This window comes from Lutra lutra, chromosome 6 (genome assembly GCF_902655055.1).
Source record: "Lutra lutra chromosome 6, mLutLut1.2, whole genome shotgun sequence".
NCBI lineage: Eukaryota > Metazoa > Chordata > Mammalia > Carnivora > Mustelidae > Lutra > Lutra lutra.
In genome coordinates, this window is record NC_062283.1 from 89,342,289 (window position 1) to 89,586,081 (window position 243,793).

The 243,793-nt window shown below is 41.5% G+C and overlaps 2 protein-coding genes, 1 long non-coding RNA gene and 1 pseudogene across 5 annotated transcripts in view; 1 reads left to right on the plus strand and 3 right to left on the minus strand.

Annotated features, from left to right (window-relative positions):
* PERP (p53 apoptosis effector related to PMP22) overlaps window positions 1–866 on the minus strand; it is a 13,398-nt gene extending 12,532 nt beyond the window's left edge. The window contains exon 1 of the mRNA XM_047734484.1: window positions 506–866. Coding sequence (XP_047590440.1) covers window positions 506–719 — 214 coding nt within the window. The 5' untranslated portion in view covers window positions 720–866. The remainder of the gene's footprint in view (window positions 1–505) is intronic.
* Window positions 867–51,448: 50,582 nt separating this feature from the next.
* On the plus strand, window positions 51,449–232,321 carry ARFGEF3 (ARFGEF family member 3). 3 transcript variants are annotated; one of them, XM_047733626.1, is made up of 35 exons: window positions 51,449–51,703; window positions 59,749–59,800; window positions 96,447–96,528; window positions 99,748–99,879; window positions 117,470–117,538; window positions 126,531–126,662; window positions 129,655–129,777; window positions 133,179–133,221; window positions 135,482–135,560; window positions 143,779–143,883; window positions 144,763–145,096; window positions 154,686–154,798; window positions 155,550–156,460; window positions 169,240–169,406; window positions 170,403–170,568; window positions 174,239–174,346; window positions 174,706–174,921; window positions 175,086–175,196; window positions 176,617–176,767; window positions 178,027–178,347; window positions 180,482–180,615; window positions 182,512–182,657; window positions 184,679–184,858; window positions 190,752–190,896; window positions 192,399–192,521; window positions 203,804–203,907; window positions 205,609–205,753; window positions 210,357–210,485; window positions 212,956–213,132; window positions 214,491–214,605; window positions 215,368–215,470; window positions 215,701–215,832; window positions 218,141–218,262; window positions 222,773–223,994; window positions 228,396–232,321. In XM_047733626.1, the coding sequence occupies exons 1-35, from the start codon at window positions 51,619–51,621 to the stop codon at window positions 228,585–228,587; spliced, it is 6,669 nt and encodes a 2,222-aa protein (XP_047589582.1). In that variant the 5' UTR covers window positions 51,449–51,618; the 3' UTR covers window positions 228,588–232,321. The 3 variants fall into 3 exon arrangements, with proteins under 3 accessions (XP_047589582.1, XP_047589583.1, XP_047589584.1); XM_047733627.1 differs by lacking the exon at window positions 126,531–126,662; XM_047733628.1 differs by lacking the exons at window positions 126,531–126,662; window positions 129,655–129,777.
* Window positions 152,178–152,645, minus strand: LOC125102415 (ubiquitin-40S ribosomal protein S27a-like; annotated as a pseudogene).
* LOC125102416 (uncharacterized) lies at window positions 215,475–218,183 on the minus strand. Its single transcript, XR_007128121.1, has 3 exons — window positions 218,060–218,183; window positions 216,256–216,374; window positions 215,475–215,590 (listed from the first exon to the last, which is right to left on the minus strand). It is a non-coding gene; the product is annotated as an uncharacterized LOC125102416 (long non-coding RNA).
* Window positions 232,322–243,793: the final 11,472 nt, after the last annotated feature.

The following is a 243,793-nucleotide window of genomic DNA, read 5'->3' on the forward strand; positions in this document are numbered from 1 at the left end:
TCATGACTGCTAACACTTGGACGGAAAGGGCCTTTTTGTTGCTTTCACTTAGTTCCGGTTAAACGATACACCGACCTTGGGGAAGGCACATATTTTAATATTTTATTTTAATCTTATGAGGAATCAGAGGAGGAGGTGTAATGGTAAGAGATTTCAGTAGGTCTTCAAGAAAATACAGTTTGTTCATTGTATTTCCTCACCTAAACCTTTTCGACGGTTGAAAATCTCCTCTTGCACATAACCAACAAAGCCTACACGAAACCTAGTTTAAACTAGGGCCGTTTTCGCTTCACTGTTGGGTCTGGTTTTGGCCACTCAAAGCTGCTACTGCTTTCTTCTGTTCAGGTCGGATGCCTGAACCTAAGCTCTAAACACACTCCTCCCCACCCCACTGCAATCACTCACTACCGCTGCCCCAGTTCAGTCCTTTAACTTGGGGCGGTTTCCGAAGGCGGCGAAGGTCCAGCCGCAGCCCGGAGGGCTTCCCGGAGGCGGCGGCACTCACCGTACTCCATGAGGCTCTGGCAGCCATCATCGTAGGACCCGCTGCCGCCGCCCTCATGAAAGCATTGCCACCACAGCGAGGACGTCTGGATGTGGTCGCTCGACTGCAGCCAGCCGCGGCCGGCCAGCGCGATGATGTCGAAGGCGATGGCGCTGAGCAGCAGCAGGGGCAGGATCCACCTGCAGCGCTCGCAGGCCAGGCCGCAGCGCAGCATCTCGACGGTGGCGGCGCGGAGGAGAGGAGCGCGCGGGGCTCGGACGCCGCGGAGACTGGCCCGCGAGTGCGGGCAGCGCGACAAAAGGGAAGAGGCCGCAGGGAGGCGGCTCCCGGGAGGACGCGGCTCGGGGCGCCTGGGCCCCACCTAGATTCCGGTGACTCACGGCGCGCCGCCCCGACCTGCCCGGCTGGCCCGGGTGTGCGCGGGGAGAGGCGGGGACGGGCTCGTGTTACACGGGGCGTGGGGGAGCCTAACCCGCCCGCGCCCGGCCAGGAGCCGCGGGGCGCCCCGCCCGGCCAGGGATGGGGGCCGGGGGACCGGGCTGCAGCCGCGCGCGCCTCCTCACCTCCCCACTGCCTCATTTCCCGTTTCCTGGAGCCTCTCACGCCAAATGTGGTTTTCACAGTGCCTCACCGGGTGCCCGTTTTAATCCGTGCAAACCAGCTAAATATTTAATCTCTGCTGTCGGATAATGGTCTGACTTTAAACAATCCCATATTTAAGTTTCAAGGAGCTTGAGATGGGTATTCACGTTGTACCTGTGTGTCAATGCTGCACTGCATTTGAACGTGCGTGCGCAACCCAGGAGCCCGTCCCTGACCTTCGTAGGCGGAGGTGGCCACTTCCTCCCGGGCTCAACTTTTGTACCTTGTACCGACCGTAGCTCACTTCGTACTCTTATCTGCTTATGTACCCGCCTAACCTGCTGGGTCTGGAGCTCTTTGCCAGCAGAGGCCAAGTTTTATTTATCTGTGTATCCCTGGTGTCTAGCACTGTGTCTGGATGTTGGCGGGGGCGGGTGGGGGGCTCAATTAACATTTAATGCATGAATGTACTGAGTTTAAGAGATGCTCACTTCGGTCTTGGGAAAGTTTCATCGGGCTTCCCAGAAACCTTCAGGTCCCGTCTGCAGCAGTCCACACTTCCTATCACAGGTCTGTCGCTATTTAAGCCCACTTAATCTGCTCTTTTCGTTTGATATTTTGAGGCTTCTCCAAATAAAAACCGTATGCCAACATGCAACCAGCACCTAAAATCCCACCTCCAGTGTCCTGGCCCTGTCACCACCATTGACTCAAGTGTGGGGCTGGGGGAGGAGCTAGAACGGCAGCTGGGAGTAGCACTGAGGAGAAACAAATTCTCAGTGCCAGGCTCCACAGTCGCCTTGGGCAAATCATGAAAAGCATCCAATGAGGGTCACAATTTTTTAATGGAGGTCACATCTTACCTCGTACCTTCAGAGCTCTCCTCTGAATCCCTTGCTTTTCCCACCAATTTAATATAAGAGAAAGGGGGAATATTTAGCAATGTTTAAAATTTAGTTCTCTGTATTTCAGTTTGGTATTCTCAATAGAAAAAGAATACTATTTTGTCTTATGGTTCTCTGGCAATTTTTGAGAACTGTTACAAGAAACGTAATGAGAAAGTTCGTGTTTGAAGCCACATGAAAAAAATCTCTTCAGCCTTAGTCTGACATAAGCCAAGTTCACATATTTTCCTTAAAGGCAAATATTTTCACTTTGGAATAATAGCATAAATGGGGCTGGGAGGCTTCCGCCAAGAGTTAACTGCATACGGTGTAGATTGTATAAAGAAAATGTGCTCTCAGGGTTTTCAAAAGTAATGTAAATATTGGTTTAATTAGCTGTGTCTGTAAGATATTTGTGAGGGGGGAATATCACATTCTACAAATAAATAGAGAACTGATCAGGAGCAAAGTGAGTTTCGTGGGTCTTAAGATCTCTAAAGGATTTTGGACGAAATATAACTTATTTTTCTTGTTCCAGTAGATATGAGGAAAAGAGCTCATTCATGTTGAGGTGAAAGCAAAGAATGTAGCTCTTCAGAATTTCCAGAAGAGAGTACACCCAGCCTGGTTGGGTTCTAACTGGAAAGTACCTAATATAGGTCTCACAGACTGTGAAACCAGATGACTCCGGTTCAGATCCTTTCTCATACAAGCTGTGTGACATTGGGACACTTAGCTTCTTCGTGCTTCAGTTCCCTTATCTCTAAAATGAATAGTACTCACCCGTAGTGTCGTAATGAGTATTAAAATGCTAATATATGACCAACAACAAGACAGAAGAAAGAGAAATTAAGGAGTCCATCCCATTTACAATTGCACCCAAAACTATAAGATACCTAGGAATAAACCTAACCAAAGAGACTAAGAATCTATACTCAGAAAACTATAAAGTACTCATGAAAGAAATTGAGGAAGACACAAAGAAATGGAAAAATGTTCCATGCTCCTGGATTGGAAGAATAAATATTGTGAAAATGTCTATGCTACCTAAAGCAATCTACACATTTAATGCAATTCCTATCAAAGTACTATCCATTTTTTTCAAAGAAATGGAACAAATAATCCTAAAATTTATATGGAACCAGAAAAGACCTCGAATAGCCAAAGGAATATTGAAAAAGAAAGCCAAAGTTGGTGGCATCACAATTCCGGACTTCAAGCTCTATTACAAAGCTGTCATCATCAAGACAGCATGGTACTGGCACAAAAACAGACACATAGATCAATGGAACAGAATAGAGAGCCCAGAAATGGACCCTCAACTCTATGGTCAACTCATCTTCGACAAAGTAGGAAAGAATGTCCAATGGAAAAAAGACAGCCTCTTCAATAAATGGTGTTGGGAAAATTGGACAGCCACATGCAGAAAAATGAAATTGGATCATTTCCTTACACCACACACGAAAATAGACTCAAAATGGATGAAGGATCTCAATGTGAGAAAGGAATCCATCAAAATCCTCGAGGAGAACACAGGCAGCAACCTCTTCGACCTCAGCCGCAGCAACATCTTCCTAGAAACATCACCAAAGGCAAGGGAAGCAAGGGCAAAAATGAACTATTGGGATTTTATCAAGATCAAAAGCTTTTGCACAGCAAAGGAAGCAGTGAACAAAACCAAAAGACAACTGACAGAATGGGAGAAGATATTTGCAAATGACATATCAGATAAAGGGCTAGTGTCCAAAATCTATAAAGAACTTAGCAAACTCAACACCCAAAGAACAAATAATCCAATCACGAAATGGGCAGAGGACATGAACAGACATTTCTGCAAAGAAGACATCCAGATGGCCAACAGACACATGAAAAAGTGCTCCATATCACTCGGCATCAGGGAAATACAAATCAAAACCACCATGAGATATCACCTCACACCAGTCAGAATGGCTAAAATTAACAAGTCAGGAAATGACAGATGCTGGCGAGGATGCGGAGAAAGGGGAACCCTCCTACACTGTTGGTGGGAATGCAAGCTGGTGCAACCACTCTGGAAAACAGCATGGAGGTTCCTCAAAATGTTGAAAATAGAACTACCCTATGACCCTGCAATTGCACTGCTGGGTATTTACCCTAAAGATACAAACGTAGTGATCCGAAGGGGCACGTGCACCCGAATGTTTATAGCAGCAATGTCTACAATAGCCAAACTATGGAAAGAACCTAGATGTCCATCAACAGACGAATGGATCAAGAAGATGTGGTATATATACACAATGGAATACTATGCAGCCATCAAAAGAAATGAAATCTTGCCATTTGCGACGACGTGGATGGAACTAGAGGGTATCACGCTTAGCGAAATAAGTCAGTCGGAGAAAGACAACTATCATATGATCTCCCTGATATGAGGGAGAGGAGATGCAACATGGGGGGTTAAGGGGGTAGGAGAAGAATAAATGTAACAAGATGGGATTGGGAGGGAGACAAACCATAAATTACTCTTAATCTCACAAAACAAACTGAGGGTTGATGGGGGGAGGGGGGTTGGGAGAGGGGGGGTGGGGTTATGGATATTGGGGAGGGTATGTGCTATGGTGAGTGCTGTGAAGTGTGTAAACCTGGCGATTCACAGACCTGTACCCCTGGGGATAAAAATATATGTTTATAAAAAATAAAATTTATTTAAAAAAATGCTAATATATGTAAAGCACAAAGAATTGTGCCAGCACACAGCTACAATAAAAGGGGTGATAGTGATGATTTTCACGTAAGTTTCCCACTTTACTAAGATTGGAAAGGGGCCTTTACATGTTTATAAGGAACAGATTCTTTGCAAAAATATCAACTGTATAGATCGTTAAGTTTTCTCAGACAATGCAATCATTCCTCTTAGCCATACTAGCGAAATGACGGTGTATAGTGGAGCATAGGCAGCTCAGTAGTTCCCCCTGCTGGATAATCTAGGAATCGCAGAGCGCCTGATGATGTAAAGTGTATCTAAAAAAGGTTTTTATTTTTATAATTTTGGATTTTTATGGTTATAGAAGCAATAAACATCGCATATGAGGTATATACTATTATCATCCTCATATAGATGAGAAAACTGGGGCACAAAGTTCAGTAACTTGCTCAAAGTCACAGTCCCTGAGTGGCAAACCCATACACTACCCTGGGCCGTTTGTCACCAAAGCCGGTGCTATTTACCACAATAACCATTTGTAAGAATCTGGAAAATATTACTCCATAATTTTCCTTCTTTCTTCCCTTTCTCTGCCTTTGTAAACATCCAACCCACTACCAAGTCTCTCCTGAGCTTAATGAAATGGTCCCATTTAAGCTGCCATGTTTTTTTTTTTTTTTTTTAAGCGGCCATCTTCTCACTTGTAAACCAAAGTAATAACGTGCAGGTAGAATGAGCATAGTGGGACAGGAAATCAGGTAGTCGGAAGTCTTCTTCTCACTGCTGACCCTGTGCTTCACCTCTAATTCTTGTCCCATCTCTCTTTTCCTCTGTTCCTGCAAACTTCTGTCTCCACTCTCTCCTCTCCTATTCCTTCCTGTCTAGTCTACCCAGTGGTGTGATGGTACATGTTTACCAACTTTCTGACCCCCCAAATCCTTGATTTGTAGCATTTGCCAATTTCTATCATGTTAAACTCTCCCAAGGCTGATTTCCAGTTACCACCTGATGTCACTGAACCCAGAATTGGAAAGAAATATACATAATTATCTCTCTCAAGCTAATAAAAGCACACCCTTGCGTCTACCCCTAGTATCCTACCAAAGATATTCTTATAGTGGTCACCAGAAAGCTCCTATTTGCCAAATTCAGTAGATATCATTGACCTTTTCGTTCCACTAGATACTGTGATGTCTTCTTCCAATAAAACTTTCTACTCTCTTGGCTTCTATAAAGATGTTAAAGCCCGGTGCTCAAAGATCATCAGAAACACACTATACTGGGACACTTGGGTGGCTCAGTCAGTTAAGCATCTGCCTTCAGCTCAGGTCATGGTCCCAGGGTCCTGGGATCAAGCCACCCATCAGGCTCCCTGCTCTGGGGCAGGGCAGGGCGGGGCGGGGAGGGGGGCTGCTTCTCCCTCTGCGTGTTGCTCTCCCTGCTTGTGCTCTGTCTCTGTCAAATAAATTAATTAAATATTTTTTTTAAAAAAAGAAACACACCTATAGTCAAATAAAGTTAGATTTGTTCACTCTGCAGCAAAGCACACAGCACACCATGGGGTACTCCAGGGATGTCCCAGTGGGAGGATGTTAGGAGAACTTAGCCACAAAGATTAGGCTTATGTCAGGTGATTTAGGAGGGGGTTCAGAGATGTGGGTGTTTTGTTCTGAATTACGTCAGGAAGAGCGGTATCTTATTTTGTAGTCGCATGGTGGTTTTTTTTCTTCCTGCGTTCAGATATGATTATGGATGGTCTTGTTTTTATTTTGTTCTATCACAATGACACAGTGACCCCATCTGATGTTTATATCCTGTGAAGTTACTCATGCTCAGCATTGAGTTATCCTGGCCTAGCTATTGGCTGCCAGAACAATTACCACCTGCCAGGGACTGGTTTTTTCTTTCTCTTTCACTGGGTCTCCATGAACCTCTCCACCCAACCCTTCCCGCCTTCCATAATGTGCTCGTCCTCCTCTGACCTCCGTCCTCACCCAGTGGTGGATTCTCTGGGATTCTTTCCCATATCACTCTTCTGTTCATTTTCTTTGTGTTGCATCATCCACTTTGATGATTTCAACCCCTACCTATATATTCATGATGTGCAAATACACAGTCTCCCAAATACTTCTGCAGTGCACTCTCTGCTCTGCCCCTCCTCTGCCTGCCCTGGGGTCATTGACCTTCACCGCCACAGCTGCCCCTCACTGCTCTCCCCCCTCTAGTTCTGGACACTCCCCTCTCCCTAAAATCCATCTTCCATAAGACCACTAAAGTGATCCAGCTAAATGCGGATCTGAACTTCACACTCTCTTTGACGCCCCCCCTCACTGGTTCTTCATTGCCTCTGCCATCAAAAATGAGATTCCTAAAAGTGACACACAAATTCTCCTGTGGTCTAGCCCGTTTGCCTCTCCAGCCTCATCTGTCCCCTCGGCTTGCCTTCTTATCTTTTAGGTTCTCCCCAGCCTATCACAATCTGATTCTGCTCCTGCCACTACGTTAGAACAGCTCTTAATAAGATTATCAGAGTATTCAACAGTGCTGATGACTTCCTCCTGGAAACCCACACCTCCCTCTGCCATGGCGCTCGCACTTTTGACCTTTCTGACTGTCCTTCTCATTCTCTTCTACTGTTCACATTCTCCCTGGATGACTTAATCCAGTCTTTTTCTTCCTCACATTTGTGATATCATATTTGCTTTTATTCTTGATGTTATTTCTCAAATAACTTTCTTCCTAGCCCCCTCCCCAACCACCTATTAATTTCTACTGATCTTTAAAGATCTGCTTCAGACACCATGGCCTCCAGAAAACTTCCCTGAATCTTGGCATATTCCTTCTATCCCTGCCTCCAGTCTAAGGTAACTATGTGCTCTCTGTGCTCCCAGAACACGTGAACCATATGTAGTATTCACTTCATTTTATAGTAATCTTTATGTGTATTTCCATTAGACTGTGAGATCCTTGAAGAAAGTGACCATGTCTTATTTGTCTTTGTATTCCCAGCATCTTTTCTAATGCAGGTGTTAAGTAATTGACAAATAAATGAATGGATGGATGGATGAATGGATGGTTTTGTCAGTAGCTATGAGACTTAGCTTCTCTGAACTTTAGTATGTTCATTTATTTGTTGAAGTGGCTAAAAAATAAACTTCAAGGAAACCTGTAGCTCTAAAATGCTATGAAAGTACACATAAATAAAAAAGTTCTTAAGACTAGAAATTGAAATATATATATATTTGGAACAGTAGGTGGCAGTAGAATACAGTTTTTCAGCATAGCGTTTGCAAGACTTAAAATTGATCTAATCCATAGAAAAACTAATAGTTATATAGCATGATATTTTAAATGTGTCTATACTTTAGTTAATAACAGTGTGTCCAGATTGGTTTCCTAACTACAGAAATGTATTATACTAGTGTAAAATGTCAATAATAGGGAACAGTAAGTACAGGGGTCTAGGGGAATTTTGTACTATCACAAGTTCTCTATAAATCTGAAACTATTCTAAAATATAATTTTTAAATGCCTCTACACTGCTTAGTATATAGTTTTTCTCATACAAAAAATATGAAACCCCAATATCAGTCATTTCCTCATATAAAATTAAATACAAAACCCCATAATCCATCATTCACCTTCAAGTTTTAAAAATAAGTTTTTGATATTCAGAAATAAAAGCTATTTACTTATTTTAAATGTTATTCTTATGTTGTGATTATAAATGTATTATTTTAGAAAATCTGAAGACAGACAATATAAAGGATACATCATCCATAGACAATTGCTTCTTTCTTTTCAACCAGAGTCAATTGCTGCTAATATTTTGACCTTTTGTTTTAGACTTTTTCCCTGTGTGCTCTAAGAGCTGAGATCCTCCCTTGGCTCCTACTAACACACATTCTTCTTGTTTCTTCCCAGCCTGTCACAGGTTTCTTTTCTAGAGCCTGTGGCCGGACCAGGGGGGTTCATCAGGATTTGGTCCCAGCAGCTTCTTCTCCCCTTGCATTCTCTCTTTAGATGACCCTAACTACTTCAGGCTTAGACAGTATGCTGGAAACTTCCAAGTTTATTTCTGGGCCAGACTTCCCTTCTGAGCTTTAAGTTGAATGTCTCACAGATAATATCAAACATAAAACAGCCCAGACTGAGCTCTTTCATCTTCATACCTCCTTCTTTGTCTTACTCATATTAATAAATACCATTTATTAATATAAGTATCATTTACTAATATCAGCATCTTCTAGCTTCTTAGAAACCATCCTCTACGCATTTGCTCCACATCCAACCCATCAGAAAATCTTCAGCTGCCACCTGCAAAAATGTATCTCAAATCCATGTAGTTTTTGCAAGTTCATTATCACTGCCCTACTCCAAGCCACCATCGTTTCTCACCTGGGCTACTGTAATAGTTTCCTCATTGATTTTCTAATGTCCATTCTTATCCTCTTAGAGCAGCCAGAGAGATGTTGAAAGATACAGATCACTTTCCTACATAACGTTTTAAGGTTTTAACAAAACAGCAATGCCCATGGCACTTGGAATTAAACTTGCCCCACTTGCTGAGGTCTTCAGCAGCTGGCTGGTCCCTGCCTGCACCTGTTAAAAGAATTGGAGTGCCTTCATCTTCTGATAGAACTCTGATACAATTTTTAATTATTGAGAACATAAGAAAGAAAATGTTAAATCCTCATAATGCTCTCCACCTACACAGAAACACAGTTAATATTCTCATACGTTTCTTTCTACTTCTACTCTTTTTTTTCTACATGGACATACTCCTACATATACATGTGTATACAGTATATTATAAATACATTTGTCTTTAGATTAGGATTCCACTCTATAATTTTCTATCCTGGTCTTTCGTTTTCACTTGATAGGTAAAATATGATTATTTTGCTAACACACATTGGCATTTACAATGGCCATTTAACAAGCACTTAAGACCTGTCCTCCCCTTGCTATGTTTGATTATTTGCCCTGTTTGGACCTTTATATTCCTGTATCATGCCGCTTATACATTCATTTCTTTGGGAAGCATTTATTGAGTTCCTCTCATGCATGCAGCACTGTGCCAGGAAATAGTGTAGGAATACAGAGGACAGGCCCCGTAGCCACCCACGCAGTGTTCAGGGGCGGGGGAAGATGTCGCCAGCAAGTCATGCCGGTGCCCCTGCAGGCTGCCTTGCTAATGGAGGGCTGTGCCCAGAGCTGTGGGAGCAGAGGAGGGGATGCTGCACTCTCAGCCTTGGAGCAGTTGGCTCATTTATTAACAGTGGGAGACAGGGCTGTTTTCAGGCCCAGGTGCTCTCCATGACCTAATTCTACCTAAATTCAATACCATACTCCTCCCTAGGACCATTGGGACAACTTTCCAAAAGGGACTCATTGATAGCCTTCCAGGGGTTAGGAGCAACTAACATTTGTTTAGAATTGCTGTGGTCAAAGGACTCCCCAAAGTGACACGTGATATCTCTTAGAATTCTCCTGACTGTCTTCAAGTTATATACTGTTATGCCCATTGCAGAGAAGAAAAACACTGAAACTGAGCTACTAAGTAACTCATTTTAGCCACTATTCTCATGTCTTTGGATATTATGCTGGAAACTTCCAAATTTGTTTCTGGTCCAGACTTTTTTCATAAATCAGGGGGCTCGAGGCCCAATCTACTTGCACCACATCTGTGCTATGTCCCTTCCAACAGCAGCGGTTTCTTACGTAAGCACAGCACTTGGAAATGAAGGGTTAGCCTAGATATACATTCTGTGTAGAACGTAGTTACATCTCAACATCATTTCCAAGCTTGGAACTCATTGAAAACAATGAGATACTGAGCTCAAACCATGTCATCTGGAACCCAAGCTTTAATTAGAGATAACAAATGCTAATATTTATTGAGTGCTTCAAAGTGTGTGGCACTAGTCTTTGTACATGAGAGGTATGAATTACTTTATTCTCAGCATAATCCTATGAGGTAGATACAATGATGACCTCTACCTTGCAAATACAGATATTAAAATAGAGTTTGAATTACTTGTTTAAGATCACCCAACAAGTTCAGGTTAACTGGGGTTAAAGCCCAGGCCAACTCTCCTAAGGTCTTGGCACCTAACCACAATGCAAATAATAATAATAGCAACTAATCATGTAAATAATAATAATAATAGTAACCAACCCTTAGCATGTACCAGCGCCTGCTCAAGCACACATGCATTTCTCTTCTCCTCGCAGTCCCGTGAGCAATGGATGACTATTGCTACAATATCACGGATGAAGAAACTGAGGCACAAAGAAGTTAACGACTTTTCCTGGATAACTCAGCTAGTAAGTGGCAGAGCTGGGCCTCAAACCCAGACATTAGTTTGCAGAGTCTGCCCAATTAACACCTAAAACTCACTTTTAGTGTGCACAGTCTTTAATCTATTGGGGTACGTTTTAAATTTATAGCACATATCCCATCGCTGGTCTATATCTGAAGACTAGTCATGTTTCCAAACCAAGGCCGACTGTGCTCTGTCTCTCCCTCTCCCCACCTGCCCTCTAGTAGGAAGAAGATTATTGTGCCCCTGGGACGATCACTAAAATGCATGTTGTATATTCTAGGGTTATTTCAGCCTGGAAAACTTCCAATAAATATTCAGGGAAGACCTCAATGTGTCAGCTGTGCTTTTAAAATACACTTTTTAAAAATATACTCTCAAGATAGGGAAAGGGATGAAAAGCCTGGGTCCAGGCTGTACACGGTGGTATCGAAAATCACAAACTTGTTTCTTTAACAATTTGAGGGAACCATCAGTGTTTGGAGATTTGTTGTTGTTGTAGTAGTAGTTAAAATTTACACATTGCATTCTGTGGCTGATGCAGACATTTTATTTTATTTGGCGCTTTCTGCGAGTTCTTTCCTTTTTACGACTGAGCCACTGTGTGAGCCCACCTCAGCCCAGCCCCTACTGGCCTTGTCTCCTGCCTCCACACAGGTCTCCGCATTATCTCTCCAGCTAACCTGCAAACCTCCAGGGGGTGGTTTGTACCTCTCTGTATTCCTACGGCATCCCCCTAACCAGCCAGGCTCCATAGCTCTTGATTTCTGAAAATATAACTGCCAGATAATAAATTGGATTGCCCTAAGGGTAGAGATTAGAAAGAAAAATATATTCTTAAGAATATAAATGTTAGGTAATATTTAGTACCTCTATTGAGGACAAAACAGCCGTTCCTCAGCTCAGGGAATCAGCCTGCTCTGACTCAGCTGTCCCGTGAAGCAGATGGAGAGATGGTGTGGAGCAGCAGTCCAAGGTCATTCATTTATTCATTGACTATTTAATTATTAATTAATTATTATTTATCAATCATTTATTAGTGTTCAATTAGTGTTGAAAGAAGCGTGTTGGCTCTTGAGAACTCACATGGAATATTAAATAGAATATAAGAGTAACTTCGGGCGCCTGGGTGGCTCAGTGGGTTAAAGCCTCTGCCTTTGGCTCAGGTCATGATCCCAGAGTCCTAGGATCAAGTCCCACATCGGGCTCTCTGCTCCGCAGGGAGCCTGCTTCCTCCTCTCTCTCTGCCTGCCTCTCTGCCTAGTTGTGATCTCTGTCTGTCAAATGAATAAACAAAATCTTTAAAAAAAAAAAAAAAGAGTAACTTCAAGTTGTTCTGTCAAATTTGCAGATTGATTTTTCTGGGAATGAACTCAGCAGAGTGACTTTTCTTGTCCATTATTGCATTGTTGCCACTGTTTTGGTTCACTGAACTCAGATGAGGAGGTCTCTTCTTTCCATTCTTTCTCTCATCCTGATGCCCTGTACACATGCTTATGCATCACACACAAAGTATGACACAGGAATGCTTTGTTTTAATAAGCCAGTGATGGATTTCTGGTTTGAGAAATTTAATAAATTTGAGATTATGTCATTTGCAAAACTTAGAGAAATATTTACTTATCCCATATAATCTTGGCATATAGCTGGGGAATCCTAGAGGGCATTAAAAAAGATCATTGAGATTTCTGGGATGCCTGGGTCACTCAGTTGGTTAAGCATCTTCCTTTGGTTCAGGTCATGATCCCAGGGTCTGGGATGGAGTCCACATCAGGCTCCTTGTTCAGCAGGGAGTCTGGTTCTCCCTCTGTCACTCCCCCTGCTGGTGCGCTGGCTCTCTCGTACTCTCTCTCTACCTCTGAGAAATAAATAAATAAAATCTTTTAAAAAAATCATTGATATCCCAAATGGTAAAAATTAATTATGGGGTCTTCTGGATTTGTTTGGTGTTTCCAAACCACTTGATGAGTTATGAAATAGTTTATGATCGATGTGCAATTTGCAGTTTCATTATGGTTATTTTCTTTTAAGAGGGTCACTTTTTTACTTTTCCAAAGATGCAAAGCAGTGTTTCTTTTAAAATAGTTATGAGTTAGTCAGGCACTTTGTCAGTTGGTTATGTGGCAGCTAGAAAGAAATATAGACCTCCACCCCTGTTTCCTTTGAGTTTGCAATTTAATTTGGAGGACAGCGCCTACTGGAATATACATGAGAACAAGTAGCATTAAAAAGTATTTATGACTAAGTAGTTAGTGGAGATCTATTGAGGAAGAATTCAGAGGAGAGCTGGAAAGAGAATTATGGGTAGGCAGGTATGTGAGTTTTCTGTTGCTGTATAACAGATTACCACAAACTTGGTGACTTTAAATAACACTGAGTTGTTAGTTCCCAGAGCCTAAACTCTGAAGTCCCAGAGGGCTCACACTACTATTCAGAGTTTTCTCTACTTAGGGTCTCCCGAGGTGAAATCAGGGGGTCAGTTAGGTCTGACTAGGCTCAGGGGAAGAGCGGGCTGCCAACCTCATTCACCTTGCCAGGAGAATTCGGTTCTTTGTGACTGTTCCTCCAAGGTTCCCGTTTTCTTGCTGGCTGTCAGTCAGGTCCTCACTCTTCCTGGGGCTCCTCCATCTTCAAAGCCACCTTCAGAGACACAGTGCATGGAGACCTTCTCACACCTGAAATCTCTCTGACTTCCTCTTCTGCCGCCAGCTAGAGAAAACTCGGCTTTTAACCGGCTTGTCTAATTAGATTGCACCCACCCAGATCATCTCTCCTTGGCCATATGAGGTGACACGATCACAGATCCCAGGTTCAACCCGACTCAAAGTTGGGGATTAACCAAAGGGGAGGGTTTCTGGGAGCCACTCTTAGAATTTACGGAACAGTTCACACAGAAGGCGAAACCAGAATGCACCTTAAAAGAAAGCTAGGTTCTTCTCCTGAAACTGTTCCAAAAAATAGAAATAGAAGGAAAACTTCCAAACTCATTTTATGAGGCCAGCATCACCTTGATCCCAAAACCAGACAAGGATCCCAACAAAAAAGAGAACTACAGACCAATATCCTTGATGAACACAGATGCAAAAATTCTCGCCAAAATACTAGCCAATAGGATTTATCAGTACATTAAAAGGATTATTCACCACGACCAAGTGGGATTTATTCCAGGGCTGCAGGGCCGGTTCAACATCCGCAAATCAATCAATGTGATACAACACATTAATAAAAGAAAGAACAAGAACCATATGATACTCTCCATAGATGCTGAAAAAGCATTTGACAAAGTACAGCATCCCTTCCTGATCAAAACTCTTCAAAGTGTAGGGATAGACGGCACATACCTCAATATTATCAAAGCCATCTATGAAAAACCCACCGCAAATATCATTCTCAATGGAGAAAAACTGAAAGCTTTTCCGCTAAGGTCAGGAACACGGCAGGGATGTCCGTTATCACCACTGCTATTCAACATAGTACTAGAAGTCCTAGCCTCAGCAATCAGACAACAAAAGGAAATTAAAGGCATCCAAATCAGCCAAGAAGAAGTCAAACTATCACTCTTTGCAGATGATATGATACTATATGTGGAAAACCCAAAAGACTCCACTCCAAAACTGCTAGAACTTGTACAGGAATTCAGTAAAGTGTCAGGATATAAAATCAATGCACAGAAATCAGTTGCATTTCTCTACACCAACAACAAGACAGAAGAAAGAGAAATTAAGGAATCCATCCCATTTACAATTGCACCCAAAACTATAAGATACCTAGGAATAAACCTAACCAAAGAGACTAAGAATCTATACTCAGAAAACTATAAAGTACTCATGAAAGAAATTGAGGAAGACACAAAGAAATGGAAAAATGTTCCATGCTCCTGGATTGGAAGAATAAATATTGTGAAAATGTCTATGCTACCTAAAGCAATCTACACATTTAATGCAATTCCTATCAAAGTACCATCCATTTTTTTCAAAGAAATGGAACAAATAATCCTAAAATTTATATGGAACCAGAAAAGACCTCGAATAGCCAAAGGAATATTGAAAAAGAAAGCCAAAGTTGGTGGCATCACAATTCCGGACTTCAAGCTCTATTACAAAGCTGTCATCATCAAGACAGCATGGTACTGGCACAAAAACAGACACATAGATCAATGGAACAGAATAGAGAGCCCAGAAATGGACCCTCAACTCTATGGTCAACTCATCTTCGACAAAGCAGGAAAGAATGTCCAATGGAAAAAAGACAGCCTCTTCAATAAATGGTGTTGGGAAAATTGGACAGCCACATGCAGAAAAATGAAATTGGATCATTTCCTTACACCACACACGAAAATAGACTCAAAATGGATGAAGGATCTCAATGTGAGAAAGGAATCCATCAAAATCCTTGAGGAGAACACAGGCAGCAACCTCTTCGACCTCAGCCGCAGCAACATCTTCCTAGGAACATCACCAAAGGCAAGGGAAGCAAGGGCAAAAATGAACTATTGGGATTTTATCAAGATCAAAAGCTTTTGCACAGCAAAGGAAGCAGTGAACAAAACCAAAAGACAACTGACAGAATGGGAGAAGATATTTGCAAATGACATATCAGATAAAGGGCTAGTGTCCAAAATCTATAAAGAACTTAGCAAACTCAACACCCAAAGAACAAAGAATCCAATCAAGAAATGGGCAGAGGACATGAACAGACATTTCTGCAAAGAAGACATCCAGATGGCCAACAGACACGTGAAAAAGTGCTCCATATCACTCGGCATCAGGGAAATACAAATCAAAACCACCATGAGATATCACCTCACACCAGTCAGAATGGCTAAAATTAACAAGTCAGGAAATGACAGATGCTGGCGAGGATGCGGAGAAAGGGGAACCCTCCTACACTGTTGGTGGGAATGCAAGCTGGTGCAACCACTCTGGAAAACAGCATGGAGGTTCCTCAAAATGTTGAAAATAGAACTACCCTATGACCCAGCAATTGCACTGCTGGGTATTTACCCTAAAGATACAAACGTAGTGATCCGAAGGGGCACGTGCACCCGAATGTTTATAGCAGCAATGTCTACAATAGCCAAACTATGGAAAGAACCTAGATGTCTATCAACAGACGAATGGATCAAGAAGATGTGGTATATATACACAATGGAATACTATGCAGCCATCAAAAGAAATGAAATCTTGCCATTTGCGACGACGTGGATGGAACTAGAGGGTATCACGCTTAGCGAAATAAGTCAATCGGAGAAAGACAACTATCATATGATCTCCCTGATATGAGGGAGAGGAGATGCAACATGGGGGGTTGAGGGGTAGGAGAAGAGTAAATGTAACAAGATGGGATTGGAAGGGAGACAAACCATAAGTGACTCTTAATTCACAAAACAAACTGAGGGTTGATGGGGGGAGGGGGTTGGGAGAGGGGGGTGGGGTTATGGATACTGGGGAGGGTATCTGCTATGGTGAGTGCTGTGAAGTATGTAAACCTGGCGATTCGCAGACCTGTACCCCTGGGGATAAAAATATATGTTTATAAAGCTGTAAAAAAAAAAAAAAGAAAAAGAAAAAAGAAAGGATGAATACCCAAGTTTTGTAGCAACATGGACGGGACTGGAAGAGATGATGCTGAGTGAAATAAGTCAAGCAGAGAATCAATTATCATACGGTTTCACTTATTTGTGGAGCATAACAAATAGCATGGAGGACAAGGGGAGATGGAGAGGAGAAGGGAGTTGAGGGAAATTGGAAGGGGAGGTGAACCATGAGAGACTATGGACTCTGAAAAACGATCTGAGAATTTTGAAGGGGTGGGGGGTGGGAGGTTGGGGGCACCAGGTGGTGGGTATTGTAGAGGGCACGGATTGCATGGAGCACTGGGTGTGGTGCAAAAATAATGAATACTGTTATGCTGAAAAAATAAAAAATTAATTAAAAAAAAGAAAGCTAGGTTCTAGATAAGTAAGCGTGCTAAAAGGTTTATTCAAGAGGGAGGAACTGTTTAGTCATTTAATAGATATTTATGTAATACACTGATATCTGATGATTGGGATATAAATGATGAGCAAAGGAGACAAGCTTCCCGGCCTGACAAAGTGGACAAAGGAGAGTGACCACAGATAGATTTGCATGAGTCATGTTCAGGGACAGTGAACAGCCCACAGTTTGGGGGACAGGAACAATTCCTCTTAAGAGATAGAGTATGGAGTCATGTGGGTATATTTGTACTAGGTGTAGATGTTGACACTTGAAGGCTTTTAGGACAAGGCAGGGGATTTTGTATAAGCAGCTCAGTGGCTTTTGAGAGGAAGAAGTAGAGACATCTAACCTTTCTTCTGGACACCTAAGCTGTTAAAGGCTACCTGGGTGAGCCAGATGCCACTAGCCCAGTCCACTGGCAAGGATGACCAACAAAACCCTGAATTTGAAAACACCATGAAGACAAAACAGGAGGGCCCAACAGACTGGTCCTCACACTGAGTTGCATGGTCATAGGGAGGACAGTGGCTCTGGGCACATGTCATGATGGCATCCCGCTCACATCCCACCGCAGCCTCTTGGTTGGCAAAGAGGCACCCAGGGACGAGGTGATGCGAACTGGGAGGGTGGGAGCCTGGCTCAGTATGGTGAGGAGCATATATGACTGAGCTAGGTACTGAGCGGGAAAGTGATCCTTGATGGACCTCCGTGGTGAGGGATGGAGGTCGGAAGAGGATGGTGGAGAGGGTCTCAACGGGCGCTTCAACCCAGCTGTGGCTGCTGGCTGCAGAGAATGTCCATAGGCTGTCAAGGTCCAGCAATTTGTTCTAGCAGATAATGACACTTCTCTAGCCTCAGAGGAATATAGGTTTAGGCAACTACACTTAGCATTTGTTTCAAAATTTCTCTGGGGCACCACAAAGTACAAGGAAGGAGGTGATGACCTTGTAAGAAGCATCACTTAATGAGTGTCCACGTTGAGTCAGGACTTGCAACAAGCAATTCCCATGCGTGCTCTTCACTCCTTCCTTCTCCAAACCCTAACACAGAGATACCGGAACCCTCACACTGCAGGTAAGGACACTGAGGCTCAGAGAGGTTAAGCAACATGCCCAAGGTCTTACAGAGAAGAATTGGTACCTAGGACTCTGCTCAGTCTGTTTAGTAAAGCCTGTGGTCTCTTAACTTATACATCACTGCCTCTTGAGATCATGTTCTAAAAAGGATAAACTGTGCTTTTAATGATTCCTAATTTTTCAGCTATCTAAAAACTCATGAAACAGCATATGACTATGTTATTAGTTGCCATAAAGGCAATGTCAGAGATGAATTTACTGATCAGAGCATGATATAAGTAATCTGGGGTGAAAAGAACAATTCCAACTGTCAAGAATGTCATGGAGCCCTCACTAAAGAAATTCTGGGGCTTTGCCCGTATTGTGTCTTGCAAACAACAGGACAAAAGCATTGGACTACTTAGGAAATCTAGGATATAGCCCAGTTGGGGTTCTAGAATGCTGGCTGTTGGCTCTCCTGACCAGAATATTTGGGAAGTTCTGGGACCTGAAGGACAGCTACCCCATAGTGGGATGAGGATAAGAATGTGTCCAGGCTAGTGGAGTTCTGAGAAACTTGCCCTGTACTTCCAAAGGAAAGAGAGATGAGAGAGTGAAGATAAGCTAAGAATAGAAGGTGGGGAGATGCTTTCTCAGTGTGCCTAGTAAGTAATGGTGGAATGGATTTAAAGTCCCCTTCTCAGGCATGTGAGTGGTGTAGTCGCCTAAGCACCTGACTCTTGGTTTTGGCTCAGGATCGTGAGATTGAGCCCTGCATTGGGCTCTGCACTCAGCACAGGGTCTGCATGGGCTTCTCTCTCCCTCTCCTTCTGCCCTCCCCTTGACCCCCTCTCTCCCACCACCCCCTTTCTCCCCGCCACTTGCAAGCTTGTGTGTAGTCGCTCTCTCTCAAATAAATAAATCTTAAAAAAAAAATCTCCTTCCAAGAGACCAGATGGTGCCATCCCCTAAAATGCAGATTCTGCAACATATTTAGCTCTGTCCCCAAATCTCAGAGCACTAGCCCAGATTTCACTCTTCTCGATTGATCTCTGAGGCAACATTATGGAGAGAGAATTGGACCAGGAAGTAACTGGAGTTTCAGTTGATTTTGCAACTAATTCTATGTCTTTGGAAAACACACTAAGTCTCTCTGCAATTCATTTTCATCATCCATAAAACACTCTGCTAACACAGTTATAACAATGGAATGTAAGGTGAAATCAATTATCCAGATAATCTTACGCTGAAATAGTTTTCTCCTGAGATAGCAAGATAATTAGGGCAAAGATATTGGAGATTATTTCTGAGACTCTTCTAGACAATTCCATAAATTTACCTCCTTATCTTACATCTTTACATACAGTCAACATACAGTAAAATTGTTGTTGATGGAAAAAATAAACCCAATAGACCTATACCTGAATATTTGGGGAGCCTGGGATGAGACTAGGAATGGAGGCCAAAGAACACATTTTAAATATGTAAAAGTTATAAATCAAGGCAACAAACTGAAATAAAATCTTTTCTATTCTCCTATCGCAACAAATATAACTTCCTAACAATCTGGAAGGACAGGTTTGAATTTAGAAACCATGGAATGTTGATTCCCAACCCACCCCCATTCTTTCCCATCTCTGGCTCCTTCCCGTATTGCCAACACCTTGTGCAACCCCGTGTGCGCACCCCATCCCACATGACAAGCTCTGGCCAGAGCCCCTGCAAACAGCTGCCCCTCGCTACCACATAGGCCTAAGGGTACCCATTGGGACATTGGCAAGTAAGTACCCAAGCTCAGGCAATCAGGACAGGGAATTTATGGGACACGGGTACCCAGAACCTGGTCCAGAGAGGACCAATGAAGGCAATGGGTGGCTGTGTCCCCTTGGCCTTGTGGATTCTTTATTCCAGGTGGAAGGCACAGTCAGGGGATGGCCAGTGTATGGCCCTTGAAAGCCAAGCCAGGGCAGGGACCTCAGGTGCCCTTTGTTGGCAAGGATTTGCAACAGATCTGACACATCTGCCTTAAAGACTGACATCTAAGCATCTCTTTCTCCTGTGGACCTGGAGGGAGCTTCCGGCCACACTCTATAAAGCCCCATTGCAATCAAGAGGAGCATCATCTGAGAGGCCAATGACCCCTGAAGCTTGCGTGCATCTCTCCATCTTCTCTGCTCAAGCATGGGGGGGGGGCAGTGTTACCCACCTGTCCCTTCCTTGTTTCAAGAAGTCTGTTCTGCCACCATTACCTAATTGTAGCTTTTTTTTTAATGATTTATTTATTTATTTGAGAGAGAGAGAGAGCAAGCAATGGGGAGGGGCAGAAGAAGAGGGAGAGAGTATCTCAAGCAGACTCCTGCTGACCACAGAGCCCAACATGGGGCTCGATCTCATGACCCTGAGATCATGACCTGAGCCAAAATCAAGAGTCAAATGCTCAACCAACTAAGCCACCCAGGCGCAACATGCTTTAAAATCTAAAACAGTATCTTCATATGCCTGAGGAAGGACTGGGGGGATACGGGATATATGTTAACCACTGCTAACATTTGGGTGGTAAGTTATAGGTATCAAGAAATTTCTTAATTTTTTAAGTGGTTTTTATTTTTCACTTGTAAATTTATCTACATTTTCTGTAGTGAATGTATTAATTTTAAGAGAAAGAAGCACAAGTTATGTGATTCCTTCTGCGGGTCATTTAGGCACATAGAAGTACGTGACACACAGATGGTATGATATGGTTCATAAGGCTCTGCTTTTGTGACTTAAGTTTTTTTTTATACTTGTAGACACAGTTCTTCTCATTCTCTTTTCATTGTGCACCAGAATCCCATTATATAAAATACCCATAATTAAGGCAACCCTTCTTCTATTGATGGATATTGAGGTTGTTAGCAGCTTCTTATTACAGGCAATACCACAACAAACATCCTCTTGTGTATTCATCCCTAAGGATAAATCTGTAGCAGTGGAAATAATGGATTAAAGATGATATGTCAACTGATTGATATTAACAAATTGCCCTTCAAAAAGGTGGCACCTGTTTCCATTTCCACTAAGAGCGTATGAAAGTTCTGACAAGTGCTTGCCAACATTGCATTTTATAAGTGTTAATCATTTTTGCAAGTCTGATAAGTAAAAAAAAAAAAAAGGTGGCATCCCCTTGATTTGATTTTCAGCTCATTTTGAGTAGGGTGGGATGTAGGTATTGGGCATTTGTATTTCTTAATAACGTAAAATTGAAATTCTGCCCAGAACTGAGCTTAAGGTGACTGCTACTCAGAGCAAAAACATATGGGGAAAGAATAATGTCTTCCTTCTCTGAACTGCATATTCGGTGCCCAAGGACTCACTTTATTTGGTGATTATTTCTTCTAAGTTTTACATGCTTCTGCAATAGGACTGTGAGCCCCTTGGTAAAAAATGACTTCAGGTGCCTGGGGTTTATGTGTAGCAAAATGTAACAGAAACAAAACTGGGTGTAACCTCACTAGGCAAGACTCATTTGCTTGTAATGAAACCTAAACTCTTTCCTGAGACCTAAGGGCCTCTCCTGACCTGGCCCTTACTAACCCTGCCAACCCCACCTGGCCCCACATTGCTTCCATTCATCAGGCTCAGTCCCGGCCTCCTAATTTCCCTCCAACCCACCGACTACTTTGCCCTTTTACCAAGGGGCTCACAGTCCTATTGCAGAAGCATGTAAAACTTAGAAGAAATAATCACCAAATAAAGTAACAAGCTTTCGCAGTTACTATTGCCTCTGCCTAGAACATACCTCCCTCTGCTCTTCACATGCCCAACACACTCTCATCCTTCAGCCTCCAATCCATTTCCCATCCTAACAAGGCAACTTGCCCCAGTGAGTCTAACACATCACCCTGTTTATTTCATTGAATGTGGTCATGGTCAGACTCAACAACTTGCTGGAAGGAATCATGAAGCTCAAAGAGTTGTTTTATTCATGGTTATGGTTTACTACAGTGAAAAGATACTATTTTGTTGATCAAAATCAACAAAGGGAGAAGGTGGATGGGCAAGTCAAGGGGAAGTCAGGGCATGATTGCAGGTGCGTCTCCCAGTGGAGACACGTGGAAATACCCTTAATTGTCCCAACAACAGTGTATGCCAGTTCCTGTGAGTATGGCCAACCAGAGAAGTGCACTGAGCCTCGGTGTCCAGGGTATTTACTACAGATCAGTGATGCAGGCTTGTACTACCCATGTGACTGACCTTATTACTCAGTCTTCCAGCCCAACAAAGATCAAGCTGACATAAGATGGCCCAACTAAAAACACTGTTACCCAGGCAGGATATTCCAAGGGCTCAGTGGTTATCTCCCAGGAGCCAGTCAAGGGGTCAGTCTTCCTGAAGACAGGGCTTTTTTTTGGAAATGTGGAGGGTTTGAACAACTTGGGGCTGCCAAGCTGGGCCTTTACTGCCCACCCTGAAATGTCTTGTTTGTTCATTCATTGCTTGTGGGTTGTGTATTTCCCTTCCTAAAAGATGGTTCCCTGAAGGCAGAAAGACCCTGTCTGTATATTCCAATGCTGCACACCTGGAAATTAGCCCAGTGCCAGACACTCATAGCTATTTGGTGAATGAATCAATGAATGAGTAAATGAAATACTTGAGTAAGTATTTACAATAAGTTCCTCTCCCCTCCGCTTCTTAGAAGAATTTTGTTGTGCTTGTACACCTTGAGAGCTTAGAAGAAATTTGTAAAACATAACATTTTCACAGAAAAACAATCCTCTAAAGCAAAGCCTTTATTAGCATAAGATTCCAAGCATTCCTTCAAGCAATTTTTAATTTCATAATTATTTGACTTGGCATGAGATTCTATCTAAATATGTCAGAGGCTTGAAAAATAATTTTGGCTTTGTAATGAATCTCACTTTATTACAGTCCCTGCCTTCTCTCAAATGATAGTAATAATTCTACTATAATGTTTTCTGAAACATTTATGAATTCTTTTAACTTATACTTCAGTGCCATTTTAATCTTTTGAACTTCCTGATGTGGAAATGTCTCTTTATTTAATGTCATAACTTCTTGCGATGCATTCCAATGGAATAAAAAAAACTTCAATAAATGAAATAAGTTTTCAATATAGAACATTTCTGCTTTTTTTGAGGGGTGGGGAGAGTGTTTTATGATGACATTACCTGATGCTTAGCTCTTGCCATCTGCTCTGCCCACAAATTATAAATGACGGGAGAATAACTCACAAGCATATAAGAGATAAAAATGATTTAAAACCTCTGTATCTGTTTCGTTCATTAAAAAATGCTGCTAAGAAGACGTTATTATTCATGATTATTCATGATTCAGGCACAAATTACAAAGCGAACTGGTCATACACGACAGACCAATTTATTTTCTGGACTCAAGATTTCTCCATGCTCACAGAATGCTGGAGAATGACTTCACTGAAACTTCATGGCATCTTCTGTATTAAGGCACAACAGAAAGTGAATTATTTAAGGGCTGTTGCTTATGGCAGGGTTGATGACACAGAGATAAATAGTTTTGACTGCATTCACTTCGTGGGAATCTGTGTTTTGAGATGAAAAATCATTTAGGGGAAAAAAAAAGGAGAATGGGAAGTGAGGATATATATAAGCAGATTTGCATAATCAGAATAATAATAAATCCTGCTGTAGTAAAATAAATCCTACGCTGGCAATGAATTTAAACCCTAACTAATAAAGCCAAGTCTTATAATATCCACACTGCTCTTCTTCAGGCAAGTGTAGGTCCGTTGCTTTTGGAAAAATCATTGATCTGCCCTGGTAAGTCAAATATGGATAGAATAGGCTCTATGCTGAAGCTATACTTTGGTAATTATAAGAATCACCAGGGTGCTTATTAAAATCATGACTTCCTAGACTCCATGCTTATAGAATATATTTCTGTAGTAAGGGAGGGGTACATAAAATTTATCTTCCAAATGTTACTCTGGGCCAACAGGAAATGTCCTGGGCAAACAGAACTGTATGGTTGTTAACAGTACGTCTGGGTGTATATTCACCAAGATTCATGTGAAGACGTAATGGGACTCCTCCTGAGGGAGTCAATCTCCCTCGATCCCTCAGGACCTATAGCACTTCTAGGAAGCGTTTCTGCCTGGAGGGAACCATCTGCTATGTAACAAGGAAGGGCCTTTCAGACAGAGTCACCAAATGTCCCAGTCTGTCTGGGACTGAAAGGATCTCTGGGACACGGGACTTTTAGTGCTAAAACCACATCCTGGGCAAATGGAAATGCCTATCATAGGCTAACAGGCAAAGTAGCTTTTCCAGAGCCTAGGAAGAAACATCAATAGGAGAAAAAGTCAGAAAGAGAACTGAGAACTCTCACAGGAGTGGCATATCATTTCTATCCAAAGAGAGGGAGGTATGCAAGAATCCCTTCCCTTCTGAGTGTTTAGATGAATTTCCTGGGGGCTATCATAACAAAATATCACAAAACTGAGTGGCTTAAAATAACAGAAATCCTCTCACAGTTCTGAAAGCTGAAAATCTGAAATCAAGGTGCTGGCAGGGTCATCTAAAGGTTCCAGAAAAAAATTTTTTTTTTCCTTTGCCTCTTCCCAGCTTTTGATGGCCAAGGAAAGTCTAGGATTGCAGATAGCCATGAGAAGCTAGGAACCCTGCACCCACTGTCACATGACCATCTCCCTTGTGGAGTGTCTGCATATGTGTCTCCAAATCTCCCTCTCTTTTCTCTTATAACGCCACCAATCCTTAGATTTAGGACCCTCTGGAATCCAGCATGACTTCACCTTAAGTGCAAAGACCCTATTTTCAAATAAGGGCTCGTTCTGGTTTCTAGTGAATGTGAATGGTGGGGTAGGGGGTGTGGGGAAACAATTTAACTCAGTCTAGCATATACGCTACACTAATGGAAAAAGAACTGAAATGATTTTCAAAGATGGTTCCTGTAGTACCTTTTGTCTGGAGACCTCACTACATAGTGTTCTTCCCTGAAAAGATTTCCATACCCATCCAGAGGTCCACGCTTAGCATCCCCATTGCACAAGCTCAAAACCCTGAAATGACAATCCTCACTCCCAACACACAAAGAATGGAGGCAACTTGGTAGCAGTGTCACCATCTGAAATGTTGAATTCTGTTTCTCAGCAACACTGTGCCCTTACAGAGGTTTGCCACTAGGTCCTCAAACATGATCAGAGAAGTGTATACTGGGAGCACCTGGGTGGCTCAGTGGGTTAAGCCTCTGCGTTCGGCTCAGGTCATGATCTCAGGGTCCTGGGATTGAGCCCCACATCCGGCTCTCTGCTCAGCAGGGAACCTGCTTCCCCCTCTCTCTGCCTGCCTCTCTGCCTACTTGTGATTTCTCTTTCTCTGTCCAGTAAATAAATAAAATCTTCAAAAAAAAAAGTGTATACTGGACAAGAAGGCAACTGGATTTTTTCACACATACTCTTGGAATTTGAGAGAGAAAAATAGAATGGAACTAGCATTTATTAAGCATTCAACTCTACTAAGTACTTTTCATCTCTTATTTCATTTCCATTCATAATAACTCTGTGATTGGCATTATTAACTCTCTCTTCTTTCCTCGAAGTTGTTTAACGGTTCTTATGAACTCATTTATTCCCAAGACCTCTCGCAGGTCACTCTCTGCTTGGAAGCTTAGAGGAGCCAAGCTGAGCCAAACACAGAAGTTCACGTATTTGTTAGACTTGTTTTCCCAAGTAGTAACAAAGCTGTCTTCCCTTCATTATTCAAAACACTATACTCTTGCTGCAAGCCTCAGTGAGTCTGTTAGCTCTCCTCTCGCGTCCGGCCATCAATAGTCTGTGAGCAAGTCTGTCCCCAGTGAGGTACGAAAATGGGGAGTAGAGGCTAAGGAAGGCAAAGGTCAGTGGAGAAAGAATTGGGAGGGAAGGCAGAAGTACACCTGTGCAAACTTGAAGAGTCCTGCTGGGCGGGCAGCAGGCCTGTGCGCATGCGTGTGAGAAAAGTGCTGTGGACTGTAGGACTCCGGAGGTAGGAACCGCCCCACTCTGGTTAGAGCCCCTTTGCCCCGGGCCCCAAGTGCGGTGGCCTCCCTCAGCGGCTGCAGAAGCGGGGATTCCCACTCCCGCCTGGCTCCTGAGTGGCAAGGGTAGTACCTGTCAGCATCTGCAAGAGATAGTGAGTAATCGCAGCCGTGCTGGGTCTTTACAGAATGAGGCGCTTTGCAAAGCCAAGTAGTGCATCTTTCTTTTAAACGTTCAGTTTTTCTGTTTTTTATCCAAGATTTCAAAAGATATTTTCTTTAATGTATGGAATGAGAAGGTTCCCTAAATCACAGCCAATTTAACATTTTACAAGGACATCATAATAGCTCATTCTGATGTATCTTTATGTGTCTGACAGGAAACATAGATCAAGTGTGAGGAAATTGTAATCTTTTTTTTTTTAGATATATGAACCAAGTCCTGGTTTTTTCAGGATAGAATTTAAGATAATTCAAGTTGAAGTTGAGAGAGTTTCAGCTATACCTAAGAAATAAGTGTATAATGTTATAAAGATTTTTCTGTTTTCTTATATGTGGCAATAATTTTGCTCCTAAAATATTTTTTTGAAGGAAGGACAAGTGCACACTGGTGAATTTTATAAACATTGGGTCCTAATGTACAGTGTATTAACTATTTGAAAAATGACCAGGTAAAAGCACTGGTTCCAAAAGTCAAGATTTCTGTGTTCTCACTCAGTCTCGTGTAACTAACCATGTAAACTCAAACTTCTCTAGTATCTTTGTGCCTTGAAAATCTTTTCTGTAAAATAAATATATTCAGCGAAGCTAGTTATTGTCCAAGTGTGCCTCCCTTGCCCCCCACACCTCAGCTAAGCTTTCATTCTGACTTCTTACTCATTCTCACTGGGAATTCCAAGAGGTTAATAAACAACCCTACCTTCATCCCTTTCTGTGTTTGTAAATGATTGAATGATCAATGCAGGGACTAGACCGATGGAGAGCAAAATCGGGTTTTGATTACTGATAGGAGCTGGACCAGTAGGAGGGAGTAGAGGGCCACCTTGTGCACTTATCAACACTGGCCTCTGGGCCACCTCAGGCCTTATCAGATGGAGGGACAGAGAATGTATGTGTTCTGCAGAAGGGCTGGTTCCAAAAGGAACAGAAGCCCAGAAGAGGCTCAGCCAAAATGCTCAGTCCCTTTTTCTAAATGTACCAAACAGTTAGGTCATCATCTTGCCATGGGATGGGCAAATAAGTAAACAGAAGCTAGGCGGTTTCCACCCATATTTCTCCCTCCTGGGAGTTTGTAGTAATGATGACAGAACTCAGAAAAGCTGAAAAATCAGTAAATGTTATAGGTTAAATGGGTAAATTGTGTGGTATATGAGAGTTGAATCTCATAAAGATATTAATTTTTAAAGACTTATTTATTTATTTTGCAGAGTGAGAGCACAAGCAGGAGGGTCAGATGGAGAGGAAAAGAGAATCAAGCTGACTCTGCACTGAGTGCAGGGCCTGACACGGGGCTCAGTCTCAGGACCCTGAGATCTCGACCTGAGCTGAAAGCAAGAGTCTGATGCTTAATCCAGTGAGCCACCCAGGTGCCCCAGTTCTTACCATTTTATGCTTTCAGTTTTGAACATGCAGCTTAAACACCTTTTCAAAGATTTGTTCGTCATTTGTATTTCTTCTTTTTTTTTTTTAAAGATTTTATTTATTTATTTGACAGACAGAGATCACAAGTAGGCAGAGAGGCAGGCAGAGAGAGCAGGGGGGTGGGGGGGAAGCAGGCTTCCTGCTGAGCAGAGAGCCTGATGCGGTCCATCCCAGGACCCTGAGATCATGACCTGAGCCAAAGGCAGAGGCTGTAACCCACTGAGCCACCCAGATGCCCCATTTGTATTTCTTCTTATGTGACCCCTTTTCTCCTTTCCCATTCAATTTTCTTTGGTATTACTCTTTTTCTTATCTACATAACAATATATTATTAGAGATATTAAATCTTTGTTGTGTATACTATAAATGTTTTTTTCTCATTTTGTCATACATTTTTTGGTCGTTTTGTATTTATCTTTATTATTTTCTATAGGAGGAAACATTTTTATGAAGTCTATATGTTATAAATTCTTGCCTAAAACTCAAAATTTAGAAATGAATCCATCAAAATCACAGGATTTCATTGTAGTTACCAGTCAGTCAGAATCTTTATCCCAGGAATTCATATTTTTAAAATATTCTCTGCATAGGTAGAAAAAAGAAGAACTCACCTGTATGAAGGTGTGGATAACCTTGTATACAAGATGGTGAAGAAGTTGAATTTTCATGGGAAATGTCAACTTTGTCATTTTTTCACATGGTATTTAATATATTAATATATTATATATATTAAATAACATATAAATGTATATTATATATATATTTCTAATAAACAAGTTAATACTTTCCCATTCTTCCAGATCTTACCAAAGTCCTCAGAGTCCAATTACCTGCTCTCCAACACCTGTCAAGTGCTGATATTCGAGAGAAGTGGTATATTTCCCTCAGTAGAGGGGGTGGGGTGAAGGGTGAAAAATTAAAGAAGATTAAGAGGTACAATGTCTAGGTATGAAGTCAGTAAGTCACAGAAATGAAAAGTACAGCTTGTGGACTACAGTGAATAATATTGTAGTAACGCTATGGTGACAGACATTTTTAAAAAGAATGAAATGTTTAAAAACTACTATATATAGAAACATCTTCTGACTTGCGATAATACTTACAAAAATACTTACAAATGAATAACTACTACCACATGCCCACAAGTCCTCTCCTGTCTCTGATATCCTCCTCCAGGAATCTTCCCCCATCACTGACACCTTCATCCAGGATTCCTTCCCCACCATTGCTGGGGAGACCACCAGGAACGCCTATCTGGGTGGGGCCCCTCCAGCCCATGGCACCTCCATGCATTCTTCCTTATGAACAAAATCATCAGGGCCCAGGACTCTCAGGACTCTCAGGACTTAGGGCTTAGGATTCAGAGTATGAGGTGATAGGTGTCTCTTCCTGGGAATACTAAGAGCTATACTTAGAAATGTTTCATGATGGATTAAATAAGATTTTATGAGTTTGAGAATGAGCCATATTTATAACAGTTCCAAGCATAGACCCAACAAAGTATTTTGGGGTTTATAAGTCATTCATAAGTTGGGAGTTACCTGTAAAGTGAAGATTAATAGTTAAAATAATATTTTCATTTTTATCTGATGAAGTATTAAATCAAATGTACATTTTATCTTTAATATTAAAGCCCAGTCCAATTGTAAAGATAAAAAGGAAAGTGTTCCTTTCTGGGCATGCCTGCAGCTAACTCAAGAGACCTTCCAGCCATAAAGGCAAACAGAATTTCCTTCCCCTTCAAACACATTGCTTCTTCATTCCCTTCTACATTTGTTTTTGTACTAAAACCATAAGCTTCTGAGGGACATGACCTGTGCTTATAAAACAATATACATAATGTTTCCCCTAAATTAAAAAAAAAAAAAAACTAAGTCACAGAGGAGAAATATTCATCCTTGCTCACATCTGGATTTCTTAAAAAATCTCCTCAAGTTTTGTGAAAACCGAACATTTCTGCAGCAATAAATATCTAAGTGTCACAATGGCAGATCAGAGGATTGCTCTAGAGGACATTGCTGCATAGTTTCTGTGCCTAACACACAACTTTCATTTCCTCCTAATCCTGGGACCAAAAGTGTCTTCTTTAAAAAAGCAGGCTGGTGGGGTGCCTCGGTGCCTAAGTTGGCTCACCTTCCGACTCTTGATGTCCTTCAGGTGGTAATCTCAGGTCACGATCTCAGGGTCATGGGATGGAGCCCTGAATCAGGCTCTGCACTCAGTGTGGAGTCTGCTTGAGATTCTCTCTCCTCTCCCCCAGCTCCTCCCCTGCTGGTACTCAATAGCTCTCTCTAAAACACATAAATAAATAAATTTAAATTAAAAAAAAGGCAGGCCCATGCTTAGGACTCTTCATTTTCCGACCCTGTCCTCTCCCCCAGCCAGTCAGCTCAGCCAGCTGTTTTTCACCATCAGTCGGGGAGTCCCAGAGCCTCCACTGCACCCTGTAGAGCTGTCATCAGGAGTAGCACATTGCTGCCCTAGTTCCTACAGGTCAGGTGTGCTTGGTTGGTTATAGTTCTCTTTCTTAGCACCTCTGAGTCCCTCCCACAATAAGGTTAGAATCATTGGAGTTGAGAGAAGTGAAGTCCATTTTGCTTGGTTCTTTCTTTCTTATTCTTCTTAATTTTAATTCCAGAGTAGTTAACATATAGTAGTAAATTAGTTTCAAGGGTCCAATATAGTGATTCAGCAATTCTCTTCATTGCTCAGTGCTCATCACGATAAGGGTACTCTCAGTCCCATCACCTATTTCACCACATCCCTCCCACCAACCTCCCCTCTGGAAACCGTCAGTTTGTTCTATATAATAAAGAGTCCATGTCTAGTTCTTGGTTTGTTGCTCTCTCTTTTTTTCTTTGCTCATTTGCTTTGTGTCTTAAATTCCACATAGGAGTCAAATTTTTTGGTGTTTGTCTTTCTCTGAATGATTAATTTCACCAACTTTATATTCTTACTTTATCCATGTTGTTGCAAATGGCAAGATTGCGTTCTTTTTTATGGCTGAATAATATTTCATTGTATTTATGTACCACGCCTTCTTTATTCATTCATCTGTCCATGGACACTTGGACTGCATCCATAATTTGGCTATTGTAAATAATGTTGAAATAAACTTAGAGGTTCTTGTATCCCATTAAATTAGTGTTTTCATTTTCTTTGGGTAATTACCCAGTAGCTGTGAAATTACTGGGTGCTATGGTAGTTCTGTTTTTAACTTTGTGAGGAATCCCCATCCTATTTTCCATAGTGGCTGCACCTGTTTGCATTCCCACCAAGAGTGCACACTTTTTCTCCACATCCTCGCCAAAACTTGTTGTTTCTTCTGTTTTTGATTTTAGTCATCCTGACTGGTATGAGATGACATCTCATTGTAGTTATGATTTGCATTTCCCCGACATCAAATGATGTTGAACATCTTTTCATATGTCTGTTGGCCATCTGTATGTCTTCTTTCAAGAAATGTTTGTTCATGTCTTCTGACCATTTTTTAAATGGATTATTTGTTTTTTAGGTGTTGAGTTGTATCAGTTCTTTATATATCTTGTATACTAACCCTTTATCAGATATGCCTTTGCAAATAATCTTCTCCCATTCAATAGGTTGCCTTTTAGTTTTATTGATTGATTCCTTTGCTATGCAGAAGTTTTTATTTTGTTGTATCCCAGTAGTTTATTTTGGCTTTTATTTCCCTTGCCTCAGGAGACTTAATTTAGAAATATGTTGCTACAGCTGATGTCAGATGAACTACTACCTGTGCTCTCTTCTAAGATTTTTATGACCTCAGGTGTCACATTTATGTCTTTAATTCATTTAGAGTTTATTTTTGTGTATGGTGTAAGAGAGTGGTCCAGTTTCATTCTTTTGCATATTGCTATCCAGTTAAATCCATTTGATCCAGTGTGTCATTGGGAGCCACTCTTGCCTTAATCATTTTCTGTTTCGATGATCTGTCCATTGATGTAGGTGGGGTGTTAAAGCCCCCTACTACCATTGTTCTACTATGAATTATTTCCTTCACGTTTGTTATTAACTGTTACATGTATTTGGGTGTGCCCATGTTGGGTACATAAATATTTACAATTGTTGGATTGTCTCCTGTCTTATTATAGAGTGTCCTTCTTTGTCTCTTATTACAACCTTTGCTTTAAAGTTTATTTTGTCTGAAATAAGTATTGCTACCCCATCTTTCTTTTGAGAACCACTTGCTTGATGTTTCTCTGTTCCCTCACTTCCAAGTTGTTGGTGCCTTTAGGTCTAAAATGAGTCTCCTTTAGGCAGCATATAGGTGGGTCTTATTTTTTATCCACTCTGTCACCCTACGTCTTTTGATGGAGCATTATTCTATTTACATTCGAAGTAATTACTGATATGTATTTGTTGCCAATTTGTTACTTACTTTGTGGTTGTTTCTGTAGTTTTTCTCTGATGCTTTCTTTTCTTCTTCTCTTTCATAGTTCACTTTCTTTAGTTCACTTTAATTCCAAGTGAATACTTGGATTCCTTTTTCTTTATTCTTTGCATATCTATTACTGGTTTTTAATTTGTGGCTACCTTAGGTTGGTATACAACCTCTTCTGCATATAGCAGTCTATATGAAGTGATGGTTGCTCAAGTTTGAATTCATGTTTTAGGTATATGGTGTCATATTTTACAACCTTTTATTCTGTGAATCCCTTGGATGGTTTTTCAGATAAGTTTTTTTTTTCTTTTTACCACTTTTATGTTTCCTACTTTTCATACTCTCATTTATGACCATTCCTTTTCTTTCTACTGAAAGAGACCCCTTTAATATTTCTTGTAGGGGTGGTTTAGTGGTCAGGAACTTCTTTAGTTTTTGTTTGTCTGAGAAACTCTTTATCTCTCCTTCTATTCTGAATGATAGCCTTGCTGGATTGAGTATTCTTGACTGCAGATTTTTCCCTTTCAGCACTTTGAATATATGGCTGAAAGCACTTTGGATATATGGCTCCTTTCTGGCCTGCAAAGTTTTTGTTGAAAAATCTGATAGCTTTTAGTATTTCCCTTGTATGTAACTGTCTTCTTTTTTCTGCTGCTTCTAATTTTTTTTCCTTGATTAAATGACTTTTTGCCATTTTAATTAATAGGTATCTTGGTGTGGACATCCTTTTGTTGATTTCGTTGAGGAATCTCTATGCCTCTTGAATCTGGATATCTGTTCCCTTCCCCAGATTAGGGAAATTCTCAGCTATTATTTCTTCAAATAAATTTTCTGTCTCCTTTTCTCTCTCTTCTTCTTCTGGGATCCCTATAACATAAATGTTATTATACTTGATGAAGTCACTGAGTTCCCTGCTTCTATTCTCACTTTGCATAATTTTATTCTCTCATTTGTTCAGCCTCATTACTTTCCATTACTCTGATTCATGGTTGCTAATTCATTCCTGTGTCTTTTCTAGCCTATTTATTCCACCAAGTTTATTTTTAATTTTAATTATTGTGCACTTCATCTCTGATTGGTTCTTTTTTATCTCTGAGTTAATGATCTCACTGAGGTCCTCCACTCTTGTCCCAAGTCCAGTGAATATCTTTATAATCATTACTTTAAATTTTCTATCAGGCGTATTATTTAAATCCACTTTGCATGGGTCTCTTGCTGTAATTTTGTCCTGTTCCTTCATTTGGGACATACTCCTCTGTCTCTTCATTTTGCCAAACTCTCTCTGTCTATTTCTGTGTTCTGGTAAGTCAGCTATGTCTCTTGCTCTTGAAAGTAGTGGGCAGGGCACTCACTATTAACAAGATATCACTGGTCCCCTTCTACAGGGGACTCACAGCCACTGTAGAGGCTGGGGCAGCTGGATCCACTCTGTTAAGTGCACACATATGGGTGGAGGTTGTGTGTGTGTGTGTGTGTGTGTGTGTGCGCGCGCGCGCGCGTGTGTGTGTGTGTTTAAGATAGATTTATTTATTTATTTATTTATTTATTTATTTATTTTAGAGAGAGTGAGCAGGATGAGGGGCAGAGGGAGTAGGAGAGAATCCTCAAGCAGACTCCCCACTGAGCATGGAGCCTAACACGGGGCTGATTCCAGTACCCTGAGATCACGACCTGAGCTGACATCAAGAGTCACCATTTAGCTAGCAGCCACCCATGTGCCTCATCAGAGGGTGTAGTTTTAACAAGGTGCTCATGTCCTCTGTGGGAAGTTGGGAGATGCAGTGTTGGCAAGGTTTGCACCAGTCTTCCTGGGGAGGAGACCAGAGGCATGAGGACTGAAGCAGGCCCAGCTGGAGAGGGCAGGGCATAGTCAGTATAAGCAAGGTAGGTAGTGAATACCTGTGCAGGGCTTGTTCCTGCAGGAGGCTGTAAGATTATGCTGGGGAAAGTGGGAGGGTAATGGTGCCTGCCAGTTCCTTTTTTCCCCGAGAGGTCCCTCAGTGAACTCCGAGATTAGTAACTAACTCTGCCTCCCATATGCCCCAGGAGTTTTGAAACTGTTGTTTCTAAGCTTTATCTTTGAGGGCTGTTTGTTGCACTGAATCTTTAAGGGCAGGGACTCAGCTTTCTATCACCTTCTGGGCTCTCCCAGAGCCAAGCCTACGATTTTTAAAGTTCTAGGCTTTAAGTCCCATTGGTTATAAGACCTCATGAAATTTGGCCCCTCTGATATTCAAAGTCAAGTGTTATGGGGATTTGTATTCCCTGAGCAGCCTCCTGATGTAATAGTCTGATTCTCATCACTCTCCATACCCACTGCTCCCTCCCTCTAGTGGCCAGAGCCATGGGGTTTAGCTCCCTACCGCATCTCTGCCCTTCCTGCCCTCTTGAGTGTGGCCTCTTCTCTACATTCATTTGCAGAGTTTGTTCTGACAGTCTCTTCCATTCTTCATTTTTCTGGGTTATTTGAACTGATGTGAGTGTTATGGAGTTGTATCTGTGGGACGAGGTGAGCTTAGGGTCCTCCTACTGTGCCATCTTCCTGGAAACTCATTTTGTTTGCTTCTTGTATTCACTCCTTAGTGCCAAGAGAAAATCACTTTTCTTCCAACCACTAAATTATTGATTCAGTGAGTCTCTCAGAGTTTGCTAACCAAATGCAATCCTTTATCTAAATGATGTCCTTTGACAGATGAATGGATGAAGAAGATATGGTATGTATATACAATGGACTATTACTCAGCCCTCAGAAAGGATGAAATCTTACCATTTATATAGATGTGGATGGAACTGGAGGGAATTATGCTAAGTGAAATAAGTCAATCAGAGAAAGACAATTATCATATGGTTTCACTTATATGTGGAATATAAGAAATAGTGCAGAGGATCACATGGGAAGGGAGAGAAAACTAAATGGGAAGTCATCATAGAGGGAGACAAAACATGAGAGACTCTTCACCTCTTCAGGGTTGCTGAAGTGAAGGTGGGTGGGGGGATGGGGTAATTGGGTGATGGGTATTAAGGATGGTACATGATGTGATGAGCACTGGGTATTATATGAAACTATGAATTATTGAACACTACATCAAAAACTAATGATGTAATATATGTCGGCTAATTGAATTTAAAGTTTAAAAAAAAGAAAGAAGAAAGAAAATACTGTTCAGCCATTAAAAAAAAAAAAGTATCCTTACCTCCAAAAAGATTTGATATTGTTTATTTTTTCCCATAGTAAATGGAGAGTTAAAGTTTCAATATAAGACAAAACATCTAATAGAAACATAAAGATAGATGTTTCCAGACACCTGGAGTAATGTAAGTATAATGATTCACTCAAACATTCAAATATATTTGAATTGAATAACCGTCATGGGCCAGGCACCATATTAGGCATTGGACATTTAACAGTGAGCAAAACAAACATGGTTACCTCCTCCTTGACTCTTAAACTTCTTGCATCCAGAAGAGATACCTGAGCTGGAAAGTGATCAGCACAGTGATAGGTTTAAAAGCTCTGAGAAGAAGCGCACCTGGGTAGCTCAGTTGGTTAAGCGAGCAACTGTTGATTTCAGATTGGGACATGATCTCAGGGTCCTGGGATTGAACCCTGAGTTGGGCTCTGAGCCATCACGGGGACTGCTTGTCCCTCTCCCTCTGCAGCTCCTCTCTATCTCTCAAATAAATACATTTTTTTTTTAAAGAGAAGAGATGTGATAGTCTATGGGAAAGGTGGGAAGGGGAGGTAAAAAAGAGAAGGGGCAGGAAAAAAGAGAGAGAGAAGCAGAGAAAACCATGAGAAAAAGAAAGCTAGGATTGAGGTGTAAGGTTGTTCTCATGAGAGTCAGTAAGGAAGGTAATTAGAAGTACAGTTAGAAAATAGTTAGAAAACGTAAAAGAAAACAAGGGAAATGTTGTTTCACAGAATCCAACAGAGGAGTGTGTTTTAAGAAAAGAAGGGTCATGATATCAAATGCTACTGGGAGAGACCATAAAATGGAAGGCTTTTCTAAGGTATGTAAAGAAAAGAGACCTACCAGGAGGGGAGAGGGAGGGCAGGGCAGTCAAACAAATCATATGGCAAGAGAGGCATCTGAAGACGCTTAATGTGAGGAGCCTGGAACACTTGTCTTCCCCTTCGGTCACCTGGTTCTCTTCCACCAGTCCTTCAGGTCAGAGTTTAGATGGCCCACATGTGGGAAGGCTCCCAATGCCATTTTGGTGAAGTGCCCCTCTTAGATCCTCAGAAAAGCACTGTTCATTTCCTTTCCTTTTATTTCTTTACTGATTTTAAACAATAGCAACCAACTCTGATAAAGGAGTTTTTCTGGTTAAGGAGAAAGAGAATTTGTTTTGGAAGGATATCTGGTAGTTCACAGAATTTAAATGGAAAAGCAGAAGAACTTGGGCTTAGAAAACAGGCCAAATCCAAAGGAGACCAAGTGAAGAGGTTTCCAGATCAAGTCTCCAGGCAGGGGGTGGATTAACCAGCCACCCCACACCTGGCTCCACCTGGCTGTTGCCACCAGATGCTGTAGGAATCATTGCGTATCAGTGCGGGAATGATTCCAAACTGTCCCTTGTCTCTTCATTTTGTTTAGTTGTAGGGGGAAATCATACCCAAAATAAGGGGGGGAGGGATATAACATTTATGTACAGTTTAAAGAATAATAAAGTGAGCAATTTTATAGCTACTGCTAAATCATGATTTTGAAGTTTCTTGAGTACGTTTCTAATAACTTTCCTTATCTTGGAGGAAACAGAAATCCTGGATTTTTTATACAGTTTTATTACATATTTGTGTCCCCAAACTCTATACAGCTACCACTTTTTTTTTTTACCTTATATAAGTGAAATCACACTTATATGTTCCTCTGTGACATGTGAGATTGTAATTTATATATATACTTGGTCCTCCTCCCATATCTGGCATAGAGCTCTTAAAACTCTTAGAATTTCCTAAATGGTGAGAGCCCTAAGGGTGTTTTTGGTTACATCAATGCATTAGTGCATGACTTCTGGTTCCCATGTAAGGATGAGGGCTGGCAGCCAGAAGACACAACCATGTGACTGGAGGGTGGGAATTTGCAGTCCTCCCACCCTTACCTAAGCAGAGGGGTCAGGAAATCTTCCCTCTCCCCTCTGGTCCTCTGGGGAGAGGTGTGGTGAGGGGCTAGGGGCTAGAATTAGAATCAATTGCCAATGATCAATGATTTAGTCAACTGTGCCTATATAATGAAACCTTCATAAAAACCCAAAAGGACGGGGTTCAGAGGACATCCAGGCTGGTGAACATGTGGAGATTTGGGAAAACAGGCTTGCCTAGAGAGGGCCTGGGAGCTCAGCACTCCTTCCCACCTACCTTGTCCTATGCAGATCTGTATCTGGATGCTCCACAGCTGTATCTTTTTATAATAAGCTGGTGATTTGTAGTAAGATGTTTCTCTGAGTTCTGTGAGCCACTTAATTGTGGCAAGTTAATTGAACCTAAGGAGGGACTCAAGGGAACCTCTAATTTATAGTCAGTCAGTCAGAAGTACAAGTAACAACCTAGACTGTGATTGGCATCCTGAGTTGGAAGAGTCATTGGAACTTCAGGTCGGTAGCTGGTCGGAAACACAGATAACGATGACCTGAGCTTGGGACTGGTGTCCGAAGTGGGATGGGTCAGGGAGGGCAGTCTTGCAGGACTGAACCTTTGATCTGTGGAATCTGATGTTGTCTCCAGGTAGTTAGTGTCAGAATTGAGTTGCATTCTCAGACACCGTCCAGGTGGTGTCTGAGAATTGCTTGTTGTATGTGCAAGAATCATCAAAAATGTTGTGGGTTTTAAGACCTTTGATTTTTACAGCAGCATGCATAGCTAATTAAATTTGAGAAAATATTTTCCTCTAATTTAATTACACGATCTCACAAATTGTCTTTGCTTCTAAATTTTTAAAAATTTTTTAAGATTTTTACCCATTTCTCCCACCTCCAGCCACCTGTATCTGGCAATCACCAATCTGTTCTCCATATCTATGAGCTTGAGTTTGTTTGAGATTCACTTGTAAGAGAGATCATATGGTATTCGTCTTTCTCTGATTTATGTCACTTAACATAATGCATTCATGATCATACATGTTGCTTCAAGAAGCAAGATTTCATTCTTTTTTTGACTGAATAATATTCCACTGCATGTATATACCACAATTCTTTATTTATTCAGCCACCGATGGACACTTGGGTTATTTTCATATCTTGGCTATTGTCGATAAAGCTTCAATGAACATGGGGTGTATATTATCTCTTTTTGAGTTAGTGTTTTCGTTTTCTTTGGATAAATGCCCAAAAGCAGAATTGCTGAATCATATGGTGGCTGCGGTTTTAATTTCTTATAGAAACTCCAAACTATTTTCTGTGGTGGCTGCACCAATTTACATTCCCACCAACAGTGCAACAAGGATTCCCTTTTCTCCACATCCTCGTCAACATTTGTTATTTGTCTTTTTTATAGTAACCCTTAAAGCAGGTATGAGGTGATTTCTCATTGTGGTTTTGACTTCCATTTCCCAGATGATGAATGATGCCCAGCATCTTTTTATGAGTCTGCCAGCCATCTCTTTATCTTCTTTGGAAAAATGTCTATTCAGGTCTTCTGTCCACTTTTTTTTTTTTTTTAAGTAAGCTCTATGCCCAGTATGGAGCCTTGAACTCATGACTTGAACTTGAAATTGAGCTTGAACTCAAGCCCCAGCATGGGGCTTGAACTCATGACCCTGAGATCAAGACCTGAGCTGAGATCAAGAGTCACATGCTCAACTGACTGAGCCACCCAGATGCCCCATCTTCTGCCCATTTTTAAATCAGATTCCTTGTTTTTGCTATTAAGTTTTAGGAGTTATTTATACATTTTGGATATTAACCCTTTATCAAATATATTATTTGCAAATATTTTCTTCCATTTAGTAGGCTGCCTTTCCACTTTGTTGGTGGCTTTCTTTGTTGTGCAGAAGTTTTTTAGTTTGATGTGGTTCCATGTTTTTATTTTTGCTTTTGTTGCTGCACTCTCAGTGTTAGACTAAAAAAATTATTCTTTAAGACCTATGTCAAGGAGCTTACCACCTATGTTTTCTTTTAGGAGTTTATGATTTCTGGCCTTACATTCAAGTCTTGAATGCATTTTGAGTTAATTTCTGTGTGTGGTGTAATATAGTGGTCAAGTTGCATTCTTTTGCATGTGGCTTTCTGGTTTTCCCAGCATCATTTATTGAAAGAAACTGTCTTTCCCCCATTGTATAGTCTTGGCTATCTTACATGGCTGCATAACAAAACTAAGGTAGTTAAAACAGTGTGATATCAGCATAAAAACAGACATATGGATCAATGGAACAAAATAGCCCAGAAATAAACCCATGTATATTTGGTCAATTAATTTACACAAAGGAGCCAAATGAATTTTAAATTAAGCCTTTTGTGTTCCATGAAAAAACCCACTGGGAATTTCACTAGAATTGCTTGTTGTCAAATATTTTGTCTTTATAGAAGCAAGATATGTCTCTCTATTTACTTGAATCTTCTTAAAATGCTTCAGTAGAGACATAATATTCTGTACAAAGGATCTATACATATTTTCTTATACTTATTCCTAGATGCTTCATATTACTTTATGCTACTACATTTCTGTTTGTTTTTGCTAATAAGTAAAAATGCAATTGTCTTTTTATATTGATACTACATCTAGAAATCTTGCTAAACTCATTAATTCTGACCATTTTTCTCTACATTCTTTTGAATATTCCATGTAGATAATTATAACATCCACAAATAATGACTGTTTTATTTGTTCTTTTCTTACCTCATGTACTTACTTTCTTGTTTCGTTGTATTGCCTGTAATCTTTAGTCAGTCCACTGTTGAAGAGAAGCAGTGACAGGAACATTCTTGTCATGGACCTATGTCGTTTCCTTCTTTTTGGTGCTTGCTTCAGAGTCAGAATCTCCAATGGATGCTCCAACGAGGAAGAAATAGATGCCATACATTGGCATCCACGGGATGACAGGGTTTTTCTCTGAACTTCTGAGGAATTGCTCCCAAAATGGAAGAATATTCAGATGCCAAACAGTGCAAAGTAACCTGTAAGTGTCTGGATGTTTGCCTTTATCACAGTGTTTTCACCTGTCAGTTTAGTCAGCCCTCATAATAATGTGTCTGTAGGCGAATGTATTCTTTACTTCAAATTGAGACTCTGAGAGCACACCTCCCTTTGTTGCACACATAATATCAGAATTGGGGATTCTCCCCTTTCTAAATCATTAATAGAAGCTGCTATGGCCTATTGCAGGGTCTATTTAAGAAACTAAGACTTGGAATGGATGACGGTGAAGTACGGAGCATTCTAAAGAACTGGAATGTTCTATTAATATAAAACCTTATAGGAGACTTTATGAAGTTGCATCTACAGTAATTCCCTTTCTCTTCTCCCAAGGGTTTATCTATTTCTGTCATCACCATATTGCCTATAGTAGCACTCGTGTTTTCTTCTGCCTAAGTTACTGATGAATACAACACAATCTCCTTTGCTTTCACACCTGTGAAGAAGTTCATATTCCTTCATGGTTTTCTAGAAGATTGCTGCTGGCAACAATGAGAAAGAGAATTAATAAAGAGGAATCTGCTACCGAAGTCTCTCTCTCTCTCTCTCTCTCTCACACACACACACACACACACACACTTTAAAATGTCTATATAATGAATCATAAACAAAATGTAAAAACAAATTACAAATTTAAGAAATACATTTGCAATAAAAATTAATATCCCTGATATAAAATCAACTCTTACAAATTAATAAAAAGAGGTAATATCCTAACTTTTTAAATGGGTGAAAGACATGAATGGGCGGAGATGAGGTGATAAAAATAAGATGTTCAACCTCATCTTTTACGTTTAGTTATAAACTAAAACAAGAATTAGAGAACAACTTTTTCACCACTTCAGTTGGTGAAGGGGGAAAAGATTTTCAATATGTTGTAATGCTGAAGAGTAGAAATACAGGTTCTTCTGTGCACTGTTGGTGGAAGCAAACATCCGTGTTCCTTGAATCTCGTTTGCCAATGTGTCATCAAACACTTTAACTGTGTGTGCCTTTTGACTCCGCATTTTTACTTCTAGAGATTTACTCTAGGAAGATATTCTAATAGGGAATTCATGTAATAACCACAGAAATGTTCACTGAAGACTTCTCTAAACGGTAAAAGTTGGAACCAACAATATGGATTGATTAAGTTTTGCTAGGGTCATACAATAGAAAAATAAACAACAATTTAAAAGGAAACTTCCTGTCACATACCACTGAGTGAAAAGAGGCAGAATGTATAATAAGAGCATATATAATATTACCTCACTTACATGTGCATATACATATACACGTCCACACACATAGACATACCACAACTATGAGAAAGGCTATTTATTAAAATTTTATTAATGAGCAGGTGTCAAGTCTTTGAGTCATGCATTTTATTGTTTATAATGTTATCTATAACTTTATGTAGCCTTCACACTGTACGCTTCCCTTTTCCCTGGCACTTTGGTTCATCAAGTTCTAATTGTCTTAATAATTCAGAACTCCTAGTTTTGTTTGTTTTATTTCAAACAAATATCCCTAGACTTTGGGAACTCTGACATCTCTAGGCCACCATTTTTGACTTGCCTTCTATGTACTGTGACATACTGGCAGTGCTCCAAGGGAAAAAAGAGAACATCTGACCCACTTCTATGCATTCCCCTTCTCTCCAGGATCTTGGCCCTTAAATCCTGGATGCCCTGGTTGTTTCTGATGCCTGCAAACAAGCAATCTTAATTTTTTAAATTCAGTTTTATAATGTCTTTCAACAGTAAGTTTGTTCTGATAAAAGGTCCTGAATCGTAGCCGGAAGCAAAAGTTCAATTGTATCATATTTAAGTACACAGATAACATTAATTTTTCCTAAAGTAGAAACTTCTTTGCAAATGAAGGAATCATTTTAAATGTTAATAAATGTTAATGTTACCTATTTGGGGGGATATTTAAAATGTTTCCCTAAATAAAGATACACTATATTTTATACAAATTACTTAGAATGTATTGGAAGTAATTATTTGCTTCTTTAAATGTTCAAGATCACTAATGATTTTGTAAGCCATCTTCAAATTAAATACTATTTTCCTAGACTGAATTTAATACAACATTGAATTTAATCTAAAATCATGCTTATTTTACTTCCAGATTATACTGGTGCTTGTTTGGGTTAAACAGTATTGTGAACAAGTTTCTTCAGTATACTGTGAATTAGGTACCAGAATAAGTGAAAAGATCAATGATTTGCATATTAGCCAAAATAAACTTGAAAGGGAAATTCAAGCTGGAAATTTGGATTTAGCATCATCAACCTGGATGGTCAGCATCTGAAGCAAATAATAGCACAGTCATGAGATATCACCAGACTTGGAAATTTTGCTGAATTGGGACTGTTCCATAAACATTCATATACAGGGAATTTCCAGGGCCCTTGTCACTTGAAGGAAGCTTCCTATGCATCCTCGGACACCTCTCTTTCCCATTTCCTCTATTTACATCTCCTAGATTCACCAAATATCTTCCTGTTCCACAAGGGAAACAAGGTATCACAAATCCCTAAATACACCAAAACCCAGTCTTCCATCCTCCCCTCCTTACTCAGAGGTTGGTCTTCAGACCCTCCCTGGACTGATAACTTTCTGTACACCAAATGTGATCTTTCCCTCCTCTTACAATGCCTATTTCACCTGTTGGGTTGGCTGCCTCCTACCTATTCAACTTCTACCTTTAAGTCTCTTTTCTTTCACTGTATAAATATACTTCTCACCGATAGACTCTTTAAATCTCCCATTGGTCTAGTGTTTTCCAAATTTCAAGTCTACCCATTAGTGGGTTGTGAAATCAGTTAGTCTCTTTCACCAGAATGTGTTCTTTTTAGAAAAGAATTGTTATGGAATCCTCGATATTGGAATGTGACACTTACATTCTAAGTCATGCTGTTCACGCTGTAGCAAATACTGGGGTCAACTGAGTTGAGTGACAGCTGATGGAGGGGATGTAATGACTGTGTGCATTGGCTGGGAGCCAGCTGGCCATGACCCTTCTGTGCACTGGTGTTTCATTTGGTTTTCTGGATTTGATAATAATTGTATCAGGAGAGTTAATGGTTTATAGTTTAATTCGTGTCAGTGTAATTTGCAGTTAATTATGAAGTGAGGTTTAGAAGAATTTATCCACTGTTGGCAAGGGCAGCAAGAGTTCCTATTAACTTTTGGTTGTGAGTTAATAATTTTCAGTGTGAATTTTTGGATTAGGCATAAGCATTAGGCATTTTTTGACTTTGCAAATAATCATACATCTTAATCAAACTTGCATAAATTCTTCTTAAGATAGTTTATTTTTATTTCATTATTAGAAGAAATAAGAATGATGATGTTAAAAAACACAGAAGCATGTTTTGGTTGAACTGCCAAATTTGGACTTATGAATAGTGACAACATTAGGACAAGTGTCTCTTCTACTCAATACATTTTTTAAAAATTTGAGCTTAGTAGAAAAAAGGTTTAAGTATAGCTTTTCAAATGCTCAAAACCACTAAAACACTAAAAATGTATTATTTACAGTGACATTCTTTTTTAAGAGATCATTAGTTTATCTAACATTTGCCAGATAGTTGAAGGTATTAAAAGTATTAATAACCAGATATTAGCTGATAAAAATATATATTAATATATTAAGTAGTATTTTTAGAATTTATTTTTTATTGAAAGATAATTGACAAGACTGTATTAGTTTCAGATGCAACATAGTGATTTGATGTTTGTGCACATTGCAACATGATCACCACAATAAGTCTAGTTAGCATCCATCACCATATAAAGTGGCAATGTATATTTTTCTTGTGATGGGAACATTCAAGATATATACTTTCTTAGCATCTTAACATCTTTCACATTTGTAATACAATATTATTTTTTATTTTATTTATTTATTTGACACAGAGAGAGAGATCACAAGTAGGAAGAGAGGCAGGCAGAGAGAGAGAGAGGAGGAAGCAGGCTCCCTGTTGAGCAGAGAGCCCGAATGGGGGCTCAATTCCAGGATCCTGAGATCATGACCTGAGCCTGAAGACAGAGGCTTAACCCACTGAGCCACCCAGGTGCCCCTATAATACAACATTATTGGCTCTAGTCACCATGTTGTACATTATATCTCATGACATTTATTTTAGGTTTTTTGGTGGGGGGGGTTAAAGATTTTATTTATTGTGGGGCGCCTGGGTGGCTCAGTGGGTTAAAGCCTCTGCCTTCGGCTTAGGTCATGGTCTCAGGGTTCTGGGATGGAGCCCCGCACTGGGCTCTTTGCTCAGCCGGGAGCCTGCTTCCTCCTCTGTGTCTCTATCTGCCTCTCTGCCTACTTGTGATCTCTGTCAAATAAATAAAATCTTAAAAAAAAAAAAAGATTTTATTTATTTATTTATTTGACAGAGATCACAAGTAGGCAGAGAGGCAGGCAGAGAGAGAGAGAGAGAGGAGGAAGCAGACTCCTTGCTGAGCAGAGAGTCCAATGCGGTACTCGATCCCAGGCTCCTGAGATCATGACCTGAGCTGAAGGCAGAGACTTAACCCACTGAACCACCTAGGCGCCCTTCATGACATTTATTTTGTAATTGGAAGTTCGTACTTCTTCTTTTTTTTTTTTTAAGTAAAGGCTTTTTTTAAAAGGTTTTTTTAAATAATTTTTTAAATTTTTTTATAAACATATAATGTATTATTAGCCCCAGGGGTACAGGTCTGTGAATCACCAGGTTTACACACTTCACAGCACTCACCATATCACATACCTTCCCCAATGTCCATAACCCCAGGAAGTTTGTACTTCTTGATCCCCCTCACCCATTTCGTCCACCTCTTAACTCCCCTCTCCTCTGTCACTCACTAAGCTGTTTTCTGTATCCATGAGTACTGTTTTGTCTGTTTGTTTATTAGCTTTGTTTTTTTAGATTCCACTTTATAAGTGAAATCATATGGTACTTGTCTTTTTCTGTCAGACTTATTTCCCTTAGGATAATACTCTCAATGTCCTTCCATGTTGTCATAAATGGCAAGATTTCATTCCGTTGTATGGCTGAGTAGTATTCCATTGTGTAAATGTAAATACCACATCTTCTTTATTCATTCATCAGCTGATGGACACCTAGGTTGTTTCCATACCTTGGCTATTGTAAACAATGCTGCAGTGAACGTGGGATGCCTATATCTTTTCCAATTAGTGTTTTCATTTTCTTCAGCTAAATACCCAGAAGTGGAATTGTTGGATCATATGGTAGTTCTATTTTTTTTTTGGTAGTTCTATTTTTAATTTTTTGAGGAAACTCCATACAATTGTCCATAGTGACTGCACCAATTTATATTTTCACCAATAATGCATTTCCTTTTCTACATATCTTCACCAATACTTATTATTTCTTGTTCTTTTGATAATAGTTATCCTAACAGGTATAAGGTGACATTTCATTATGGTTTTGATTTTCACTTCCTTGATGATTAATGTTAATCATGTTTTTATGTGTCTGTTGGCCATCTCTATGTGTTTAGAAAAATGTTTATTCAGATCTTCTGTCCATTTTTAATTGGATTGTTTAGGATTTTATTTGTTTGTTATTGGGTTGTATGAATTCTTTATTTTGAATATTAACCCATAAGTGGATATATGATTTGCAAATATGTGTGTCTTCTCCCATTTAATAGTGGCCTTTTAAAAAAATTTTATTAACATATAATGTATTATTTGCCCCAGGGGTACAGGTCTGTGAGTCATCAGGTTTACCCACTTCACAGCACTCACCATAGCACATACCCTCCCCAGTGTCCATAACCCAACCACCCTCTCCCTGCCCCCCACCACCCAGCAACCCTCAGTTTGTTTTGTGAGATAAAGAGTCTCTTATGGTGTGTCTCCCTCAAAATCCCCTCTTGTTCAATAGTGGCCTTTTTATTTTATTGATGGGTTCTTTTGCTGTGCCAAAGACTTTTAGTATTTTGCAGTCTCATTTGTTTTATTTTTGCTTTTGTTGCCATTGGCTTCGGAGTCAAGTCCAGAAAAAATATTCCCAAGACCAGTGTCAAGGAGCTTATTACTGCCTATGTTTTCTTCTAGGAGTTTTATAATTTCAGGTCTTACATTCAAATCTTTAATCTATTTTGAGTTTATTTTTGTGTATGGTGAAGTTAGTGATCCAGTTTCATTCTTCTGCTTGTGCCTGTCCAGTTTTTCCAGCACCATCTTTTCCTTATTACACATTCTTGCCTCCTTTGCTGTAATGAATTGACTGTATATACAGGGATTTCTTTCTGGACTCTCTATTCTGTTCCATTGATCTATGCGTCTGTTTTCATGCCAATACCATCCTGTTTTAATTGCTATAGCTTTGTGATATAATTTGAAATCAGGGAGTGTGATGCATTCAGCTTTGTTTTTCTTTCCCAAGGTGCAATGATATTGCAAATGAAAATTTAAAGTCTTACAAAAAGGAAACTACAAACTTGGAAATACAGCAAGTCAAACTTGTTGATAAAGCCCTCACATATTTTCAAAGAAAGAAAAAAAGACAAATTTGTCAACACTATTTCACCCTTTACATTAGTTAATCAAGAAGTGTTACGATCATATTTAGCTGTATAGGTATGGCCAAAGAGAAAGTTACTCACATAGTTGCTGAAACACAAATTATTCTTGGCGTACGTGGTCATGGTGAGTATGATTCTTGATGATAAATTGGCTGAGAAATTTAAAACCATATTGCTAAGTGATAATACAGCCCATAGAATATACAGAATACCATTAATACTTATTAGCCAGGCAGAAGCAGGTATAGGTTGCATGATTCTACCTAATGAGAACACTGTTTGAAAAATATAAATTAAACCGGTAAATTGTAATAGAATTGAAACTGATTTGGAAGTAAATATAACCAGGAAACATAGCAGAATAATTTAAAATATTATTAGGAATTTCGTTCTACTTTGCTACTTGAAATCACCGTTCACACATGTTCATACATTTGGCATCCTAAGAATTCTGCTGAATCTCTGCTGACTCTCTGGAAAGCGATTGTAGCAATAGTTGTTAAATTTCATTAAGAGAACTGTTACTTTTTGATATGTTTTGTTCCAAATGGAGCTGTGACTCATATTGGTGGCTGTCCACCAAATCCTCCTCCCTCTGCCACAGGAAGAGATCTGCGGTGGGGGCCCTGAGGTCCCAGATAAACTGTATGGTATCCAAGTGCGTCTCTGTAACTGTCCTCACTGGTGGAGTATAGGGAAAGGAATGTGCATGGCTTCTCCATCTGAAGCCTGGGCTCATATACTCTCTGTTCTTCTCCCTATCAGTTAGAATGCAACCTGCCCAGGACCCATCTTGGGAAAAAAACGCCTTCCAGAATGGTGGAGCAGTAAGATGTGAGGTATGTGGTCCTCAAATGATCTTCTGGAGCTGCTATGCTAACCCCCATCACTGACTCACCACTTAGTTTAAACTATAAATAAAAGTCTATGCTCTGCCAACCACTGTATCATTGGGTCATTGTTAAGCAGCTTAGCCTTTCCATTAGCTAATATTTGCATGTGTCATGTTATACTGGAGTTATTGGCTGGTATGAGAAAAATATTAAGTGATATGAACACAAGAATGGGATTCACTTTTTTTCTGTTTAAAAGCAATCTCATTTGGCTATCATTTTTGGAGATGGGATTTTAGCAACAAAATTGGCACATATAACTCGTATTTTTAACATTTTTTAATAGCTGGATTTGGAACCATAGCGAAAAAGTTACACTCCATTTCAAGATGCTTAATATATACAACAGTTACAAAATACATTTTAAGTAGTCACCATGGTTACTATATGTCCTCAACCTTTTGCAACACAGAAAGAGAATATTATTAGTGAAGACACTCTGAATGGAATAAAATTAAAGACATTAGAGATATTGCAAGTATCTGTTTCACACTTTAAACATTTCCAATAAAGAAATTTGAAATACCAAGAAAAAAAAAATTGGGTAAAAGATTCATTTGTTTTTCAAAATCCTGAATCCGTATTTACATTACAGTTGATGCCCAAAAAGGAAAACTACTTATTAATGCTTTGTTATTCAAATACATTGAAGAATGATTATAAATTTATCACCATTTTGGATTAAGATTAAAGAAGAATCTGCTGACATTTGTAACTTCAGTTGCTAAGTAATGTGTATTGTTATAAGTAACATACACAGCAACGTGTTTCTGTGAACCAGAATTTTTAACCAAAATAACTGAAAAGAGTGGGAAGGAATAGACATCAAAACACAAAACACCTGGGTTGCGCATGCGGCATTATCCTCCTGTCTCCAGCCTGGAACAAATTTAAGAACAAGCAAGCATGCCTGCAACAATGAATCAAATCCTATTTAATAGTAACTCTATTCTATTTAGCAGCAAGGATTGTTTTATCAATAAAAACTTTGTTTGAGGGACCCCTGCTGGCTCAGTGAAGCATGGGACTCTTGATACCCAGGTTGTGAGTTCCAGGCCCGTGCTGGACGTGGAGATTACTCAAAAAAATCTTTTGTTTCAGTGTTTAAATCTACCTATATATGTATTTCTGGGTATACTGGGGGTGGTGATGCAAAGGGTATTTTCTACTGAGTTGATGTTTTTAAAAAAAGTGTTTTGACTATTTTACTCTTAATTTCCTTCATAGTCAACAGTTTGAGTGAGTTGTTTATACATGTATTTCTACCTGCTCTTAATTAATCTACTGCAACCAGTCTCTGCCTTCATTACTCTTCTTGGGCAGACTTCCTATCTAAACTCTTATGCCCATTTGATCCATTTGTATTTATCTTTGTCCTCCCATTGCCTGTATACTACTTTTATTTATTTTTTTCTATCACACACACAAAAAAACAAAAACAAAAACACCTTGCAATTATAAAAAGAAAAATGTTTATTTTCCTATGTGTGCATGTGTATTTTTCTTTAAAACTCCTATGTACTTCCACTTCAAATATTTAAATAATAAAATTGGGATCAGTCAGTGCATGGATGTATGTAATAGCATATTACCACTTCCTTACTTCATTTAACTATGTAGTACCAACCACTTTTCATGTCACTGAACATTCCTCTCCTACATTATTCTTAAAGGCTATACAATATGCTGCTTTATGGATGCATACATCATGGATTTTTTTCTTTTGCCCATTTCTTTACTGTTGGACATGTAGATAGTTTTCAATTTTTAAAAAATGACTGAACAGCATATTGAAATTCTTGTAGAAAAATCTTTTTCCACTTCTATAATCACTTGCTTAGGATGAATTCCTAAAAGTAGGATTGTTGAATCGTAGCCACATCGGTGCTCTATACACATCTAGAATCTCTCCAGGATTACCCTCCCACTAGCATCCATGACACAATAGGGTCCAGTTGGCCAGCTCTTAGCCAATTTGATTGATTTTTTTAAAAAATCACACTTTACTTGAATGTTTGTGCTCTTTTGATAAGTAGGTGTTTGAATATTTCTCAAAGGTTATATAAGTTATTTGTATTTGTGGACTGACTTCACAATCATTGCCCATTTTTTTTAGAGTGTGCAAATGCTCTGTTTTTTAATACTCTGCGCGAGCTTTATTACAAAGCTATTAGAACTTTATATCTCTGAAATTACTACTTTTTCTAGTAAATTTCTAGTAAATTTGTTTTTAATCATAAAGTGATAATAAATACTCTTAAAAAGAATAAGGGGACTCCAGTTTTTTTTTCTGGCATCCTGCTCTATCCATTCCATCCACTGCCTCCTGCAACTTTTGCCAAACCCCAGGAATCAATAACTCAATACCTGAAGGCTTTCAAATCCTCATCTCTATCATGCAGCACTGTACTACGTTCCTGCCCATAAGTGAAACACCCTGTGGGTTTCTCATTATCATTTTCCACCTGAATATGTTCAAAACTGAACTCTTATACTCCCCAGATTGCAAACCCTTTCCTTCTCTTCTTTAAGTTGGAAGATGGGGCCACAATCCTCCTCTTTTTCCAGAAAAGAAACCTGGAAGTCATCCCAGACGCTAACCACCCCAATCAGTCAGTAAATCCTACTGCTTCCACTCCTTAAATATCTCTGGCTATATTTTCCTCTATTCCTTTCCACCTACTATTGGCCTAACTTATTTCTAGATTACTGTAGAATCTTCTTACTGTTCTCCCAGGTTCCAGTTACTCCTTTGCAAAAATTTTTTTCCCTACCACTACAGTGACATTTTTAAAGAAAAACGAATATGCTTAAAATCCGTTCTTAGCTCCTAGTCACGGTTTTCTCAAAAGGGAAACAATGAGATGCCAAGTTAGATTCCTGTTTTCCTCTCCCTCTTTCCTTCAAAGCCATCCCGGAAGCACGGCGCGCGCGCTCTCTCAGGACCTGCGGCCCTGGTATCGCTCCCTTCCTCCAGTATCTGGACACCCACAGTCTGTTTCCCAAGTTTAGCCAAAGTGTTCTTCACTGGGGAAGCTCCTCCTGCCCATCCTTTCCCACCCCCACCAAAGTTAGACAGCTGCGTGGGCCCCTGTGCGCCCCCCCCCCCTTATTTTTCCCTCCAGAGGATAACAATTTAGCGCAAGAGAATAAGGAAAAAGGGGATTTTGGATTTAGGAATGTGTTTTGAGGCTAACTCTGGTAGGTATGGGAAGTAACTTAGCCTCTCTGGCCTGGTTTCCTCCTGTGTATAACAGGGCTACGAACCCTCATCCCCCCACCTCCTCCGCGAGATCGTGTTGGTACCCGGTAGGGGAGAGGCAGTCTATTCACAGGTAGCGCCCGAGCCCGGCGCAGAGAGTGGCCCAGAAGGGCTGTGCACTGAACAGTGAGCACCGGACACCGGGATGCTAGCGCGCGCCGCCACACTCCGCCCGGGGCTCGGCAAACCCGGCGGGGCCGACCCCACCCCGCCTGGCGCCGCGCAGGGGGGTCGCGGATAGGGATCCGGGTGGGCGGGCGGTGGGGGAGACAGAGGCTAGGCCCCTCCCCGCCGGCTGACCGGGCCGACCAGACGCTCCCTGGGGCCGCGCCGGGCCAACGCCCGGCAGGCGAGCCAGCTCCGGACATCCGCTTCCACCTTCCCGCGAAGCTTTGTGGCTCCGGGGCCTGCCTCGGCGCCGGGTCGGGGACCACGGCCTCCGGCCTCCAGGCTCCAGCTCGTCGCCGCGCGCGCCGAGCGCACCTGACCCTGGCGGGCGGGGCGGCGGGCGGGGCGGGGCGGCGGGGCTGACGTGGCCCGCGGCATGGAGCGGGCGTGATTCATCAGCGGCCGCGCGGGACTGGCTGGGGGCGAGCGCCACGGCAGCCTAGGCACCCGGAGCCAAGCAGTGGCGGCGGCGGCGGAGGCGGCGGAGGCGGCGGCGTTCCCGGCCGGGCCTCCCAAGAGCGCTCCTCTCCCTGTCGGTGGCCGAGACCCTGCGAAGGTCAAGATGGAAGAGATCCTGAGGAAGCTGCAGAAGGAAGCGTCCGGGAGCAAGTACAAAGCCATCAAGGAGAGCTGCACCTGGGCCCTGGGTAAGCGCGGGACGCGGGGCGCCGGGCACCTGCCGGCCGGTCGGGCTCCCGCGCCCCTGCTCGCCGCCGCCGGAGGGCCGCGCGGGCTGGGGCTGAGCCGGCCCTTATGCGTGGGGTTTCCGCTGAGCTGCTGTTATGCATGCGTTTCGCGCGATTGAGAGAGTTGCCTCGGTGAATTGATGCGGGATATGAGAATTTTGGATCGGGCGTTGACATCCATCTGCCTCTTCTCTGGTCTCTGTCTTCTACCAGACCTTAGCGGGGAACCGTGGTCCTCCCCGCCAGGAGGCCCCCTTTTCCCTATTCCCAGCAAGGTGGACGATGGTCACCCATCTCCGAGTTAGACAGGACCACCAGCCCGTGCGAATCCATTGGCCTGATTCCAAGCGCCTGTGGGAAAAAGGGAAGTTGAACCATCAACCCTGATCTCGAAACACTGGCGAATGTGACCAGGAAGAAATGGCTTCTTTGATTTTCCAGATAGAGGCCAGCTTGTTAAGTATTAGCTTCCATGGTTATTGTACATGAAACATTACCTGCGTATGGGATTGCGTTACCTCTGCAATTCTGCTGTGGTGTGCCCTTCAGACAGGTGGGATTTTAAATTTGTGAGCCGTGCAAGTATTGAAATAAGTTCCAGGTAGCACATCTGTGATTCCCATCAGACTCGGGTTTGCCCAACTCCACCTCAAAGAAGACTGCAAGACATTCATTCCAATTCGGCACGAATTTGGGCAATCAGAATTGTCTGGAAGGGAATGCAGAGGGATCAGGAGCATACTTTGGGTGACACTGATCGAACCACGGTAAGGCGGAGGAGAAACCAAGGCAGCCTTGGGGGCCCCTGGCCTGGCCCAACCCTGTGTGCCATTCCTCAGTTGCTATTCAATTACAAAATAAGATTGAATCTCTTTCTGTCTTAATAAGAAAGCAATCAGTGCGTGATATGACACCACTGTGGTACAACCTGAAAAGAGAGAAGTGCCATTAGCAGGTTTTCCACTAAATGTAGAATCTGGTGGTGTTTTAGGTGACTCTGTTAATATTCAGAAGATTGAAATTCACATATATTGGGTGTATGTGTACAGACAATCCTAGCAACGTCATTTTTCTTTGACATCTGCATATGTCATGGAAGTTTATCTTGTAGGCTGAACTTGACCATTGTTTACATTATAGGAATAGGGACCAGATATACTTGAGCAGCTAGGCTCTTAAAGCCACAGTACTAATTTTCCATTGCCATTGTCATTCAGCAGAGCCATTGAGCGCTAGATTCCCAAATGCCTCTAATGAAGGGTCACAGATGGCTGAGTAACATAATAAAGCCGGGCCTGACTGCACTTTAAACATGCCATTCCTATGTTCATTATTATTTTGCTGTAGATTAAGCAGATTGAGATAACAGGGAGGAGAAGAATAATTGAGTATTTTTAATAGTTTAAATTTTGATATTCAACATATTGTTAAGTTAAACTGCAGTGTTGCTGAGTCTAGATCCTTGAAGCCATCTGAGAAGCCCACACGTAAGGCAGGTATCCGAGCCAAGCCTGGAGTCCGACCTGACCACAGGAGTGGCTCTGATTCCTTTCCCAGTGACTGTTCTTCTGTAGTTACCGAGGGAAGACAGAGTACATGAAATAGTTAAGTAACAGTGCCTGACATTCACTGTGAGGGTTGGGATGAGTAAATCAGGAAAACAGATCAAAGAAGAGGGCATAGAATATGGGGTCAGGGGTGGGGTGGGGAGGAAATTGCTGTGAGCTGGTAGGGCTTTTAAAGTAGATTTGCCTTGAAATCATGGGTAAGCTGTGGATTCCTTCTTCTCTTCAGTTATTTATTTAGCAAACATTTATGAAGGCCTCCCCTGTACTGAGCACGGGGCTAGAAGGATGAGTACAATGCTTCTTCCCTGTAAGGAGGGTATTAGGAGGGCGAGTGAAGGGAGAAGGGAGCATGAACAAAGACTACATGGCTTCCTGCTCTCTTTTCTGCTCCAGTCCATTTTCTACCATTCCATCAGTTGTTGGTTTTGTTTTTGTATTTTACTATAAAACACATCCCCTTCAACCCCATAATTTCTTTCTAGATTAAAGTGTAAATTCCTTAGAACACTCTTTAGAATCTAACCCCAGCTCTTGTTTCTTCTTGCCCTGTGACCCCCAAGGGTTTCATAAACTACAGTGAGCTGCAGCTCTTCTGTGAACACACCGGGCACTGTCTGCTTCTCTGCCTTTACTCATGCTGGGAATTCCCTTTGCAGACTCCTAAGGCCTAACTCACATAGGAAGCATTCCCTGGGCTCTTCAGGCAAATCCGTACCTCCCCTGGGCTCAGAGCCCTGCCTTCATGACTGCCTTAGAGCACCTAATACTTTGGATTATTTGGCCATGACAGTTCTTCTAGGGGAAGGATAATTGAGAAATATTGTATTCAGGAGACCAAACCCTCCTGCCCCAAAACAACAGCAACAACAACAACAATAACAACAACAAACCCCTAATTCAAGCTGACTTGAGCAAAATAGAATTTATTCACTCTCGTCACTAAATATCCCCTGTAAAGCCAGATGTGGGTTGAATATGGCTCAGGAATTACAGTTCAAGGACCTTGCTCTGCTCTTTTGGGGAGATTAAAACACTCCTCATGAGTCTCCTGGGCTTGTGAATCATCACATTGAGACCATCTCATGAGAAGGAAGCATCAGCCCACATAGACCATCTGAGGGGAGAGGGATCAACCCTCATTAAAACCACCATGGGAGGGAAGAGTCATTTCCACACTTAGTCCATCTGAAGAGAAAGGGGTTATCTCCCACTTGGACCATTATAGGGGAAAGGGGTTACCTTGATATCACAGGAGAGAGGCGTCATCTCCCACTAAAACCATCACAGGAGAGAGGAGTTGTCTCCCACCGAAAGCATCATAGGAGATGGAGACGTCATTGCCATATGTAGGCCATCACAGGAGAAAGGGGTCCTCTCCCACTTGCCTGTCATCAGATCATCTCAAGAGAGTGGAGCTCTTCCAGTCACTCCTGCCCAGTCTTCGGTTTCACTTTTTTTCTCTTGGTCCTAATGGGTCATGTGTATACCCAAACCAGTCCTCCAGCTAAGGAATAGAATGGGCTATCTGGCTTCGATCTAGGCTACAAGGCTTACTCAAATCCCTGACTCAGAAAGGGATAGTTTCTTCAAAACAAATTTAGGATTCTGTTTCTGATGGCTGGTCAGCCCGAACAACAAATGTCAACAGTGTAGACATGTGCTTCTTGAATGGAGGGACTGTCCCTTATGCTTCTGTGTGGCTTTCACACCTACAATAAGAGAAGTAGATGTTTATAAACAGATCAGCCCATTAATGACTTGTTTGGGTCTTAAGTGAAATTCATCTTTTTTTTCTGTTTGCAAAAGTTGCATACGCTCTTTTTAGAATATTGAAAAATATTTGGACAGTATAAAGAAAAAACTAACATCACCTGTAATCTCAAAACCTAGAAAGAACGCTAATCACATTTTGGAGTAGTTCCCTTCTGCAAAGGGTCATACTATCTATGGCAGACTGTCATTTGTTTTTTTCTTAGCTTTAGTATCTTCTATGTTTTCATGGATACTTCTCTGAAAATCGGTTTTCTTAATGGCTGCATAATAACCAACAAGCAATATATATATATGTATCTTCCCTTTACTTTGAGCAAGTTAGGTTGTTAGATATTTTTCTTGCCAGTGAGGAAATGGTCTGACAAGGTCATAGAATAAGGGACGGCGACAGCTTGTGGAAAGCAGAGACAATGGCATTTTTCTTCAAGACTGGTGATCTTGGAAGCATGTGAGCTCTTGGGCTGGATGACACAGAATGTTGAAACGTTGGAACGGTTGGCACCATGTCTTCATTTTAGAAACCTGTGATGTTTACACATATCAGGAGACTTGTTTCAAAATGGATTTGGAAATGGAGGAGAGGAGAAAGAAAACTAGGGGCTGGAACACCAGGTAGGGAAAGAAGAATAGTCTATCCCCCCTGCTTTCCCTCTACCTTTCCACCTACTTTTCCTTCCAGCCAGTTTCTGTTACGTTTACAGCTTGACTTCTCAAAAAGTCTGTAGTGCATGTGGCCACAGCCTGGCTTTCCACTCCCTCTTCCACTTACCTCTATCTCCATCTCCCATCATGCCACCACCTGGTGGTGAAGAATCCCCATCCAGCTAAGGGATTCTCAGCTGCATGGAACACACTGGCACCCGACTTCCTCTGACCCCCAGGACCACACCTTGCCCACTGTTACCATGCCTCCCAAGCGGCCCTGCTCCCTTTGCCAGCTCCCGCACTTCTCCCTCGCCTAAATGTTTGAGTTTCTCAGAAGTCAGCCCTTGAGGCCTCTTCCCTTCCTCCCAGCCCCACTGGAGTTGACCACACCCATCTCCACAGCTTCAGGTCAGCAGCTGAGAATGTGATGCACCCATTTCCCTCACTAGCCCGCCCCTGGGTTCCCCAGGTGACCCGGTGCAGGTACCTACTCAGCGTCTCCGCTTGACGAGGATATGCTCAGTATGGCTGCTCTGCGATTTTCCTTTGTCTTTTTTCTTTCTTCAGGTTCTTGGTTAGCCTTTGTAGGGTTGGGCGCTATTGAACATCTTGAATTCAATATAAACCCCCCTGTCTAATGAGGAAAACTGCCAGGATTTGGTTGCTGAGTGTCAGCACCTCCCCTTGGAGAGCGGCAGCGTATTGTCCGGGGCCCTGGCCTGCTAACCACTAGGCCACACTGACCCAACAGGCCTTTGATCTGCTCCCCGCACCTGCATCTCAGGGCTTTGCTTTAGGGTTACCCTGTCTCATTTTAATGACTAACCTCAGTTCTTCCACTTCCTCCTTTGGCCTTGTCGGCCACAGCATCCCTGACCCTACTGATACCATCTTTCTCTTTTGCAGATTGTCTTGCCTACACCCATTCTTTGCTCCATTGGCCGCAACAGGCTGAGATCCTCTCATCATGTTTTAGACTGCTCTCACTGCTGAGTCTTGGAGATACATCTGGTATCCATTTTTCCTTCTGATCTTTTAGCAGACCAGCAGAAATAGTTCTCCTTCTCCAATGAAACTGGTTCATACCAACAGGGCTTGAGGACTCTAAGCCAAGAAGAAAGGAATCAACACAGTTTGAGCTGAAAAAACTGGGAACAAATCAGAACTTGTGATATTGAGATTTCTAATAATAAATAAATATTTGGTCTTTGTCCTTATTTCTGGCACAGAGCCCCTAAAATCCTTGAATTTCTAGGTGAAGAGGACCATAAAGTGTTTTTGTCATGTTAATGAAGCAATCTAAGGGTGGGGGCTGTTGCTAAGAGGACCACCGTGTGTTTAGAGAGTTGGAATTTTCAGTCCCTCCCCAGACCTCCAGGGAAGGTAGAGGGGCTGGAGATTGCCTTCAGACTCCCATGGCTGATGATTTAATCAGTCATTCCTATGTAATGAAGCCTCTGTAAAAAACCCAAAAGGATGGGGTTTGGAGAGCTTCTGGGTTGGTAACCCCATGGAAACATGGGGAGAACAGCACCCTGAGAGACATGAAGCTCGCCTTTTCTCCATACCTTGGCACATGCTTCTCTTCCATTGGGCCCTTCCTTCCTGAGTTTTGTCCTTTTATAATAAACCAGTATTGTAGTAAGTGAAATGTTTCTCTGAGTTCTGTGAGCTGTTCTAACAAATTAACTGAACCCAAAGAGGGGGGTCATTCATACCTTCAGCCTATAGCTGGCTGGTCAGAAGGCAAGACGACAACCTGGATTTGGGATTGGGGTCTGAAGAGGGGGTGCAGTCCTGTAGGACTGAGCCCTTAACTGTGGGATCTGATGCTGTCTCCAAGTCAACGGTGTCAGAATTGAATTAAATGGTAGGACCACCCGCTGGTGTAAGAGAATTACTTGTTGGTGTGGGGAAGCCTCCCCCAACCACACGTGTTGGAACTGGATACAGAATCGTTAGTGCTATTGAAATAGAACAGCTTTGGCTGGGGGGCCGTGGGGGCGGGGGAAGAGAATAGTGTTTCATTATCTCTGGAGTTGGAGGCAGGAGTAGTGTGAATAATCCACAGCAATGGTAAAGTAGTGAACATCCAGGCTGGGTTAATGAGATTTGAGGGTGAGCCTCCTTTCAATATCCCTAACTATAGGATGATTAAAAAAAAAAAAAGTTTTATCTACCATGTCATAATGTATGTGAGCATCATGACATGTTGTGTAAAATGCTTTGTAAACATCGAGGCTCTCACGATTATAAATGATTATTTGAGGGTGTTGAAGCAGTATTTCAAGGAAAGAGCTTTCCCTTCTATATTTATTATTTTTTAAATTGAAGTTTAATTGACATGCAAAACTATCTTTCAGGTGTACGATTTAGTGTTTTGACCATTCTGTACATTACAAAATGTTCACAATAAGTGTAGTTACCATCTGTCACGAGGCAAATTTCTTAAAATGTTGTTGACGATATCCCCTATGCTGTACTCTTCATCCCTGTGACTTATTTATTTTGTTACTAGAAGTTTATACCTCTTAATCCCCTTCTCCAATTTAACCCATCCCCCACACCTCTCCCCTCTGGTAATCTTCAGTTGTTCTCTGTACATATTCATGAGTCCATTTTTGGTTTTTGTTTATCTGTTTGTTTTGTTTTTTAGATTCCATATATAAGTGAAAGCATATGGTATTTGTCTTTCTCTGACTTATTTCACTTAGAATAATGTACTCGAGGTCCATCTACCCTCTCACAAATGATGAGATTTCGTTCTTTTTCTTATGACTGAGTAATATTCCACTATATATATTGTACCCCATTTTCTTTATCCACTCATTTATTGAGGGATGCTTAGGTTGCTTTCATTTCTTGGCTATTGTAAATAATGCTGCAATAAACATAAGAGTTCTATATCTTTTTGAATTACTGTTTTTTTTTCTTCAGGTAAATACCCAGTAGTAGTGGAATTATTGGATGCTATAGTAGTTCTATTTTTAATTTTTTGAGGAACACCCATACTGTTTTCCACAGTGGCTGTACCAATTTATATTTCCACCAGTAGAGCATGAGGGTTCTCTTTTCTCACATCCTCGCCAACACTTATTTCTTATCTTATTGATTTTAGTCACTCTGACAGGTGTCAGGTAATATCTACTAGTGGTTTGGATTTGCATTTTCCTGATGATGAGTGATGTCGAGCATCTTTTCATGTGTCTGTTGGCCATCTGCATGTCTTCTCTGGAAAAATACCTATTCAGGTCCTCTGTCCCTTTTTTAATTGGATTATTTGGAGTGGATTTTTATTTATTTTTTATTTTTTTGGTGTTGACTTGTATAAGTTCTTCATATATTTTAGATATTAACCCCTTATTAGATATATGATTTGCAAATATTTTCTCCCATTCAGTAGGTTACCTTTTGTTTTTGCTGATTGTTTCCTTTGCTCTACAAGAGCTTTTTAGTTTGATGTAGTCCCAAGAGTTTATTTTTGCTCTTGTTTCCCTTGTCCTTTGTCTATTTTTATTGCAAGAATATAACATTTTAGCCAGTTGTAGATTAAATTGGAATTCTGGTTCAGGTTGAAATTTAGTTATTCGTTCTGTGTTTCTGTAGGGAAATGTATCCTAATTTTTTAACTGCTCTGAGGAAGTCTTTTGAGCTATCAAGAGAGGGTTTTGGGGGCACCTGGGTGGCTCAGTGGGTTAAAGCCTCTGCCTTAGGCTCGGGTCATGATCGCAGGACCCTGGGATCGAGCCCCGCATTGGGCTCTCTGCTTGGCAGGGAGCCTGCTTCCCTCTCTCTCTCTCTGCCTGCTTGTGATCTCTCTGTCAAATAAATAAAATATTAAAAAAGAAGAAAAAAAAAAGAGAGGGTTTTTAGGTATGAATGACTTGCATGCAGATAATTGAGAACTGACTAATGTATAATTATAGGAATTTCCAGGGAAAAAAGAAACTAACAGAAATTTATCTGCAGATTCTCGGTCTATACGTATTTATTTTTAACTTTGTAATTTTCCTTCTGCAGAAACCCTGGGTGGTGTGGATACTATTGTCAAGATCCCTCCACACTTGCTGAGGTAAGGAGACTGGAGTGGTAAAATATGGTGGAAGTAAAAATCGCCCACTGTGTCTTCCTGAAGCCCCAGATAACCTGACTGGCATATAGCATTTTACTTGTTGACTGAACGCTCTTTTTTAAATCCATGATCTGGGATAGTTCATGAGGTTAACATGATGGGAACCTGACTGCAGTGATTTCTAGGCATCTGTGGAGTGAGTGAAATCAGTAATCCAGAGAAAGCAGCTGAGGAATGAGGTGGAAGTGTAAAATTGGTCAGGGAGAAAAATGTCCAGAATCTAAGAGAGAGTGTAGACATTGGGCAAGATCTTCCACTGCAGACTAGGAAATGCCCTCACCCCTTGCTGGGGAGAAGCAGTCCTACACCCTGTGGGATGGATTTAAACTCCCACTGGTCCCTTGACTGGACACCATCTCTCACAAACTCTGTAGCCATATTCAACAAGCCAGAGGTAGTGAGCCTGTTTCCCCGCCTTCCTTACGGTTCCCCATTCTCCTTTATCATGAAAGAAATGCCCCGTGTGGGACATTTGAAAAGAATAAGTAAGAAAGTTGCCTATAATTACATCACCTAAGGATAACCACTGGAAACTGTTTAACAGATTTTCTTAACAGACTTTTCCTTACATATACACATTTTTACAAATTAGTATGAATTTTATTTATGTTTGTTTCTTCCTTATTTTTTCAGGCCACATAATATGAAGAACATTTTCTAATGTCAATATATGTTCTTCAAATTAAAATATTGTATATTCTTCCATTATATGGCTGCTGTAACATTTATTCAGTAATTTTCTTATTATTAAACATTTGAATGATTTCTAGATTTTTTTTGACATTATTAAAAATATTGACTTCAACAGTCTTTTGTCGAGCAAAGTTCTATACTGTAGGACATTATGATTTATTAGGTGTTTTCCACCTCTACAAGTACAAAGAACAAGAATTCTGATTCTGTGTTTTTAAAAAATTTATTGCTTCTCCTATAGTATCTGGTACAAGCTGATATATTGTAGGGGATTCACGTATTAATCAAACCAAATGTGCTTTTATGTGTACAAAGCTAAATGGATAGAATGTCTGGCAATAAGGCTCTTGCCTGGGGTTGGGGGGGCGTATTCCAGGCGGGGTATCCATGCACACAGGAGAACATGAAGACTTTCTAAGACATTTGAAGGTGTTGATGGTTTAGGAAGATGGTTTCCTGGTTCCCATCATCTATAGATACTCTTTCTGAAAACTGCTTTTGCTACATCTCCTTTTCTATCTTACCTATTAGAGTCCCTCTTCTCCTTGACCAAGGAAGGCTCAGCTATTACCCAACCTTACTGTGGTGTGTTGTCCTGGGGTGCAAAAGTCTCATCCCACCAACAAAGCACTATGAAAATACTAGTGTTTGTGTTAGTAAAGAGGCCAAATATAATGGCCAGACCACACATCTTTTTGTAAGCTAGTTTTTACATCTTGGCTTTCAATAAAATTGAAGGAAGACCCAATCTAATTATAAGATAATAGACAAAAAGACGTTTTGATGGTAAGTCTCCTTCATTCTCTTCTTTATGTAAATAAGGATTCTTACTGCTTACATCCATAAAAGTGAAAAGGTGTGGAAATGATGTTAAATCCCCACCTTATTATAGCAATAAGGAATACTCCATCCATAGGTATATGAAGTAACTGGAGAAAAATAAACTTGGCTTATCTGTTTCTTTAGAAATGCATTCTAAGGTAACAGAAAAAAATAAAATAAAAAAGACAAAGTAAAAGTATACTTTCCATATTAACTACATTAACATTCTTATAAATATTCACTAATGTTGTTTGGATCAGTTGGGTCCGTTAGTAAGCACACCTCGAACCAGAAGAAAAGTGAACACTTTTAAATAGTATGGACATAGGAAATTTTAAAAAAATCACTTTATACACATTTTGTTATACAGAAAAGTAATAGGGAGATTAATAAAAGCCTCTCAAGAGTTAAAACATATTATATTGAGAGAAAATTAAGTTGGGGAAATAGAATAGATATATAAGTTCAAGGAGAAAAGAGACCAATGTAGCATTTTTTACTGTTAAAGAAGAGTTTGCTCATAAACTTTTTTTGTTGGATGAAGGTGGTTTTCAAACTATTGTGGTATTTAGATTTCACTAGATACATTGAAAGACCTGACATGTTTTATATTAAAAATTGTAGTACTTTCAATATGCCAGAATCGTAACCTTTTCCATTAATTAAAATTATGATGAAGAAATGTAAATGTCAATTTAAAATACATGAAAAACAGAACTTTAACTTTTTCTTAGTGGCTTTTTGAGCAAAAAAAGTTTGGTTAACAGCGTCTTAAAGGTGAGTTCCTGATCCAGAGGGTTGTTGAACCTGGCGGCTGGGCTTCTTGTGGTTCTGGGTCTGTGATGAAAGTTCTGCCTCTAGTGTTAGGGGTGAGAAGGCAGCGATGACACTGGAGAAGCCTCCTGGCCTGCTGGTTAAGAACATTCATCAAAAGACAACTGGTATTTTCCAACTCTTGGTATGTGTGTTGGGGGCATGGAAAGATGAGCTAGAGAATATGCCATGTTAATGGGACCTCAACATGGTTGGTCAGCATTTAGCCATGCCATTTAGCTTTCCTGTCACCCATGGCCTTGAGATTTCCCCAGAGCCAGCTTGCCGTCTTGTACAACCCAGAGAAGGGTGGGGCCGGGGGGGTGTCACCAAACTGTTGGGAAGGATGCCGGATCAGGAGCTGTGGACAAATATATATCGGTGTCTTTTCATATCTTCACCACTGTTAGCAGATAAATCAGAGTGTTTATCCTAACGAGAAAGAGCTGCCAAGGTCATCCTGTGTGTGTGTATTGTGTTCTCGGTGTGCAGCGAGGTCTACCAAACATCTTTGTGCTGAGAACTAAACCCTATGTATGAGACAAAGCAGATGTGAGCATTGCTCTTAAAGGTTTTATATTCGGAAGGAGGAGGATAAAGACGCACAGAACTGGAAAACCGTGTTTTGTGCTGGCCACTGTGTATTTATGATAGAATTGTATACATATAAGGAGGTTTCAGTTTGACCATGAGTCATAATAGTTTTCAAGCCTCTTTTAGGGTATGGGAAGAAGCCATAATTAGAACAAAAAGCGAGCTCTTGAATCAATATTTGTCTGATTTACTATTTCCCTTTATCGTAAGAGAAGTGATATAATGAGTTATATAAAGATATAAAGAGTTGTCTCTTTGTTGTCAAGTCAGTTTTGCTTTAATCCTTTGATTCCGCTGCCAGGCACTTTGAAACCCAGAGAGTACTTAACTCTGTCCAGTCACTGCGTTTAACAGAGCATCTTTCTATTGTTTGAGTACCTGTTCAAAAAAAAAATTAAAAATAAAAATAAAAATAAAAAAGATCTAGTCACTGTAAATATGTATACCCAAGAAAGAATTTGAATATATTAATTATTTTTTAATTATATTTTAATTATTTTTCTTCAGTTACACTTCTATTTAGCACATGAGAAAGAAACCAGATTAGTTAACTATGTCTTGCGTTCTCCTGATTTCGTATTCAGTTTCCATTTCCATTTCTGATAATCGCTTAGAAGTGATTATTTACAGATATTTTGTTGTTTCAGAAAGGGCAATAGGGAATAATTCAAATCTCAGATACTTTTGCTATGCTGTTTTTCTTCAGTTTTCTTTTGCCACCAACTGATTGCTTTTTACATTAACTATATTAACGTTCTGATAAATAATTACTCATACTGTTTTGCTCAGTTGTGTGCATTAGTAATGATAGCTCAGATCAGAAGAAAACTGAAACCTTGAGAGACTTGTGGTTGCATTATCTTCTGTTTTTCTTTTACTGTTGATTGCTCTGTGGACTTCTTCTCCAAACTAAAATTGTCCAGATGTCACATGAATAATTTTCATCACTCCAGTGACTGGACTCAGTCATACGTAGAGCACTGCAGGGGAGAACCCCGTGGTAAAACATTTTAGGTGAAGATAAGGAGTGGTCAGAGGCATTGCCTCTTCTGCCCCAGGCTCTTAGTGAGTAGACGTCCACTCTCATGATTGGTAAGGGAGCCTCTGTAGCAACAGGGGTAGGGATTCATGCAGAGTGCCGGTGGGAGCCTGTGTCAGTGATGGAGGAAGGCCCAGGGATCCTGTCCTCTGGAATATTTCTGAATTTGTTAGTAGGTAGTAATGTGAAAGTCATTCTGTCTTTTGTACCCTAAGTCTTGCTTTTGAGCTTGGCAGTGAGTTTAAGGGTCCTTACCTTCCTCCATGAAGAGCCTGTCCCCTCATGACCTTTGCTTCTCTTTTCCTTCTTCTTCTTAAACTTCAGTCCTTCCATGTCTTCACAGGTTGAAAACCTGTGAATGAGTGGGCTGTTGAAGTGTCCTTAGACTCAAAAAGGAGGTCATCGATCGCTCAGGCTCTTCCTTTGATTGGGGTCACCATTTCCTTATTCTACTTGTTTTACAAGCAGAAGGCAACTAAGGGGGCTCCCTTACACTTGGTGAACTATCTCTGACCTAGTCAAGTGAGCACAAAGCGTTGTTGACTTCATTTGTTGTTAGCCACTGGGTTTTCAACCAAGTGATGATAAGACTGGGAAGCTACTGGTCGAGAAATATCAGTAGTTAATGGGAAATGTTTTCTGTTCTCAGACGTTTTTTCTACTTTATCCTGTCACCCTCTCTACCTCCTTGCTTTTCCCATGTGGTCTGGGGATCAAATGATAGAGCCAAAATAACCTGGTCATTTCTGGAATCTTCAGGGCTGTGGTGGTTTTTGTTATGAATATTCAGGGCTGATGTCTGTGTTTTGTGAACTGTCGTCAGCCTTGCTTGGCAGGGAACACCTGGCTTAAGCCCACCTGGGCTTAACCACAACTTCTGGAATGTTTGGCAGCCTGCAAGTTGGTTCATCAGCCATCCTCCTCCATGCCCCATTGTTGTTGTGATGGCTTGGTTATGATGATACCTGGTTCTGTCTGATCATCTTTCCCTCAGAAATTATATTATATTATATTATATTATATTATATTATATTATATTATATCCAACCCTAATTGTGAAAAAGAAAAGGGGCCTTCTGTGGGCCTTTCAGTACTCTTGTTGTATGTAGTCACTGCCTTTTCTAGATCATTCTTGACCTGCTGGCACATTCCCCCAAAATGGTCTTCCCTGTCTAATGGAGTTTTGCAATGCTCTTCTGCTTCTGAGTCTTGGTTGGGTGTGGTCAGTCTCTCTGCTGGCATCTGGGCAAGAATGGTTTGCCTGCTGCCTTCTCCAGTGGCTTTGAAACTCCAAATTCTGGTGACTATGGATCTCGATATCCTCACATAGCTCTACATAAATCTGCAAGAAGGAAGCTTTTCACCCCATGTGAAGGTCCAGAGACCTTAAGCCACCACCAGTTTGCTGCCATTGTTGAACTGCCTGGCTCTCTGAATTTTCTACTCTGTCTTTCCTGTCAGATTTCCAGGAGGTTCATTCCCCTTCGACTGGGACCAGGTGGGGTGAGTGAGGTGGAGTCATGCAAGTACAGGGTTCGGTATTTCGTTCATTATGGAATTTGGCATTCATTTTGAGTTTTTAAAATGTGGCATTAAAACACCTCACACCTGTCAGAATGGCTGAAATCAAAAACACAAGAGGCAAGTGTTGGTGAGGATGTGGAGAAAAAGGAACCCTTGTGCACTATTGGCAGGAATGCAAACGGGGGCAGCCACTGTGGAAAATAGAATGGAGGCTCCTCAAAAAATTAAGTAGAATTAACATATGATCCAGTAATTCCACTACTGAGTATTTACACAAAGAATATGAAAACCCTAATTCAAGTTTATCACAGCAATTAAATTATTCAATTTATCACAGCATTATTTACAATAGTCAAATTATGGAAGCAACCCAAGTGTCCATCAGTAGATGAATAGATAAAGAAGATGAGATATATATGTATACAATGGGATAGTACTCAGCCATAAAAATAATGAAAACTTGGCATTTGCAACAACATGGGTGGATCTAGATGGTATAATGCTAAGCAACATAAGTCAGAGAAAGACAAATACTATATGATTGTACTCATGTGGAATTTAAGAAATTAAACAAATGAACAAAAAGAAAAGAGACAAACAAAAAAACCAGACCCTTAACTACAGAGAACAAACTGATGGTTGCCAGAGGGGAGGTGGGGGAATGGGTGAAATAGGTGAGGGGATCAAGAGCACACTTATCATGTTGAGCACTGAGTCATGTATGGAATTGTTGAATCACTGTATTGTACACTTGAAACTAATATAACCCTGTTAATTATACTGAATTCAAAAAAAAATGTGGCATTAAAATATTGTTTATCTAGCTGACTAAGTTTTTTAATGCTCCCTAAAATTTTGTGCCCAAGGCCAGTGCCTCAGTCATCTCACCAGAGTTCTAGCCCTGCACTCCCAGTGCTCTCAGAAAGTTCTCATGGCTGTGGGGCCACCACGTTCAAGTCAAGCTTTATTCTGTCCCCTTCAGATTCCACAGACTGTTTCTTATGAAGGACCTTGGTTTCTGCCCTGCTTTGAGTGGAACCTCAGTTGCATGCACCATCAGGGAAACAAGCTCTTTCCCACGATGAAGGTCATGATTAATAAGACTCCCCACTTCGGGGATAAGCTGTCCCATGTGTACTAGTGTTTTACTTAAGGCATTTCCCAGCCCCCATTCCTCCTTCCTCCTGGGCCCAACTGAGAAGTTGAAATAAAGCATGCTGTTACAAATCCTCTTCCTTCCTCATGCCAAAGCTTAGGCCCAAACGGCTGGTCTGTGGTGTTTGGTTACCAATCCCAAATTCCCTTAAACAGGAAGTATTTTTCTGAGCCGCTCTTTTCATCAAAATTGTCCACTGGGTGTCTCATATACATGCAGCCTTTCCCATTTCGTTATCCTACTTATCCTTGAAGAATGAGCTGTATTTGCTAGACGAGATCCTTCTCTCCTCTGTGCCCTCACTACACTCTGCGTAAATTTCTCATGGTGCTTATCCATCAGGTTGGCATTTAAATCTAGGGGTTCTGTTCTGAAACCTTATCCTCAAGAAGTTCATACATATAAATTAGTCATCTTTTTAAAGATTTTATTTATTCGAGAGAGGAGAGTGAGAGAGAGATCACAAGTGGGGGGAAGGGTAGAGGGAGAAGCAGACTGCCCACTGATCAGGGAGCCCAATGCAGCACTCGATACCAGAACCCTGGGATCATGACCTGAGCCAAAGGCACCCAAATTATTCATCTTTTCATCCCCTACTTTGGTGCTCTGCATGAGTTTGCAGGATGAAACTCTTCTCCAAACCACACTGCGTATCCCAGGGAGCTTGTGCCTCATCTCCTAGATTCTTAGGAAACATAGTATGTGGAAGAATCCATGCCAGAATGGAATCTCAGCTTTAGCAATAGGACTTGTCACATCTCATTGACTGAAAGGGGAGGTCCCAGAGACTAGAACCAGAAGCCCAACACCCAATCCATTGATTTCACCTAGTATAGTCTTAAATTCCTCACTCTCTCCTCAACCAAAGCCCTGTCTAGCCTAATGTGTATTGAATCAGGGGTTAGGAGTTGGTGGTACTTATTGGGACCCTGATTAATGTTCTGTGCCAAAGGACATTGACTCTGCAAGGATTTGAGCTCTCATTGGCCCACCTGGAAGAGGCAAGCTGCCTCCCCTCCCACACTCCCAACATGAATTCCACTTGGGAGTATTTCTGTTTTAAAGAACGCTCACCCCCAGATTTGCCCCTTCTCTTAGCCCAGGTTATTTACCACGAGAGTGGTATAGATGAGATAAAAATGTCAAGGGAATCCTCGAGCTGTCTTGTTAAAAGGCAGCCATTGGCAGTGAACCTCTTGTTGGCATTTCTCAGTGCCCCTCTGGGAACAATCCCAGACATGACTCCAGCCATGGCCCCGCCGCCTTTCACTCACCTTCTCTGTGCTTATTCAGAGCCAACCTCAGCCTAATTGCCTTTCTCCTGCCAGTTGCTCTTCCCAGAAAGGCTCTAACAGCACTTTTCCCCATTTGTCCTTGTCTGTGTCCCCCACACCACTCCCGTCCCCACCCTGGATGAGCCTCTGCCCAGCCTTCTGCTTCATTTTGCCTGCCTGGTCCACATCCTTTTTTCAGCTCAGATGCTGGCACATGTGTCCCTATCTTGATTCATCAGCATTTATGCTTTGAGAGAACCTTCCACAGTATCTTCCCACTCTTTGTATGGTTTTATTATTTTTTTAAGATTTTATTTATTTATTTGACAGAAAGAGACACAGCGAGAGAGGGAACACAAGCAGGGGGAGTGGGAGAGGGAGAAGCAGACTTCCTGCTGAGCAGAGAGCCTGATGAGGGGGCTTGATCCCAGGCCCCGGACCGTGACCTGAGCCGAAGGTAGATGCTTAACGACTGAGCCACCTAGGCACCCCAGTATGGTTTTATTTTAATGGCTTTCTCTGCTGCTTTTATCTGTTTTAGTGTTTCCATTCTATGCTTTGAATCCTGGAGCCACTTCAACAGGATGTGCAAAATGTTTATTTTTTTAATAAACATGGTCACATCAACTGGATTTAAGACTGATTTAAAATGGATGAGAACAGCAAATACCTCCGTCATGGTTTTTGGCAGACAGTTTCAATCAATTTATTTATTTATTTAATCTCTTTGTCTTTCTTGTATCATGGAGGAGTTTTGGGTTCTCCTTGCTAGCTCCTGTCATCCAGAGGAAGAAGCAAGGGATGCTCATGTAGAATTCCCAGGTCCTGTCTTCAGCTGTGCTAACTGAATGGCGGCTGTTAGCAGAAGTGCCAGACAGGTGCTTCTGACGAGGCTTCCACTTTCTTCCAGGTGAATTGCAAACATCTGTGCTTCTCGTGGATTTAAGCTCATCTTGAGGTCTTAACTCTTTCTGGCTTCTGCTTTTCTTCCCTAGTACAGCTGACCTCCCTTTGCAGAAGCAGGCAAATATAAGTCAGTTTTGGCTCTGTTGATCTTTTGCTGGTTCTGCAATAGGAAGATGATGATGATAATAATAATAATAATAGGTTTAAGACCCTTTGGTTAGTCTAAGACTGGCTCATTTTCAGTTATAGAGAATTCTTTATCTCAGCGAGTCATGAAAGGGAGGAGGGAGACTCTGTCAACCTTGCTGGAGGTAGATGGGGACCATTTAAGTGAACAAGGACTTGTCCTGGAGTTGAGCTGATGTTCATCTTCCTAGATCAGGCTTGCCCTAAACAAGTGAGCAGAATGATATTTCTGTGTTGGGCACAAAAACCCACTGGCAAGAAGAACGTGACATGTGGGGAAGCCTTTAGCAGTAGGGATGCTGAAATCCATGTTCAAAATCAAGGTGCCCCAAAGATCTAATTTCTCTTTTTCCTTTTCCTGCTGCTAGGGAAGACAAAGAGTATTCCTGTCACCTTGGAACCTAGCGTAAGTAACAATACTATAGGATTTCCTAACTTACAAACAGCTTCTTCTGTGTTATCTGCCAGCCTGTAGGCCAATCCTAATGGTTTTCTTGTTCTATTCCTTTTGATAAGGAAGACCTACAATTAGCTCTCAATTATAAAGTTTCTCCTTGTTAATAGCCCCTGACCTAAAAGCACTTTTAAATGATCAGTCAATTAAATAAGTGCATAACTCACCCAACTAGGTTGTAGGGGATATTGGGCTTGATTGACATTTTGGGATATGAGCAAGATATTAATGTTCAAGAGTAGCCAGCCACGCATCATTCCTTTATGACAGTTGATATCTTTATTTTATCACCCTTGGTTCTAAAGGGAAGTATTGGAAGGAAACATAAAACCCCATTTTGAAAAAAATATAACAATCCTATCATGAATCTTCTTTCTTGAGCCTCTTTATTATTTTTGAATGGAAGGAAGGTAGACTTTTTATTCTATGTTTAGTTTCTATAATTAAACTGTGCCTTATAGGCAATTTAGGTCCAAATTTCCTACTTTATTTCAGAGTATACCTCTGAGAAATTGTTTCTATTGATGGGTTGTAACAGTGGATTCCAGAAGACAGGTAGGGACTGGAGCTTACTGATTCGTGATGTGAATGGTTCAGTGAGTTGTTTGTATCTCTCTTGTTCACCCTGTAGGACATTTTTTTCCCTACTGGGGAAGGCATGGTGCAAAGACTAAAATCATTTCGTTTCTTTGGACATCTTCATTTATTAAATATTTTGTATTTTTTTCTGTTTTCATTCTACTGCATATTTCTGTGTTGTAGAACTGTTTATAAAGCAGTATGATTGTGTAATTATACAGTAATACCCTGGTGTGTCTTTTCAAGTGAAGTTCAGTAAACTTGACACAGGAGATCTCCTTTACCTCCTCTATAGTCTGGTACTCTGTTAATGTGGTGCCTTGTAGCATGCTTAATAGCCTTCTGATTCATATTTTCTCAACTAATTTTGGGACAATTAAGAACACAAGTTGACATTTTGAAAACCTTTCTTATGTGACAGGGCCTCTCCTAGGCACCGTGCACACCGGTCTCCACTGTGACAGCCCTTCCTTGAGGGAGGGGAACGACTCAGGTGTGGAGAGACCTTGTAGGCAGCCGAACTGCTCAAGCCGGCCTGGGGCAGCATCGGAACCGCTAACCTCCAGAGTTTACTGTCTTATTGTGGGGTATTCCCCCCACCAGTACTGATTCATCACAGAGGTCTATTATTTCTTCTTCGTAGCTTCTGTGAAAAGCCAAGATACAGAAAACTACATTTCATGCAGCAGATTATTTGATGAAGCACCAGCGTTGAGAAGAGCACTTGGGAAATCTGTATTTAGCCACTGCCCATTCAGAGAGCAACTGACGAACGCAGGAGTAGGGTTAAGATCACCTGTTACTGAAACAACTTTAAATGCAACTTCCAAGGAGCCAGAGCTCTTAAAAGAGGGGGTGTCATGTATTCAGGCTGACGGAAGAGCCGTGAATTATCGAAGCTGTTGAGATCTGTGCGTATACAGAACGTTGCCAGCGAAGGACCTAAACTGACTTTTCCTCTTTGTCAGGCAGAAAGAGACCTTAAGATAAAGGACTTTCATCTGAAACTGGTGTTGAGCACCCACTAGGGAGACTCGAGTCATTATGGAATTAACTAACCCTTACCTCTCTGAGCTTCTGCTCACTTGAGTAAGGACGAGGGTAAGCAGCAGCCGACGTGGGAGGGTCACGACGAGCCTGCAGGACTCCTGCGAGGAGGGTTAGCACAGGCCTGGTTTTTATGGGGTCAGTCTATGCTAAAGAAACACATCCAGTCTAGGGGCACCTGGGTGGCTTAGTGGGTTAAATCCTCTGCCTTTGGCTCAGGTCATGATTCCAGGGTCTTGGGATCGAGCCCCACATTGGGCTCTCTGCTCAGCGGGGAGCCTGCTTCCTCCTCTCTCTCTGCCTGCCTCTCTGCCTACTTGTGATCTCTGTCTGTCAAATAAATAAATAAAATCTTAAAAAAAAAAAAAAAGAAAAGAAAAGAAACACATCCAAAAGAAACACATTCTGGGGGGGAGCCGACCTGAGCTAATTTTTAATTTAATGAGGTCCAGAGAGTACTGTGGTATTTTAAAGATTTTTTTTTCTCTCTCTCTCTCTGAAATTGTAACTTCCCCCATTGCTTGTTTTATTTTGTGAGCCTTGTTTTGTTTTTCTGCATTTATCAGCTGGGAGAAAAGGCTTTCAAAGACAAAAGGGGTTTTGTATGTTTATTTCAGAGTCTGTTGGTAGAGAAGAAGTCCAGCTGTGGTTGGCAGAGACGGCTGAACACAGCGTGCGTTGTGTTCCCCTGGGTTGACCTGGGGAGGGTGATGGTATTTGCCCCATGGGATTTTAAGCCCCATTCTGAAATATAGCTGGAGATGGAAGATGGGGCCAGGAACATGACATTGCTCATGTGTCTCAGGCATAGTAAAAATATAGCTGTCATTTTATAGTCAAGAGGATATTTGATTAAGAAAGAAAGTGATTGTTAGTTTAAGGTATGTACGCCCAAGAGCCCAGAACAGCGAACACCTTCATAAATATTTGCTTGTGATGGTGCCTTGCAGCTCTGTCTTGAATGCCTGGAGTGTCTGGAGCTGTGATCAGTAGTAGGAAGACAGTGTGAGGGGGTCTGGGCTGTGGTGGGAGAGGCAGTGGCAGATGGGGACTCAGCAGATGGCTCAGAGTCAGCCAAACAGGCCATATCCTGTGTGCTGGAAGTAAAACAGACCATCTCCCCTCTGAGAGCACGCCACATGAGGGGAAAGGAAACAGGGAACTCTCTAATAAAGTAAGTCCTGCGTCCAAGTCCTTGTTCTTCTGTGTATGACCATTGTGACCCTGAGCTGGTCATTTTGTCTGTCAGCTTCTGTAACTGAAGATGGACAGTGAAAGGTGGTATGGTGCCTCTGTTACCCCCGTGCGATCATTGACCAATCAGTAGATGCAGAGAAGAACAGATCTAGAGAGACGTTGCTCCAGACCACAGAGACAGACTCTGTCTCCCCAAAGAAGGGCTCAGGGTGTTTGCATGCTCCCTTCCCTGCAGGTGAAGAGACACAGATTTACCTCCTCCTTTCTTCTCTCTTCTCAGCATTTGAGCAGGAGAGCAGCCTCTAGCCCACAGGCCTTGTCTCAGGTCCCTCCGCGTTACAGGTGTATATTGTTTCCAGCTGTACTGAGATGGAATTGACATAACATTGTGGAAGTTCAAGGTGTACAACGGGATGATTTGATATATGTTTAAGTTGTAAAGTGATTACCACATAAGGGTACTTAATGCCCATCCCCTTACATAGCTGCCATTTTGTGTGCATGTGTAATGAGAACTTTTAAGGACAATCATACAGTATTTGTCTTTCTCTGACTTATTTCACTTAGCACAGTGTTCTCAAGGCTCATCCATGTTGCTGTCATGTCAGGATGGCAGCCATGTCATCCATGGCAGGATTTCCTTCTTTTCCACAGCCGAGTAATATCCCATCATGTGCTCATGTACCACTTTTTGGGAAAGTTCATCTGTCACATCAGTGCATTCATCTGTCACATCTGCATTCATCTGTCACATCAGTGCATTCATCTGTCACATCTGCATTCATCTGTCACATCTGCATTCATCTGTCACATCTGCATTCATCTGTCACATCAGTGCATTCATCTGTCACATCTGCATTCATCTGTCACATCTGCATTCATCTGTCACATCTGCATTCATCTGTCACATCAGTGCATTCATCTGTCACATCTGCATTCATCTGTCACATCTGCATTCATCTGTCACATCAGTGCATTCATCTGTCACATCTGCATTCATCTGTCACATCAGTGCATTCATCTGTCACATCTGCATTCATCTGTCACATCAGTGCATTCATCTGTCACATCTGCATTCATCTGTCACATCAGTGCATTCATCTGTCACATCAGTGCAGCCGTTCTCAGACTTCTTGGTCTTAAAACCCATTACACTTTTGAAAGTTATTGAGGACCCCAAAGGGCTTTTTAGGAAAAATATTGGATTGTATCTATCAGTATTTACCACACTAGAAGTTAAAACAGAAAGTTAAAAAAATATTTATTCTTAAAAGTAACAAGAAACCTATGACATGTTAATATAAATGACTTTTTTTATGAGAAGTAACTACTTTAAGAAAATTTAGCAAGAAGAATTTTACATTTTTTGCAAATCCTTCCTGTGCAGCGGTGTAGAAGAAAACAGCTGGAATCTCAGCTTGGCTTCTGCATTCAGTCTGTTCCAATATGTTGCTCTGGTTGAAGGAGATAAAGAAGATCCTGCCTCATAAAGATAAGCAGTTCAAAATGGGAAAGGAATCTTAATCGCCTGTTCAGATAATGGTGGATGTTCTTTCCTCATAGAGTCCACCATATACTCCTGAGAGACTGAGACTGAAAATACTTTTGAGTTCATGGACCCTCTAAAAGTGTCTTGGGCATCTAGGTTCCCCTTTGAGAACCATGTTTTCCCCATTTTATTTATTTATATTTTTTAAAGATTTATTTATTGGAGAGAGCAAAAAAGTGGATGAGAGAGTGCATATAGGGTGGGGGGTGCAGAGGAAGCGAGAATCTTCAAGCGGACCCCTGCTGAGTGCTCAGCCTGACAGGGGTCTTGATCTCTGGACTCTGAGATCATGACCTGAGCCAAAACCAAGAGGCAGATGCTTAACAGACTGAGCCACTCGGGCATCCCTCTTCCCCATTTTAGATGTCAAAATCTTGAATCCTTGAGTCCTTCCTTCTTAAGATTCACCAACTGGTTGTACCTGGGTGGCTCAGTTGGTTGAGCATCAGAGTCTTGGTTTCGGCTCAGGTGTCGTGGGGTCAAGCCCAGCATCAGGCTCTATGCTGGGTAAGGAGTCTGCCTGAGACTCTCTGCCTCTGCCTCTCCCTTTCCTTCTGCCCCTCCCCCTGCTTGCATGCTCTCTCTCTCTCCTCTCAAATAATTAATTTTTTTTTTAAGCCACCAACGCTTCCTCTTACCTGAGAATTGGAGCTTCTCCCAACCCTGCCCTTTCCAGGCCTGCCCTTTCCAGCCCCTGTCCTTGGGCTCCAAGCTTTAGACCTGCACAGCAATCATGTTATAATGCTCTGTAGGGAGGTGGGCCTGTCTTGTGCCGCCCAGGCCTGTGGAACTGTCACCTGGGTCACGTTGTTACACTGGCGTTATCCCCTGGAGCTATGGAAATTGCCCTGGAACAGCACTGCAAATAATACTTACTGGGGTCTAATGAAGATTGCTTAAGATTTTAATTAAGATGGTGCTTTACAGGGGCGCCTGGGTGGCTCAGTGGTTAAAGCCTCTGCCTTCGGCTCAGGTCATGATCTCAGAGTCCTGGGATCGAGTCCCACATCGGGCTCTCTGCTCATCAGGAGCCTGCCTCCTCCTCCTGTCTCTCTCTGCCTGCCTCTCTGCCTACTTGTGATCTGTCAAATTAATAATAAAAAAAAAAAAGATGGTGCTTTACAGAATGTACATGAAATCATAAGTGAAACACCACCTGATAAAACAGGCTCATGGTGTTTTGGCAGTTTGCAGCAAGATTCAAGTTCTTTGGTTCAGTTTCTCCCCCTACCTTCTGTGCTGACTTTCAAAGTGTGATTTTAGATAGAAAAAGAGATTTCAGGTACAAAGGAGCAGATAAGAGTCGGAATTAAAGCAGTGTTATTTCTGATCCCTCACTCAGAACCCAGAGAGGCCTAACTGGTGCTTGGGAACTAGAGACAAATGAGCCTGAGCAGGTGCCATCAGTGAAACTTCGCTGTGGCAGTTTCAAGAGTTGTTCCGTAAATTCTAGCATCTGAAATAAGGAAGGTGAAATCTAATGGCACTCTGTGTTCCTCTTCCACTTTTGCTTCTAGACTCAAGCAGTGTCTTTGAGCTGGCCACTTGTGGCAGTCCATGATGAGGGTGGCTGTTGATGGAATTATAGGGACAGGGGGAGGACCCAAATTTCCAGTAGAACTGCACCCTGTACATACCTAAAGGCAATGGTTTGGTTTGGTTTTGAACCAGAAGACATGCAGGGGTTTTCCTAGTTCGGAGGTAATTGTTAGCATGTGTAAATTCTCTGTACCTTCCATCATTCTCCCCCAGAACAGCGACCTCTGATCGCTTACCCAACATCCAATCACCCCCTACCTTAACCTGCAGGACCTGACGGAGTGTCATGATCTGCTTTTATTGTCCATCCTGTGCTTCAAAGGAGCCTGCCCCATCACAGGTGTGACTGTCCCATCTGGCCATGACTGTGCTCTGTGTCAGGGGTATCAGAATGGAATGCAAGAGGGATGCTCTCTCCAACTCGTGAAGGGGAAGTTCTTTCTTCCCGGAGACTTCTCATCTTCAGTGATGCTTGCAATGGCCACAGCTTGCTTTGCAGCTGTGAAGGGAACCCGTGGAGGGTGGACAGGGGTAAGGGGGTGTTTGCATGGGGTGGGGATAATGGATAAAGCTGACACTTAAAGAGCGGATCACCCGAACGATGGAAAGAACCTGGGTTCTTGGCTGTGTCATCCGAGCACTGGATCACCTAGAATTGAGGCCAACCTGCCTCCGTGTTTAAGCCGCTTAGGGAGTTGATTTCCTGTCACTCACAACTGAAAGTGTTCTCCCTGATACACCGACTTTAAAGGAATCCGTGTGACCCCAGGGTCCAGGGGAGGGAGTTCAGGTGAATGCGGCAGTCTGGGAGATCTCTAGGTGGAGTCCCTTTCCTGTTGCCTGGCTGCATTTTGACCATTTTGCTGATCTTTTAATTTCTTCTATGGGATAAGGGTAAGGAAACTCTAAAATAAGTATTTGGTAACTCTGGGGCAATAGTACTGAATATTTACATCTGTGGCATTTACAAGGTCTGGGGGCCTGGAGGTGGGGCTTTGGCACTCTCTCCCACACCCTGGGCACACTGGGGCATATTGTAGCCTTCCTCTTCTGCCACAAATAACTGATTTGCTCATATACTTCCCTGCAGCTAGACTCTAAACCCTGTCATCCTTATTCCCCGCCCCGCAGTGTAACGTAGCTCCCTGCAGTATTGAAGGAGACCAAGTGTGAGGCATCAGTCTATGCCAGGAATTGCGCTAATGACTTTATACATTATCTTATTAAATTTTGCAGTAAGTATGATAGGTACGAAAATAATTTATATTTGAATAAGAAGACTGAGGCTAGAGTGATAAAATCATTGTCATGAACTCTCACAGCTAATACAGGATAGACAGAGGTTCAAGTACAGGTTTGACTTGAAAGTTGTTCTCTTAGCTAATATAATCTATGTCTTCAATGGATATTTGCTGAATATTGTCACCTAGATATGTTAAAATAGGAATTATTGTTGTCCCTGTCTATCCCTTCATTTCCCCTTTCACCTTTGGGAAACGTATTGGGGCAGAAGGCACACGTGTGATTACTTGAATATTGGCTTTTCTCTAGAAATTGGCTTTAGGGTGTGTCTGGCTGGTCAGCGGGTTAAGTCTCTGCCGTCTACTCAGGTTGTGATCCCGGTTCCTGGGATCAAGCTCTGCTTTGGGCTCCCTGCTCAATGGGGAACCTCCTTCTCTCTCTCCCCACCCTCCCTTGTTCTCTCTCTACCTCTCTCTCAAATAAATAAATAAAATCTTAAAAGAAAAAAGAAAGAAGTTGGCTTTGGTAGTATGTAAGTGACGAATGCATTCAGCTGTAAGTAATGGAAAGCCTTACTATAGTGTAAACAAGATGGGGCTTATTTTCCTCCTGTAATAGGCAGTCTGGGATGTCTAGGATACTGCTGAACTTCCATTATATTTGGCTTTTTATACCACAAAATGGTTCTTGCAGCCATAGTCAGCACGCCCTCACCCCAGACGGAAGGCAGAAGGACAAAAGACAGAAGGGCAGAGCTAACTAAACGGGTCTTGCCCTTTTCATCAAGAAACCCAAAGTACTTTAAGAGCCATGAGGAAGGCAGTGAAAGTAGGAACCAGGATTGTCAGGAGCAACTTAGACCAGTCTTGATTTACCACTTGAGGCTGGGCATGCCATCAGCCAAAAACAAAGCTGTAATCAAGTTACAGGGAGAAGGCTGACAACTGCAAACCACACAGATCAAAGAAGCAGAGGCTATGAGATTTTGAAGAGGTGACAGAGCTCCCCCATCTCACTGCTAGGATGGCTGAGATGTAAAGGCTAAGAGCCGGTTTCCTTAGCCTCTGCTGTTCTTCTTACTGCGCTTCCCAACTATTTCCCATAAAATGTGTGTTTTCAAAGCTCTCTCATATCCCTACTGTTTATCCTTCCCATCCTTTCAAAGGAGTCTAGAAAGCTTCTGCACCTGTCTTGTGAACAGAAATTGCATACCAGAAGACCAAAGTAATATGCTTAGCATTATCCCTGACATTTCTTGGTCAAAACAAAATCACCAATTTCCAAGTTAGGCCAATGTTCTTTTAACAGACTCCATTGCCTTCCCTGGCACTGTGCTCTTCTCTGATACCCTTATACTTAATCCAGAGCCGGGATTGGGGGGCGGGGTGGGCTTCCTGCCCAGATACCTTGGACTTTCTGTTGGGCAGGCCCAGCTACCCCAGTTTCCCAGCATGGATGATTTTGGCTTTTCAGGGACAACTGGGTGGAGCCCAGCCTGCAGAGAGACATCGGGTCCCTTGGAGTCCCCAGGGAGGAAGCACAGCAAGCTAGTGCCCATAAACTGGAGTATAAACATTTTTTCCAAGGTATTTGACCCTATCTTTTAGCAGCAGAGTACTTGGTCATTTTGAGCCCGATTGGCATGTTCTTGCCTCCCTCTTCTGGAACTGAGGGTGCCCCGGTGCCTCCTGACACACGGGGAAGAACACAGTGATGTGAACACCGTGTTGAATCACCCTAGTGACAAGGCATCTGAGCAGTTGGAAAAGTGTTTCAGTGATAGAGTCCATTAATCTCAGCTTTCCATAGTGGGGACCTCTCCCATCAGTATTAGGATAGAAAATGAATGGGGTCCTTTTTTTTTTTTAACCTTATAGAAGAAGAGACCCCTTTCCTTAGCCAGAGGTTTTTACCTAATGAGGCTTTGCCACTACAAATAATTATAGCAGAATTTTAGTTATAGTGTTTAAAATACTTGAATACACATTTGTCTACAAATTTCCCTTTCTTCCATACTAACATCCTTATGAGCCTGCAGGATCTCAGCTTGTTTTCCTGGATTTTGTAGGGACCCATATACATACTTTGGCAAACTCACCAAGTCCCTATTTGGATGTAGGCCATTGAGAGCCAAGCCTGTAGCAGCTGGCTGTGTGGCATTCACTCCCCATGATCTCTGGGGGCTGTGGCTGGCGACAGGAACACCAGGCCGACTCATGGTAACACCATAAGGCAGAGGAGCACCATCACGGCCCTCCTGGTCTGGCCAAGCCTTCAGTCCCTTGACATCCTGTGTTCACGCCCCGGCCTGGGATGGTTGTCAGGCAGGGTTTGTTGTCCTGATCTATAATCATTTTACTAAGAGAGCCATCCCCTGCCACTTTTTCTCTTCACTACATTAAAAAGAAAAAAAAAAATATATGGGGCATGTTTGTTTTTCTTCCAGTATGTGTTTCATTTAGGAAGGTCATGTGGGTGTGTAAGAGTCTATAACCACCTTGAGTGGAATAAAGCAGCCCCTTGGTGATGTGTTGCTGCAAACACAGCTGCTTTCAGGATGCCTGGGCTCCAAGGCAGGTTAGCAGGCTGAAGGGTAACTAGTGCCCAGACACAATCCCCACCTTTAAAATTAAATTTATCCCAAGAAGCAGTCTTGTCTTCTTATCAGATTTTTACCAGACCTGAGGCTACTGAGTGGCAGATTAACATGGATCTTATTCATTGGAGTCTACAGGAGGGACGAGGGGAGGCATAAAATCTACGTTATGTTTAAAGCAGACGGCTCTTTTCGGCTCTCACCCAAGGCCTATTTTTCGAGAGCACTTACAGAGCGGAATCTTTTGGGATAGTCAGTGGTTAAAACACCACACACACATGACTGTTGGGAGAAGTTGCTATTTAATGGGAATATAAAATTTTACATCGTGGTTCTCTGATGCTTATTGCCAAAAGGTATTGCTTTAAGGGACGTGATCTTTGTACGTGATTGGCCGGACGTGATTTTTCATGCCGATGGGGAAAGAACTGTGGGGTGTTTAATGGGACAGAGGCTGTAATTTCAAAATATAAAAAGGCATTCAGTGGCTTTCCCCAGCTTTATTGATAATAAATGTGCATATATTTAAGGCGTATAGAGTGATGATTTGAGATACATATACATTGTGAAATGATGACCACAATCACATTAGTGAACATATCCATCACCTCACTTAGTTACAATTTTTGTGTGTTAGGAAGACACTGAAGATCTACTGTCTTAACAAATTTCAAGTATATAATAAAGTAGTACTAACTATTGTCACCCTGTTGTACATTACATCCCCAGAATTTATTAATCTTATAATGGAAACTTTGTACCCTTTGACCAACATCTCCTTATTCCTCCACGTTTCAGCCCCCGGTGACCACCATTCTACTCTCTTTGAGTTAGACTTCTTTAGATTCCACATATAAGTGAGACCGTGCACTGTTTGTCTTTCTGACTCTGGCTTATTTCACTTAGCATAACGTCCTCAGTTCATCCATGTTGCACAGTTGGCAGGCTTGCTTTCTTTCTGTGGCTGAGTAATATTCCATTGTGTGTCTGTGTATTTAGGCTTGATATCTAAAGTAAAGGTACCTAGGTACATCTGGTACATATATAGATATCTATTTTTTATATATTTATGTATAGACCTATATTTCTATATCAATATTTAGGTAGATAGATACCATATTTACTTTATCCATTCATCTGTTGATGGACACTGAGGTCCTTTCCATACCTAGGCTATTGTGAATAATGCTGCAACACACATAGGCATACAGATATTTCTTTGAGATACTGGTCTCATTTCCTTTGGGTATATGCCCAGGGATTGTTGGGCCATATGGTAGTTCCATATTTAATTTTTTGTGGAAGCTCCATACTGTTTTTCATAATGGCTGCGCCAATTTACATTCTTACCAGTAGAGCACAGCGCTCCCTTTCTCCACATCCTCACCAGCACTTGTTATCTCTTTTTGAAAATAGCCATCCTAACAGGTGTGAGGTGATGTCTCATTGTGATTTTGACTTTGCATTTTCCTGATGATTAATGATTTTGAGCAACCTTTTAATGTACCTGCTGAAAATTCATACGTCTTCTTTGGACAAATGTCTTTTCCATTTCTTTGCCCATTTTAATAGGATTCTTTATTATTATTATTGCTAGTGAGTTGTATACATTTCCTACATGTTTTAGATATTAACCTCAATCACATAGATGGTTTGCAAATATTTTCTCCCATTCTGTAAGATGCATTTTCATTTTGTTGATTGTTTCCTTTGCTGTGAAAAACCTTTTTAGTTTGATCCCTCAGTTGTTTGTTTTTGCTTTTGTTGTCTGTGCTTTTGGTTGTTATCCAATAAATTGTTGATAAGGCCAATGTCAAGGAGATTTTTTTCTATATTCTGGGAGTTTAGCAGATCAGGTCTTACATTTAAGTCTTTAATCCATTTTGAGTTAATGTTTGTGAGTGGCAGAAGAGATGGGTCTAAAAGGAATCATTGTGTCCTACAGTATGAAATATACATGTTTTAAATTATCTAGAAAGTAAGAGAATACACAAATGACACGCTCATGGCGGTGGGGGGGAAGGAATGTTTTTACATTGTAAAGTATGCTCATACTGTAGAAAATTCAAAAGCCTACATTCAAAATGTAATTCTTGATGTACAGTGCCATGTTATTTGAACTATTCATAGGTTTCATTACATCTATACGTTATAGATGAGGACACTGAGGTATGAAACAGCTAGGACCCAGTAATAACTGGTTAAGCCTGAACTTCCACCTTTGACAGCTGGATGCAAAAGCTAGATCATCTAGAGATAATAAATCTTAACACTGGTTTATTTTCTTTTGAATATATGTCATAAAAATTAGGTCACAAGGTATGTAATGTTTTGCAACTTGCTAGTTTCACTTAGTATTGAAAACAATTTTCAAGTGCCACTAGGAGTTCTTTAAAAACATTTTGAAGGCTATTAAAATTCCATCCAATTGGTATACCATAGGAAAAGTCATTTTTAGTATTTCCCTCATTGTTCTAGTAATTGATCAAAAATTGGCATAAACTGCTAGGGAGCTTCTCTTCTTTGAAGGTATAGTCTCAGTTTGGGGCATCTCAGTGGCTCAGTCATTAAGCATCTGCCTTAGGCTCAGGTCATGATCCCAGGGTCCTGGGATCAAGCCCTGCATCAAGCTCCCTGCTCTGTGAGCCTGCTTCTCCCTCTCCCTCTGGCTCCAGCTCCCCCTGCTTGTACACATTCTCTCTCTCTCTCTCTCTCTCTCTGTCAAATAAATAAATAGAATCTCTAAAAAAAAAAAAAAGGTATAGTCTCAATTTTAAGGTGTAGTATGCCATTGTAATATTAGTAAGACAGTTCACTTGCTTAGCAGATTTCACAAGGACCTTCCTTACCAGTTGACTTTGAGCCAAGAAAGGTGAATATATTTCCCTCCACAGTTATTTAACAACATCCCTGACCACCTGTGTAACCAGCTACTCTATCCTGTAGGGTAGGGGAGGCCCTGACCCAGCGAGGAGGGACTCTAGAAATGCTGGTAGGGTCAGGTGGAAGCGTGGAGGAAGGTAGAATTTGTAAAGACGGATGGACATGTAAATAGAGGGGACATGAGGTTTAAAAGCACTGAGCATGCCTGTGATGAACGATTGTTAGCTTTGAATGGTACAGTCTATCTTGACACTGGAGATTAAGCTTTAATGTATTGTTCTTGGCCTTTCCCTATATTCAAGCTAGCCAGATGCTTAGGTTTTACATCGTGGACTAAATTTGACAATTTAATGCTGAAAATTTTATTGCTGTAGATAAAAAGTCAAAAATAGTAAATGATACAGATTTTTCTATTTTCTGTGGCCTATAGGCCTATACATTTTATATCTGAGTGTGCTAATCAGATGGAAACAGTTCTCAGATGTCCCTCTCCTGAGAAAAGTGGGGACTATTGCATTGGCTTTCATGTGCTGGGTTGTTCTGGGGGGGAGAACATAGGTCACCTGGAAAATAAAAAGTTTTTATTACTTGGCTAATTTGCAGGGATGCCTGTGCTTGTTTCCATATTGTAGATGCCTTTCTCTGCTTTTATCTTTTGCTTCCTCACGATGGAGAGGTAACATGCTGCTAGGAAAGAGAGAAGGCTTTTGTGTTGCATAGTCCTTACATTTGAATCTGGACTCATCCATTTACCACTTTTGTTCATGTGTATGTGACTTTGGGAGCCTCCTTGACTTGGACTGTAAAATGAACTTGATAATGGCCACCGTCCAAGTTCCCATGAGGATTAAATGAGTTCTAACATTATGGGAAAGTTCCCAGCTCATAGCTTCCTCTGATGGATGGGCTTACTACTTCTTTCTACATCTCCTCTAGAGCAATGACCAAAGTGTTCCTTGTTTTTCCTGTTTTAATAGTAAGGTTATGCTTCTAATGGGACCTACTGCTGTACAGCAGCTAAGTGACATGGGACAAAGTACTTACTATCTCTGAGCCCATTAGCTCATTGATCACAAAGAGAGGTAATCACAGTTTTGTAAGTACTCAATTAAATGAGATCATGGATGTATGGCCAGTCCTTATGCCTGGCACAGAGCGGGTACTCAGTGATTAGTAGGTACTAGTACTGAATGGCCATATCATTGAAGGACAGCTTCCCTTCTGCCATCTTTCTATGCATCACAGTTTCCTCTGACTTCTTTGCTAGCATCCTTTCTTCTCTTCACTCACTGGCTGGACAGATTTTTCTGAGCTCTGTCCTTCTGCTGTCTTCTTCCTGTACTTTGCCTTGGAAGTTTCAATCACTTCCAAGGCTTCAGCTACCTTAAGATGGAGATCTTCTCATTCCTGAGCTCAAAACCAGTACATCCAGTTTTGTACTTACCAATACTTAGATGCCCAAAGGAATCTGAAATTCTATAATATATAAAGATACAGTTATCATCCATCCCATTTCCATCCTCAAAACTGTTCTTCCAGTAGGTCCTCTCTACTCCAGTTCTGTACTATCTCTAGGTTCCATTTCTTCCTTTCCATTCCTGAATATGGCCTAACTGCATTGTACTTTCAGCACTGGGCCCTTATAACAGTGTAGTCCCTTTCTCCAGGCTTTGCTGCCTCCAGTAAATAGTGATGACAACAACAAAACTATAGTAACAAGAAAGTGGTGACAGTGAGAAAAAGTACCAAAGACAATAATAATTTGTTGAGTATGTGCAACATGCTAAGCACTATCATATCACTGTAAGTCTTGGGAGAAGTGTGACCCTTCTCTGGGCTCGTTTTGTAGAGGCCCCGTTCTTGTCCTCATCAAGGTGGAGGGAACATTTCCACCTAGAACCCACCCTATCCCCTCAGTTTTTGCTCTGGGCACTTGAGACCTCAGAATTCCCTCTTAGACTCCCTGCCTCTTAGACGATGCTGAGTCTCCTTCCAAAAACTGCATGTGGACATGGTTTTATCTTTCAGAAGGCATATGATGCCATCGATGTCTGCATGTCTACGCCCAAGGGCTGGCTAAACAGCAGCTGTTTGCATAGCTTGTAGTCTTGAGACCCCTGCTATGAGACCCTTGTGGGGCAGGACAGAGCCAGAGGTGGCAAAAGACGGGGGCTGGGCCAGGAAACTTCAGGAGTGCTGTGAATGTTAGGGTAAGGAATCAGGAATTTTTCTAATGTAGTTTTTTATCTAATCATTGTAATATTTCTCCAGTAGGTGATATTAGGTCCATATATAAAATGAGAGTTGCAGAGGTTACTAAGTGTACAGATTATAATTGGCAGAGCCTGAATTTGATGCAGATTCACTGGACTCTAGAATTTTATTCCATGATAGTGTACTTTTTATCATTCCCTACATTGTAGCCAGAGTTCCATTTTGTAGAAAATGTCTGAGGTCACAATCTTCCCTGGATTAAAAATCTTCCATTAGCTCCTCATTTTCAACTGGCTAAAGGCCAGTTTCTCTGGAATAGTATGCAAAGACCCTTCAAAAGCTGTTTAGAATCTACCCTACCAAAGGTAAGGCTCCTTTCTCATGAGTCTTCCCACTATGACTTATCCAGTCATAATGAACACACTCTGTGCCTTTGCACCTACAACCTCAGCGTGGTATGTCTTTCCCACTTCTTTCCCTGGTTTACCAAGTCCCATACAACACCCCGAATTTCAAGGCCAAATGAATATCACCTTGTCCATGAAGACACTTGAATTTTTCTAGACAGGATCTCTCCTACCCCTGTTATACATTCCTAATTGACTGTTTATACTTTAATAAAGCGTGCATTACTTTCTTACCTATGTTTTTATAATATCCCATGTCTGTTCCTTCCTTGAGGCTGTGGCTTCCATGTAGACATGAGCCAGGTATATTTTCTTTTCTTTTTTTTTTTTTTTTGATCTTTTTTTTAAATTTATTTTCAACTTAACAGTATTCATTGTTTTTGTTTGCATGCAGGTATCTTTTCATTATATGCCTAAGTTTTCATACAGAGTCTGGACATATATGGTAGGCTAGATGATTTTTTTTTTTTGGAAAGACCATTTTAATACTAAGAATCTTATATACTTTTTGCAAGGGAGTTACTGACAATTGAGGAATACAAATTTTAGTTTTGCCCGTTGGGCTGACCTGCCAATGGACTGGTTTTTTAAAGGCATTTGACATCACAACCAGCAATTTCTATTTAACAGAAAGATGTCACTTTACTTTTAGTCCTGTAATTGCACTATCATGGCATTTAAGTGACGAGAAGTCGCTGTTAAAAAATGTGTAGATCTATATTATTTGTGAACTTTAACAGGTCACTGAGTTCTGAATAAAGCATAAATCACAGTTTTGTCTCAATGTGACTGGTTTGGTTTTGCCTTTTCAAGTTACTACTTACATAGGCTTTTCTGAAAGATATTTATACCATTAATTGTTATTTTTCATGAGGTAGTACCTTTTTGCATAAAATTGTCAGCACATAAAAAAGATTATGTTGTATTGTCCAGCTACTTTTCTTCTTCCCTAAGATTTGAATATTTGAGTTAGCGATCCTTTCTGTTTTGGTGGTTTATTGCTTTTTGCCTCTTCATGGCAGAAATTCTGGGCAGAGTCCTACCTCTTGATTGCCAGTTGGAACACTTCCATCATAAAAAAAAAAATCATTAAGTATCAAAACGCATGTGGTTCTGTGTTATGGTGCAGGGCAGAAACAGTCCTAGAGGTAGGCTTCATGCTCTTGGTATATTACATGATAAGCCCAAAAGTTTGATTGTGGGAAAATCTGTCCTAAAAAGAAGCAAAATGAAATTAAGCATACTTATTTTAGATTACATGACTAAGGTAATTATATTTTAGTGTGACAAGCAAGCCTATTTTCAGTCAAAAAGACTTGAGGGAGAAGAAAGAATTCAGGAAGTGTTTGAAAAATGGCAAAAGAATGTCTTAGAGGAAAGGAGAAGGGAAACTGTTCCAGGAATTATGGCCTAGTTTTTGATAAAGAGGGAAGGGTGGTGACTTGACAGAGTATGAGAAGTTGGCACAGAAGCAGCTCAGGAAGGATTAGATGAAAGCTGTTACGGGAAACATGGCCATTCAGGGTCCCGGGCCAAAAGCTTTGAAGGAAAGTGAGACGGTGTTTTTGCTCATGTAGTACAAGGCTAGCTTCACATTTTATTTCTAAAGGTAATATATTCTTGAAAAAATTTTAAATGTAGAAACACGTAATAATAAAACCAAGATCATCCATGTTCCCAACAGGCAGAGAGAGATTTTGGATGTGTTCTGAGGAATTTCTTACCAGCCTCTCTCTCTCTTCCACCTATTCTATAATTGTAGTAATGGTTTATTTCAGAGCGGGGCCATGACATGGTATATATTCTCCATCGTATTTTCATTTTTAAATTTTTGGCATAAGATTTCAAAGCACTGGGCGCCTGGGTGGCTCAGTGGGTTAAGCCGCTGCCTTCGGCTCAGGTCATGATCTTAGGGTCCTGGGATCGAGGCCCGCATCGGGCTCTCTGCTCGGCAGGGAGCCTGCTTCCCTCTCTCTCTCTCTCTGCCTGCCTCTCCGTCTACTTGTGATCTCTCTCTGTCAAATAAATAAATAAAAAAAATCTTTAAAAAAAAAAAAAGATTTCAAAGCACTTTCCGGTGTCAATGAAAACTTTCCAGAATACTTTTAATTATTATCTATTATTCCCTTCTATGAATGTGTCATGATTTCTTTAACCTGATTTACATTATAAATAAAAGGACAATGAAAAGCCTTTGCATCTAAACCTTCGCTACATGTATAATGATTTCTTTAGAACAGATTCATGGAATGGAAAATCTTCGGCGAAACTATATTCACGTTCGTAAGCTCTGGATAGCTACTGACAAATAATTTTTTATGGAAGTGTTAAAGAATAAACCTTTCATGGGGCCACAGGGAAAGGTTCTGTGAGGAATCGCTAAGTGTGTTGATGGAGGTGAGAAAGAGTTTAGTGTTTCACAGTGGAAAAATGTACAAGTCCGTGTGTAAATGGTTGACATGGGGGATGATGTGAGGAAATACTGGATTGACAATGGACAGGAAGAAAGGAGCTGGGCTGTTCGTTCATCTTTCATGAAAGGTCCTCCACAGGCTTACTGGGTGTAAAATGCTTAACCCTGTCTTGGAACAGGGTTCGAGAGCGACAAATGGTAACCACTAAGGTCCTCTGGGGCCGAGGAGTTTGAGTTCACGGCTCCTGTTGTGCCCCACCTCATTTCCAGGAGGGAGATTTTCTCTCTTATGCTCCTGTCCCTCATCGATATTTTTTGTCCCTTCTCATTGGCTTGGCATGAAGCTTAAAGCAGATTATATTATAACCTAAGCTCTTAAATTGGTGCCCAGCATACTGAAGCCTTTATTAATAAATGGCTTTTCTACACTAGCGGGGCTCCTCCCTCATGTATCAATTAGATCGTCTGGCTGGCTGTTGACAGAACACTCGAGCCAAAGAAAAACCAATATGTTGTGTCTAATACAACGTTTGTGTCTGGTGGAAAGAGAAGGCCACTTGCTTTGATCCTTTTATTGGACTCGCTTGTCTTTATAGGCTCAGCTCACCTTAATAGCCTTGATGCTAACATTGTCAGTCATTTTCCTTCTTTTTGAAGATCAGAAGGTTGAATTGACACTTGTCCCTATCTTGGGCAGGAATGATGTATGCTTTTCCCTCTGTTCTGTACTCTGTGCCCAGTGCAATGCCCTGAACGTAATAAACACTCAATAGTTATAGAAAAAGATGAATTCTAGAGCAGGCTCACTTGTGATGAGTGTGGACTTCATGTCTCTTTTCCTCTAGAAATTAAAAAAAAAACTTAGTGTTTTTCTACTTAATTACACAGAATGTATATCTATTGGCAGAAGTATTACCAGATTGTGGGGGAAAATATCAAGCCATGATGTGTTTTTCATTTTTTTCCAAAGATAATTAAGTTCTGAGATGTCATGTACAGCATGGGGACTATAATTAACAACACTGTTGTGTATTTGAAAGTTTCTAAGAGAGGCCTCAAAGTTCTCACCTAAGAGGCTTCAAAGTTCTCATCACAAGAAAAAAATATAACTATGTGAGGTGTTAGCTGTTAACCACTTACTGTGGCTATCATTTTGCAGTATACATATATTTCAAATCATTATGCCATACACCTAAAATTAATATGTTATAGGTCAGTAAATCTCAATAAAACTGGAAAAAGGTATTTTCAAAATAAATAAAAATGCATTCTCCTTTATGAATTGTTTTCTTGACCCATCGTATTCTGTATTTTTAAAAAGGTAAATGGGTTTACCATTGTCCCATCACAAGAATGTAACAAGATAATGTTTTATGTTTGTTACTTTCTATTCTTTTGCAGCTTTTTTCTTCTGAATTGACTTCTTTTATTTTAAAAAATGTGAAGAAAATAAGTTTGGCTCTTATATGTTAGAAAAATATGATTTTCAAGGTAAATTCTAGAGTTTGAACAAATTTAACCTACCTCCATTCATACACCCATCTACTAGAGAGGAGGAGCCATCAGATCTATCAGATAGCAAAGGTAAAATCCAGGTAGTAATATAGCTTGAAGTCAGGTGTCATGATATCCCCAGCTTTGGTTTTCTTTTTCAGCATTCCCCTGGCAATTCAGGGTCTTTTCTGGTTTCATACAAATTTTAGGATTCTTTGTTCCAGCTCTGTGAAAAATGTCAGTGGCATTTGGTAGGGATGGCATTGAAAGTATAGATTGCTCTGGGCAGCTTAGACATTTTAACAATGTTTATTCTTCCAGCCCATGAGCATGGAATGTTTTCCATCTCTTTGAGTCTTCCTCAATTTCTTTCATAAGTGTTCTCTAGTTTCTAAATGATAGATCCTTTACCTCTTTGGTTAGGTTTGTTCCTAGGTATCTTCTGGGTTTTGGTGCTACTGTACGTGCAATATGATTCAGCAATTACACTACTAGGTATTTATCCCAAAGATACAGACCTAGTGAAATGAAGGGGCACATCCACCCCAATGTTCATAGCAGCAATGTCCACAATAACCAAACTGTGGGAGGAGCCAAGATGTCCTTCAACAGATGAATGGATAAAGAAGACATGGTTCATATATATAATAGAATATTACTCAGATATCAGGAAGGATGAATACCTACCATTTACATAGGCATGGTTGGAACTGGAGGGGATTATGCTCAGTGAAATAAGTCAAGCAGAGAAAGACTCTGCTTCTTCACTCATGTGGAGCACAAGGAATAGCATGGAGGACCACAGGGGAAGGAAGGAAAACTGAATGGGAAGAAATCCGAGAGGAAGGCAAACCATGAGAGACTCTGGACTCCAAAATGGAGGGTTTCTGAGGGGAGGGGTTTGGGGGATAGGGTAACTGGGTGATGGGTATCAAGGAGGGCATGCGTTATGATGAGCACTGGGTGTTATAGGCAACTAATGAATCATTGGACACTACATCAAAAACTAATGATATACTTTATGTTTGCTAACTGAACATAATAAAAAAAATTTTTTAATTAAATTTTTAAAAAATCCAGATAGTATTTACAACTTTTCAGACAACTGATGGGCAACTACAAACAATTAAGTATGCTTTTCATTACAAAAGCAAATCAATTTTCATAGTGTGGCCTATCGTATAAGTGGAGGCTTTCTTTATGGATGACAACAACAACAACAACAGCAGGCATAATTGCTATAAAGAATATATGGACTATAATGGGGCACCTGGGTGGCTTAGTCAGTTACATGTCCAGCTCTTTGATTTGGCTCAGGTCATGATCTCAGGGTCATGAGATCGAGCCCCACGTCATTGGGCTCCATGCTGGGTGTGGAGCCTGCTTAAGATTCTCTCTCTCCCTCTCCTATCATACCCCTCCTCCCCAGCCAGTCATGTGTGTGCATGCGTGCATGCTCGCTCTCTGTCTCTAAAAACAATGATAATAATAATAATAATAAAATAAGAATACATGGATTGTCAGTGTGAGTACCAATAAGAAATGGGAGAAAGTTTAGTTCCATATTTAATATTTTGCCTAAGTACAAGCAAAGGCACTCACCTTTTTGAGCTGAACAGAAGGAAATGCAATGATGGTTATTTTTGTAAGGAGCCAATGGCTTTATGGCTTTAAAAAGTATTTTGTTCAAATTATGCAAGTATATTCTAGAGTTATATAAAAATTGATACAAATAGAAAGTATAAAAAAAAAAAAGATTCCCCCATGCCACTGTCTAAAAACACCCATCGCCAACATTCAGCTCACTCTGTCTTAGAGGGTACCTTAACTGACTTTCATTGCTATCTGTCCCTCTGTACTGTTTGAATGTTTTTAGGTACATGTAAACATTTTATCACAAAATGATAGTGAAAATATTTATTTTGAGAGAAAATATGAGCATAACCATATTATATTATTTGGGATTTTTAGAATAGATTAAATCATATAAAATTGTTGATATTCAAAGCTTTCCAACCTGCAAAAATGGTAATTTCATGTGCTCAACTTAATAATTGCAGGAGGCTTGCTAAGAAATCTTGAAAGGCTGCAGGAGAGAAGGAATTTTATGTTGCTCAAAGTTGCATTCGTAGGGCCTAAAGAAGTTCCTAGAGGGTGAATCTAATCTTTGGTATAAAATATAAAAGATTGATACTGATAAAATAATTTTATTAAAATAGAAATGAAAATCACAATACAGTGGAAACCTATTTAACAGCACAGCAGAGGAAGTGAATTAAGGAACCAATTAAATTCCAATTGGTTCCATAGAATTGGCCCTGGCGAACCTTAGTCAATGAAAATTCATCGGTGTTGATACAAACTCTTTACAGCCTCAGTATTCATAAACACGAATAATAAAGTCCCAAGTGTCACACAAGGGCGGAGGGGAAGCAGTGAAAAAAACCTCCTGAACTCAAATTAGGAATGTCTGTGGCCCCTAGGAAAAGTGGATGGCTATAGCTTGAACTCAGCAGCTGGTTTTAAAGCCACACTTTTCCATTCATCTAAACTGTCTATACCTTCTTATAACTACATACCAGCTGTCAAATATAATGCATTGCTTCATCAATGGTCACTCAAAATAAGGTAATTTACATTACTTGTTTGATGCCTGCCCCAGTCTTTTTACTTGGGAATCATTTGAACTGCTGTTTTTAAAGCCATGTGTCTTAATGCCACAGTTGGTGGGGAGTTGTGTACTGGTGAAGGCACTGGGGAGGCCTAGGCTGTGGGACTTGAAGACACATAGGGTCCAAGTTTAAATCACAGCTGTCTCATTTGCAAACACGGGACCTTGGACAGGTTATCTCATATCTCTTCACCTTGTTGACAATTAAATCTCTACTTTCAAAAGTTGTAATTAAATAAAATAGGAAAGATGAACATGTGATTATGGGCATTTGCACATATAAGCCTCTGATTTTCGATCAGAGCCATGGTTATTATATGAAGCATTTCAGGCAATTATCGAATAAATGGCTCGGATCCTAGAATCCTAGAATTGGAGAGTCGGCAGACCTTACAAGTCTAAAGTGTCTCTGTGTTCATCCAAGAGGAATCAGCCAACACTGAGGAACTGATTTGGTTTTACTTCAAGTTCATATTGAAGTTGGTATTGAAAGCTGATTTTTGGTAAATCCTAACTTTCCTGCTGTTGACCTATTTCAGTTGCCCCGTGTTCATTGCTTTCTTCTAGCCCAATAACGCTGGTCTTAACACAGTAAAGGAAATAGGTTTAGTCTCCTTGACACAACCAGACACAGTGTCGTGGGATGATGAGTTCCACATGCATATGCAACACAGCTAATTCTTCTTCTTTAAGGAATAATCGTATGTCAGGACATGGAACCTGAGGCCATTGCCCTTATTTAATTAGGCTAGAGGGAACTTGCACATGCCTGTGCATAAAAATAATCACTTAGTGTAACTGAATATTAATATTTGGTATGCCCGTTTCCCAATGAGGCAGCATCTAGAAGATCAAAAGATGATTTATTCTAATACAGTACGGGCAAAGGGGACCGGGTGTGCGCCACCTTGCAACTTCATTATAAATTTCATCCTGAGACCCAATTAACAGGCCTGTTATTCTCTTTTATTAAAATCACTTAAAAAAACTAAGACAGCAGAGTTTTCACGGAACCACAGAGCAAACAATGAAATCAGCCGTGCCTGTGAGCTTCTTTCATTTCCCATGTGTTCATTTCCTGTTGAAGTCAGGAGCTGAGGCTTGTGATACTAATCTAGGGCATTGCTGGGTCTGGGGGGAGAAGAAACCTGGGATCTTGAAGAGAGTCTCACACACAGACACACCCTCCTTCTCTGCCCCAGGACTCAGCATAACCTCACTTCAAAGCCTATCCTTGTGGAATTCTTTTTTTTTTTTTTTTTAAGATTTTTTTCTTTTTCTTTTCTTTTTTTTAAATTTATTTTCAGCATAACAGTATTCATTGTTTTTGCACCACACCCAGTGCTCCATGCAGTCCGTGCCCTCTCTAATACCCACCACCTGGTTCCCCCAACCTCCCACCCCCACCACCTCTTCAAACCCTTCAGATTGTTTTTCAGAGTCCATAGTCTCTCATTGTTCACCTCCCCTTCCAATTTCCCCCAACTGCCTTCTCCTAACTCCCATGTCCTCCATGCTATTTGTTATGCTCCACAAATAAGTGAAACCATATGATAATTGACTCTCTCTGCTTGACTTATTTCACTCAGCATAATCTCCTCCAGTCCTGTCCATGTTGCTACAAAAGTTGGGTATTCATCCTTTCTGATGGAGGCATAATACTCCATAGTGTATATGGACCACATCTTCCTTATCCATTTGTCTGTTGAAGGGCATCTTGGTTCTTTCCACAGTTTGGCAACCATGGCCATTGCTGCTATAAACATTGGGGTACAGATGGCCCTTCTTTTCACTACATCTGTATCTTTGGGGTAAATACCCAGTAGTTCCTTGTGGAATTCTTAAGCCCAGTCAGGGAGCCTGTCCCTCTTCCCTGACCCATCAAAATTTCTGCCATTTTGGACAGGGTCCTTTCCCTTGAAGTTGGGGGCTTTTAACTGGGATCCATATGAAGTTGGCGCTTGGGGGGGGTGGTCATGAGTCCTCAACATGATTTCTGTACTTTTCCTAGGAAGAGGGTCATGTGCCAGATACGTTCATGATCCAGAAAAGGTTAGGAAACAGATCGATTCTAATTGTGCTTTGATCTTTTGAGATTAAAAGGTGTTGGAAGGAACTTGGTCTTGGGGGGTCAAATCCCATTTGGATTGTATCCAGTAGATTTTAGCAATATAGCCTTGGGCAGGCTACAGAACCTTTCTGAACCTCCAGTTTCTCAAATGTAAAACCAGATAAGAATGCTTATTTAAGGTTGAAGTGACAGGTACTAAACAGAGAAATAAGGGCTAATTTTGTTTTTTTCTGTCTTTCCTTGAATGAAATGAAAGCAAGTATCTGTTCAGTTGTGGTTTTGGCCAGATTTTTCTGAGCACCCTGATGGTGTCTTGCTGGCGCTTAAAAGTTGGTTGAATAGATGGTTGGATGGACGGAGTGCCTTGGCTTCGCACCTAGATGAACTCCGTCTCCTTTCTCAAAACACAGTATTTACTAAGAGAGATCTTGGTCCTAAAAGATCTCTCTGTAGGAGAGAGCTTGGTTTTGTCAAAGTCCTCCCAGGACAGTTAGCTCCATATCCTGGACAAAATCTCTTTACATACTCTGACAAGATTAGATCTTATTATCCTGTGGGAAATCATGATCTGTGCTGCCTTTATCTGTATCAGGACTGGTCAAACTAGAGTCTGTAGGCCAAATCTGGCCTGTTGCCTGTTTTTGTAAATTTTTATTAGGACATAGCCATGCTTATTGATTTCTGTATTGTCTACGACTGCTCTTGAACTATGGCAGAATTGAGTACTTAGGTCAGATACAACATGAACAGAAAACCTGAAATATTTATTACCTGCCTCTCTATGGAAAAAGTTTGCCAACCCCTGATACATTATTTGTACTCCTTAGTGCTACCCTGTAGGATTGGTCGTCAGATGCCCTTTTTCTGGATTGGGAAGTAAGAGCCAACAGAATTAAGTATCTTGAGACCATACAATTTAAAGTAATCCAGGTCTATGTGATTCTTTCCCCTAAACACTGATACCTTTCAATTCAGCCCAAACTTAGCTGAACCACTACATCTTTCAGTCCTGTCCTGTGACCATGACTAGCACATGGAAGCAGGCCACACAGTGATGGCCCCTAGAATCATGGTACAACCCTGGGAGGCAGGGGCTGACATTTGTCCACAGCTTGGCTCAGGTCTGTGGTACAAATGGTGTGAATGTGGAAGTAGATGAGAAAGTGGAATGAGGATTTCAAAGACTAGTTCTGAAGACAGCAGAGCCATAGGAGTCTGTAGCTGCTTATATGCCAACACAGGGCTCCTTACCAAAGGTCATGAGGTTCAGCATTTCCAGAGTGTCCTTGTGGCTGCCGAGTGTGGCCTCTGCTCTTGTTTGGTGCCCTTGGTGGGTGATGTGTGCGATTTGTGCATTTGCAGCACAGGGCCACTCAGCAGAGACTTTCCTTCCTCTGGGCTGTGAGACCATGGGGGTTTTAGACCTACATACTTGCTCATGGGTACTGAGCCATCATTGGCAGATCTGACTCCAAATATGAGCAGAAAGTTCTTTCCCAGTGAATGAATCCTGATGGAAATTTGTTTCAAGGGTTTGCAGATGAGACTCTGTGGTTCTTCTGTTAATACTCCATCTGCCTGTTATTTCTACTTATCAGCATTCACCTTTCCAGTTAATTTGTCCAGCTTATAAACTGGTTATGATTAAACCAAAGGGAAAAAACAAACAAACAACAACTTGGGAACAATTCAGCCACTCCTGCTTTACTTGACTGCATAGCCAAGTTTGCCTTATAATGGTAGGTAAGCTGGTGGTAATAGGTACAGTGACAAAATCCCAGCCCCCGCAGCTGGAAGGAACATAGTTGGGTAATTTACCCATTTGTCGCAGGATATGTCTAATGAAAAAAACGGCTGCAGTGTTAATTGACTGTCACATAAAAATGGCTATTGTAGCACTGGGTTGGTGAGGGGAGAGATGAGAAGGACTGGGAAGGCTCATGTTCTCTCTAATGGAATCTGTCTTTGTTCTGTCTTTGTGGCCAGCATCAGGGATGGTCTGGGACTCTTGCTTCATCTGTTGTGGAGCTGCTGTTGGAGGATCCACAGAAAAGCAGCAGGGCTGCAGGGCCTGACATCCTTCTGATAGGAAGGAATCAGAGCTATAATTAACTTTCTGTTTCATTGTGCTCTACAACAGTGACCCTTAGTTCTCCAAAGACGAAATCCCATAGCCTCACCCTGTAGCTTTCATACTCCATGAATCTTTCAGTTTATGCTGAAAATAGAAAACAGATAAAAATGAGGTTGCTGTGGTTTAAGTGGGGGCGGGGGATCCTGGTAAAATTAAGTAACATTCCATTTGTTGTGCCAGTGTAGCTCCATGGGGAAATAATAGGTTGATTAAAATTCTTGGATATTGTTTAATTATTTAGAGTGAATGTTCTAACAGAAAGATGGGTTTTTTAAACAGCTCTTTTGGCTTATTCTTAACGTATTTTAGTGCCCAGTTATTTTTTTAAGCTTTAAAACTTCTGCGTACCTCTCCACATACGTCTTTTTCATCCTTCCCATGGTACCAGGGACTTCTCATTGGTCAAAGATGCTGATATTTATATTTCTGTCCTGGAAACATGTTTATGGAGAAGCCATCACACAATGCAGCTCTACCTGATAGAGACTAAAAAGTGAATTTAAAAATGATAAATGGTTACTGAACACTTTGGAATTGGAGAGAAACTGACACGTTAATAGAGTTTCAATTTATATTGATGAAGCAGAGTAGTGGTGGTGATGCATTCACTTTGTAGACGAGAGAGAGGTATGAGCAAAACATTGTAATCTATATCAATGGTGCTTTCTAGAGTTGTTCACCCCAGGTGTACTGGGCATAGCAATTATATTTACGAGAGAGTAAGGCACGTGCACGGACTGGTGAGACTGCTGCCACGTAATAATTTGTACACCGAAACAATTGCTCGAGGGTCCTTGTGTTGGCTCTTCCTGTGGCCAAGGAAAGTGCCGATATGCTCTCATTTCTGCACTGGTGTTTTTTTTGTTTTTTCTTTTTCTTTTTTCTTTCTTTCTTTCTTTCTTTTTTTTTTTTTTTTTTTTTTTTTTTTTTTGCTGTATGTTTTTTTAAGTCCATGTGCATTTTTATTCTCGGTTATGGTTTTTATGTATGTGTGTCGCAGTATTTGGGAGTGGGTATGCATAAGGCTTGCATCACTTGACTGCCAGCTTTGCTGAGCTCATATGTTGTCCTTATTTATGTGTTTGCCAGGGAGAAATGCTTGCTTCCTCTCCAGTTGGCTTTGGAATCCAAGAATGTGAAACTGGCCCAACATGCTCTGGCAGGAATACAGGTATGGCTCTCACTGGGCACAACCAGGTAACAGAAATTAGCAGGCTACTTTGGCATTGAAAGAGCAAATACTTAACATTTTAAATACTAGCTGTTTAAAGACCTGGACCACAATTTGATTGAACTAGGTAATAACCACAGAGGATAACCAAATTTTCATATATTTACCAGCATTTCTTGGGATGTAGCATTAGACTGCTGAGCATTTGTCATCTGCCACTGATTCCCAGCTAAGCTCACACAGAAATGAAATACTTTAGGGGATGTCCACCTTTAGGAGGACAAAGGATCCCAAGAGAGACACCTTAAGTTCTGTACCAATCTAAATCTTATGTACATTCAGCTTCTTTGGTTCCGTGGAAGGAGAATTAATAGTAAACCGGAAAGATTTTGTCTTGTTTTCTATTTTACAATTAGGTTGATGAACAAATTCATGTGTTTTGTTTCCAGAGCAAGAATGGGAGGAGGAAAAATTTTAGCCTAATCAGAAAAGTCAGATTGCTTGAGCACTTTCCTTCTCTGAGCATTTGTTCATTCGTATTTTACACCGTATAGAATAGGTCTAATTCCAACAGTGTGAAGGTGATGACTATATAATATATCTGCTTTTAAGTGACTTAGTTCCTAAGTGACAAGCCTGTGGGGTTTGTTCAGGGTGGCCATGGATTGGTGGCATTTGTCAGATGTCTTTTCACATTAGCGTGTACTATTTCATCCTTTAAGTGTCTTTCTCATACATATGAAAGAGTGAGAAGACTATAGCTCTTCTTTCTCCAGTGGATTGAAATTAGATAATGTGTTTCAATATGCATTAGTATTAGACCTTTTTAAACATTGTCAGTGATATTAAAAACTCTTTGCTTTCTCCGAAATGATTGGGCCAACCATGGGTGTGAATGGGAGTTTTTTTGACCTGCCATGTATGTTCCCGTTTCTCTAAGAAAATGTACAGAATTCCCATTTATTTTTTTTAAGATTTATTTATTTATTTATTTAATTGAGAGAGAGAGAGCGAGCAGAGTGGGGGCAGAGAGAGAGAGCGAGCAGAGTGGGGACAGAGTGGGGGCAGGAGGCAGGGAGAAGGAGAAGGAGAATCTTGAGCAGACTCCCTGCTCAGCCCGGAGCCTGTTATGGGACTTGATCCCACGACCCTGCGATCATGACCTGCACCAAAATCAATAGTCAGCCGCTTTACCGACAGAGCCACCCTGGCGCGCCCCCACTCCGTTTACTTTTTTAACTCCCAAACACTCCAAGCTTACAGAACCGTGTTTGCACGGGCTTGCTCTATCACTTTAACTCCAGGGACTTGCTGGGCAGCGAGCCTTCCTCTTACCACCCTGTTACTTCCTCTGAACTTTCGCATTCTTGCAGGGCTTTCCAGTCCTTATCACCTCAAGTAAAAACACGTGTGTATATAAATTTAACTCTGGGGTGCCCGGCATGCACTGCGTGACAGTGTGGGGGGCAGGGAATCTCTTTTGAGAGGATATGAACAAGTGTCAGGGAGTCCTGAGAAGGTTTGAAGAACTTGTTTTCTAGATCTACAGTGACATTCCACTGAAAGAGGGAGTCCTTACACAGGATGAGTCAGAATTTCAAAGGTTCTTGGCTGCAACCATACGCGGAATGGGATGAGGACAGATTTAACAGGGATAAATATAAAATCCTCCACTAGGGTCTCAAATAGAATAGCTTAATTGCAGCCCTTGCGAATGAGAATTAGGGATTTCAGGGTGAGTCAGCCTAGAATGCACTGTGACTTACAACTAAGCTCATTTGATCTGAAAATATAATTAAAGTCAGGCATTGCTGTTTTTCAGATTTTGGTTTTAAGCAATAAACACATTTAATTATCTCACTTAACTAGAATTCTAGAGGCAGGCATTTCTGGTTTGGGTGTGACCGCTCAATGGTGCCACCAAAGACCCCATTTATTTTTGTCTTTCCCTTCTGCCATCTTAAACATTTTTAAGATTTTTTTTAAAGAACAGTTTTAGATTTACAATAAAATTGAGGAAAAGGTATGGAAATTTCCCATATGCCCCTTATGCCCACCCATGCCTAGCCTCCCCCATTATCACTCACCAGAATGGTGTGTATTTTTTTTAACCAGGGATCAACCAACCGTGACAGATCTTAATCACCCAAAGTTCAGAGTGTACCTTAGGGACTGGTCTTGGTTGCATAATTCTTTAATGTCAGACCACCCCTTCAAGTGTGACAGTCACTCTGAGACCCGTTTTTAAGCAGGAGAGCATCTGTGAAGCCATCTTACACCAGGACCGTTTGAAGATGCCCCAGGAGGTTTAGTATGGAGAAGAAAAGACTTAGGGGGACTTCATAGTTGACTTCTGAAATTTTAGCTTAGTCTTATGGCTCTAGGAAAAGATGAAGGAGTAGGAGTTCTAGGGAGGGTTTTTGTACAATTTAAAAATTTTATGAAAAATGAGAGTTTCCCCTCACAAAAAAGAACTGTGATGTATACTATCTCCTGAGAGACCTCATGAAAGTGAATGTCTCATTTTAGTTTTTGTGGGATTCATTTTCTGATGGAAACACATTAAGATTTATGAGTTCATGAATACTTCTTGGGTAAATGATTGTTCACGTTAGGAAATATCTGAAAAATGAACTTGTTGTCTCAAGACCTTCTCCTTTCCTATGACAAATCTATGTTCAGAAAGGGTTATGTGTGAATGTGACTTTGGTTAGGTGCTAGATGGCCCTGGGCACATTCATCCTCTGTCCCCACCAACCACACAACTTGTATGGTCGCCATGTTATTTAGAATGAATTCTCTAACAGCAGCAAAAAAGTCTTTGCCCAGGGGCACCTGAGTGGCTCAGTGGGTTAAAGCCTATGCCTTCAGCTCAGGTCATGATCTCAGGGTCCTGGGATCCAGCCCCATGTCTGGCTCCTTGCTCAGCGGGGAGCCTGCTTTCCCCTCTCTCTCTGCCCACGGCTCTGCCTACTTGTGATCTCTCTGTCAAATGGATAAATAAAATCTTAAAAAAAAAAAAAAGTCTTTGCCCAACTGTGCGAAAGGTTTAATGCATTTGTCCTTGTTTTTTGGCATGTAGCATGAGTTCTTTCCAAATGGCCTCCACCGACAGGGCTCCTGAGTACGAAAAATTATCCTCATCACATACTAAGATAAAACTGACTATGGCAGCAGGGGAAAGCCTGTCTGTGATCATTGCCTTGTGCCTCTTTACAGAAGCTCCTGTCAGAAGAGAGGTTTGTATCCATGGAAACAGACTCTGATGAGAAGCAGCTGCTCAATCAGATCCTGAACGCTGTGAAAGTGACGCCTTCCCTCAATGAAGACCTGCAGGTGGAAGTGATGAAGGTTGGTTTGACGTGGCTGCTGGTTTGCGTCACTGGGATGGGAACAGACTGTCCCCCCCACCCCCAACTCCTCACTGTTAGCCTAGAAATGCCTCCATATTGTGGTGATGCCAGCTCCCTTTTCATTTGGAATATATGGTTATTCTTGCTTATGATCCCCCAGAATTACCTGGATTGTTGAACAGAAATGATAACTAGGTAAAAAGATAGAATTTCAGTAAATCTGTATGATTTTTTGGCTTGATCCTGCACATCCAATGTTATTGGGTAACGTCTTTATCACTTTTTGAGAGAATGCACGGAAGTAGATCTGGTCATTCTGGGTATTCTGCTGCCTATTTATGTTAAAACAAAGCAGTGACCGAATGATGTTTTCACATATACTAAGGCTTTAGAAATAGGCAGTTTAGGGTCAGGAAGACCAACTTGGGGAACTACATTAGAATCCCATCTTTCTCGTCTATTCTCAAATTATGGGAACCTTATCTCCCCCATTTCAGTTACCACTTTGGGGGATGGCACCTCTCCCTTTCCTTTCCCTTTGCCCTCCCTTTGCGGATCACCATGATTGGGAGCTCCTTATGCCGACTCTGGAATGTGTGTTATCCTGTGAATGAACAATGAGTTGAGCTGCAGAGGATAGAAATCTCTGCCCCAGAACAGCACCTCAGTCAGAGCAACACAGCTGGAACCACTGGGCTGGCTTTTAATAATGCCATCTATTCATTTTCTCCTGGAGGAATAAGTATAGAGGAATATTTAAGAATAGTTGGTGTCCTAGAATGGTTGATTTCTTCCTGGAAATGCACTGAAGGATTTTTGTCTCGGGTAAGAGAATTCACTCCTCTGGGTTTCGGTTTCTCCATTCAGAGAAGATGATTTCAGTCATGATATTTTCTCAGTGCCCTGGGCCTCAGCATAGCCCATAGCTGATGGGTAATTTCAGTGCAGTGATGACGAGCTGAGACTCTGAAGCAGCTGATTCACTTTTCAGATGGATGTCCTCAGGTAGATTCCTTAACCTCTCTGTACCTTGGTCTCCTCATCTATAAAATGTGGGAAATAGTAGCACATACCCAACAGGATTGTTGCAAGGATTAAATGAGTGATATTTGTAAAGAATTTAGCACAGTATCTGGCATAAAGCCAGTGCTTTACAAGTGTTGGCATATGCCTACTACTTCCCACCTGCGGGTGCTGAGTCATAGTCTCAGTGGGTGCGTCTAGGAACATTATTTTTTTTAAACACTCTTTGAGAGAAAGGGAAAGAGAGCACAAATGAAGTGGGGGAGAGGGAGAAGCAGACTCCCCACTGAGCAGGGAGCCCGACTTAGGGCTCAGTCCCAGGACCCCAGGATCATGACCTGAGCCAAAACCACATGCTTAACCTTCTGAGCCATCCAGGTGCCCCTAGGACTATTCTTAAAGTAAACATTGAGAATCCCCGAGCTAGCTGATCCCGAAGATCTCATTCGTCTTTAACTCTCTCTGATTCTGTAATGCACAGTTTTGCCTTGTCCTCTGACATCCATTTGGCAGCTGTGCATTCATAGGAACTGAAGAGCAACCACTTCTAGAACTTATTTGACTTCTCCACTTCCTCCATGCCGCCGTTGAGAGATAGACAAGGCCGGCTGCCTTGTTAACTTTTGTGGCTTCCAAGACCAGTCTGTTGAGTTGTTCTTGTAGTATTGGGTCTCTGTGTACTGGAGGGTGAGCTGTGGTGTCACAAGGAGACACACACCCCACAGACTCACATTCTTATGGAAATAGAAGGAGAAAGTGCCCATTCTTCTACAAGTCTTAGAGAAGCAGGATGTTTAATGGTTATGTCAAAGAGTAACACCTGTTTTGAAAACTTAGGCCTGCTTCCTCGTTCCAGCCCAGCAGTGCCTTCTGCTAGCCTTGCTGAGGACAGAAGTTGACACATGTTAACTCTACTGGAAATCCTGGAAAGCATATCTTAATGGACTTTCTAATGACACCATGATAGAATTCGACATTAATGTTCAGGAAGAAATCAGGCATTGTCAGACAAGAAGAAAATAGTAATTTGGCCTGCCATTCTTTAAAATTAGATTTCCAAAATGCTTAAAAAGAGAAGGGCCTTTGCCTTATGCTATTAATCATTTTAACCATTTAAACATTGGGAGTGGGGAAAAAAATACTTCAGTTTACAACAAACCTAGCCTTTAGTTACTTTCTTTTATAGTGTACTTTTATCTTAGACAAACCTTTTTAGACAAGATAACTAACTATACCCTCAAGTGATATTATTAGCCTCAAGTGGATCTCCAGAGCCGGTGGTCCGAGTGTGAGAGTCCACGAGGGAAGGTTCCGTGATCATTACTTATTTCTGACATTTAAATTATTTGGGTATAAAGACATACCCAAATTATAGCATTTCTGGCTTAGAAATAATAATAGTGTTTATACCCTTTCTCTATGCAGGAAAAATTTCTGCAGTAACTTCAGTCACCTTTAGAAGCATGTGCCCTTTTCTCTTGGGTGCTATCCTACTTATAATGGCCCAACTTAAAACTCCCAAATACATCCTGGTTTTGCTAATATCATTACCATATTAAAATGGTTTTGTCACTTGTTCTCGCCAAAAGAAAGAATTGGATGAGCCCTCAAGGAAAGGCTCGATCCCCATTACACAAGAAGGGTATATTTATTCTTGATGCTTTATATAACTCATCCTCATGATAAATGATCTAAACTAGGCATCTCCTATAAAAATCCATTTTATATAAATATTTTGTAGGTACTAGAAAATCTTTTAAAGTGAGATATGGTAGGCATTTTCAGATACCGGGACGTTATTCAGGAGCAATAAAGCCACACCATTCAGTTTTTATTTATGTCTGTCTAACCACAGCAGAGCCCACTTTTATGACAAACCCCAGGTGCCATTTTTTTTAAGAAGCTATGCCATGCATTTTACTCACACGTTGCTCTCTGGTAGTGTTTGTAAACATGAGAAATTGAACCCTGCCACATTCTTAAGAGTGTGGAGCGCTTGTATTAAATTCCTGGAGAGAAAATAATATGGTTTCCTCTTTGAAGTTTCCCAGAGATTAAACAAACTATCTAATAATGAGACTCAAGATTCCAAAGGTAGTGTTCTCATTTGGAAAGAAGGCCCTAGACTTTCAGCTGGAGGGTTAAAGAAAAAAAAATCAATGATGCTTCCTCCTGACAAATTAAATCGGAGTGAGGTTCGATCACTTAGTCTAAGATCTGTTCTGCATGGTTTTACTGTCTAACAAAAGGGGGAGAAAAGGCAATTTTGATTTATGGAAACAGCCACATTTCCAAATAAAAATTTTATTTTTATTATGATTTATGGAAACAGCCATGGAATCCAAATAAAAATTTTATAGCTTCAGCAAATCAAGGATCAGGACTGTAGAATCAGAAAGAAGGTTTCTCTGAAGATAGATTATCTTAGTAAGGGATTAACAGACAGCAGGGAACTACTTAATATTTAGGTTAAACACTTGCCCACTTTGGTAACATTTTCCCATGGTGGGTGCTATTTGGGTAAATGCCACGCAGACTCCCCCGGAGCCGGGTACATAACTAATGACATCTCCAACTAGAGCAATTAGGACTTTTTTCCCCCTTCTTCCTGATAGATAACCTGTAGAGAGGTTATTAGCTGATACAGCTGGCTGAGTCTTTAAAACTGAAGGGAACTGTGGCTGGCCTTCTGCCTCCAGAAATGTGTCAGAAATGTGAGCATCCTATCTGAGGGAGGCAGCCGGCTTTGTGGATAAGGAAGGATGTGATAATGGATACTGAGAAAGCATCTGATGGATGTGCTGTTATTAGATGTTTTACTTTGGGTGCGTCTTTTGGTGATAGAAATGATACTGGTGGGATCCTTCACAATTTTTCAAGGAGAAATGACAGGGGTTGATAATTTGATATTTACTATGCATCAGATGCGCTGGTCAATACTGTACATTCACACTCAGGTCATACATCTAGTCAAATGGCGGGGCCAGTATTTGCCCTGTAATTCCGCTGGAGGTCAAACTTACGCTCTTAAACAGTGGGTTAAGTCGCTTGCCTTCTGAGTCTATTCTAAAAGGCACCTGGGTGTTAGCACTATCCCTATTCAAAAGAGAATTGAATAGAAAAGTTAAGTTACAGGCTGATAAGGGGCAAAGCTAATAGTGGCTCAGAACCCTGTGGGTTTTTGGCACCGTCCATGACCATACATTCTCTTAGTAGTTTTAAGACCTAGATTCAAGTTTGAAGAAGAATCAATATCTTTCCCACCAAATTAGCTAATAGCTCTGTGTGTGTGTGTGTGTGTGTGTGTGTGTGTGTGTGTGATAGAGAAGGATTGAGATTGAGACCAGGCTGGGGGGAGGGAAAGAGCATGTCATTTAATGTTGAGGTATTTTTCTATTTTACAAAAAAGCCAACCAAACACCTACAGAAAATACAGATAAGATGGAGAAAGAGCTGATGGCCATAGAGATAGATAGACCAAAGGTGTCGATTTAGAACTCCGGTCTTACAGTGAGAAGGAGAGCGTGCTTTTAAATTATGTACCAACAATGCAGTCAGTGCCTTGGTCTGGGAGAAAGAAACAGACCAAATAAAGGGACTGTTTCTAAATTCCCCTCCGTCATATCCTGATGGAGGAGTCTCATACTGGCTCTTTATCCAGTGGTTAGCTTTGATGCCCATGACTTCGGACAGTGGGTCTTCCGGAGTGCCTCCTGTGAGAAACGATCGTTAGTGCAGCTTCAGGATGAAATGGTTAAATTGTCTTCCCCTCTCGTAACAAGGAGAAATCCCTTCTTAGTCTAAAGCTACTGAGACAATCTGGAAGATCTGCAGCAATCTCTGGTATTAAGGAAAAATCCAGGATTTGATGAAAACTGTTTAATTTTAATGTACCATTGTTAGAGATTGATCTGACTTGTTTACAAACATATTACTTCTGTAATTAATGCAGAGAAGTTTGTAAAATATGTGGATCTGCTAAGTAAATGGTTCTCAAACCACCCATTTTCCTTCTGCTAAGATTGAATGATGATCCTCTTTTCCTACTTCGTACACACACTGATAAAATTCTAAGTTTTTCTCCCAGGTTTCCTTACTCTCCGCTATGACTGCCTCAGAGAGACAATAAAAATATATGAAGAAGTAAGAAGCAAACACCAAAATCTTAGAAATGCAATTTTCCTTTCAATAGTATGCATTATTTTTGAGATGAAGATACTTTCACATTATCTATTTTAAGTGCCACAATTTCCAATGCCATGCCATTTGAATACATCTGAGAACAGTTCTGCTAAATGTTTTTACAGATTTTCCTCGTAATTTTTATTAAGCAAGTACAGATGGAGAGGCCTTCACTGTTCTCTGTGGATGGTCCACAGTTTCTAGTAAAGTAGGGAGATCCTTCAATTGTTTCAGTCATTTATTCCTCAAATATTTTATTGCTTCTTGTGCGCCAAGCACTGTGCAAGCCACAGAAGATCTTTGGTGAAGAAAATGAAACCAAAACCAAATAGAAGCAGAGTCTGTTTGGAGGTTAGCGATGGAGATAGAAATCAATGAAACACATAAGTACACATATATTGTGATGAACACGAGGAAAGAAAAATCTAGGGAACTAAAAGTATATTTCTAATAGTGCCTGATGGAGGACAGATGAAGAGGACGACAGAGAAGGCTATTCTTAAGAAGTAACATTTAAAATAACATTTAAAGGGGGCGCCTGGGTGGCTCAGTGGGTTAAATCCTCTGCCTTCGACTCAGGTCATGATCCCAGGGTCCTGCGATCGAGCCCCACATCGGGCTCTCTGCTTCGCAGGGTGCCTGCTTCCTCCTCTCTCTCTCTCTGCTTCTCTGCCTACTTGTGATCTCTGTCAAATAAATAAATAAAATCTTTAAAAAAAAAAAAAAAAGATCTCTCGGGTGCCTGGGTGGCTCAGTGGATTAAGCCTCTGCCTTCGGCTCAGGTCATGATCTCAGGGTCCTGGGATCAAGGCCCACATCGGGCTCTCCGCTCAGCGGGGAGCCTGCTTTCTCCTCTCTCTCTATGCCTGCCTCTCTGCATACTTGTGATCTCTCTCTCTGTGTTTCAAATAAATAAATAAAATCTTTAAAAAAAAATAAAAAATAAAAAATAAAATAACATTTAATGTGAGGGGATGAGCCTGGGTATTATACCCAACTGATGAATTATTGAACGCTACATCTGAAACTAATGTTGATGGCTAGTTGAATTTAAATAAGCAAATAAAATGACATCTAAAGCATAAAGAATCAGACAAGAGGATAAGCCTGGAGAAAGGGAAGAAAAGATTGTTGTATTAATTAGAGTTCATTTCAGCTGACACAGGGCAGAGGTTTATTTTCATTTTTTCACAGACTTAGGTCATTATTGGCTGGACCTCATGCTCTAAAATCCTTGTTTCTGGAATTTTGTTTCTCCACCTTGTGGTCCATGATGGTGCCCCATCCTCAATCAATGGTTCACACTCCAGCCACCTGGCAAGAGGATACTTCTACTTACAACCTATTGGCCATGGATGGATGGCAACTTTCCATCATAAGGAAGGCTGGGAAGTGTAGTCTTTATTGGGGCAGCTGTGTGTCCAGAGTTCTGTTCTTGAAAACAAAGGGGACAATGTTGAACAATAACTGGCAGTCTTCCACAATCATTTGTCACATGGGGATTACAGTCTGGCATATTTTCCCAAAAGACAGCTGGCCCATCATCCCCTCTGTTACCTTTCTTCTGTCGGGGGCAGAAGAGGGTGGCCTTGTGTTAGGGGAGGTAGGAGTTTAGCCAAGGCCCAGGGGACTACCTACAGTGGGCCCTTTGGGGAAAGTGCACATTATAATCTCTCCAAATGGTTACTCCTTAACTATTGGTCCAGGCATAACTGGAAAAGTTCACTAGTTAGTGAAAACTAATTACATGTTTTGGTATTGTTTTTATCCTTTTAGTGCCAACCAGAGCATCTGGCACATGGCTTACTAATTGCTTGTTAACTTAGTTATTGATGGATGGAGAGGCGAAGGTTTGACCACGAGGGTAAGCAACAAGCAAAAGGAACTAAATTTATGATGATAGATAATTAACCTGTGTGAGTTCACAGATGAGAAGGATTAACACAGATTCACACTTTAGAATGGAAGTAAGTTTACATATCATCAGATCCTTCTTTTTATAGGTAAATGGAAGCTGTAATGGTCCAGCTACTTGTGTGGGCTTGCACAGTGGTGGGTAGCAGGGTTACTTTTTCAGCTCTTTATATTTTTCTGCAAAGACTTTGTAGCAAGGCTGGGACTTGATCTGGTCTCCCGATGTGTGCTATCGGATGGGTAGAGAAGAAAACTTCTCAGACTTGTGTTTAAGTAAACTGCAAGGTCAATGTGAGTCCTACAGCTTCTGAAAAATAATGGAACCTAATGAAAGAAGAACACTCTCTTGCAGTAGATAGAATCCCCTGAGGAACACTTAAGTGGCCAAGTGTGTCTCTGGGAGTAAGAGATGGCAGAGAGTAACTGTCCTATGAAACAATCATTAGGCTCTATTGTTTTTAAACTTCTTGTTACTTTTTCTTTGTTTCAAAATACCTGGTAGCAGAGTGGTAAGGGCACAGATCTGGAGCTAGAACGCCTGATGACCTTGCGAAAGGTGCTTCTCTGTTCCTCAATTTTCTGATCTGTAAAATGTGAACAATGATGATGCATACCTCCTAGAGTTGTGCCTTCAGTGAGTTAATATGAAAGAAGTGCTTGCAACAATGCAGAGCATGGGGTTGGTGTTAGCTTTCATTGTTGTTACAATTATTAGAAAAGAGGATGTGTAGCATAATAATAAAATGAATACCCCTAAACTCATTAGAATTATGAACCAGAACATTAGAACTATCTTTGCTTTAGGAGTTTCTTCTTCCTATCTCTTTTCTTCCTCTATAGTCCCGCCCTCTATACAGCCTATAATGGTAATCTTTTTTTTGTCATAATGGAAGAATGTGTATTTCATCATATATTTCTGATTTCTAAATAAGGGCTTCATCATATTTACTATTGTTGAATTGTAGCTTCAAAGAAGAATTCTGTAAATTCTGATTTATCAGTTGTCCACCTACATATATTTTGGGTCCTAACCATTTGCCGTGATTCCACAGTCTACAGAAAACATCCCACCATTTACACCAACAAATTTCAGTTCCATCCTACTAGGCACAATTCATATGATTTAGATATTCTAGAAGAGCTTTATACTTATTAAATTGTTAAATGTTTCACATATAGACAATCAAGTTGGCCTTAGGCCTTTAAATACTATCTTGTGGGGGCGCCTGGGTGGCTCAGTGGGTTAAGCCGCTGCCTTCGGCCCAGGTCATGATCTCAGGGTCCTGGGATCGAGTCCCGCATCGGGCTCTCTGCTCAGCAGGGAGCCTGCTTCCCTTCCTCTCTCTCTGCCTGCCTCTCTACCTACTTGTGATCTCTGTCTGTCAAATAAATAAATAAAATCTTTAAAAAAATAAATAAATAAATACTATCTTGTGGAACTTGTTTGGTCATGTCTACAAGCATTGTTTATGAAATTATCAAAAGCCTTGAGTATATATGAGCAGAGACTATCTGAGATGAGGTGCCCATTCTGGGGAGAGTCTTAGAAGAAAAGAGAAGGAAAGAGTAAAGTTGTTATCTGGGATGTGCTCATGAAATTTACTTCTTAAACCATCAGCTGTGAGATTAGGTCAAAATAAGTTTGTTACAGACTAACCTAGAAAAAGATAACTCATTGAGCCTTTTGATTTGTTTTCTTTTAGATTTATTTGCATTGGTTTGTTCAGTGAATGTATTTTCATTACCAGCAATATATAAAACTTTGTAGGATCAGAAGCCATACATTCAAAGGCAAGTGCTCATAAACTAATCGGAAAGAGATAATGATATTTACCATAATTCAAAGTATTTGTGTATGTTGTCACAGAAGTGGAGTTGGAAAAATTCAGAAGGAGAAACTACATTGAGCTGGGTAGATCAGCATTTCAAGGAGGGGATACTATTTGAGTTGAAGTTTGAAAGGTGTACAGAATTAAGATAATTTTGGGGGAAGGGCGGGCATTCTTGGTAGAGGAGAAAAGCCCCGTGGATTAGAAAGTGTGGGCTTACACTGGGATTCCTGAAGGTGGGTGAGCCATGAGGCTGGAGGTTAGGTTGGAGGAGATTCTCTAGGGCCTGGTCAGAGGAAGCGGGAAAGGGACACTTCCAGAGCTGAGTGTTAGATGTTGAGGGTGCACAGGAAGAAGGAAGGGCTTTGCAGGATGGTCTGAAGTCAACAGGACTGAGTCAGAGGCACTGGTGAACTAGCTTATTGTAAGAGTCTAAGCAAGAAGTCCTGAGGATGTGAATCAGATTGCAGCAATAGGAAGGGTCCTTAGCAACGCTGTGCAGACAGGTGCACCCACGTGCCCCGAGCCGATAGGCAGGGAGAGAAGCAGGAGCCACAGTGACTGGCACTGGAGTAGGTGGTAAGTGGGCGGGAAAGGAAAAATCCAAGGTGATGATGGGACGAGGGAACCAGAGTTTCTGACTGAATGATGGATTTTAAGGAGCCAATTTAAGAGAGACATAGTGAGTTCACATTGTCAGATATGAAAGAATCATAATATTTTTAAAGGGTCCTGTAAAGAAATACAAGGAGTTTAGCACTAGAGGCTTTCCAAAGTGGAGGAAAGTTCACTGTAAATCCCATAAGGATGACTGGCTTCTGAATATTTGTTTCTAATCATATGTATATGTTCACAGTTATATTAATTGTGTATATAGACTTTTATTTCTTTTCACTTTAGATTATAAACATTTCCTGGATGGCTAAATTTATTCTTTCAAGTGTAATTTTTTCTTCTTCAAGTGTAATTTTAATGGTTACATAATTAGGAATTTGAGAGGTGGGGGAAGTATTATCTGTTTACCATGTTGGAGATTGAATGATTTTCATGGAATTGCATATACTCATTGGTGATGTTGACAAGTTGAAATTAGGGATGGAAACTTGGAGAAAATGTTGGCTCCAATGATAGATTTTTGAGTCTCCAGTTAGAGGGAGAAATTATGGGAACTTGCCAAGGGAGAGAATTTGGAGGAAAGAATAAGAATCGTTTATTTGTTCAAGTGAATCAGCCAAGTTCATTATGATTTAATATGTACAAAGAAATTTTTTACAGATATCACTGTTATAGTATTTCCTAGAATTAGGTGCTAAGGGCATATTAATAAATATGAATGAAAATCAGACTTAACTACTAGAGGCACCCAATCAAGGCCAGAAAAGACACAACCATATGCCAATGAATAATTAGAAATATTTTCTAAACTGGGTACTCAGGAACACTAGCAAAATATTTTCTATGGACTAAAAAAATCTCAGAATAGCAATTTGCCAGAATGTGGGCAAGTTGAACCAGAAAGTGATTTCTCAAATTATCTGTCACCTCAGCCTAAGAGAAGTCAGTTCAAGTCCTAAGGGGTAGAGGGTTCATGCAATACAATAATTTCATTTATTTTCTTTGAACCAAAATAAAGACTTGGGTCATAGATCAACTACTTCTTGTTACTTTCAGTCTGGGGTCTCTGAAACCTAATGAAGGATCAGTGGGTCCTTCCCAGATGCCATCTGAAAGTTCTGGATTCTAGCTTGGAGGCTTCTGGAAGAAGAGTAATAATATTGTAGGGGTTCTCCATTATATTCACAGGGTGTGTAGGGTATAAGTGATCTAAAACAGTTGTTCTCCACTGGGGAGTATTTTGTCCCCCAGAGAATATTTGGCAATGTCTGGAGATATTTCAGTTGTCACAGTTGGGATTGCCACTGTCATTGGAGGGGAGAGACCAGGGGTACTGCTAACACCCTACAATGCACAGGACAGTCCCCCAGAAAAAGAAGTATTTGACCCAAAATGTCCATAGTATTGAGGTTGAACAACTTTGATCAAAAAATAAGGGGAGGGGCACCTGGGTGGCTCAGTGGGTTAAAGCCTCTGCCTTCGGCTCAGGTCATGATCCCAGTGTCCTGGGATCGAGCCCCACATCAGGCTCTCTGCTTAGCCAGGAGCCTGCTTCCTCCTCTCTCTCTCTCTGCCTGCCTCTCTGCCTACTTGTGATCTCTGTCTGTCAAATAAATAAATAAAATCTTTAAAAAAAAATAAGGGGAAAAATGCTTATTTGGGGCAGCCATATTTTACATTTAGATAAGAAAATATACCTGGACATTCAGTATGTACTTTGTGACTACCCGCAACCCCACTCTGATGGCACACGTTCTGCCATCTCTGGAAAAAGGAGTCTGCTTTGTTGCTTGTATTTCAAGTCTGTTTCCTCTTCATGGCCAAGGTATACTGTCAGCGATACACACCCCATAAGGCTGCAGGGGCAGAAGTGGGACATGTCCTGCACTGAATGGAAAGGCATTTGGTGGCTCAGAATTCCCATGCTCAACACCGAAGTTCCCATCCTTGTTTTTGCCATATTTGACAGAGTAAAAAAAGAACTGGAAGGTTTCTAAAGAGAAGGAATTATGCAATCATTTTTAATTTTATGAAGTTTCATGCTAAGACATAGCAAAGGCCAGAAGGAACTGTGCATTAAGGAACAAAGTTAGATTTTCAGCCAGAACCCGAGCTGGGGTTTGAAATGCACTTGGCATTAAGAATTTGAAGAGAGTCTCCTCCTCTCCATGCACCAGGAAAGACAAGGCCTTCTGTGGGCTGTACTCAAGGTTTTAGCTACTTTTTTTTAGCTCTGGTGGATTTTGTTTGGTTTGCTTTATAAATAACATCTGGTATTTGGAAAAATGAAACTACAGTCACCTCAAGATGCACTCATATGTAAAGTAAGATAATTTTAATAGTTTAAGAAAGAGGAAAAGAAGAATTCCTTAGTATACCCCTGTGTCCTCAGTGGGCCTTGACTCCTCCAAATCAGCACATTTCTTGATGGAACCCATGTCTTCTTTCCTAGGATTAATTTATTAATAGTGTGTGTTGTAGTGTATTAAATTTAAAGGTCCACAAAAAGATGAAAGTAGCATTATGGCTAGTATGCTCTGAATTAGACCTTGAGAGCTTGTCCAGAGTACAGTGATTTTCCCAGTCATAGTACCCATCACAATTTATTGCAACCCCTTATTTTATGATGGTCTTCAACAGCAGATGTTAGCTCTGCAAGATCAGGGATCAGGGTGTCTTTTTGGTTCAGTACTATATGCCCAACACCAGCATTAGATCAGACCCCTAATAACACACCCATAAATACTTGTTGGATCCATGAATGGAAGTCTGAGTAATGCAGCACATGGTTAGATGTAAAGTAGACACGCAATTGCTACCCATTAAAGTCAAGAACCACTTCTCCACTCCAGTATTTGCAGGAATGGTCCTGGAGAGGACTCATTTGGAACCTTGGCAGAAATGAGATCTTTGAATCCTAAATCTTAGGCAAGTTACCATTTACTATGTTGACCGCAAAAGGTAGGTTCTCAGCGGAGCATAGCAGAAGGTCTCAGAAAGGAAAAAATGTTCCATGAGTCTCATGGGAGATGGCCTCTGGTTAGGAGAGATGATTTTTTTCCCTGTCCAGAGTGAGGTCCTGCTAGGTGGCTGGACATTCCTAAAGGAGGCTTACAGAATTCTGATCATCCTAACCAAGTCATCAGAAACTCTAGGATTCTTACCTTATGAACACTTTTACTACTTACTTTTACTTTTATGGTGACAAAATCTGCCATTTTGGGATGGTACACAATACCAACCTGATTCTGCTATTCAGATTCCCAGGATAATTTTCTTCTGTATGACTGGGCTGTCTTAATACGTTGTCTACACATTTTACAATAATGACCAGGTACGAAGGTGCACAGTCTCACTGAAACTCTGAGGGTCATCATTCATGTGGACCATGCATCAGAAGGGGCAAGCCTGGGCCAGGACACCACACCTCCTGGGGCCTGGCAAGTTGCCAGAAACATGGTGGGCATCAAAAAGTCACACTTTACTCCTCTAAGAAGCTTATAAATCTAATGAGGCATAGAGAGGGTGCACAGGTTTAACTAATATGTCTAAGCTGCTCCAAAGAAATGTATAGAATATATGGGCCATATCTTCTTTATCCGTTTGTCTGTTGAAGGGCATCTCAGCTCTTTCCACATTTTGGCTATTGTGGACATTGGGGTACAGATGGCCCTTCTTTTCACTACATTTGTATCTTTGGAGTAGATACCTTGTAGTGCAATTGCTGGGTCATAAGATAACTCTATTTTTTTATTTTTTGAGGAATCTGCACACTGTTTTTCCAAAGTGTTTACACCAACTTACATTCCCACCAACAATATAAGAAGGTTCCCCTTTCTCCACATCCTCTCCAACATTTGTTGTTTCCTGCCTTATTGATCTTTGCAATTCTAACTGGTGTAAGGGGGTATCTCAGTGTTGTTTTTATTTGAATTTCACTGATAGCTAGTGATGAACATTTTTTCATGTGTCATTTGTATGTCTTCATTGGAGAAGTGTCTGTTCATGTTTTCTGCCCATTTTTTGACATGATTATCTGGTTTTTCGGTGTTGAGTTTGAGAAGTTCTTTATAGATCTTGGATATCAGCCCTTGGTCTATAGTGTCATTTGCGAATATCTTCTCCCATTCCTGCCTTTTTGTTTTGTTGACTGTTTCCTTTGTTGTGCAGAAGGTTTTTATTTTGATGAAGTCCCAAAAGTTCATTTTTGCTTTTGTTTCCTTTACCTTTGGAGACATGTTTAAATTTATGATCATAAACCTCTTTTTTTTTTAGAGAGATTTTATTTATTCATTTGAGAGAGAGAGAGAGAGAGAGAGCAGAGGGGGAAGCAGACTCCTGGCTGAGCAGGGAGCCTGATATGGGTCTCAATCTCAGGACCCTGAGACTGCGACCGGAGCTGAAGGCATATGCTTAACTGACTGAGCTACCCAGGTGCCCCAAAGTTTCTATACATCTTTTAAATTGAAGGGTTGCTTCTTGTACACCATAGCTATTTGATTATTGTTTTTTTTTTAATGATTGGGATTTCTCTCAGTCTTTGCAATGATTTTTCCCATTTCCTGGAAAACCTTGTGCATGTTTTCCCTATCCTCATAGCTCCTCTGTGGAGGCCATGCCAGCAAGCTGAATTATGAGACACTGCCAATCACCCAAGTTCCTGCTGTTCAGCAACGACAACGACTTAGTCAATAAGCTTTACTGACCCTGTGAGGGATGTATTTTTAATGGATTCGCCCTCAGGGTTTAGTCACTCCTGTTTTCCTTGAGGCCAGTGTGTGCAGAATGTGAATCTGAACTTTCTGCCTACTCATGGTGCAACAGAAATCAGATTCTTTGAATTCATTAGCTGTCCCCCAAATGTCCTACCCAGTCTTTGTTTTAATCCAGTGAATGAATGCTTACTAGGTATTGGGCACATCAGCCATTTCTCCACTGATTGTTTTTGATAAGTCATTTCTGTCTACTGAGTCATCCTTGTCAGACACTGTGCTCTTTATATAGACCATGTGAGTCATAGAGGCCCAGGAGAACTGTCCTCCCTGTATTTAAAACCTTCTATGCTTCTGACACCAGAAACTACCTGAGCTTAAGCAGCTTTCATTCTCTTTGGTTGTTCTTAGTTTTTGCAAATAATTCCATGAGTCTTTGGATATTGGTGGCCAGACATGAAGTGTGGAAAGCCTTTTTTCAAAGATCTTTTAAACTCTATCAGCATTAGCTTGGTCCAGGGATCCTCAGCTTCCTTCAGACTGTTGCTAGGGGGCCTCATTCTATATTGACTGGCTTCCCTGTGGGAAAGGAAGTTGACCCTTCTCTGTTTTCCAGAGAACCTTGATTACCAAATACCACCGACTCAGTGTCCTTCATGAAGACGTCCCCAGTGGTATTGCTCCCACTTCCCCCAACCCCTTCTGCCCGAAAGCATCTCTTGTCACAGAAAACTGCTTTGGTTTTTGAAAACTTCTTTCCAAATCCACTCTTGTGCACCTTGTATGGATGTACAGAATAATGGAGGGCAGAAGCTGATCACCAGTCTTCGAAGTAACAGTACCCAATTTAGACAAATATTTGCCATTATTTTCACCTTGTAAAGTATTACCAGTTGCCAGTCTTTATTGTAAATACTTAAAAAGCCAGGAGCCCAGATGGAAAAGCCGTCTCCCAACTCTGTGGACCACCATCTCCATCAGTCCCTCATAACCTCCCACTCACCTGCCAGGAATCACAGCGGGGGTAGCAGTTCAAGAAAAGGAAGCTGTGTGACATAGCAAAAAACTCAAAGTAAGACAGCACCATATAAGAAAGCCTTGAGGGTCTTTCAGGTGCCCAGTGGATGTTTTAGTCTAATGGGAAGATTATCAATAAGTAAACCAGTTGTTTATGGGACTGGCACATGCTCTTAAGTCATGAAGCAAAGGGATGTGACAAACCAGTTAGAGGGTTTTGTTGTCAGAGGAGGACACCTCTCTGAGGGGATTACATTTATGCTGAGACCTAGAAGAAGCCAACTAAATGAGTCACATGAGGAACAAATGCAAGAAGAGCCAAGGACAGGAGGGTTTCAGGCAAAGGTACCACCAAATACAGAGGCATTAGATGACATGGCCTCCCTCCAAGCCAGTTAGGTCCTGGTGACACTGCTGTCTCTCCTCAGTTTTCATCACTTCTTGTCTACAAAGCCCCAACCCCCAAAGATATTCATTAAACAGAAGAAAGCCTTTTCCCAGGAGGACTTAGGACAGCTGTTCCCACAATCTCTGTCAGCCTGCTTGACATGGGACGATTTTTATCTGGACTTGACTCTTGGGTGTCTGGCACCTTAAGGATCAAAAGACTGAGGGACAGACCTGCAATGAACTTATCTAAGCTCATGACTATAAAGTTGGCAAAAATCCCCTTTTCCTTGTTTAATCACGTACATTATTTGTTTTCCCTGGAGGAGCAGCTGTTCCTAGAGTGGCCTGGCCAGTAACTAAGACTGAGGGATTAAGAGAGATTCCTTGTCCCATCTGGCAATTGCACTTTTTGCTGTGCTGATTAGGTGTATATCCTGAATTAGGTAGATTTGTGAGGCTTCAGCATTCTTTCATGAATTGGGCAGAACCAGCTAAGAAGCCTCCTCAGGCAACCCCCACTGACCAGCCAAGCTGCTGGCAGGACCCAGGTGTTGGGTTTGAGATCAAGGAGCAGACACCGGCAGTTATATCTCAGACTAGCAGGGAGAAAATTCACAGTGCCTCAAGTCAAAGGATGGAACAGGGAGAGTCTCGCCTCTTATCCACAAAATTAGAAAAATTTTTAAAATGCCACAGGCTTTTGTCCATCTGTTCTGTGATAGCTCTACAGATACAAAGTGAGATTTTTAGTGGTCATTAAAGATCTTGCAAATGTCTCTAACTCATTGTCTATCTTATAGAATAAGGGTCACCTGAGATGAACAAGTAAACGCTGGGCAGCATCTTGGGGGATGTTATAGGAAGGAAGAGGAAAGTGCCTGCTAAAGAATTTCTAATCCCTTGGGGATTTGGGAAGGGGACAGGAACAGAAGTATGATGATGCCTGGGTCTAGGAAGAGGACGGGACAGATTGCACGGTGGTTCACAGCATGGAGTCCGATTCCTTGGGTTCAAATCTCAGCTGTAGAGCTTGTTACTTCTATGGTCTTAGGTGGCTTAATCTTTCTAAGCATCAATTTCCCTGTCAGGGAAATAAGGACAATAATCATCACATTTACTGAAAGTATCAACCTAGGTAATTCACACACCGTGCATAGCACTGAGCCTGTTATTATCAGACGGACTTCCTAAAGTTACTGAGGAATGCTTTTTCTGGCCATTCTTGCAGTGCCCATTCCCTGCGGGGAGAGGGTAGCTCCCTTTACTTACAGTATTAGTCTCTGTTTTACTGGGCAATGTGCAGCTACTCATTAGAGAGCAGTGAGTAGCATGGGAAGAAACATTAGATAAAGCAAAGAGCAGGGTTGCCTGGGTGGCTCAGTAGGTTAAGCATCTGCCTTTGACTCAGTTCATGATCCCAGAGTCCTGGGATCAAATCCTGCATCGGGCTCCCTGCTCAGTAAGGAGCCTGCTTCTTCCTCTCCTTCTGCCTGCCACTTCTGCTTGTGCTCACTCTCTGTCAAATAAATAAAATCTTTAAATAAATAACTGAGTAAATTAAAATAAAGCAAAAAGAAAAGGAGGCATGAAAACAGGGCTGCACAAATAATATGTGAAATCATATTTCTGTTTATTTTTTAATTTTTTAAAAGATTTTATTTATGTGACATAGACAATGCGAGAGACAGAACACAAGCAGAGGGAGTAGGAGAGGGAGAAGCAGGCTTCCTGCCGAGCAGGAAGCCAGGAGCCAGATGCAGGGTTCATCCTAGAACCCTGGGATCATGACCTGAGCTGAAGGCAGACACTTAACAACTGAGCCACCCACATGCCCCACATTTCTCTTTATTTCTGAATTTCTAACCCCTTCTCTCTCCCTTCCTCCCTCACCTCCCGGTTGCTAAAGGTTTTACTCTGCATCACCTACACTCCGACATTCGACCTGAACGGAAGCGCGGTGCTGAAGATTGCCGAGGTGAGTAGTGCCCCCTCCTCCCAGTGAGCATGTGCTGTGCTCCCTGGCTGCCTGCTCACAGCTGCCTCCCCCAGGTTGGGAGAAGTCCCGGGAGGAGGGGAAATGAGGCCCAGCAGTAGGGTGAGCCCTTCTCTGATCATTACCTTGGGGAGTTTCCACTAAGGAATTGATCTGTAGGAAGCAGGCTATGGGGCTCTTTCACCCTTGGTCATAATGCTCTTCTGCATGCTTTGGTTTGCTTCATTTGAGGTTTTAAAATGGAAATAACAGTACTGGTTCTCCCAAAGCTCCTGTACCTAGGCGCTGCGCCTCCTTTTGCTTTCTGAGTCTATTTTTCTTAAGAATAATTGAAAAGCATTTGATTTAAAAAAATGGTTTTCAAGAAACCAGGTACGAGAGTGAGAGGGAGGTTTTACTGATGAAATTCCAGGCCTGTCTCCTAAAGCCCAATAAACACATTTTATAACTATCATTGGAAAGCCTTCTCTTTCCCATCTGTGTTGCAGGCTAGGGAACTGTGCGCCTTCCAGCACTCCCAAAAGTATGTCCAACAGAATTCTTGGCTTCTCCAGTGCCTGGCAGATGCCTCTGGCTTTTGGAAACGTCAGCATTCCAAAGCTATACTTTAATACACTTAGAATAATTTTCCTTCCATTTCTTGAAAAGAGTATCTTCAGGATTCATGTGTTTTGACAGGAATACATGTGCAGACCTCAAAGAGGCAATGATAATCTGAATTCTGAAATTAGGAAGAAAAAGCTCAACTGTCAGCACTCATGGGTATATATGTTTTTTTATAGTAATGATCATCATTTCTTGAGTATACCAGGTAGAAATGTAGCATTTTGGACATGTTTTCTTTTTCTCTTTTTCTCATTGTTGAGATATAATAGACAAACAAAAATTCTATATATTTTAAGTCTACAACTTAGTGTTTTGATATACATACATATTGTGAAATAACTACCACAGTGAAACTAATTAAAATATCCATCAACTCACATAGTCAACCTTATCACGAGTAGTATTTCTGTTGTCCTCTACTTGTGCCTTTTATGGTATCGTGTGCCTTAAAGAGTGAAGAGTAAGAGAAAATTATTTTTGAGTACATTGAACATTTTTATGTGTCTATCAAAAAAACAAGAAATGATTAGCTGACTTCTAACTACAATGTAAATTCCCAAATGTGTATTTATATAGGTAGAAAGAACACCTTTATTTAACCTATTTATGTTTTACTCCGTATAGGTAAAGAAACAATATCTATCAGTAATTTTTTTCAGGCGATTTTTAAGGGACACCTGTGAGTATTCCTATTATTTGCAGGTTCTCTTTTTTTATTGTGAGTGTGGTAAGAACACTTAACACAAAATCTATCTTAACACATTTCTAAGTGTACAATGCGGTAATGTTAACTACAGGCACCATGTCGCTCAGCAGATGTCTAGAACTTACTCATCTTGTGTAACTAAAACTTTAGACCCATTGAAGAGTAACTCTCTACCCTCCCCTCCCCTCAGCCCCTGGCAATTACCAGCCTCCGCTCTGGGTGATTTGGACTATTTTCAGTACACCGTGTCAGTTCGCTTTTTAAATGACAAATGTAGTTTCTAATTAGAGCAAGAAAACAAATTGGCATCTAAGTGGCCTGTTAGCCCTTTGCCATGTGAAGGGTGAGAAGGGAAAGCAGCTGTTCCTGCCTAGCCAGTCCTCACCCCCCACATCCCAGCTGATGGAGCTTGGTGGGTGGGGAATGGGGCACAGGTTGTTTCAGGACCTTCAAGAGGGGAGAGAGAGCTACTAGGGTTTCCCTTCTCCTTCCAGAGGAGGAGAAGGCTGCCTTTACCATCCTCCCAGGAACCAGTGTTTGAATGTGAATCTGATCAAGACGTCATTCCTGAGCAGTGGACACACTGCCATGACGTGCCCAAGCTCAGGCTGTTTACGGCAGGTAGTTAGAACGCAGAGTAGAGACTCCACAGGCCTTTCTAGATAGAATAAAGCATCAAAACACAGTGGTCTCTACCAAAACCTACAAAGGAAAAACAAAGCTTTTTTTGGTTTTTTGGAAAAGAAATATAAACTCTCCACCCCAAAGCAATATAGAGACAGAGGCCTTCCAGCTTAGCAGTGGCGGTGGCAGGAAGGGAGAAGTGGAGCTCTGGGCTCTGGAGGAGCACTGTTTGGATGTAAACCCCAGCGCTCCCACCTCCTGCCCACCTGCTGTGTTGCCTTGGCTACCTCCCCAGCCCTGCGTTTGTTTTCTGTGAAGGTAGTGTTAGCTGTGTGCTTGTGCCATTTGGACAAGGGGGAGAGAATCCACGTGCAAAGCTGTTGGGGCAGACCCAGCCTCGCAGTAAGTTCACGCCGCTGCTGTCAGGAGCTGCACTGGATGATGACGTCCACGGTCCGCTGGGCAGTGCTGATCTGGCCAGGACCCTGAAAGGATGGGGCATCGATCAGGCGGCTTCCTGTGGGAGCGTTAACTAGCTCACTAGCTCTCCGTGTCCTGCTCTGGCCCTCTGCGATCCTTTAGTTGGGGAAGAGTCCCTAGCAGGACAACTGTATGAAGGTCGTGAAGCCAGGGTCACACCATCACAGAAAAATGTGTTGTTCATGCTCGTGTGGACTTCAGAGTTTATGATAAAGGCTTGAGACCATATTCTCTGGAATTTGGAAGGACTCAGTGAAGATCTTGAAAATGAACAGTCCATATCATGTATTGGGTGGTGGGGGTATCCCATTAGGGTGCAGGCCCCCACATGATGTTTTAAGCTCTGCCTCTCCTGCAGGCCCACAGGCAGGCCCTTCCACCTCCCTGTTCACAGCGGGACACGGTTTAGTCGGCCAGGTCTCCCAAGCCTCCCTCCATCTGCCACCTTGCTCTGGTCCCTGGACAGAACAGGGCTGTGGAGACTGCATTGTCATGGCCGTGAGAGTCACCATTTCTTTTTAAAGATTTTATTTACTTATTTGACTTTGACAGTGGGAGAGAGAGAAGTAGACTCCCCACTGAGCAAGGAGCCTGATGCGGGGCTCAATCCCATGACCCTGGGATCATGACCTGAACCGATGGCAGATGCTTAATGACTGAGCCACCGAGGCACCTCAAGAGTCATCATTTCGAAGTGCCTTAACGAATGGCAGCATGCAGAATTGCTCCTCTGTGCTAGTACAGACCTGGCATAGATCTCGTGTTCAGGAGAGTAAGAATCCCGCTCCTCTGTCAGTCCAGTCCATGGGAAGGACATTTCCAACCCAGTCTGCTGAGAGAGGAAGAGTGACCCCAAGCATAATGAGCCCCACAGATGCTAGACCCAGGGCTTCCGTCTCCAGCTGCCCTGATCTCAGAGCCAACAACAGACACACCCTGGAGTGTGTACCTCCCTCAGAGAAGAATAGTGGCCATTTATCAGGCCTGCCCACCGCCCCACCTATTTCTACAAAGCATCAGCTCTAGTTCTGAGTCCTCAGTGGCCACTCTCTCTCAGAGCTGGTAATTCTGAGGAGGCACGAGAACATATCATGTCCCTGGTTATGGCGAGAGACAAGTACATCAATTCAAAGATAATGTTCTATAGCTGTCCCTCATGTTCATTTAGCACTTACTCTGGGCCAGTCACGGTTTAAAAACTCTGCCTACAGGAAATCATACAAATCCACACAGCAATTCTGTGAAGCAGGAAATCCTCTTATCCATCTTTGACAGACAGAGAGAGGGGCACCAACATTCCAAAAGTCAGACAGCTCAGCAGTGGTGGAACTGGGAGGCGAGACCAGCAGGTCTGACTGGGCTTCTGCTCTTCACACCGTGCAGCACACAGCACCCAGCTTGGCTGTAGAAGCCCCCTCACCCCGGGGGGCCCTGATGACCTCCTCTGTAAATGGTGGAACCCTCCTAGAGGCTACCCACCCCCCTTCATCCCAAACCGTGCTCAGGGATGAATACTGTGCAGACACAGTGTTGGAGTTAAACTAGCCTTGCCTTTTATCTTGAAAATATGTCTTTTGATGAAGTGAATAGCACGCAGCATTGACTAACAACGATCAAAGATCAGAACAAGGGATAGGCTTCTAAAAGTTTGCTTATGTTCCTCTATAAGGTTGGCTGTTTACAGTAGTTCCTTGACTAAGTTTTGGCTTTTGCTCTTTGCACTCCTGAAACCCCCTGTTCTGTGTGGGACACTTACAGCCACAAACCTTTGGAGCCTTCCTCCCGCATTGATGGTTCTCATCAAATGGCTGCATGTTAGAATCACCTGGGAAGTGTTAGTAAAAATAAGATGTGTAGGGTTGCCCCAGAAAATCTGAGTTGTTCACTCCTGGGGGGACCTGTGCTTACACATTTTGCAAGAGGTCCCCGGTGATTGTGCTGGGGACGTCAGGTTGAGAACAGCTGCCCTGATGGTGACTCTTCTCTCCCACCAGCCTTCGCCATAAAACCTCCGAGTGTGGTCCACCAACCGGAGGCATCAGCAGCTGCTGGGAGCTTGTTAGAAACACAGAACCTCAGGCCCCACCCCAGACTCATGAGTAAGAATCTGCTTTCTAGTTGGAGCCCTCTTGTGATTCATGGGCCTACTCAAGTTTGGGAAAAAGTGCCATGTCTGAATATCAGTATAACCTCCTTTTAAATGATCTAAAACCCAGGTGAGCACTGTCTTCACCAACCAGGTATGGAATCCTACCAGCAGGAGCATCCCCTTGACTGTGATCCCTTGATAAGTACAAGGTTTTGATTCTCCTATCCCTCCCACCCTTTATCTCCTGCCAGATCACCTCCACACTTTCCCCTTCCCATTTGTCAGTGCTTGATATATATCAAGTGTATTTCTTATGCTTTAAAGGTCAAATCTGCTACAGGGTGTCCCGCTGTTCCTCAGTGGGACACATCTTATTTTTACTAACACTTCCCAGGTGATTCTGAAGGCATGGATTTTCACCATAAGGCCCACTGTCAGCCTTTAAAAAGTGGGGAGGTGAATGCCCCCACCTCACTCTGTAATTCTGTAATCTGGCACAGGCTGAGCAGATCTATTTATATGAAAAGCACAGCAACAATTTATAAGCATATGGATCCATAGTTATAAATACTAAATTATTAGATGACTCATATATAGATAATTTAAGACAGAAAAATAGTAGGACCATCTGAAATCGTGGTTTGCATTAGTTCTGCAAGAGAGGAAGAAACACTTTCCTTACTGGCCTGTATCGTTCCTCAGATTTGCAAAACAGCTCAGAACCTTTCAATTCCCACCGCAGTAGTCACTTAAGAAATGATTTTGCATCAACAGAAAGAATTAACTATGTAAGAAAATTATACAGCCTCAAAAAAAGAATAGCACTCTGTAGACTTCAGTGCAGTGATTTTGTAGGTTCTCAGGTGCTTCTCACCTGCTCATTTAGCCTTTGAAAATCTGCATCGTGGTTTCAAAAGCAGGACATCTCAGCCTAAAACCACCAGTTAGCTCCTGGAAGCTTTCTTAGTTGTATCTGAACTTTTCATAAAAATAAGCCTTTAACTTAATGAAAAAAGAATGTTGTATTTTCACTTTTGCTATTAATTTGGGAAACAATTTATTAAAAAAAAAAAACATTTAAACCATTTAAAACTCCTGTGGAGGGGCGCCTGGGTGGCTCAGTGGGTTAAGCCGCTGCCTTCGGCTCAGGTCATGATCCCAGGTCCTGGGTTCGAGCCCCACATCGGGCTTTCTGCTCAGCAGGGAGCCTGCTTCCTCCTCTCTCTCTGCCTGCCTCTCTGCCTACTTGTGATTTCTCTCTGTCAAATAAATAAATAAAATCTTTAAAAAATAATAATAAAAAAAAAATAAAACTCCTGTGGAAATTTTGAGAAAAAATCCAGACATCCTCTTCTTTCTTACCCTGCTGCAAGGGTGACTTTTACTCAAGAACAGTGTTTACCCTGAAACCTGTTGATCAGGAAATAGGCATGTGTACTTAACTATGAAGAATGAGGCCATTTCCCCCAAGGCACTGTTGAAACAGTAAAAGGATCATTAAGCACTCAAAATGTAAATAAACTTTCATTTGTATGTCTCACATTAACTTGCTTAATTAAACTGTAATAATGAAAGTTTTTCAGATCACAGTTTTTCATGATACAGGAAGAATAAGACATATCAAATTTAGAAATGGGTAATTATGAAATATGCAATATGGGTTTTCTGTACAATTTCATGAATAATTAGAAATTAAAAACTCCCTATGGATACATAATCCTTCTTGCCATTGGTTGAAAGCTAGACCAAGATTTCTCTTAGCATGATGCCCAAATGAGCAGATCTGCTGTTGAGTTTTCCAGAGGTAGTAACTTAATATTGGAAGAAGCCGTGGGAGTAAAAATTGCCAAAGTCTTTGAGTAAAGAAAGAAGAGAAGCCATAGCCAGAAGCTCTGTGGAACGAATTTGAAAATGGTTAATGTTGTTCCTTTGGAAAGTTTCAGGGTGTATTCTCAAGCCTGCTCAAGGTTTCTCTGAGGGATTTTTCAAAGTGAGAAAGCCTTGTTTATAAATGTGTATTTGCTGGTTCAATCTTACTGACTCGTGGGAAACTTCCAGTATTTTATCCTATCAAGCCCAAGCAAAGTGTCTCAAAGACCATTCTTTGTTTAAGGTTCTTAGTTTCAGGGTCCTCCCTCTTTCACTCCATCTGTCCATCCATCCCTCAACTGCCAAACACTGGTTAATAACAATAACCAGCTAATAACGGTAGCTACTAGCTACTGAGTCGCTAGTGTGTGTCAATAAGTTGTGTTTTCTGTACATTCTCCTCTCATCTTTACCCCAACCAAGGGAGATAAAGAATCCCACGAAAAGTGAGAATAATTTGCTATCCAAGTTTCTACAGCTAGACATTCAAATTCAGACTTTTTATATTTCAAATATGGTCTGTTAACCACTGTATTATGTTGCTTCCTCGCTACTATTAGTCTTAGAAAATGTTGGTAGAATCTTGCCATAATAATATTGGCAACCAACTGACATTCGTAGGCATCTCATCCACCTTGGATCTTCACCACAGTGCTTAGTTAGAAAGCAGCTGTGTGGTGTTCTCACATGGGAACCATAGTACTGAAGAATTTTACTTTTTTTGTGACCATAGATCCAAGTGACTGGCAGGCATGTGCCACCTTCTTGGGTATCTTTATGCATCGATACTCAGTTTATCTTCTCTGAGCTTTATGCTAGCATCACATGACCTGATGTTTATATGTTTATAGTTTCGTTTAGTGTCCCTTGTTACCCCGCGGGAGTTCAAAACCATTAAGGCTGAAGACCTGCTACCAGAGATACCGATTTAATGATTCTAGTTGTCACTAAAGTATTTTTTTTTAATTGGGCTGACTTCTAACTCCTGAATGTTCAGTGATACGTTTTGGTTCTTTTAGTTTGATGTAGTAGCATTATTCCTGAGACATACAGCAAATTAAATATTCTACAGTTAAGGAGCAGATTAGTCCACAGATAAAATCCAGAGGAAAAGTACACAGGAGACCCGGTCAGTTTTTCTTGGAAGCATCTTGTTTGTTATGTTCTACCTAAAACTGGGAGGAGTAACCCCACCTCCTCCCAAGAAAACTGGTCAAGGGAGCCCAGACTGTTGTATCAAATTGGCTGAGGCCACTGAAGTAAGGAAATCCTGTTCTAAGGAGGAGCATCTCCATTTTCCCTTCCGGAAACCCTTTCTTTTCTTCCTTCCGGGCCTGTGTCTTTACTGACTCTGATTTGACTCCTTGGAAGTGTCTATTCTCTGCTTATTTGCTGCTGGATGGGCTTTGAGCAAACGAGTCCTTTTGCAAAGATTTTCCCCACTTCCCTGTAACGTCTGACTTACACAGTTCTTGAAGAACTTGCATGGAGTTAGAAGACACACAGAGCGGTTCAGAGATCCTCTCTACTTCATTTGGGCTAGTTCATAGGGCAAGGCTAGAGTTCAGTAGACCTTCTGAGGACCCCGGTGCAGGAATTAAAGGGTTGAGGTGCCTTAAGCCATTTTAATATGCCAGCTTAAGCCAAGAGGAATATGGAGGAGAAAAAGGGAAGTCACAGTCAGAGGTGTCCATGTATGCTTGGGCGCTTGAAAAATTTCCAAAAGGAAAATGAACACATTTCCCGACCCAGCTTGGGGGTCTGGCTTACTTATACACATATTCCTTAGGAATAATAACTTCAGTTATTGTGTGTGTTGGGGTGTGTATGTGTGTGTGTGTGTGTGTGTGTGTGTGTGCACGTGCACGCGCACCTGCACACATGTGTATGTGTGCGTATCAGTAGGAACCATTTCCTGAGGTGCCTTTTGTCACATTCCTGCCTGTTACAGCTGTTCACCTGGAAGCACCTTGGCCATCAGGTTGTCATCATGATTCAGTGTAGAGTTGAGACTTGTAGTAATGGTCAAAATCGTCCATGGTTCCAATGTGATCAACAAGCTTTCGTAACTTCCCTATATAAAAAGACATTTCTTCTGCTTTCTTGTAGCTCAGCCTTTGATCTTTCTATTTTTTATCACCATACATTATTTTTTATCTCCATAAAAATTTTCCCATTGAAAACACACTATCCCATCTGTCTATGGAACTTGTTACTCAGTATCATACACAGATTTAACAAAGCTGTGCTAGGAACCCCATTCAGATAGGAAAGAGAAGGCAAATGCACAGTTCAACAAAGTGAAGGTCATATGTATTTTGCGAAGCTAAACAGATTTCTCTTGTGGCGGCTACTTTAAAATTTGTCATCACTTTGGCCAACGCTGAGTATCAATTACATTCTATTATGCTGCTTTGTATTAAGTAATAATGATTCTGCCCAGGGTTTAACCGCGTACTGTTATTTATCCATCTTCTTACTTGAGGATACTGCTTACTCTGGTTGCTTATGTATGGCTTGCAGACTTGTGTTTTCTTGCTCTTTTTCCTTCTGCTTTCGGCATTTGTTTTGCTTTATTAACTCTGTGGTTTTGCCCTCAGTTGTGTTTCGCATGCCATAAAGCTGGACATCCGCAAATGCATGAAATGGCTAAAAAGTCCGTTACGAAACTCCTCACTGCCCTGTGTCTTCGTGCATTCCCTGGCCATCAGGGGCCTGTGGCTTTTCACAAGGTATTTAACTTGGCCCTTTAAGCCTCTGGTAGAGATACAAGATTAGGGTCCTTAAGGGTCAACTCTGCACTACGAAAGCAAAGGGCACGGGGAGGTAGAAGTGCCACTGGAAATACTATAAGAGGAAATTGATGAGCCTTTTCCCAGAAACTCAGCCTGCCTTTGGACTCGCTATTCTCTTGACTTATCCGATTCAGTGCGCTCATTTTAGCTCTACCCTAAGGAAGAGGCAGAAAAACATTTACAAAGGGAAAAAGCATTGGCTTGGAGTATAGTGGTCAGGTTTGTCATAAAAACCTTCCTTCTAGGACCCTTCCTGGCTTACCCATTTATTATGATTGTAAAAAGTATGAGAACCTTTTTTTTTTTTTAGAAAATGTCAAGATAGTTGATAGAGCATTTCTTTGTGTGGAATTAAAGATAGTAATATTATCAGTTACATGGTCATTTTTATATTTAAAAGGATACCCTTTTATCATAGTAAGTACTTACACATCCATCATAAGCAGAGTGAGCTTCTTAGATTAACCCTTTTTAAAATTTATTTAAGTAGGCTACACACCCAGAACAGAGCTCAGCGTGGGGTTTGAACTCACAACCCCGAGATCAAGACCTGAGCGGAGATCAACAGCCAGATGCTTAACAGACTGAGCCACCCAGGTGCCCCAGATTAATACCTTTTTTTTTTTTTAAAGCCGAGTAAGCATGCAAGGAGTCCGTCCCCGTGTTGTACCCCTGAGATTAGCAGCTAGAAGTGGTGATGTTAAAACTCAAAGAAATGCATTTGGCATTTAGGAAGTTCTTGCCCGGATACAGTACCATGTGCGTTACATAAACTCTGATTCCTCATCCGTGCTTTCCTTTATGCCTCTAAAGCAACTAATAAAATTTTTGAAGGGAGGTTGTAGAGCTGCTATGGCTGTCCGAATTTAAAAGAAGCATGCTTAGACTGAGTATGAGTTTAGCTCTCAAAATAGCTACTTTCTCATCTTTAATGCTTCTGCAGCTTCAAAATCCCCCTTGAATTAATGTCAGAGCTCAGAGATCTTAAAGATCAATAGCTATGAAGATTTCTGGGGAGAACATGGGATTTAAAGAAAACTGTTAAATTTTGAGTCACGAGTAGTCCTGCTCTGCTGAAGGACACTCCAGGGCATTTGTTGCCTCAAAGTGATGCCCCACACTCATTTAGATGTATTTCCCACATTTACACATCATTTCATGACATGCCAAGTGTACGCATTCCAGGATGAAGACAGCTTTTTTCTACCTATGTATAGTTTGTGCCTTTGCATACATTCTAATCCATGATCATTTGAGAAAATGAATTTAAAACTGACATGCCAGGTGGTGGGTATTAGAGAGGGCACGGATTGCATGGAGCACTGGGTGTGGTACAAAAACAATGAATACTGTTATGCTGAAAAAAAAAAAAAAAAACGGATGTGCCCTTCAATGGCAATTTGAAAAATAAATTATTTTGGAATTTGCTTTTCTTTTTTAGCTAAAAACAAATTAATCTAAGCCAACTTCCAATTAAATTTATGAGTTGTAAATCCTCAATCGGACTACTAAGGATTCAATAGATAAATTTAACTGTTGGAGAATATTTACTTTTACATTATTAATTTTACTGAAAAGTTATGACTGTGAGGCCCGAAAGAATGTTCCAGTGTAAGGAATAGCAGCCATGAAGGTTAACACTTAATATCTCTTCAATCTCCCTTCTTATCCATCAAATTAAGTTTGTCACTGAGGTGAGAACACTTTATTTTGATTATAGATAATCTCAGAGTTATCCCTCAAAAAATAATTAAGGTACATTAAATCTCTTTCTTTTTGTGGGTCTAAATATACTTAGTAAACAGGAAAGGATGACCCACCTGATAGACAGAAAGCAGCAGGTAAATTTAAAGCACGCTTTTGTTGTTATGACCATCCCTATAGCTTCCAGAAGAATTAGAGGCAATAAAATCTGCAAAGTCATGACATTAAGCATCATCATCATCAAATCCCCAAACTGAGATTTCTCCATGCTTGCAGCCATCAGGGAGTCTACTCAGGTCCCAGTAGACATTCAGACTCATAAGACCCACATAGGCCACAATTGGCATGACATCTGCTTAATAGATAGGGAAGAGAAACAGGGCCCCGGCAGGCATTTCTCTCTCCCTGGAAGGAGTCCTTGCAGTCGTTCAGCAGCTACTCTGCAGCTCTCAAATGTCAGCCTTGAAACAAGAGATGAGAGCCCCCTCGGTGGGTGCAGTCACCTTGGCTTAGGAGCCCCCATGTTTCTACCACGGAGGAACCAGAATTTCCATAACAACTCCATGAGCAGAGCTGGCGGAAGTCTCTAAGAGGACATGAGAATGACAAGATTCACTCAGGAAACCCAAACCTGTGACTTCTTGCCAGGTTTCTAAAGTCCATCCATAGTTTTTCCAATTCAGATGCAACGTAGTCATCGAGAGACACTTTCACCCTAAGCCACGCTGCTCAGTTACCCAGTCGATTGTCCATTTGTATCAGGTTTCCAGAACACAGCTAGAGCATAAATCCAAGATCACTATTTACAGTGCATGAGAAAGGGATTCACAACCCTTTCCCCATGCTTCATAACATAGGAGTGAGTAGATTCTGTTCCTGTTTGACCATGGGAGGAGTTTTTCCAGATTAATTTCCAGACACCTGAGTTTGCTCTCGATAGAATTATCTGGCATATCTAAAAATCACTCCTTTGCATTCTCCTATGATGCTCAGAACAGTAAATTCTGAGAGTGATAATCTTTAGGAAAATGTTACTTGCCTATAGGCTTAAAAACAAATTTTCAGGGATTTTAAAGATTTATAGTACTCATCAATAATTAGTCCTAAATCAGGCTGACTTTCTGTTCAAGAGGGATTTACTGTCCTCTCTGGTTAATTCCAAAGCATGTTGGTAATGAACTGGTATCTACAGAGCGTGTATGTTGCTATCTTATCTCTTTACCAGGTGTGCATTGAGACATACATATGTAGCTGTCACCAACGTAGTATAAACACGGCTGTGCGGGCAACTCTCAGTCAAATGCTGAGTGACTTGACTTTACAGTTACGACAAAGGCAGGAGAACACGGTGAGCGGGCTTGCCAGCGTCTCTGTGTAACTGCATGCTGCGTGTCCCACACCCTCGATGCTCCCTCCTCTCCCACCTGCTGCTAGGGCGGCCTCCTCCTGAAGCCGTGGGGGAGGCTTGCTGGGTTTAGAAGAACATTCATTTCTATAAGTTCAGCTCTTTATATTTTTGCCTGTTTAAAGTTTTGAGAGTCGTTTTTCCTTATGGTTCCTATCATTTTTTAGTCATTATTGAAAATTTTATATAAAAATACTATGTTACTATCCTAACAAATACCAGAAGTAAGTTCAAAATTAGGCAAAATTAATAGCAATTAATTACATGCTTTGAGGCTTGGTGTCTGTTGCTCTTTGTTAACTAAAAGATTGTTCCAGATCTTTCTTCACCTTCTGGGACCATCAAGGTAAAGCTTGATTTGCCTTCTCTCTGTCACCAAAGTCCATTGGCACTTATTGATCTAAACTTGAACAGACTGTCTAAAATGAGTGTTCCCAAGAAAAATGTAAATGTCGTTGGCTTCTCGTATATTTTATCTTTGGGGAATGTTAATGAAGGAGATGATGATTCTTTAAAATAGGTATGTGGTATTTTTTTTTATCTGCTTCTGAATAATTCAGATTAAAATTCTTTAAAAATCTACAAGAAGTATTCTGAAATGAACACTTTATTATTCTCTAGAATAGGAAATCTCAGGGGTGGTCTGAAATATCTCAGAAGTTAACTTTATAGAAGTGAAGTTCTCATGTTTAACTTAAATTATTTCCAATTTTTAACTCAATTATTTTCTAATTTTTACAGTTGAGTGGAACCTTAGGGTTTTTCTAGTCAAATTCTTTTAGCCCTCATTTTACAAATGAGGAAGATGAAGCCCAGAAAGGTAAAATTGAAATCTAAAATGAATGAGCTTATCAGTAAAAGAGCCAGAACTAAATCGCTGGGCTCCTGCCTCCGCAGCAGATAGGGTTTGAAAAAGCAACACTAATCTGAAAATGCAAACACTTTTTTCTTTTAATGGTTGTTGGTTTTTGTTTGTTTGTTTGTTTTTTTATATTTTTATATTTGCTATGTCCACAGCCCAAGTTTCTATTAAAAAATTGTTTTATCTTGAGAGTATTACCTTAGGTTACCTTTTGTTAAAAACTACTTCACTTAAATTAGGATTCTGAGTATTATAGCGTGGAAATAGTAGTTAAAAAGAAATTCAGATTATAAATAGCAAACAAGCTAAGAAAAGAAACCCAAAAAACATTAAAAACACATTTTAAAAGAAGTAAACCTAAGACATTGAAAATCTTGTATTAATCATACATTCGTAGTTCATCCTTGCTAAATGCAATGTGATGAAATAATGTAATACTAATGGTGTCTCCATGTTTTGAGATGAAACATTTAAATGAAACTTTGTAGTTTCAAAGTGATTTCCATTGTACCCCTTAACTTAATCTTATTTTTGAAATGTTAAGGAGGAGAATATGAGGCTTTAAGTGAAATGACTCAGCCTTTTAGCTCACCTTGCTCTTCTGTAGGAAGGATAACAGGCACATTATAGAGGTCAGGGTAAAACCCAGAGTGTGCGACTCTTGATCATGGGGTTATGAGTTTGAGCCCCACATTGGGTGTAGAGATTGCTTAAAAATAAAATCTTTAAAAAAAAAAACTCAAAAACTCAGAGGTTTATCTTCCTTTGCTTGTGGCATTATGTGTCTAACAAGCCCTCTGGTCCTGCTCATCACGGACCATCTGGACTTACCCAACCTGAGGCAAGATCCCAAATTAGGTGGAAAATTAGTGTTTCCTGTCATTTCCTTTCCATTACTCATGCAGTCCCCGGAGATGTTTCCATGTCCCAGAAAAATAATTCTCAGGATGCTAATATTTGAAGCATATGCAATGTCTACTAGCGGGAGACCTAAGTTTTGTCAGCTAAGAACAGTGATTTTTTAAAAAGCTAGTAAAGGGACGTGGTCTACAGGAGTGGAGAGGTTCATTCAAAAGAGACTGCGTGTTTGCCCACAGCCCACCTAGCCTTACCTGGGGAAGATATGTAGTGTGTACCATGACCCCTCACAGGAACGCTTCATGGGCCACCTCAGAATTAGGAAGGCTTAAATACAACAGAAAGAAAATGATTCTAGAATGCCAAAACCCTTAGCAGGAAATGAACAGTTGATCCTTGAACAACACGGGTTTGGACCACACGAGCCCACTAACAGATTTTCTTCGTAAATATGGTACTGTATTTTTTCTTATGATTTTCTTAATACTTTCTTTTTTCTATCTTGCTTTATTAAAAAAACAGAATATTTTACATACGGCATACAAAATATGTGTTTCTTGACTTGTTTATGTTATTGGTAAGGTTTCTAGTGAACACTATGCTCTTAGTAGTCATGTTTTAGGGGAGTCAGAAGGGACATACAGATTTTTTTAGGGGTAATTGGTACCCCCAACCCCCACATTGTGCATGGGTCACCTGTAATTTCAATTTAATAGCTATCCCTACTCCCAGAACAGATCACACAATTTGATTTTGTACCATCAGGATCTTGGAGTTACTATCAAGCTTTATTGTCGAATTATTTAGGTGATGAAAACCATTGTTAAATTATAAGTTACTAATTTCAAAAAGCAAAAATGCCACGTGTAAATACTAGGATGTAGGTGGTAGTGCTTCTCCTGTCCTTTAAAGATGATTCAGATGTATTTTCTCCAGAAAATGTTATTCTACACTCTCTATTTAGCCACTGCTGAGCTGTTGATATTGACATAGCCTTTCACCATGAATGCTATGAAAGCCGCTGAGCTTGCAAATTGATGAACAAAGAAAAGTAAAAATATGTTCTTGTAACAAGTTTAAAAGACAAAACAGTGCCCTGGGAGAATTTCTACGTCTGGCAGTTGATCAGCTGGAAAATACCCTTTTCTCTCCCAGTGCTCAGAGGTAGGAAGACTGAAGAACCTTTCTACAGACCTCTATTTTAATCCTTCTCATTACTAAGAGTCTGTATTCAGTAGGTGCCAACTCAAGTATAGGCTGTGACCTTGGAACAAGCCGTCTGTGCAAAGGTAACTCACCTGTTTCCTTAGGGACAGCTCCAGGCCCTAGCTCAGTGCCCTGGAATCATACATATAGTGAGCAAAGGGCTTAAACCTTATGAAGATTGTGGAGTCTGGAATGAATTATTTTAGGAACTGATGAACTCAGTTCCAGACATCAGAGGCTTCTCCCAAATACCATGAGTAATGAAATGCTATCAAGACCTGGAAGGGCCACTTAGGATAGTTCGTTGAGCCCAGAGCACTCAGAATGACATTTGTTCCCTAGGATTTTCCATGGTGTAGGAGTCAGGAATTTTTGTGCCTGAATCTCCTAATTGTCCTGTGTGTGTTTCCCTTGCTAGATAATTGAAAACCCGGATGTCCCACAGGAATTCAGGAATCAAGGTATTGCATTTGATTTTTGCTAGTTCAGTTTAAAAAGCGAGTCTAAGAATGCCTACTACGTGCTTGGCACTGGGGATATAGAGGTGAGTGGGGCTCTCAGGGAGCTCTCCGGAGGTTCTGCTTAGCTTTGCTTTACCAGCTAGTACTTCATCAGCTGTTCCCTAACCTTCCTTCTGGCCCTGTACTCTGGCCCTACACCTATTTCTGTTCCAACTCTGTGAAGGAGAGTAACTTTTCATATACCTCCCTGTTGGAGGCTAGGGTTTTTTTGTGGCTTTGTTTTTGTTGTTGTTGTTGTCATTGTTTTGTTTTTGCTTTGTTTTGTTTTCCGTGAAGTAAGGTTTATTAATTGTTAAAATGAGAATTGGATAGAGGGTTGTGGAAACCTGATTGGCGTAGAGCTACTGTACCATAATAAGTTGGTGAAATGCCATTTTTTTAATATGAAAAAAAATGAATCTCACAGAGAACCTGACAGTAGGACAAACAGCTCAATATAGATGGCAGATGAAATCCAGGTAAGGAATTTCATTCTGACCCAGAGGAAAAGGAAAAACAGAGGTCTACCTATAACTGACAAGCAGTTTGTCTTTTGTTTTTTGGGGTCTTTTGTTTTGTTTCTTAGTTTGGTAGTATTTTCTGAAAAGATATGAAAAATTCAAACCATTGAATTTAGAAAATGGAAACATGTTTTATCTCATATTTCATTCAGTAATTTAAAAAATATGAGAAAATCTGCTTTTCTTTGATATCTTTGCATGTTAATAATAAGAAAAGATGGAGGTGAGAGGAAAGTTGGTTACAGAGAGGATGAAAAGGGGAATAAAAGGTGGAAAGAAATGCAGCCAAGCAGCCACAATTAGGAGACGCAGAATGAAGGAAAGAAATGAGAAAGGCATTAAGTCATCTCTGAAAGATTGCTGGAGCTTGTGTTTTTCATTCCCCCTCACTCCCTTCTTGGGCTGCCGACCAGAACATGCTTCAGCATCTCGCCACCTGTGGAAGCTCCCAGTGACGCGCTCCACCTGTCTTTCCCTCTCTTGGGTCATTGTGGTTCTATAAAACCTTCACTTTGGTTTTATAAACCAAAGAGGAGGTCCAAGTCCTCTTGGCCACAGGTTTATCTTTAAAAATGTATATATTAGTAAAAAGTGGATGGACCCACTGACTTTTATCTAAAACTTTGTTTAAGGACTACTTATGGGTTTTATTTATTTTTAGTGGTGTCTTATTGTTGTCTTATCATTTCTCAGGTTTGTTTCTTGGTGGAAGAGCATAAATTCTCAGGATTAGCTATTTCTCTTTCCCATCCTCCTCTGACTTCACTGTCGTTTTCTGTCTTACACTCTTGCCATTTTTTTCTCCATCATTCTTGACCTCATGTTCATTTTTTTTTTATCTCTGCATTCGTCAAATACTCAGCCCCAATTGTATAGATCTTTAAAGGTGTTTGTTATTAGAAAAACAAACGCTTTCACTTGTTATTTCACTGGGCCCAACAATTCTGTGAGACTGGGATTATTTGTATCCATTCCCCCAAAGGGAGAACTGAAGCTTACCCAAACTCTCATGGTCAGCAAGTTGTGGACCAGTACCTGACCAGATTCTAAATTTCACCCTCTCTCCAATACATTCAGTGCTTCTGTGGGTGTTTTGTTGCTAGCTTCTGAACATGAACATGTCTGGAGGAAAAATTATTTCTTCTGGCCTTGGTCATTGCTCTGTTAGCAACTGCGTGCCCAGAGGATGCTGGGAAAATAGGTAAAGTAGTGCAAATGGGGAGTAAGTTATTTTGCCATCTTTCCCTGGTTCCTTAATTTGAGAAGCCCATCTTTCTTCCATGCTGCCACATTTTATCTCTTTGATACAACTCAAATCTGCTCAAGAGATCCAGAAATTTCAAAGGTCAGAATAAGGGATACATTTGTAGTCTACCGACCTAAATATTGTGGAAATTGTTGTCAGTTGTATTGTTTCTTAAATTAATGAACTCTCCTTTTGTTACGTGTGAATTAGTTTAATTTATAATAGTAAACAATGTATCATTTTCTTTTTGAACCTAATTTTTGAAGTGTTTTACTTCAGAAATGAATAATTATATTTTCTATGATCATTTTAGTGGCCTAAGAAAGGCTCAGCATCTGAAGACCTTCTTTTCAGTCCTGAAAACATTAAAAGCAGAGGATGAGAAGGACTGTTGAGGAAGCTTCTAGTGCCCTCTGCCAATGTCTAATGCTTGTCAAATCTCTTCTGTTTGAAGGGTCAACAGTTGAGTCCCTCTGTGATGACCTTGTCTCTGTGCTCACTGTTCTGTGTGAGAAGCTGCAAGCCGCCATTAAGTAAGTGCCTTCAACATTGGTGTCCTTATTCACCACTAGTCTATTTCTGAGATAACTTTTGTCTACAGCATCACTTACAATTACAGATTATAGGGGCAATGGTTACCCCCATTGGTATTCACCTGCCAATCCTGAGAAATCTACTCAGTGACTTTGGGCAAGCCCACACTACCAATACCATGACTGAAGGATATAACTTTCTCATGAGAAATGGGAAAACAATAGCTTTCAAAGAAGACTTAATCCCTCAAGCATGGATCTGAGTGAGAAGAATGTTGGCTAAGAGGTAGTTAACAAAGTTAGTTGATGTAACCCAGGCACATCCCAGCAGTGTGACTCTAAATGAGTCTTCTCACTGACCTCTGCTAATGGCAAGGACAGACTCTGTGGTCTTTCTATATTTCTTCTAACATTTCCTGAGCCTGTGAGTTCACATGCATATTTTTGAAAAGAACACATTGTTCTTTTATATACTCATTTTTTGTATGCCAGTTTAATCCTCAATATTAGATCATATAGATGATATCCACTGTTCCAACTCTCCATGTAGTAAGTTAACTTATTAATTCATGCATCTTTAGTCAAGCCAAATCATAAAAGGACTAGACTTTCCAAGATGAGATGAAAAGCCTCTACCAGCTACATATATAATTAATTACAAAATCTACAACACAATACAATTCTGAAATGCCTTTTGAGTTGTGAAAGACACTGTAATTTGCTAGTAACTAGAATATTTGGTAATTCAGAAAACTTTTACTCATAGAATTTCCTATATACTAATAAGTTGGGAGACATAGTCTAGTTGAGACATTAGTGAGGCTTCTCACTTTGTGGGAAGAGTTGCAGAAACTTGTTGGTTTTTTGTTTTTGTTCTTGTTTCTTTTTTAAATAAACTTGGGATTTTTGAAAGCTAAGCTTAGAATGACTCTTTCGAGTTTTTGCCCAATGGTTTCTTTATGGTGTATCCATCATTCCTTTAGGTCACTTGTACATTTTGACCAAATGAAGTTCCCTTCATATTAGGCACTTAAACAATGAAGAGATCTAGTGAATCCATAGGTACTACAAGCGAAAAAGAAAAGCACTTCTTCCACAAGCCCCACCTGCAAGTTTCTCTCACCCCTGGACCCTGGGCAGAACATTATTTTTCCTCAGATGGGATATGTCTAAAAGCAGATGCCATGTGTAGTTGGCTTCTCCTTACTCTGCTCAAGTCTCCATCTCCCCTGACCATGGAGAGTTAGGGCAGTAGGCCTGGGACCCAGACTCTGATCCTAACCTCAAGATTCTAACACCAACTACAATGACCTCATCTGTAGAGTCTTCATGTGACCTGATTACCTTAGGACAGTTCCAGGTTGTACCTATTCTGTATGATTGTAATCACCCTCCTTCACTCTTGACAGTGTCCTGGCTGGGATAGGTTATATATTCACTGTACGTATCCATGACCCAGGTTTCGATTCTTCTAGTGCTCACTCCTTTCCACCCCTGCCTAGTTCTACTACCTCATGACAAAGCCAGTGGTTATGTCAGAGGTGGGGGATGCTTCTCATTGGCTTGTTTTCTCCTGAGATATAAACATAATCTGGTTTTTAATCACTATTGGCTCAACTACATTATCTTTGTTGCATTAGATGGGTAAAACCCGTTTGGCCCCTTACTACCTCTTGACTTTGTGCAGAGCTCTCAACCACTGAAAGCTTATATATCCTGTAAAATAATTAATATATTATTTATTATTATTTGTATGTGATATAGTATTAGTGATATAAAATATATTAAGGTTTTTGTAAGAATGAAATGAGAAAATTTACTTAAAAGATAGTTGAGTCCCAATAACCAAAGATTACCTGAGGCTAAGAGAATTTGGTTTATCAACTTGTATTAATGAAGAAGCCTGTACACTCTGGGGAGCCAAGGGTAATCAGGCAAAGGATGTTAGGAGGGATTGTTATGGATTCAAACCAGAGTTAGGAGATCTGGAGTGGGTGAAAGGAACTGAGGATTGGGTGCTGTCAGAAAGTAGGGGCATTCCCAGGATGGGACATCTTCATTTTTATTTAGCTGATGGGAGGAACAGTTAAGGAGCTGTCATTGTAGAAGAAACAGGAGTCATTTACAGGGGAGGGTGATATTTGGTCATTTTTGTAGTCATACAGGATTCCTTTTTTTAAATCTCTGATCAGGCCAATTCATAGATTGGCTTTCATTTTGTTCTGTTGCCATTGTGAAGAGTCCTCATCCAATATTAACATTCTGTGAAATTGTTTGTGTTCCCCAGGGAGACATCCCAGCTGGCTGGTAGTAACTAGGCAGTCGCCAGCTGTCAAAGATGCCTCTTCTCCATCCTCCACCCCCTCAGGTCTCAGCATTATGAGGGAAAAAAACAAAGACCATCAAAACTTTGAAAAATATAAAGGCTATGTTCATCACCTTGCAATCAAGGGGGGAAAAATTGCACACTTTTTTCCTGAACAGTGTACTAAGAGAAAACTAAGATTTTAAGTACTAAAAAACCTCGAGGTAGTTATGCCATTAATAACTGAAAATCAGCCACCAAGGTAAGTCTGAACAAATCTATAGGTCTATGAATAATAGATTTAAAATATACCATTGTTTACTGGTCAAGACTGTCTTCAGCTAGGTCCAATAAGTGCTTCAAGTTCATGGATCTTTAAAACCTAGATGTCTCTAACATCAGCTGAAGGGACTGCCATCTGTAGAGTGACCACATGATCTAGTATACCTGGGACAGTCTGAGGTTACACCTGTTGTACTTATTATAGATTGTCAGTATTGGTATCTTCTAGGAAGTTGGGATAAATGGAGTTTTTTTAACTGCATAGTGCCTAACATGTGATAAATATTTGATATTCTAAAATTATTTGTTTACTTTTAGAATTGTCAGTGCTATTTCTGGTTTATGATGCAGTTTGGGACATTGAACTTCTTACATCAGACATTTGTAGATTATTAGGAAAATACATTGCACAAACACAAACTGCAAGTGCATGTATACACATATTACCAACTAAAGGGCATAGATTTCTATCAGTCACTAAAAAAAGGATGAAAACATTTTCTGAACCATATGACTTGGAAATTGATTTTAAACAGGAAAAGTAATTCATGCAGCACATACATGGTTTTCTAGGATTTCTCATTGGACGTTAACTCAAAGATGGCTTTAGGCATGTTGTTATAGAGATTAATGGTTTTTATAGGATTCCCATGGTCTTGCTTGGTTTTTCAATGCAATGCCCCAGCTATCATTTTGCCTCTGGAGACTGTTCACTGTGTTTGAGTATGGCCTTTCTCATCATGATTCCATTTCCCTAAGATGAGGGTTCTGTTGCTAAGGACACTGGAGTACAGCCTGCTTAAGCATTAGCTTCAACAGGAGACCTGTAAGGCCACCTGGTCAGATGGTACCATACTCTTGGCTACTTTCAATCTGGTGGTTCTCTTTCTTCTTCTTGTTAAGTTTCCACATCTTTTACAATTTCTTCTGAATTTGCTACCCAAATTCCCTCTATTTCTACTAGCTAAACTTGATATTTCTCCTACCTTCTAAATATCTTCTTCCTCTGAAATCACACTATGGTCAGTACCTTCCCTCAACAACCATTTCCAAAAATTAGTGCCCACATACCTCATTTCACTCTGTAAGGGTATGTATTCATGATACGCTCAGTCTCCCGGGAGGATTCACAAAATTCATCCAGGTACGCAGAATAACTCACATGCCTTGGAGATGTGTTATTAATAGAACTCTATATTAGGCATGTTGAGTTACACGATGCTTTTTAAATCCAAGGGTTTTGGGAAGGATAATTGGGCTTAGAAAGATATTTATTCATCCTCTGCCCATTGGTCTCCTATCAGCCTCTCCCCACTTCCCTTTCCTCCCAGTGCCGAATGTCAGAGACTAGTGTACACCAAAGCAGTCTTGGGACCAATGAGGCAAGGCCAGGTGTTCCTATCATGTGTTTAATTTCATTCCACTTCTTACACAATTATGTAAGTCCCTCTCTCCTTCTGCTACCTAAATTTGAATTGTCTCAAGGGGGAAGGGGTAAGATCCAAATGATTGATCATCAAACAAAATTCTAAGAACTCCAGAGATCCAGGATGTGCTACCAGATTACCTTCGCAGGGACCTTGCCAGGATGGGGCCTCCTTAGCTTTCAGGGCGCACTGGTCCACTCACGAGAGTCGTTCTCCATGGCTCTTGAACCTGGGAGGAAGTTCAGAGATGGGCAGAGAACGAGACCAGCAGCTCCTCAACCTGCCATCCATGAAATGCTCCAACGGAAGACATGGCCGAGGGACTCGCAACCCTCCATGTTGGCAGATTTTTCCTCATGTGTTTTGAAAGGGTTGGCTGGCTTCTTGGCTTCTCACCATGCTGTGCCTTCCACATATTTGTCTGTCTACAGTCAGACAAATAAGAACTGCACACACACAGGGCACATGCCCGTGTGTATCTCGCAAGGCACATGTGTGGAGGTTGCTTACATTTCAGACAGCTCTTTTAGTGACGTGACTCATGCAAGGCCATGAGCACCCGTTTTTCCAGACTGCAGCAGCCCACAGAAAAGCTGCTGTGTTTGGTCTCCAAGGAGACTCCCAGGCCAGTTACCTTGGCGATGCCTCCTCTCTGTCATCGGGTGTGATGACTCGGGCTTGCAGTATTGCTGCCGCGTGTGTTCTCTGCAGATACTCAGAGGAACCTTGACTGCTCGTGGCTTTTCTGCGGGTCAATTTGCAGTTTCAGAAACTGGGAATCTTTATCGTCTATAATTCTTTGAGTTCTGCAATGTGAGACTGCCAGTTTGAAAAATAGATGTTTTTGAATAGGGACACTTAATAATTTTTTATTATATCTTATTTAAATTCAATTAGTAACATGGAGCGTATTAGTTTCAGAGGTAGAGTTCAGGGATTCATCAGTTGCATATAACACCCAGTGCTCATTACATCAGGTGCCCTCCTTAATGCCTATCACCCAGTTACCTCATCCCCCCACCCCACCTCCTCTCCTATAACCCTCAGTTTGTTTCCTGTAGTTAAGAGTCTCTTATAGTTTGTCTCCCTCTCTGCTTTTGTCCTATTTTATTTTTCCCTCCTTTCTCCTATGAGCCTCTGTTTTGTTTCTTAAAATCCACATGTGCTGAAGTCATAGGATAATCATCTTTCTCTGATTGACCTATTTCACTTAGCATAATAGCTAAGTTCCATAAGCATAAAAGCTCCAGTTCCATCCATATCATTGCAAATGGTAAGATTTCTTTTTTTGATGGCTGAGTAATAAGTCTGGTGATTGGTCAGAAAGACGAACCTGAGACTATAGCAGAGATGGTCCTTTCAGAACTTTTTCAAAATGTGGCTTATTGGTTTATGACACTTCTGTTTTACCTTCTCCAATCTGTTCATTTCTACAGCTTCCAGAATTATTGTTCTAAAATGTACATTTGGTCCTGTCCCTTTCCTACCTGCAGAATAAAGTCCAGAGCAAGTCCTCCCAATCCCTTCCTGATCTGGCCCCTGCCGCCTCCCCAGGCCCACCACTCCCTGATAGTATCCTCACAGTCCGCTCCAACCACAGACCACCACCCTCTCCCCAGCACTGACATGGAAGACTCCTACTTGAACTTTAGGTTTCTACGAAGATGGCTTTTCTTTTCGACATTCTTTCTGGATCTTTCTAAGGATTAGATGCCACTCCCATATACTCTCATAGAACCTTGTGTTAAATTATTCATGTGCAGCCGTTCTTACACAATGCTTTACCTACTTGCTTCCTTGTTTCTTTAGTCCCTTGAGAATGAAGAATGTGCTCTTTCTGGTCAGGAATGATGTCTTGCACAAAAGCATAGGGAAGCTTGTGGGTGTAGGAGTATAGAAATATGAAGTCCTTTCCTGACCCCAGAAGGGCTAAGTAGGTATTACCTTTTGTATTCTTCCTCCAACCACCACCTTCCTCTTGGTAAATGGTAATAATTTTTGTGGAAACTCAGCCTTTACCCACCTCTTCTTCCCCCGTCAGCAGGTGTGGAAGAGTATATCCAAATATAAGCAGAATTCCCTTTAAAAATATATATATATGTGTGTATATGTGTATTTGACAGAGAAAGAGAGCACAAGTAGGGGAGCAGCAGGCAGAGGGAGAGGGAGAAGCAGGCTCCCCACTGAGCAGAGAGCCCAACGTAGGACTCAATCCCAGGACCCTGGGATCATGACCTGAGCTGAAGGCAGATGTTTAACCGACTGAGCCACCCAAGAGCTCCATGGAATTCCCTTCTTCAGAATAATGGCATTATTTGGATCATTGTGCAGTTCTCTTTGGACAAGGGAGATCATCATAGAGTATGAGTCAGCAAGCTTTTTCTGTGGAGGGTCTCATACTACCTCTGTTCCTATTCATTTCTCTTGTTTTTCTACAACCCCTTAAAAACGTAAGAATTATTTTTAGATCATGAGGCCATAGGCAGGATTTTGCTCTTGGATATAGCTTGCCAACCAGTTTTAGAATTTGATGTCAATTTTACAGAGACCTATTGCCAAAAATCTAACATAGCCATTAAGCGAGGGGCCCGCAGCAACCCCCGTCTTGAGATCCTTCATCTTGCATCTGTACAAACTTTCTCAGTTTGGCAATGGTATGTGTGTAATCTCTGGGGCTTTGGGATGGTTGATGTAAACTTTTCTTCCTTTCTGTCTCAAGTTTCTAGTCTGCCTGTCACTGGTCTTGCCTCTCGTGTCCACCCCCTTCTCCTGGGAGTTATTTGAACTGTTATGGGTATTAAACTTCCTTTTGGCATTTACTTAAGTTAGGAGAAAAGATATACAACCAAAAATGATTTTCAAAGCGAGTTCCTCCTTTTTCAGAACATACAGGACTCCTGAATGAATTCTCTTAGAAGTATTTATTATATTTATTATATATCATAAATGTGCACTCAAACAGCAAATTCTTCCTTATTCCTGTCGGTCACTTACCACCCACCTAGAATTTAATACTTGCTGGTGGATTAGACAGAAAAATTAGCCTGGGTATAAGAACATGCATCCCCTGAAGTTGTCTTTTTTTTTTTTTTTTAATCTGGCTGTATGGATTAATCTCATGATAATAACTCTGAGAAAAATAATTTGTCCATTGAAAAACCATGTTATCTTCAAAACAAATTCAAATTCAAATTAGTAAAGTGTTGACCATTTTTTAAAAAGATTTTATTATTTACTTGACAGAGATCACAAGTAGGCAGAGAGGTAGGCAGAGGGAGGGGGAAACAGGCTCCCCGCTGAGCAGAGAGACCCATACAGGGCTCGATCCCAGGACCCTGAGATCAGGACCTGAGCCGAAGGCAGAGGCTTAACCCACTTAGCCACCCAGGTGCCCCAAAATGTTCACCATTTAAAAGATAATGTGATTAGTGGTCTTTGAAAAGTTTAGACACACATTAAATTGAACACATTAAGAGTTTGAATGTTTCTGGAATAAACTGTGGAATTTAATTGATAATGATATATCCATATTGGTTCTTTAATGGTAGCAAATGCCGGCGAGGTAGAACACGGTAACTATTCCATGCTCAGTTTTTCTATATATCTAAAACTCCTCTGAAAAACGAAGTCTGTTAATTAAAAAAAAAAAAACTCCCCCGAACTGTTTTAGTTTGCTTGGGCTGCCATAACAAAGTTCCTTAGACTGGGTGGCTTACAGAACAGACATCTACTGTCTCCCAGTTTTGGAGGTGGGATGTCCAAGATCAGGATATGAGCAGAGCTGGCTCCTTCTCAGGGCTTCAGGGAAGGATCTGTCCCACACCACTCTCCTTGGTTTGCAGACGGCCATCTTCTCCTTATGTCTTTTCCATTGTCCTCCATCTATGTGTGTCTCTGTGCCCAGTGTTCTCCATTTTATATGGACCTCAGTCATATTGGGTTAGGACCCACCCAAAGGACCTCCCTTGAACTTGATGGCCTGTGTCAGAGACCCTGTCTCCTATCAGGGCACATTCTGAGGTACCAGGGGTTCAGTCCTCAACATAGAAACACGCAGGGATGCAATTCAACCCCTCATGCTAACTGCCCCCCACCAAAATGAGCACTTCTCTCATGCCTGGCATTCTTCCAAGTGCTCCCCACACGCCCCCTCTTTAATTCTGCCTTCCTGTGCATGTGTCTGTGTGTTGGTTTTGTTCCGCAGTGACCAGCAGCAGCTGCAGCTCCTGTACTTGGAGTGCGTCCTGTCCGTGCTCAGCAGTTCCTCGTCCTCCATGCACCTGCACAGAGCCTTCACTGACCTGATCTGGTGAGCCCCCTACGCCCCCCACACCGACCGGACTCGTCCCCCTTCCAGCTCTGCACCCGGGTCCCTGCCCATGGCATCCATGCCCAACTGGTCACCTCATCTGTGTGTGAATAGTATTTAGAGGAAAAGTAGGGAAATTGCTTTGCTCACATGCACTGGATCAAAATACAGAAGCTAGATACGAGGGCCTCTTGTGTTTTGTTGACGCCACGGGCTCATGCGACTCAAGAATGAGGAGAATATTTTCTAGGTTATTAGATCATCCTAAAAGTATACAAAGGCACCAGAAAGTTGCTCGGGGCGGGGGGGGGGGGGGCGGCAAGAGCTATTGAATGTTATTCTTAGCCCTTGCCTGGTACATTCTCCGTCTCAGCCTGAAGACTAGTCACTCTATTACAGCCAGAGGGCCCACAGGTGACAGGGTCCCAAGCAGCCAGCTAGTTGCTCAAGGTTCCTGGGCTTTTCCACAGGGAGGAAGTCGAAGGATATGTGACAGTGTATGTGTCAGAAATTTAAATTAACTTCTCACATTAGAAGTAGAAATAATTTTGTTATTTATGGTAAAATGAAACTTTCTAACTAAGCCATTTAGCATTTTGAGTCAGTTTCTTTATATAAGATGGTTTCTTAACACTCCTCTTGGTATTTTTATTTAGTTCATTCTGCCTTGAGTTATGAAAAAGCTATTCTGTTCGTATACCGAGAAGTGATGAGAGACATGGAAGATGGGGGCAAGATGTCGCCCAAAAGAGGAGCAGCAAAGAACCCCGTCCTTACTAGTCATTTTTGTGGCATCTGGTATTTACCCTCAGGACTGTATTCACATCTTATCCTTTTGCCTTGTTAACAAAGCCTTTTTTTCCTCCTGTGTCTTCCCAGGAAAAACCTTTGCCCTGCTCTCGTCGTGATCCTGGGGAATCCGATCCATGATAAAAGCATCACCTCCGCTCACAGCAGCAGCGCTGGCCCGGGCATTGAGTCAGATTCTGCATCTCCAGGAGTCTCTGACCACGGCCGGGGGTCGGGCTGCTCGTCCACCGCGCCAGCCCTGAGTGGGCCCGTGGCTCGGACCATCTATTACATTGCGGCCGAGCTGGTCCGGCTGGTGGGGTCGGTGGACTCCATGAAGCCCGTGCTCCAGTCCCTCTATCACCGTGTGCTGCTTTATCCCCCACCCCAGCACCGGGTGGAAGCCATCAAAATAATGAAAGAGGTAGGGAGGCATGAAGAAGGCCACCATGCTTGCCAGGGGGGCAGTATCTGAACACAGTGGCTTTCCTACAGGAAGCACTCAGAACATGTTTGCCGATCACCTGCTAACACTTACTTGCTACCTCGTGCTATCCAGTAATCTTTAGGCTGTATCTTTAGGGCTGGGGTGTGGGTGCATGTGTTGGGAGCCTGGGTGAGGAGGGGTTGATCGGTGCTCATTGATGCAAAGTCATTGATAATTAAAGCTGCAGGCATTTGACTGGGCCACAGGCTGATTGCATTCTCTTCCTTAGGTACTGTTTGTGCAGATATCGGTGTTTATTCCCTTTGGCTAACATTGGATTTCAAACTGATTTTATGCTCAGGTTGTACATTATCCAAAAAAAAAAAAAAATTGCTAATCTCTGACTGGTAAAAGGAATCCCTTTGCCGCATTCCTTCTTAGGGCTCATATCCCAAACATCATGACCCCTGTGAGAAGGTAGACTTGTCCAGCTTGTAATAGAAATCCCATCTTTCACCATTTTGAGGAGGTACTTCGAAGAAGAATTTCTCTGCTTTCTTGTAAATAACCAGAAAGAAAAGTGATCGGCATTTTTGTACTTGTAAACTTGTTCATTGGCTTTGTTTTTCATACCCATTCCCAAACAACAACAAACCCAGAGTAACAAAATTCCTTTGTTGATGATTCATTTATTTTAAGTAATATTTGCTACTCATCGGTTTCTCAAAAGCTTAATTTAAAATGCCTCTTGGTGTTGTTTTAATAAGATTTGACTGTAATGAGCAATGGAAAGTTCTAACTCAACATTTCTAGAAAAGAAGGAGTGACCCAGATTCCATTGTTCTTTAAGGAAATCTATGAGCACACCATAATATTTTTTTTCTTACCTTCTATATGCCCAGCACTTCATATATATTATCTTTAGTATTCTTAAAAGCTCTTTGATGTTATATATCAACTTTTACCTGTAAAGAATGGTATTTCTTTCCCCCATCACAGCCTCAGGCAATGAGAACAAAAGAGGTCAGCTTTAATACCTGGCTATTCCTAGGTTGGTGAACCCAATACGGCTTTGGAGGCAAGTGAGACTAGACTAGTTTGTTACCACCCAGACAGCAGTGGCCCTCCCTTGGGGACCTGGCCCTACCCTTGTTGAGTGTATAACTGGGGACACAAGATGGGCTTTGTCTGAATAAGCAGATCTTCAAGGGGAAGAAAGAGGGAGGGACTGGCTACACATGCTCAATTCCTTCTAAATCCACTAGACAGATGAGACTCCCCCTCCATCAGAAGGAAGGGAGAGAAAGGAAAGAGCTCCAGAATTTTATTCCACTGGATATTCCTTCTCGTAGAGATATAATGCCGGGAAAAGGAATTTTCCCTCCCACAAGGAAACTAAGATCCCAAGGGGTCAGATGATTTTCCCAAGGTCACAGAGAAAGAGGTCCATCTTTCCATGGTCCATCTGACCTGAAACCCATCATCTTTTGCTGCAACACACTTATTACCACACTTTGATATTGCAATGCAGATGATTCTGGGAGTCCCTTTCCATGCTGTCTCACCTACCCCTTGGTGAGACTGAGTTGAAGAGTCAGGGTTTGGATCCTGTCTCTGCCACTCCCCAGCAAGGTTGTAGCAGCTAAATCATTTAACCCTGAACTCACAATTTTTTATCTTTACACAGTAGAAATATTCCAAAGGCTCAAAATGCAATAACGTTGGTATAAATACTCTGTAAGTATAAAGTGCTAGGTAACTATTTGGCATGCTTATCGCTATCCTAAGGAAAAGAATAAATGTGTGGAGGCTGAAAAGAGCTGGTCCTCATGACCTCCTGCTAAGAGTAGTATACCAGTTCTCGCTCAGCTCCTTGTCTGCCGCCTGCCTGTTTTCTTCCTTTTGTCTTTCTGAATTTAGGCTCATAAGTCACTACCGTTAAGTATTTTTCAGGCTCTAATGGCTCCTGTTGACTCTCTCAGCAAGACTGAATTACTCTGCCCAGTTTCCAGATCCTTCTCTCACCATTCTCATTTCCCATCATTTCCCAGGTTCCCCCCCCTTCCATCTGACTGACCCTGTTCTGTCCCGCTCCCACTTTCCTGCTTCTATTCAGACTCCCTTCCCTTCTCCCCAGGGCCCATGCCCTGTAGCAGGGTCCAGAAGTGATTCCACTGTGCTAGGTGTAGCTGGCACTACATGTTCGTTTATTTACAAACCCTCTTAGGAAAAGAATACCATGCCCGATTTCCAGATGGGGAAGCTGAGGCCCCATGTGAAGTTACTTGCCCAAAGTCCTTATGAGTAGCCGGGCTACCAGGTGAACCCAGACATTCTAAGGACAGCTGCCCCTGCTATCAAAATCCTCCTCCTTTACAGTTCTGCTTCCTTAAACCATGAATTCTTTAAATTCCATCATTTAGCAATTAATTTTATGTCCCATCCCACTGATCATTTCCCAGTATGACTTGGTACAAACTTCCTGTCTCTTCAAGTATGTGTGTGTGTACGTTACTCTTTTTTTTTTTTTTTAAAGATTTTTATTCATTTATTTGACATAGAGAGAGATCACAAGCAGGCAGAGAGGCAGGCAGAGAGAGAGGAAGGGAAGCAGGCTCCCCGCTGAGCAGGGAGCCCGACGCGGGGCTCGATCCCAGGACCCCGGGATCATGACCCGAGCCGAAGGCAGAGGCCTAACCCACCGAGCCACCCAGGTGCCCCACGTTACTCTTATGTGTGCCCTGCCCACCCCCTTATCTAACACTGCAGAGTGCTTGCCTCAGCGTAAGTGCTCAGGGAATTGTGGCTGAATGACAGATGAACCTGAGGACAGAATATCTGCAAAGAGGGTGTTTTGAGAACAGCAGAAACCTTTCTTTCCCACCCAGACGTGACTGGTCCTGGGCTTGTGGCTGCCCACAGCAGATGCACTTGCTGCCTGAATGCTAAGTAAATACATCGCATTACGGGGCACATAGGTGTCTAAATGTATTTTCAATAAGCATTTATTGGCCACCGCGCAGGAAATTTGGCTTGTTTTCCCCTTTCTCATCGATTTGTCTAGCTCTCCCCCAGATGATTTTACATGAGTAGCATGGCCAGGCCATGCTGCCCCATGGAGCACAGCTGACCGATGGGGGCCGAGTTACTCCACTCACTATGACAACCAGTCAGCTGGGAAGCTTGTAACTTGGAAACCAAAATGTGCCATCTGTGCACACAAGGAAAACCACTGCGCACCCAGGATGTTTGTTCAACCTTTCAGAGTTTGAGCACTTGGTGTGTTATTTCCCTGTTGTCTTTGTGACTTGTCACCCCGCCATACACGCCGTGTGCCTATTAATCAAAGACAGGACATTTTGTTCTTCATGACAGTTTTCTTTTCTGTTTCTGCTTTCCCAAAAAAGGAACAGTAATCAAAAGTTCACCTTGCTTCCTTTCCTCTTTCCCTGGTTTGGCTTCAGAAGGAGTTCCTTAATTTTTTTTTTTTAAGATTTTATTTATTTATCTGAGAGAGGGAGAGAGGGAGAGAGCACATACATGAGCAGGGGGGAGGGAGAAACAGACTCCCCGCTGAGCAGGGAGCCCAACACAGGGCTCCATCCCAGGACCCTGGGATCATGACCTGAGCCAAAGGCAGACGCTTAACCAACTGAGCCATACAGGTACCCAGGAGTTCCTTAATCTTTATCAGACTGTGACACCCCAGCCTCTGATAGCACATCCCTCCCTCCCACTGGAGGAAGCTCAGATTCCACGTGCCCTGCCTTTCTTCAAGTGGTTGTTGAGGATTCTTTAGAAGCGTGATTGCTTTCCTTCCCGATTTGGAAACAACTGAGAAATAAACCCAAAATCAATGTGAGGATTCAAATATGTCATCTAACTTATTACTGGTAAGGTTAGATTCGAGAATGTAATGAGATTCCAAGAGAAAGTGAGATTCCCCACAGCTATCCCTCTGAAATGCACCTTTCTTTCTAGCCTGAGAGGGGGCAGCTGGAGGCTCTTAGGCCTGACCCCTTCCCTTGGATGCAGGGCAGGCTGGTGGTTAGAGAGAGGGTGGGGGGGAGGAGAGGGATGAGGAGAGCAAGGGCAGGAGAGAGAGGAAAAGAGGGAGATGGAGGGGAAAGGAAAGAGAGGAGAAAGGGAAACTTGACTCTTTCAATGTCAAAAAAAAAAAATGTGGAGAGAAAAGCTTCATTGCTATACCTCTAAGAGAGACATTTGCAATTTCCAGGTACAAAGGAAATGTGGAAGGAGGGAGGGAAAGAAGAGTGCCCCTGAAGATAGAACTTTTTCTAGTTAATATACCTTTTCCTGTGACTATAAATTACTTTGAAAATAATGGGCTTAGTGATAGGAAGTCTGTTCCAATACACTTAGCCCAATCTTTTCCTGAATTAATTAGCTTCAAATTGAAATTCTCTGCAAAGATTTCTACCACATGGAAATAAAAACTAGTAAGAACTGAACAGTCATGAAAATGCTATACATGAAAACTTGTAGGATGTAGCCAAAGCTGTACATAGGAGGGTATTCATAGCTTAAAATGATTGTATTTTAAAAATTGGAAACCTAAAATTAATATTCTAATATTCCAAGTTAGGTAGCTGGGAAAAGAGCAGATTAAGTTCAAAGAAAGTAGAAAGGAAAAATAAGGATGAAAGCAGAAAGGAATGTGATAAAAAGAAAATAGAGTGGATCAATAAAGTGAAAAGTACCAGGACTCTGAAAAGACTAAGGAAGTTGAAAAACTCTTAATAAACACAGTTAAAAATATTCCAGAATAAGTAAAAACAAGTGGAAATAAAAATGAAAACATGCATGTAACTACAGGTATTATAAATATTAAAACATTAAAGAAGGTATTAAGGCCACTGAGACCAGTAAATTTGAAAACTTAGATAAAATAGATAAATCCCTGGGAAATAATACAACCTTTAACAGTTTGGCTCAAGAAGAAATTGAGAACCTACATAGTTCTAGAATCTTTAAAGAAATTGAATCAGTATATAAAAAATATTTCCATTAAAAAAAAAAAAACTGACCTCCCCATATAACTTTAAAAACTAGTTATACCGGGGTGCCTGAGTGGCTCAGTCGTTGAGCATCTGCCTTCAGCTAGGGTCATGGTCCCAGGGTCCTGGGTTCAAGGCTGCCTGCTCGGTGGGAGGCCTGCTTCTCCTTCTCCCATTCCCTCTCTCGCTGTGTTTCTCTCTGCCAAATAAATGAAATCTTAAATATATATATTTATACCAACATTTAAGGAATAGGTAATTCTAATAATATATGAACTTTTCCAGAAAGTAGAAAGAGGAAATGCTTCTCAACGTGTTTGGTTTTTCTTTTTTTTTTAATTTTTAGAAGTTGTTTTACCTTTTGACCCCCTTCATCCATTTTTTTCTATCCTCCCACCCCTCACTTCTAGCAACCACCAGTCCATTTTCTGTAACTAAGAGCTTGGTTTTTTGTCTGTTTCTTTAAGATTCCACCTATAGGAGAAATCATACAGCATCTGTCTTTCTCTGTCTGGCTTATTTCACTTGGCATAATATCATCTAGGTTCATCCGTGTTGTCACTAATGGCAAGATTTCATCCTTTTTTATAGATGAGTAATATTCCATTGTGTGTGTGTGTGTGTGTGTGTGTGTATTTCTTTATCCATTTATCCACTGAGACACACTTAGGTTGTTTCCATATTTTAGCTATTGTAAATAATGCTGCAGTGAACATGGGGGTACATGTATCTTTTTTATTTAGTGTTCTCATTTTCTTCAGATAAATATCCAGAAGTGGAATTGATGGATCATATGGCAATCTATTTTTAATTTTTGAGGAAACTTCATGCTGTTTTCCATAGTGGCTGTACCAATTTCCATTCCCATCAGCTGTGCAAGGTGGTCCTTTTTTCTCCACATCCTTGTCAATACTTATTTTTTCTAGTCTTTTGATAATAGCTATTCTAGCAGATGTGAAGTGATATCTTATTGCGGTTTTGATTTGCATTTCCCGTGATTATTAATACTGAACATCTTTCATGTGCCTGTTGACCATCTATATGTCTTCTTTGGAAAAATGTCTATTCAGATCCTTGGCCCATTTTTTAAATCAGATTATTTGTTTTTTTGCTTTTTATTGAGTTGCTTGAGTTCTTTATGTATTTTGGATATTAACCCCTTATCAGATATATGACTCACAAATACTTTCAGTAGATGACCTTTTCATTTTGTCAGCGGTTCCTTTGTTGTTTGATGTAGTCCCACATGATTATTTTTGTTTTTGGTGTAAGATTAAAGAAATCTCTCCAAGACTCATATCCGGGAGCTATTGCCTGTGTTTTCTTCTAGGAGTTTTATGGTCTCAGGGCTTACATTAAAGTCAATCCATTTTGAGTTAATTTTTGTGTATGGTATAAGACAGAGGTCCGTTTTCATACTTTTGCTTGTGACTGTCCAGTTGTTCAAGCACCATTTGTTGAAGGGACTGTCCTTTCCCTAGTGTCTATTCTTACTCCTTTGTTATAAATTAATTTGACATATATGTACAGGTTTATTTCTAGGCTCTCTATTCTTAGAGAGCCTAGAAATAAACCTATACTTTCTGATCTACATGTCTGTTTTTAGGTTAATACCTAAAAACTGTTTTAATTATTATATAAATGCTGTTTTAATTATTATATAAATTATTATATAAGTGTTTTAATTATTATAACTTTATAATATAATTTTAAATCAGGGAGTGTGATGTCTCCTGCTTTGTTCTTCTTTCTCGATTACTTTGGCTATTCCAGGTCTTTTAAGGTTCCATGCAAACCTCAGGTTTATTTGTGCTATTTCTGTGAAAAATACATTGAAAATTTGATAGATACTGCGTTAAATGTGCAGATTGCTTTGGGTAGTATGGACATTTTAACAATACTAATCTCCCAATTCATGAGCACAGAGTATCTTTCCATTTATTTGTGTCATCTTCAATTTCTTTTATTAAGGTCTTACAATTTTCAGTATTCCAATCTTTCATCTCCTTGATTAAATTTATTCCTAGGCAGTTTATTGTTTTTTCTTGAATGTTCATGTCTTTTATTAACCCATATATAATTACTTGTCTTCCGGTTTGTTGAAGCAATAGGTCAGACCACATTTGCCACAATAACATCTGTCGAAGTGGCTAGCCATAAAAACTCCAGCACCACACGCATCTGAAGGGCACTCCCAAAGAAGGTGACTGATGTTGCCTTTCTCATCCACCTTAAAGTATTTCAGAACAGCCGTTTCTCTTCGTTTATTCTTCTTGGGAGCAGTGTAGGACTTATTCTTCTTTCCTTCTTCTTAGCACCACCACGAAGTCTCAACACAAGATGAAGAGTGGGCTCCTTTTGCATGCTGTAGTCGGACAAAGTACATCCATCTTCCAGTTGCTTGCCAGCAAAAGTCAGTTTCTGCTCATCATGAGGAATTCCTTCCTTATCCTGAATCTTGGCTTTTACACTGTCTACTATAGCCAAGAGTTCAGCCTTAAGGGTTTTCATGAAACTTTACATCTTGGTGGTAGTTCCATGGCAGATGGTGGGTTGGAAGGGCATTTTATTATTTTTGATGCTTTGTAAATACATTTTTTTTCATTTCTCTTTCTGATAGTTTATTTGTGGATAGAAATACAACAGATTTTTGTATGTTGATTTTGTGTCCTGCAACTTTACTGAATTCAGTTGTTAGTTCTAACAGTTTTTTATAGAGTCTGTAGGGTTTTCTATATATAATATCATGCCATCTGTGAATAGTGACAGTTTTACATCTTCCTTTCCAATTTGGATCCCTTTTATTTCTTTTCTTGCCTGATTGCTATAGCTAGGACTGACAATACTATATTGAATAAAAGTGGCGAGACTGACATCCTTGTCTTGTGCCTGATCTTAGAGGAAAAGCTTTCAGCTTTTTACTGTTGAATATCATGCTAGCTGTGAGTTTATAATATGTGGGCTTTATTATGTTGAGGTATGTTCCCTCTATGTTCACCTTTTTGAGAATTCTTGTCATAAGTGGTTGTGGAATTTTGTCAAAATATTTTTTCTGCATCTATTAAAATCTATTTTTTTCCTTCATTTTGTTAATGTTGTGTATCATTCCACTAATTTGTGCACATTGAGCCATCTTTGCATCCCTGAAATAAATACCAGTTGTTTATGGTATATGATCCTTTTAATATGTTGTTAAATTTAGTTTGATCACATTTCATTGAAGATTTTTGCATCTATGTTCCTCAGGGATATTGGCCTATACTTTTCTTTACTTGTGGTATCCTTGCCAGGTTTTGGTGTCAAGGTAAAGCTAGCCTTACAAAATGAGATTGGGACAGTTCCCTCCTTTTCTATTTTTTGAGAAGGATTGATACTAATTCTTCTTCGATCATTTGGTAGAATTCACTGGTGAAACCATCTGGTCCTGGACTTTTGTTAGTTGGGAGGGGTTTTTTTCCATATTAAAAAATAATTTTAATATATGAATTTAATTTTTTTATTATGTTCAGTTAGCCAGCATATAGTACATCGTAAGTTTTTTTGTAACGTTCAACGATTCATCAGTTGCTTATAACACCCAGTGCACATCCAGTTGGGAGGCTTTTGATTACCGATTTGATCTCCATACTGGTTATTGGTCAGTTCGGATATTCTTTTTCGTCATGATTTAGTCTTCATAGGTCGAATACATCTAGAACTGTATTAATTTCTTCTGGGTTGTCCAACTTGTTGGCATATATCCTTTATAGGAGTCTCTTATGATCTTTTGTATTTCTGTGGTATCAGTTTTAACATCTCTTTCATTTCTGATTTTATTTACTTAAATCTAATGGGTTTTTTGTTTGTTTTTTGGATTTTTTTTACGAGTCTAGTCAGCGGTGTGTCCATTTTATCTTTCCCAAGAACCAACTCTTAGTTTCATTGATCTTTTCTATTATTTCTTAGTCTCTGTTTCATTTATTTCTGCTGTGATCTTTATTTACTTCTATCAAGTTTGGGCTTCACTTTTTCTTTTTCCAGTTCCTTAAAGTGTAACGATACTGTCTTCATGTAATTAATTTCTATTTTCATGCCAGTGTGGTTAGAAAAGGTGCTTGCTATGATTTCAGTTATCTTAAATTTAAGACTTGTTTTGTGCCCTAACTTATGATCTACCCCAGAGAATGTTCCATGTATACTTGATCAGTCCTGTTTTGAAGCTAACCAGCTTTGATAGCAAAATGAGACAAAGAGAGTACAGAGAAGTTAAATTATAGGCCATTCTCAGTAAAGAGCGTAGATGCAAGTGCCTTATGATTCTGTGCTATAGAACTTTTTGAAACAATCCCTTAGAGAATTTTCTTTGTCTAAGCCAGTCCTGAATTAGGGAGCAGGGAACCCGTGTATTCCATGACAAGAGGAATACTAGATCAGTTTTATTAAGATTTGTAGTTCCAAATAGTTGTGTTTTTCCTTAGAGTATATCACTCACTTTCTCTAAAATACATGCTTACTTGAGCTCACAATTTAAAACCTTGTGCTTTTTTATGGTATTCACTACACTTATTTTCCCCCCCTTTTTCTTAAAGCTACTTGGGAGCCCACAGCGTCTCTGTGACTTGGCAGGACCCAGCTCCACTGAACCAGAATCTAGAAAAAGATCAATTTCTAAAAGAAAGTCTCATCTGGATCTTCTCAAACTGTATGCTACATTCCCCTTTTCCATCTATTATTGCCTGACGAGGACTCTTTCTCTGAATACATTTGACCTTGTTTTAAAATCCCTGAAACTTTTATGAATCTGCATTATGTGGAATTTTATTGTTTAATAATGTTCCCACAAGCCATATGAGAAATCTTATTTCAATGTATTATGATCATGTGCTTTCCATATTTTCATATTGGCTTAAAGTAAACCCAGTATGCAAAGTGAAATGTACAACAATTATTCATTGGGGTTATTTTAGGCAAAGACTTTTTGAATCACAGTACTATAAGGTTCCTTTAGCCCTCCCCTAGAAAACTGAATATTATCTGATTTGTAATAGTTGTACTCACATGCATCTGTTCAGGAACATGTTTGTTTTATAGAGGATGTCCTCATTATCGGATAGGCATTGTGAAAAACTGAACATAATACAAAAGTGAGATTATTCAATGCCTGTCCTCTGTCCTTGTGGAGATTATAAAGTCCATCTGGAATTTTTGTGCATATCCAAATAAACCAGCCAACTGAGAGAGAATGTGATTCAAGGTGGGCCACTCTACCGGAAGGTTTTCCTCTGTGGGCCCAGGCATGTTAGTTTCATTTCCTCCTTGGCCCAGACCATTTAATTCCATACAGATCAGAGGATCTCTCTTGAATACTGTGCTGTTCACTAGACTGACACTTCTTGTTTCTTTTGGAGCATTCTCGCATGTTTCTCATGCTGTTTTCTTCTTTGGACCCTCAGCATCATGGATGGCATGACGGAAGCGTGCATCAAGGGCGGCATCGAAGCGTGCTATGCTGCGGTGTCCTGCGTCTGCACCTTGCTCGGGGCCTTGGACGAGCTCAGCCAGGGCAAGGGCTTGAGCGAAGGCCAGGTCCAGCTGTTGCTGCTGCGCCTGGAGGAGCTGAAGGATGGCGCCGAGTGGAGCCGGGACTCCATGGAGATCAACGAGGCCGACTTCCGCTGGCAGCGGCGCGTCCTGTCCTCGGAGCACACGTCGTGGGAGCTGGGGAATGAGAGGAGCCCTGACATTAGCATCAGCGTGACCACTGACACGGGCCAGACCACGCTGGAGGGCGAGTTGGGCCAGACGACGCCCGAGGAGCACGCGGACCACCACAAGAGCAGCCTCAAGTCACCCGCCGTGCCCGAGAGCAAGGAGATGCTGAGCAAGGTGCCCGAGGCCGAAGCCGTGGACCAGCCAGATGTGGTGCAGAGAAGCCACACGGTTGCTTTCCCCGACATAACTAACTTCCTATCGGTGGACTGCAGGATGAGGTCCTACGGCTCCAGGTACAGCGAAAGCAATTTCAGCGTGGATGACCAAGACCTTTCGCGGACTGAATTCGATTCCTGTGATCAGTACTCAATGGCGGCAGAGAAGGACTCGGGGAGGTCGGACGTGTCGGACATCGGGTCGGACAACGGCTCGCTGGCGGATGAAGAGCAGACCCCTCGGGACTGCCTGGGCCACCGGTCCCTGCGGACCGCCGCTCTGTCCCTGAAACTATTGAAGAACCAGGAGGCGGACCAGCACAGCGCCAGGCTCTTCCTGCAGACCCTGGAAAGCCTCCTTCCCCGCCTGCTGGCTCTGCCCAGCGTGGAAGAGGTGGACTCGGCCCTCCAGAACTTCGCCTCTACCTTCTGCTCAGGTTTGTAGATGGGGCTTGGCTATCGAGTCAGGAAGGGTGTTCAGGGCATTTTGCTGAAATGGGAAATTACCATCTGGCCTGTAGTTTGAAGTGCTCAGAACATCTTAATCACGCTTCTGGTTTCTTATATTTGAAGAGAACAAAGGAATGTAAGACCTATTGGCACCGGCTGGAATTGTAGGCAGCTGATGGCTGGGATACTCTGAGGTTGATAGAGCTTGCTACCTTCTAGAAAGTTGCTGCCGACTAAAACAAAATGACAATCTCTGACTCTCAAAACCTTGAGTTCTTAGTGTAGTTCTACACTTCTCTGTCTAAAAATCACAAAACCATGCACTTGGGTATACCAGTATGTCAACTATTTTAAATGAGGGTTTGAATCAGCTGTAGGCTGACTCCCCCGAACTTGCAGTGTGGGATATCCCAGCATCTGATCATTGTGGGGGGCTTTCTGGTGATCAGTCCCCAACCAACAGCCCACCCAGAGTCACCTCCTTAAAACAAAAGGCGTTCCTGGTGCTCTTATCACTTAGGCATTTACAAGGGTTTTAGGACTCAGGATGAGGTCAAAGATAAATACTAGAACAAGAGATCCTTCTAGAGTTCATATCACTCAGGAAATTATAAGGATTTTAGGAGCTCTGTGCCAGGAAATGGGTGGAGACTAATTATCTCACAGGACTACAGAAAGATGGATGCAAACATTTATGGCAACCTAGGAGTGCCTTACTCCTAGGTAATCACCTGTGCCTTCCCCTGACACTCAAGGGTTTCTTGACCACAACCCACCGAGCTGGTTGGAACTTGCTGGGCTTGTGCTCACAGAGAAAGGACTAATCCTAAAAATGAACACTGCATTGTTAAAAGTCAGGATCACCATTTGCTCTTCTACCTGTAAGGCTTGGGCATGTGTCTGTCATTGCACTTACCACATCTATCAAGTTATTTGTGATGCATCCACCTTCCCCTCTGTCCTTTGAACTCCTTGCATGCTCCAACCGTGTCTAACACATATTCAGTCTTCCAACAAAAGAGCACATCACACACACATACAAAAAAAAAAATCCTAGCCCATTTACTGGATCTTGGTAGAGCTCACTGCTGTACTGTTAAGAGTTACTTAATAAGTATCTTTAAGAAACTGACCAGATTGTCCTTTGTCAAAAGGACACAAAAAAGACACTTTAACTCTGGTATATTTAAGGAAGGACATTTTTTAATATGAGAATGATCTAAAGTTGTAAGTACCAGCAGAGGTAATGAACTTCCAGTCCTGGACTAATACTCCTGGACTTTTCAACCTATCCAGAGATTGGAAAGAGACATATAATTTCTCAGCTTTCCTAACTATACTATGATTCTTTTAAAGACATAAAAATTCCTATTTTTAAGGCTACCCAATATTTTTTTTCTTGATACTTGTCCTTTTGGAATTAAATACAAAAATAAAGTTAGTATATTCGATTTGTATGTATTCGATCTGCAAAATTCATGTTTCATTGAGATACTAAGATAATATGTAAATACTCTTCCTAAAAATTTATTTCTCCTAATATCTTTTATGCTACCATCATTAAATTTGTTATTGTTTTATTGAACATTGCTAGTATGTTTTGTGTGTCTGTCTCCTCCTCTCTCTCTCCCTGTCGCTCTCTCTCTCTGTCACACACACACACACACACACACACCCAGTGACACTTCATCAGTCAGCATTTATAGAGAAGCTTCACTGTGCTCTGAACTAGGGGCCTCAAGATATACATGATATACATGACTTACTCTCAACAAATATGTATTGACTGTAGATTCATAAGCTTGTTCTTTGGTCCCTTAACCTGTGGAATATGGCATGGGTTGAAGAAGTGAGTCATGGGTAAAGCTTGAACTGGAAGGAATGTTCACTTCCCTTTTGAGGGGGTTTGGTAGAACCTCTGAGCCTGTGCTCCTTCTCAGCTGGTAGTATTCACGGGGAGAGGAGCTCAGCAGGTGCTCTGACCAGCCTCCCCAGTGCCAAGGCAGGCAGGCTGGGGAACATCAGTGATCCCAAGGAACAGCCGTATATCAGACTGTAGCACTGCCACTGGTTATGATACTGGTGGCCTTGAATCATTAACAAATGGAAAAATTATCTTTAGGGTCTTGTATTTAAAATTAAAATAATCTTGGGGCACATGGGTGGCTCAGTCAGTTTAGTGTCCAACTCTTGATTCGACTCAGGTCATGATCTCAGGGTTGTGAGATCGAGTCCCGCATCAGGCTCCGCACCAAGCGTGGAGTCTCCTTAAGATTCTCTTTCCCCGTCACCCTCTCCCCCGCCCCCAGATACATACATATATAAAATGAAGCTAATCCATATAAAACAACTCAGCTGCAGAAATTTCAGCCTTTACCTAGGTAAGATCTGACATTCAGATTACTTCATATTTATCAACAACATCCCTAAGTAATTCCAGATAAGTAAGTTGTTCTGGTGTAAAGACTGACCGTCAAAGGCCCTGCTTCATTTCCTACAAGAATTAGGAAACAGAATCCTAGCAAAGTCTTTTGTAAAATTTGAAGCTAAAGCAAATCTTACCAGCTGTGTTTTTGTACCTTTCAAATCGATACTTATTTACAGTAAGTACATGCTGAACAGAGCTTGGGTAAATTTTTTCACTCAGTTTTTCCAGAATGTGGCTCCATGGATGTTGCAAACTGCTCAAATTTTAGAGGTCAGTAAAATGTCCCATCAGACCCAATATGTTGTGACGTTGATTTTTATATGTAGGAATCAATACATTGAAAAGAGACTTCACAGTCTTTTGGTTGTTTCCAAATATAATTTTTAGTAATTGTCTATAACCGAGTTAGTCATTTGTCTTTTTAGTTCTAATGAACGCCACAGTATTTTTACCAGTTAGGAGTTGGTCTGCCTTTACAAATTACAGACCCATCACGCTGTGGTCCGCTACCAATAAGGTCAGTCTCCTCAGTCATAGCTGTGGTTTGATGGATCATACTGACCATACTGACTAGGGGTAGGCCAAAGCTGCTAGATATTGGCCTGGGTCCACTTTGGCCCTGCCGATCCCCGCCTCCCACCACCAGCATCACCTCCAAGATGAAAGACTAGTAAAAGAGAAACACCTGTACCCTGTAGGGATGAGAGAGAAGACAGATGGCCTTTGTTTATCCAAGACAACATTTAAAAGGTAACAACAGGAAATGAGAAGTGACTCTCCCTGAGTGACAACCCAGGTATTTTGCTCATTATTTCCTTCAATGTCAAAAGCTTTAAACCTTATTTTGTCAAAAGCTCCCATTGAGCATTTGCCCCTGACTTGTATCAGGGTCTGCTCTGCGGCTGAGACCAGACTAGCTCAGTGTTTCTCAGGGACCCTGTCCTCAGACAATTAACATCCAGTTGAAATGAGCCCCTTAATTCCACATGATTCAAGGGAGCCTCTCCTCTGAAAGCAATGAAAGGTTTTTACGGTGGGGGAGTTTGAAAACATCCAAATGCAATAGGTTTTATAGAGACGGGAATGGACGTGAGCTGTGACAGCTGCAGAAATTCCTCCCTCATCCTGCGCAGAACAGAGTGGTATCTGTGTGAAGTGGCCCCTCCCAGATGAAGAAGCAAGACCAGCCTCACACAGCAACGAGTAGAGGGGCGCGGGCACCTATGTGGCCTTGGGATCGCTGTTCCTTAGATGCGGGGTATTCCATTCTGACCTCGGGATTCTCTGTGACCCCACATGAGGCTTATTTATAAGCCATTTGATGTCTATAAAGTACCAAATTTCATAAAGGATACTAGAGCAAGTATGAATCTCAGTGATGCAGGAACTATCTCTTTCTTTGAATTAAAGCAAACCTGACTGCAGACCCTCCAGCCAGCCTGGGTGGCCAAACATTTGAAGTTAGCCCTCAAGTTCCCATCCCAGGGTAAAACCAGAAGCTGGAGCTTATGTGGGATCTATCTGGACAGGGAGGCCTCTCACCTCACTTGGCCAAGGAGCCCCCACTGTCCATTTCACAGGCTCCCTGACATCCTGTGATTTTGCTACCCCTCTGCCAGCATGGTGCCAGGACTGCTCTGGCAAGACTGGGAGCCCCTGGGCACCATTGTATGTTCTCCTCTGAGGCCCCACCAATGCCCCCCATACTGCCAGCAGCAGGAAGCCACAGATCTCCAACCCTGGCCCATTTGGGGGTCTCCCTTCTCTGCCTTGCTGCTTCCTCTCTCCTCTCATTGCCTTCTGGGAATGACCACCGTCCCTGGAAGGATCTCTGGCTTTGTGGATACGAAACAGGAAGGCAAGTATGCTCTTGCCAGCTTCAGTTTTTGGCCCTGGGATTTGAACAGTCCAGAGTATGTCTGTGGAATACAAAAGGTAAAATGCAGAAAGAAAATCTCAAATAAATAATGTACTACCCTGCCTCTATCAGTTAGAATTAGATTTGTTTGCTTTTGGTAAAAAACTCAAGTGTTTAAGATTCAGCTTCTTTCTCCTAAATTACGTCTGAGGTAGGCTGGGGTAGGCTGTCCGGCACTCTGTGATGACTCTCCTGTCTCCCTGCCCTACCTTTGTTAACACGGGATACTCATCCTGAGGTTTCCTCATTTGCCAAGATGACTGCTGCTGGTGGAGTTGTTCGTTTGCTTTAAGAAAGGAGGAAGAGGAGTATTCTGGAAGCAGGGTTAGGGAATAAGTAGTCTAACAAAACCCTCCTCCGATACCCTGTCATTTGTGCAATATGAAATTTGGAGAATATAATAATATAAAGATTTTAAAAAACCATAATTATACACCACCCAGAGTTTGCCTCTGAAATATCTTGGTGTCTTTCCTTGGAGTCATTTCTCAGCCTTGATATGTATCTGCAAGGATAATAATAACTAACAGGAACATAGCTCTGCATTGATTAAGGCTTTTATCTATATTAACTCATTTAAAATTCATAAGAACCCCATAGGGTAGATAGTATTCTTATTCTCATTTTATAGGTAAGAAAACTGAGGCACAGAGAGGTCAACTAAGTCAAACAAGGTGCACAGCTACCAAGGTGTGTACACAGTCTGGCTTCAGAGACCTGTTCCTAGTACCACGCTGTGCCTGCTGCGTTGGTGGGGGAGGAGTGGATGGAGGAGGGATGAATGAATGGGTAAATCAGAGGCTCTCTTCAAGAACACAAACCCCTCTGGAGTTGATTGGCCATGATAAGAAAGAAGTTGCAGACTGTAGCTCAGGAAATGTGGGACAGTTTTCCAAGTCCTGACAGAAAAGTCCTGATAGAGGCCATGGAAGCCCATCATCTCACTGGCTCCTGAGAGAACCACAGGAGTTTATACTAAGGGACCAGAAACTCAAGCAGATTTCTATATCAAAATGTATATGATACATATTTCATAGCACAAATACTAGAAATAACCTAAATGCCCCAAAATAAGGGGAAAGTTAAATGATTTCTACTATGTCCACTTAGGACACTATGTAGCTGTTTAAAATGATGTTTTCAAGTGATATTTAATGGTACAGTTAATGGTCATAATGTAATTTTAAAAAGGATTCAAAATTAACTTCAGATGTTAATACTTCATGATGATATAATTACAGATTATTTTCATTTTCTTCTTTGTACCTTTATCCAAACCCCTTAATTTTTTTTTCTTATGACTTCTATCAGCAGAAAATAAAATAGCTATGTTATTTAAAAATTGGAAACATGGACTTAAGGAGATACATTACCAAGTAAAATAGTGTAATCATTTTGTTTTAACTGAAGTCGAGTTGACACACAATGTCGCAGCAATGTCAGGTATACAACATAGTGATTGAACAGGTCTAGACATTTTCCTGTGCTCACCATGAGTGTGGCTACCCTCTGTCAAGACACAACACTATTACACTAATACCATTGACCCTATTCCCTGTGCTGTTTCTTGTATTCCTGTGACTTATTCATTCCATAACTGGAAGCCTGTATCTCTCTCTTCCTTTCTCTCATTTTGCTTATTCTCCAACCCTCCCCTTGGGCAACCATCAGTTTATTCTCTGTATTTACAAGTCTGTTTCTGCTTTTTGTTTTTCTGTTTGTTTGTTTTGTGTTTTAGATTCCACTTGTAAGTGAAATCATACGGTGTTTGTCTTTCTCTGTATGACTTATTTCACTTAGCATGATACCCTCTAGGTCCATCCATGTTGTCGCAAATGGCAGGATCTCATTCTTCTAACAGCTGAATAATATTCCATGATGCATGTGTTTGTAAACATATATATGCCACATCTTCTTTATCCATTCCTCTATGGGTGGACACTTGGGTTGCTTCCATACTTGGTTGACTATTATAAATAATGCTGCAGTAAACATAGAGGTACGTATTTTTCACCCCATCATTTTCTTTGGGTAAATACTCAATAGTTTATTAGATCATAGGATAATTCTATTTTTAATTTTTTAAGGGACTTCCATACCGTTTTCCACAGGAGCTGTACCAGCAGGGGCATGAGGGTTCCTTCTTCTCCACATCCTTACCAACACTTGTTATTTCTTGTCTTTTTGATTCTAGCCAGTCTGACAGGCATAAGATCATGTTTCATGTGGTTTGGGTTTGCATTCCCCTGATGATTATCAATGTGTGGCATCTTTTTGTGTATCTATTTGCCGTCTGTATGTGTTCTGTGGAAAAACATATATTCAGGTCCTCTGCCCACTTTTTAATCAGATTATTTGGTTTTTCGGTATTGAGTTGTGTAAGTTCTTCATCTATTTTTGATTTCCACCCCTTATTGGATATGTCATTCACAAATATCTTCTCCTGTTCAGTAGGTTGCCTTTTTGTTTTATTGAAGGTTTCCTTTGCTGTGTAAAAGCTTTTTATTTTGTTGTAGTCCCAATAGTTTGTGCTTTTGTTTCCCTTGTCTGAGGAAGCATATCTAGAAAAATGTTGCTAAGACCAATGTCAAAGAAATTACTGCCTATTTTTCTTCTGGGAGTTTATGGTTTCATGTCTCACTTTTTTTAGGTCCTTAATCCATTTGGAGTTAGTGTAAAAAAGTGATCCCGTTTTATTCGGAATCTAGCTGTCTAGTTTTCCCAGCACCATTTACTGAAGAGATTGTCTTTTCCTCATTGTATATTCTTAGAGGTTCCTTTTTTGTCTATTAGTTGACTATGTAAGTATGGGTTTATTTCTGGGATCTCTGTTCTGTGCTGTTGATCTATAGGTCTATTGATGAGCCAATACCACACGGTTTTGGTGAATATAACATTGTAGTATATATTGAAATCTGGGAGTGTGATACCTTTCTAAAGATTGCTTTGGCTATTTGGGTTTCTTTCGAGGTTCTGCGCAAATTATGGGATTCTTCTAGCTCTGTGAAAAATGCTATTGGTATTTTGATGGAGATTGCTTCGAATCTGTAGATTGCTTTGGTAGCGTGGACATTTTATCAATATGAAAGCTTCTAACCCATGAGCAGAGGGTATCTTTCCATTTACTTGTGTCATCTTTAGTTTCTTTTATCAATGTTTTATAGTTTCAGAGTACAGGTCTTTCATCTCCTTTAAGTTTATTGCAGGGTATTTCATTCTCTTAGGAGCAATTACAAACGGAATTGTTTTCTTAATTTCTCTTTCTGTGACTTTGTTATTAGTATATAGAAATGCAACCAAAAATCATATACTATCGTTACAAAGGTTTAGAAAGTCAATAATCCCCAGTATTGCTGAGTAGGTACAACAGTGTTCTTATGTACCATTGGTAGGGAGAAAAATTGCTATAAACTGTTGGGAAGATATTTGGGCTGTATCTGTCAAGCTTTATATATGTTCTTTAGTCTACTTTAAGGAATTTATCCCACAGATACCCTTGCATAAGTGTTAAAAGGCATTTCAGCTTTTCATCATTTCATCATTTCAGCTTTTTGTCATAATTGAGACTACATAAATGTCTACCAAGAGAGCATTAGTTAAATAAATCATACTCCAACCATGCAGTGGTATATGCATAGTTATTTGAAAAGAATGAGATAGATCCTTCAGTGCTAGTATCAAGAGATATCTAAGGGTACCTGCAACTGGGTGGGTCAGTCAGTTAAGCATTTGACTCTTGATTTCGGCTCATCTCATGATCTCAGGGTCATGAGATCGAGCCCTGCGTCAGGCTCTGCACAGAGAATGGAGCCTGCTTAAGATTCCTTCTCCCTCCCTGTTCTTCCCATCACTCACACACCTCTCTCTCTCTAAAAAAATAAAAAATAAAAAAATAAAAAAAATAAAAAGAGATATCTAACATGTATTGCTAAGAAAACACCAAGTCTTGGTACAGTGTATGTAGTATGATCTCATTTGTAATTATATTTCCACACAATACATACAAGGAACTAAGTATGCTGGGATGGGTATCATTGGGGCTTGGGAGAAGCAGGGACCAGTTACTCTTACTTATATATTTTAGTACTCTTAAGTGACATAAGTAATGTTTATTTGAAAAAAAAATTATCTAAGGAATGGAGGAGATGTTTCAAGGTCACTTATGCTAATTTTGTATCCAGTCTTTTACTGGTAGGCAATCAAGCAAGTGACCCAGCCTTCTGTTCCTGACAGTAAAGAACATCTTAATTATAGAGGGAGAGAATGAACTTTAGTTACAGAAAACTGGAAAAAACAAGTAGCCAAAATGCGTTAAAGGTCAGATCTCCTATAGTTTGTCATTCCAAATTTATAACACTTCCATGAACCCAATCAGAGGATGAATTTAAAATAAGAGTATCTGTTTGAGAGGGACATGATAGAGTACAATCTTTTAACAACATTAGAAACAAGTACAGCATGGCATTGTGCAAAAAGCCTGGAGTTTGGGCCCAAAATACCTTTGCAATTTCTAGCTATATAACTTTAGGCAAATTACTTTAATATTTCTGAGGCACTCTCCTTACTGGGAAAATAAAGGAAGGCAATCAATATAGACTTTATATGTCAAATGAAATAAAGCATAAGAAGAGATTGGTTCTAAAAATTGAAAGCACTTAATACATTGTAGCTATTTTGTTATTTCCATTATTAACATCACCAGTGAACTCTATCTGGTATGGCAAGAAAATGAGTGTCTTCCTTAAGTTGATAGACTATACATCCTTTTGTTTTATTCTCAAATTTGCCATCTCCTTGTAATGTAAGAAATTAGCCTGCTTACAGAGAGAGAGGTCAGTACCAACAGATTGCTCCTAACAGGCCTGACAAATCATTTCAGAACTCCGCATATGCACTAGCCCTTCTAGAACATTGTCACACCTCTGCTAGTGATTTGGGTCTCTGTGTCAGCAGACACATCAGCTGCCTTCTTCCCTTTCAGCATCTGAGTATGTGCTTGGTTTTCCAAACCATATCCAAGGTAAATATTGGTTGGTTTTAAAACGTTAAAAGAAATTATTTCTGAAGCCTGAAATCAAAGCCATTTGCAAATGCCGTTTTCCTAATTCACAGATTCAAATATTCCTTTCATCTATGATCCCGGATAGTTAAATACCAACAATGCTGAGATCTGCTTTCTGTTTACCCTAGAAGGAGACCCATCATGTGTCCTTTATCTCCTCCGGAGACTAGAACTAACCCCACCAGGACCTTAAGAGTATGGAGTATTCCTCTGGGCCATCACGGAAGAAACACATTGCCCATGTCCTGATCAAGGATATCATTTTTTTTTAAGGTTTATTCATTTACTTTAGAGAAAGCGCTTGTATGCAGGCGATAGAGGCAAAGGGAGAGGGAGAGACAGAATCCTCAAGCACACTCCCCACTAAGTGTGAAGCCAACACAGGCCCAATCCCAGGACACCAAGTTCGTGACCTGAGCAGAAACCAAGAGTCAGCTGCCTAACCGGCTGAGTCACCCAGGTACCCTAAGGATGACATTTTTAAATCTCACTCTCAACCTTCCTTTTATAAATGCACCTCCACCTATGATCACAAAGTTCCCTCAACAAAATATTTCTTATAACAGCTGCAAAGTTCTTAAAGGAAAGCCGGGGAGATGCCTAACATTTGACTGAGTAAAGTGGTTTTATGGGAATAAGCTATATACTTAATGCCCACTAAGGGATATTTATGCCGTTTTCAAATTTAACAAAAGTCTTGAAGATTTTTCAGCTTCAAAGCTTCTTCTGGCCCATGTCCTCTTGTTAGCATATTCATTAAGAAATCCACAGAGAGGGGTGCCTGGGTGGCTCAGTGGGTTAAAGCCTCTGCCTTCGGCTCAGGTCATGATCCCAGGGTCCTGGAATTGAGCCCCGCATCGGGCTCTCTGCTCAGCAGGGAGCCTGCTTCCCTCTTTCTCTCTGTCTCTGCCTGCCTCTGTGCCTACTTGTGACCTCTGTCTGTCAAATAAATAAATAAATAAATAAATCTATCTTTAAAAAAAAAAAAAAAGAAAGAAATCCACAGGGATATAAGCATATAAGTAACAATTCCAGTTACAAATTTGTATTTCCAATATATTTGACTGTTAGTGTTGAAAACTCTTGCATTTTATAGAAGAAGTATCTTTTTTTTAAAGATTTTATTTATTTATTTGACTGAGAGAGAGATCACAAGTAGGCAGAGAGGCAGGCCAAGAGAGAGAGGAAAGCAGGTGCCCCAAAGAGGTACCTTTTTGATCACAGGATAATTTTAAGCATACGAAGATCATATAGACATGTGTCGTTTGCATGCATATTATTTCGGATGGTCTGTTTAGGCCACATTTCTAAACCAAGCCTCAGAGGGTATGTAGGACCAAGAGGAGCACTGAGGCTGATGTGGGACCAGATGAAGAGAACCCAACCTGAGAAATGTTTGTCCCCCACATTCTCTGAAGTTTGAACAAGGCACTAATCCTCTCTGGCCAAACAAGCCCATCTTTAAAGCCCATCTATGACATAGAGTTGTTTCTTTGTTTCTTTCAGTTAATTTGTATAAAACACATGGAGCCCTTCAAAATGAAAAACTTTTAAGCATAAAATGATGTTTAGAAAAAATAATGAGGGAAGAACCAGCAGCTATTCCTTTACATATATTTTTAAAACTCTGTTTCCTCATTTAAGAGCGTTACTGAAATAAAATTTATTGAGATATAATTCGCATACCATACAATTCACCCATTTAGAGTGTGCAGTTCAGTAGTTTTGATGTATTACATTATTTATTTTAATTGGGATAAAAAATATATAAAACTTAAAAATTTCCACTTTTCCCATTTTTACATGTGCAATTCAATGGTACTCCCTACATCTACAACGTTGTATTACCGTCATCCTGACTTTCAGAAATTTTATTTATCATCCCAAAGAGAAAGGATTCTCCGCCAGCCCCTGGTGACTTCTCATCTACTCATAATGTCTCTGTACATTTGGCTCTTCTTGCCTGAGCCTCCTCTGCGTGGATCATACAATTGACATCATTTTGTGCCTGGTTCATTTTACTCAGCATGTTTGCAGGGTTCATCCATGGTGAAGCATGGATCCGAACTCCGTGGTATGTGTGTACTGTACTCTGTCGATCCATTCCTCTCTGATGGACAGTCCAATCGTCTCCATAGTTTGGCAGTTGTGAATAACGATGCAGTGAAATTGGTATACAAGGATCTGTTCAAATCCCTGCTTTTAATTCTTTGGGGCATACTGTACACCCAAAGAGCATAATTACTGGGTCATATGGGAATTTTGCTTTGTTTATTGAGGAACACTATTACTTTTTTTAAAGTATGTACTAATGGGTTACTGCACTAAGCATCTTACCTGTGTTATTACATCCAGTTCTCATAACAAACATGTTCGTTCATTCTTAGCACATTTTTTTAAATTTTTTAATTTTTTTATTAAAATATAATCTATTATTAGCCCCAGAGGTACAGGTCTGTGAAGTGACAGGTTTACACACTTCACAGTATTCACCATAGCACATACCTTCCCCAATGTCCATAACCCAACCACTGTCTCCCTCCCCCCAGCAATGTTTCTTAAGGATCTTCTATATGCCAGGCACTTTTCTAGGCACTGGGGCCTCTGTAGTGAACAAAACTAATAAAGTCCTGCCCTCTCATAGATCTTACATAATAGTAGATAATAGTAGTGACAGCAGGCAATAAATAGATGTTAGTACAATGCAGGGTGGCATAAATGACATCAAGGCAATGAAAACAATGCAAAACAAAGGTGAGAAGGAAGAATAGCACAGCAGTGGTGGGAGCAGTGGGATGCTGTCTGAGATGGAACTGGAAGGGAAGGCCTCTGTAAAGCTGATGTTTGAGCAGAAACCTGAAAGAAGGGAGTACCTCCTCCAGAGATCTTGAGAGATCATTCTGGGGAATGGCAAGAACAAATGCAAAGGTCCTGAGGCAGGCCCAGTCTTGGTGTGGTCTAAGGAGCAGCACAGGTCCTGGTGGCCCTGGGGCGTGAGAAACAGAGAGGAGAGGAAGTCCAGGTTTTATTTTGTTGTGATGGGAAGTCATTGGAGACTTTGAGCAGGAGATGGACCAGTTGAGGCTGAGACTTGGAGGGTCTGAGTGATTTTACCAAAGTAGCTGGTGAGTAGCTCATCCAAACTTGCGCAAGTCGCTTCACTCCAGAGTACATCCCCGTCCCCAGCAGGCCAGGGCATATATGGAAACTTCACAATGCTCCTTGCTTTCTGTAGCTGTCTTAAGTGTCCTACAGGATGCATGTTCCCGTCACAAGGATTAGGTCAGGGCTCTCCATAAGCCAGCCTTGCCGGGCGCCTTGTCTGTAGCCCCAGTGGTGTCTGCACTCTGCCCCACAGGCATGATGCACTCCCCCGGGTTCGATGGGACCGGCAGCCTCAGCCTGCAGATGCTGATGAATGCGGACAGCCTGTACACGGCCGCACACTGTGCTCTGCTGCTCAACCTGAAACTCTCCCACGGCGACTACTACCGGAAGCGGCCCGCCCTGGCGCCAGGCATGATGGTGAGCCTGATGCCTCTGTGCCAACCCTCTGAGGACAGGTGGCTGGAGAGCCGAGCACCAGTGTCCTGGGAGGAGTGGCATGGTGTGCTCTCTTCCCCACTAGCGTGGCATGGGCAATGCGGGTGGGGGGCTGTGATGGGCCGAGGGGGATGCAAGGCGGTTTGCAGAGTGCAATGGGCCACACGGCTACCCACCTTGCTCCAGAGAAGCAAGAACCCAAGTGCCTAGAATTGGCTGCCTGCCAGCAGCCCAGGAATGTCCCCCCAGTGGCACTGTTACACACACATGTGTGAGCTGCAGTCCAAAACAGGTGATCAGAACGGACCGTTCAAACATCAGAAGATGGGCAAGGAATGGGCCCCTTCTCTGAAAATCAAGACCTCCTTTACCAACACTCTTCATGGTCTTCCAGAATGTACTCAGATCTACTCATAACCCACAACCACACTTCCCACTGGTCAGAAATAGAGCACCTCGTGCAAGCTGATCGTCCAGTGGTCGTCTCCGCCTTCATGTCAGCTTGTGAGCCTCCGTCCGTCGAGCTGCATTTGTTTGCTGCATAAACTATAAATCCGCAGGGGTAACGGGTATAAATCCAGTAGTTCTTGAGCCGCATAGGCTTTTTCAGGGAACACTTTCCATCTCTGCTGCTCTTGGGGCAGTGAGATGGAGCTGCTCTGTTCATATTTCTGCACCGTCTCTAGTCGCCCCACACATCAAAGATGGGAGAGATGAGAGGCAGCGTTCCTAATCCTTCTACGGGGTTTCTTAAAAAGATACTGTAAGTAAAAGGAACTTCATGAAGTTTAGAACTTCCCCGTCTTGGTTTCCCCTTCCCTTAACCACACCCCCACCTGCCCCCAATCAATAAAGGTTTTATTTTTTCTAGAAGCCTTGACTCAGGTAGGGGATGCCTGAAGGGAAGCGGCAGCAGGGAAGCGTGTTCATTTGTGAGGGATCCTATCTGGTCACCTTGTCATGTGATCCTCTCCATAGAAAGAGTTCATGAAGCAGGTCCAGACCAGCGGGGTGCTGATGGTTTTCTCCCAGGCCTGGATTGAGGAGCTCTACCATCAGGTGCTCGACAGAAACATGCTTGGAGAAGCCGGCTACTGGGGCAGCCCGGAGGACAACAGCCTGCCCCTCATCACCATGCTGACCGGTCAGTGGCTCCTCACACAGCTCCGAGACTCTTGGTGTGGAGGGGGGACAGACACTCCAAAGCCCCTTTCAGAGAAGCCAGCCTCGAAACAGCACCCACAGAGCCTCCCCAGCAACTGGTAACAGTTCCAGGGAAGTGTCATGAATTCATCTCATAGGAATGTTCTGTTTCTCACATGGGACACTGGGGGACTCACTGTGCCCCATTAGATAAGGACTACTTAGCACCTGTGTCTGTCAGAGTAAAACGATGGGCCTCTCTAGGGATATGAAGTACTTTCTGGGCTTAGAGCCCAGAATTATTCCTGGAAACTCCCATGTGCTAATAGATAACCCCATATCATTTAATGCTCCCGAATTTGCCAGAAATGTAAAATGCTTGATCTTAAACTTGGCTTCTGTTCCCTTCCTGACTATACAAGAATTTGAAATAATACCAAGAGGTTACCCAGCATCTTTGTTTTCAGTGTCCAGAGTTTGTAAAATCCAGTTTATTAGAAATTTTACATGAGAGCATAGAGAGCTCTATGGGGTGTGGTCACAAAGCAGGGGTTTTTGTTTTTTGAGAGTGTGTGTGTGTGTGTGTGTGTGTGTGTGAGAAAGCAGTCATTCATGGTTTCTCACAGCTTAGCTACGGTGTCACATAGACCAGGGAGTGCTCAAGACCTTGGCCATCAGTAGGCTTCATATATTATATCCAGGCTCGTCTTCTGTTTGAGCTGAGTTCCCAGACTGGTTTCTGATCCAAGTTATCATCTCATGGCCCCAGGTGACAGGGTATGTAGGGCACAGCCCTATGCCAGATACCTCCCCTGCCTCTATCATGTCACGTGTCCACACCCAGCTCAGCATGGCTCTGCACCAGGCAGGCCACATGGGCAGGATCCCAACCGGGCTGGGGCAGGACAGTCCAGGGAGGAGGCAAAATCCAATGTCCAAAGGCAATGTTATGTTACCTGCGGCCAGTTTGTGGGGGGCTCTTACAAGGGTAGCAGAGTAGACCACTGACAGATAAAACCCAACAAAGAGGGATTTAGGCTGAGGTGTTCTTTAGGAATCAGGCAGGGAGTCAAGACACATAGTGTGGTCTGTCCACAGCAGACGGAGCCTTGATCATTGGCTGGCATTTGGAGTCTTGGTTCTAGAACTAGGATGCAACTGGGAGAAGCAAGGGCAAGGTCCCTAACTGTAGGGATCAGGATCCCTGGACAGGTGACTAATTTGTGTTTGACTAATCATGATAGCTTTCATATCCATCTGAAATCTAGGACTTCATAAATGTGTGAGACATTTATTCAGGCATCCTATAAGTAGTGTGCGGTTTCCATCTTTCCTTGTAAAATCCCTCCAATAGGGGCACCTAGGTAGCTCAGTGGGTTAAGCCGCTGCCTTCGGCTCAGGTCATGATCTCAGGGTCCTGGGATCGAGCCCCACATCGGGCTCTTTGCTCGGCAGGGAGCCTGCTTCCTCCTCTCTCTCTACCTGCCTCTCTGCCTGCTTGTGATCTCTCTCTGTCAAATAAATAAATAAAATCTTTAAAAAAAATAAAAATAAAAATAAATAAATAAATAAATAAATAAATAAAATCCCTCCAATAGGGATTTAAGGTACTTCCCAGAGCTTAAGGTGCCTTGGGATTTGGGTAATGATCCTAAACATGTCAGCTTTAATTTTCAAAGACCACAGTTTCTGCCAAAATGAATCTCTGTGACTCTCTTACCTGAACCTTAACAAAGGGAGCCATTCAGTAGTTATAAAAATGAAGAAATAACAGGCCATTCACAGTAGCCACATGCATCACACATTCCTGTGTATCAGCCACCTCTTTGTCACGGAACTGTAAGCTCAGTCGCTACCTCCATGGGAGAGTTCTAGACACAAAACGATATAAAAACATAGGTTTTTCCATACAATTCTGCAAAATAAAATTCTGTGATTCTTTGTGGCAAATTCCAGGTATGAAATGGCAAATGAATTTGAGCAGCAATTAACGTGGAGCTTGGAAACTTCCATCTGATCTTTTTGTCACATGCAGGGAAAAGCAACAGCAGCAATCTTATTATCAATGTTATACAAACAGTCCATTCCTGATGTCATGGAAAGGTGTTCTGTAGTACCGGAATTTTAGTGCTTAGATAAGCTTTGTATTACTTGAATCCAGCAGTACTTTACCTAGCATACAGGAAACCTCATAACTTCCAGAAACGGCAATTTTCGGTGAATGCCATAAGACCATTTGACTATAAGTCAAATTAATGTCATTGAAACAGGCCTGCTCCCACTTCAGTAGCCATTGAGGTTTCTCCCTGCTTCAGTTCCCCACTTTTGTTGAGAGCGTAATTGACATAAAACATTTTTTAGTTTGGGGTATACAGCATGATTTGATGATACATATCATGTGTGTGTGTGTGTGTGTGTGTGTGTGGTGTTATTGCAAAATGATCAGCATGGTAAGTTTAGTTAATGTCAATCCCCTTACATAGTTACAATTTTCTTTTCTTGTGGTCAGAACTTTTAAGATCTGCTGTCTTTGCAACTTTCAAAGAGATGTGTTGCCAAAAGTCTCTAGTCTTCTTGGACTTACTATAAGAATCAAAGATATAATAAAATAATTTCGAAGGCTCATCCTGTTGGTGAGGGTCAAGTTCTAAGGTCAAGGAATAAACTTCAGCTACCCTCTTTTCCCATGCTCTCCCCGGCTGGTATTCAGCTATGTTAGCTGCATTCAAGTACTTATGCCCCAATTCCATCACTTCTCTAGCAGTTCCCTCCTTTCCACTGAGACATTTGGGGCCCAGAGGGTGCAGATTAGCCCATGGCTACAAGGCTACTTAATTCAGAGCTAAGGCTTCTCAGTCCCAGGCCAGTTTCTTCTTGCCAATATATTAAGAAGTGTTTCATTGAAATAATTCCAGAAATGAGTGTTTTAACAAAAATTCAAATGAAGGAGAGTTAAGATTCCTGTATTGAGCTGGATGGAGTATATGATGTCATGGAAAGAGGCCCAGATGGGAATCCGAAGACGTGAATACTAAGTCTGATTCCTTCATTTACTGGCCCCATGGCCTTGGGTAGCTTACCTACTTTGAATATTTATTTCTTTTTTTGGTGAAATGGGAAAAATACTACCTATCCTGCTTACTTACTTAGAGTGACAGAAAAATCTAAATGTGAAAACACTTCATAAACTGTAAGGTATTATTATCAAGTGATTGTTGTATTTTGGAATCAGATTATGTGATTATCTGACCAAAGAGATACTATTCTTCTTTTCTTTATTCTTATGAGGAAACTCTGAAAGAGAAATCCAGGTTGGGGCAACCTGCATGTATAAAACTTGGCAATAATGTCACTGTTCTGGATAAAAGGAGTATTCAGACATCTAAGTATTCTAAATCAATAGGTTTTCCACAACAGACATAGCAGAGTTTATCTTCCTTTTTTAAAAGTAAAAAATATACAACAGCCTAACAAGAATGTTCTAGCAATGAAAGAAAACTGGACTATGAGATTAAACAAAAATTTTAATATTCTGATAAAAGATTATTATTTTCTTGCTACATAATAGAGCCAATGGATCTTTGTTTGGGAAGAAATGAATATTGCGGTGGCCATTTGTTTTTGACTGGAGTGTTCTTAATCAGGGAAAACCCTGTCTTTTTCCTTGACAGACATCGATGGCTTAGAGAGCAGTGCGATTGGGGGCCAGCTGATGGCCTCAGCTTCTACCGAGTCCCCTTTCACCCAGGGCAGGAGAATTGATGACTCCACAGTGGCAGGTAATGACTTGGGTCTTGAGTTTATGAATATGCATGTGTCACGTATGTTACCAGCAGTTAAAGCATTAAGTGGCAGCTTTGTGTGCTGATGTAAATGAATTAACGTCTTATCCTGTCAGAAAAAGTGTGCCTGATGGAAGTAACTTTGCAACGTCTTGCTGATGACGCAACATTCATTATTTATAAACACACAAATGTTTAATGTAAAATGCAATCCAATAGCCATTAAATTATATTTCCGGTAGCAGAATGCCTCACAATTCAGGCTTGCTATTTGGATGGTCAGGAGATCCCGTGCCGCTCCCTGCCAGGTTGTTTCTGCCTCTGGAAAGTGATGCCTCCGCCCTTTCACATTCCAGGTGTGGCATTTGCTCGCTACATTCTGGTGGGCTGCTGGAAGAACCTCATCGATACTTTATCAACCCCGCTGACTGGCCGGATGGCAGGAAGCTCCAAAGGGTTGGCCTTCATTCTGGGAGCTGAAGGCGTCAAGGAGCAGAACCAAAAGGAGCGTGATGCCATCTGCATGAGCCTCGATGGGCTGCGGAAAGCGGCGCGGCTGAGCTGTGCTCTAGGTACCAGAGGGAGTGACGTCCCCTGATGCGTGACCTGAGGGGCATCCCTGAGGAGTGCTTGGGGCATGGCCTAGACTTGGCCTTCCAAGTCTTCTGGAAGGGCCCTGTTGGTAAGTGGTTGGAGAAGAGACTCAGTGAGCTGCGATCGTTTGTTGTCTCTGTAGGAGTTGCGGCTAACTGCGCCTCAGCCCTTGCCCAGATGGCAGCTGCCTCCTGTGTCCAGGAAGAAAAAGAGGAAAAGGAAGTCCAAGAACCCAGTGACGCCATAGCCCAAGGTAACCGCTGAAGGGCCAGAATCCACCTGGCGCCTTCTGTGCCATCTGCACACACCTGTACATATGAGCAGATCCCTGTCCCCGATCCCTGAGGCATGCACAGCCTATGTTTGCTGCCAGTCGCGAAGTCCCCGTCTGGATCCGTCCAGATTCCAGGTGTGGCTCTCTTTGACACGGCTGACCCTGCAGAGCGCCTCTGTAGATCCCTTTAGAGATAAGAGACATCCTGGCCCTTGCTGACTAGGAAAGTGCTCATGGCTGCTCACAGGAGTCCTGTGGGACACCAGAGGCCTGCCTAGCCGAGCTGTTCGTTCTTCTGTCCTCATCTGGCCACATGCTTTGGCACTGCACAGAGTACCCATCTGAAGACTCATCAGGTCCTAGCAGGGAAAAGCAGAACAGCCAGTTTTCTGAAGAGGGAAATCAAATGGAGGAAATCCCCAAGAGAGGCTTCAGGAAAACTTTGTTCTTGTAAGAGAAAAACCTGAGCTTTGTGAACTCCTGAAAGAGTTGATTTTTAACTTGTGAAAATCGGTTAGCCAATGAAGTGGATGATTAGTATATATACTTGATATGCACAACCATAAATTACATAAAAATCCTTACATTTAAAGTTCTTAAAAAATTATAAAACCAGAATTGATGTCCTAGTTATATACAAATAAATAAAATCAGTATCACAGCCATATGACAAAAACACTTGGCTAAAACTCAGTTTGCCTCTCACAGCAGGAATATGGTTTGACTCCTCTGAAGTGAGTGTGCTGTGTTTCTAGACTCCAGACTATCCTTCACATATCCCACTGGACCCATATTCCAATGAGTTGATACCTTTATTCATGGAGGATGTTGACATTGGGCCTTGCCTTGGCATTTTGCATAATTGACATATTAAGTTACCCTCTGCATCCTTTCTCATTAGTTATCTACAATTTAAAAAGTGTTATTTGAAGATCACAAATATAAACGTAAACTCAGGAAATGAAATGATCTGATGATCATGGGCTCAGAGCATATATATGTATACATATATTTTAGATGATCATCACCATGAACCTGTGATGTTAAATAAACCTCAGAGAACTCACAGATTACAAGGAATTTTGTCTTATCAGTGTAGCACATGGGTGGGGAAGGGTTCGGGTGCAAACAGCTTTAGCTGGGGTAAAGAACCCCATCCACCTTGTGAGGCTGCCAAACTGGGCTCACCAGCATCCGAGGGGCTGAGGGCTGTGTAGCTTGGACACTGAACCACAGGGATGTGCTATTGAGGACCTGGCTGCCAGTGCCATCAAGTGACATCTGCTGTTTCCCTTTTGCTCTTGCATGGCAACCCATTCTCTCCTTTTTATCCCTTCTCTCTTATCCTTCTCTGGCCTTGTCTTGGACCATTACATTAATGAATGTCTTTCCGGCATAGTGAAACTGAAGGTAGAGCAGAAACTGGAGCAGATCGGGAAGCTGCAGGGGGTCTGGCTGCATACCGCCCACGTCCTGTGCATGGATGCCATCCTCAGTGTAGGCCTGGAGATGGGAAGCCACAATCCGGACTGCTGGCCCCACGTGTTCAGGTGCATGATGATCCCCCAACCCCGATCAGTTACAGTAAGGCAGAAGCAGCAATGATCTCTCCACAGTCCTCATGAGACTAAGACAAAAAGCATGTCTTGCAGGCATTGGCTTTGGGCTGATCTGGGACAGAGAAGCAGTGTCCATGGTGCCGGCATGGGGCAGGGGACCGGCCAGGCTGTCTCCTCACTGCTTCCTCAGTGCACGCCTTGATGCCTTGCACTGAGCTCCAGTCTGGAAGAGCAGCAGTGGGGCAGACAAGGGCAGGATCCAGGCACCTAGACCTCACCCAGAGCCCCAGCCAAATCTGGGTTCAGTTTGATGCCCTCAAAGCAAATACAGTTCTAAGTGTTGGGTTTCAAAGAGAGAAGCATGCAGGTCGTTCAAGGATTGCAAACCCCGTCTTGCGGGGAACATGTGAAAGAGCCAGTATGAATCAGCCTGGAACAAATGGGTTTCAGCGTGGGAGCTGGTGTCCTACTGCCCTTCATTGCACTCACAGGCAAAATAGGAAAAAGAAAATGACTTAAATTGCACCAGAGCATTTTATAGGGAATCAAAAAATTGCCTGAGCATAGAACACAAAGTGGATTATCCGGGATGATCTTTATCAGTCACTGGACTTCTCTGGGTTACCGGGCCTCTTGTGAACCATCTTAGCCCCAGGGTCTGTTGGGCACGAACAGTTTGGAAGTTGGCAGCTATCCCCTACATTGTGATGCTTCTCTGGGTTTGCCACGATCAGGGCGCGACCCCAGCACGAGCACTAGATGCTGTTGAGGCCAGTCGGGACATGGCTGGGCAGAGCCCTTGAGAGTGGGCCCAGTGTGTCCGGCGGGCCTGCCAGGCACATGCACACTCCGGCTGGGATCCTAAAGAAGGGCTTCCCAAGTCCTCATCAGAGCACTAGAGAGAAGCAGAGAGGGCCCCCTGGGAAAACTCCCTCAGGTAGCCCAAGTCCAAATAAGCCAGTAACTGGACGGGATGGAACTGGACGAACAGGGCTTCTGTTACCCACCTTTCCTCCCAGCACGGAAGGCTGTCTGAGGAATCCTTACCCCACTTCCAAGTCATCTGGTCCAACTCAAAAAAAGAAAAATAATATGGAGAGTGAGAGGTTGCTCTGACAAGAGAAGAAAGGAAATTGGGGAGAGTGGGGACGGCAAAGCTGGGTGGGGTTTCTTTCTCTCACTGTGGGATTTACAGAGCTGGCCTGCTGAGCTACGCGACCTAACATCTGTCTGTCCGCGCCTCTGTCTAGGGTCTGTGAGTACGTAGGCACGCTGGAGCACACGCATTTCAGCGACGGCACCTCTCAGCCGCCTCTGACCATCAGCCAGCCCCAGAAGGCGTCAGGGGGCTCCGGACTCCTCGGCGACCCAGAGTGTGAGGGCTCGGCCCCGGAGCAGAGCCTAGAGCCAGAGAGCTCCCTGAGCGCAGCCCCCGTCATCCAGCCTCTCTCCATCCAAGAGCTGGTCAGGGAAGGCAGCCGAGGCCGGGCCTCTGACTTCCGCGGGGGCAGCCTCATGACTGGGAGCAGTGCCGCCAAGGCCGTGCTCACGCTGTCCACCCAGGCGGACAGGTAAGAGTGCCCCGGGGTCTTCATACCTCAGAGGAGTGTTCCCTGCAGAGCACCAGTGGGCAACACCACACCCATGTCTCTCCTCTCAAATCACTCCCAGGACAACTAGATGTGTTGGCCATTCATTTAAGCCTCTTTTTTCATTTTTTTCAAACATACCTCTGTCTCCCATCAGGCCCCACACTTAAAATGAACTGCTGTCTGTTGATTAAGAGCAGAGACCCGGAGGTGGGTTCCCTGGGGCTAGTGCCCTGCACTTAAACTCTGGGATCTTGGGCAGGTTCGCCCCCCAGGGCCCTGATTGCCTCACCTCAAATAAGGCCATAAAGTCAGCCTCTCTCAGGGCGGTCATAAGGTTAAATTAATTACTACATTTGAAGCACTTAAGACAGAGCTTGATAAATCATAAAAATCCATTATTTTTTAAAAGATTTTATTTATTTATTTATTTATTTATTTGACAGAGAGAGAAAACAGAAGCAGGGGGTACCGGCGGGCAGAGGGAGAAGCAGGCTCCGTGCCGAGCAAGGAGGCTGACTCAGGGCTGGATCCCAGGATGCTGGGCTCATAACCCGAGCTGAAAGCAGATGCTTAACTGACTGAGCCACCCAGGTGTCACCAAAAACCCATTATTCTTATGATAGTTATTATCTATAGTCTCACACCTAAGGGGGTGATATATTCTTTAACCATATTGAGGTTGAAAGGAAAAACTCAATAACCCCAGCCCCAAGTGGCATCACCTCCTGATGTTGAACCTGCTGCTGGTCATCACGTCACTTGTCATCCCACCACACTGCACTGTCCACACTGGGTCATTGTCCCCCCAGCCCCAGGGCAGTGAAGTTTATACAGGGAGCCCGAGGCCGGGGAGTGGGAAAGCAAAACAGCACTCACGGCGGCTCAGAACACCTGAGTTCTTTCCTGGCTTTGACACTAATCAACTACAAGGTCATGTCTGCATAAAGAGTTACGCTGAGACTCCGTGCAGTGTTCTCTTTTCCCGGCTTATCCAACAAGGTGGCTGGGAAAGTGTGCTGGTATCTGGAAAGTAGTATGCAAGCATCCAGCGGGGCATAATATTCATTGCTCTTCTTTTACTAGCAACGAGAGAAAAGAAATGGTTAATAGGACGCAGACACTAAATGACATTAAAACTGGATTTACAAAAATAGCAAGGAAAAAGTCTTTGTTTCCATCATATGTGAATGCTTAACCTACTAATTCCCATCTTAAAACCTGTACATCTCATATAACCTCTTCAAAAGGGACTCTGTATTCAATTCCTGTTGGAGACCCTCTCCCTTGCTCAGCATGTGACAGCCCACGGGGCTGCTTGCCCTTCTGATGTAAGCACAGATTTGGTGGGCAAGTAGCAGATGACTGAAGAGCAGTGAAAGGCCGGCCATAGAAACCCACATCGGATGCCAGCCTTCTGAATTCCAGCGAGCCTCAGCATCTCCTCCAAGCCCTGCTACCTCTGTTCCCCTCCTCCTTCTGCTAGAAATGTCTGCACCCAGCAGAGTAGAAAACAGAAGGAACCTGCGAAGTTCATTATGTTAGGGAATATTTGTTCTTTTAGTAGCTACTTGAGCTCCCACTGCGTGCAGGGTGCTGGGTGTATGAGTCAGAGGCAGTAATTAAACTGGGCCCACCCCCAGGGGGCTTACAGGTTTGGGTGTACTTTGGTTTTGTATCCTTCTGAAGACCAAACCCAGCATTAGACTCATCAATCGTAGCCCAGCAAAAGACTTGATTGACTTAATGGGTTTTTCTATCTCATGTATGAAGCTAAAACTAATTCTAAGGATTCCATTCCCAGTTACTCAGTTTTAGGGGGTGATGCTTTGCCAAGTTTCAGCTTCTTGCCAAATGTTTTATGAGTGCCCAGCATGGCTGAGCTACGCCATGCGGAAACAAAGATTTCTTTTTTAATGGTCTGTGCCCTTTATATGAAAGTCTCCTAGTTTGAGCAGACTTACACACATTAATAATAGGTAGAGAAGCATAACGCACATTTCTTTACAGTTTTACACATTTTCATTACTCACAGTTAACAAAATTACCATCATCACTCTACCACAAAGACTTGGTGGAATTGTTCCCAAGTAAAAAATCTGTTTCTTTCCTCCAGGCTCTTCGAAGATGCCACGGACAAATTGAACCTGATGGCTTTGGGGGGGTTCCTCTACCAGCTGAAGAAAGCGTCCCAGTCCCAGCTCTTCCATTCTGTTACAGATACAGTGGATTACTCTCTGGCCATGCCAGGTAATTCTTTCCCAGAAGAACCATGCCATGAGATCAGGAGGAAGCAGCCCAGATCTCTGAAAGCAGAGGCCCACCTGAAGACTTGAATCCCCATTCTCATCACGCATGGTCACCCTGGCTAAGGTCTAGTGCAGATTTGTCATCAGTTTTCAGGCATGCTGGGAGAAATGCTGCTGTGGCCAGTGCTGCCCCTCTTCCCACTGGAACTGTGCCGGGTGGTTCTGCAAAGTTTTGTGCTTGAGATAGAGAAAATTATGTGGCTACTCAGGGTGCAGGTAGTTCCCATGAGGGTGGGACCCCCTTCCCCGTATCACAAGCCATGTCTCTTGTTTCATTCAGTTCAGCTGCTTGCAGAAGCAGCTCCTGATTCCACAAGAGGCTTTGGGGAGAGAAGAGTGGAAGGGGGAGAAGCTGCTTGCTACTCTTAGAAAAACTGCTGTCGAGGCACATCCCTAACGATAGGTCAATGTCACTGTCTTCACTGATGAGTACCTTGAAGGGAGCACAGTTGTAATGAGCTGCCCAAGGGTCCCAAACGGGCGGTAGGCTGCTCACAGATGCAATGGTCCATCAGTAGCCAAGGTTGTCATGCCGAAACAGTGAGCCTCTGTCCCGATGGTTCTGGGCACGGGCACAGAGCTACATGCTGGGGACACACTGTACTGGCAAGTTGGATCATACAGCCTCCTGAGGTCCCATCTTTAGGGATCTGAAGTTCTAAGTGCATGCATTTGACCTTTTGACCCTTACTACAGATTCTGATTTGAGAAGCACAGTCCTTTCCCTGCTAGTTTTTAATAGACTTTAAAACCTTAGCTCTGTAACGCCAACTTCCCAGACCCCTCAAACTTCCAGAGCAGCCCTAGACTTGGGGGCCACCTTCAAAGTGTTTGGGGTTGAAAAATCAGCAAGCTCTCATCTTACCAAAAAGCAAGGAGCAGGGTTAGGAAGAGGCAGCTGGGAGGAGGAGGCATTTGCTTTGGGATGAATCAGATAGGAGTTAAAATGCTGTGTCCATCTTTTCCAGCTACACTCTCTTAGGTGAGTTGGTAAAAATATTACGGTCATTTTGAAGTTTATCTGCTATGGCAATATTAATTAGAAAGGAGCAATCTGGTTGCAAGAGCAAGATAATGATCAGCATTTTGTAGGCAATGTAGGAGAAGCAGTAGGACATGAGGAAGAAGAAAGTGATGAAAAGGGAGAAGACCAAGGTGACAGGGCAGAGCAGTAGCAAAAGATCGGAGGAGGTAAGGATTACACTGAAGCAAGACAGAGCAGGTTCAACAAGCATGTTCTTGAGTAGAAAGGGGCCTGACCTGCTTGGTAAGCACTTCAGGGGTGCCATTAAGGGTTGGAAAGTGGATGACACAGTGACAGCAGTAATGCTAATGGCTAACGGCAGGGGGTGTTTAGTATGTGCCCAGCCCTGTGATAGGCACTTTGTGAGGATCTCCATATTTAATCCTTCAAGTAACTTGAAGAGGTAAGTGCTGTTAGCCCCACTTTTACACGAAATGTAGCCTTAGAGAGAGAAAGTCCTGGTCCAACATAGCCTAGCTACTAAATGGTGCAGCCAGGAGTTGAGCCCAGGCAGTCTGAGTCCCAACCCATCCTAGTTAACCACCAGGCCATTCCCCCTTCTCCACAAACAGTGCTCACGCTTGTCCCGGCAGGCCCTGGGAATATGGCGGCCCATAGGAGAGGTGCTGAGTGAACCCCCTCGTCCCTCCTGAACCATGGGTCCTCTCCTCCCTCAGTTGGCCCGCATTGACTAATCCTACCACCCTGAGTATTTTTCATCCCCTTTGATTTTCATCCTCTCTGTGCTTGAGAACAGGCCGAACTACCCCTGTGTTTGGGCTTTATGGCTTTTATGGTCTTGCCTTCTTCTAGGAGAAGTTAAATCGACCCAAGACCGGAAGAGCGCCCTCCACCTCTTCCGCCTCGGGGACGCCATGCTGAGGATCGTGCGGAGCAAGTCGCGGCCGCTGCTCCACGTGATGCGCTGCTGGAGCCTCGTGGCCCCACACCTGGTGGAGGTGAGCCCCTGCAGCTGAGCCCTCATGGGACTTGCCATGCGGGGTGGGCTGAAGAGCGTAGTGGCCTCGGAGCAAGGCTAAGGTTCCCAACCCCCCCCCCCCCCCCCGCAACCCAGGCACAAACATCACAGGTCTCCATACGACATCTGGGCATCTAGAGAATCACCCCAAAGGGCAGTCCCACCCTGGTTTTGCCCCAATCTTTCTTTACAGTCGCGTGACTTGGTGAAGTACTTCCCACAGCTGGCTTTCCGATCTTTATGCTTTACTTTCAGCCTGAGGCTGGAGTTTCACTTTTATTTTTTTTTGTTTGTTTCTTTTAAGATTTTATTTATTGATTTGACAGACAGAGATCACAAGTTGGCAGAGAGGCAGGCAGAGAGAGAGGAGGTAGCAGGCTCCCTGCTCAGCAGGGAGCCGAATGCGGGGCCTGATCCTAGGACCCTGAGATCATGACCTGAGCACAAGGCAGAGGCTTAACCCACGAAGCCACTCAGGGACCCCAGGAGTTTCACTTTTACACATGATTATGTATAAAGAAAATGCCTCTTGTTCTGCCAGTCTCTCTTTTCTGAGAGCTAAATGTACTCTGGGAAGTACCCTGTAAGAAGGTGAACCATATGCCCTAGTTTTCCCAACAAAATTAATGTTAGGACCCCTTTCACTCTCATACAAAGTAGTGCATGCGTTAAATTATATCCTATGAACTAAGCATTTCAGTACATAATGACTGGCTCCTTCTCAGTTGGTGGGAAAATTATTGCCTCCTTTTTCAGTAATAACAATTCTTATTAGTTCTTCAGTGTTAATCTGGCAGAGTTACATCACCAAATAAAGTGTTTTGTGGAACTTAATTCACTAAACTGAGAACATTCTAGTAAAGAAAAGGGATAGAAAATCACAACTTAGTCATGGAAAAACAGGGTTTATGACTTATCTGTTAAACAACAACCAACCACCCGCAAAATCTGGCCACATAAAACAACAGCCATTTATTTAGCTCCTGATACTGTGGGTCAGGTATCTGAGCTGGCTTGAGCTAGGCTTGGCTGAGCTCTTCTTGCCTCACTTGTGCACCTGTCGTCAGCTGGTTCATGACAGCCTTGACTAGGAGGGTGGACATGGGGGCCTCTCCTCATGTTGCTTCTCCCTTCAGCAGACTAGCCCTGGCTCATTCACGTGGTATTCTTAGGATTCCCAAGAAAAGTGAGAGGGCAAACCCCAAATCAGAGCTACTTCCCAGCTCTCTACTGATACAGTGTTTGGTATTTTTCCTTTGTCCAAAGCAGATCACACATCCAAGCCCAAGGTCAGTGAGAGAGAGGGTTCCACAAGGGCATGCATACAAAGATGAGCCAGTTAGACCATCCTGGGGGCAACTGGCCCACTTCCTTGAGGGACAGGTGACACCTCTGATCATATTCAGAACATGGCTAAAATGAGACCATAGGCAGTTCCCAGACTAGGTTCCAGTGTATTTATAGTCCTTGTGTTCTTTACCACCCAAGAAAACTGTCATGTTACAAGAAGAAAAATGAAAAGGAAATTACTAGAAAAATCTCATTTTTTTCCAAAATATTAAGGTGAAACTAGAGTTGTGTGTGATCTTCAGTTAAATTATTAAAAATTTAACTTTAGGGGTGCCTGGGTGGCTCAGTGGGTTAGACCCTCTGCCTTCAGCTCGGGTCATGATCTCGGGGTCCTGGGATCGAGCCCTGCATCGGGCTCTCTGCTCAGCGGGGAGCCTGCTTCCCTTCCTCTCTCTCTGCCTGCCTCTCTGTCTGCCTGTGATCTCTGTCTGTCAAATCAATAAATAAAATCTTTAAAAAAAAATTAACTTTAGTGTGCTGTTCATCTATACTCATTCCTTGGAGTTATTTTTATTTTCATTTATTTATTTTTACGTCAACAGAATTGCTGCTGCTTCTACCTCCCCACAGCGAAGTGGGTTGGGAGTTAGAGAGACCAATTTCTTGCGTCGTAGAGTCCTGATGGTGTTCTGCTCTCCCTGGATTTTGCAGGCCGCCTGCCATAAGGAAAGGCACGTGTCTCGGAAGGCTGTTTCCTTCATCCATGATATACTGACGGAGGTTCTCACTGACTGGAATGAGCCGCCTCATTTTCACTTTAATGAAGCACTTTTCCGACCTTTTGAGCGTATCATGCAGCTGGAGTTGTGTGATGAGGACGTCCAAGACCAGGTCAGTGGCGTGTGGAAGTCAGCATCGCCAGCATCAGAGCCGGCCCCTCCTGAGCACCCTGGCCAGCCCTGCTCTATGGTCTCTGCATGCTTCATCTTTCCAGTAATCCTTTGTGGAATCTGTGACAGGGGGGCCAAGCAATTTAGCTGATGATACGTGGTTCATGATTAGTGGAACCAGGGTTTGAACCTAGGCAATCTAGCTGCACTAGTGCATACTTCGATATACCTAACCCATACTCTTTCATCACTATAGTACCTCTGCCAGGAGACAGTAAGGAAACTGTTTACTTCATATCATAATGGTGGGCTAGGAACAGACAGGTCCTCTGCCTCTGAAACCTACCAAAAAGGTCGAATAAAGGTTTAAAAATTCCTTGTAAATGCATTGACCCTTTCTGGCAAGAAAGGCAAGAGTACTAATGTGTCCAAAACTAAGTAACCATGGGAAGCCAGAGCACTAAGTAGAGTCCTAAGCCTGCCTTTGCCATGAGGGAATTTGCCATTGGGTGAAGCAGAGGTCTGCTTAGCACACCCTTGAGGCCACAGGAATAGGAGATCAACTTCAGGGCAAACTGTGTAAGACTGGTGTTCATTCAGGGCAAAGTAGAATTCGAAATGAACCCAATACCACCCTCCTGTGGATAGTAGCAGCCTCTCTCTAACATTGGCTCTTAATAGAGACTAAAACACAAACAAACAAGAAAAAAAAAAAACTCTACAGGATTTAAATTTACAAGCTATCCCTTCTAGCAGGTCAGCGTATGAAATTACACCACCTTTGTAGTCTGAAAAACTTTATACAGGCATGATACAAAAGCAACAGAAATTCCCCCAGAGGAACTCATTTCAACTTGGGCCATAAAAGAATCCCACAAATAAAGTTCCCAGATATGTGAGTTCACAGTATTTCCAAAATATTACAAAACACACAGGGAGACAAGGCAATACTCAGAGCAAGCTGCTGAAATAACAGATGGTACAGTCAGGACTGAAAAGAGTTGAAATGTTGGTATCCTTCCTGCAAAATATTAAATAGGAATGTAAAGTAAGTTTAATGAAACAAAAGAAAGCAAAATGAAAAGTGAGTTAATGCCTAAAGACTAAGTTGGAAGATTTCCATCATAGTGAATTAAGTAGGTCAGATCAACTTTCCACAGGGAACAACCAGGAAAAGTTGGATAAAAAAAAATTTTTTTTTAATCATTGTTAGATATTGGAACATAAGGCAATGAATAACTGAGGCCAATGTCTAGAAGAAGAAGAATACCCAGAGTCTGTGCCTGGTGTTGGAGGTGACATTTCCTGAAAAGGGAATCCACTAATTTCAGAAAAGGAGGTTGCAAGATTGAGAACTAACCAAAACTGGAATCTGGGGCCCACCAAGTCTGGTAACTTACGGACATCCTGGAACAGAACCATGAATAGAAAGGGACATATTAGGAAGAAGAGTGAAACTTAAATAGACTAATCATACCAGGAAATAATCCCCAACTTTAAATAATCCCAATCCCTAACATGAGATTAGATGATTTGCAAGTTCTAGGGCCTCTGCCCTAGCACAAAACAACTCTCTGACAGAAGATGACGTCATCCCAAGAATTCAAATTATTTCTTGATTTGCATATGTAGTGTCTACATTCAGTCAAAAATAATCAGGCTCATTAGGAAATAACACGTCATTGACAACAAAAAGAAAAACAATAAAAATAGATACACACACACACACACACACACACACACAATCACATGCTTAGGGATCCAGAGTCATCAGAGACAGACTTTAAAATAACTATGCTTCAGTGTGTTCAGAAAGATTTAGAACTGGGAGTGCCTGGGTGGCTCAGTCAGTTAAGCAACTGCCTTCAGCTCAGGTCATGATCCTGGAGTCCCAGGATGGAGTCCCATATCAGGTTTCCTGCTCAACAGGGAGTCTGCTTCTCCCACTGACCTCTCTCCTCTCATGCTCTCTCTCTCATTCTCTCTCTCTCTCCCTTTCAAATAAATAAATAAAATCTTAAAAAAAAAAAAAGAAAAGAAAGATTTAGAACTGGAGGGATTTGGGCTATGGCAGCATGAAAAAGTTAATGAAGCTACCTCACAAAAATCAAGTATAAAACAAGACAAAATTGTCAAAATCAATGGTTTCAGGTTTCTGGAAATTGACCAAGGGCAGACAACAAATTGAGCAGCATTTATGCTTAGAAATCCTTCTTGCCAGAACTTTGCTTAAGAACAATGGAAGTTTGTGACCTCTTGCCAAACACTGTCCCCATCACCCTTACTCTCAAGCTATTGGCTAGTATAGTAGTTTGACTAGTGTGAAGCTAACTTAGAAAATCAGCAGCTTTTCCACTATAAGGGACAGATTTAGTTTAAAGAAGACTTAGAGGGACGCCTGGGTGGCTCAGTCAGTCAAGCCTTTGGCTCAGGTCATGATCCCAGGGTCCTGGGATCCAGCCCAGAATCAGGCTCTCTCAGCAGGGAACCTGCTTCTCCTTCTCTTTCTGCCACTCCCCCTGCTTGTGCTCGCTCTCTCTCTCTCCCTTGCTCTCTCAAATAAATAAATAAAATCTTTAAAAAGAAGAAGGAGTAGTACTAGTAGTAGTAGTAGTGAACAGGGGAAACTGCAATTTTGCTAGCCTAAGGTTATAGTGAGCAGTGATCGAATAAGAAATGTAACATGAGTCCCTGGAAACCAGAGACTTACAGAAAGACTAGCTCAATTCCTCACACATCTCTGGCTGAATGAAACATATGCATATGCACTATAGACCATACAAATCCCATCAGAAAGTAAAAAACAAGACCTGTCTAAACTTAGAATATTTTCCCCAACCTACACATGTGGATTGGTTGAGGAGGATGGAAGCCTTAAAGGCTCAAGTTGTCTAAGAACAATTTCTGCCCAAATCATCAGCTGACCCCTAACCTATTCAGACATGGGGAGGATTGTTAAATAGTAAATCTAAGACCTAAAAACAAAGAAACTGATCCAGACACACTGGCTCCTCACACATGGGAAGAGACAGATTTCACAGTATAAATCCAACCCCTTATTTAGGAAAACAACAACAACTCAAAAATTAATCAGAATTCAGCATTGCCACAATATGTTATATAAAATGTTGACTTTTCAGCAAAGAAAAAGGAAAGGAAGAGGGGAGAAAGGAAAGGAAAGGAAAGGGGAAAGGAGAGGAAGGAAGGGAAGGAGGGAAATGGAAATGGAAGGAAGGCAAAAAGGAAAGAAGGGAGGGAGAGAGGAAGGAAAGAGAGAGAAAGAGGAAGGAAGGATGAAAGGAAAAGGGAAGTCATTAAGGAAATGCAAATCAAAACCACAATGAGATATCACTTCAGACTACCTAGGATGACTTCAGTAAAAAAGATAGTAAGGTTTGATGAGGATGTGGAGAAGCTGGAACTTCCATATGCTACTAAATGCGCTGCCATGGAAAACAGTCTGGGAGTTCCTCAGAAGGTACATACCCAAGAAAAATGAAAACATATATCCATATGTTTGTGTCTAGATTTATACGGATATATGTTTTCATCTTTTTTACTGAAGTCATCCTAGGTGGTCTGAAGTGATATCTCATTGTGGTTTTGATTTGCATTTCCTTAATGACTAAAGATGTGGAGCCTCTTTTCACAAATACATATTTAATACTATTAAAATGGTCTTATTTACATCTGTCATTTTACTACTTCTTTTCCACATATAATGTGTTTATTGTTCCTCTGTTCCTCCTTTACTGCCTTCTTTTGTGTTAAACATATTTTTAGTGTATCATTTTGATTCCTCTCTTTTTAATTTATGTTTTGTGTTATTCTCAAGGCTGTTGTCCGAAGGATTAGAATATACATCTTCGACTTATCACAATATTCAAGTTAATAATGACTTAATTCTAGCAAAATATGGCAACTTTGCTTCTAATAGTTTCATTTTCTCCCCTTTCTTTTTGCTATGGCTATATACATCTTTATAGTTAATAAATTAAAAAATACAGTGTTAGAGTCAGTGTTTATGTAAACATTGCTTTTAAAATTAAAAAATATATTTACCCACACACCCATTTCTTCTTGTGAAACTGACTTAACTCTGTTGTTTTATCTCCTTTTAGTCTGAAGGAATTCCTTTAGTACTTCTTATAGGATAGGTTTATTGGCAAGAAATTCTATTATATCCATATAAATCTAGACACAAACATTCAGAGCAGCATTATTCATAACAGCCAGAATGTTGGAAACAACCTAAATTCCATTTGCTGATAAATGGATGAATGTGGTATTTCCACACAATAAAATACTATTCTGTAATAAAAAAAAAAAATCAGTACTGATTTGTGCTACAGCATGAATGAAGCTTGGAAACATTACATTAAATTTAAAAAGCCAGTCACCAAAATAAACAAACAACCAAAAAAAACCCACATTTTATTTCATTTGTATAAAATGTCCATAATAAGCAAATCTAAGGAGAGAAAAAGTAAGTTGGTGATTGCCTAGGGCAGAGAGTAGGGTTCTGTGGAGGGAATGACTACTGGCACGTGCTGGCTTGGGGGCATAGGCAGGTCAAGAAAATGTTCTAAAATTAGATTAGTCATGGTTGCACAACTCTCTAAATCTGCTAAAAAAACACCAAATTGTACAGTATAAATGGGTGAACTTTATCATATGGGATTTATATCTCAATAAAAATGTTAAAAAAACGGGGCACCTGGGTGGTGGCCTGAGTTAAAGCCTCTACCTTCGGCTCGGGTCATGGTCTCAGGGTCTTGGGATCGGGCCCCGCGTCAGGCTCTCTGCTCAGTGGGGAGCCTGCTTCCTCCTCTCTCTCTCTTCCTCTCTCTCTGCCTGCCTCTCTGCCTACTTGTGATCTCTGTCTGTCAAATAAATAAATAAAATCTTTTTTAAAAATGTTAAAAAACATGAAATGACCAAGCTATCAGAAGGCAGAATTGTAAGTGTGGATATAACAATATTATAATACACAGTCTACAAGAGACACATTTTACATTCAAAGGCACAAAGATTGAGAGTAGAAGAGGTGAAAATGATATGCCATGCAAACAGTAACCATCAAACGGCCGGGGTAGCCATATTAACCTCCAGCCAAATGAACACCAGTATGACAAATATTATTAGAAACAATCTTTGGGCCCTTGGGTTAGGCAAAGATTTCTTAGGAATGACACCAACATGATCCATAAAAAGAGAAGTTGATGAATTAGATTTTGTCAAAATTAAAAACTTGTTCTTTAAAAGACACCATTAAAAAAATAAAAAGACAAAGTCAAAGCTGTAAAAAAAAAAATAAAGAGTAAATCATGTATCGGAGGAAAGATTTGAATCTAGAATACGTAAACAGCTCTAACAACTCACTAAAAGAAGATAGTGATGAGGGGTGCCTGGGTGGCACAGACAGTTAAGCGCCCAACTCTTGGTTTTGGCTCAGGTCATGATCTTGGGGTCTTGAGACTGAACCTATGTTGGACTCTACGCTCAGTGTGGAGTCTGTTTGAGATTCTCTCCCTCTCCTGGCCCTCCCCATCTACGCGTACATTCACTCTCTAAAAATAGATCAGTCTTTCTTTGAGAAAAGACAATAATGAGAAGACAAAAAGGTTTTAAAAAAAAAACAGCAAAACATTTGCAGATGGCAAATAAGCATGTGAAAAGTTGCTCAACATTAGTCATTAGCAAATGCAAATTAATGCAATATGGCGACTCATTTAAGGAGATTTTTGAGTGGGTTTGGATGAATTCTGGTTTTTCTTTTTTCACTGTAATGAACCCAGAAATAGGAAGCGGAGAAGTATATCCCCCCTTCCCAGAAATTGTCCTCCTGCTTTTAAGGGAAAGATTTTTGGTGCCACCCCCTTTGCCTCTGCCAGGTCGTGACATCCATTGGCGAGCTAGTTGAGGTGTGTTCCACACAAATCCAGTCGGGATGGAGGCCCTTGTTCAGTGCCCTGGAAACTGTGCACAGTGGAAACAAGTCTGAGGTGAAGGAGTATCTGGTCGGTGATTACTCCATGGGTAAGAACGTGTGTTTGATTTTGTATCCTAAATCTTTAATGAATGCAGTTATTAGTTATAAAGTTTTGGGTGGCATCTTTAGGATTTGGATCATGTGATCTACAAACAGTCAATTTTACTCTTTCCTCTCTGACTTGGATGTGTTTTATTTATTTTCTTTTTCCTGTCTACTTGCTCTGGGGAGTATTTCCAGTACTATATTAAATAAGGGTGGTGAGAGGAAAGAATGAGTAGATGATTTTTATCACAAAGTATGAATTCTTGATGCCAATTTTCATGCTATCAAAAGAAACTAAACAACAGGGCAGGCTACCATTCAGCCATGTTTTCTTGGTAGGAAATGAACCTGTTATAGCAGGGGCACCCATTCTGAGTTCTGCTGGCAGACCAAGAACCCTGAGCATTATCAGGCCCTGCTCTCACTGATAGATTAGACCAAATGCTGACACTTCGGTCTTTTCAGTTATACATATCTGTGTTGAGTTCATTCCTAAAGCCAAAAAAGCAAACATTATTTGCTTCCTAGTAAGAAGCAAAAAAGCATCATAACACAGTTGAATCCCAGTTAGGGAAATTGAGCTTAGCTGAAAATGAATGGGGACCCATAAAGCAAGCCAAGAGACCCAACAGGGGATGCACAGGACTCAGCATATAGCTAAGCTAAGTCTTATTGCATGGCTCAGATTATCATGGCAACATGGTGAGGACAAACCAGATTGTAAGGGCAGAAGACACAGAATTAAGGCAAATTCCTGTGCAGGCTACCGTGTGCTCTCAGCCTCCCCCGAGGGTCCCACAGAGCACACTCTGCTCTGGGAGTGAAAATGCAGCAACATGAGTCTGATGTTTCTCCCCAGCAAAGCCCTTTGGAGACCCAGCTAAGAGCTGGCCATCTAAGTCCCCCCTGACCAGCACCTACCAAAATCCCAGACTCCCCAGAGGAAAGCCAATGTTCAGAACAAACCATGTTGTTTTCATAGTCTAGGCACAGTGAACCACCCTCATCAGTTCACTGTTGCCTAGGAATATTCTGAGAACCAAGTTCCCAGATGTGAGCCAACGGCCAATCTTGTAAGCCAGCTTTTCTAAGGATAGCAATCTCGAGCCTGTTAACTCTCTCCTGCACAGTTGTGAATCAATTAGTATATGCCATCAGGGCTTATCTAAACCTTTCCTTCCCTATAATTACGTGTGTGTAATCCCAGAGGTCTGCGTGTTTCCCAAGGATGTAGACCCACCCATTGCCACAGCGCTGCACTTAGTGGGCTTTGCCCTCCTGTCCCTGCAGAGGAGCTCTCTGGTATTTGTAGCCTTCCTGCAGCTCCCCCTGCAGGCAAAGATGAGAAGGACAGCATTGGAGCCAAGCTCCCTGTCCCCTCAAAAGGCCAGGAATTTCCTCCAGTGGTAGATCTTTTCCAAGACTTCCTGGAAGGTGCTGTGAGTATGGGCAACCTGAAGGGTAATGTTGATGTTCTTAATATTCTACAACCTTCCTCCCTTAGGAAAGAGCCAGGCTCCAGTGTTTGATGTATTTGAAGCGTTTCTCAATACTGACAACATCCAGGTCTTTGCTAATGCGGCCACAAGTTACATCATGTGCCTTATGAAGTTTGTAAAAGGACTGGGTGAGTGGAGTCTTCTTGTTATCCCTCACGACAACTGGAGGGCCCTTTCCTGGGTGACCGTGTGTGAAAAACCCTGGAGACGGGCCCACTGCCTGCCTAGAGCCAGTAAGCCCACTGCCTGGGCTTTAAGCAGATGGTGGTGTGCGTTGTGTATTCAGAAGCAGAAAGCTTACTGTAAAAGCAGCTGGGATTCTGTCCAGGGTTGCTATTTTTCATCATGCTCCTGGAATGCTCTTGTAGTGTAGCATGTTTTCAATCTATATGTTACTTGACTCCAACTTCGTTTTGAATCTTAAAATATTCAGTATCATATGCTATAATCTTCCTGACATGGGAGCTGCTGTCCTCAATATCACATAATTAGCAGCCTGAGCTTGAGTTTTCAGCTCCTCCTAAGCAAAAATTTAGGATGCCTACCCCTGGGCCATATTAATCATAACATTTCTTTGGAGGGTAAAATTCCCCCTTCTCTGAAACACACAAGGCCTGATTTTCCACTTCACTGAGCAATGCTTGAACAAAAGAGAGCCTTGCTATACAATTTGACCTGCTGAAGCAGATTTTTTATGGAGCCCAAGTTGATCTGGGGTGAAACAGAAGAGAGGGCAGTTAGTGAAACCAAAAATTTGAGAAGGACCTGAAGTCTTAAAGTTTTGAGAACCTCACCAGGGAGTACTCTTAGACCCTGAGGCTAAGAACAATTTGAAGAAGGACAATATAAGGTTCATAATTTTTTTTTAAATGTTTGCTAAATAGTCAACAGTTCACTTGCAGAAAAAGACTGGACACAAAGAAACTAGGGGACTTCATTCATGTTCCCCTTCTTGGGGAGCAGGAACAAAAATGCAAGTTCCAGGATAGAGGCAACAAGTCTGATGTGTTGACCATTGTTATTATAGTCTATTATGTATTACATGTGCCTCATTCTGTTGTTACATATACCCCAAAGAATGGAGGACTGAGCAGGACAACCATGGCCACTTTCTCATCAATTTTACAAACTAGGCTTCAGAGGACGATTTCTTGTGATCTACAGCATCAGATTTTATTTATTTATTTTAACTCTGCTCTATGTTAAATAAAAACCAAGTAATTTAGTATCTCCATCACAAGAAGATCTTTAAGTATGAATCTTTGTCTCAGGTAGTAGAAAATTCAGTTCTTCTATAGGAAAAGCTCACCCTGGGTGGCTTCTTTGTTCCCTCCCCCCTCTGAATGGCACCCTCACAGTGCTCTGACACTGGACATAGGGGTGGGGTGTGAGGGTCTCACACCATGCAATATTCTGCAACACCAGCTGGGTGTCCTATAACTCAATTCAGTTCTGGCACTCCCCAGAGTTAGCTCAGACTCCACAGGTTAGGGACTCAGTCCCACAAGACTCCCCCCTCCGCTTCACATGCCAAAACAAAGGTAGATCCCCGGGTTACCCACAAGTCTGACATGGCTACACTTTGGGGGTTCCATGAGCCCACCCCTTGGATTTGGTTAATTGTTGGAACAACTCATAGAGCTCAGGAGAACATGTTCACCCTTTCTTATATAATGAAGGATATAACTAGGGATACGGATGAATACCCAAAGAGATACATTGGATGAGATCCATAAGGGTCCCAAACACAGGAGCTTTTGTCCCCATGGAGTGAGGGTGTGCACCCTCCCACAATGGAGATGTGTTCACCAACCCAGAAGCTCTCTGCACCCCATACTTTTGGAATTTTATTTAGGTTTCATCACGTAGGCAGGACAGATCTTTAACTCTATTTCCAGGCTCTCTGACCTAGGATGTGGAAAGTGGCTAAACATTTCAACTTCTAGTCGCAGTTTGGTCTTTCTGGTGACCAGTCCACATCTAAGAGCGCACCACGTGTTGCCTTGATTAGAAGACCTTCCTATCATCCAGGAAACCCCAAGGAGTTAGGAGTTCTGTGTCAGGAATTGGAGTCAAAGACCAAACATTAGACCACAAGATGCTTCCAAGTACTCTTATCGCTTGGGAAATTACCAGGGTTTTAGGGGCTCTGTGTGGGGAACTGGGAACAGAGACCAATATATGTATTTGCTATTATGACACAGTCTTGTATTTCATTTAAGAATAATTACTGGTATTCTCTTATTCAGTGAGCAGTTAGGTGCCCACCGTGGGGCACAACAGCCCGTATGTACTGTGCAGGTGTAAAAATGAACAAAACACGCTTCCCGCCTATGAGAGGCTCACAGCCTCTTCTCAGAAGCACACATAAATCAATAACTACAATTCAGTAAGATGAATACTTTTTGGAGGATAGTAAAAAGAAAAAAAGGAAAAAGGCATTTAAGCAGAAATAAGCTCCTGAAAGAGATGTTTGGTAGGTAGAGGAAGTGACATTTGAAATTTGTGGAGTAAGCTATAGGTTTGCTTTTCTAAAAAACAGGGTATATTGGAGGTACCCACAAAAGAAGGATAATAGGTGATGAGTTGGAAAGAAAGGAAGGGGGCATTTGGGGAAGGTCCAAGGAATCCAGAATGTGTGGGGAAGTTTTCTTTTTTAAGAAATAACTTAGGAGGAGAAGTCAAGATGGCGGAGAAGTAGCAGGCTGAGACTACTTCAGGTAGCGGGAGATCAGCTAACTAGCTCATCTAAAGATTGCAAACACCTACAAATCCAACGGGAGATCGAAAAGAAGAAGAACAGCAACTCTAGAAACAGAAAATCAAACACTTTCTGAAAGGTAGGACTGGCGGAGAAGTGAATCCAAAACGACTGGAAGATAGACCGCGGCGGGAGGGGCCGGCTCCCGGCGAGTGGCGGAGCAACGGAGCACAAAAGCAGGACTTTTAAAAGTCTGTTCCGCTGAGGGACATCGCTCCAGAGGCTTAACTGGGGTGAAGCCCAGGCGGGGTCAGCGCGGCCTCAGGTCCCACAGGGTCACAGAAGGATCGGGGGAGTCTGAGTGTCGCAGAGCTTACCGGTATTAGAACGGGGAAGTCGGCTACAGAGACAGAGCCGAGGAGTGACTCTCAGCTCGGGGTTACCTTGAACCAGTCGCAGGCTCGGTCAGCTCGGAGCGCGGCCGGAGGCAGGGCGACGGGAGTCATTGGGCGCTGTTCTCTGAGGTCACACTGAGGAGTGGGGCCCCGCGCTCTCGGCTCCTCCGGGCCGGAGACTGGGAGGCCGCCATCTTCATTCCCGTCTTCCAGAACTCTACAGAAAGCGCTCAGGGAACAAAAGCTCCCGAAAGCAAACCCAGCAAACCCAAGCGATTACTCAGCCCGGCCCCCGGGTAAGGGCGGTGCAACTCCGCCTGGGGCAAAGACATTTGAGAATCACTACAACAGGCCCCTCCCCCAGAAGATCAACGAGAAACCCAGCCAGGACCAAGTTCGCCTACCAAGGAGTGCAGTTTCAATACCAAGGAGAGCAGCGGAATTCCAGAGGAGAAGAAAGCAAAGCACGGAACACACGGCTTTCTCCCCATGATTCTTTAGCCTTGCAGTTAATTTAATTTTTTTTTTCTTTTTCAATTTTTTTTCTCTTCTTCTAAATTTTTTTAACTTTTACCGTTTTCTTTTTTTAACGTTTTTTAAATAGTTTCTCTAATATATATATATTTTTTTCCTTTTTATATTTTTTATCGGCTTTCTTTTTTTAATAGTTTCTTTTTTTTTTTTTCTTTCTGAACCCCTTTTTATCCCCTTTCTCCCCCCTCACGATTTGGGATCTCTTCTGATTTGGCTAAAGCATATTTTCTTGGGGTTGTTGCCACCCTTTTAGTATTTTACTTGCTCCTTCATATACTCTTATCTGGACAAAATGACAAGGCGGAAAATTTCACAACAAAAAAAAGAACAAGAAGCAGTACCAAAGGCTAGGGACCTAATCAATACAGACATTGGTAATATGTCAGATATAGAGTTCAGAATGACGATTCTCAAGGTTCTAGCCGGGCTTGAAAAAGGCATGGAAGATATTAAAGCAACACTCTCGGGAGATATAAAAGCCCTTTCTGGAGAAATAAAAGAACTAAAATCTAACCAAGTTGAAATCAAAAAAGCTATTAATGAGGTGCAATAAAAAATAGAGGCTCTCACTGCTAGGATAAATGAGGCAGAAGAAAGAATTAGCGATATAGAAGACCAAATAACAGAGGATAAAGAAGCTGAGCAAAAGAGGGACAAACAGCTACTGGACCACGAGGGGAGAATTCGAGAGATAAGTGACACCATAAGACGAAACAACATTAAAATAATTGGGATTCCAGAAGAAGAGGAAACGGAGAGGGGAGCAGAAGGTATATTGGAGAGAATTATTGGAGAGAATTTCCCCAATATGGCAAAGGGAACAAGCATCAAAATCCAGGAGGTTCAGAGAACCCCCCTCAAAATCAATAAGAATAGGTCCACACCCCATCACCTAATAGTAAAATTTACAAGTCTTAGTGACAAAGAAAAGATCCTGAAAGCAGCCCGGGAAAAGAGGTCTGTAACGTACAATGGTAAAAATATTAGATTGGCAGCAGACTTATCCACAGAGACCTGGCAGGCCAGAAAGAGCTGGCATGATATATTCAGAGTACTGAATGAGAAAAACATGCAGCCAAGAATACTATATCCAGCTAGGCTATCATTGAAAATAGACGGAGAGATTAAAAGCTTCCAGGACAAACAAAAACTGAAAGAATTTGCAAACACCAAGCCAGCTCTACAGGAAATATTGAAAGGGGTCCTCTAAGCAAAGAGAGACCCTAAAAGTAGTAGATCAGAAAGAAACAGAGACAATATACAATAACAGTCACCTTACAGGCAATACAATGGCACTAAATTCATATTTCTCAATACTTACCCTGAATGTTAATGGGCTAAATGCGCCAATCAAAAGACACAGGGTATCAGAATGGATAAAAAAACAAAACCCATCTATATGTTGCCTACAAGAAACTCATCTTAAACCCGAAGACACCTCCAGGTTTAAAGTGAGGGGGTGGAAAAGAATTTACCATGCTAATGGACATCAGAAGAAAGCAGGAGTGGCAATCCTTATAGCAGATCAATTAGATTTTAAGCCAAAGACTATAATAAGAGATGAGGAAGGACACTATATCATACTCAAAGGAACTGTCCAACAAGAAGATCTAACAATTTTAAATATCTATGCCCCTAACGTCGGAGCAGCCAACTATATAAACCAATTAATAACAAAATCAAAGAAACACATTGACAATAATACAATAATAGTAGGGGATTTTAACACTCCCCTCACTGAAATGGACAGATCATCCAAGCAAAAGATCAACAAGGAAATCAAGGCCTTAAATGACACACTGGACCAGATGGACATCACAGATATATTCAGAACATTTCATCCCAAAGCAACAGAATACACATTCTTCTCTAGTGCACATGAAACATTCTCCAGAATAGATCACATTCTTGGTCCTAAATCAAGTCTCAACCGGTATCAAAAGATTGGGATCATTCCCTGCATATTTTCAGACCACAATGCTCTAAAGCTAGAATTCAATAACAAGAGGAAATTTGGAAAGAACCCAAATACATGGAGACTAAACAGCATCCTTCTAAAGAATGAATGGGTAAAGCAGGAAATTAAAGAAGAATTGAAAAAATTTATGGAAACAAATGATAATGAAAACAAAACGGTTCAAAATCTGTGGGACACAACAAAGGCAGTCCTGAGAGGAAAATATATAGCAGTACAAGCCTTTCTCAAGAAACAAGAAAGGTCTCAGGTACACAACCTAACCCTACACCTAAAGGAACTAGAGAAAGAACAAGAAAGAAACCCTAAACCCAGCAGGAGAAGAGAAATCATAAAGATCAGAGCAGAAATCAATGAAATAGAAACCAAAAAAACAATAGAACAAATCAACGAAACTAGGAGCTGGTTCTTTGAAAGAATTAATAAGATTGATAAACCCCTGGCCAGACTTATCAAAAAGAAAAGAGAAAGGACCCAAGTAAATAAAATCATGAATAAAAGAGGAGAGATCACAACGAACACCAAAGAAATACAGACAATTATAAGAACATACTATGAGCAACTCTACGCCAAAAAATTTGACAATCTGGAAGAAATGGATGCATTCCTAGTGACATATAAACTACCACAACTGAACCAGGAAGAAATAGAAAGCCTGAACAGACCCATAACCAGTAAGGAAATTGAAACAGTCATCAAAAATCTCCAAACAAACAAAAGCCCAGGGCCAGACGGCTTCCCGGGGGAATTCTACCAAACATTTAAAGAAGAACTAATTCCTATTCTCCTGAAACTGTTCCAAAAAATAGAAATGGAAGGAAAACTTCCAAACTCATTTTATGAGGCCAGCATCACCTTGATCCCAAAACCAGACAAGGATCCCATCAAAAAAGAGAACTACAGACCAATATCCTTGATGAACACAGATGCAAAAATTCTCGCCAAAATACTAGCCAATAGGATTCAACAGTACGTTAAAAGGATTATTCACCACGACCAAGTGGGATTTATTCCAGGGCTGCAAGGTTGGTTCAACATCCGCAAATCAATCAATGTGATACAACACATTAATAAAAGAAAGAACAAGAACCATATGATACTCTCCATAGATGCTGAAAAAGCATTTGACAAAGTACAGCATCCCTTCCTGATCAAAACTCTTCAAAGTGTAGGGATAGACGGCACATACCTCAATATTATCAAAGCCATCTATGAAAAACCCACCGCAAATATCATTCTCAATGGAGAAACACTGAAAGCTTTTCCGCTAAGGTCAGGAACACGGCAGGGATGTCCGTTATCACCACTGCTATTCAACATAGTACTAGAAGTCCTAGCCTCAGCAATCAGACAACAAAAGGAAATTAAAGGCATCCAAATCAGCAAAGAAGAAGTCAAACTATCACTCTTTGCAGATGATATGATACTATATGTGGAAAACCCAAAAGGCTCCACTCCAAAACTGCTAGAACTTGTACAGGAATTCAGTAAAGTGTGAGGATATAAAATCAATGCACAGAAATCAGTTGCATTTCTCTACACCAACAACAAGACAGAAGAAAGAGAAATTAAGGAGTCCATCCCATTTACAATTGCACCCAAAACTATAAGATACCTGGGAATAAACCTAACCAAAGAGACTAAGAATCTATACTCAGAAAACTATAAAGTACTCATGAAAGAAATTGAGGAAGACACAAAGAAATGGAAAAATGTTCCATGCTCCTGGATTGGAAGAATAAATATTGTGAAAATGTCTATGCTACCTAAAGCAATCTACACATTTAATGCAATTCCTATCAAAGTACCATCCATTTTTTTCAAAGAAATGGAACAAATAATCCTCAAATTTATATGGAACCAGAAAAGACCTCGAATAGCCAAAGGAATATTGAAAAAGAAAGCCAAAGTTGGTGGCATCACAATTCCGGACTTCAAGCTCTATTACAAAGCTGTCATCATCAAGACAGCATGGTACTGGCACAAAAACAGACACATAGATCAATGGAACAGAATAGAGAGCCCAGAAATAGACCCTCAACTCTATGGTCAACTCATCTTCGACAAAGCAGGAAAGAATGTCCAATGGAAAAAAGACAGCCTCTTCAATAAATGGTGTTGGGAAAATTGGACAGCCACATGCAGAAAAATGAAATTGGATCATGTCCTTACACCACACACGAAAATAGACTCAAAATGGATGAAGGATCTCAATGTGAGAAAGGAATCCATCAAAATCCTCGAGGAGAACACAGGCAGCAACCTCTTCGACCTCAGCTGCAGCAACATCTTCCTAGAAACATAACCAAAGGCAAGGGAAGCAAGGGCAAAAATGAACTATTGGGATTTTATCAAGATCAAAAGCTTTTGCACAGCAAAGGAAACAGTGAACAAAACCAAAAGACAACTGACAGAATGGGAGAAGATATTTGCAAATGACATATCAGATAAAGGGCTAGTGTCCAAAATCTATAAAGAACTTAGCAAACTCAACACCCAAAGAACAAAGAATCCAATCAAGAAATGGGCAGAGGACATGAACAGACATTTCTGCAAAGAAGACATCCAGATGGCCAACAGACACATGAAAAAGTGCTCCATATCACTCGGCATCAGGGAAATACAAATCAAAACCACCATGAGATATCACCTCACACCAGTCAGAATGGCTAAAATTAACAAGTCAGGAAATGACAGATGCTGGCGAGGGTGCGGAGAAAGGGGAACCCTCCTACACTGTTGGTGGGAATGCAAGCTGGTGCAACCACTCTGGAAAACAGCATGGAGGTTCCTCAAAATGTTGAAAATAGAACTACCCTATGACCCAGCAATTGCACTGCTGGGTATTTACCCTAAAGATACAAACGTAGTGATCCGAAGGGGCACGTGCACCCGAATGTTTATAGCAGCAATGTCTACAATAGCCAAACTGTGGAAAGAACCTAGATGTCCATCAACAGACGAATGGATCAAGAAGATGTGGTATATATACACAATGGAATACTATGCAGCCATCAAAAGAAATGAAATCTTGCCATTTGCGACGACGTGGATGGAACTAGAGGGTATCATGCTTAGCGAAATAAGTCAATCGGAGAAAGACAACTATCATATGATCTCCCGGATATGAAGGAGAGGAGATGCAACATGGGGGGTTAAGGGGGTAGGAGAAGAGTAAATGAAACAAGATGGGATTGGGAGGGAGACAAACCATAAGTGACTCTTAATCTCACAAAACAAACTGAGGGTTGATGGGGGGAGGGGGTTTGGGAGAGGGGGGTGGGGTTATGGATATTGGGGAGGGTATGTGCTATGGTGAGTGCTGTGAAGTGTGTAAACCTGGCGATTCGCAGACCTGTACCCCTGGGGATAAAAATATATGTTTTTTGGGTTTTTTTTGTTTTTTTTTTAGATTTTTTATTTATTTGACAGAGATCACAAGTAGAGAGAGAGAGGAGGAAGCAGGCTCACTGCCTAGCAGAGAGCCCGATGTGGGACTTGATCCCAGGACCCTGAGATCATGACCTGAGCTGAAGGCAGAGGCTTAACCCACTGAGCCACCCAGGCAGCCCTAAAAATATATGTTTATAAAAAAAATAAAATTTAAGAAAAAGTCTGAAAAAAAATAATAATTTGAAAAAAAAGGCAATTAAAGTAAGGGCGTGTAGATGACATGTTAAAAAAAAATGTTTAAAATGTAATCAATAAACATAGAAGTTTGTACCTTCTATGTAGATGGAAGAACTATAGAGAAAATAAACGAAGTATTTCTTATGTCCAAAAAAAAAAAAAAAGAAATAACTTAGATTTTTTTTTTTTTTTTTTGACAGACAGAGATCACAAGTAGGCAAAGAGCCAGGCAGAGAGAGAGGGAGAAGCAGGCTCCTCACTGAGCAGAGAGCCTGATGCAGGCCTCAATCCCAGGACCCTGAGAACATGACCTGAGCCGAAGGCAGAGGCATAACACACTGAGCCACCCAGATGCCTAGGGTTTCTATGTAAAGAATGATACAACCACATGAACTCTGGCAATCTGATGCCCCCATACATGGGGATGGGCAGCTGCAGGTAGAGAGAAAGGAGACAGGATATGATTGGCTCCAGTTCATGGTAGAGGTGGGATCTGTGAGGCTTGGCCCTGCTCCAGTGGAGGCTTGGACTGGAGGAACTGAGCACCGCTCTCTGCTTCCCTTCCAAGGACTGGTGTTACCCAGAAATAAGGTGTTCAAAAGCTGAGCAGATTAGGTGTGGAGGAGAAGAACAAGTTATGAATTCTATCTTTGGACATTTAGATAGGTTGAGCTTCTGTGAAACTCCATTCAAGTGGAAATGCCTAGCAGCAAGTTACAAATTTGAGATTTTATCTTAGGGAGGGAGATAGAGGCAGCAAATAGAGATGCAGAATAATTGGTATGCACGTGGAGGATTTTTTTTTTTTTTCCTGTGAATTATAAGGGGAGTTAGTTATGTGGAGCAGAGTCTGCAGGAACCAAAGAGCTTCCGTTGCCAAGCTGGCTATGTCCTACCCCGGACTCCAGGGGGCGCCATTTGCACAGACTTTGATGTGAAACACAGCGGCCTTGGTTAAAAAGACAAAACAAAAGGAGATGCTCACTTTGACCAACAGGCTAAGAAATGAATTTATTTTTAATTTAATTTAAAAATTAATTTAATTTATTTTAATTCCCACTGGGTTATTTCAACATGAGTTTGACCTAGTCTGTGTTTTTATGTTGTAAAATATGTTAATGCAACCCAGGGGCTGGCCAAACAGTGGCCTGCAGGCCAGAACCAACCTATCAATAGTTTTTACAAATAAAGTTTATTGGAACACAGCCATGGTCATTTGTAACTATTTTTGGGTTACAATGGTAGATTCAAGGAGTTGTAACAAAAACATGATGACCCAAAAGGCTAAAGTATTTATTTTCTCGCCCTCTACACAGATAGCTTGCCAATCGCTGATCTAAAATACAACTGTTTATCTTTTCTAAGGAGAGACATGCCTCTTTGTCTGAATTTTAATTAATGCCTCGTAATTAGGTGTGTTTACCCACAGGGGAGGGTGCCTAGTGGCTACGACTGTAGACAATTAGAAACAATTACAGTACCGTCGAATGATTTTATTAAGAGTATGAAATCGATTCATTACATGAGGATAAAACTGGTATTCCTCAACTATTTACTTATAGGAAATCTAGATGCTCTCCAGATCTGTGAAATCTCTAGATACGTACCACAAAAAAATAGAAACCATTTCAATTCCATTCAGTAGTCTCCATCCCCAAGCCCCAGATGTTCAGACTCTACCCAGGGACTTAATTTATCATCACTGTTTAGCACTGAACACTGGCAGCAAATGGGTCCTTTTCCAAACAGACAGTGACCTAGCACTTCCCTCCAGCCCAGCGTGTGGCCTATCACCAGGATTCTTCTTTATCATCAAGCTTCACAGTCACACCACCCACAGCAGGGGCACAGTGAAGGGAATTCCAATGGGGCCAGGTACAAAAGAACTCTGGCCAGCCAGGAACTGTGGTAGAATATGGGGAAAGTATAGGTTAGTGAAGAGGGGATTTACAAAATGGGTTAATCCCAACAAAATAAGAACGGTATCATTCCCAACTGCATGTACACCAGGCAGAGGAAAAAAAAATGACTGAAACTATTCATCTCAGGGTCACAGAGTTCAGGATCATTTTTTCTTCTATTTTAGCCAACATTTAATGAACGAATGTTGTGTGAATAAATAGGTCTCCCATTGAAGGGCGAACGCAAAAGTAATTTTGTCTGTCTGTCTTCCAGGAGAGGTGGACTGTAAGGAAATAGGAGACTGCGTCCCCGGACCCGGAGCCACATCCCCAGACCTGTGCCTCCCTGCCCTGGATTACCTCAGGCGCTGCTCTCAGGTACACTGAGCTCCAGGCCCTGAAACCCACCTCAGATGATACTCAAAAACCTGCCTGAATGTCTTTTGCCGAAGCCCAAGAGAAACACTTTCTGTTGATTCTGAGAAGATTGGGGGCTTAGATCTGGAGTAGGAATTTTTGTCCCCACCTCTTCCATGAAGGAGAGAAAAAGGGAATAATCATGTGCTGGTACACACAATTGAATTGAAATCTCTGAAACTTCTCACATATACTCAGACACAGAAACTGTCGTAATCTCTATATTTTCGTCAGGATATAGGGAGAGAGGTCACGAAGTCCTGGGAAGTCTTCATGATAGGACGTGGATGGTGGGGATGCCACCAATGAAGAGAGACGAAAACAAAAGAGGGGCACATTCTGTCAAGATCTAGTGAAGAAATCCCATGAAACTACACTTGTCAAAGGGAACAGCGCCCTTCATTGTGCTAAACCTAGTAATTGCCATTATCCCAAGAGGATGCTCCCTCCTGAAGCCCTTTCTCCCCCAGGCTTCAGTAATGCTCAGTAGTTGCCCCCTCCTGTCTTTGCGGGTCATGTCACCAGGCCTCTTCCAGTCTGTGGAACCACTCCCACGGGGATAGCAGCAATAGTGTGAAATCCCAGGGCTTTGGAAAGGATCCCCAGCCCCAGCTTCTTCCCCCAGCTGCCTCCACAAGGCCCCACATGACGGGACCCCAGCTACCTTTTCACCCTCAGATCCTTCCCTCTCGCTCTGGGCTCCAACCACACTGACTCTCTTCCCCTCAGATACATGGTGCCTTAATGTTCAGGGCCACGGCTGTTCCCTCTGACTGGAATGGCCTCTCCCTGCATCTCCTTGCGACACTCCTTATCTTCCTGCCTCTCATCGGTAACACAACCTCCTCAGAGAGACCAGAGCTTGAGTATCGACCAGCTCACCACCAGTGCTCCCACATACCCTGGTTACTCTAGTATCACCCAATATTTTCTATAGCTTTTATGTCCAAAATTTTATTTATTCTTTGTGAAAGGATCACCATAAGACCCCAGAACAGGAATTTTGTCTGTCTCACCCACAACTCTTTTCCAAGAACAGCAGGCACACTTCTAATCCATGAAGATCCTTGGGCATTTGGCCCAGTAATGAGGATTCCTGGGGTGCTGGGCTCTAGCAGTGAGGGGAACAAAGAACCCAGGGCAGTCTGTCAGCTCTGCTTCCATACCTTCATCTGTCCTCCCTGGCCCACAGATGCCTCCCTTTCCCCACTTACTGTTGGCCTCCTGGCCCTGGTGTTGAAGCAAGGGAAGGGGAAGTCAGTCTGGTATCCCATTTACCTAGAGACCCTCTTCTCAGTGATCCCCACAGAACACTTTCCCATAGGCAGAAACTCTTGACATGTTTTGTGGTTCCCTGGGTCAGTTTACAAAAGTCTATAAAACTCATAGGTATTTGAGATGCTGAAAAAGTATCCCTAGAGCCTTTTCCCTCTACCTTTTTGCTTCCACTAAATGCTATTTCGTCGGCTCCACGGGATAAGAAGCCTCTCATAAGCTACTGTTTGAGTCCAAATCACAAACAGCCTCAAAACTTCCATACGTTGGGAGCTTCTCTGGTTTTCCCTAACCCCAGTATTGCTGGTATACAATTTTATTCTTCTTCAGCACCCAGAGTGCAGCTTTTTCCGACATATAATTGCAATTTGGTATTCCGTTATTTAGTTACTGGCCAAAATCTACAAAATGCCCTTGAAGCCAATATTCCTTAGTGGGCGACTCGCTAGCTTGCCTCGAAGACTTCAGGAGCAGTCGGCGAGCAGCGAGGATGGAATGGAGTCAGTCCTGTCAGATTTTGATGACGACACTGGTGAGTTGATTGACTGAACTGAACGAGGTTATTTGCTGTGTTCCCAGAAACTTGAGCCCTGAGTTCAGTAGCTTATAAATCGTAAGAATGATCATGCATTTATGTTGCTACTGTTTTTAACTTTAACAGCACAAGCCTACCTAAAGTTTCCATGGACTGTTTAAAAACATCATTTGATGTCTTGTCTCCAAACCCATCCTTTTTAGATGGATGCCTCCCTCCAAGCTCTGTGCGGATCTGCAGACTCCACCAAATATAGTTTCTAACTCCGAATTCTCTATAATTTAGCAAATTGGAATGTGGTTGCATTGGTACTTAAATTGGCTGGTAATTGTCTTTAATACCTTCTAGGAAACACAATCATTATATAATTACTTCCTGCAGGACTATTTGGTTAGAGACTGGGGAAATTAAGCCACTACTGAAGAGAGAATCTATTTGTGACTGGTGGAACTGAAGGCTCATTAAAAGAATAATTTTAAAGAATGTGTTTCAAATTAGTTCCCATGTAATTTCCTGTGGATTAGAGCTCAGTCTAGTAACTTTGGGAAATTTTCAGATGGGTTAACTCACGCTCATGCTTGTCTTCTGATTCAGTCGACCCTGCCCTGTTCTAGATCTAAAAATGGAAATTACATCCTTAAAGGGGACTAATAACTGGCATAGGTTGATTCACACCCTTGCAAAAGGAGTTTTGGGGAGAGGTTGTTTTTAATTTGCTTCTTTGTTTTTATTTTTTTTTAAGATGTTATTTATTTATTTGACAGAGAGAGAGAGAGATCACAAGTAGGCAGAGAGGCAGGCAGAGAGAGAGAGAGGAGGAAGCAGGCTCCCCGCTGAGCAGAGAGCCCGATGTGAGGCTCGATCCCAGGACCCCGGGATCATGACCTGAGCCAAAGGCAGAGGCTTAACCCACTGAGCCACCCAGGTGCCCCTGCTTCTTTGTTTTTAATTTTTGTTTTATTTTTCTGTTATAAATTCACTTAGAGTAGCAAGAGGATTTATAGTTTTCCATAGGGATTACAAACAGTAAAGCCTCACTAGTTGAGACTAATTTTAAGGAAAAACCATAGGAACGAATAGCTAATGTAGAGAATTATTAAAATGGAAATTGGCTAGATGTTGCTCAATAGAGGTTTCATTTAATGATTAGTTAAGAATTTTTACTTAGCCTCTTAAACCTCCAACCCAGACAATTATAAACAGAAGCTAGTGTTGTTTATCTATAATACAGTCTTAAACTGTTGTAAATGGTTTGTGTATGTGGCAGTCAGCATTCCTCTTTCCATTCATGCAGATCATTAATCCATTGGTTTTTTTTTTTCTAGGCACTCCCATTTTTTAAGGATTAAGTTCAGCCAAGACCTATCTAAACTTTTCCACATTATCAATTCATTGAGATCTTTCAATTTATAATTATATATGAAACATAGCTAGCTCAGACAAAGGAATTGAAAACAAAGGCTTCAACTTAGTATTAAAAATTGATATGCTCTTAGATGTTATTCCTCTGGTTTCCAAAAGCAAATAACTTTTTTTTCTTATTGAAATTTCAAATGTGTAAAACTAGACTGGTATAATGAACCTTCATGTACCCATCACCCAGCTTCGGCTATTAACTTATGGCCAACCTATTACATATATTTACACATACACCCTCACTCTATTTCCTCCCTCCATTCCCATCCACTACTTTATATCAGATGCCAGACATTATAGCATTTCATCTGTAAATGTTTCAGTATGTGATCTTTGAATATAACAAACATAATCATAATTCCACTATCACACCAAAAAATTAACAGTAATTATTGAATATCAAATTCAGTGTTAGCATTTCCCTTTTCTTATGTCAGTGAATTTCCAGGACTGGTCTAAGATCTGCACTCTATGTTTGGCTGATAGGTCTCTGAAGTCCTTTACAATCTCTAGATTTTCCTCGCCAACTCTTTTTCATCCGCTCTTCATTTGTGGAAGAAGTGAGGTCCCATGTCCCGTGGAGTTTTCCATGTGGACTTTATTGGTTATACCCCCTAGAGTGGTGCATAACATGTGATTCTGGCTTCTGCCTTTCCTATAAATTAGCTTGTTCATACTGCTTATATTCTGAGGTTCATGAGCCTTTGTCCCCTAGTTTTATTATATTTGTGGTTCATGGGTTTGGTGTAGCTTCCTACACCAAATGAATCTGAATTTGAATGGGGATGTTCAAAATTGTGGAAGTAGACTTTTCTTTTTTTTCTTTAAGATTCTTATTTATTTACTTGACAGACAGAGATCACAAGTAGGCAGAGAGGCAGGCAGAGAGAGGAAGGAAAGCAGGCTTCCCACTGACCAGAGAACCCGATGCGGGGCTTGATCCCAGGACCCTGGGATCACGACCTGAGCTGAAGACAGAGGCTTTAACCCACTGAGCCACCCAGGTGCCCCAGTAGATTTTTCTTAATGGGAATATTTATTTTTTAAAAGATTTTATGTATCTACTTGAAAGAGAGAGAGTCAGAGAAGAGTGTGAGCAGAGGGGAGGGGCAGAGGAAGAGGGAGAAGCCGACTCCCCTCTGAGCAGGGAGCCCACTGCAGTGCTCAATCCCAGGACCTCAGGATCATGACCTGAGCCAAAGGCAGATACTTAGCCAACTGAGCCACCTGGGTGCCCCAGTGATTAATGGGAATATTTAAAAGCAGCCATCTTTTGACAGTTGTCTTTCACAGGAAAATGAGAAGTATTAGGATTAAAATGTAGGGTGGACTATTTTTTTATTCTCTGTCCTGGGTCCTTTGGGATGGAGCTAGGGAAGTCAAGTCCCTTCCTTGCAGCAGTTATCTGAGTGTCAGATTCACAGATTTCCAGAGGCAGGGGTGAGCAGAAATGTTGGCTCAGACAGTGCTTCTGTAAATGGCAAAACTAAAATTGTTCAGATGTAGTAAAAAGCTTCTCATACTTTTTCCTCTCTTTAGTAATGAGCAACACTAAAAGTTAGTATTTTATTTTAAAAAAGAAACTCTGGAGGGGAGGAGGAAGAGAGAGGTGTGTACTGAGAGGTGTGCTACTCTGGGCATGTGATTCCGTCAATGCTGTGAGTACCATTCCCCACCTGTGAGCAGTAAATGAAGTGATTTGCATGTACCCAGGATGAGAGAGCGCCAGCAGTGCTGACTGCAAGATGGCAGTTATATTCAAAATAATGTATAGATAGAAAAAAAAAAGAGAGAAATGGGAGATGAATGATGGACTTTTGGAGAAAATGGGGCACAAAGAAGAGCAAAGTAAATAGGCCAGCACACACAAGCAACAAAAGAAAAACTGGTTGACATGGACGCCATCAAATTTCAAGACTTTTGTACATCCAAGGCATTATCAAGAAAGTAAAAGAACAATCGAAAGGAGAACATATTTGTAAATCCTATTTCTGATAAGGTTGTAATATCCAGAATATGTACAGAATTCCTAAAACCCAACAAGACAACACAATTTACAGATGGGCAAGGGACCTGAATAGGTATTTCTCAAAAGATCTACAAATAATTGATGAGCACATGAAAAGATGCTCAACGTCATTAGTCATCATGGAAATGTAAATCAAAGCCATGGGGCAAAACCACTTCACACCTACCAAGATGGCTGTAGTTAAAACAAAAAACAACATAAGTGTTGACAAGGACGTGGAGAAATTGGAACCCTCGCAGGAATATGAAATGGTACAGCTCTATGGAAAACAATTTGGCATTTCTTCAAAAACAGAACTACTAGATGACCCAGAAATTCCTCTCTTGGGTCTATACCCTAAGGAATTGAGAGACTGAAACAGATATTTACACCCCTGTGTTCATGGCAGCCTTACTCACCACACCAAAGGTGGACACAACACAGGTGTCCATCAACAGATGAATGAACAAACAGAACGTGGTACAACATTCCAGGGAATACTATTCATTTGATACACAGTACAACACAGATGGATCCTGAAACCATTACACTGAATGAAATCGGACAGACATGGAAACACAAATACTACATGATTCCACTTATATGAAATATCCAGAATAGACAACTTCATAAAGACAGAGAGTAGATGAGATGTTGCCAGGGGCTGGAATGAGGGAAGAACAGAAAGTTACTGGTTGCAAGGCTGATGGTTGCACAAAACTGTGCATGAATACCACTGAATTGTGTATGTAACAAGACTTAAATGGCAAATTTTTGTTATATATTTATATATATTTACAAGAAAAGTATATACATATATATATGTATGTTACTATATTTACAGTAAAATAATTTTTAAAAAATATACTAAGATGATGCAAAATGATATTTTATTATTTTGGTATTGTCAGCTCCCAAGAAATTTGACCTTTATTTCATTATAGTAGAGTTTACCACATAATCTTCTTCCTGTAGGGGGATGAGAAGAAATTTTGTTTTTTTTTTTCCCTTTGACTTTCTTAGAGGCTGTTAGTCATCATCTGCCCAGGCTTGTAGACACTGAGGGCTACCACACCATGTGGCACTCTGCCATGCTAACGACGCTTAGTTGGCTCTTACAATGACTCTGTGTTGTGTCTAACTGGATCTCACCATGATCTGCTGCTTGGTTTCCAGGGCTGATAGAAGTGTGGATCATCCTCCTAGAGCAGCTGACAGCGGCTGTGTCCAACTGTCCACGTCAGCACCAACCGCCAACCTTGGATTTACTCTTTGAGCTGTTGAGAGACGTGACGAAAACACCTGGTAAAAATTTCTATGTCTGTCTTTTGTGGGGAGTTGTGATACATAAAACTTTTTTCAGGAAGGTATTTCCGTGTGCCTGCCCATTTCACAGCTCTACCCCTAGACTTGGTACAGAGCCTCCTGCATAATAGCTGCTCAATAAACACTTATTGAATGACAATGAGGCAGTGATAGGTTATGGTATGTCCTATTATTGTTGACATATATTCCCACCAGTCCATTTACAAATAATGTGTGCTATCCAGTTAGTTGGGTGTGTTGGATCCCTCCAATAACAAGGCAAGGTTATTGGCTTTGCTCTGTTCCATGATTACAGCCTTCCTCTTTAGCTAGATGTTACATGCTCTTGGCCCCAGGGCTGTCATTAGGGCCCGCTGAGTTTCCAAGGACATAAACCACTCAGAAGTATATACAGTATTAAGACAGCAAGATCCTTAATGATTGAGAAAAAGACATGTAGGGGCACCTGGGTGGCTTAGTAGTTGAGCATCTGACTATCGATCTCAGCTCAGATCATGATCTCAGGGTCATGAGATGATCCCCACATTGGGCTCCATGCTCAGCATGGAGTCTGCTTAAGATTGTCTCTCTCTTCCTCTCTCCCTCTGCCCCTCCCCCTGCTCATGCGTGCTTTCGCACGCTCGCTTGCTCTCTCTCTCTCAAAAAAGGAAAAAGACTTGTAGTGATCATCTATACCTTGATAGTATAAGAAAAGAATGGCCCTGAGGAATTTATTTCTTCTTTTGAATTAATTAAATTTAGCATGTGCACTTAACCCATGCAAATTTTGTCAAGATCCAAGCAACTTACAGAAATTTTAGTTTTCACAATCAGAACCACAAATGAACCCACTAGTTAATTCCAGAGTAATAAGAGTTTTGTTATTTATCACAAAGCGATGAAGACTTGATACTTGATACTGTTTTAAAATCCATTGTAAAGTGTATAGGAGAATTTTTTTCAGAAAATCCAGCATAGCTACTCCCATATGTTAGAATGTTATATCTTTTATCCAAAAATAAGCAGGTACTTTATAGAATTAATTATATACCACTCTTTCACTAGTTAGTACATATTTTCTGTTTTCACATTGCCATTAGATGTATGTGAGGAGCACTTAATTCTAGAAATCTATCATCAAAGGAAATTAATGGTGATGAAGACAAAATGGGTTTATAATGATTGCTGAAATATTCTGAATTCCAAAAAAAATATGAACACCTTAAATGTGCTAAGTAAATTATGATAAGGGCAGATGAATTTTCCACAGACATTCAAATGAGTATTTGTGAATAACATTTAAGGTATATATACTATGGAATATAATCACAACATGAAAGTTTATGCATCTATAAATACATACGTGCATTCAAAAAGACTAGGAAGTCGAACAAAAATGTGATTATCTCTGTGGGCAAGGTTTCTTTCTTCTTTGTATCTTTGTATTCTTATGTTTTCTGTTTATTAGGAAAAGGATGCTTGTTTTTGTGATCAGAGCTTTTTTTTTTTTTTAAAGATTTTATTTATTTATTTGACAGAGAGATCACAAGCAGGCAGAGAGGCAGGCAGAGAGAGAGGAGGAAGCAGGCTCCCTGCTGAGCAGAGAGCCCGATGCGGGGCTCAATCCCAAGACTCCGAGACCATGACCTGAGCCGAAGGCAGCGGCCTAACCCACTGAGCCACCCAGGCGCCCCTTGTGATCAGAGCTTTAAAAACCAATCGCTTTCATAAGGATTTTCACTATAGCATTATCTATAAAGCAAAAAATTAGAACACCTTAACTGTCCATCAGTAAGGGAACAGAGACGTAACTATTGTGTATACAAACAACAGAACAGTCTGTGGCAGTAAAAATGAGGAATATCTAAATCCACTGACACAGAATGATCTCTACCTCATGTTAATGTGTCTCTTGATGTTTCCTATAGATACTTGTATGTACACTTTAGAAGTTATTTTCTTATATGTGTATATGCATCTGTATGTTTACATCTGGGGACTGGAGTTAATCAGGTGATACTTTAGCTTTATGGGTATTATTTGAATTTTTATGAATTTATTTGTGTGTCATTTGCATAACTAAATTCATACAGAAACAAAAAAGAGGAGCACCTGGGTGGCCCAGTCAGTTAAACTTCTGACTCGATTTTGGCTCAGGTCATGATTTCGGGCTCTTGGGATCGATCCCCCATGTCCAGCTCTGCACTCAGCAGGAAGTCTGCTTGAGATGCTCTTTTCCTTCTGCCCCTCCAGCTCAAATGCTCTCTAAAATAAATCTTAAAGAAAAATGCCACCGAAGGTCATATATTCCCTAATTAGTAGTAAATTCTCTTTCCTTGCAGTTTCTAAGAGAGGGGGAAGGAGGCCACCTGTGAAAGAGAAGGGCCATGCCAAGCCATGGCAGTGACTTCCATTTCCCTATAGGAAAGCTGTTGCGATCACAGTTCTGATGCTAATTTTTCTTTTTCAGGACCGGGATTTGGTATCTATGCAGTTGTTCACCTTCTCCTCCCTGTGATGTCCGTGTGGCTCCGTCGTAGCCATAAAGACCATTCATACTGGGATGCAGCTTCTGCTAATTTTAAGCATGCCATTGGCCTGTCTTGTGAGCTGGTGGTGGAGCACATTCAAAGCTTTATACACTCAGGTATCTATGCTCCCATAGAAGTCCATGCTGAGCACATTTTTTCACGGGAAGCATCACTGTCTAAAAGTGCTTATAAATACCAGTGTATGATTTTGTCTGGAAATTTCTCAAAGGGAAGTATATGGTCAGTGCCAACCTTCTCCTAGATTATCAAAATGAAACTTGACACTTAAAATACGTATGTGACTAGAAATATAATGCCATCTAGTAGATCTGTGCATGAGAAGAAGGGAGGCAGGTTCAAGTATATAATCAATTAAAAAAAGAACTGGCCCTGTGGTCTGGGAGTGAGAAGGGGGTATAGCCTCCTGCCTCCTCTGGGAGGCTAAACGGAGGAGAGAAGATTTTAACATAGGCTTCAGTTATAGGCAAGAAGCTGCTTAGGAGGTTAGGGGCGAAGCATCTTAATATCTGTGGCACTTTGAAAAAGCATGTGGTGGATAGTATATTGAAGTCAGAAAAAAAAAAATCACTGTTGGCCCTAGATGTTATAATTCTATATGCCCTTGGCTTTTCTTTATAAAGAAGAGGTAAGGGGCTCCCTTGTTGGAGAGGGTAGAGAAACTCATAAGATGTTCACCCCAAGGGAGAGTCAAAAAGCAAAGATAAGAAATGGGTAGCTCTATTAGATTTAATGACAACTTGCCTCCACAAAAAAGGAACATTAATAGAGAAAGAAAACAAGTGGGTGTTTCCACATGTAACGGTAACTATCCCTAGGGGTAGATGTTCTCAACTAGATCGCTGCTTTGCCCAGCACAAAATCACTGAGGAGGCTACTGAAAATTGGATCTGTGTCATCACAAGGACTTTGAGAAAAGAATACAGATGTATTTCTTGAATTGGGAAAATAGAATGTGATTTGGGAAGGTCTCCTTTCCTTTAATCTGGGGATAGTGTGCAGACTGAAGCCAGACTGAGAAGTTGAAGATAGTAAGCTGAGAGAGGGTTTGTTTGCCAGGAGCATTTAATTAGTCTATCAGGCGTAAGGAAAGTATACGTTTCATTTTTCTCTTTTCTTTTTAAGAATTTAAATTTTTTTACTAGCTACTATTCAGGCTGTTCTGTGTTCTATTCTGTATAAGTAGATTTGTGCATATATGCATTATATTTTATGCATAACTTATATACATAACTTTGAAAAATGTACATCAACACACCAAAGCCACATACTTCATCATAAAATGATTAATACAAGCTAAAATCAAGTTTTAAAAAATCCAAGAAAATTACTTTTTCTCCCCAGATATTTATATTTTTTTTATTGCTCAGACTTTCTCCTTTAGCTATAGATGCCTTTTCAACCCCCTCCTTTACAACAGGGTTGAGTGAAATCTTGGTTTTACTTTTCCATGTAGACATCCGGTATGAGAGTATGATCAACACGATGCTGAAGGACCTGTTTGAGTTACTGGTAGCCTGTGTGGCCAAGCCCACAGAAACCATCTCCAGAGTGGGCTGCTCCTGTATTAGGTGAGGAAAAACCTTCCCTAGCTCTCCACAGTTTTTATTATGAAATCCAACGGGATTATTTTATTGTAGCAATTCACTTTTGGATTGCTTTCTAAAGGTAAAAATCTCTGCATGTATATGCCAGTAGTTCCTCATTTCAGTGTTTAATCAGCAAATATTTATTGTGTAGGCATTATACGAGAGGTACTCAGCTGCATGAGAAGTCAGCCAAGGCCCCTGCCCTTGAGAGGTTTATAGCCTTTTCTAAGGGACATAACAGAAAGAGATGCATAGAAAATGATAATAGGAAGGAGTTACTCTACAGGCCAAGGAGGGCAGGGGAGTAGATGGTCAGCAAGAGCTTTTTCTATTGATGACACTTTGTCAGGTCCCCCAAGGTGGGCAAGCTCTTACTAGTTGGGGACTTGTAAGCAGAACATCACAGACCTATGCATGGAGATTGGAGTCACCAGTAACAGTTATTTTGGTTGGTATTTGTCCAGGAGTAGTAGAAAATGGGGCTAGAATGGAAAAAATAGTACAGAATATATACAGTCTTGCATGCAAGCCTAAATTAAAACATTGCCCTGTTTGTCATGGGGACCATTGATATTTTATAGTGGAATGCCTTAGGAAATCATGTTGGGACAGTGGTACAGCAGCTGGGTTGAAGACAAGAGGCAGCAAGGCGTGCATGGAAGCTGTGGGATGAATCTGGGTATGCTTCTGTAAGGGCAACAACACGTACAGATTCAAGAATCCTTTCCTTGTCTCCTCGAACAGGTACGTCCTCGTCACTGCGGGCCCTGTGTTCACTGAAGAAATGTGGAGGCTGGCCTGCTGTGCCCTGCAGGATGCCTTCTCCGCCACACTCAAGCCCGTGAAGGTAAACTGCTGGCAGAGAGAGCCAGAGCGGGTTCCCGTCTCCCGTTGTCCCCTCATGCCTGTCAGGTGGGGCATCTGGATGCCGCCCTCCTCCTCCTGGAAGGCAGCCTCTCTTGAACTCCTACAGGGGCAGAAAAAGAAGCTGTCAGAGCAGTGCTTTTGTCCCAGACTGAGGGACACTCAGGACGGGGCCGGGGGCACCCAGGGAACCTCTGCTGTGTTTCTCCCCAGGATCTGCTGGGCTGCTTCCACAGCGGCACCGAGAGCTTCAGTGGGGAAGGCTGCCAGGTGAGGGTGGCAGCGCCCTCCTCCTCCCCCAGTGCCGAGGCCGAGTACTGGCGCATTCGAGCCATGGCTCAGCAGGTAAGGACTGGGAACTTCTAGAAGCTTCTTCCTGATGGTCCTGCATCACCGGACTTTCATTCCGTTAGAGAGCTACCCCTCCTGACTCTGACATCTTGTCAGTACTGTTCTTGATGAGGAATGACTAACGCAATCAATAGCATTAGAATCCTCTCTACCATCTCTTTCTTAGGGCATCCCGCAGTGCCCAGATCAGCTAAAGCCCTTTCTCTCCCTGGCCACTACACTTCATACACCACTTGATTTGCTTGGACTCCTTATATTATCCATATTTGCTTAAATATTGATGTTACTTGCAGTCTACAAGTGCCTAAGGATGGCAAACCTATTTGGTTTTTTCCTTATATCTCCCCTTCAGAGCCTTTTTCAAGCTGCTTAATTTCAGTGGAATGTAAGTCTTAAGTAAAATTAAAATATACTTACACATGCAGGGATCACCATGTACCAATGACTTTTTTCTTCTGGCAAATGTCAGAAGGCAGAAAAGTTGGTTGTATTCTCCTGAGCAGACAGCATATTCTATATACTTTCCCCTGGTGTTCCTAGAGCAAGGCATGTAGAAGACACTTACTTAATATCTGTTGAGTCTGAGAGTTACTAAATCACAAAAGGCCTTCCAACATTAGCACTAGCTACAGACATGCCCCCAAATACTTAAGTGACATGTCAGTCTGTCTCTGAGATAGACTGCATGGGGCTTCCAGCAGTAGGATTAAGCACTGTCCCTAAATATACATATATTCAAAATAGTGAGTGGTTGTTGAGAATTCAGTCTGTCATTTAGTGGCAACAGACGTATTTGAAGTATGTCTTCACATGCAGAAGATATTTTGCAAATGTGTGGTATGTTTAAAACATTAAGCAATTTTTATAAATGTGTATGCAGTGTTGGATTAAATTTTTGGTTAAGTATTCTAATTCTTTAGAAAAATAAAGTGAATTGGGGGTTATATTCAAAGGCACCCTTTTTCTAGAAGATCTGTTCAAATCCTTAATAAAATCTCCCCTTAGGACATAAATAATCCAGGATACCCGGATTATCAGTTGAGACGTTTCCTGGCTAGGTCTGGTTTCTAAAGGGCTTTCCCTAGCACACTTCACAGGGTGGGTCAAGAACCTTCCACTCTCTGCTTCTCCCATCCTCTGCTGTCCACATTCATGACAGCCCAGGAAATGATGGTTCTGTTGGGAAGGGAGAGAGCACATCCCACTGAAGCATCCATGGCCAGTCTGCAGAGGTCAGAAGAGAAAGAACAAGGCTGCAGTGAGGATCCACTTCAGCCCACACAGCTGTGACGAACAGCCGCCACAGAAAGGCACCATAACAAGAAGCCAAGAGGCCATCCTCTGACAGGATAGCTTCCCTAAGGGGAATCCATCACACTGCTAACAATCCTCCCCTGTGCTTACAGTGGGCTTCCAAACTACATCCCACCACACAGCAAGAACACGGAACCTTCTGAAACAGTAGATCGTTAATGGAGAAAAAAGGCAGAGGCCATTTAGTGAAGCTTTTACTTTTTAATATTTTCTCTTCCTCAGTCCCTAACCAAAAACTTTGGAAAGAAAACATTTAAAAGTACTTCTTTTGGGGCGCCTGGGTGGCTCAGTGGGTTAAAGCCACTGCTTCGGCTCAGGTCATGATCCCAGGGTCCTGGGATCGAGCCCCACATCGGGCTCTCTGCTCAGCAGGGAGCCTGCTTCCCTTCCTCTCTCTCTGCCTGCCTCTCTGCCTGCTTGTGATCTCTGTCAAATAAATAAATAAAAGCTTTTTAAAAAAAAGAAAAAAGTACTTCTATTTTCAAAGGGAAGAATCAAGAAGTGCTTACAGTTTTTTTAGTCACTTTTCCCACCGTCCTGTAGAGTAGCATGTGCACATCCAGAGTCCGGAGAGGGGGCCCTAATTAATTTCTTCCTCCTCTGTTGGACAGAATATACCACACAGACGTCAAAATCAGAGATTTTTTTTTTTTTTTTACAAACACAGCCCCTCTTTATTTACTCTCAATTAATATTAAATATCAGCGCTTGCTAGTTGGAGTGTAATGAGTTGTCATGTTATAAACTATGTTATTAGTATTAGTGTCAGCTGCTAACTTCTGAATGTTTATTCTTCTAACACTATATGTACATGATACATATTAACCCTCTCAACAAACACACCAGGTAGAAGACCATTATCAACCTCATTTTATAGGTGAGATGAGTGGAAGAGTTAGCAACTTACCCAGAGCCATCCAGCCAGTCCCTGGCAGAGCCATGTTGAGGATGATGGAGCTCCGAACTGAACCTTTGCATACCTTTGCAGGTGTTTATGTTGGACACCCAGTGCTCACCGAAGACTCCAAACAACTTCGATCACGCACAGTCCTGTCAGCTCATTATTGAACTGCCTCCTGATGAGAAGCCAAATGAACACACCAAGAAAAGGTAAGCAGTGAAGAAGCTTCAACATGTGGACAACTTAGAATGAGGGAAGTCCATTTATCTTCACTTCTGGCTGCTTGTAATCCCAGCTTTGGCTAAGAATACTGAAAATATTCATAGAGTCATTTAGCAAGAGTTTTTACAGAAAATTGTTCACTTTTTAACCAGAGCTTCCATGCTTCACGTGAGTACCCTCCACTGGGTGGCTCAAACAACAGAAATGCATTTGCTCACAGTTCTGGAGCCTAGAAGTCCAAGATCCAGGTGGTGGCAGGCTGGTTCCTTCTGAGAGCCTCTCTCCTTGGCTTCTGGTTGGATGTTCTCTCCCTGTGTCTTCACTTGGATCACTCTTCTGTACATGCCTGCATCCTAATCTCTTCTTATAAGGACACTGGTCATACGGTGGATTAGGGCCTGCCCTAATTATTTTTCAAGACCTTATCTCCACATCCAGTCACTCTGTGGTACTATAGGTTTGGATTTTGACATGTGAATTGAGGGGAGAGGGGACACAACTCATTGTGTCTATAGTATTGTCCATATTATGCCTTTTAAAAACAAATTTGTAGCGTAAGGCATGATTCATACTGTTTTGGGGAGAAATACATCAACTTCTCATGAGCAATACAACTGTCAGGAGACAAAAAAATCTGTGCCCTGCCACATGAATCTTACCCTTTTTAGATTTATTCATTTGTTATTTTAGAGAGAGCTGGGGGGCAGAGAAGGAGAGAGATCCTCAAGGAGACTCCCCACTGAATACGGAGCCCAACGCAGCCCAGTCCCAAACCCTGAGATCATGACCTGAGTTGAAATCAAGAGTCGATGCTTAACCGACTGAGCCATACAGGTGCCCCTAATCTTGCCCTTTTTAAATACTATCATTTTGCCTAAAAACTCTTGTTCCTAGACTTGGAGATAATGGCCACCACTGAAATCTCCCATTTTTAAACTTCAGCACACAAATAATGACGACGACTATTTGAGCACTATATGTGAGCCACAGCGGCTGTTTCCACTCCCATTTTACCATGGGGAAACATTCAGAGAGGCTGGACCAGCTGTCCCAGGGCACACAGCACAAAGGCAGGGAGCCCTCTGGCATACATGGATTTGACTCTTATTACAGAGCAGTTCTTAGCTAAGCAAAAGATATAGCACGAGATGAGTTAGACCTATGGAAGGTTCCTGTACATACCATCCAGTGTATCCTCAAAGGTCCATGTTGAAGTCACCCGTGGAAAAAAGACCTATTAATAAAGAGAAATCTGGTTTTCTCTTGGTTTTAAATCACGTTGGCAGGGATAGCCCCGAACTCTACCCAAACCACCTCGTATGTGAGCTTTAAGATGTGGTACTTGAAATTCTGGGTCTGTTTCTCTCTGAAGCTAGTATTAGCATGTCTTATGTCAGCCACCTGTTGGACAATTAACTCTCCAGGAGGATAGCTTTCCTTTGCACTTGGCCTCAGAAGCACTTCGCAGTCCCCTTAGTAACGGGCGGTGGAGAAGAAGGTTGAAACACTTGGGTACAACAAATTGAGAAATTATCTGTTGATTTTATTTAGCTCCTGTCAGAATAGGTGATTAAAAGTTGCATTCTGGGGATGCTGGGTGGCTCAGTCGTTAAGCGTCTGCCTTCGGCTCAGGTCATGATCCCAGGGTGCTGTGATCGAGCCCCGCATCGGCTCCCTGCTTGGTGGGAAGCCTGCTTCTCCCTCTCCCACTCCCCTTGCTGTGCTCTCTCTCTCACTGTGTCTCACTCTCTGTAAAATAAATAAATAAAATCTTTAAAAGTTGCACTGGAAGAGATTATACTGAGTGAAATAAGTCAAGCAGAGAGAGTCAATTTTCACATGGTTTCACTTACTTGTGGAGCATAAGGAATAACACGGAGGACATGGGGAGATAGGAGAAGTGAGTTGGGGGAAATTGGAGTGGGAGAGGAACCATGAGAGACTGTAGACTCTGAGAAACAAACTGAGGGTTTTGGAGGGGTGGGGGGTGGGAGATTGGGTGAGGATGGTGGTGGGTATTATGGAGGGCATGTATTGCATAGAGCACTGGGTGTGGTGCATGAATAATGAATTCTGGAACACTGAAAAAATTTTAAAAGAAAAGTTGCACTCTGTAACCAGTTATTTTACTCTTTCCGTGTCTTTCTGAAATGCTTATCTCACTATTGTTCTGGCTTCTTTTCTTTTCTTATTGTGCATCGCGTGGCTTGAACCTAAAGCAAAAGGAATTTTCTGTCCTTTTCACATGCACCCTTAGCAATTTTGTCTCCTAAAGCATCAAAGGGGATGATCTTGGCTGATAAAGATGCTCCAAAATTCAAACATGGCCTCATATCCACCGTCCTTTTAAATATTTGCTGGGAAAGGGCTTTCCAGCTCTCAGGAAAGGTAACAGATATGTCCTGTGGGCTGTGGTGTCATACCTTCGGAAGGTTGGTCAGACTCCCACCTCTCGCTGTGGTTTCTGCTGCAGGAGTCCAGGCTTTCAGGGGCACGGGGTTGAGGTGTCTGAGCCATTTCTCCAGGAGAACACTTCCTCCAGGTAGCAATCTGTGCAGGCACCTGCGCATAGAACCAATCTGTCTGTTACTCCGTTGGTCTTGGACACTTACTAAGTACTGTTCTCACCAGTTTCCCAGGCCCTGGGACATAGAGGAATAACAGGCTGCCCTGCATAGTGTACTGGGGCCGACAGACAAGGGAACAGACCTGAGTGCCTGGTGACAGAAGTTCCCTTTAGTTAGCGTCCTATAGCTGTAGACATGAAGCATTAGACCAACTTGGTGGCTTTTTGAGCCCTCTTCTCCAGAAAAATGCAAATTCACAGTTCCTAATACCTTAAATAATTTACCAAAAGGAGGGAGGAGAGAATGGGGAGTTATTGTTCAAGGGGTATTGAGTTTGGGATGAAAAGATTCTAGAAACAGTGATGACAGTTACCCAAAATTGTGCAGGTGCTTAATGCTACTGAATTGTACTTTTTAAAATGGCTCAAATAGCAACTTTATATCATGTATATTTTACCACCAAAAAGAAAAAATTACTTCAGTGATTCGTTAGAAAGGGTTGGAGTCTGTAAATGACAGATCTGGGCTGAGCCTACTGTGTTCCCTCAGTGTATCACCCCATCAAGGGCAAGTTCAGCCCTTAAATGTATGAAGCATTTGTGTTCTTTCCTGCTAAAAGAGTCCTTTCTAAATGCAAGGTCATGGCTAGACATATTGACATAATAGTTGAATCTCTGAAATAAGCAATTAATCCAAGGATCATAATTTTATAATTACCCTGTGAGGAAAATTAGTTTGCAACATAATGGCATAAGCTACTTTCATGCAATTCCAAGAGCACTGAAAACAAAGTGAAACCATAAACCACAAACCACAAGGGTGAATTAAAATATTTAGTAAAGGTAGTGCCTAGAATTGAAATTGTTTTCTTAGTCTAAGAATCCAACCAAACAAAAGGGGCCGAATCACCAAAGGGCACTTTGAAGGCTTCCTTATGTGGGCTGTGCCCGCTGCTCAACCAGGAGTCCTGGCCAGGTGTCCGGGGAGGGTTCGCCCCACTCCCATGCCACACAGCTGACCTGAGGGGCATCTCAGTGGATCCAAAAGAGCATTCAGGGTCCACAGAGGTGTTCTGTGGGCCATGATAGCAGGAACGGACACGGAAGAGAATTGTACGTGTTGAGCGAACATGGCTTTTTCTCTCCTAGGTTTGGTTTAGAAAGCTTGACTTATTTATTAATATTGCGAATGTTTGGACCTCATTCATCTCATGTGCTGGAAGCACTGAAGTTTTTACATCCACTCACCGAAGGCATTAAAAGTTAATCCTGGTAAACTGGTTTGGTCCCTAGAAAGCTAGACTTCAGTGAGATTGCTCACAACTTTGGGGTTGAGAAAAAAGCCCACACAGTAGAGAAGAAAGCCACTTAAAATTCAGAGAATTGACCGGATGTTATTACTTTCTGATTTTATCTCCTTCATGTTATGAGTAATAAAATGTTTTCAAATGTTGTATCCCATTACTGTGACTATATTGAAAAGTTTTTATAAAACAGTAATAGCATACAGTGCCTAGATTTTAGGAAGTATCGGCAATTCCATTAATCATGACTAAAATGGTGATCATGTAATGGCTCCAGAAGTTGGCCTTTAATTTTTTTTTTTAAGATTTTATTTCTCTACTTGAGAGAGAAAGCAAGCATGCCGGAGTTGGGGAGGCTGCAGAGAGAGAAGGAGAAGCAGATGCCCCGCTGAGCAGGGAGACTGATGCGGGGTCCAATCCCAGGACCCCGGGATCACGAGCTGAGTCGAAGGAAGCCGGCTAACCAGGCACCCCTGAGTTTGCCCTTTTTAAAAGAAGGCATTGAAATAAAGCAGTTTAGCCTATAGTTTTGCCTATGTCATTCTAAAATGTGTAACACTGGAATCCCTTTAAAGTAACCCACATTGGGCAGAAGGCTACTAATCAATCCCTTCTTTTCATTTGAAGCGTTTCTTTCAGGGAAATTGTGGTGAGCCTGCTATCCCATCAGGTGTTACTCCAGAACTTGTATGACATCTTGTTAGAAGAGTTCGTCAAGGGCCCCTCCCCTGGGGAGGAGAAGACAGGACAAGTCCCAGAGGCCAAGTTGGCCGGCTTCCTCAGGTACATCTCCATGCAGAACCTGGCGGTCATCTTTGACCTGTTGCTGGACTCATACAGGACGGCACGGGAGTTCGACACCAGCCCCGGGCTGAAGTGCCTACTGAAGAAGGTGTCGGGCATTGGAGGCGCGGCCAACCTCTACCGCCAGTCCGCCATGAGTTTTAATATTTATTTCCACGCATTGGTCTGTGCTGTCCTCACCAACCAGGAAACCATCACCGCCGAGCAAGTGAAGAAGGTGCTTTTTGAGGACGAGGAGAGAAGCACAGATTCGTCCCAGCAGTGCTCATCCGAAGACGAGGACATTTTTGAGGAGACGGCCCAGGTGAGCCCCCCGAGGGGCAAGGAGAAGAGGCAGTGGCGGGCCCGGCTGCCCTCCCTGAGCGTGCAGCCCATCAGCAACGCCGACTGGGTGTGGCTGGTCAAGCGGCTGCACAAGCTGTGCATGGAGCTGTGCAACAACTACATCCAGATGCACCTGGACCTGGAGAGCAGCCTGGAGGAGGCCCCGGTCTTCAAGACTGACCCATTCTTCATCCTTCCGTCCTTCCAGTCAGAGTCGTCCACCCCCTCAACCGGGGGGTTCTCGGGGAAAGACACCCCTTCCGAGGATGACCGGAGCCAGACCCGGGATCATGCCGGCGAGGCTGGCAGCCTGAGGGCAGGCGGCGGGGACTTGCTGCTGCTGCCGCCGAGCCCCAAGGTGGAGAAGAAGGACCCCAGCCGGAAGAAGGAATGGTGGGAGAACGCGGGCAACAAGATCTACACCATGGCCGCCGACAAAACCATCTCCAAACTGATGACTGAATACAAAAAGAGGAAGCAGCAGCATAACCTGCCCACATTCCCCAAAGAGGTCAAAGGGGAGAAGAAGGGAGAGCCACTGGGTCCGCGGGGCCAGGACTCCCCGCTGCTTCAGCGTCCCCAGCACTTGATAGACCAGGGCCAGATGCGCCATTCATTCAGCGCGGGCCCTGAGCTGCTGCGACAGGAGAAGAGGCCCCGCTCCGGCTCCACCGGGAGCTCCCTGAGTGTCTCTGTGAGGGACGCGGAAGCACAGATCCAGGTGGGTTCCCATCAGCCTGGGGATGCCGGGAGGCACACCTAGCAGTGTGTGTGTTGGGGGTGGGGGGGGGCTAGCCTTCCAGGGACAGACGTGTCCCCCTCATGGAACACTCACACATTGTGTAAGTCAATAGACACCAGCAGGAAACCAACCCATTTCCCCACCAAAGTCAGAGGGTGGGCCGAGCCTAACCCAGAGCATCCATCTGGGTCAATATATCAGTGTGAAATTTTACTCTTACATAACTTCAGGAATTATTTTTAAGGGTTATACGAGATATTGAGAACTCAGAACTCACCTGGATAAACAAGATGAAGCTGAAACTTCTAAAGGAGACGTGCTTTCACTGGCATAGGGTCCTGAGTTGATGATTGGAAGAGGCATGGAAGAAACGTGTAAAGGAAAAAAAGCAAAGTGCCTATTATTATGTAGTTATACCCGTGAATACCAATGTTTTCATCTCGAGGTTTTCTAACCCATTAGGAGCACATAACACATCTCATTCTTTAGAGGGCTTTGACTATTCCTGTTCCTTCATATATTTAATACTCGTAATTCCACGGTACATCAAAAACTCGGCTTGAGAAGAAAAGTGTTAGTGCTGTTTGTTCAATTTAAGAATAGATGAGACAGTAAAAGAGAAACAGAGGGATCTAGAGTCATAGAGACCCTTTAAAAATAATCCAGGTGTTTAAATTTGGGCTCCTGTCACAGGCATAAGTTGGAAGATCTGAGATCCTAGGATTCTGTGAACTGACACAAAAACATGTTCTCAGAATAAACATAAATTTGGACTTAGCATGACTCTTGCAGGATTCCTTATTTTCCTGTAAGGTACTTGAATGTAGAACCAAACTTCAGAATCCAGAAAAAGCAGACTAGTTTTGTAAAAGCCCAATCAAACGGAAATGTATGTTTGTTCTATAATAGATGACCTTCTTGACAAATAACATGTCTTCATTTTCTTCATGTCTTGGAGATTTGCTTATGATTTTAAAAAAGTTATTCTGAGGGAAGGTAGTCCTATTCCAGTTTGCTAGGCATTATAGAGACTGATAATTAAGAATGTCCTATGTCCTATGGAAATTTCATTATGAGAAGGCAAGAGTGCCTTTAAAAATCTGAGGAATAAATAAGATTTGTGTACAGGCATACCTTGGAGATACTGTGGGTTTGACTCCAGACAACTGCAGTAAAGCAAATATCAAAGTGAGTCAGATGAATTTTTTGGTTTCCCAGTGCGTGTGAAAGTTATGTTTACACTATACTGTAGTCTATAAAGTGTGTAATAGCATATCTAGAAATATATATATCTATACACATACCTTAATTTAAAAAATACTTTATTGCTAAAAAATGCTAACCGTCGTCTGAAGTTTTCAGCCAGTCTTTCGGCCAACGGAAGGTCTTGCCTCGACATTGATGGCTGCTGACTGATCAGGGTAGTGGTTGCTGAAGGTTGGGATGGCTGTGACAGTTTCTTAAAGTAAGGCAGCAATAAAGTTTACTGCATTGACTCTTTCACAAACGATTTCTCTGTAGCATGCAATGCTGTTTGGTAACATTTAGCCACAGTAGAACTTCTTTCAAAATGGGAGTCAGTCTTCTCAAACCCTGTAGCTGCTTTATCGACTAAATTTATATATTCTAAATCCTTAGTTGTCACTTCAACAATCCTCATGGCATCTTCACCAGGAGTAGGTTCCATCTCAAGAAACCACTTTTTTGCTTATCCATAAGCAGCAGCTCCTCATCTGTTCAAGTTTTATCAAGAGATTGCAGCAGTCCAGTCCCATCTGCAGGCTAATTCTAGTTCCCCTGCTGTTCCCACCACAGTTACTTCTGCCACTGAAGTCCTGAACCCTCACCATCATCCATGAGGTTGGAATCGGCTTCTTCCAATGTTGATGTTCATGTTGATGTCTTGATCTCTTCCCATGAATCACGAATGTTCTTAATGGCATCTAGAATAGTGAATATTTGTCCAGGTTCTCAATATACTTTGCCCAGATCCATCAGAGGAATCACTATCCACGGCAGCCATAGCTTTACAAAATGGATTTCTTATATAATGACTCCTTGATCCACTGCAGAAGAGATGTTGTGTTAGTGGGCATGAAAATGGCAGTAATCTCACTGTGTATCTCCATCAGAGCTCTTAAGTAACCAGAGCATTATCAATGAGCAGTACTATTTTTTATTTTTTTAAATTTCAACTTGCCAGCATATAGGACAATCATTAGTTTTTGATGTAGTGTTCAGTGACCCATTAGTTGCATATCACACCCAGTGCTCATCAGATCATGGGCCCTTCTTAATGCCCATCACCCAGTTACTCCATCCCCTAACCCCCTCTCTTCTGCAACCCTCAGGTTGTTTCCTCAGGTCAAGAGCCTCTCATGGTTTGTCTCCCTCTCTGATTTCTTCCCATTTAGTTTTCCCTCCCTTCCCCTGTGGTCTTCTGCGCTATTCCTTATGTTCCACATAGGAGTGAAACCATATGACAGTTGTCTTTCTCTAATTGACTTATTTCACTGAGTGTAATCCCCTCCAATTCCATCCATGTCAATGCAAATGGTAGGTATTCATCCTTTCTGATGGCTGAGTAATATTCCATTGTCTATATGAACCACATCTTCTTTATCCATTCATCTGCTGAAGGGCATCTTGGCTCCTTCACAGTTTGGCTATCATGGACATTGCTGCTATGAACAATGGGGTACAGGTGCCCCTTCGTTTCACTACATCTGTATCTTCGGGATAAATACCCAGTGGTGCAATTACTGGGTTGTAGGGTAACTCTGTTTTTAACTTCTTGAGCAACCTCTGTACTATTTCCAAAAAGTAGTATTATTTTAAAAGGAATCTTTTTTTCTGAGTAGTAGTTCTCAACAGTGGGCTTAAAATATTCAGTAAACCATGTTGTAAACAGATGCGCTGTCATCCAGGCTTTGTTCTTCCATTTATGGAGCACAGGTAAAGTAGATTTAGTATAATTCTTAAGGGTTCTAGAATTTTCAGAATGGTAAATGAGCACTGGTTTCTGCTGAAAGTCCCCAGCTGCATTAGCCCCTAACTAAAGAGTCAGCCTGTTCTTTCAAGCCAGCCATTGACTTCTCCTCTATTGCTATGATGTCCTAGATGGCATCTTCCCATAGACAGCTATTTTATCTACACTGAAAATCTGTTGTCTAGTGTAGCCAGCTTCGTGAATGATCTGAGCCAGACCTTCTGGAGAACTTCCTGCAGCTTCTACATCAGCACTTGCTACTTCACCTCGCAACTTTCTGTTATGGAAACAGCTTTTTCCCTTAAACCTTATGAACCCACTTCTGCAAGCTTCAGACTTTTCTTCTGCAGCTTCTGCACCTCCCAAGCCCTCACAGAATTGAAGAGAGTTAGCACCTTGCTCTGGATTAGGCTTTGGCTGAAGGGAGTGTTGTGGCTGCTTTGATCTTCTATCCAGACCACTCAGACTTTCTCTGTATCAGCACTAAGGTTGTTTCTCTTTCCTGTCATCTCTGTCTTCACTGAGTAGAACTTTTCATTTCCTTCAGGAACTTTCCCTTTGCATTCACAACTTGGCTACCTAGGCTAGAAGCTAGGCTCTTGTGCCAATCTTGGCTTTCAGCATGCCTTCCTCACTAAGCGTAATCATTTCTAGGTTTTGATTTAAAGGGAGAGACCTGTGACTCTTCCTTTTCTTTGAAAACTTTAGAGGCCAGTGTGGGGTTATTAATTGGCCTAGCTTCAGTAACAGTTGTGTCTCAGGGAGTAGGGAGACCTGAGCAGCAGGAGAGAGATGAAGGACCTGGTCAGTGGAGCAGTCAGAACACACACATTTATCGAGTATGTTTACCATTCTATATAGGCACCCCCAAACAAGCAATAGCATCATCAAAGATCACTGAGCACAGATCACCATAACAAATATAATAATAAATATAATAATAATGCAAAAGTTTGAAATATTGTGAGAATTACCAAAATGTAACACAGAGATACCAAGTGAGCAAATACTGTGGGGAAAATGGTGCCACCAATGGACATGCTCCACACAGGGCTGCGCAGATGTTCAGTCTGAAAAGAGAAAAAAGAAAGAAAAAGCACTATCTGGGAAACACAGTATAGTAAAGCAAAGCACAATAAAACAAGGTATGCCGGTAGTCCATGAAACCTGAAAATAAGGTATTCCTAATGTTAAAGGAGACTCTGCTCTGCCTTGTGTAGATGAACTTAAAATGACAACTTTTAGCCATAGTAAATGACTAAAGACTGATTTATTGCAACCTAAAGCCTGAGAAAACTCACCTGCCAATTGGCAGGGCTTAGCCACACACCCGAGAGTTCGAAGGAACCTAGAGAAAGCTGCTAATAATTCTCCTCAATCCTTTCTCGTAGGCGTGGACCAACATGGTGCTAACCGTTCTCAATCAGATTCAGATCCTTCCAGACCAGACCTTCACAGCCCTCCAGCCGGCAGTGTTCCCGTGCATCAGTCAGCTGACCTGCCACGTGACGGACATCAGAGTGCGCCAGGCTGTGAGGGAATGGCTGGGCAGAGTGGGCCGGGTCTATGACATCATCGTGTAGAAGACTCACATTGAGGAAATACAATCGCGAAGGTTAGAGAATGCCCACCAGTCCCCAATGGAGAGCATTTGCCCCACCACCAGCCCCACTGAAACCAGTGTCTAACTGTCCCTCGCTAATCAGCACTGGGGCCATTCTGGACACTCACCTTGTATTTGGAGGACACCAATGATACTCTGATTTTGCACATCATTTCAGAAAAGTCTCCATTCTTTGACACATTTCTAAATCTTGATGTCTATTTCCCAGTGCTTTTGCCTGCCATGCTATTCCCAAAAGGGTCCCTTTGAAGGACTACTCCTTTGAAAACACCATACTGATCCATTTGTTTTTTTTCCTTTTAAATGCAGTTGTTAAGGAAATATCCACTGGTAAGTCATGCTGATGTGTAGGCCCACTGGCATCTAGTAGCGGACGTTCTTCATCGGAGGAAGATTTCCATTATGATTATGGGCTTAGCAGGGAAGAAGACAGCTGGAAAAACAATTCTGGGTGTCATAAGCAAGAAAGGGGTGACTTTCTCTGTAACATGTTCCAGAACATTTCAAAGTTGTCCTAAATTGTTAAGATTTTCTGGTTGGCATAACCAACTTCTTTTAAGGTGCTGTTGTGCCTTTATTTCCCTATTTCTCAAGGAAGAAAATGCTTTCCTGGCAAGGTTTTAAGTCTGTGTCCTGACAGCTGTTGACACACAGCTCCCAGTACAGTGGCTGATACATTTCTTGCCAGGAGACGTGAGACTGCCCAGCCACCCTGGCTTCCCATTAGTCTTTGTTTTTTGCTCCCAAGGCCAAACAGGAAGGGAAAGAAAAAAACGGTGCCTTAGTTTCTTGTTGCACAGACATTTCTATGCTCCAGTTATCTGAACATAAGGCAGAACATCAGGTTTTTAAGAAAACAAAATCTTAAAATGCAACTCATTTTGTATCAGCACCCGTGGAGGAAAGGACTCCATTCTCCATCCAGTGAGCAGACTTCTCAGGGAACGGGGCAGGAAGTATGGGGTGGTAGGAAGACAGCTGCACGGGGTGAGAAAGGAGACTGGGAGGAAGTCATTTGAAACCTTAAAATATTATACAACCGTCACATGAAATTGCAGTGTCAGACATCCAAACTCTAGTCTCAGAAGAAAATAAAACTGAAGGAGGAGGGGACCCGGTGAAATTTAGGAAATTAAGTTTTTCGATTTAAAATATTTGTCCTCTCAGGACAGTAAATTTACCGTATGTCTGAGGTCTTTCTAAATGGCTATTCTTACATGGATTTTTCTTTTAGAAAGAACTAGAAAATTAATTTGGAATCTTTATCTTAATTACCACATGCTTAGTAGTTCTTAAATTATAATGATTGAAACACCTCAGTCAAGCCCACTCATGTACATTCTAGAAAGTAGAGTTAGTTGCTAAGACATACATTATCATTTTCCCAGGCCCTAAAAATGTGTTCATAATTGAGTATCATTCTTTTAAAATAAAACATCAACTCTTCAGTATAGAAGTAAGGATTTAAAACTTAGAACTTTACTCAGTGCTGGATTTGTAAACTTTGTCTTCCTTGAGAAATATGTAACTATCTACAAGATTAAGATGAAGACAGGGTTCCCTGATTTATTTAGGCAATCTAAAAGAACCCCATCATTCCATATACCATCTAGAAATCACCACAGAGTTCAGAAGACATATTTCAGTTCCACAACACACTCTCTTTGCCTTCAGGTTTTACCCAATAGACAAATAAGTTTAGAAACAGATCAACTATTTGATCTTAAGCAGTGACCTTTGGGGATAGCAATGAGCTATAGCCTATAAAATTTTTATATTTTGGAAGTAGAATTGAAAGGTACTTTCTCTCTTTTGTTTTAACAAAAGCTACAAAAAGAAACAGAACCACCACGATTTACTGCTTATCTGAGGTTTAGCTCCCCTTTTCCCCATGAGGACCCCAAAATTTACTTTGGGGGGTGAGGAATAAACTTCAGTAGAGTATCAAATCAGAATGATTATAAAATGCTTATATGTAGCAACTTTTTAAGAAGTATAAAAATTCAAGGAAAGCCAGTCTCAATGTAGAATGTCATGTCCCAGAGTATGTTAATTGTTTAGAAATCAGACTAATCAGACTCCATTCTCCCATAGATTTTCTATTATGAGATCAAAGGCTAGTTTATGAAAATAAACTGATCGCAGGTTCCAAGAATTAAAAAGTGAGGAATTGTACATAGTTCTTTACCTACAGTTTTTAAGACGGTTTTGACCCCTTTCCATCATCTATTCTACAGTCTACCCCAGGGCCTGCATTGGTCTCTGCCCACCTCCATTCCCAGCATACCCCGTGCTCCAGATCTATATCAGATTTCAAGCAGAAAGCTAACTAAAAAGCTAACTAAACCACCTTAATGCTTCCCAGAGGTATTTGTGGTTGTAAAAAAGGATATTGCCTGATGCAAACAATCTCTAATGAATAGGACGTCAGGTCACAGTGAAGTCCATGTTCTCCAGGGGTGGAGAGGAACCCTAAGTAGATAAGCGATCCCTTTCCAGACTGCCCTGGTCAACCTCTCACACTCTATTGGTGTCTTGCTTTCTCCCTTTCCCCATCTCTTCCTTCACTCCTCGCCAAGGTAAACAGTCACTACCATATATTTACTGATCTAAGCAGAATAAGATTTTCACGTTGCTTTCAGTTGCCTATATTTACTCTAAGGCTGGGAATTACTCTTTAATATTTTGGTAAAGTATGTATCATGAAAGCACCTAGAAAATTGAAAGTGTTTAGGAATTCCTGGCTGCCAAGTAGACCACACTTATCATCAGATTTTTCCTTGCCATAAGGGCAGAGTTTGATGGAAGGCTAAGATCTCTCCCAGCTCTTGCCTCTCCTGATTAGCTTCTAAAAATGGTTGGGCTGCCTCTTTACACCACCTTATTATCTCTCCCCTTATGATTATTTTCTAGCCTTCACATCAATATAAAACTAGGACATTTTCTACCATCTTTATGCTATTTAATGACTGATCAAGGCAGATTGTAACATATATAACAGCTCAGATTAAAATATTTGCAATCAAATGTGACAAAGACTTAATTCAAAAGTACCTTTAAATGGAAACTTCTTGGTACAGTATCACCAGGCTTTTAGTTTTTGCTGTTTTAAGAAGACGGCTTATACAGAGTCAGTAGAGAAAGTCAAATGATCTATAACCATAAGAAGGTAATGCAATTGTATAATGGATAACCCCAGACTTCCTCCAAATACATCACAAGACTGCTTAGGTAGGAAAGTTTTTCTCAGAAAGGAAAATCCTTTTGTGTTCCACCCATCAAACTAAGCAGAATAAAGACCTTTGTTGGGAGCTGGTAACCACAGCAAGAATTTACAAACTGCGGGGCATGGTGACATTTGTCAAGAGCCACTGTGAATGTAGACCTGACCTACATTAGTATTTCATTCTCACAGTAACCTGGCCAAACAGGCATAGATTTCCTCATATTTTTTCAGATGAAGATACAGACCCAGGGAGGTTAAGAAACTGGCCCAAGATAGCCAATAAATGGCAAAACTCGTTGCCAAAGAGGTGTTCCTGAATTCGAAGGCCATGCTCTCTGGAACACTGTGCTCGAAGTACACAGAGTAAGCACTTTAGTGTTTCAAGGAATTAAAAAGTTAAAATGAGTTGAAAATATCTGATCGGTGTCCCAGATCTGCTGTGATATAGGGATTTTTCAAATAGGGTTGAAAAAAAGAAAAAGCTAGTGTTTATAAAGAGAAAGATCACATGTAACATAATATTTTAAGTGAAAATAAAACAAGGTCTGAAGTTGAATCTTAAAACAGGCCTTCCGTGGTAATTTAGAAAACTTGCCTAATTAGTTGGAAATGATGGAATAGTATTGCTCATGGCCAGCTGCTACACAGAAAAGCGTGGCAGTCTGTGTCCAGAATGACATACACAGTTGGTAAACTTTTTTCAATTGTCATTTAACCACTCAAAATAAAGTGCCCTGTAGCCAACAGTGCCTCTCTACTTACTTCCCTGGGAAGTATACAGTAGTAAATATGGAAGTCATCATCAAAGTTTGGGAATATGCAAAATAAATTATAACCAGTTTTCAAATGCACTCTCTGAAGAGGAAGCTACGGGTAAGACAGGATTGTTTAAAGATCCAGATACTGGGGGCATCAGGTCAATATCCATAGTAACCATGTACCATATGCCTAAATATTTCTACATACTCTGCAGACAAGGAAACAGGCAGAAGGAAAATCCAACATATTGCATTAAGCAGGTGACAGAACTTGGATACACATGGGTACCTCTTAGGTGATCCTAGGGACATTTAGTGAGGCCTTAAAAAAGCCAGAGACTCTTTTTAAGCACTTTTTATTGGAAATATGAACTTGCTATGGGGCAAGACTTGTGAAACTAGTAAAGAACTCATAATTATGCTTCATCAAAAAAATTGTGTTCTCTTCCCTCGTAGTGGAGCTATCTAGAAAACTGTTTGTCTCTCCTCTGTGAGCTCCTCTTCCTCTGCTTGTAATTGTTTGTATTTGATGTGGAAGTAAGAAATAGTTTAATACGAAGTTTTGGACTAGAACACCACTTAGATTTCCAAAACACAATTATTGCTTCAGGGAAAACAGACAAAAAAAAAAAAAATTATCCCCGGGGATAATTTATGAGAAACTCAGTTGAGAACAATGCTCGATTTCCTCATAAACTATGACACCACAGACTAATTAAAGAAAACTCGATACCACACCACTAGTACCATAGAAAACCTTTCCCTTCTATCTGTGTGTCATAATGCATGAGAGCTCCAGGGAGGAGAGACTGGCTGACCATCTTAGCAAGAAAACTTTATCAGCTGCTGGTCAATCCCATCCAGTTATGGTTCTTCCGGCTTTTCAACCACCAAGAATTATTTGTACTATTAGTTCCTATCCTGAAGGTTAATTAGTGGTTGTGTAGTATCTTTTGACTTTGTTCTGAAGTGGTTCTCAAACATTAGCACACATCAGGATCACCTGGAGGGTTTGTTAAAACACAGGTTGTTGGGCCCACGCCCAGGGTTTCAGATTTAGTAGGCCTGGAAATTTGCATTTCTGACAAGGACCCAGGTGAGGCCAGTGCTGCTCGTCTGGGGACTACACTCTGAGAACCGCCTTGAAAAAATTTCTAGCTACTACGTTTAAGATCAGCCTGACTTATCAAGCTCAAGAGAAACACCAAACTGAACCTTGGGCAGACAACTTGGGATTGGATTCTCTACAGCATTCCTATTCCATCTTCCCAGTTTCTAGGTTTATTATACCAACAATTCGGTTTTTTACAAGCTAAAAGACAGTGAATGTATCTGTTCAATGCAACAGTGAGATCTGTGTAAACTTCTTGTCTTTGTATTTAGAAACACTGGTTCTATGGATAATCGTTTGTATCATGTTGACCCTTTGACTTGTACTGATGTGATTTTAAATTTCAATATGTAGGGTTTGAGTTTCTTCTGGCATTACAGTTTTACTGTTCCCGTCTCAACTCTGTCACAGCCTTGGCTCCTGGCTTCCAGAGGTTTTTGAGTAGTTGCTTGCTTGCCAGTAGGTTTCTCTCTCTCATTAGTTACCCAAATATTGACACTTCAAAATGATGTTACACTACTTGATGTACCTTCATCTTTCACTTAACAGGTGTAGATTAATATTTTAATTTACTGTGTACCTGTCAAGAGTCTACCAAGTGGTTTCAAAGAAATTTGCAAGCTGAACAACTCCCTTTTGAGCAGTCCATGTGCCTGTTTTAAGGACTTTTCATAAATATGGTTGTGTTCGTATCCACACAGCAAAGACTGTATTCTTTCATCTTCCAATGGTGGGAGAAATGTACACATGCATCAGCATGCTTTGGGAATACAGTGAAATCATAATTCAAATATAGGTGGGGCCTTAGTTTACTTCCTAACACTTTGATTAATTAGCTTTGGAAATTCTTTTTGCATTAAAAAAAAATAAGGATCGTCGAATAATTCAAGAGAAAAAATCAAGTACCTTAAAATTATCATCCACATATAAACTATAGTAATTACATAAAATTCTTATTGATTTAATTTTCTCTAAAGCCTTCTGCTTGAATATTCTGACATCATTTAAATTACTTTAGATTATTGTATGAACAGAAAGTAATGACAGAATTAGTGAGATCAGAAAGCATGTCAAAGTGCTAATGATACTAAAGAATCAAGTTCTTGCTTCTGTGGGTGGAAATAATCGAAGTGGTTTATTTCACTTTTGTTTTGCATAATCTGTTTGGAAATTAGGTTTGCTTTTTAGTTCTTCTAATAGTAATTGATTTTCAAATTAAATTTAAAATATTAATCTCTAGGAATAATTTATTTCCGACTTATGTTACCAACTGGTGCCAAAAAAGGAAGGGGGGAATCTAAAAGCCAGTCTTTCGAGCTACCACATAGAATATGTTTTCAAGTTAGGGAATCTTGGGCCCTTACACTACCAGCCACCAGTGGTCACCCATGGCTACCTCATGATTACATGTGGGCTACCTTGTATTCCTCCCTTGGCAATCCTTCCATCTAAATTTTGTTGGAAGTGGTTCTCTGTAATAAAAATTCATTTCCTGCTAAATAGGCAAAACTGGACAAAGATTAATGGTGTTGATATTTGGGTTTCACTTCAATGGAAACCATACGGTAGGATATCCAGGTATGGCATGATAGGGGCAGGAACAGGTGCCTAGAGGGAAAGAGTAATTTCACTTATTTTTCTTTGTTGATTTGTTTTCAGTGGATGGGTGGGGGTGGGAGGAAGGGAGCTAAGAATAAGATGTTTATTGCCCTAATCATGCCAAAAGACTATTATTTAAGATTATTTTCCTGCTTTTCTAAGAGAAATAAATTACATTATAAACAGTTCCCCAACTACCATTTCCCACTCTAAATAAAGCCAGTGGGTGGTAAGGGTTCTTTTATCCCTTCTTATATTATGCCAAAGAATTGACTTGTTTCCACTAAAAATTATAAATAAATGAAGCTTGGTTTAGCCATAATGATTTGAGTCAGTATACCATTTTATCTATAAAATGCAGAATTCATCCTTGCAATCCCATTCACCAGGAGCCTTGAAGCATTTTGTTTACTCCAAAGGACTTGTCAAGGAAGTACAGTTTTTATTTTGCCTTCTTATTTAGTTTACTCACAGTAATAAAAAAAATTAATTAAAAAAAAACCTGAAACTACCCTCCTTTGTATGTTGATAAACTGTTTGATTTGATAGAATCTGTCTGTTCATTGTTTAACAGGTCCCTGTAAGCAAGCTTGCAAGTGTATTTTGTGTACATTTTATCTGAAGTGAAAATGAAAATTCTAAAGAGAAAATATTTTAAAAGATATTGTATTTATGTTGCCTGTGTTGTAGAATAAAAATTCAAATGCATTAAAAAAAATCTATGTGAAACAGTTTTATTTACCTAATAGGTATATCAAAATAATTTATATAAATACCTTATGTTTATAGAATTTGGCCAAAAAAATGAGGTTCCTTTTTCCATGGAATTTCACAACTGAATGAAGAGGCCCCTTCCAGTTCCATAACACAGAGATGGTCGCTGTTAACAATTTGGGTACATGCCTAGAAAGTACATTTAAAGAAATATATATATATAACCTATATATAATTTTTAAATATTTTATTTATTTAAAGCAGGCCTCACACCTAACTGAGGTTTGAATTCAGAATCCAGAGATCAAGAGTCCCATGCTCTACTGAGCCAGGAGGGCACCCCTATAATTATTTTTCTTTTTTAAAATAAAGTCATAATATCAGTAGAAAATGATGGAATTTATTCATTACAAAAATTGTTACCTTTTGTTCATAAATAATTAAATCCATCAATTAATAGAAATAATATTATTAGAAGTTATTGAAAAGAAAATACAGCCACTTTTAATGTCATGGTCTTATTAAATTGCAGCTTTAAAACTATTTCAAAAGCCTGTAATAGTATAAGCTTAGGCATCAACATGCCTAAATTGTACAAAGCTGGCCATTAGAAGGATAAAAGAAGTACAAGATGCCTAGGGATGGAATCTGTGTACATGACTTTAAACCACGATTCTCATTCTATCATACACTGGCAATCTCACAGTTGTATCACGAAGACACTGTCCCTTTCCTCTTATGGATGAAATAAAACTATAATAGATACTACTATACTTTGCATGTGGACATCACAAACATAAGTGACCAACCATGTTCATGGATGGAGAGGAGCAGAGCCGAGGCGGCCCTGGACTTGAGCCTGAAAAGCAGAGTCCACATCCCAAGCTTCACCCCTTCCCGGGAGTGGGAAAACCAAACAACATTTGAGTACAGAGCTCAAGGTTCCCACACTGTAAAATGAATAAAAACTCTAACCTCAGAGCTGCTTCAAGATAACACGAAAGCCCCAAAGTTGCAGTGTTTTGTGAATGTTAATTACTAAATGCAGTACTACTATGTGCTGGAGAATAAGCCATCTCAGAAATAGCGCCACTATTTTGCAAGATGATTTATACTTGAGACCTCACGTGTACATGCCCTTGACATTCATACCCATGAATACACTCCAACACAGAAAGCTTAACTTCTGTGCCAATCATATACAAGGAGGTTAGCAGCCCAAATGCAGATCTCTTTAATCCAACATTTTGGAAATAAATTCCAGGTCAATAGCCAGTTCTTCCATTATTAATATCCAGCAATGAATATAATACGTGCATTAATCTATATGTATTTCTTTAAAGTAGAGACTTGATATGCTTCAGCTATTTGGCTTATGATCAAAACCTGCATAATCTAGCTTTGATAAATATTTCATCTCGCTCGTTAAAAAATTCACTTTCCCATCTGGCTTAAAGGTACGTTCAATAAGAAAGTGAAAATAGAATTGAAGCATAATGTAATATTGTGGCTTTCACATATTGACAAACATTCCTGTTATCTCCAGCCTTTGAAAGAATACTCTAAAAGCTTTCCTTTTCTCTCTTCCTTATTTTTATTTATAGGTTCCTAGTTACAACATCAAGTCATAGGCACCCCCAATCTGCCCCACTAACTTAATCTGATAGCTCTAAATGTTTTGTTGTCAGAGAAACAAACTCTCCAGCTTAATGATCTCATGCAAACTAAGAGGGGGCAACAGCATAATTAAATCCCAGAAAAGTTTATAAGCAGTTTCTAAATCAGGAAAAAAAAAAAAAAAGTTGATCTCAACCTGAAAGGATCAAATTTACAACAGTGTTTGGGAACCCAAACACTGAACTTCAGTTGACTTTGACCTGGTTTCCCAGTCTCTTGCAGAGAATAACCTTCAAGAAGATAAATTAGATGATAAATGTTGCGATGCAGAAGGCTCCATCATACCTCAACTTGAAAAAATAAGAAAGTTAATTTACCAGTTGTAAAGAAGAAGATACGGTTGGCTATATTATAGCTAAAAATTCAATATTCCATCGAATCAGTAAATACTCAATTGGTTTTCTAAGATGACAATAGGTTATAAAAGTAACATTATTCTAAAAGCCTAGAATAGATTTTTCTTTCAAGTAGGAGGAATAGATACTACCACGGACTGTCATATCAAACTATTTGGAAATGGGCTTGTTGGAAAACCGAACCTTATCAACTGAAGACACTGGCAGTGTTTAAATTAGTACAAATTTAGGGAGTTAAATTTTACATTATTAAATTGGTAAATTTATTTTATGTAGCTCTTATTCCAATGAGGTGGAAAAGCCTATAAAACCCTTGGGGATTAGAGCATGCCCTAAGGATAAAAATTATATCTCTTCTCACCAGGTCTCCCTCAGCCCCCTGCCAGGTTTGGCTGGCAGAGGGTCTGGTGGGAGCGCAGGGGGGATGCTCTGCCCCACCCCCCACACACACAGCTGGCCTGTGTCCTGCTTCCTTCCCTCTCATGCCACTCCAAGGAATCAAATAGTAAGAAGTTAACATAATCATAGGTGCACGGGATTCATTACTTATCAGAATAACCAGGACTGTGTCTTTCATGAAACTGTTGACTGGCCAATATTCAGGAATGGGCATAGATACAGAATTACAGGACCAGATCCCTGATTCAAAGATCATAGATGAATCTACCAGGGCTTCTTTCTTGAATATAAGTCTTTCTTCAAAAGCATTAAGTAGAATCCTGCGACTAACAAGTAATCGAGATATTAACCCATGTTCTTTTTTCTCCCCATATTTAAGTAGATAACTGGCTCAGGGGTTCATTGTTTCAGGGGAGGGTTATGATGGAGCAGAATGACAATGAGTTGCCTGGGACATTTTCTGGCTCTAATACTCCAAAAGCCTAAGCCATACACATACATGTGCATATATATGTATGTATACACACACAGTTTGGGTTTTTTTAATATGGGTTTTAAGGGAAGAATGCCATCAAAAGGGAGATTATAGACAAACTCTCTAGGGTAGAAACATAAGGAGAAAGAATTCCTTTGTCCTTGACTAGAAGTGAATCCCCAGGGATATAAGGAAGCAGGGAAAAGAGGTTTAGTAGCAGAAATACTGCAGGTAAGGGAGGACCATTGCAATGACAAGACTGTAAGAGCCCAGAGAAGGCCGGTCTGCATGGTGTTCCTTGGCTGGTTGACCAGCTAGCCTGGGAAAAAACCCCAATCTCTGGGAGTGGCACAGGGTATCAGAAAGATCTCCACCCTCATGGTGTAGAAGCAGCAGAGCGAGCAGGCACCTGTAGAGAACAGAAGCTTGGAACACTTTTTTTCATTGAGTCCGAAAAAAATAAAGATCAAAATGTGATACATGAAGTTGTAGGCTGAGATTTATACCTGATTTTGTAATGAATAATCTAAAAATCACAGTATGTCTGATTGGTGATTGGAATGGAGGGTAGGTAGGGGAGACAGCTGCCCCCACAAATGCAAAGTTATTTCCAAGGAAGGGCCAACTGAGTTGACAATTGACAAGAACCCCTCAGGTTCAATATCTGTGGCCCTCAGTGTCAAAAAGTTGTCCGCCCCCTTTGGGAGTAAGTCTGTCTTAGATCATGAAGAATTAGGCTCCCAAACTGTCTGCACTTGGATGTATGAGCTGTTTGGACCAAGGGCAGTTTGGTTCCTCCAAATGGGCAGGGCTCCATTGCTGCAGATAAACCCAGTCCAGTGTCCTCCACCTGATTCCAGATCTTTCCCCCTATTTGCTTCTGGGTGAACCTAAGCAGCTCACTTCCTCTTCTACCAGCAGCTGCAATAGTCCCACTTCAGGTTTTATCTAACCAGTAAAAGACATCACCCATCCATGTGTATTATAGATGAATGCAGACTTAGAACTAGTTTCTTTATGTAATCATCATAAGAAATAGAACAGGACAACAGTTTGCAGAGTGACTTCAATCTCTGTCAAAATCACGCCTCCACTGCCTACAAGCCATCTTCCCACCTAGCTCATGTATGCCCATTACTAGCTCAGCTACCCTAGACAGCCCCAAGCTGGGATGGGTGTTAACATCCACTTGACTGATTGTTGAACTTGCGGGTGTCCACGCCTTGCCTCAGAAATTCTGACCCAGGAAAAAGGAGGCAGAGCTCAGAAATCAAGGCAATAAGCATTCGAAAGTATTCTGATACAGAAAACCTATGGATCACTCTTCAAAAATTATTCCAAGATGCTTCACCTTATTCTAAGATTCTTACTCAAAGAATCTGTTTCTAAGAATCTGATGTAGAATCTGACCTAAAATTAAAACCTGAAAGTTTGGTCCTTAAATACAGATGTTTAAGTTGGAGGCCCAGAAATACTGTAGCTGTTCAAACCTTTACTTGCCCAGATGGCCTCACTTTAGAGCAGAGGTTTGTAACTTGGGATTCCCGAGAATTTAGGGGGACGATGAACAAGAAGAGGAAAAATTATAGCTTTGTTTTCCCTATCTTCTTTTTTTATGTAATCTCTCCACCCAACATGTGGCTCAAATTTACAATCCCAAGATCAAGAGTCACATACTCTACCGACTGAGCCAGCCAGGCACCTCCTATTTTTACAGACTTCTAACTGAAATTTAACACGTCCTTCATTTTTTATTATAGGCAACAAACCCCCATGACGCTGGCAGGCCTATGACTGGTTTCCCACAAAGGCTACAAGATCTTTCCCTATTACAGATCCCTCAAAATTCCCATACTTGGGAAGCACTAAAGTTGCTATTAGAACCACTGCTAGATCTTGTTATCTAATGTGTTAATGAGGAAGAATATATGTATATACTCTTTCAAAGGTGAATATTTTGATAACTACACTAGTTTCGTTTCCTTTTTTAATAAAATGTATTTTATGCACTTAAAGGTATTTAAAATACTTTAAATTATTCTGAAAAAGGATTCATAGACTTCTCCAAACTGCAAGAAATCTATGGCACAATAATCAGCTAAAGAAATCCTGTCCAAAGGCAAGCCTGGGTGGCTCACTGGCTTAAGCCTCTGCCTGTGGCTCAGGTCATGGTCCCAGACTCCTGGGATAGAGCCGCACATCAGGCTGTCTGCTCAGCAGGGAGCCTGCTTCCCCCCCTTTCTCTCTGCCTGCCTCTCTGCCTATTGTGATCTCTTTCTCCCTGTCAAATAAATAAAATCTTAAAAAAACAAAAGAGAGAAATTCTGTCCAAAATTCTCATAAGGAAGAATGGCTGTAAATCTGGGGTAAATGCATCAAATCACGTTTGGGGTAACAGCATTTTCTCTCTCATGTCACCTTATATTTTAGTGTGATCACCTGGGAATCAGAAGCCCTAATTCCAGTTCCAGATTAGCACTGTTTGTCAGCAAATTACCTCTGAGTCTCATTCCCTAACCTGCCATATGACAGGGCTAGTAAAGTGATTGCCAATGGCACATGAAACATAAACCATTCCACTTTCCTGACCAAAATTCTGATAGCAAGACAGTTCCTGTAAATTCTCACAAAAGCTCTTGCTTTGGAGGCATTCAAATGGGGACAGTGCACAGATTTTTTTCCAACTAAGAAGAAATGTCTCCATCCTATAGAGTAAAGCTTACTAAAAATATAATTCTGGATGTATTCATGAATTTTATACAAATTCCAGTTGGTTTGAATTTTTAAAGCTCTGTAGGAAAAAAATAGAATGTCCTAAAATCTCCCTCTGCTCATATTGTGAAAAATGGAAAAATGCAATGTTTTTAATGTCAGATTGGCCCTTTAAATTAAGAAAAAGACTAATTTCATGTAAATTTTAAAAATTGTTTTGAATTAGAAATATTTCAAAAATAAAAAATAGAGCTAGCAATGTTAAAAGATGAAATGGGCAAAATATCAAATCAAAAGAATTAACTTTAAATTCTTATTTAGATTCACCTTCCCACTAATGAATATACCAGGAACGCCTGGGTGGTTCAGTTGGTTAAGTGTCTGCCTTTGGCTCAGGTCATGATTCCAGAGTCCTGGAATCAAGTTCCACGTGGGGCTCCCTGCTCAGCAGGGAGTCTGCTCCTCCTTGTGCCACTGTCCCCCGGCCCGCCCTGCTCATGTACACGTTCTCTCAAATAATAAAATATTTTTTTAAAAAATGAATATATTAACTCTGAAGTCTGGAATCAATTTGACTACTAAATTCTAAGCTAATATTTATTCTAAAATATTCAATAACTAATATTGGCAATGATTTTACTGAGGAAATCTGATGAATAAATGGTCAAGCCCATTTATTATCACAATCTTACATTATCAGTCTGTAGACTATGAAATAAATTAAGGGGAATTTTACTTACAGCACTAACCCTGGAGCAACAAGACTATTTAATCATATCTTCATTATTTTCGTTTTTAAAATGAATTCATAGATGATTGATGTAATCCTTTTCTAAAGATCAATTATTTATTTTAGAGATAGAGGGTGCATATGACCAGAGGTAGAGAGAGGGAAGGAGAGAGAATCCCAAGCAGACTTCACACTGCGTATGGAGCACAACATGGGGCTTGATCTCGTGACTCTGAGGACCTGAGCCAAAAATCAAGAGTTGGACATTTACTCAACTGAGCAACCCAGGTGCCTCAGAAGTAGCCATTTTTTAGAGAAAGGCAAGACTGAGAGGATGGACTTTTTAAAGGAACAGGGGTGTCTGATAATCCACACTTAATCCATCGTAAGAAAACTATTTCCTGTCTGAATGGAGCATTAGATTGTGGAGATCCTAAATAAACCCCATGTCCAACGTTCAGTATCTCAATTAGACCTGTGTAGGGCACTTTATGTACAACTGTTCTCAAGAACACTCCACAGGATGAGTTTCTCAGATACATTTTACAGATGAGGAAAGCAAAGTCTCCAAGAAATGAAAGGGAAAGTAAATTTCTGAAGGTCACGTGACTAGTAATTGGCAGAGCCAGGATTCAAACCTCAGTCTGACCAGAGAGCCATGCTCTCTCCATTAGAACATGATACACCTCAAGGTTAAAATTTAAATGAAATTAACAGCCTGGAGGAAGACTTGCCCTGTGCAGTACCTCCAACTTCAATCAGATAAAATCACCTACAAACTTAAATTCAAACATTTTTTTTCAATCAGTACTCTCAAAATAATTGTGTTGCATTAGTCCTCACAATGAGAGACAGTCTGGAGTTACGACCATAGAAAATACAGAATAAATTCATCTGCTATAGGAATAAGCAGCATGAAATTCAATTGACAGTTGTATTCAATCCAGGAATCTAGCATTTTGCCAAAGGATAACTTGAGAGAGCTAATACTCATGAAAAACTTAAAGGTCATCTTATAAACACACAATTTTTAGAATTTCTAATTTTATTCTTGCATTAGGTTATGCTGTTGAGAAGCTATGTATTCAAACCAAATTATCTCAGCTTCCTTTAGAAATGCCTTCACAAATTAAGATTTAATGTTATGTCCTTGGCTTTTAAAGAAGGTCGATACAAAAATTGCCAAATTTGTCTTTTTATAAATCTATATTTATAGTAGTAGGTACCCATTACACTAATCATTTGCTTTCTTATATAAGAAACTCCAAGGAGTTCTTCCCAAATTCAAAGCCAAGGTCTTTGATAACAGTTATTTGATCTTATACTAGATGTTAACTTCTTCGGTTTTGCATTAGTTTTCAGGAAACTCAGAACTAAATTCAGGCTGAATAGGAATGTTGAGGAATAA

Bases quoted from the DNA above. Each gene is read 5' to 3' on its own strand.
- ARFGEF3 (XM_047733626.1), top strand. From the start codon at position 51,619: ATGGAAGAGATCCTGAGGAAGCTGCAGAAGGAAGCGTCCGGGAGCAAG. The intron at 59,801-96,446 runs GTAAGGAGACTG...TGTGTTTGCCAG, and splicing joins ATCCCTCCACACTTGCTGAG to GGAGAAATGCTTGCTTCCTC. The intron at 96,529-99,747 runs GTATGGCTCTCA...GCCTCTTTACAG, and splicing joins ATGCTCTGGCAGGAATACAG to AAGCTCCTGTCAGAAGAGAG.